Source organism: Vidua chalybeata, chromosome 15 (assembly GCF_026979565.1).
Source record: "Vidua chalybeata isolate OUT-0048 chromosome 15, bVidCha1 merged haplotype, whole genome shotgun sequence".
Taxonomy (NCBI): domain Eukaryota; kingdom Metazoa; phylum Chordata; class Aves; order Passeriformes; family Viduidae; genus Vidua; species Vidua chalybeata.
In genome coordinates, this window is record NC_071544.1 from 7,929,927 (window position 1) to 8,149,952 (window position 220,026).

The 220,026-nt window shown below is 41.8% G+C and overlaps 3 protein-coding genes and 2 long non-coding RNA genes across 24 annotated transcripts; 4 read left to right on the forward strand and 1 right to left on the reverse strand.

Annotated features, from left to right (window-relative positions):
- The first annotated feature begins 1,114 nt into the window (after positions 1-1,114).
- On the forward strand, positions 1,115-12,433 carry MEIKIN (meiotic kinetochore factor). 4 transcript variants are annotated; one of them, XM_053956323.1, is made up of 14 exons: positions 1,115-1,364; positions 2,794-2,881; positions 3,104-3,182; positions 4,174-4,234; positions 4,868-5,008; positions 5,442-5,561; positions 5,816-5,855; positions 7,115-7,176; positions 7,883-7,977; positions 8,310-8,483; positions 8,898-8,978; positions 9,466-9,621; positions 9,909-10,032; positions 11,363-12,433. In XM_053956323.1, exons 1-14 carry the CDS (start codon positions 1,115-1,117, stop codon positions 11,407-11,409), a joined length of 1,518 nt encoding a protein of 505 aa, XP_053812298.1. In that variant the 3' UTR covers positions 11,410-12,433. The 4 variants fall into 4 exon arrangements, with proteins under 4 accessions (XP_053812298.1, XP_053812300.1, XP_053812299.1 ...); XM_053956325.1 differs by lacking the exon at positions 9,466-9,621 and having other exon boundaries at positions 1,141-1,364; XM_053956324.1 differs by lacking the exon at positions 8,898-8,978 and having other exon boundaries at positions 1,141-1,364.
- A 2,927-nt stretch (positions 12,434-15,360) lies between these two features.
- FNIP1 (folliculin interacting protein 1) lies at positions 15,361-79,527 on the forward strand. 3 transcript variants are annotated; one of them, XM_053956318.1, is made up of 18 exons: positions 15,361-15,596; positions 42,064-42,190; positions 50,652-50,795; positions 54,962-55,062; positions 55,316-55,390; positions 55,884-55,975; positions 58,429-58,512; positions 59,497-59,568; positions 60,396-60,531; positions 61,064-61,265; positions 61,650-61,735; positions 67,830-67,976; positions 69,921-70,090; positions 71,401-72,826; positions 73,182-73,350; positions 74,843-75,040; positions 75,372-75,487; positions 76,303-79,527. In XM_053956318.1, exons 1-18 carry the CDS (start codon positions 15,508-15,510, stop codon positions 76,379-76,381), a joined length of 3,513 nt encoding a protein of 1,170 aa, XP_053812293.1. In that variant the 5' UTR covers positions 15,361-15,507; the 3' UTR covers positions 76,382-79,527. The 3 variants fall into 3 exon arrangements, with proteins under 3 accessions (XP_053812293.1, XP_053812295.1, XP_053812294.1); XM_053956319.1 differs by lacking the exon at positions 15,361-15,596 and adding an exon at positions 34,743-35,533; XM_053956320.1 differs by lacking the exon at positions 58,429-58,512.
- Positions 69,684-94,711, reverse strand: LOC128795515 (uncharacterized). 3 transcript variants are annotated; one of them, XR_008433573.1, is made up of 4 exons: positions 94,215-94,327; positions 90,064-90,229; positions 89,553-89,627; positions 85,848-89,421 (listed from the first exon to the last, which is right to left on the reverse strand). It is a non-coding gene; the product is annotated as an uncharacterized LOC128795515 (long non-coding RNA). The 3 variants fall into 3 exon arrangements; XR_008433575.1 differs by lacking the exons at positions 85,848-89,421; positions 89,553-89,627; positions 94,215-94,327 and adding exons at positions 69,684-69,882; positions 94,517-94,711; XR_008433572.1 differs by lacking the exons at positions 85,848-89,421; positions 89,553-89,627 and adding an exon at positions 69,684-69,882.
- Positions 80,603-85,777, forward strand: LOC128795516 (uncharacterized). The gene is made up of 2 exons (XR_008433576.1): positions 80,603-83,430; positions 85,465-85,777. It is a non-coding gene; the product is annotated as an uncharacterized LOC128795516 (long non-coding RNA).
- A 395-nt stretch (positions 94,712-95,106) lies between the features above and the next one.
- RAPGEF6 (Rap guanine nucleotide exchange factor 6) lies at positions 95,107-217,507 on the forward strand. Of its 13 annotated transcripts, XM_053956304.1 has the most exons (31): positions 95,107-95,190; positions 120,392-120,462; positions 121,070-121,126; positions 122,048-122,131; positions 133,849-133,918; positions 139,456-139,599; positions 169,587-169,718; positions 176,121-176,304; positions 177,115-177,251; positions 177,746-177,904; positions 178,121-178,273; positions 178,806-178,970; positions 179,909-180,016; positions 180,368-180,571; positions 181,256-181,364; positions 183,106-183,349; positions 183,942-184,099; positions 185,237-185,251; positions 187,989-188,229; positions 189,264-189,647; positions 191,825-192,036; positions 192,921-193,044; positions 195,367-195,390; positions 198,048-198,268; positions 200,289-200,480; positions 201,768-201,902; positions 203,256-203,369; positions 205,364-205,589; positions 207,363-207,874; positions 210,749-211,060; positions 212,798-217,507. In XM_053956304.1, the coding sequence occupies exons 1-31, from the start codon at positions 95,122-95,124 to the stop codon at positions 212,821-212,823; spliced, it is 4,986 nt and encodes a 1,661-aa protein (XP_053812279.1). In that variant the 5' UTR covers positions 95,107-95,121; the 3' UTR covers positions 212,824-217,507. The 13 variants fall into 13 exon arrangements, with proteins under 13 accessions (XP_053812279.1, XP_053812288.1, XP_053812283.1 ...); XM_053956313.1 differs by lacking the exon at positions 210,749-211,060; XM_053956308.1 differs by lacking the exon at positions 203,256-203,369.
- Positions 217,508-220,026: the final 2,519 nt, after the last annotated feature.

Consider the following 220,026-nt stretch of genomic DNA (forward strand, 5'->3'; position numbering starts at 1 on the left):
ACCTATTGTATTTTCAACTGAAAGTGAAGGAGGTTAAAATTTAACATATACATTTGTGTAAAAAAAAAATCCTGTTATTAAAAATTTTTCAGTTTTGGTATATTAGCATGTATATCAAAGAATCATCTATGGAAACTTTTGTAAAGAACTAAATTTTCACCTTTCTCAAAACTGCTCATAAGATTTTCTCGTGGACTGACATACAATAAATGCTCTTTTATAAAATCTGTTGTTCCTCCAGCACTTTGTCCTCACCATTGGTATGAAGTCATTGGGAATGTGTGGCTAAACTAAATGTGTTGTAAAAATAAGAAATTATGTAAAATGAAATAATGACCAAAAGCATATTGGGACATGAGATTGATTTTAGCAATCTCCTATGAGAACTAATTGTTGCAAAGTTCTCTGAAGATGCAGCAGTCTTTCTGTAATGGTTTCGATTTTAAATTTAAATCAGTAATAATATAACCACATGTATATGCTTGTTTAATATGAATTGCAATTGGGAATGCATAGTATTTTTTCAGATTGTGTCTAAACCAATAAAGTTTCAAAGCGTATGGGCTCTATTCCGGTTTTTGTGTGCGCTTTCCCTTCACTCCGAAATGCAGAAACGCCTGGAAGTGCCCAAAGCCTGGAAGTGCCCAAAGCCAGGGTGGATGGGGCTTGGAACAACCTGGTGTGGCAGAAGGCGACCCAGCCTGGCAGGGGCAGGGGGTTGGAACACGATTATATCTGGGGTCCCTTCAACCCGAATCATTCTGATTCTATACAATCTATTTTTTCAGGTAACGACGCAACGAGGTTCCTGCTCTCTGCAACCTGAAGCTGAAACACGGCGCCGGACCTGTACAGGGATTATCACACGCGCGATTTATTTGCTCCATTTTCATACGGGAGTTTTTTCGCTGCGAGGGCGGCGAGGCGCTGTAGGGGGCCGGACGAGGGTCAGACCAGTACAGGGATTATCACACACACGATTTATTCGCTCCATTTTCATACGGGAGTTCTTTCGCTGTGAGGGCAGCGCCGGCCCCGCTGAAGGCCTCGCCGCCCACAGCGGCTCCCGCGTGGGGGCCGTTTCCTCAAACGGGGCGCGCGCGGCGCTCCGCGCATGCGGGCTGGGGCCGCGGGGGCGGCGCCGCCTGAGGGGCCGCGGGCGGCGGCGGCGGCGGCGGCCCGGGTTGCCATGGAGCGGGAGCGCGGGTTCCGCGCTTCCCGCGCCGGGAAGGCGCCGCGGAAGAAGCGCCGCTCGTCCCCTCTACCGGGGGAAGCCGGTCTCCCGAGCAGCCGGGCCGGCGGCTCCCAGATGTGCCGGCGGCGCCTCTTCGGGAGCGCGGGGCCTCGCGGGCCCGAGCCCGCCTGTAAGCGCCTCTCCCGGGCGGCGGCGGGGCTTGGGGTGCAGGAGGCTGGGCCGGTATTGGCGGGAAAGGTGGGGGGAAGAGGACTCTGCGCTGTGTTTTGTGCGGCGTCTTCTCGTGGGTAAAGATGCTGGGCAGGGTAATGCGGCCAAGATTTTTATCAGTAGCGTCCTCGGTGGCCCCCAAAGGTTTGTTCCTCACAGGAGTGCCCAGCGCAGCGGGTTCTGTGTGAGGCTGGGAGGTGGTTTCTCGTTATCCATGTCCCTCACCGCTTGAAGAAAGCACACTGCTGTTCTGGAAACAGGAGTGTTACTTCTATATTAGCTGCTCGTTAGCAATAAGAAGGATTTTTCCTTCTGTAAAGCGCCTCCACTCCATTTAATCGAGTTTGAAGGCAGCATCGGGAAATGGCAAGACAAAAACCTTGCTTACCTTTGCGAGAATATTTTAAGAATTCCTTGAAGTCCTTACTCAAAAGGAGCTGCCTCGTTGTTGAATGCAGTGCAGCAGATACCAAGCCAAGCATTTGAGACCTGTTAAGAAAAAAATGCAGTTCAAGGGAAGGGATGGGAATCAAGTGAAGCCTGACAGAGCATGGGGAACACCAGCATGGGATGTCTTGATCTTGGGTTGATCTTGGTAATTTAAAAGTAAAGCTTTGCTGTGAGGGGGTGCAGCAAACATTTGTTATTGCCTTGTTCCTGCTCTGCTGGTCCTGTTCTTGTATGTATTTAGTGCTCCTGTGCACAACCAGCCACCTGGAAGTCTTCCATATGCTTGAAAAAAAAAGAAAAGGATGAGTCCTGTCCATATATCATCCTGTCCTGAATTCCCAGGAAGCTTTAGCCGAAGGGCTCTGTGTGGCCCTGGGGAAATGCAGTGACTCAGACCCAGATTTTAGTGTGGGGATGGACGCTCCTTTGCGGTCATAAAAGTGTAACTCTAGAAAGTTTGACTGTTTCTAGCTTTTAGATAATGAAAGCAAAGCACAAAGCTAAATGACTCATAAAATTAGTTTTAGGGTAAGAAAATATGTCTCTGAAATTTGCTGGTTACTGATTAATTGTGTTGTTAATGCCATTGGGATTATATACAGTGAGGACCAGTTTATGTAGAAATCCTTGATACTCCTAATAAACATTTAAAACTGATTTGTACTCAAACTACTTTGAATCAAGGTAAAGGTTGCTCCCAAGGTGGTGGAGTTTTTTCCTTTTAATTAACAGTTTTAAAATATGAGAAGTATTTCTTTAGGTCTGCTTTTCATTTTGTCTTGATACACTGCTGAAAAAAGCAAATTCAGATTTTACATTGTTTGTGATAATAGGGTCAAAAAGTGTTATGAATGTAGAAGGTGGGAACAGCTAAATTAGAAATAATCTAAATTCTAATGTTGAAATTACCATTACTGAGCTAAATATTTATTCTCTAGGCCCGAAGAAAAAGCTCAGTGGGAAAAACTTACCAAAGATTAAAGAAAATGTTGAATATACTGAAGAGAGCTCTTCATGCAACCAAAGGTCAGCTAGAACTCATTCAAACACACCATTGTTAAGACTTGATAGTAAATTATATAGTTTTGTCTTCTGAGATGGCTCTTGGAACAATGCAGTCTGAATTATCTGTGCACTGATGTTTGTCAGATTATTTATTGACACCCCGTAAAGACATGGTGGAGTTGTTGCTTTTGTCTAAAGCAGTGTAGCTCTGTGATTGAACTTGGTTCTGTTCTTTAACTGCAGCAAGCAAGTGACTGTCAGAGAAACAGCAGACTTCAAGATAAAAGAAGAAGAACCAGAAGAAAGCAGTGTACCACTGAAGGTGAGAATGCAGTCTTGCTTTTTATCTACTAGTGATGGAGGACAAATCAGAGAAATGTGACACATTAAATTCTTTTTCTATTCAGGTAAAATTTCCTATGAGTTATGTCTCTCTGAGCCCAGACGTTTGGGCTTGGTCCTAATTTTCGTTTACATTTTCTGTGTATTTGGCCAGAATAAAAACTGTTGCAACTACTAGCATGAGAAAACAACAATACTGATTATCTTGGATGAGGCAAGGCTGTAGGAATTGTGTTGTGTGGAAGAGATCTCAGTAGATTGTGATTCCAGAGAATTGCTCACTTCTAGGTCAGGCACAGACGTTTGACATATCACTGATGCTCTTGTGTTATTAAAACTGGAACAAAGTGATTGGAGGTGGTGGTGCAGAAGCATTACAGAACAGTTAATACTGCAATGGCAAGAGAATAGTGAACCAGGTGTGTTTGAACTGAAATCTGCTGCAGCAAAGGGCACCAGTGATACTGGTATAAAACTATTTTTCTTTAAAATGTTAGCTCTTCTTTAGAGTCTACCAATTATTTACATTTTCTACAAAATGCCTAGTTTTGTAGAATCTACTGCCTATACATCATAGATGTTTGTATTTACTGAAATGGTGTAAGATTCTGAAAGGGAGGACTAGGTGTCTGAAAAAAAATCAAAAGACAGTGAAGTTCATTACTCCACCTCTGTTGTGCCTAAGTTCAGTTGATGTCAGTATGCCTTCAAGGGCAGTCTCATTCAGCAAAGATTGCAGGATCAAATGATGGGATATTTATTTGTTATGAATTTTAGAGCTGTAAGTTTGCAGATTTGTTAATGTGCATGAAATACCTTGCTACAAATGACACTGTGAATAGCAGGCTTAAGTGGTGAAGTACTAGACAGTGAGTTTTCTCAGCATCTGCTAATGTAGGATAATATTTAAATGCTTTTCTTTGTCTACAATCAGTTTTCTCATGTTGTCTGTATTGGTCTTTTAATTTTAGGATTACAAAATAATGAACTCTAAAAGTAAAGGAAGTTTAAAAAATGCTGAAGTGACTTCAAGTAAGTATAATGGCAAGACATTCTATTATTAAATCTATTTGATATTGATAAAAACTGAATGTAAAAGTTTATTTCTATAAAAGTATTGGTCTTGTACTGTGCTGTTGTTGTACTGGTTCTGACTGTGTGATATTAGAAAGTGAAGGTTTTGATACCACTGGCTGGACTTCTGCCTCTTACTGCAGCCTCTGGCTGGACTCGCACAAATTGGTTGTAGGCAGCACAGACAGACCCACAGCACCTGAGACAGTCTTGAGCTCAGCCTGTTGGAAACCACATGATGTTGCTTTTATCATTGACAGATGTAGTTGTGGACAGGAGTTCTTCAGTTTACTCAAACCTGCATTTCTAAAAGCTTGTGACCTATTTAAGAATGGCCCTACTAGAGGCTATATTCTTCAGGTATGTCTTGTGAGCCATGGGCAAAGAAGGTATCTTCTCTTGGCTTATGGTAGTGTATGGAAGTAAACAAAGGATGCCTTTTGTTTGTTTCTTTAACTGTATTTTGACTTATTATATGATGAGTGACAATTTTTAATGCATTACAGGAATGAAACTCAAGATAAGGAAATCCTGATGGTTAGTACAAGTTGATAGATTTTTTTAAGCCACATTTTTTGTCTCTTTCTCTAGGTGTAGAAATTACTCTTCCCACAGGTGTTTCCACCTTTCTCATAGAGTGTTTAGATGAAGATTCAGCTGCAGATTATAGCACTGCTTGTGACAGCCTGACAACTTACTCATCCCCTGAAACATTCAGAGATGATGATTTGGGTGAGACTTTTGGGTTTTTTCAGTTTTCTTTGATGTATAATGTGCAGGGAGACTGTCTACAATAGAAAGACTAGTGGCCTCCCTTGGTGTGACTCATCAGGTCTCACATCTTTGCTATAAACCTGTGCCTAACATGGAATCAGTGTATCTATCCTCTAATCTGGTGTGAATCAGGTCCTTGTGTAATTTGAATCCTACTTTAAACCTAAAGTATTCACTGTTGACACAAGCTGTTTATTGGGAATGAGCCACAAATGTGTGTTCAGCCAAATTAATTCCAAACTTTTCTGCAGCTGTTTGAGCCAAGACAGTGCTTTAATTTTGCTTTTTTAGTTCCTGTCCTGCAAATATGATTGCTTTCAGTTTGGTCACAAATTTATTAACTCAATGAATTTCAGCATAAGAAATCTGCACTTATATTTTTTATGTCCAGAAAGATGCAATTTTTACTCTGTGGACCTTGGCAAGTACAAGAACTCTACTCTCCTGGACTCCAGCAAAGCGGTGACCATTGATAAGATACCACAGATCTCAAATTTTTCAGCAATATTAGGTAATTCTTTTCTACAATACTTCAGGATATAAACATAAACAAATTTCATCCTGATGTGAGGAACCTGTATAAAATATGTAATGATCATTTTATGTGAGGTCTCTTGCATAATGCAGAGCAGCTCCCTGCTAGTGGTTTGTGTTTACTTCTAATACTGTGCTTTATAAGTTAGTTTGCACTAAAAAATTGTCTAGTCTAAGCTGGCATAGCTTTTTCATTTAAAGTTTAGCTTTCATGTTTTGGGTTTTTTTTAGAACCTGCACCAGAGGATTTTCCAGACCGATGCACTAGAAGGTACTCATACAGCAGACTCTTTGATGCACCTAAATGTTCAGACCCTTCTCTTTTGAGACGTCCTTAAAAGAAAGGCCAGTACAAATAAGCCTCTGCTCATGCAAACGCTTCTGTGGAGTGTCAGCTACCTGTGTCCTCACTAACTTTAATATTGGTGGAATTTGAAATTGGTCAGGAAAGAGTTTGCATTATAGACTTCTAGTTTGGCCTTGCAGCTGTAGGGAAGTCAATGTAAGAGAATTCAGTGAAGGATTTATGGAAGGAGTGACATTTTATATTTATTTAAAATAAAAATCACTAAATAAGTTGCTTTTATGCAATTGCACTAATTTTGTCAGATTTCATTCAGTCACAGCAAAAGGGGTGTGCTCAGGTGGTCTGGCCAGGCTTGTCTGTGCAGTAGAGTGTGAAGAGTATCTGTTGTCTTCAATAAATCTGACATTCTGTGCTTGCCTGGATAAAAATCACTTTTTGGACAGCTCTTTTATGTTTAGGAATCATCAACTTACATGGGGAGCTCCTTTGCTTTGGAGTCCTGGTGACTTTATACTCTAATCTTGGGCCAGTTACTGCCTGTTGATAGTGTTTCCTTACTCGGAATGCATCTGCCCAGAAGTAGAATGGTGTGTGTGCGTGCTGTGCTGGCACCCTGTTGACACCCTCCTGTTGTTGGGTGCTGGGTTTTCTCTGGCAAGTTGTCTGTGGTGAGGTTTTATCACAGAGAAGGGTCTTGTATACTTGGCTTTGTCACAGAGCTGCCTTCAGGTCCTAACATAAAACCTGAGGAACATGAGTGTTTTTCTGGGAACAGCATCATTTCTTTTAACCCTTGTGCTTCTCCTTCCAGTCTCATATGCAGACATTTTCATTCATAACACATATCGATCTTACTGTTACAGATCTCTACACAACTGATTCTGAATTTTCTTGTGAACCTGATTTCCCCTGCATCCTCCTTAAATGTGTTCTGTCCTAGAATCCTGAAGTGCTAAGTATTTAGTGAATCTTCTGTGGGTCTTAAATTGCAATAGTCCTCAGGATAGATGTGTGACTTGATAAACTATCAAATAACTGTAAAAGGTGATTAAGCAACTCCTTAACAATATTTTTTAAAATAAGATTCATCCTGTTTCACTCATCCTGTTTCAACTCAAATATAGGAAAATCCTATATTTTCCTAGGATTTTCTTATTGATATTTTTTTCTTAATGTTAACATTCAGTCAGGATAGTTGTTCTTTTCTTTTTCTCCTCTTCTAGAAAGAGACCATCAAGGTGCTATTACAGTTCTCCAGCATTAAACATTTCAACTACGCTGGCAGGTAAAATATAACCTGAAGCAGTTGTAGAAGCTGTGAGAATAGAATATTCTACCCAAACTTAAATGATTGCGCAGTATCTAAACCAGGCTTCTACTGTGTCATTTGTTTTCCAGCACAGACTAAACTCAGTTATGTCTAGAAGGGAAAGTGTTAATTGAAAAATGGTCCCAGCAAATAAGACTTGGTTCTAATTAATGTGTTAGAAGAAGACAAAAACAACCAACCAACTAAAGTCTCAGATCCCGCATTTTTCCATTTAATCACCCATGATGCTCATTGAAAATTGACATTTCATATTTACCTTACCCAGGAAAAAAACTGTTTGTGTCATGCTCTTTACTTGAGCTTGTTTCATATCAGTTTTACAAATACACCGAGTCCCTGATGTAACTACAGTGCCGATCTGTGACCAATACAATTCTGTCTGTGTGATTATGCAGGTCTCTGGTCCCACAGTATTTACCCAGCTGTAAATAGCCAGGTGAACATTTTAATAAACAGCCTTGTTTACAGAATGGGAGAGGAGTAAAGCAGTTCTGATGGTGGGGAGAAGGAGACAAGGATTGTATTGGAGGGAAGAATTGTGTTTACAGGAATGGCTTTGGAATTATTCCTCTTTGAAAACCATCCTGTAAGATATGGGGTGGAGAGTAGCTGTAGTGGTCTTTGTCTCAAAGTTAATTAATGTGTTGGAAATCTGTCACAGGAAAAAAACTCTGTAAAATAACAGCTGCAAGAGAGAGAACTCCAGACCTAAAAAGTGGTATGCGCTGTTCTTCATCATTAGGACCGGAAAGCAAGGTGAAAAATTCTTAATAAATCAGCAAGGTTGTAACACAAATGATTTCCTCCTTGTATGGGTGGAAAACTCCACCTAGAGGAATAGTAGTTCCTGCTACACTTGTAAAGTGGTGTTTGCAGCCAGAGCAGAGTGAAGATGTAGCTTTCCTCTCCCTCTTGAGAGAGCAATAATCATGATGTCCCCAGGCTCACTGTTTTTCAGACTGGCTATGTCAGTGGTACTGAAATGGGTTGTGTAGAGCTTTACTATGACAGGGGGACTCTTTTTTTAGTGCTTATCAGGCTACAGAGTTTGACTTTGTAACACAAAATGTAATTGTTTTACTATTTAGCATGATAATCAAACAACTAAAGCCAAAAGGCTGAAGAAAAAAGAAAGCAGTTTTAATCCCTTTGAAGAAGGTTCATCATCATTGAGGCAGCTTGTTGCCTCAGAAGACATGTCATACAGCTCGAAGGAGTTGACAGTAGAAGTTCTGCCAACCAAACCGAGGGATGCTGTGGTGGTGAGTATTTCCATTGTGCCCCACTGATTAACACTGGGATGGAATGGAAATGGGAGTTCTGAATCTTGACGGATAGGAAAAGTGGCAGGAAGTGCCACATCTGAAATGTCCATGCTGCAGTAAACTAATTATTTGTCTTAATTTTGAAGAGCATAAGAAAAAAAAAACCAAAAAAACCAAAAAAAAAAACCAAACAAACAAAAACAAACAAAAAAAAAAAACCAAAAACAAAACAAAACAAAAAAAAACCAACCCAACCCTGAATGATAGGAATTCAGTACATAAATCTGAAGAACTACTAATAATTCTAAATTGAGTTCTTAAAGTATGGTGTACTAGGAGAATACTGTAAGAGTAATAATAAACAGCAAAGACTTTGAAACTGATACTGAGTTCTTCTCTGTTTTTGTTTAGCAAATGACTTCCACCATGCTAATCATGGAGGAAAATAAAGTCCTAAAAAATCCTGGTAATGTTCAGCCTCTAGAGCTAGATGTGAGTGTCTATCTGATGAGGGTTTTTTGGGGGTTTTTTTGAATGATTAAAACCAAAGAAATCATTCTTTGTGGCACATTCCATTTCTGCCTATATATATGTTACACTGCAAATTGCACAACAAACGGATAAATTCTGAATAATTAAAAAACTCAAACAACCCAATCTAGGAATTTGTTTTGTATTTTTACAAATGTAATGTAAAACCAGCACTAGTATCTGTACTTGCATAAACTCTTTGATTCAAAATTGATATTTAAATGCCAGTTTGAATTCTTTGGCTGTACAAAGCTCTTCACACTTGAGCTAGTGCATACTAGATTAATAAATAGAGAACATCAGGGTCTTGGTGAATCCCTAAATAATTTTTATTTAAGCAATAGAATATATTTTGCATGAGCCAACAAGCATTAGCCAATCTGAATTGTTGTCAGTTATTTAACTGGGCAGTTATACCTGTATATTTTGTATTTTGATGGAACTGTAGCTTAGCTTGTCACCGGTGTGTAAAGCCTCACCTGGGGAAGACCTGTTCCTGAATACCACAGGTCCGTTTGTAAACTCAGAAGAAATTGTTCCTGCATCTCTGAGTTCAGGAAAAGAAATTATTCCTCAAAGTCCAGAAGAAAAGAATATTTTAAAGGTTCTGATTTTATTGCATTTCTTAAATCCAGTTTTGTCATGCTAATTTTTACTGTACTGTATATTTAATCCTTACAGTATCAAAACTGCTATAGAGAATGTTGAAAGCTTTGAAGCTTTCTATCACCCTTTCCAATAGCATCTTAGGTGCACACAAGTAGTCTTAAATGTTTTCTAGTGATATGCCTTGAAATCTGCATGTAATCTCTAATTTCCCTAGAAGAAAGCTAAAAGAACATTTCTTCAGTGGGATTAGTTGTGTGAATAAAATCTCATTAATTTTTTCAGCCTGTATGTGAAAGACGAGAAATCTGCTCCATTGTTAGATTGTCACCAGACCCGAGGCCCTCCCGGCTCCAGCGAGTCCCAGTTAACTCTAAAAAGTTCTGCCGTCCCAAAGGAGTGCCTGAAGGTAAAGGGGTATAGACTTGGTTCTATACTCCTGTATAAATAGCATAGATACACTGTGCAGATGCTAACTGGTTAGTTCAGTGTTTAAAGGTTGTTGTTCAGACTTTTTCTTAAAGGCTGAATATTTGGAAAAATCACAAGGCTAAACAGAGTGAAAGATGCTGAGAACTTCAACTCTCTGGCTTAATAGTGTTCTTGTGCAATGGTACTTTAATAAAATTGCACTAACGTTTTCTCCTCCAAGTATCTTTAGAATAGGAATTAATACAGTCATAGGCTACTTCAGAATTAAGGCCTTAATATTATTCTGTGCTTTATTTCTAGGGTGAGTAAGCCTGAGTTGAACTTTGGTACTCACCACCACCCCTCCACCAAAGTAGTTCAAGTTAGCAGTAATGTTTGTCTTCAAAAATTACCAGTTTCTCATAAGGTTTCTGTTCTTTTCTCCTGAAACCCTTAACATAGGGAAAACTTCTTTATTCACTTCCTTTGCTTTTGTTGAACAAAAATAAGAGCTGTGAACAAAACTGTCTCATCACTTAACAGAGAGGTAAAAGCCTCTTCCTTTCCCATCTCTCATGAAGTTTCTTGGTGTACCACTGGATGGCACGTGTCTTCCAAAGTTTAAAGTAGTTCTTCAAGTTTCCTGCAAGTTGTATGTCATTTATTCTGTTTTAATTCAATACAGAGATACTGCATAAGCTGCATAATACTGCAGCTTTCAAAAATACTGAATACACAAAAATTTTCATTTGCTGTCTCTCAGGTCCAAATGTCTTTCTACTTTATTACCAGTTTTATACAGCATCTAGAATGCAGGGAAGTGCTTGTAAGTGTGTGTGTATGTATTAATTAATGACACTCATCTGACGCTTGTGTACAGATCAAAGAACTGGGATTGTGCTAGGTCATGTGCCCAGGCAAATTGTGGTAATACAGAAGACGGGTTGTACTCGGTGGGCAAGTGAATCACAAATCAGCAAGTAGTGTTGTCAGAACAAAAGTCTGGTTTTCTTACTCCTTTTCTAGAGGATCCTGGTATCAGGAATTAGACCCCACTGTGGTGGGGGGTTCACGCTGGATGTTTTATTCTCTGCTCAAGGAGTCTTTCAGATGATGCTGGTTTTCATTAGGAATGTACATATACTCAAAATGATTGTCCTCTCCTCACTGGTAAATGAGACCTGCAAGACCCAGATTCTTCCAGACAAATGCTAGCATTGGATATATCTAGTGAACATCTGAACAGCTGGTCAGATCATTGAGCTTTCTTTTACTTGTGAGAATGTACCACTTTATTCATAGTTACTTATCACTTTTTTTTCTCCCAGATACTATAACAAGTACCAAAAATTGGATCTACTGTAAACAGAGATGAGATTTTTGGCTCTCAGCAGGAGTTAACAGAAGAAATGACCGTATTGCTGATGTGACAGGGTGGTAAAACAGAATTCCTAACTAGTAAATAATAGTTGTATGGTTTTTGCATGTATGTTGTTTGAAATTTAGTATTACATGTTTCAGTAAGTTAGTAAATACTCAAATACTTTATATGAAATTATTTTGTACAGCAGCTAGATCCTGTTCTGGGCATTATGCTGTAAGGATTCCATAAAGATGATTCTTCAATTTGTTTAGATTTTTAAAAAGTTTGACTGAAGAACAGCAGACCAAATTCCTTTAAGATAATTACTTTTGGCTCTCTCTCTGCCAAGATTTCTAGTTTTCTCTAGTTGCATTAGCGTCTAAAGATGGGACCTCTGTTTAAGTGTTAACATTGACTATGAAGGTCAGTGTTAATATGGAGTCCTGGGAGTGGCCACGAAAGCATTCCTGTACTCTTGGAAACCCAGAAGTCAATAGTATGGCACCATTAAACTCCTTGAATGCTTAGGTCTGCAGAACTTTGAAGGTACAGGACTGTGAGTTCTGCTGTAATTTGATTTCTGAACATGACTACAGGTCATCTTCACCCCATCATCACTGAGAATTGGCTCTTAATGATCAGCACTGTCACCATTCTGGGCACATCCACTGTCCAGCCACTGCCATCTCAGAGTCCTTCCTGTTTCATCTCAGGTATTTTGTAATATCACATCTCTTAGTCATTGTTTCTTCTAGTGGCTTCAGACTTAGAGAAAGTAAATGCCTTACATGAACACAATGGTGGGGAAAACCCTTTCATAGCTGATCTGTTTGAAGAGATGGATATTGACATTCTGGATTTTCAGGTTACTGCTCACACTGTCCACATGAGTCAGATTCCCAGTGCTTCCAGTTCAGGTTGTGGATTGTTAGTTCATAAATGTTGTTCTTAATGTGCTGAATGTCTCGGAAAACACTGTCAAGAACAATTTTTTTCCATTTGAATTCATTGCACATTAAAGTAATTTGGACCCCTACAGTGTTCTCACTACAGTATCCTTTACTCAGACTTTATCTGGATGAAAAGGAAGTTTTTCAATGTTTTGAAATGCTTGTATGGCTTTCAAAAGTCTGAGTTTGTTTCTCAGTGTTATCACCCTGGAAAATAGTTCTGTATTTCCTAAAAGAGCATTAAAGAAAGACATACAGAATCCATAACTGTAGTTTGACTGCATTTGAAAATGCCAGTGAAAGTTCAAACCCTGATCTTTTCCCCATTGTTCTGGGGTAGAAGGAAGTGCAAATAATTGCTGCTGGATTAGTCTGTGAACAAGTATTATATAAACATTCTAAATGGCTCAAGGTTAAAAATTATGCCATTAAGCTATTTTTCTTTTAAGCATTAATAGAATGAGTTCTGCCAATAACTCCTTGGAGTCCTGTCGAGTATGCTTTTAATTATCAATATCCTTGTTCTTGCAAATACTATCATTAGTAATTATGCAAGAATCTAGAGCCCATAGGAGACAGAGGTGAGCTCCTTGACGTAGCTTTAAGCAAAATTGAAAATCACATATTTAGTTAGTTTACTTGAATAATCATCATAATGCTTATGATGATTATTCAAGTAAAAGATGGTCCAGAAGAAAGATATGTTTATTGTAAGGGTATTCTGGAAGTCATAGGGAAAAACACTTACTTTGCCCCAGGGCATTTGGTGGTGTTATACAAAGAGACTAATACTGGCAAACTAATTGGAAAGTGCAAAATAGGAAAACATGGTCTGTAACTGTGTAATTTGCTGTAGCAGCCTGAATATTGCTGGGGTTTGCCTTTGTTTTTCTTGATGTGATGAGGCTGTATAGGAGGACAGAAATATCACGAACCACAATCTGTTGTCCTTCCCTTCAGTTATGAAAGCACTGCTTCTTATCATCTTTTGTCTGACTCTTAGAGAAAGTGTAATTAATTACCAGCCTAGCTCTTTGCCCCAGGGAAGGAAATTCATTTTGAGGCTGCAACAATCCCTACCCTTGTTCTGCTGTTCTCAAAGGAAAGGCATTTTCCCATAGTTTGGTTTTCAGCTGAAAAATCACTACATGAAATTTCATTCAGAGTGGGAACTGGCTCCTCCATATTGGTAGATAAAGGTTATGGTTCATGGCCAGTTAATGGGTAGGACTGAGGAGGTTATTTGTGCAGTGATTCAGGAGAAGAATCTGTTCAGTGTCACCAAGGCTGCTCTGTCACATCCCAGACATGATGAAGTCTTAATGGCTTGAATGGAATTGGTTCCAGCAAGTCAGTCCATGCAAGAACTCTGATAATCCTTTATCAGCAGGAATTGTGCATGGCAAATGCATGTTGAGTAAATGTATTATACATAAATCTGTAAGAGGTTTTTCATTAACACTGTTCAGTTATTCTTGTTATCTGAAGTGCACTTTTAGGAGACTTTGACTCCAAGTACACAGAGATGGTGGGAGATGTGTCTTGTACTGGAGCACTACAAGGGTACATGTACAGGTTATTGGAGGGTAAAGCCTTACATGCAGATGGTTCTGGTTTGGTTCATAATCTTTAGACACAGAAGAGATGTCTGGGCCCAGATCAAAATATGCTGAATGTACACATAAGTTCACTTACATTTAAAGGGACTCCATCAGCTTGAATTGCAATGCACTTGAGCTTAGTGAAATCTTCATTGCTCTAAGTTGTGAAACTGCTGAAAGCTGAGTTACATACCCTGGCCAAAATTCTATCATTTTGTTTTGTTCCCTGAGGACTTTTTATCTTTGAGACTGTATTTATGTGCTCCTCTTGAAGCCAGGAGGCTTCTACATGGTGAAAGGATGTAAAGATTCATCATGTATAAATCTGTGGCAGCCATGTGTGTCTTCTGTACAGAACAAGGGGGAAAAGATGCATCTAAACATTAATTCCTGTTTTGTGTTAGAATTGTCTACAACTCCTGGTAGATGGAAAACGAAGTTCCTACAGATGGGTGATTGTGAAGAATCATTCTGTAGATATCTTACACATGTGCTAAATTATGCCTTAAAAATAATAATGCTTAATTTAATCTTACATCATACGATGTTCGATTCCATTTTCCAGGGAAAGCAGATGAGTCAGTCAGTTTTGTCAGTCCTTAATTAAACTTCCTAGCAGGGTTGTATCTGAGCAGTGAGACACTGAAGGAGACTGCTGTTACCAGCGTTTCCGTTTCATTTAGGTATTGCTAATAGTTTTGTAAAAAGGCATGGATCCTTTTGATTTTAAAAAAACCTATCACACCTTTTTTTTTTTTTATTTTTAATTATTTGTTTTGGAGTCAGTTGCTGCGCTTTATGTCCTAAATATTCTTTTGTGGATGGATGTTTTACCTGTAATGATGGCTTCCTCTGCCATCAGCTACACACGTTCCACCTTCCCTGTAGGTTTTGACTCCAGTGCGTCTGAGCTGAGCGGTTCTGCTCCAGCTGTGGGAGGATCGCTTCTTGTACCTGGAAGGAGAGCAGGAAGGAGCTGGGTTTTCGAGGTTTGGGGTAAAAGACATCACCTTTCTCTGGTTCACCCCTGCACGCCGAGTCCCGAAGGAGCTGGGTACAGCCACGAGAAGGATCTGATGCCTCGATCGTGACCTCCTCTCGCCTTCCTGGGGCTCCTGCCTTTAACTTCCGTCCGAAGAAGGAAAACACACAGCGGCGCGTTATCGCCGCTCCCGGGGCATTCCTCGGCCCTGCCCCCAGCTGAGCCCCGTCGGGAGCGGACGCTTTTCCCGCACACGCTGCGGCCGGAGGAGCCGCCGAGGCGGGTGAAAGGGAGGAACTCCGCACTCCCGCCAGGCTCGGCGCTTCCCGCGGGGTCTGCGGGGCTCCGCTCTTCACTTGGGGCCGCCCCACGGGGCCCGCCCCGCCCGCCGGCCGGCCCCCGCTCCCTCCGTCCCTCCCCTCGCTCCCTCCTCCCTCCTGGCAGCGCCGGGTGACTAATTTCTGTCATATGACTGTGACACCGAATGGAGCGGGGCGGGCGGAACTAGCCGCGGCGAAGGGACGGCGCTGCGCGGAGCCCAGCGCCTCGGCGGCGGGGGCAGCGGCAGCGCCCCAAAATGCCGCCCACCCTCTTCCAGAAGCTCTTCAACAAGAAGCACGGCCTGATCTCCCCGGCCAGGGACGCTCGCGACGACTGTGTCTTCAGGTAACCGGGACGGGGTCGCGCTCCTACCCTGCCCCAAACTTCTTCTCCGAGTTCTTCGCTCCCTTCGCTGCCCGGAGGACGCGGGGGCTGGCAGACCCTTCTCTGCTCCATCTGCAGCTCCTCGGCGACGTGCCCCGCTCCCCCCCCAGCCCCGGGGGATCCGTCCTCCGCGGGAGCCCCGGGCCGCCCCGGCCGGGCCCCTCCGGCGGGCGCGGGGCGGGAGCCCCCCGGGACCGCCACGTCGGGGCCGCTGCGGTGCCTCCGCTCGGCTGCCTCCCCCCGGGGCCGCCGCTCCCAGCGCCGGGCCGTGCCTCGCCCCCAGCCCGCGGCTGCCTCCCCTTCCCCGGCGTGTGTGAGGCCGCGGGCCCCGCCGGGGATGCTGCGGGCCGGGGGAGGGCGACAGGCGGGCAGGTCCCCAGGGAGCAGCCCCAGGAACGGGGAGAAAACGTGAAGTTTTGGCGAAGAGAGGAGTAGCAGCAGCACTGGTTCGGCCGATCGAGGCCAAGCTCAGCGCGGGGAGCAGGGCAGGGGCCCCAGGGCAGCCCGAGGGGCCGGGTGGGCTCGCACGCAGTGGGGGCCGGGGTGGGAAGAGGCTGCGTTCGGTGCTCTGCGGGGCCTGGGGCTCGCCCGGGGCTTCCGCGGGCTGGTCTGCTTGGAAACAGGCAGCTTTTGTGCCGTTCCACGCGTGAATAATGGTCAGGCTCGAAAGCGATGCCGTGTCTGCGTCCTGGCAAAGAGAGAACCTTCAATATCTTTTTAAATGCGGTTTACCACCTGGATGGAAATAAAATCTGCTTCATTGGTAAGAGTTACGAGCTTCTTGAAGCACTTCTAACAGTGTGGTGAAGCTCTCCTCCCACCCGCTGCCTTGAAATTTACTGCCTACAAATAAATGATCAGCCCTTGGGTTGCTCTGCAAAGGGACATCTGTGACTGATGGGCTTAATTTTCTGTGGTGGGATACTCGTTTTAGCTGCAGTATTTAGCAGTTTAGATGGATAACAGTGGATCTGCAGTTATCTAAGCACAAGGGTTTTCAAAAACTATTGTTTGGACTATGTGAGTCCTCAAGGAGCCAAGACATGCTCCTGGACATTACCTGGAGCTCACACAAGTTTTGAAGACACTGATCTGTAACTGCTTTCACACTTCTCTGATATTCGCTGTGGATTGAATCCTGTTTTAAAATTATTTTTTCTAAGAAACAAAATGTTTTAAGGATGTCAATGTCATCTTATTTTCCAAATCATCTTAGTACTGGACCAGAGTTCTTGGTGGGGAAGGGAAGGGGTACTAAGACTGCTCTGTATAGTTGTCGCGCCTTTTGCCTTGCCTTAGTGATGGATTTGTCTAGAGACTGGTGGTTCATGCAACAGCTGCAGGGCAGACCTGGGGCAGAAATGTGGGAATCACACCCGTGTTGAAAGGAGAGCGAGTGCTTGGTAAGGTGTGTGCTTCCCTTGTCACCTGTATCCTTCTGTGCCAAACTGGGTCTGAAATTTATAGTGCTGTTTCACTTTGTGATATGAATTGTCAACTGGTATCTGGTGAATTTGCAGTTGGGGTTTTTTTAGTGGACCCACAGGTATAATTTGCAGGGAAAGGCTGATGAGGCTCTGGGGAGGGTGGGAGATCCAGCTCTGACTTAGGACAGCCAAGTAGTATTTTTGAAGATTAATACAGATGCTCTCTAGGCACATTGCCTAATGGCTGCTTTCATTTTAGAAATGAGGCTTAAGTTTGTAGCTAAGATCAAAACTTGTTAGGATTATCAATTCCTGGTGAAACTTTCAGATAATACACAAAATAAGGACTGATACTTAGGACAGCTGAGTCTTTGGAGACTGGAAATAAGCACTTCAGACTGTTGCTGGTTCCAGTGAACCTGAATGCACCAGCCTCATCAATTCTGTTGGGGCAAGCTGATGTTTTATGGATTGATACATTATATCTGTTTACAGTCTAAATAACAGAGCATTTCCCAAATATTCTGAACACCGTTATTTCTGTCTTTCTTCACTTTGAAAACACAGGTCTCTTATTGAGAAGACTGTATAGAACAACCATAAAAATGCATAATTCTCTTACTATATTTTGTGAATAATATGTACTTGGAGAGAAGAACCCAATTACTCTGGCAATGACATTGCTATAGCAGAACATTTAAGGATGATTTTTTTTTTATTATCAATATATTTTATATTTCCATCAGGCTTATTGTGAAAATTCATCAGTTCTATTTATCTGACCTTACACTGTTTCAAAAATAAAACAATACTTTTCAGGGGAAACATTTTGTTTAGTTGTTGATTCATTTGTGGTGGGTTTTAATTTTGTTTTCCTTTTTTTTTTTTTTTTTTTTTTTTTTTTTTTTTTTTTTTTTTTTTTAATTTCCTGCCAAGAATCTCTCTCTGTGCTCTGGGTGTGTGAAATTTTGTGAGCCTAAGTCTAGCAGACTCTGTAAAACCCTTTGGGACTAGGTGCTGGAGAATTTTAGAGGTTTAGTAATGGGAACAGTAAGTTAGCAAGTGTAAAATATTTCCTGGGGTACTAGTTTGCCATTTATATACTTTTTTAACATGTATATATAGATATATGTGTGTGTGTATATATATATATATATATGCAATTTGTTTTACAGAAGAAACTTTAGGAAATCACAGTAGATCCACTGCTTGTTAGTTTTTTAGCTCTTCCATTTAATCCAGGGCAATTGGCAGATTTGGCCCTTAGACTGAAATCTCTTGCTGCAGTTTGACATTCACATGGTGAGCAAGAATATTCAAATTTTAGTGGTAAAATCTATTTACAAGAAACACAGAAACACCTGCAAGTATTCTAGGAGGGAAAAGTTAAGCCCTTATATTCCAAGATGTGGAGTACCTGCTGTCTCCTGCAAATAATACTCATGTGAGTGGATTTTCCCTGAGGGTAATTCTTACTATAAATAGGATCTCTTGGCCATATTGTAGCATCTGGCACAGGCCGCTGCTGGTGACAGGAGAGCTCAGCCCAGGCTCAGGCTATTACAGTTTTTAGGAAAATAAAATCTCAGGTAAGTGGTTTTCTAGAATTTTATAATCAAAGTATTCCTATTGTAAAAATACATAAAGGTGTTCACATGAGCTGTAAGCTGTATGTATCTAAAATGGAGATACACTTTAAAATAGTAAATAAACGAACCCTGTTCCAGTAAGATGGAAATAATCTTACAAAAACTTCCTTAAATTAAGCAGAAGCAGCCATGCATTTTTGCTGTATATTATACGGGTCCACAAAACATTCCAGTGCATGTTTACATTACTGACTGCTACAGATAGTGATTTCCAGCTGCTGTGTCTTTCCTGGCTTTCCAGGGATCCACTTCAGCCCTCTGGAGAAAAGGAAGCTGGTAAGTCACTGAAAACTCAACCGGCTTTTTGTTCTTCAGAATGGGCTCAGTAGATTGAGCCTGCAGCTCAGTAAATTACCAGGAGGGCTGAGGCTTTATATCCTCCTCAGGATGTGTGGGCAGTATTGCCAATGGTAAATCCAGCTGCAAGGACTGCAGCAGGGCTGCTGCAGGAGAGTGTGTTGGGATCCTGATTGCACTTGGGGCACTGTTAGCATGTGACACAGGGAGAGGGATTGTCCTGTAACACTGAGCTATGGGACTTGTACATTTTGGGGCTCCATGTAGAAGGGAACTCAGTGGGAATCTTTTTGCATCTCATGTATAAAGTTCAAATACTTGTTCCCTTCTGTCTCTAGACATCCTGCCTGCCTAGCTGGAAGATAGAAGGATTATTAATCAGGAGTTCTTTTTATACTACAGCTCAATAAAAGCTTCAGTGTCTCTTTATTTTAATCTAGGGAACTCTAAAGAACCATCTCACCCCGAGGGGCATTCCACTGATGTTTGCAAACTCTGTTTTGCTCTTGTTAAAGCACCTGTTGCAGAGGTACAGCTGTGTGGTGATTGTTCAAGCTTGACAGAACCCCTTATAGTTTCAAGTCTTACCAATGGTGTGGGGTATCTTTGGGCACATTCTTCCTTTAGGGCTTTGCTTTGGTTATCTAGGTGTTTTTGAGAATGAGTGCTGTTTTTCAAGCTGATAGATACAAGAAAAAATAATTTTAAATGTACTTTATGATAGAGAAAGCCATTTTTGGTTGTCCAATATACGTGCTTTCTTGGGGTCTTCTAGTAATACGTGCTGCTCCTTTATTGAGAGAATAGTTTGCCAGGTTCCTGAGACAAGACTGGCCTCAGGCTGACTGCAAAGTAGTATTTCCTGAAATCTGTTGTGGCAAGCATTCCCCATCAGCCCAGACTCTTTCTGTTCTCTGTGGCAGTGACTTTAAATGGTGTCTTGAAATTTGTTTCCTTTCACATAATTTTTGGCAGTGGCATTCATCAAGGGAATTACAATAAACATAGAGTTGTAAATGGGTAGCTTGATACAAAGATGCTTCATGAGCCAGTTCTTCTGCAGAGCTATTGTTCTTGCACAGCAAAAAATGGTACGTGCTTTCTTACAAAAGCGTAATTGCTTCTTGAACCAGAGGCTAATTTCTTGAAATAAAGTGCAAAGAAACTCAGAGACATTTATTAATGTGTAGCCAGAGACTACTGCAGCTTTTAAAAGTGGAGGCTGGAGTATGGTGAAGGAGGAACATGAGTTGTCTTTACATTGGTATTTCCAGTCAGAAGTTTTACCCAGAGAATTGTTTTCTCAGGAGCAGGTAGCTTTGTGTACAGCTTGGCTGAGCCCAGGAAAGCAGATCTCTTGCCAAATTGTGTCAGTTCTTGGGAGCAACGCAGCCAGCAAATTCCTGACCCTAATAGTTCTGCACAAGGCTTTTTGAAGTTGTTCCTCAGCAGTGCATCAGGCCAGCCTGACCAAAACCTGTTGTTAATGAAACAGCATGTTTTGATGTTTGTTCATTTCTGGCGTTCTGTGAGGATTTTTGTCAATATTTGTAAAACTCCTGGAATTTCACCACCTCAAAGTCTTTCTTCCAAAAGAGCATTAGCTGGACCTCATTTTGTAATAGGTCCAGCTTTTTATCTCTTCCAGTTATCTGATGAATTTTAAAAAGCTTTTGTTCCTTAATTTTTAAGACTACTCAAATTTTTAAACATCTGAAATGTTACTGTGCTTTTATTGAGCTAATTTCTGCCCTTTAATGTCCTTTTAAGTTTTGCTTTTTTATAAAAATCCATCTATTTTGTAATCTCTGGAAGAGTATGGTTTTGGCTTTTTGGTTACATTCATTAGCTTGAGTGCACCAAGTTCTAATAAATACTTCACTTTGATTTATGCACAGTTTTCTCTGTGCTATGATGACTTTGGCTTGTGTTTTGAAATATATTGCTGTTTTCTAAAGTACTTCTTTTTGCCAGAATCTGTTTTGCATTTCCTGTCATGTAATTTTTTATATACCTTCCAGTGCTTAAAGTCAATTTTCATCTTGGAAACAGAGACATAAAAGTGACAAGATTCCACTGAGCACCTCTAGAGCTTGGAGATAGTTTTGTTAATTTCTTATGAAAGGGCCACTCTCCAAGCCTTCCTTGCCACCATTCTCTAGGTATCCTAAGTGCTTCTCCAGGTAGGAATGTGATGTTCCTAAACCACCCAGTATGTCCTTGAAAATTAGGTGCTAGCTCTGAATAAAGCAATGTTGCAAGCTGGACAATGACTGAGGAGCTGATATCAGAGGGTTAGCAGTCCATCCAGTGATTATTTACTTATATCATCACCAGATCTGAAGGAATTGGATTTATATTCCCAGCATGCTAGGTGCATGTGAATGCAAAGAAAGATTAAATAATCTGAAGATTGCTGGGGTGCTTGTGTCTGCCTGGCTTTGTGCCTTGGAAGGTGTTTGCCTGCCCTGGTGGGACCTCTGCCTAGCCCTTGCTTCACTTTGGCTTCTTCCCATCGCCAGTGGAACGGGGAAGACGAATGGTGGAGTGAGAAAGCCCTCTGCTCCTTTTTTCTCTCCTTTGTTAGAAGGAGGTAAAGCGCATTACAAAATGAACTAACAAGTGAAGAGCCACTCTTATTGCCTTTCCTCCTGGCATATCCTGTGGTGGCTGGGAGCTCGTGGTGTCTTGAGAATTTGGCATCACGAGGCTGCCCTGCCCGTCCTGGCCATCACGAGGTCAGCACTGTCAGTGCGCACTCGGCTTCCTCCCAGCCTGCGGCATCGCTTCCTCCCTGTGGGATGGCCTGGCTTGTCTGGGCATAGCTGCAGTCTCCTGTCTCACTGAGCAGCCTTTGGAACAGTCACTTTCTTGGTTCCCCTTCCTGCATTTCAGCTCCTTCCTCTAAATTAGAAATCCTTTTCAGGAGAGGTTGGGGTGAGTGAATCACGTATGTACAGATATACTCAAGTGGAAATGCTTCACACTTGGGTTACGCTGGCAAGTGTTGTAAGAAGGTGTTTCTACAAACCCTTGGGTTCTGTTTTTTCCCTCTATTACTCCAGGTGGGGTCATGAGGCATGAGGATGTACCAAAAGCATGGGGTGTATGTATGTGCTTGTGCACTGCAGTGTCTTCTCCTCTTCTGAAACAATTCCACCATTTGTTTTCAGGTGACTGAGGGTGTGTCTATGTGTCCCATGTTACAAACCTTGCTGACTTGGGATGGTCAGCTCATCTGGTTGACTGATAGATTGCCCTTGTATTTTCAAAGGCAAATTTTATCCCTTGCTCTGTGTATGCTTTGTTATGCTTCGAGTTAGCTTATGGTCATGGTGACAGCTTGGACGAATCCAAGCTTCTGTTCTGGAATAAACTGGACCAGTGTGACTTGGAGCCTGCAACTTGTTTTGTAATTTTGGCTGAATGCTCTAGGTGACCACTTCAGCAGTTTTACAAGTGGAAAGTAATGCATGCAGTGGTTTCATGCTCAGTGGTTGTGTTCCCTCCCAGTGCTACATCTGGAGCTGGATGTCTGCAGGATCACATGTTTGTGAGTAATGTTAGGAAAAATGCAAAGCTCAGTTGCAGCAATGAATCCACAGTGTGGTTGTGCTGGGCTTCCAGAATCAGCCAAGAGCAGAATTTGTCTCTGAGGACTTGAAAAATTTTGCATTTGTGGTGTTAGAGAACCTTAATCTGTAAAATATCTGCTGGAGGAAAAAAGTTATGCCCATTAAAAACAAGAAATAATTGTATTAATTAGTAATCAGTTAGTTAATGCACCGGCTGTTCCACCTTACAGTGAGTAGTAGCAGAATTCATATATGGGAAATATTCACATGTGGGAAATATATCTGCACAAAATTCATGTGATTCTGTTGTGTCTAAGGAATGTGACCATAAGTGCTACATTCAATCATTAATTTCTAACAGTACCTGCCCAACACACACAATACAATTCTGTTCTGCTTCGTAGACATGTGAGTGGTTATTATGTAGTCTTTGTATTGAAAAGAATTTATTTCTTTTTACAACAATGCATGGTTAACAATGTTGCTTAGTGCTCAACCAAAGCTTTTACTTGTTGATTCTGCACATTTGCGTAAACAATCTTTTTCTTCTCTGAAACTGATAGCTTCTGGAGATACTATTATTCAGAACACAATGCATTGCAGAGAAGCTTGTTCAAACATGTGAATTGCAGCATGGATTACTCCATGAACTACATATAGAGTATTAACAGTGCATGTATGTGAGATGCATCTGCAAGAAAACGTGCTTGTAATAAAGTTTTTTGTCTTTTCTAATTTCATAGCACTTATCAAGCAATTAAACAGTCCTGTCTGATGCTTTTGTATTGATAATCTGGGTATCTCCCAGCTCTTGTATATTATCTGTCTTTGGAACTCTGGCCTTGAAAAAACCCATTTTGTACAGGTGGAGGATTCTGCAGTGGTGCCAGCATCAGTAGCAACAATCTTGGCTGTAGGTACCCCCTGCCCACATCAGCAGCCCAACAGTGCCCAGTGGTTGGCTTTACCCAAGTGTGGACCTGCAACAGCCCCTGCTGACAGCAGTGAGCTTCAGGCATGGGAATGATCCATCACACACCTCTGATCCTGCTCTGTTTCTCCAGGATCATTCCACAACATCCACTAGTTATGTTTGTCTAAAATAAGTAAAATACATCACAGAAACAGTCACATTTCCTTTACTCTGGGCACTGATCATGCCCTGCACATTCATGGTGTTTCATGCCCCTCCAGATCTGTGTGTGCCTCACTCTCAGCGCCTCCAAATGTTTTTTCCCTTGCTCTAGCTAAAATGTCAGCAAAACATAAAATTTGTAATAGTACCAGAAACCTTCTACTCTTTCAGTTTGTGTGATATAGAGCTGGGAAGAAACAGGAGCCAAATTACAGTTCTCTTCCATCTGTTTTAGTAGATAAATGAAGAAATTTCAAATGCAGTTCAGCCCTGACTTTAGATCCTGGCCTTGTGCCTGTTTAAGCCAGAGCAGTATCTTCACCACAGTTCCTGTGTCATTTCCCACTCAAAGACAGAGAAGGTAAATTGTTTGAGCATTGCCCAAAGGAACTTTTACTTTGCTATATGCCTTCTTATTTTGTTTTATTTTAGCCCCAGGAGCTATGGAAATGGTGGCTCACACATTGCAGTGCTTGGCCTTGCACTCCCCTCAGTAATTTCTAAACCTTTTGATTGATTATTGTCATGTCTGGTAGAGAATGTGAGAACAGAAGTTTGAGTGAGCTGAGTTTCTCTCACTTCAGTGAAAATGCTGTGGGTGCTGTTGGGTGTCTCCTGCCCGTCAGGACCCGTGCAGCTCTGAGCTGGCTGCACTTTGTCCATTCCTGTGTCCAGTGGCTATGTCCCTGGGGACAGCCAGAATATGGGCATGTTGGAGAAAGACAGTGGTCATGTGGTTCCATTGTTTGCCCTGCGTAGTTTGCAGGGAACAGCTGTAATGTGACCTCAAGAAAGGCCAGTCCTGGACTACTGTGAATATCAGAATATCAAAACCTCTGTTAGCTAAGTTACTTTGCTTTCTGATGAGTATTAAAGCACACGCTGCCTGCTACATACCCAGGTTTCTCTTGTCTCGTGCATGTCCAAGGTTAAAATCAGGCCTCCCAAGCCTGTGTGCTCAGCACTTAGTTTGTCATGTTTGTGGGTAATTATGGAAGACTCCAGTCGGGCAGAAGGAAGCACATCACGTGTGAGCAGTTCAGTGAGAAATGAATGAGATTCTTGTCGAGTATTTTTGCACTCTCCCCACGCTGCCCCCGTGAAGCCTTACCTAGAAAATGTTCTTGCCATTTGGAGAGTTGGCTGAATGGTTTGTTTACTCCTTTTCATGAAACTTGATACCAGAAATCTGTAGTGAAAAACTGTGTTAGTTCAGGTGCTAATGAAGAATGGGTGCAGATGATAAGCTGTGTGGTTGGGTGTGCAGGGAACAGGCTGTGGAACTTGGGGGGAGTGTGTGCTCCTTCTCAGAAGCTTGTTCTAATTGAATGACATTATCTGAACATCTGAGAAGCTGCTAGGGAAGAAGTCTGCCAGAATTTTCTTGTTCCTACAGGAAAAATAACAGTATTACCCCTTAAGACAGACTTAAAGAAATGCCTCAAATGTCAGGACTGTGAATTGGCTTACAGTACTAACTGTGTTTCTATTTAAAGGCAGCCCAAACTGACATAGAACTTAAATAGTCAGACAGAAAAAAGTGGTTGGTTTTTTCAGTACTTAAACATATTTCAGCTGCTGTGAGTTACTGGAAATTACTCTACTTGCTCAGTAGAAAAGGAAATTGTTCTACTGACAGCATGGAGTATTAAGAAGCTCTGAAAAGGAGCATGATGGTTTCTTAACTGGGTATATTTACTAGTCACACAGGAGATGCTAATCATGAACTGCTGACCCCTTTTTTTTTTTTTTCTCATCTGTATGGATAGAGAAGACGGAGAAGAAAATATAGAGGAAACAGGGAATTTGAGAAGAAGTTGTTTTTTATATAAAAATTAAATTAAAGAGAAACTTAAGCATCAAAGCTAATACCAAGTGGCCCAGTTCTATGAAGTCCTCAGCATCCTCACTAGGGTTTGAAGGTTTTCAGTGCCAAAGCCTTGAGCCTTGCTAAAGGATATTCATGCTGGGAGAAAAGAGATCACAAGAGCAGGAAAGACCCCAGTGTTAGATCTGTGTCATGTATGTATATATTTGTCTGTGTCAGACAAAATACACATATCTGTATATTTGAAAATATACCCTGGTGCCTTCATTTGCTCTCATGGCTCTGAGTGTGTGAGCACCTGTCTCAACTCACAGTAATCAGGATACCACAAAGCAGAAACCTGCCTGCCTTGCTCAGCTGCTGTCTGTGAGAGAAGGACTTCGGTGTTTCCCCCAGCTGCTTCGTAGATCAGAACCATGTTGCTAGGATTTTTGTGATTTTGGGGGCTGATAGATGCTGTATAAATAAAAGCATTTTGGAGTTGCCCTGTGGTCAGGTTACAAAGGTACATATGCCAGTGTAGTTGGAAGCAGTTGTATGATGCTGCTGTGATTACATACATACAATTTACAGGGTGTAATGGTTTTGTGGGCATGGTGGTATTTGGCCAAAGGTTGGACTTGATGATCTTGGAGGACTTTTCCAACAGTGATACTGTGATTCATTTTGCTTGGGATTTTCTGTTACTTCTAGTGTTCTTCCTCATTGTCATGCCCTGTTTGGTGCTCTGCTATGGGAACTTGAATTTACTCACGTGCACTCATACACAGAAGAAGAAGAGAATTAAAGCCCATCTTGCTTTCCCTTCTGTTCTTCTGCTCTCTTCTTAGTGTCTTCTAAGGCCTGCAGTGCTGCCTCTCCTCTCTGAAGGGTTCCCCTGGGTGCTGTGCTGTCCCTTCCTCCTCCTGCTGCAAGCAGAGGTGTGCATCCTGTTTGGGGTTACTGTTGCGTCACATCAAGTGATGTGCATGAGCAGGAAAAGGGGAAAGGGAAACGAAAAGCAAAGGGAGCAATTACTTTGCCAACAGCTCCTTTAGAAAGACCATGATAAAACAACCCAGTCCATAAAGTCCCGGTGGCATTGACAGCTCTTGCTGTCCAGCACTTGAGCCTTTCTTTCCCCTTGATGCAGTGGAATAAATAGCTTTGTGTGTTTCTGTGGCTGGTTCACAGCAGGTTACCTGCAGCACTAGGCTTCTTTGGGTTCCACATTTTAAGGATGCTCACGTGGGCAGACTGAAATCTGCTGGCAAGCTGTGGTGGCTGGGAGTGTCCGGAATTATGTTTGCATCAATTTGGTTACTACCAGCAAAGAGGGGTTTATTGAATATACACTAAATATACATATGTATCTTGATTAAGTACAGCCTCTCCCAGTAGAACAACATGGGTTTTATCAAGTGATTCTGTTGATTCTGTCAGGCAGAGCTGGTTTGGACTGTGTGTTCCAGCTCAGTTCTGTGATAAGGAAGGTGTGTGTTTGGAGTGAGTTCCAGTGCTGATACCCAGGGAGGGCATGTTGAGCTGAACCTGCAGTTTTCTTTATCACAGACAGATTTTAGCAGTAAGAAAAGCTCTGAGGCATGTAAGGGCTATGTTCAGCTGATGCTCAAAGCTGCCATGTTTCTGTCATAAGGGGTTCTCAGTAATACTTGACCAGTTCAGTCTCTGTGCTGTGGAAAATCCCTCTAGACAGATAATTTTATTGAAGAGCTTAGGCAATGTCCAGTCCTACCCTGTATTTTCCATTCCTACCATTCTTGGAAACCCAAAACCCTGAGCATGTAGTGAGGCTTAGAAAACTGAAAGGGATGGCAGAAAGCCTGAGGGTACAGAGCTCCTTGCAGCAGTGAGCAAACCCAGTAGAGCACTTTGTTAAGCTTGGTTTAAAGGTTGAGCGGGCCTTAGTTGATAGCTGAATGCATTTTTACATGTTCTTCTGTTTTGGGGAATCAAAGCATTTAAGACCTCACAGTTAAGGTGCATTTGCTTGAAAGTGCCAGGCTGCTCCAATATTCTGATAGCCTATATATTTTTGTCCAATATGAATGAAGTTGTGGCTTGTTCAAGCATCTGATTTTTATTTGTCCTCATGTCCTCATGAGTTACATAAAAGTGAAGGCAACCAATGTCTTTAGTGTCTGCTCCATATAAATCTACCTGAAATAGTTTCAGGTCACCTTTACATGCTTAATTTGGAAAACAGTTGAGCAGCATGACTCTTGCCTTGGAGAATTAAGCAGTCTAGGCTCCTCACAGGAGTCTTGGGGCTCTTGCAATATCTGCACAAATCAAGATCTCATCCTTTCTGCAAGTTAAGTAGGGGCCTGTTTGACTCGTGGAGCCAGTAAGGGAGGGATGTTCAGTGCATGGGTTGGAGCCAAGTTGGAAAAGTCTTCCCTCCTGAAAAGCAGCTGTGGGATAGACCCAGTTCACCTAAATATTCAGTAGAGTTATTTGGCAGATGTATGAAATCATTCCTAATTGTTTCTGGTTCAGAGCCTGGCAATAGTTTTGAAATGCAGTGTAGGGGTTTTGAGGGTTTTGACATTTAGGGGTTTTGAGGGTTAACTAAAGGGATGGGTTAAAGTCTTCTGGGCTTATGGCAGCAGGTAACCACTTTGTGTGCAGAAAAATTGCAGAACTGGGCCACATCAGACATTTGAAGGTGTTGGAGGATGCTTAGATGGCAGGTGACAACACTGGTGTCAGGCAGTTGTTGATTCATGTGGAGTATCAATCATTAGGACTTGTGGGGTGTTGATATTAATGAGCATCACATACAGATAGGGCAGCCTGGGATTTCATTCCATAGGTATGAATTTCTTATACTTGCTTGTATAATCATCCTCTGTCTTTAGTTTGCAGTTGTTCCTGTGTAACTGAGATGGGGTTTTGGTGAAAGCTGATGGGGGCAATAAGGCTGAGTCAGCACTGTGCTTAGGCATGTGCTGTAAGTCTGGAAGTGGTTTGACTGTTCCCAATGAACCCACTGATGTGTTTAGCTCTAGGCATTTGTTTTAAGCAAGTTGTAAAATCTACATGAATGAGGAGGATGAGACTACAAGCACACAATGTTTAAAATCAAATGTTTAGAGGGTTGTATTCGTCAGGAAAAAAGTGTTTGGCATTTAATGCATTTCAGTGACATATTGAGCTTAAATGTCACCTGCATGGGAAAAATTATCATCATCTATTAATTTTATGTGACTGTCTTGATAAATGACCTGGTAACATAGCAAGCTAAAGTTTGCTGTGGTCCTCTACATACAACCCCAGGCTTTGGGCTGAGAGCAGCATCTTGGGATTATCCCTACGTCAAACCTTGTTTGAACTGAGTACGTATAAATAATTGTCCGCCAGCTTTTCCTATTACAAGCATACACAGTTTGTGAAATTGGTTTACCATGTCCTGAAAATTTCTTTGATATTTTTAAAGCCTGTTGCTATGGGAACCAGACCCCATAACAGAAAAGCTTTTTGGTTCTAAGGAGGCCAAGAAATTCACTTAACAACAAGAATAAAGCCACAGAAAAATAGCTTGTATTCTTTTTCCAAAAGCAAACAAACAAACCCCAGAAGAAACCCTGATATCCTGAAGCAGCTTGGACCTGGATTACCAGATGGAAGGGGACACTCTGCTCTCAGGGCTTCAGAGCCTGGCCAGGGAGCTCACCCTGGACACATGCACTGGTCCTGGCTCTTACAGGCGAGAGTAATCAGGGAATTCACAAGCACCTTTCTCTGAAATAATTCACATGTCTCTTTTCCCTTTTTTTTTTTTTTCGATATGGAAAGGTTGAAATGATGTGATGGATTGGTTTATGGGCAAGAAAACACAAGTTTTGCTTCTCAGAACTGGATGTCCCCTTTGTGCTTTGCTAATACAGAAACTGGCAGAACAGGCATTACTTTGACGTTGGGACTTGCAGCCCTTTTTCCTTGTGTCTCATGACTGAGTGAATCAACACCTAATTAAAGTCACATGAGGGACAGAGTAAAATGCTGTTCAGGCACTGATCCCTGTGAATCTTTGGAGAATAACTATGTACCTCTGTCTTCCTCCTTTTCCAAGCAACCCCGAACAGCTGTAGCTCTGCCTTTTTTCTTCTTTTTTTTTTTTTTCTTCCCAGAGAAAAGAATAGCATGTAGACCTCAGCTAAAGAAATGCAGCCTGTGCAGATAAATGAGATCTGGGGTAGGGGGAAGGAAGACCAGGGAGTTCTCAACATAATCTTGAGGAATTGGAGTGATTTGAGTTTGTGCTAGGGATTATTTAGCTTAAAGCCTGAAAGTATAGTCCTTGTCCATTTGACACTCCTGGAAATTTAACTGAGAATGTGAACGTTGGGCAAGGAAGTTGGGAGTGATCTGTGGGCTTTCTTGGTATTTTTAATATTAGCTGTAATTTTACCACTTGTGGCTTGTTATGAAGGTCCATAACAATTGCTTTCCATCTCTGAGTGACAAATACTTGTGTGGAGATTTATTAGGCTCTCAATTATCACTCGGTCACAAGTGCAGCCACCTTAATCAATTACAGGACCGTGGCTTACTGCCAAGGAATGCTGCAAGCCCCATGCTGCCTTGCCTGCGCTGGATGACTTTCACCACCAAGGCCGTATTTTTTCCCCCTTATAAAACTCACAAAACAAGTATTGCAGGATGTTTTAATCAGCATAAGCAGATGTCTCCCTGCACGCCGACGGTCGCGCGCAGGGCTGTGCAGCAGGTGCAGTGTCTGCAGCCAGAGGCTTGGTGGCTGTCATGTGCTGGCACTGGAGGTACCAGTGGTTTGGGCACTCCATGGAGTGGCATCTCCAGGCTGGAGGTATCCTGGCTACCTGCAGCCAGGCCAGGGGGTTTCAAGGTGGAAAAAGCAGGCTCTGGGCAGATGCCCTGGCAGGGACCCACTATATCCTGGCACCCTTAGCACAGCATCACCCACCCTGGTACAGCTCACAGCTTAAAAAGCATGACATAAAAAAATTGCCGCTGTTTACATGCTAGTCTTTTAGCCTTTAAAAACGTATTTATTTTTAGATGTATCTATCTGATTTAAAAAAGAGCTTATTTAGATGTGTTTGCTTGGTGCAAGAATCAGCTGACATGTCAGGCACAGCTAGAGCACACCAGCAGGTTGGTTATGCACCTTGCAGCTTTTCTTTTAACATCTCCTGAAGTAATAGATTGAAAATCTCAGTTTTCAGCAGTGCAAAAAGAATAAAACTGCCGTAGTCCTTATGGTTTATGAGATGTGCTTGAAAATAAAAGCCTTAAAGACACTCTAAGCTGAAGATAAATAAAGGAAATTCAATATTTGTCTATTAAAAAATTGAAAATGTTAGAAGTATTCAACCAAAGTACCCTTATTCCATCAGGAATCTTTCAAGGGTTTATTATTAATATTATTAATATTGGTGTTGATAACAGTAGTGGAGCCTTAGTGATTCCTCTAAGATGTCTTCATTTTCATGACAAGAGAGGTCTTGCAGTCAACCTTGACTCTTGTTTGTCTTTTCTCTTTATTGTCTCATCTCGTGATATTCACAATTTCCAAAATAAAAAGCATCAATTCACCATTAATTTCCCTAAGCAAACTTTGCAGTTGATAAATCCGAGCTTGTGAGCTTGATTTTGTTTTGTCAGGTTAGTTTTGTGTGTGGATTTAAGGATTGTTGAACCTCTCGTGACATCTCCAGAGCTGCACAGCACAAAGGAGAGAACACAGACTGCCCCCCATAACCCTCCTCTGCATTACATAATTCTGGGTGATTTTAGCAGAGTCTTTATTTCCAACAACTATGCTATTTCCAACTATGTTCATCAAAAGCAATTTGTAATGGAACTTTTTTTCTCCCCAACTTTTCATTAAACACACACAACACTGAGCTATTTACACTTAATTTTTAATAGCTACAGCAGAAGAGTCTGCTCTGCACGCCCGAGTGTGCACAATAAAATAACTGTTTGGCAGGGGGAAAATGCCCTGTTGTCTTGCAGTACCAGTTGGTATTATGGAGGTTTGTTTGGTGTCTTATACTAGATTGCAACTGGAAATGCAATACAAATTGAACACCAATGTTTCAGTAGCCTAACCATGTATCAGATTTTTGCTTTGATAGTTATTTTTATTTCCAGCATTTTTATCAGGACATGAAAAATTACAGCAGTAGATAGGCAATCTGCTGAGGTCTCCATGTTCTTAAAAGAGAGATAATTGCTTCATGCCTTACCCTCCAAGAGTGCTCATAGGCAGATTTGTAGTTGCTGATGCTCCTTTACAATGCTGGTAGAGACAGTTTATTCCAGTCATGAGACCTTGTGCTGGTAGTGAGAATCCTGTGTATGAAGAGTTTATAAACTTGTTGATTTTTTTTTTTTAATCTCATATCAAAGGCGCTTTTTTCAGCATTTAACAATCTGGTTTCCTTTAAAGAATAGAGGACCCAGGTTTTGAAACTCCTGAGGGCTGCTTGCAGTGATCTTTCTCATTTTTTGGGCTCTTGCTGACCTTTGGCTGGGCTTATGTTTCTGTGTGCAGGTTTGTCTACATGCTCCAGGTATGTATGGAAGGTTCATGCTTTAACATCTGTGCTCTTCCTCTCCAGCAGTGAGATTTTTTTTTTTTTTTGCAGGGATACAAAAATGCACAGAAAGCACATTTTTTTAGAAGTCTAGCTCAGTGGTAATCCTACTAAGGCAAGTATTTTGTAGAAAAAATTGTATCCAAGTATTTCTAGTCAGATTTCAAATAAAATCCTAATTGGTTTTCTCTCTTTTCATCTAGTGTGGCTTCTAGCTCCTACCTTCGTGCATTACTAAGCAATAAATATTTCTTGGCTCAGTCACTGGCTCTTTGTTGTGTGCGTTTACAACATGTGTGAGGGAAGCCTTTCTTTAGAGGAAAGACTGAAAAAACTTGTTAAGGCAGTGAAGACCGAAAATTAATTATTTCATTACTCTTTAGCCTGTGGTTGGAGCAAACTCTGTTGTCTGCTTGGTTTGAAATCGGATTATATGTACTCAAAAGGTGCATATGAGCCTTTGCATTGGTTTTAAGTGTTATCAGAAATGCCTTTGTCTACAGTGAAGGAAGTGGTTATTTTTGGTGCTGTTTGGTTTTGAAGGTTGTTTCAGTTTCTGTGTGTTTCAGAACATGCCCCCCACCCAGTTGGGCATGGGGGTCTGCAGAGGGTCCACTGGGCTCTGGGCTGCTGAATGTGGTTGAACACCATCATCCACATCCTTCCCATGTGCAGCTGGGTGGATGTACCTGGATACTGAAATATCTCCCTGGCAGGTGATGGGCTATTGCAGGAGATTTGATAACTTCAGTTTTTTGAGTTTGAGTGTTTTTCTGAGGCAGAGTAATATCATCAGCTTTGTTTTTCAAGCTCAAATTTTAGACACAAAAAAAAAGGAAAGCCTTCACCTTTCAAGGAGAGGTCTGGATATACACCTAGAGAAGAGGATGGTGCATATCTCATGTTAAAGATGCTCCAGTGTTTTCTTGGATATGGGAGTGGTGGCAGTGTGTATAAACAAACATTGAATATCTGAATTCCTTCCTCAAGCAATAAATATTCACTGATCTGGCTAAAGCACTGTTTACTCTCTGTACAATTTGAGTCTGTGTCTATTTGCAGAGAAATTCCTTCCAGTATTTTTCCTGGTCAGTTGTTGGATGGAGGCTGGGTCAGCTTTCAAAGCACTCCTTTTAATACGCATCAGGTTACCCTGATGTAAAATGGAAATCTTAGATGTTACTCCTGTAAATAAATGTTTACATAATACAAGGCACTTCTCAGCATTGCATATCTAAGAAAAAAGGTCACTTTTGACATCAGTAACCTTTAGAGAGTGGTGCCTTTGCCACACAGGTAAAGAAAGTTACTGTGCACTGCACATTCCTTCACTAGATCAAGAAGGTAGCTAGGAATGGTCAGATGTTACTGCTTTTGTCTCCTAAAGTTTGGCATTTTAAGCTGTAAAGGCAGGATTTGTGCTTAAGGCATGAATCTTGTATCCAGCACATGCCCAGTTTTGCTCATGTGAATAATTCCACTGAATTCCCTAGCACTAGTCATATATGAAAAGCCAAGTCTATAATGTATGTGTTTGTGGCATCAGGGCCTCAATTCTTCATTTCTAAATGAGAAACTTCCTGTAAAGCATGGTAACAAAAGATAATGGTTTTGTCTCTCTTTAGTTTTGCTGCTTTTATGTCAAAACACTTGTCCAGCGCCAAACATAAAAATATTACCATCCTGTAAAACAGCGACAAAACCATTGTAGTGGCAAGAGATTAAGGATTTCTCCCTGAACTTAACCCATGAGATGTGTAGCAGAACAGGGAGCTTTGTGTTCTGCTTTGGAATCCATTCCAGATTGTATGGGATTGTATGGTCTTGGAACCAAAGTCCATGAACAGGTGCACCAGTTCACCCACTCTGTGATACAGGGGAGCCATCAATATCATTGGGTTGTGGGATGCAGTGGAATGGGAGATCCTGATGATAAATCTATTTTTGCTGCTTATGTATTTAAAATATTGGCAGAACTTGTAGGTTTTCAGACACTGGGAGAAAAAACACAAAGTAGGAACTATGATGCTGTAGCCTTCTGCCATCATGTATTACCTGAGTTTTATCCAAAGATCATACAGAATTAATAGTATGAGTGATTAGCCCCACTGATGCCTGTGACAAGACTAGATGGCTTTTAATGTGCATTGCATTTTTGAACGCCCAATTCCTTCTTCACTTCCCTGTCTGTCTGTCTCGTTCCTCCCCCACAGTTCAGAGATAAAAGCTTGTCAAATAGTTCTTTGATATTTAATGTTTGTTAAAACGCACTTTGCTGTTGTGAGGTCTGGGTACCCTTCCAAGCATGACCCGGGTTACCGCCGGAGCACAATCAGGAAACCTTGTTTACAGCCACCAGGCTTGGTCGGGTTTTCTTTCAGCGCATTATTTTGAGTATTTAATTTTTTTCCCCTCTGTGGCCATCCAATTGTCTTGCATCTGCCCGCTCCTTCCCGTGTAATATTAATGAGCCCTGGCTGAGCGCACAGTGCGCTCTTTGTTCGGAGCGGGGAGGGGGCGCGGCACCGGGCGGGATGCGGGAGTCGCGCCGCAGAGGCAGCGGCGAGCGGGGGCGGCCGGGGGCTCCTCGTTCCTCTTCCCCGCCGAGCCCCTGCCTGGAGGAGCGCTCCGAAGCCGCTGCGGAGGGAGGGCCGGAGCGCGGGGTGTCGCCGGGGCTGGCGGCCGCAGGTGGCCCGCGGTGACAGCTGTGTCACATGATGGCTGTCAGCGCGGGCTCGGCCACCCGCGCGCCCGGCCTCCGCCAGCGGCGTCCCGCCGCTCCCAGGAATGTGAGGGCTGGGGGTGCCGCCGGCGAGGAGGCCGCCCTGCTTCGCCCCCCCGTTCCTCGCCGAGCGGGCTGAATTCCCGGCGGCCGCGGGTGCCCGGGCACTCGGTCATGAGCCGGAGCCGGGAGCGCGGTGGCGGACGGCAGGCGGATGGATGGCACTGACAGGTCCGGGCCGGCGCTGCCAGGGCAGCGCTTGGCTTCCCCCTGAATGACACTGATCTTCTCTGCAGCGAGCCCTGGAAGAGGCGAAGGAGCGGAGAAGACGGGCGCTCTTTCCTCGAGCAGAAATCCCAGGCTGTGCAGAATTGTGGGGCAGGATTTGGGTTATGAAACTCCGGGGCAGCGCAAACGCAGCCGGGTGCAAACCCCGACACTGCTGTCCTTAAGGTGGTTTCTGTGCTCCTGTTGCTAGGATTAAGGCTTTGCGTTGCAGCATGGAGAGTCTTTTGTTTGAGTTAAATTCAGACCTCTTGATATGTCACCTGACAGTCTTGTGGTTTTGGATGAATATGGCTCATTGCTATTATTAACCTGAGTTGGCAGCCAGGCACAACAGGAGTTTATAGGGATTTTGAAAAGTGGAACTGCTCGGGGGACAAAGATGCTTCCCAGGTATGGTCACTGCACAGTTCTTGAGATAATTTTAATTATTTGAAAGCTTATTATTTTCCCTGTGATGAAAATATTTCTTTTCCAGAGATGTGAATCCTCTAGGGATTGTTTTTTATTATTCTCACTATAATTTTATGCTAAAAGGATGCAAATTTTTTTGCCTGAATTGGTTCTGTCTTGTAACTTTGCAAAGGGAAGTGCAGTCTGCTTGAATAATGTAATTTTGTTCAGTGCTAGTGAATTTACCTGAAAGGAGCTGTGTCTCATTTGTGTCTGGTTTTAATTAAAAATATTTCAAGAGAGCATGAAACTTGTGTGTGTGTATGTGCATATATTTGCTTGCATACATGTACCTAAATCAGCTAAAACCTGAACAGGTACTTTTTGAAATGGCCTAAATGAAGTAGTCCCAAAAATATTTTATGAAATATTAACGGTGATTGTAAATTCTGCAAGTGAATGTGCAGAATGTGAATTGCGAAGTTATTCAACACACTACACAGCTTTAACAAAATCTTCCCACCCATTTATTTTCAGTATAATACTCCAGATTATGATTACTGTGTTGACTAGGCTGCACCTAACCTGTCAATGTTATGTCTTTTTGCTTGTGGAAAAGCATCTGGCTCATGTATTAGAGTATAAATTAGGTATCTTAATGAGAGTCAAGTGACTCTCATTAGAAGGGAGAAAAAATGAAAACAAACTAAAGTCAGCTTCATATACAGATAAAGAATTGGACAGAGCCAAGGAGCTTGGCAGGCAGTTGAAGTTCAGGTCCAAGTTTGTTATACCTGTGAAATACCTGGCTGATGTACTTTGTTCCTGGTGTACAATATGTACTTAGTATAGGCAGCACGAGTTTCCTGGAGCTCAAGAAGCGTGTCTATTCCAGGTGAGGATTGCTAAGCTGGTAAATAATGAGACTGACTTAGAGATGGAGCAGGGAGCTGACCTCCACAGTGCTGCAGTGCCTGTGGACATGTCACCCTCTTTCAAGAGATGAAAAGCAGGAGGCTTTTGTGTTTTAAAGAAACATTATTTCCATGGGATAAACCTGAAACATGTCGCCACTGCAAGCAGTCAAGGGTACTTGTCCCTGAGATGATCCACCATCTATCTATTCTTCAGTGCTACCCAGAACCCAGGTCCTGTGACTTCTGTGAAAGCCCAGCTGAGGTCACCGTGGCAGAGGGCACAGTCACCCGGGGCGCTGGGCGAGCTCCTTCGCAATCCAGCCTCGAGGGCTCCCTGCCTGCCCTGGCCGAGGCACCAACGCTGCTTTTCTGTGCAGAATCAGCAAGTGCTCACCACCACAGTCACACAGCCCTGACATGACCTCAGCTCTTGTAAGGACAAATGTCTTGCAATTTTTTTTCTAAGTATAGGCCCCGTAGTTTCTCTACTTTAGGGAACTTTCTTCCTCCTTGCAGCCTTATGGTTGTGTTATGTCACCAGCACTTAAACGGAATCTCTTTCTTGAAATGCCAGCTTTGCAAATCAGCCACGCAGCCTGGATCGTCCTTGTCTTGTGAATCCTGAGAAAGTTCTTTTGTGTTTCAGGTGCTCTTGTTAAATAAATAAATAACCTGCCCATGCCTCTAAGAGGAGATGGTCTTCCAAAGCTGCAGGCATCATTAATACACATTACAGTTCTGTTTTCATTGTTTCCAAATTAGTTGTGATCTTTCAGAATGGTCTGTGCAGCTGTTTTGTGCAATAATGGTCAAATAATAAGTGAACTACTAAAATGCAGCAGGAAGGTATTAAAGTATGTACAAACCCTCCCCATTAATCCTATATTCTCAAATTTTGTTGTATCTTCTCAAAGCCAAAAGAAAAAATCTAATAAGAGATAATAGAAATCTGCAGGCATTTGGGCAGAAGAAGAGAATTCCTGGTTGGAAGAGTCATCTCAGGGCTGAGAGGAGTGTGATAGGATGGTTGGACTTCGTTCTGGACTTGATGACCCTTCCCTGTAGCAAAGTAACTGCAGGATCCCATATACTGGGCTGTGTAGGTACAGGTGAGTGTGCTTTGATGTGGCTGTACATCTCCATGGAACGTGGAGATAATCTGAAATCCCGGTGCACTCAGTGGAACAGTCTCATATTTACAATGTTAGCTCTTCATGACAGATGCAGCCTCTGTTGAAGGCTTGTGTAGTAGAAGTTGGCTGGGTCTAAGCACCACTGAAGCAAAGATAATACCTGGAGAATCATCCGCAGGTGCTGGAAATGAGCTCTGGAATCCCTGTGCCTCTGTTCTGATGCTCATCTAGCAGGAGTGAAGGAAGATGTTCCCTTCTGCCAGAGCCTGCAAGGGGAGCATGGGACAAGGTGGGCCTGTCTGCTCTGTCACCCTTTAAAAAGGTGCTAACATGTAAACCATGCAGAACAGATAAGCTGGCATAAACTATAAATATCATTTGCGTAGATGCATTTAAAAATAGTCCCAAGTGATTCATCACCAGGCAATTTTTATAACTATGGGTAACATGATGTAGGAAAACAATAGTTTGACTGATAGTTTCAACTTACTTTTTACATGTTTTGTCCTATTCTGGTTTTGAGCAACCTTACTTTTTAGAAAACTCTTTTCCAGTTCCTACCTGTTTAATATCTCAATCATTTTGCTTCAGTTGCTTTACTTTAAGATTTATAAAGTACCTGTTTTTATTAAAAAGTAACCAGATACTATCTAAGCCATGTTAATATAAACAGTTTTAAAAGTAGTGTCAGCCAGGAGAGAAGATAATACTAAGCTAAACCTTTAATGTAATGAAGTGTTCATGTTTTAGGTGGGAATGAGGAGGAAGGAATGTACTGGGATTCAATTACAGGGGAAAATACTGTATTTTAATTGTTGGAGTGGTAACAAAGGATTTCTGTGTCTTTTGTGTCATCTATTAAAACTTGCACAGAGTGAAATAATACCAATTTACAGCCATTCAGTTCTTGCTGAGAAACATTGATGGTGGTAGTAAACTCCAGGAACACAAGAAAATTCATCCTTAGAGAGCAGTTGGAATTCTGGATTGCTGTGAATCTCTGTAGTAGAGGTGTCAGGAGGCATGGAATGGATTTGTAAATGTAAGCTACAGGTAATATTCCTGGTGACCGAAGGTAAAAAAGGCAGAAAAGCAGAAAAGACGAAAAAAGGGAAGAGCTGAACAACAGTAGGTCTTAAGTGTGAATATGCATTAAAATACTATTTTTCAGATCTTGGTTTCATTGTTGCTAGTTTCTGATAATTCCATCATTAATCATAGGAAATTTTCCCTTTCTCTCCCAAATAATTCCTTTTCTTTTGCACTCTGTACTTGTGTGAGTGTCTGTGCAGGGGCATTGAATCAGATGCCCTCCAGAAGACCCTTCCAACCTCAACCAGTCTGTCGTGGTGTGAGAGCTGGGCTTTGTTTCTAAAACATCCCATACAGCATTTATATGTCAACGGATTTCCACTCCATGTAGGTATTTTTGGACATCTCATTCTAGAGCAATCCCCGGTTGTGTAGTGGAGATCTCCACAGGAGCAGAGTCCTGCTCAGAAGGAGTTTGTTTGTCACCAGTTTTTCTCTTGCTCCATGCCCAAACACGCAGCACTGTGTGACAAAGTCACAAACACTTCTACTGGTGAAAGGTATTTGGGGTTTTCTTGGTGGTAGTTCTTACGGGTTTTTTTGCCCTGGGTAATTTTGGGGTTTTTCTTTAGATCTAATAAGTTTCAAGGAAAGATCAAAGAGTGGCAGATAGGTGATGCGGGGAAAAGTCCTCATTAAGAAACTGTCATTTCCAGGGCAGTGTGGGAAATGGAGACTCACCTTTCATTATCATTGCTAGAACATTTGATTCTATGTCTCCTGGTTTTCCTGTAGGAATCTTAAGAAAACATCAGTTAAATGTCAAAGTTAGTTTCCATTTATAAACAGAACTAATTATATTCGGAAGATCTAGGTCAGTTTTCATCTGCCTGAAGAGGAGTGCTGGAGTGCTGCCCTGTTATATTTGTTTTGAGAATGCCTCTTGCATGCAGGAATTTTATGTTTCTGGGGATAATCTATTCAGATATCAAGCTTAACGGTATTTTAAATCTGCTAACAACAAAAGCAGAGCTCTGTGTCCTGCTTCCCCCTCACTGGTGGGGGTGAGTTGGAGGTGCCAGGCTGCCTTCTGTTTACTGTCTGTCTGAATGAACTTTCCCCCAGCTCTCTGAAAGGCTCTTCTGGTTTGGGAAGTGGCCTGCTATTGCCAGGGAATGTTTTTCCAAGGCTGAAATGTGCTTAAGGATGCTATTATATAACAGAGATAGCGCTTCTTTGGAATTATCACAAATTATGATGGATAATAGCTACTAAATGCTTGTCTAGAGAAAGTTAAAATGTCATGTGAAGAAGCTGAGAAGTAAACAAGCTCTTGTTACTTTCATCAAATACGTTTCTGAATACAGCAAGAGTTTTATATTTAGCTTTCTCTCGTCTTAGTGTGTAATCTGTTCTTGGAGCTTTTTATAAGTAGACTTTCCTAAGATCTGGAACAGCTATTGCCTTCTTTGCCAGTAATTTCAAAGTCAAATATCAAAAGTACTAGGTAATGGAAGACATGCTTTTGTCTGAGTGTGCAGGAAATTCAAACGCGTTGCAAGGGTGGAGCAAGCAATAGCACCCTTTTGGCAAGCAAGTCATTGTTATTGTCACACAGTTTCTTTATAGGAACTACAGTGGCCTATCTGGAAAAAATGTTTGTTTCTGGACTTCCACTGATTTAGCTTTAATATATGGAGGCTGTTCCTCCAGGAAGCCAGTTTATCCAGTGGTCCTCCTCACTTCTAGCCAAAGTCAAGCTCTTGGCAGTTACCATCCCCAGCTTTAGTGCCTTTTGTACTTCTCAGTTGGTAACACCCCAGGCATGTGTCAAACTAGGGGCTTTGTTTTCTTACATTTTCTGAAATGCAAAATGGGGTTAATTAGGAGAGGCTCTGGTAAGTGTAAGCTTGGCTCTGAGTTCGTCACTGTGCTTGGGTTTTGGTACAGAATTTGCTCAGTTTGGTATCTGCATTTCATGTGGGTATTTGATGCTGCGGGTAACACTTGGCTTTAGGTGCCCAAATGAGAGGCTCTTTGCCCCCAAATCTAGACATGAAGTTATTTCAGCTCAGGTTGCTCAAGGTTTTCTTTCTTGTAATAAGTTGATTTGGACATTTGTTGCACACCATCTTCTCTGCAGCTTCTGTTTTTCTCTCTTGTTGCTAAATGATGGGGATGGGCAGATTAGGAAATAGATTCCATCTCAGGAGAATGTGTAACTGTATGTCTTGATGCTTAGTTTCACCTCATTGGGACTACACTAGCTGTAAAACTTGTGTATCTATACTGAGGAGCCTTAAAAGCTTTTGATAGGTGATGATGGCTTTGGTGATCAAATGGATTTTCTGCTGTTACAGAACTTGTTGGTCACATAAAATGTGGGTACAGAGCAGGAAACCCTTTGGATGCTGAGTTAGAGAGGAAATTTTACTGTTGTCTTGGAGTCTAACATGTCAGGTTTAACCTATGTTATGGGTGTCGTTTTGCTGAAATGCATGTACAGATTATTCCAAATTGGGAATCTGTATCCTTCATTAATGGCTGGAAAGTTCCAGTGCCTTGTTTCTGGCTTCTTGAAGTTCATGCTAACGCTGCTTGCCTAAAAGCCAAGAATAAGGAAGACAGAATTTCACTTGATCTAGGAAATGGCTTGTAAACTAGCTGAAAGATGATCCCTGGTGGTTTCATAGATACAGCAGGTATCTTGTTTCCTATCTTCCAAGAATTGAGATGGTGTCAGTGAAAATGGATTCCCAAGCCAAGAGATGACAATGCTTGCTGGGCTTTAAAGTGATGGCTGGCTTTTCAAAGTGAAAATTTAAGATGGTGACTACAAAGCATCCGTAAAGAGAATATTATGGAATGGTTTCCAAGCCTGATCCCTGCAAGTTCTCCCTTTGAGACCTCCTCTGGATTAGTGGCACTAGGGAAGGTTCTGAGGCTTCAGGAAAGCTGCTTCCCTTGGAAACCAGTTTGGGAATAGATGTGTTAGGACTGCTTTGTGTGGTTTGCTGACCATGCCCTTGAGTCACAGTGGCTTATGTGGAGAGAACCAGGTGGTTCTCTCAAACCACCCTGTGATTATTCATCTTGGGGTTTTTGTGTCTTTAAACACAAAAGCTGAGTTCTGTGACGTTGATTTTAGATAGCTGGCACTTGAAAACATCACAAGACAGAGCAAAAGATCTATTAATGCTGCACACATCATTTTGTGTAGTTGTAGAGGAATGGTGCAGTTTATGACAGTGTAGTTTGGCACACGTAGGGGAAAGAAAAGAAAACAAAGGCCGTAGTTCTGGCTACAGGATCAAAGGGTTTGATGAAATGGCATTGAATTTGCTGGACTCTGTTTTAATCAAATTGTATATACAGGTAATGTAAAAAGAGCAGTGTAATAACGAGTTGTGGTAATTGATCCTTCTGCTCTTTTCTTTTTCAATTAAAGCTGGCCTCTGCCGGAGTTTGACCCAAGCCAGATCCGACTGATCGTGTATCAGGACTGTGAAAGAAGAGGACGGAATGTCTTATTTGATTCCAGTGCTAAAAGAAAAATAGAGGATGTTTCAGTGTCGGTAAGTATTTTGCTAATTTACATGTTTATAGTTGTTTATAGTTTACATGTTTATAGTTGTACTTTTTCAAATGGCCAAGTTGATAAATTGCATATGTTCAGTTTTATTCACATTTGCATTTAAACCTTGGTTATATTCTGGGCTGTATTTAAATGCTTGTTAAATTGCAAATTATTGAGGCTTCAGTGGTTTCACTCTTACCAGCTTTAAATACTATAGTGATATCTTTATTCCGGGATTTATTTACTTTCTGCTCTTTCAGTGAGAAGGATTCCTTCTTGGGGCTGCAGCAAGCAATGCTGGGGATTGAAACAGGGCCTGAACTGGGATTTAGAGATCTAGTTTTGTGCCATGGTGGGGTCTGCATTCTTAATCAGAAGGTCTCCCCAAGCTCTCTCGTGTCCTGTTTGCTTAACTTTGTCAATTGTTGTTTGCATGCTTTGCTGACAGTTTTTTCACACAAAGTTACTTGAAAACTCTGTTTTTCCTTTTGGCATGATTTGCATGGTAATCTATTAATTGAAACTGAAATGGATGCGGTCAGATGAGGATACTTCCTTCTAAGGGCTCTGGATAGAAGATTAATTTCTGGACACAGTGCTACTGAAAGTGGTGGTGTGAGGCTGGACAACTTAGTTCGCTGCTTTGAGCTTCCTTTTCACCATTTCTAAAAACATTCACAAATAATTTTAAGCTCTGCAAGCAGAAAGCATGGTGTGAATTAAAATTAATGATTCCAGTTGCTTTTACCTATAGGACTTATGGAGGTCCTTCTGTAAGCAGGAGTACACAAAATAACACATTACTCCCAAGCCCTGGTTTTCCTATTGGGTATTGGAGTACAGCAAGAAGATTTTTCATCCAGCTTTCCAAACTCTTCCAGCCTGTTGCCAGCCTGATGCTCTTAACCTTGGTCTCAAGTGTTGTGTCCAATATCCAAACCTCTGGATTCTGTGTCTTACCAGGCATGAACTTCCAAGCTTCTCCATTGCTTACTCCAGTGCTTTTATAGCCATGAGTCAAGATCCCAATTTCCTATTTTTTATAGAGAATTTGTGAAATAAAGCAAGCTTCACAAATGTTAAAAAAATGCATCTTTCTTTTTTATTTAAACTTGTTAGAATGGTTCTGTTAGTTCCTGTTCTTCCTGGTGTTCTTGCCAGGAAACCAGGTTTTTAAAGACAGGAGATCTTTAGAAGTGGTTTATTGGTATGAATTGCTGGCTGTACTTACCACTATTACTTCATTAATAAAAATGACTTACAGTATAAATCCTCTTGTCAGATTTAAATTAATTTCTTGAAAGTCTGAAACGTTTTTAAGGTAGTTGTGCACTTGCCCACTAAGCTCATTGACTGTGGCATCTCAACAGCAACAGGATAAATGACTGATAATGGAGCTGATATGGTTCCATCTTAATCTTCCCTTTTTCTTTGCTAAAGGGGAGGGAAACAGCTGTAGTCATCATCTCCATGAGAGACTAGTGGAGGAAAAGCCTTTCCAGGGCATTTGAAATACCCAGAAGTCATCTGTAGGAACTTGATACATTTGTTTTTCATAGTATAAGGATTCTTTGAAAGTGGATATATTGAAACATTTGCTTGCCATGTACCTGCTTACTCCAGCATTCAGATAATGTCATGTCAGGCAAAACTTTTCTCATAAAACAAAAATTTGCAGGTGAAAGCAGGCAGGAGAGTCTTCGGCTGGGCTTGATGTGAGCTCAGTGTGGGTTTGTGCCATGAGCAGGATGTACTGGCCATTTTCAAGGAATTGCATTGTTCCTTTCTCGCGCTATTTATTGTGATTTTCATTAGCAAAGACACACCCTGCCTATACAAAGCCAGATCTTGGCTCTAAGCACATTCCAAGGCACTCTTGCCCTTTTGCAGCCAGCCATGTGTGGGCTGGGCACTCTCTGTTCTGAAAGGGTATCTGTTCAGCACCCCACTTTTTGTGCAAGGCTTTCTGCATCTCTTCCCCCTCACCCCCCATTTCCTAATGGGATTTATACCTCTGGATTACAAATAACACCGGGGAGACATTTGCAAGAGTGCCTGGCAGTGGCCAGAGTGTTCTGGTTCAAGTCAAAGCAGTCTAACACAGAGAATCAAGAGGGTTTCACTTTGCTTTATGGTGCTGTGCTCTTCAGTTCCCATTTTCTGTTGTTTATCAGACATGAAAGCATTAAGAGTTGTATGCCTGCAGCAAGGTGAGATGTATTTTGGTCTGTTTTATATGTATAATCTCTACATATGTTAAAAGTTGTGTGTGGTGGGCTGAGGTTGAACACGGCTCAGGCATTTGAATTCTGTAAGGGAGAGTGTGGTCATAAAATTTAAGGAGCATCAGGGAAAATGTTTGCAGACGCAGATGTTTCAAGAAATAAAACAGTAAGCTGTGGATTTTTGATCAGTGGAAATTGCTGAGTTTGTGCTCACACCAAGCTGGGCTCTCATTAATAAAGTATTACTAGGTTCATCTTACCCGTGAGGGAAATGTGGCTATAATACAAATAAGGACCTTTTGTTTTCATTGGATATTAATTCAGCCTCTTCATGACTTCAGTAAAGGTAAATATTAAGTAGACAAGTATTTGGGGAGAGTTTTGCACAGCAGGACACTGAAGGCAGTCAAGAGTTTGCAGTGTGGCCATGGCAATATTTTAATTGCTCAGGAGAAGTCATGATTTCCCCAGCCTCGCTAGAGTTAAACTTGGCGAGGGGAGCTGAGCAGCAGCCTGGTGATGGAGGAGGGCTGGGGCCGTTCCCAACACCGGGAATGTTGGCCCAAGGCTGTGCCAGGCGGAGATCTGCCTCAGGCAGCTGTGGGCACTTTGCATGTGGGAGGCAGAGAGATCCCCTTTGTGAGTCCTATACCTTTTTTGGTGCTAAGCAGGAGAGGTCCTTCCCCAGCTTTCCAGGGGATGGGCTATTGATCAGCTGGGCTCTGGAAGCAGAGGGGAAAGGCTGCTGTCTCCCGAGCATCAGAAAATTGTGTGAGTTCTGTCAGGGTATCCCAGGAGGAGAGTGGCTGCCCCTTCCAGCCCTGTGGCACTAGGTCATGAGCAAATGCATCAGAACAGCCATTTGCACACTGAATGTACCAGGGCAGCGTGTGGTATGAGGAAGAGGCATTACTGATGGCTTTACTGAACAGCCTCTGTCCCCACCCAAGCATCCACATCCCTTGGATTTTTGGGCATCAGAGAACATCTATGGGGGTTCTTTGGTTCTTTCTTCAAAGAACCCAAGCTTGTGGGTTTAAGCCACTGTCTCCTCTAGAGAGTTATTTTTTTTTATTCCTCATAGCAGTAAGTATCTAATTTCTAATGAGACTCTGTTACTTGGTGTGCAGGTGATAATGTTACACCCTCTGACTGGTTTCTGCTGTTAGACTCTGTTCTGTGCTCATCTGCTCCTTTTGCTCTGACACCTCCTCTCCTGCTCTCTGCTCCCAGGTGCCATCAGCCCCGCTCTCCTCCCTGTGCCGTGGGCTATACCGAGTTGAGCTGTGTGTGAACACAGGTGTGCTCCTCAAAAAACTGTGGCACCAGGCCTCCTTTGAATTTCAAATAAGCACAACAAGCAGCTCCTTTTCCTGCTTAAGGTGCAGCAGCCAGGTGGCCCAGCCAGTGCTGGGCTGTCAGCCTCAGCTCTGCCTTTGCCTGTGCTTGGTTGGCTTCCCAACCTTGACACTGCATCCATACTCAGCTCATGCTAAGGCTGGCCTGTGTTTTACTGTGTGGTGCAGGAATTATGTCCCTATAACTGCCACTGTGCAAAGGCCAGCTGAAGTATGAGGAGCTTGCCTCCAAGGGCTGGTAATTGATTGGGATAAGGATGCCACGGGAATGGTGCCACAAGGGAGGAGGGGGGAGTGAAGTAAAGAAGAAGCTGAAAAGGGGAACCTTGGATCATGGCTTCCTTGGAGCAGGCAAAGTGAGTTCAGAGACAGGGATTAACTGTCTCATTTCAATGCTCATTTTCCTTTCTGTTTTGTCCAGTGGGGATTTATGACAAGAGAGTGGTTAACACTGGGGATCTGGCTGGAAAGAGGTGCTGATGGGACATGTAAGAGCTAAAAGATTTCCTAAGTTTAAAGATCAGCCTAGAGGAATACAGGGATGAAGGAGGATTGTCAAGGGAGCATGAGGAAGAGGAGGGAGGAAAAAAAGGCAGGACCCAAACTGCACTGTGCTGAGCAGAGAGCTAGAGTTTGGGCATGTGGTAGAAAAGGGGAAAGACAAGGAATTGGAGAAGGGCAGTGACTTGTAACCAGGACATAGAGGCAGAATAAAGTTTTCAGAAATAGCATTTGTTTTGGTTTTCTGAAGAAATGAGAGACCTGGGGTGCAGAATTTGAGATGTAGAGGAGCAATAGTGAAGTTAAATTTGGAGAATGGAAAGTTCACCTCTTCCACTAGTTTTCTTTATCTTTGAATAATTTCAGTAAAAGGTCATATGATACTTGATCTCCTTCAGCAGCAATTTCTTTTACTCTGAATGTCATATTTATCCCAAAGTAGAGAAATGGCATGTTGTTTGAAACAAGCCTGGATTAGCCACATGTTCTAATATACTTCAGCACTGGATAAATGTTGAACAGCAAATTGCTTTGAGGGATTAGTAATTGGATAGTGAGCCTTTTGCTTTTAGGTGAGTTGTGTGAAATGGAGACTCTGGACTCTGTCTGGCTCTCAGGACAGGTTTCAGTGAGCGAAGTGGAGCAGATGGATAAAGCTGTAAGCACAGAGATCAAGTCCCACCTTCTTAGCTCACTCAGCTTATTCTCTCTATAAACAGACATGGAAAAATACTAGTGGAGTAAGGGAGCATGGGGTTGTTTTGACTTCTTTCACTGACCTCTGAGTAATAGAGGAACTCAGCAACTGTAGAAATGAAGATTGCAGCACTTGGCAGCTGCATTTTAAGAAAGATATCTGCATTTTTACATGAGCACTTGAAGGGGAGGAATGAGTGCCTGTTCAGGTTACTCCCATGTGTTAGGTGGATGCATACATTTCATTGCACCTACAGACCAACTCATATTAATACAGCAAAAGAGTTATTTTATCTGTTTTGAATTTTTTTTTTTTTTATTCTGGAAAGCCTGTTTTGAAAATGAGGAACAGAGCTCTTGAAGAGTAGCAACTTTGCTTGGAAATAGAGATTTCTCTATCACTGCCAGCACAGTGGTATTTGAGCACCTGCTGTTGCAGAGGTAAAAAAGAGTAAAGCATACGATGACATTTCTTTTCCCTTCTGTCACTCACTCACAGCCCTAACACACCTGCACAGGCTTTGATTTAGTTCAACACACCAGGCTCCTTTCAACTTTCTTGTTATCCCCAAAGCAAAACCTGCCCAGCAGAAATTCCTCTTCCTATTCACAGCACTGGGCATGTTTTTCCCACTTGCTGAGGAGAATAGAGAGTTTGTGTCAAAGAGTTAAAAGTCTTTGCTGACAGATGTGGAGAAAAGAGACTCCAGAAGAGGAACTGAGGAAGAAAATGACTTTGTACCGTGTACCCTATAAAGACATTTTACTTTTTCTTCAGAACTACCTGATAGGTCTCCAAGACTTTCAGCAAACGATGACCTCTGATGTCAGAACTGCCAGAAGTCTTTGGAGCTGGGTGGTATCTGCAGTGAGCTGGCAGGGAGAGAACAGAGTGTGACCCCAGCAGGGAGAGGAGGGTGGCAGCCAGGAGCGGAGCTGCCCGCGGCATCCTTCCAGCAGATGTTCTGCTCTCCAGCAAAAATGGGCATTTCAGAGCACTCCAGCACCACCCTGCCCAGGGATTGGATTTGATGCAACTATGTCTAATTGGGAAGAAAATTCACAGCTTTGAAACATTCCCTTGTACAGTTCTTAAATAATTAGGTTACTTTTTTATTTTTGGAAACCTGGCTTGAATATCTTTGGAATGCAAGTAATCCCACTCCTTTGATGGATAATATCTTGAGATTTGTAGCATCTAAAATTTCATTGACATTTGAAGTCAGAAATTGCAGAGGAGAGGGTCACTGCAAGTACTTGATCTCATTGTCCAAGGAGTTCATCTTAAACACATGATAAGTTTGTGAAAGAGAAAATACCAAAATTCATCAGTGATCTGCATTTTAGGAGGGATTTACTGTCCACAAGGTTCTGAAAAGTGGGAGCTGAAAGATTCTGACCTCATTTAAAGACTCCTTGCAGGAGTTTTGGTTCATTAAACTTCACTGCAAAGACCAACCAGCCATTTTCCTGGTTTGCTGTTTAAATTAGGCAACTATTACTGCACGTTACCCGACCACCCAGTGAATCTGGGAAAAGCTGCTGTGCAGAAAAATGCAGTGATAATGAGAAGAAATTATGTAAAAGTAATTGATTTGCAAACTCAGCCTATTATTTTTAATGCACAGAATTTTTCTCTTGTAAAGTCACTAAATGCATTTCTACAGTCTCAAGGAAGCTTAGTTATAATTGTAACATTTTAGAAGGAACTTTCAACATCTGATGGAAAATGCAAGCTGAAATGTGGTTTGCCTGCAAAAGCTGCTGTAACCCTGTGGATTGTATGTGGTTTTATCACATGATGCTTGCCTAGCCTAGGACATTGTTGTTTGTGTCAGAGATAAAATGCAATTCTAGTTCACGAGCTCCTACTGAAGTCATATGATGATCGTTCACATGTTCCAGCCATTGTGCACTGTGCTCAAGTCACAGATCCTCAGTAGCCATTAGCAAATTTACATATTGCAGGATTTCAACGAGCTCTCCACTATGTCGAAAGGAGAGGACACTGCTGTGTGTCAGGAAAGCTGACAGGGCTGGGGGAAAGTGAACACTGCCTTCCCCTCTGCCGCGGAGTTACTAATTTCTCTGCTCATTTTTCCTTGAGGTTTTCTGTGGCACAGCTCTCTGAGGGAGCAGCAGTGAAGGCTGCCACGTGGGGCTTTATAATCCTGGCCATTTTCTGCTGCTTTGCTAAACCTCACCCACAGTTTAAGTCACCCAAATTTAAGTCACCTATCCCTAGAAAAGTAATGTGGACAACCTAGGACAGAGGCATGGGGACTCCCATCCCTCCACAGCAGTAAGGCCAGTCATTTTTTTCAAACAGCTATTGCTAATTATTGAGCAATCATGGAGTTACTAATGTGTGCCTTGGCTATTTCACACTTTTCTTTATGCCTTTTCCTTAAAAGTTGAGACATGGCCATGTTTTTGGATGAAGGGGAAGCTTGTGGCAAGAAGCTGTGAGTCCAGAGATGAAGCTGTGATATATAACAGCACTTCTGTGTTCCCTTCCATCCCTTAAACCTTACTTTCAGCAGGGTTTGCTTCCAGCTTGCTCTTACTGGTTTGGTGATTGTGTAGGAAATGGTAATTAAGGAAGTCTTAGGGCAGAGTTAGTGTGGAATTTTGAGCAGTGTAAACTATTTCTGTCTCCTAGTGCTGCCTACCAGCAGATGTAAATAATGCCAACCTTATGGGGGTGTGCTGAAGTGTAACGAGTGTGTGAAAAATACATTGAGATCTTTAGGTGAAGAGGGTTGGCAATGCCAATGCTGTGTAAACTGCATTAACTTGGTGGATGCTGATTCTGCTCGGGATGCTGCTGGGATTCTCAAGGGGAATCACAAATGCTTTTAAATAGTGAATGAAACATAGTTAAGCATCTCCCATGCCAGTGATGGATAATTCTCTGTGTCTAGAGTGGACACAGATCCTGCCCATCCTGTACATCAGTTCCAGCTCCATCTGGGCCCTCTAAACTCTCTTCTCTGCTCTGCTCCCTGTCTGAATCTCTGTCAGAATTTATCTTTTGGATTGATTCTCCATAATTTTGCAAATCTTTCCTGCCTTCTCTGTAACACTGTGTTTCTCAGTGTTGTCCATTTTCAGCCTCACAATTTCCTCATACAGAAAATGTAAGGAATGTGTCACCTCTGTGCCACTCTTGAGAGAGACTAGGGGGCTTAGACGCAGCTAGGGAGAGATCTGTGGAAAACAGGATCTTTACTCTCCACTTGCCCTTGTAACATGAATCTCCTGAATTCTGTGTTATTCTTGCTTGATAATTAATGGTGAGCTGCTCCTTCCTGTGTGCTGCTTACACTCCTGTGTCGTCTCCACTCTGGCAGGCACAGAGAGTAAGGTGGACATTGTCATCCTTCCTTTAAATGCTTTGGTACCAACCTCTCTCCTAATCCTGGGTCTAAAAAAGTCTACTTAAGAAGATGGAGTGGTAGTGACCTGTTGGCTTCTTGCTAATTGGAAGTAAAAGAGCTCAGCTTTCCTTTGGACAGCCAGGCTGCAAGAGATATGGTTATATGTTGTTATTACCTGTTTCCTGGGGCATGAGCCTTTCAGCTGTTAAATATCTTACTTAAGCACATAAGTACAATGATACTAACAGTCATTTCAGGTCGTGGGTCTTAGTGTGTCACATGTGTTGTCTTTATTTCAGAAACTCTGCAGTGATGCTCAAGTGAGAGTTTTTGGGAAATGTTGCCAGCTAAAGCCGGGAGGAGACAGCTCTTCTTCCTTGGATAGTTCAATCAATTCATCCTCCTCATTCTCTGATCCAAAAGAACAATGCCCAAAATACCAGGTGAGTCACTTTTTTTGTCTCTCCATAATGCATGTCAAATCCTAACAGCAGGTGAGGCATGACTGTTTTAAAGTACTTGAAATGAGAGGCTGGCAGTGGAGAGCAGTTTTCAGTCAGAACCAAGACCTTGGTTATGACTCAGGAATGTTTAACACTGTAGCTTTGGGTACTATCAAGTCTAAAATCAGCCAGCTGGTTCTCTTGGGATGTCTTGAATGGCAGCGATTTCTCCAGGGCATTTGTTCCATTTTGTGATGCAGGTGATAATACTCATTTAGTGTGATCAGACTAGGCACAAATATCTTGGTGTAGATGAAGTAGTCTATTTTCTTGTCAAATGCCAGGGAAATAACAGAGAGACACGTTGTCTGTAGGGATAGTCTGTGTAACAGCTTTTTTAAGGGATTCAGTGCACTTGAGTTCCATTTTATATAAGAAATTTTGGCCATGAGAGTAGCTAGAGTCATCTGACACGGATATATTTTTGTCATCTCTTCTTCCACAGATCACAAGTGTTTTATATTAAGCCACCTTAAAATAGAACTAAGCCCTTTTCACTCTTTGTAATGAAGTAATTGTGTGTTTGAGGGAAGCTGCTATCTCCACAACCTGCTCTGGAGTACAATACTACTGATGTCTTAATCTCCCATAGATAGAATTGAAGAACCTTCCAGTGCTGACTTTCCTACTGTCACGTTAAACTCCTGCTATATTTGGCAAGCTGTGTATTCTTGTTTTCTCTGTCTCATCACACTCTTTTCCACAGCTTGGGTAAGGTGGCTGAAGATCTGTTTTCCGTTCCTCCCTTCCTGGCAGGGCATTTAACTGCGGTTATGAAAGGAAGAGACATTTCTGTCAGCAGCTCCCTTCCAGCACAAAGCAACCTCCTTTGTGCACTGTGTGCCCAAGAAAAGCCATGCCCCCCACTCCCTAGAAACTGGCTCTCCTCCAGAGCAGGCTCTGTGCAAACAATGCTCAATGTTACTAAACAAAATAAATTTTAGTGTTTGGCATGAGAGCGTATTTTAAAGCTGTGGAAAGTTTTCCTTTTGAAGTCTGCATTTCTTCATGTGTATCATTCACTCAAAACAGTGGCTGTGTGACTGTGCCCCACACTTTCAGCTGAAGTTGGTCTTCCACAGCATATTTATTGTGAATTATCTACTGCATTCATTAGACTCCTTCCAGGCTTACCCAGCAAGTGAGCTGAGAGACAAAAATACCAGAACTGTTTAATGTGCAATAAAATTTAGTATCAGGTATGCAGAAGGGCCAGAGTAAGTTTGTCCAAACTTCACTCAGCCTGGCATTTCCTATGTTCTAACTGCTGTATCTGTAATCAGAGGTTACTTACGGGATTTGCAGTATTTATAAATTCTCTTGTTTATTTTTTATAAGGCTGTAAAATGGAAGTTCAAATAACATAGTACTATGGGATTTTTTAAATACTGCTTTATGTTTTCTTGTTTAAATATACTTTGATTATATATGAGCAAGGTGAAATACAGAGGATTTGTTCCAGGGTTCCATATTTGTAATTATGTCCCATATTTAACATTTATTTCCTTATTACCTTTTTAATTTACAGATATACTTAGTTATTGACAGGACATTATGTACAGTAAAGGGAGTATTAAAAGCTGTAAATGTGTTCAGAAATGTAATTTCCAAATCATGCAAATATGCTCTAATATGCTAATGTGCAATCACAAACACTTGTGGCTATTTTATGATCAGTTTTTATGGGAGCTGTAAACTGTGACCTGAGGAGTTGGTTTTTGTCCAGGCTGTCAGTGCTGCAGGTTGTGCCCTTTTTGCCAGATGCTCCTTGGCTACCTTTTGTTTGAGTTTTTAATATTTAACCCCTTTCCCCAGCTGGTTGTACTCTGCTTTGGTCTTGAGTGACCTGTATTTTGCAGCGTTAGAGGCCCGAAGAGTTGAGTTGTAACAGTGTTTCCATGCATTAAATATATGTCTTTGGTTATTCATGGTAAAATTGCTGTTATTAATTGTAGAGGAAATGCCAGACTGAACAGGCCATGGGCTCATCTTATCACACTCTTTGCCTTCAGCAGGGCTTGTCAGTCTTTCAGAGGAAAGGGAAACCCCTATAATTAAATTTGAAAGCAGCTGATTTATGCTTTAATTTGGTTGTCTGACAAAGAAAATCAATACTTAAAGTATTTTTACTGAGCTTTAGAAATATATTTTCACAACAGCAGAAAGTTGAAATCAAAACCCACTATCAAGGACTTGACATTTAATCAGAATTGTGTCCTTCATTTGGAGATCTGCAACAGATATAAAAACAACAGTCATAGCATGAGGCTGTAGTAATTTGCAGTGTTCTTAAGACAGGATTTTGTGATGCTGGCAAACCTGTTATTTCCTGGAGTCATTAACATCTATGATGAGATTTCCTTGGAGCTGCTGGGTCATACTGACTGGTTTTAAATTCTGGTTTTTCCAGTACTGCCTACAGTGCACCTGAGCAGTGGGATGCCCTGGGAGGCAGAGATGGAAATTTCACTGAGGCCCAGCTAATGGTCTGCTTTTGCCCTGTCATTGAACACTTACAAACCTTGGAGTTGTACCCTCATTTTTACAGTTGTGGTTTCTGCTTTCAGTCATCCCCTCTCCTTGCAGGGATAGATTTCAGAGGTTAAAAGTATGGCAGTTAAAGGTATCATCAGCTTAATTGAGAGTCCTTGAAAAAAACTAAAAATTGAGAAATGTTGTAAGTGTGTTGCCTTTTGGCTGATGAGAAGTTCCTTGTTCCTGCCCTTGTTCTGCAGGCTGGTGTGAGCAGGAGCACTGAGTGGGATGTTCACAGTGGGATGTTCTTGCTCCCAGTAGTGGTCTATGGTGGGGACACCCTGGCCTTGGTTGTGCTCCAGGCTCACTGTCTGACACTGACACAGGGTGCCCAGAGAAGCTGTGGCTGCCCTACCCCTGGAAATGTCCAAGGCCAGGCTGGACTGGGCTTGGAGCAACCTGGATAGTGGAAGGTGTTCCTGCCTATGTCAGGGGCTGGAACTGGATGAGCTCAAGGTCCCTTCCAATCCAAATCATTCTGGCATTCTGTATTTTGGTCCTGTGTAGAATACATGGCTATTCAGGATACTGGTTGTTCAGAGCTTGGATAAGGAATATGGAGACGCACTGAGCATCTTCCAGCAGAGTTGTTTCTGTGAGTGGTTTAAGGGATCTTTTAGAAGGATTACTCCAAGGAATGGAGTAATTACATGCTATCATACTCTTTGAAGTAAACGTGTTGCTCTTCAGCACAGTGCCAAACCTCCTCACCTGAGAACTGGCTGAGCTCTGTCAGAGAGTGATCACCACATTTTAAATTATTCAGGGCAAGGCACAAGTGGAGACCCAGAACTTATACTCTGCTGGCCTAGAGTGAAACAGCCCTGGACAAAGGGACAGTAATCACAGTCACTGAAAACACACAAATAAGTCTGTCTGCAGAGCAGTTGTCTCCAGTTGATTGCCCTGAGTAATTTTTTAATTTTAGGGTTTTGTTTGCAGAATTTGCCCTAGCCAGTGATGCAGCATAGTGACTTTGCTCCTTGATATTTAGCCTTTGTGCCTTGCAGCAAGTTCCTGCCACCAGAGAAGCAGGAATTGCACCCCTTTAGCCTGGCATCGTGATGCTGCAGCTCTTTCCTGGTGCCAGCACAGAAGCACCAGGGAGAGATTCATCCCATATAAAATATCATCCATGGATAAGTTATGAATCAGTCTTTGTCAAGTAAACATTGGTCCAATTTGGCTCCATTGCACAGTCTAACATCTCCAGTGAACTGCTGATTCTTCTTGTCAAGCAGGAACAAGGTTTAGGCATAATTCAGTGAGCTGTGTTAACACATTCTTAAAAGTTTAGTCCCCTGGCTCAGTGCTGTTGGAATCTGCTTCCTCTCATCTAGGTGGGTTTGGTTTGTTGCATGGATTTAGTGGTTGACCTCACAGCCAGTGTGAAGATCACTTTCTCTGTTAGCATTATCTTGATTAAACTGTTCAATTTTGCATGTTCAGCAGTGTTCCAGCAAGATATTTATCTTTTAAATAAGGAATATTTTCTCTCTTGTGTGTTGCCTTAGTAGAAGTGTGCCTCTAAAATGCTTAAAACCAAATGTTGGTGGACTTGATTTTTGCAGGGTTCTCGGTGCTCCTCAGATGCCAACATGCTTGGAGAGATGATGTTTGGCTCTGTGGCCATGAGCTACAAGGGCTCCACATTGAAAATTCATCAGATCCGGTAAGATCAACTTTCTGCTGCAGGTGTTTCCAGAAGACTCACTCCTTAGTGCTGATAAACGATGAATTGAATGGCACAAGTGCAGAGTAAAATGGATTTCTGTGTTTGCTTTAAAGTCAGTCTGATGTCATTTTTGAAATAAAAGGCTGTTATGTTGTGTTATGGTCAATAAAATCTGGAGGGCTGTAGAATGGAAGGCACAAAGCCTGTCTTGGCACTGTGTCTGACTGACATCTTCCCTCCTCTTCCCCAGCTCCCCTCCCCAGCTCATGCTCAGCAAGGTGTTCACAGCTCGCACGGGAAGCAGCATCTACGGCAGTCTGAACACGTGAGTGCACTACACTTTGTAGCAATTGCACAGAAGCAGATGAATGTAAGAACACACAGGCCTTTCTTTGGACCCTCCAGATTCTTTCTCTGAAAAAATAACTCCTTGCTACACCCTGTCAGTGGTGTCCTCACCTTTCCCTCACGGTTGTCTTCACCTCAGCTGGCTCTAGGGAGTGAATGAACCACTCCTTCCATGCTGATATGGTGAAGCTTCATACTGTAAGGTACAAAAGTACCTACCTGCAACCTTGGGGATTCAGTCCAAGATGAAGAAAAAGGTGTCACAAATATATCTGGCTTCAGAGGGTTCCATGTTTAGTTTTCTGTTATTAAGTGACCCACCTGAGGATGTGGCTTAGACTGTGAAAGCTTTTCCTAGTAGAAGCCTGTGTTCTTACCTTGTCTGTTCCATTTTGGCTATAATGAACTATCTCTCCATTCTACTGAAATGCAAATCACTGGTTTTGTTGTATGTTTTATGTTTGCTATAGGTTGCAAGACAGTCTTGAGTTCATTAATCAAGACAGCAATACATTAAAGCCTGACCACAGTACAATAATGAATGGACTTCTTGGGAATATAGGTAATTGCAAAGAGATTTTATTTGCTGATATCCTTAATTGAGTAATCATAGATTCTAGAATATGCAAAAATTTTAAATAGAATCAAATTTTTAAAAAGCTGAAGATGTAACAGAAAATTAATGCTGATGGAGCTTGGAGGAGAATAAATTGGACTGTTCAGGGAATTAGCAGTCATTCGGTATACACAGCTGCATATGTGTATATAAAGTACATAATAGAAATATTTATATATATTTAAGTTCAAATACAGAAAATACTGGAAAATAACATTCTGTAGAAATTCCTGAACAGCATATCTCTGATCAGGCAGGACTGATTCTGCCTGGCTCAGTTCCCTGGTTTTATTTTCATTAATAATTCTCGTTCTGCTCTCTACTCTGCCCACCTGAGCACTTGCAGCCATGTGTCCTGTACGAGTCTCAGTTAACCTTGCACAGCAGTGCTGGAGCTTTGCATCAGATTAGACAGAATATCTTTGTGTTCTCTCCTCTGGCTGACCATGGGAGCTAAGCAGTCTTGAGAAACCATCTGGCATCCTCAGTTCTCAGCTTCCCTGGAAGAGCTGTGGGTGGAGGCTCCATGAACATTAGATAACCAAGGTCTTGGCTTTTCCTCTTGGGAGCAGTTGAGCTGATAGGACTGGACTTCAGTGCTTGGTTGTCCAGTGTAGCAGCCCAATCCATGGCTCTACAGCACATCCTCCCTTTCCCTTCATTTTGATCGTTGACTTTCCAAGCAAATGTCTGTTGTAGGTGGAATAAGGGGTTTATTTTCACAATTGCCTTCCAGGTTATTGCTGTGTGTAAAATATGCTTTTATAGGGTCAGAAGTAAGGAATATATTTGATGACTGTGTTTTCTTAAATGGGTTTCTGACTCTGATGTGGTTCTAGATCTTAGGGGTGTTTACTGCTTTCCTTCACATTGACTTCGCTGAGACTGTGCCCAAGCATGGGCTTAAATGCTTCTCAAGCTCATGAGCTGTATACCTCATTAAAATAATTTGCAGTAGTCCATTTGTAAGAGAAACCAATTAAGGTTGTAAGAACCTTACAACCTACAAATTCATTTCCCACAGTCCTTTCAGACTTCAGTTGTGATTTTTGCAGTGAATGTGGTGCCTGATCTAAGAGACAGGAGATCACCTTCATCTGCTGTTAGGGTTTGCTGTGGCTTGTGCCTGGCAGAAGTTTGTTGTAGCATTAGAGTGATCTAAACTGCAAGTTCCAGTTCAGATAATGCAGCTCTTAGGCATGGAGTGATTCAGGTGTAGCCAGTGCCACCTGTTCACCTGTGTCCAGCTGAGAGATGACTCTGGTGACTGCCCCAAGAACTGAGCAGGAGGTATGGGCACCTTGGAACAAGGGTGTGTGGCAAGAGGCACAAGGTTGCCAGCAAGAAGAGGATGCTGAAGTTCTCTTTGTGATTGAGCTGCACAGGTTTTAAACAGTGTTTGTTTACAGTTCCCATTTGAGCACAGAGGGAACCCTAGGTAAAGCAGGGAGAGGAGTTAATCTGTAACTGCAGCATTTCTAAGAACTGTGCTCAGCAGCAGAGACTGCTGTGACAGGAGGAGGGTCTATGTGGTTTGGCTGGGAACTATTTACAAGGTGCTTTTTTCAGATGTACTGGCTAAAAAAAAAAAAACAAAGCAGCCCTGGTCATGTGTTCCTTTTAATGACTGGAGGCCTAAGAGAATGGAAGGGAGCTTTGAGGTGCAGCCTTCATGTTTTGTATAATCAGGAAACTTTGAGTGAGCATTGACTTCAAATATAGGAGAGGGACTGGCAATTAACTCTTTAAAAATACTTAATGTGTTTTTTCTGGCTCTTTGCACAGTGAATACACTGTTTCCCTGGTATATCTGTAATCCAGTATTACTTTTAAAATGAACTACTGGGACTGCTAACATTTATTTTCTATGTGATCATTTCATTCAACTTATGTACTGACTATTCTCAGAACTACTTCAGCCTATATAATTTTCTGTTGGTTCTACTAAGATGAATTCCTGCCTTCTTTCTCCCCCTTCCTCCTTCTCTTCAGAAGCAGTGTTCCCAGGCACCCCACCAGTGTGGATGTTAAAACAAACATTATACTCTGTGATGAATCTCCTGTTTGTGGTCAAGTTAGGCTTTGAGCCTGCATAAATTAATCATTTTTCAACCTTAAAATAAAAAAAAATTTAAAAAGCCCTTTTGAGAAACCCCATCCTTGTGTGGGAGACAGTGGAAAGCTGGGTCTATTATTTTAATTTATAAATACTGTATAGGCCAGCTGTGAGACTCATCCTTGCATCAGTGTTCTGGTAAAGCCTCAGAGCTGTTCTCCTGCCTGTGTTACTCTGCATTTACGTTGGCTCAAACCTTCTCCCTGCCCTGGCCCCCTCCCTATGGACTGTTCTGCTTTACTAACCTCATTCTCTGATGTGTATTTTACGTTTTGCCATGTAGGTCTTTCCCAGCTTTGCAGCCCCAGGCGGGCATTCTCAGAGCAAGGTCCGCTCCGCCTCATCCGGAGCGCCTCTTTCTTTGCAGGTTTGCTGTGTGCTGTGTGCTGTGCTGTGGGGCTAGTCTAGCTGGGGTGACAAACTGTGTGGATTTGTAGTTTAGCCCTGCAAATAAGATCTCATATTTAAAAAAAAAAAAAAAAAAAGGACAGTGGTGTTTGCTCCCTTACCTTTCCCGACAAATTCCTTAAATCCCCAGAGGACAGCAGGCATTTAATAGTCCTCTTTGGGATTGTCTGTGTTGTTTTGTTTTGGAAACCTAAATATTTAAATATGGATTTAATATTTATGGGGATAATATTTCACAGTGATGTCAAGCTATTTCAATCTGGATTGGTTTCCACCAAACTGTAAAAATTAGAGCTAAATTAGGTTCATTCAAATGGACATTTCTTGCTTTTAGTGGCTGGATCTTATTTCCATGGCTGAGTAGCTTTATTTCACACACATATTTGTAAAATATATCACATTTAAAGACTGTTGAGCCTGACACACCTTTGATCTTGTCTATATGCAGACTGTGAATCTGGACAGCTTACAGCTTAGTTGAACAACCAATGCACTGCTCATATCTTAAAACTATCAATTTCTTAAGGACAGCATTCAGAATTCCTTTAAAAATACATATGTAATACCTGAGAAAGCTGGTATAGGAATGAAGTTGTGATTATTTTGAGTTTTGGTGGGTTTTTGCCTATACACTGAGTACTACAAATGTGACCAACATCCTCTTGGTACAATAAAATTTTATTGAAAATTATCTATGGAAAGAAATAAAGTCCTGGTTTTAGTTTGCACTAAAATAGGTGCATGGACTTGAGAAAAACTAATACAGGCTTCTCAGGTAAGTGTTTTGGTTTGTTCAGCTAAGCAGCCTTTCTTGGTGATGGCCTTGTGCAGTGCTGTTGATCTGAATTAATGAGCATGTTTTTGTTTCATTAATTACATGGAGATCTGCAAAGAAGAAGGGAACTGTACATTCCCCTGCTAATTGGTATTCCTTGTTTTACAGTTCACAGCAACCCTATGGATATGCCTGGGAGGGAGCAGAATGAGGACAGAGACAGCGGTATAGCAAGATCTGGTAATGGCAGTTCCATGTGTTAACCCTGTAAACTCCAAAAATATTCATTTGTCATGGGATCTCTGCACATCATGAAGTAGTGCTGAAATGGGATTGTTCTGGTTTGCTCTGTGACATTAATGACACCTCTCTGTACAGGTCCAGATGGTGCAAGTGTTGAGGGCACCTCCCAGTAACCTGACAGCAGTGTCTTATATTATTGCTGTAAATAAGCAAGGCAGAGTAAATATTGAATGAGCTTGCAGCATTTCTAAACAATACTTGCTGCCATCTCCTTTCCAAATCCAGGAGACCAGGTTGGGTGGGGCTTAGAGAAGCCTGATCTAGTGAAAGGTATCTCTGGCCATGGCAGGGGATGGAATGAGATGAGCTTTCAGATCCCTTCCAACCCAAATCATTCTGTGATTCTGTGTTCCTGTGATGGTAATGTTAAAACATGAATTGGCCTCAACAACACCCCTTTCTTCCCTCCAAATTCAGGATGTTGGACACTTGGGCTAGGATTGTAAAGACTGTTAAAGGATGTGATCAACATTACTCCTTTCCACAAGGAATTTATTTCCTGATACTCAGGTTGCTGAGCAAGGTGCATCCTGTGCATTACCTATTATGTAAATCAGCAGGACCGTCCCACCCTTGTTGTGCTTGTATGGCTTGTTAATGTCATTATAAACTGGTTATTTTTATATTAGAAACATAGATGAGCAAAAGAGAAGGCACTTGAGAAGCAACACCAGTATATCTTAAGGGACTTTGTTTAGTTGCTGGTGTTATATTCCAAATGCCCTTTTTTTCTGGAGAGGTTTTTATTCCTCCTGTTCTTGCAGCATCTCTTAGCAGTCTGCTCATCACTCCATTTCCATCTCCGGGCTCCTCGTTCAACAAGAGCTGTGCCAGCAGCTACCAGCGGCGTTGGCGTCGCAGCCAGACCACCAGCTTGGAGAACGGGGTCTTCCCTCGATGGTGAGCTGGGGATGGAAGTGCTGCTTGCTGCCCATACACCATTGTCAGCCTGATTCTGCTCTTGCATATGTACAGCTGCTCCTGCTGATCCTTTCAGTGGGGTATTTACAGAGGTGTAAGTCAGGCTGATCTTTTTTAGTCTCTGTGTTCCTCATGGTGTTCATTGTTTTTTCACTAACTGGAAAGCCTTCAGCAACACGTAAATCTGTAGGCTGTATTTTTGAGGATAAGAAGCCCTAAAACTGTACTCAAAACACAAATTCGTGGCAGGAATGGGAGAGAACTAGAATACCATATTCTGATCCTGTGAACACTTTGAATCTGGTTCCAGAATTTTGTGATTGCAGAATCAATTAATAGTTGCTTGTAAAAAATCACAAAGGGGTTGTTATCAAAGATGATGATTTGACAACACATTCAAGCAAAAGGTATTTGTTGAAGTTAAATGCTCAAGAACTGAATCACACAGGAAACCAAGGTACAACATTAAGCAGTGGATTACATTAACTTTCCCTTTTGTTCATGCGCCAAGGTCCATGGATGAAAGCTTCAACTTGTCAGATGACAGCTCTGGTCCAAACCCAGGAATTGTTAGGAAGAAAAAGATAGCAATTGGAGTTATTTTTTCACTTTCAAGAGATGAAGATGAAAACAACAAATTTAACGAGTTCTTTTTTTCACACTTCCCTCTTTTTGAGAGTCACATGAACAAACTGAAGAGTGCAATAGAACAGGTAAACACAGTTGCTTTGGCTTCTTACACTTGTACTGCTGTATGTTCTCCCAGCCCTGTCAGATTAATTTCTAACTCCTGTTGCTAGTTACAAAAGTGGGATCAACTTTATGTTGGGTGTGGGAATTGCATCACTGCAGTTAAAACTTGGACCCCTTTTATGCCTTGAATGGTGAAAAGCACAAAAGAGGCAGAAACTGCAAACGTGCCTCACCTGTCTTCCCTCAGATGGGAAAGTTGGCACTTGGACCGTCACTTTATCACTTAAAATAATTATTTGCATGACCGGTTGAACAAAAAATAAAGTCAAACACATGACTTGGTTTTCCATTTTCTGTGCTTCCGTAGCTCTGTGTTACTTATCTGTTTAATGATTGTTTTCAAGGCCATGAAAATGAGTCGGAGATCAGCTGATGCCAGCCAGCGGAGTTTGGCATATAACAGAATTGTGGATGCCCTAAATGAGTTCAGGTGAGCTCTATGTCTCCTGTACTTTCTGTCTCTTTCTTCAAAAGCACTTGAGCCTGTTTTAGAAGGATCTTCTTAATGCAGGATAAGTAACTTAAAATGTCTGAAGTCTTCTGCAAAAGTTAGGACAGCAAAGGACTGGTGATACCAAGCCATCCTAATGTGTCTGAGGTTTTGGATTTTTCCAAGTGTGTGTGAACAGGACACAGGTGTTCAGGGTTTTCTGTGCTTTGGGTGATAAGGAAGCTCCCGGTGACCTCTTAAATGGTCTTTTGTGGCCTGTTGAGAGGGAGAAAAGCATTGCAAAGCCCTGTTAGGGAAATCCTCCTCTAGTGCAAAGCTGACCCCTCTCTAAGCTGTGCTCTAAAGGCGTTTCAGAAAAACAGCTAGGAAGAGGGAGAGCTGTCTTTTCCCACAGTCAAATGCAGTGCTGTAATCTCTGGCTATTGGTACCTGCAGAGCCTCTCTGTTCAACAGTTATTATACAAAGTAACACAGATAAGCACTTCCCTGGCATTTAGCTGTATTTTCTTTCCATAGTTGAAGTCATGGGGAAGGGAGTTAAGATGAAATCCGTCTGTTTTGAGTGATTCATCTCCTCTCAGATGGGAGTGGCAGGGTGCTTCCTTTTACAACCACTGTAGAGCTACTTTTTAGAGACATTATTGAAGACAGCTCTCTGATGTTATAAAAAGAAATTTCTGACATCAGGATGTATTTTACTGAACAGAGAAGGATTCTGAGGGCTCACTTATTTTTCCACAATTCCACTTCTTACCTGAATACCATGGATTAGGTGGTGCTGCAGGACGAAAGCACAGCGTATTTTAAATTTTTTTAGAAGCTCACCTCCAGGCAGTCACAAGGAAGGGCAGAGGATATGTCCTGTAGGGACAGAAGGCAGAAAAAGAGGGAGCACGTGGGCCTGTGGTGAGAGGTGGATGGGATAAGCTGTGCCAAGAGAGGGAGCAGAGGGAGCTCATGACTGCTGGGAGCAGCTGATCCAGCCCAGGGGCCTGAGACAAGTTCAGCAACTCGGAGCAGCCACAGTGATTCCTCCACTCCCACAGCTCTGCTCTGTCTCTCCTCCCAGGTCTCTCCCTGAGCCATTTCTATGCCTTCCTACCCTCTGTTAACACCAGCTCCCTAGCTGTTTTCCAAACCTTCCCCCCAAAACATTCCCCCTCAAGATATACTCAGCGGACTTTGCCTGTTCTCCTTTGTCCTTCCAAGTTAAACAGTTCCAGAGGACTGGGGAGGGGCACCTATCCCAAGTCAAGAGCAGGAAAAAAAAACCCTGAAAACAGAGGCCAAATCTCCTGTGCTGGCTTTTCCTCCTGGAGGGATGCTCAGCAGTGCTGAGCTGGGATGGGGTGAGGAAGGCTGCTGTAGTCAGGCTCAGGAAGAAAGCACTGTCCCAGCAGACACAGGCAGATTGGCACTCACTGCACACCAGGAGCTGGGATCATTCCCATGACATGGCCATTGCATAACCAGCACTTGGAGCATGTAACCACCAGTTCTGTGCAGAGGTTTCCATGGTGATATAAATATTGCTCTTTAATAGTGTAATGAAGTTAATGAAATCCAGTTTAATTTCATAGAAATTAATTTCCTGGGGCAGCAGCCTTTGGCAAGTTTGGGTTTTGCTGGGGTTTTTTAAGGGATTGCATTCAGAGGTGGACAACAGCTGGGGCCCCCATTTGAGGCAGGGTCCTTGTGCCCCTGTGAGATGCAAGAGCATGTGTCACCCTCATTTCTGTGACATGCAAGACCCCCTTGCTTTTCAAAGCAATGCAGGATGTGTCTGGTAAGAAGAGAGAGGTATATTTAAATACCAAAGGCTGGATGCAAAGATGCTTTGGCACAGGTTCAGCAAACCCATTTAGGACACTATTATCTCTTTAGGTGTCTGCTTTCCCACTGAAGTCACGGGGAAGTCAGGAGACGAGTCCTTTGGTGAACCTGAGACTTGTGTTGATTGCTGTCCTCTTAGCAAATTGTGCTGGAGGGAAGAAGGGTGCTGACTTCAGTGGGTTGATGAGTCTAAAATGTAATCCTGTTGCTGGTTTAACTGATTGCAGTCTAGTTGTTTTAAGGTGAATATTTTTTTCTTTGTTTTTCTTTAAACCCCCCAGATTTTCAGAGGTGCTCAAGAGTAGCTGATGTGCACTCGTCTGGTGATAAGAATAACCTCAGATCAGTGGGCATGGGGGATGTGCTGCCCTGCTGATCAGGGAAGGTAGCATGCCACCCCAGAGTCCTCTCTGCAGGGAAGGGGCTGTGGCTCTAGGTCACTCCACTGCCTGCAAAAAGGGAGCTGGGTCAAAGCTGGAAAACAAAGCTGTCTTCTCTCAAAGGCCCAGGCTGCTTCTGCAAATGGAGGCTGTTGATAAATTTGCCATCAGTTTGGTGCCCAGCTCCAGGCCTACCTTTGCATCATTAGTCACTTTACAGCAATTTTTAATTTTCTAAAGCACTGATGGGTTTAGCTATTAACACTTGACTTAGAGGCTTAGAACTCTCTGTGGATGTCAGCTGTGCAGACACATGACTTACGAAATAAGCTACTGTACTTGCATAAACATTTTGGCTCCCCGGTCCCTGAGGCCAACGCAGCACATTGATAACACAGATTATGCATGTGACTAATACCTGTGTGGCACAAACACAGGCTGGCAAGGAAACCCTGATCGCAGGGCCTGGGGAAACACCTCTCTGCTCTCTGGCAGACAGATTTGATCCCATTTTCTGCCAGTAATTTTTAAGCAGCTTATGCTGCTGTGAGCTGAGTGGTGCGTTGTGCTCAGTGGTGCCAGCACGGGCACTGAGTTGTGGGGGAGCCCCGCTCCTGCATTCCCTGCAGTGGGGATTGCCTTTGTTCTGCTGTTCCTTTTTAAGGAAAAATCATCTTTGGAAGGAAGGAATGGGGATAAGAAACAAATGTACGTGAATTAAGCTTTATAAACCACTGATTTTTTTCTTTCTTTGCTGTTATGTTGTGGCTCCTAAATAGCAGAGCAGCTCTGTGGGCACAGTGCTGAGGGTCAGTGTGTTTTCCTTGGGGAGGAAGGGGGCTGCAGCAGGATGCTTTCATCCATGAGGAGCTGTGTGGCTCATTTGGTTTGTACAGCACCAGGGAAAGATGTCTCAGATTGGTACTGAAAATTGGTACTGAAATCGAGGGTGGTTGTGGGGTGTACTGGGTGAGGGTGAAGCAGGGAGCAGCTGTGCTGTGGTGTCTGTGGGAGCAGGGCTGCTCACCTTGGTGCCGCCTGCGCCCACAGGGCAGTCAGACCCCAGAGGAATTGGGCTGGGCTTGGCTCAGGGCTTCCTTTTTGCTTGGCCAGGCTGGGCTTCATTGTCTCTCAAACGCTGTGAGATGTGAAGGTGTTTCCTGAGGGGCTCCTCTGCCCCTGTGCTCCATGCTGCTTTGCTGGGGCCAAGGTGCCTGGAGGCTCCAGGCTGGAGTTCAGCCTCCCAGAGGCGTTTCCAAATATAAACCAATTTAAATGTACTGGAACCCTCAAAAGAGCAGAGCCTCCCATGAACTGAGCTTTCCCTCACATGCTGGGGTGTGTGTGTGGGGAGGGAGGGGAGGGGGTGCTGCTGCAGATGGCCAAGAGGAGAGGGGCCAAGTGGGTTTTTAATGATTGTTATTTGAAAAATCCAGTTAACTTCTCTGCAGTGTTTGAGGAAGGTTTCTTTGTGTCGCTTTTTTGTTTTGTTTTCGTTTTTGCCCTTTGCTATCTGGCAGGAGAGCCCTTCCCTGGGTGTTTGAAGAGCTGGGAAGCAGTTAATCCTTGCCCTTGGTCTCTGTGGCATTGCTGCCTTCACTGGCGTGGAGGGTTCCCTGTACTGCAGTCACATGCCTGCTGGCCACGGGCCAGGGCAATCTGATCTGGCTCGGAGGAAACACTATCAGCTGCAGATGCAGCCAGGGTTACCAGAATAGTAAATAACGAATCACAAGACTCAGGCTATCTTTTCAACGAAAACAAGTATTTTAATATGTTGGTTTTAGTATAGAAGTAGTTTCTTTTTTCAAAACAGCTGAGCTACAAGAGGCTTGGTTTGGGTTAGTTTGCATAGGATGGAGAAATAAGCTGTATTTTATGTTAAGTTGTGCTGTTTATCTTCAGCTTCTCAGGTCACCTGTGTCTGCGGGGTGTAAGTTTCCATACTTGTTTTGAGCTTTGAAACTCCTTGAGTTTGAGATCCTTGGACTTGAGGTTTCTTTTTTTTTTTTCGTTATCTTTAACATCCGCTCCAGTTAATGGGCTGTGAATAGAAAGCTTTCATTAATAAACCCCCCCCAGTCCCAGCTTGCCCCCTGCAGAGGAATGAACTCCCAGTACCCCACGACTCTGTGCTGCTGGAGACCCTCTGGTGCCCCAGAGGCAGGGCTGGTGTCCCTGGCTGTGTGCCCCACTCTAGGTGGCAGGACTTGTGCCCAGGTCTGTCACCAGGCTGGGCTTTCCTCCCAGGACAGGAGCAGCAGCCGAGGGTAACATGGAGCAGCTGGTGAGGCTGCTCCAAAGTGACCCAGCCGACAGCAAAGCCTCTGGGGACTGGGGCGTGCAGAGGTAACTCAGCTGTCCCCCTCTCCAGCACACTGACTTTCATGGTGCTCTCCTCATGCTTCTGGCAGTGGAGGATTTGAAGGTCTAACTTTTGAAGAAGACAGGGTTGATTTTGACTGCTGTGAGCACAGGGAATGGATTTTGTATTTGATCAAAATTGGTAGGAAAAGTAAGGCAGAGAATGCCACTGCCCCCTCACCTTCTTCCTTCTGGAGCAGTGACCTCAGTCACCTCTGCTGCCCTTTGGGGAGCAGCTCTGGGCTCACCACCCAGCTGCTTCTGTGCCAAGTAAGTGCAGTAATGGGGTGACTCCCTCCTCCCCGGGGAGCCCCAGGGCGGGATGTGCTGTGCTGCTGCTGACGTGCAGCTCTCACTTCCTGGGAGTTTCACTTTAAACACTAAACCAGGGAAGATTTGGCAGCTGCTGCTCCAGCATGTGCACACCTTTGCTTCTGAAAGTTCTGTAACTTCTGAGACCACGATATCCAGAGAAGATATTATAGAAGTTCTGAAGTTCTTATAGCTATAAAAATGAAGATATAAGATCTTTATAAATCAGGGGTGGTGCTAGGGATAATGGGGTAACGTATATCTTTGCCTTTTAAAACAAAAATACTTTGCCTAGAAAAAGTAGTGCATTAGGCAGGGAGAAACCTGAATTGATCAGTCATTTCCCATGTCCTTTTGGGTTTCTTCAGGCTCACATTTTTACTGTGTTTAAAATACAGCTTCCCATAGTGTCATAATGTAGGCTTTGTAGTTAAAACTAAACTATAACTTGTTCATATTTTAGAGGAGTTTAACAGTAATCTGAGGGATTTTAATCTGGTATTTTACTGCAGAGCAAATTTTTCATCATACATTTACTGTCCTCTGTAGAGTCAAAAAGGATGTGGTGAGTGTGTAATAGGTACAGCCACAGGGTGACTTTGACTGTCATACTCTCTATTTAAAGCTAAAGATGTGAACTGGTTCCCTGCTCTACACACCCACACTTCATAGGTTTGGCCTGGAGATACACCAAGTTTTTAAAGCAAGGAGGAAGTTAAGGTATTTTTATAAGTCAGATACATACAATCTTGTCCTAGTCATAAATAAAGCAGAAGTTTGTTTTAAATGAAATGAAGAACAAGCAGGGAGATACCAGCAAGAAGAAATGATCCATCCCTTCTTCATTCAGAGCAGGGCAGCTCTTGACTTGTGACAGGGAATGTTGCTGTGTTTGGGATCAGGTCAGGTGGGTGCAGGAGGAGCCTGTGAGGTTCAGCTCTCCGAGGTAAAGGGTGAATTTGTACTATTTAATGAACAACATGGTTTGGATAATGGTTGCTGAAGAGAAATTTTGTTTTTGATAGAAATGATAGATGATCTAAATGTTGCACAGAATTCTTTTAAGCTGGGATTTCTACTTTTTGTTGTTGGTTGGGTTTTTTGAGGGTTGTTGAGTTTTTTGTTCGGTTTTTTGTTTGTTTTTTTTTCTTTAACCTCCTGGATTTTTTTGTTTTGTTTTCTAGAACAACCATTTGCAATCTCTACACGATGCCACGGATTGGGGAGCCTGTCTGGCTCACCATGATGTCAGGTACACCAGAGAAAAACCAGCTGTGCCATCGCTTCATGAAGGAGTTCACTTTCTTGATGGAAAACGCTTCTAAAAATCAGTATGGTGGATTTTAGTTTCTAAATTATCACATATGTGATTGTGCCTTTTTATTTCAAACCAATTTTTAAATCAGTTGTTAAAATCCTGATAATCAAAGAATCAAAAGGCCATCCATAAATACCTTCTTTTTGAAACAATAAGAAATTATCTCATTAAATTCCTGCTTCCTCACAATCCTCTAAATCTTGATAGAGGTTGGACATCTGAAACATGTCCATAGGAAGTGTGTGATGTGTGTGGATGTCTGGAAAGGGGTGAAGATACCTTACAAAATGCACTAACTTATCTTTCAGAATCAGCTATCATATGATAAGCAGAATTATACATTCAGGAAGAGCTGTGTGTGTAATACTGTCAGACCACAAATTGCTCTCAAACCTTGAATCATTTTAAAATGCCACTAAGGAACTGCTGTGCTCTGTAGTGCTCATTCACCTCTCTGGCTCAGGCCCCAGCTGTGAGCAGATGCTGACAACTGAGAAAGAAAGAGTTCCTGATAAACTGGGGAGAATCTGATAAATTTACTCTTTTGTCAATACATTATCCTCTTTCCCCAGGGCATATGAGTAGGGGAAGTTTTTAAAGGGTTTATCCCTATTAAAGTCCTAAAAAGAGCACAAACCTAGTTTGGGTGGGAATGGCACTAGCAGATGAGATGTTTGGTCAGGGGCACTGCTCCCTGCAGGGTGGGAAGGGGCTGCTGCTCCCATCCTCCAGCTCTGCCACCACCTTTATCCTCTCTTCTCTCCCCTGAGGGGAAGGTGACCATGGTCACTGTGACAGTGGTCACTGGTCTGCCTGCTCCTGCCCCAGGGCAATGGGAGAACCCGCAGGGAGTTGTGAGGGGTGCAGATATATATTCTTAAGATCAGTTCCTGCTTCCTGGAGGACCTTTGCTGGGATTGTCTCCTTTGATCCCTGCCATTCTGAGTCCTGCACATGTTGGTTACATTTAAAGTCATTTATTTGGGTTTGTTTTCTTTATTTTAAATATAATAAGATTTTAAGTGATGGAAACCAGAGAAAAAATAAGCTCTTTATCCTTCCCAATCTAGTTTTAAATCTCCTCTCCTCCTTTGGCTGTCACTAGTGTGGCTGCATGGAAGCTGTGGGGTTCCTGATGCTTGTAAATTATTCAAATAATACTACTTTGAGACATTTGGCTTTTTTCCTCCCCACATGTGAGCCACTGTGGCGACCAGCACTATGTGTTGGTGTGTGGAGCCTCCTGGGCCAAGCTCCTGCCAGGAAAACTGACTGGGAAAACTCCACAGAGCAAAAACCATGCTCTGTCATTGCAGTAAATCAGATAGTTCATGTTCTTCAGGAAGTTTTTTCACCTTAATTGCTTAGCTAGTGAAAACTGTTTTGCCAGCATAAGAACACGGCTTCTCTGTCTGAGCTACAGAACTTTGGGGGGGTTATTTTTGAAAAGGAGCAGCCATATGAGCTGAAATTGCACAAAAGATAGGTGAAAGAACACAGCACCCAGCTATTTTACAGGTTTGATAGCAATAGTCTTCCTTCTAATCCATAGTCACAAGTCTTACAGGTTTGGGACCTCCTTGGAGTACAGGGGCCACACAGTGCCACTGCTTTCTTAAATGAATGAAATAAATTGGTTTTGAGATGTTTTACAACATAAAACTTGCACAATAGGAAGTCTTAAAATTATTGCCAAACAGACTAAGTGAGATGCCACAAAGTTGAAATATTTCATTTTACTTTAAATGTGTGTTCTAAAAAGAGCTTTGCCAGGGTGGGAGGGAGGGTCCAGCCACCCTTTCTCTTAACAAGGAACCAAGACTTGAAGGGATGATCTCTGCTGATTTTGTCAGGCTATTTCTTTAATCTTGATCCATATAGACTAGAGCTGCTGTTAGTTTAACATCTTGAGTGTATATCTGGAAAAAGAAAAAACATGTTGAACTTTTGCTTTCAGGTTTTTACCAGCTTTGCTGACTGCAGTGCTGACTAACCACCTGGCCTGGGTCCCCACTGTCATGCCCAATGGCCAGCCACCAATAAGAATCTTCCTAGAGAAGCATTCTTCCCAGAGTGTGGACATGCTGGCCAAAACTCATCCCTACAACCCGCTGTGGGCTCAGCTCGGTACGTGGCAAATACCTCTAAACCCCCAGCAGCTTTACATAAATGGGAGTGCATGAGGTGGGGTTTATGATGCTGCTTACTCCCCTCACAGGTTGTTTATTTTTAATACAAAATGAGACAAAAGTGTGTTTCAAGCTTAGAGGTGGTCACTGTGATTTTTTATGCTCTTAAGTTTTTAAGGCATTATCCATTAAAATATGTTAGGCAAAAAGTAAAGCTCTCTTTAGTCCTTTATGTTGGGTCCCTTAAGGTCCCCTGCTCTGGTGCTGGTGGAGAATTCCAGGCCTCCTCTGGTCCTCCTCCGCCTATAAGGAAAATCTGCTTTTATGTTTTGGGATGCCACTATCACTAAACCTCATTCTGGAATGAGAAAACCAAGAAATCTCATCTTTTGATCAGAAGTGAACATACTTTTAATACAACAGAGTGAAGCAGAACAGGAAGTCAAAGCTTGGCAACCCCCAGGGAAGGTCTCAGAGCCCAGTCAGTGGTGCAGCTGGCCATACTGTCTGATAATTGCACAGTAGAGAAGAGCAGGGGAGGTCAAATTGTCCTGCTCTGCACACACAGTCAATCAGAGGATTTGATTAGGAAAGGGAAGGAAGGTTTTGTGATGTTGTCCTATTATTGTACAGGTAGGAGCAGCCAGGGTATTGGCAAGAAAACTTGATTTCAGGTCTCATGTGGCTTGAGGGACCCACTGTGGTTAGGGTGGCCTTCAAGAGGACTCCTTGTCCCCTCAGCCCTGCAGTCATGCAGTGCCCTAATACCTCCAGAACACACAGGCACTTGCCCAGGTGACTCGAGTACAGCCAGAACACCCCATCCAACCCATAGCAGGACTCAAGGAGGGGAAGAGGAGAAGGTTGGCTTCAGCCACGCACCTGCCATGGTCACTTTTTGTCCTCGTTCCTGGCATAGGTTTATTTCTTTTACAGCTTTCTCTTATGGGTAAAAGTCCAGCCCACTTTCCAGACTCTCCAGGGTAATTTGGCACAGGTGCCTCCTCTCTCCCATGGCTGTATAAGGATCCCAGGAGAAGAGCCTCCAAAGCCAGAGTGAGGTGGTGTGAATGCTCCCTGATGTGTGAGATCAGATGTCCCCTTGACCAGTGGCTCACCTTACAGATCACACCAACAGCATCTTTGGGATTCTCTTACTGAAAACACAGCATAGCTGTTGTAACTCTACTGCTTTAGTATTTCTCTCTTGTAGACCTGGTCTTTGAAAAGCGGCCCAACAGCTGGCTGTTAGAGGAATAAATTACTGCAAAGATGCCAAGTAATTGTGTGTTTAATTTCCTGTCCTAGGTGACCTTTATGGGGCCATTGGATCACCTGTGAGATTAGCGAAAACAGTCGTGGTTGGCAAAAGACATGACCTGGTCCAGAGGCTGCTTTATTTCCTCACTTACTTCATCAGATGCTCTGAACTTCAAGAGACACACCTTCTGGAAAATGGGGAAGATGAGGCCATCGTCATGCCTGGCACTGTTATCACTACCACGCTGGAAAAAGGAGAAGTGGAAGAGTCTGAGTATGTGCTTGTCACAATGCACAAGAACAGGGGCAACTTGCTACCCACTGAGTCTGAAGAGATGAGAGCTCCCAACTGCAGCTGTAAATATTGCAAATGTCCCATTTCCCTCGCACAGAACATAGAAGGTGTTGCACAGCAAGAGAGAGAAGACATGCAAAGCACTCCTAAGGTAGAGCTGGAATCTTCTTCAGATGAGAACAGAACCATCGTTCCTGAGGATGGCCAGGAAGATGCCGTGGATGTGACACAACCAAGGCCCTGCCTGGACGCCAAACTAGAGACTGTGGTGTGCACAGGGTCAGCTTCGCCCGAGAAATGTGTGGGGACAGAATCTTGTTTGGAGCCAACAGCCAGCACGTGGAGGAGTGAGGATGCACTGGAGCCGGGCAGCCAGGCGGGAGGTGGGACAAGGACACCCGGCATTGCTGTGGAGAAGAAGCCACCTGATAAGCTCTTCATGGACACGTTTCCATGCAGCGCTGCCGAGGCTCAGACAAAGGTGACTTTCCTCATCGGAGATTCCATGTCACCTGATTCAGACATTGAACTGAGGAGTCAGGCAGTAGTGGAACAAATTGCCAGGCATCACAGCCCGCCAGCAGCGGAGGCAGGAGTGTCTGCTGATCAGAACTGTGAAGCTAAACAAACTGTTGAGGACCAAAATAGAGACTGTGGGACAGCTGAACCCTTTCCTCAAGTTGCTAGTGAGCATCAGAGCTGGAACTCAAACCCATACAGTGCTGAGAGCATGAGTCTGTTTGATGAATATTTCACTGATGACAGTTCAGTTGAAACCCAGACTACTGATGATATTCCAGGGCAAGCAGCTGCAAACCTTCTTGCTCACAACAGTAGTTTAGAATTTTCTAAAAAGCTGTGTACAAAGGCTTGCAAACCACCTAGTGAATTTTGTAAATTTATGGACTCTGTTCGACAAGAGACCTACAAAAACTGCTTTAATGAGCAGGACCAAAGAGAGAAAATCTCTATTCGCGTCCCCCATGGGGACAGGGAAAACATAGAGAAAAAGGTGGCCCCGGGAATTGATTGGGACATTCCAAGAAATGAGAGTTCAGACAGTGCCCTGGGTGACAGCGAGAGTGAGGATACAGGCCATGATCTAACTAGACTGGGCAGTAACTATTATGGAGGAGAGCAAGAAGACTGGGCAGAGGAATATGAGATTCCCTTCCCTGGGTAAGTACTGTTCAGCACTAACAGAGCCTAAAAAAGATGGAGCCTCTTCTCATGTCACATATTTGGAGGGCTGTAGCCTAACTTGGCATCAGGGGTTGGAAAAGTCTCTTGAGCTTGCTGGTTGTTGAGGAATATTGAGAGATCAGTTGTCTGGAAAAAAATACTAATGGTGTATTGTGATCTTGGCTTGTATTCTCTGTTCCATTATAAGCTGACTGCAAAAGCTGACTGTAACCTTTTTTAAAAAGTGCTTGACTTCAAGTTAGAAGAGATATGAAAAAAGTAGAAATGCAACCTGTGTAAGCTGAATTTGCTGTTTACTGTTGTACATCTCTTTGATATGCCTTTCTTGCAGGTCAAAATTAGTTGAAGTCAACTCTGTCCAGCCCAGTATTGCCAATTTTGGAAGATCCTTACTAGGAGGCTACTGTTCCTCTTACGTCCCTGACTTTGTTTTGCAAGGAATAGGAAGTGATGAAAAGCTGAGGCACTGTTTGGTGTCAGATTTGTCTCATGCTGTGCAGGTAATTAAGCTATATTTGGTAAATGTATTTCTCACAGTAGGGAAAGATAAATGTTTGTGAAGGTACAAACCTGCTGGAAGTGGAAATATTTCCTGTCACAGCTCCTGTCAGATTTCTCCAGTCCCAGGTCACCAATTTTTCTCCGCTCTCAATTAATATATCTGAAAAACGTGGATATTTCACTGCAATTTGGAGCATGAAAGATCAGACTCCCACTGAAGCCAGCTGGGAGGCTTGTGCCCTGGGAAGATGGATCTCAGTGCTGAGCTGTATCATTGTCTCCTGTAGGCTTGGCAGCTGATGGTTGTGTCCCCACAGAATGGAAGGATGTTAAACAAGCCCATATGCTGAGGTTGTGCCTCTCTTCCTGGGCACAGAGTCCTTCTGCAGTGGTGCAGAAGCTCTCATTGCTCCCTCCTTTGTCCCTGCAACGTCTGACCAATGTGCTGCTGCTTGTGCAGCAGAATGTGTTCTCCATCACGAATGCTCAGTGTTTTGGAGACATTGGTCCTTCTTTAGGATGGTAATCCATGTGTCCAACAGCACTGTCCTCATTGGAAAAGGAGAAACCAGTGTAAAGATAATGGTCTGAAGGGAACTTGTTCTTCTGACATGTTGGAGATCATCTCTCCTCCACAGCAGTTTTTTTCCCTAGATGAATTGGGGCATGACTAGGAAGTGTGGTATTTCCTCCCCCTTTTACCAGAAAATAAGTAGAAAGCAGGCTGTCACTGAAAGTGTGACATCTGCTCCATCTAGTTTATTCCCCAGAGAATAAGGAAAAACAGACTGGTGAACAGCCACTTTCCTGAGACCTTCCAAAATGTCCCCTTTTCTCTACTTCTCACTTCAGCAATGTGCATTAGACCTGCAGCCCTTCTCTGCATGCCCTTGCTGACTCCCTGGAAGCAGATAATTGCTAACAGTTCAGCCCAGAAAATTTATTAGGGGAGGACAGTGGGTTTCCAAATACTCCCTTTTTTGAACCCTTTTTCGTGGCTTTGGAGAGGTGGAACACCAGCAGGGGGGAATGGCAAGGCACAGACTTGGTTCCTAACTCCCTCTGCTGGCCTCCCAGTGACAGCTGGGAATAATCTGACCTCGTTAACACAGCCACACTAAACAGCAAGTTGGATTTTTGGTGCTTTCAGTTTTAGGAGTTTAAAATATACTTTAGATATGTCAGAACTCTTTATATCAAATACCAAAAAGATGTAACTGTCAGCTAGTGACATGCTTTAAAGCCTGTAAGAAAATATAAAATAGCCACTATCCTTCTAAGACTGTGCCTTGCTCACAAAACCCCGCTGGTTTCATGGATGGAATGCAATGTGGGCAGATGTATTTTAGGTGAAGCAGTGTCTGGGATGCTACCCTGCTATCCAGCAGTGCTGTCCCAATACCCAGGATGGATATTTCTGTGAAAAGTTTTGTGAAAAGACTGCTGTCGTTTGTCATTCTTGGGGATCTGCTCTTCATTTTTTGTTCCTAGCACCCTGTTCTGGACGAGCCCATTGCAGAAGCTGTCTGCATTATTGCAGACACGGACAAATGGACGGTGCAAGTGGCCAGTAGCCAGAGGCGAATGATTGAGAATAAACTAGGAAAAGAAGTGTTAGTCTCCAGTCTCGTCTCCAACCTGCTTCATTCCACTCTTCAGCTTTACAAGCATAATTTATCTCCAAACTTTGTAAGTCTAAATGGAAATCACGAGGGCAATGGTTTTCAAGCACCCTTTAGCTTCACGGTTAGAGATACATAGGGCTCTGCCTGGTGTTTGTATTCATAGCCAGTGCAACTTCTGGTGTAGCTGTTTGTGATGCCTATTGAAATGCCACTGTAATCAAAACAGCTGCCTCATTAATTTTGATTTAACATGTAATCAAAGGCTTCTGCTCAAAAATAAAAGTCTTGCCAGAGAATATCTCACCTAGACACGGCCACAGAACAGGGGTGTGGGATGTGTGCTTTCTGGTTTGGTTCGGTCTTCTCCCTGACACAACTCCCTTTGCTTTTTTTAGTGTGTGATGCACCTGGAGGATCGGCTGCAGGAGCTCTACTTCAAAAGCAAGATGCTGTCCGAGTATCTCAAGGGCCAGATGAGAGTCCATGTCAAGGAGCTGGGCGTGGTGCTGGGGTATGGTCACAAACTTCTCCCAGCAGTGCTGCCCTGGGTGTCCTGGTGCCACACCCTCTGCCTGGGCTTGTTCCTAAGCACGGCGAAATGGATTCCTAAATGGGACTGGAACTCCTAAGTTACCCATGGCTTCAGGCTTCTCCTTAGGCATTGCTCAATCACAAGGATCCCCCAGCCTTTCGGTCTTCCCTGCAGGCAGGAAGATGGGCTCAGCACTCTGGAGCTTATCAAACTCCCTTCTTAGTTGTTCATTCGTCACTGAACAGCATGGGGCACCTGATTCCTCCAGGTTGACTTTCCCTGCATGGCAGGAAACACTCTCTGTGTCATGTAAGGCACATAATACCTCTCTGTGGGTGTGAGACATGGGCAGAGGAGCTATTTAAGGGGTGTTTATAGGAAGGCTCTGAGTATGTTTTCCTGCAGAGGAGTGCAGCATGAGCAGGAAGGCACACAGAGCATGTGTGGTGCTGGATGTGGCAGCTTTAGCTGGTCCTCTGCTCCTGTACTGTGTCCCCCAGCTATTATTCCCTTTACTCTGAAGTTAGGCAGGAATTTTCCTTCCCCCATGTGCTTCCTCACCAGTTTGTTTGCCCTGTTAAAAACCCAGCAGACAGGTGGGAGCTCAGGCAGTGCTGACACTGTGGGAGCAGGCACATCTGGAGGGCTGGGAGGAGCAATCTGGCAGCTGCAGCGTGTAGCCTATGGCCCAAGTGCAAGTGCTGGGGCTCAAGCAGGCGGTGTGGGTTCTGACACGTGTTCAGCCCAGTGACATTTCAGGCTGGATTAAACATGACTCTTCTGCTTCCTTTCAGGATTGAATCCAGCGACCTCCCCTTGCTGGCAGCTGTAGCGAGCACTCACTCTCCGTACGTTGCCCAGATCCTGCTTTAAAATGCCAGAGGCCACAGACTTTGACTTTTTCCTCTCTGGAAACAAAGTGGAAGACAACTTGTTCTGGCTCCTTTCTCTTTGCAGCAAGTAAAACAAACTGCTTGTTGAGCTTGCAGCACCTCCATATATGACTGCATGGTGTGCAAACAGTTGGAGACTTCTCCTCTCCCACTTAGCGATTTAAAAAAAAGGATAAAGAAAGGAGAAAGGAAAACTGAGTAAGCCCAAGATTTCCGCCACAGAAAAGTGGAGATTTTAGCAAAGCTGAAGAGATGCATTTTTTTAGCAGTTTCTGCCACAATGGCTGACTCTGACTTATACTGGGGAATGGAGGAAGAACTGCTCTAAGAAATACGTGATGCCATCACCCCTTACAAACTGAACAAGAGAGCAGCTGCCTTCAGCCAGGCTGCAGCTGATGAGGATCACGTTGGGATCTGTAGTTCTCAAGCTGCAATGATTTGTAAACAACTTCTACTTTTTCACGTCATAGTCCAATTCTGAATACTTCCCAGAGGAAGAACGGGGCAGAGGCCTGTTTTTTTTTTGTAAGAAGCTTATTAATGACAGTCAGCTGCAGAATTTATTTATGATCTTTCTCCTGGGAAGAGGGAATAGTGGGGGACAGAGGGCGACAGGGAAAACGGAGGAAGAGGCCAGCAGACAAACTAGCAATGGAGATTCTGGGCTGGATGCTGTAACCAGTATTAAATGTTTATAATGTTTAAATGTTGCTTTATACTAGATGATGCTTTTCTTCGTCAACATAATCAAAATGTTAAAAACAAAAATAATCTCAAGAGAACGTTGGCTGAAATTTCCCTGTGGGTTCCCCAGAATGACATGACAATTACCTCTAACTTTTTTATGATCTGTAAAATCTTGGACCACCATATTCTTTTTACAGCAGTCAGTCAGCTATTGAAATAATGAGCTAGAAATAATTGTACCAAAGCATTGGGGACAAAACGAGTAGACTATTTCCCTTAATTGCTCAGGTAACTAATTGATACATTTTTTAAATACATTCTACAAAAAAAGTGAACATTGATTACACCATAGTGTAGTAATATCCAAATTATTTTTTGACAAATACACCCTTGCTGCAGATGACTCTAATCCCTTTTCTACTCACTTGTATAACTACCAGCAGGAAATGTTGTTTATTTTATTCTCAGCATTTCTCTTTTACTCAGCCATCACTGGTTTGTCATTGTATATACAACAGCTGTACTAGTAGCTGATGGACCCAACCTGGTGTAAGTAATGTAAATAGGCAGTGGGAGGTGGATTATGTTTTTGAAGGCTCTACTACCTCAGTTTAACTGGACACTTCATTCTAGGCTTTGCTTTGCATATTTGTCCTAGCAGCCAAATAATGTTGCTGATTTTTAGTTTCTGTTTTCATCTGTTAGGTTTAGTATATTGAAATTCATGGATTATCCACACAAGTAGGAGACACGTATTCACTTGGTCGCTAAACTATAAAATTTCTATAAATACGTCATTCTGTAATCATCTTTTCAATAGCACAGCACGCCTGCTATTGTTGTTTGCAGAGTTACTTTAAGTACAAATCTCTTTTAACCATTTGATAAACTTGAAAACAATAGGAGATATCCCTGCCTCACTTCTGTCAGTGACAGAACTTTCGTCCCTTCCTTCTCTGGGGCCAGGATTCACCTGGAGTAGTTTTTCAGTACTACTTAAAATCTGTCACCTAAAACTCTGTTCCAGGGAGATCTACGTGGCAAACCCACCCCTCCCTTCCATGTAGGACTGAGTCTTCATCAGGAAGTGACCCCAACATTAATACAGGCAGTGTCATTGGAAACTCTTTTGTATATAAAATCTAATGCTGACTGCTGCAGGGGAAAACCTCGTGTTTAATATGTGATCCAAGGATTTGTTTCTCCCATTTTTCAAATGTCCTTTTTCTTATATTACATCTGGCTTTTGGAATGAGAACAAAACAGGGGCCCAGTTGTGTAAACACATTTCTAATGAAATATAGGATTGTACTCAGAGCATGGGTGTTTAACTCTTTGCTAGGATATGTGGCATAGGCAGTAGCTGGGACACCGTGTTGTGCATAGACTGGCAGCAGTGACCTGGCAGTGTCTGTGCTACTGGGGCTGGCAGAGGAGGGTTCCTGCCTGTGCCTTGGGAGGTTCCGTGGGTGATTTCATCCACAGCATGTGCCCAGAGAGCTGGGCAGCTGCACCCTCACCCTGGCATCCCCCAGGACTGTGCTCATAATGATCCTTACAGGAGAATACTGGTCCTCATTTGAGCCTTTATTGCACGAATTGTTGGGGTCACTTTGAAATGGGTTTGACTCTCCAGAAAGGCCCTTGCACGGCTTGCAGTGAGTATTGCAGTGAGAGGAGAAGGAGGTGGCTGTTGAGTGGCACCTTCTCTGCTGCCCTCTGCCCAACACCAGCCAGTAATGGCATTAATGATGTGCTCAGTCAGTCCCTGATGGAGCAGCCACGGGTGCAGCTTCCTCTTCATCCTCCCACAGTGCCAGTCCCTCCTGGCATGGCAGCACCCTCTCCACCTCTCGGCAGTATTGTGGGCAGAACACAACCAAAACCCTTGTGTGATGGGAAGTTTTCCTGTGAGTTAACTTTTTGGGTACGTGAACAATGTGGTACGTATGTCTGTTCGTTAAATACGAAAAGGGATTTTTACAGGATATAGAATTGACTTTTTAAAATATATCACTGTTCTTTTATGTGAATAGAAAACTAATGTTTGATTTGTTTTTTCCACTACTCCCAATCTCCATTATTAACATGTCTTAATTTTCTGGCTGAAACCTAATTATACTAGGCACACAAATTAGCAAATTTGATTTTGTTGCAATTGGCAAACACTGGGCTGCTAAGAACAAAAAACTGTTTAAAAGAACAGATTTTACACCTTGCATATGGTTTCCCTATTAGTTCTTAGAGATGTTTTATGACAATTTTTTGCTTTCTCTAAATTATTTAGATGGTGGTACTTGTAAAATGCTGGGTAAAATGTACATACTTGTTATCTCTTCTGTTTTTGTATATATTTCCCAAGATGTGCACTTGTATTATAATAACCATTCCCAATTTTAGGGGAAATTTGTGCAATAAATACAGTATGTCAGTTTAGTTCTGTACCTTTTGTGTCCCTTTTTTGACATGTGCTATGAGTCTGTGGGTTAGTGAACCATCTTGCATTTGACCTGTCTCCTCTCAGTTCCCCTTTTTGGGACATTGATTCTGGCACTTGGCAGTGCTGCAGCCATTTGAATTTGGGATCTCATAAGGAATTAATTGTTTCAAACAGGAATTTATAATTGAACTTGCTGTCCCTTCAGCTGTGAATGTTGTTGGCCCCCAGAAGGTAATATTGAGATGGGAGGGAGGCCCTGATCCTCTGTACTGATGCTTGACTTTGTGTGAGGTGAACAAACATAAGCAGAAAGCCATTGTCTTCCACTGGTTCATACATTCATTCCTGAAGTGACCTGCAAGGAAATTTGTCACACAGGTGTTTGCTGTTGTGTTTGCCACTGTATTTGTGCCCATCTGCCTGAGTACAATCCCTTCTCTGTCTCTCTGGGCTACTGCACAGGAATGAACGATATTGAGGAATCTTCGTAAAGTTTTATTAAATCTAAGCTCAAATTGTGATAGCAGTGCTGCCAAGAAAAGTGAAGTAATAATCATACAACAGGAAAAACAATTAGGAAGATGTAGCAGAGTGTACAAATGAGGCTTTAAAGCATCTAGGTTAAATAAGGTCCTGTGTTCCCAAAGAATGGAAAAAGGACAACCAGAAGACAGAAACCTTTGCCCGAAGCAGCTGCATCTTCTATTTTGAAAATCTTCTATTTTCTTCTTCAGAAATGCTACGTAGTTTCCTGCCCTGGTACGAATTTGCCCGGGTGCCCTTGCCACATGCGAAGTGCAGGATGAGCTGAGGGACGAGCTGAGGTTCGTGTCCCCGAGCCCTGACTTGCAGTGACCAGCTGCAGGGCAGGGAACACTGTGGGTCTCACATTCAGCACAGCCAGACAGCACAGGAGCCTTCTAGGATTTCCACTTGCACCTGCCAATCCTGTAAAAGGATGCCCGTGATGGGAGTGTTTGGAAGAATGGAATTTGTCCTCTCTCAGAGGAGTGAAGGCCACAACAACTGACTCTTGGGTGCTTAAACTGGTCCTGTAACAGCACCGTGGGGTTTCCCTGCATGCAGGATGAATTGCTCTGGCTCTGCCTTCTCTGTTGGCATCCCAAGTAACACTGTATGAATGGCACAGTGCTCCGTGTGGGTGAGTCAACAAAAGCAACACAGGATCCCTTGCCCTTTATAACACAGAGGGTTATTGCTGGCCTGGTGTACTCTTCCATGATGGATTCACAAGGCAGAGCCTGCAGCCCCACAGCAGCACTGAAGGTGTCGAGCAGGCAGCTCCAGCAGAGTCTGCAGCAGGAGATGCTCGGCTTTAGCTGGGAGTTCTGCCATGGAACGCTGAGATGGGCACTGTGCACTGTCAGACCTCCTGCAGGGCTTCTTGGGCTGAGTGCACCTGACAGAGGGCAGAGAATTTTGTGTTACCAGAGTAGATGGTCATGAGGTGTCCTCCTGACGGGGATGGCAAGAGTAACTGGAGTCATGTGTCTGTGTGGGTGTTTGGCAGCGATGATGTGAGCAGTAAATTCAGCAGTGTAATCACTGCAGCATCCAGAAAATGCTGATGTTAATGCCCAGAATTGATTTCCTTTTTAACTTTCCAGCTAGACTGGGGGGACATAGCACTTGCTAGCCAATATTTTTAATGTATTGTTACTCCTTTTCTGTAATTCCCTAATTTTCCTGAAACAAAAGCGAAAGCTAATTCACTTAGCTGAGGCAAAGACAGGAAGGAAGCCACAGGCACCAGAGTACCATGGCGTCTCTCATCTCCCACATTATTCCCAGGGGTCTGCAGAAGAGGATATGATTATTTTCTGTGTGGCTTAGAGCAGAGTAACCACAGGGCAATTTCTGGATCCAGGTGTGGGAAACAGCTTGATGTGTTTGTTGCACAAAAGCACAGAGCTCTTAACAGCTCTTTGCTGAGCTCCTGTTGCTTTCTTCTCTCTCAAACGTTTATTGTTAAAAAGCAGTGGCCTTGTAGTTGGAGGTAAAAGTAAGCAGAGAGCCTGGAGATACACAAGACTTGTGAGTCTCTGTGCTGCAAGGAACATCTCTGTTTATGTGCTGCAGCATGCACATTCTGTTCCAGCCATCCCCTCATTTATTTTGTGGTACAGGAGCAGTTACAGGCTTTGCACACCACCCCTGCAGCCTTCTTGTCTTCCCTCTGTACAAGATCATCTTTGCTGTTGCTACAGGCAGATCTAAATACACCAGTGCTTCAGGTTTTAGAAAGCGTTGCTGATGCTGGCTGCAGATGCTTCTTTACTGGAAGCAGCACTTTTCTGTTTTGACTGCCAAAGAACCACAAGTTCAAATCCTATATGATCTGTCCAGGCTTTTGGAGCAGAACCTGATTCCCCAGCAGCAGCAGCAGCTTTGCTTTGAGTCTTTTGGCAGAGGAGCTGGAAGGTAAATCATCTGTGCCCAGTGTGCCTGGTAGCTCTCCCAAAGGGGTGGTTAATTTTCCTGTACAGACATTACAGGTCAGGCAGCTCAACAGCAAGGAACAGGAGTGAGAGCTCCTGCCCCAACTGGCATGGAAAGTGCCAGCGTGGAGCATCCCACGGGGCTGTGGGTCCCCACAGGAACCTGGTGGAAGAGCTGGAGTGAGGGGTTATGTGCAAGAGAGCTGCTGTGATTCTCCTTCCACCGACGGACTGCAGCTGGGCAGCGTTTTCTGCCTCAGCAATACCTGCTGGCCTGCAAGGCTGGGCAGTTGTGTGGCCTCTGGAAATGAACAGCTTCATGTGAGCCATCACCTACACGTCACCCACTCGGGTCTTGCTCAGGCTCTCTGGCAGCTTGTCTCCTCCTAGAAGCACAGTAGCAGGAAGCAGCATGTTGCTCCCATGAATTTGTTTATTTTCATTACCAAAAATATTTATACAGCGGCAGAATTTGATTTCTAAACCTCTGTGTGTTCCAGCTGTTTGTTCCCAGCTAGAGCTTAAGACATCTGCTCCGAGGGTGGGGATCAGTGCCTGAGCTCCTGAGAACCAGCTGCAGCAGGGCCCAGAGAGCTCTTAACGCCTGTGGCTGGTGGTTACGGTACAAGGAGGTGCAGGAGTAAAGGCAGGTGACAGCAGGTAGCTGGTCCGGCGGTTTGGGATGCCAGTGATAAGGAAAGGCTGCCTAAAGCACTCAGGAGTGGCGTGGTTGGTGGTGAGGCAGCCGGCAGCTCCTCCTGCGTCCGGCATGACCTCAGCGGGCACGGCGGTGACACGTGCCCTTCCCTTCGCCTCAGCGCGCGTCAGCTGAACGCCAGCGCCTGGGCGCTGCCTCTGCCCGCTCCTGTTGCTCAAAGCCGCGGTGGGTTGAGCAATGCCCGCGCTGGCCGTAGCTGTGGGCAGGGCAGTTCGTGCCCCGGCTCCCATCGGCACCCAGGGAGTGCCGCGATGCGCTGCGGGCGGAACAACCGGCCCAGGTGGTTCGCGGGGCGAGCCCGGCCGCGGGGCTGCTTCCTGCTGGGACTGACTCGGGCCGAGGACTCGCTTTGTTTCAAGGCCAGGTTTCCCCGGAGCTCCCTCTCGGAGCCCTGCAGTACAGCCAGGCAGCTGTCTGGGTGCTCAGACACCAGCGAGGGCGAGCGACCGTGACTGCGGGGCAGAGCTGTGCCGCCGGGCCGCACGGAGGAGCCATTCCGGCCCAGCCAGCAGTCCTTATTGCAACATCCCAAAGGAAGTATTTGGGCCGCAGGCGCGTCCCAGATTTCCAAAGCAGCACAGGCGATAAGCAGATGCCTTTTTCTTATGACACAGCTGCTCTGCCTATGTCCCAGCTTTGACCAGGCCCCCGGCTGCGAGAGGAGCGCCCAGTCCGAGTGCTGGTGGGGACTTCTGCTGGGATTCACCTCTCACTGCACCTTCGTGCGTTCAGTTTGGTGTTGTTTTCCTTAAGGACCTGCAACCCAGCCCCGTTGATAACAGTTTTTCTCTAGATAAAGGTTCTTAGAAATGAAATTATAGACCAAGAAAAAACTTAAGGAAGAACGAGCCAGGGGCGGCAGGATGGAAGTGTCCTGCTTTGGCGCATCTTTTTCACTTTAAAAAACCAGAACCTTGTATGAACGGGAGGGAGCCCCTTCCTCTGGCGCAAGCCACAGGCAGCACGGGGCCAGGGGAGCCCTGCGGTGCCGCAGTGCCAGAGGTCAGGGCCATCCCTGGGCCGCTGCCTTTTAGCCCATAAGACATTGTTTAATTGCTGGTGTTTTTTTGTTTGAAGCTTTCATCTATCCTGTGCTTTCTAAAATGCTGACAGAGTGAAACACTCTCTGACCACCGTACTTTTGCCTGCTCCCGTTGTTCAGTTTTGAGCACTAACCAGATTGTCTGTTTAATCTGGAACTTGCTTTTCCTTCTTTGTTAACTCCTTAAGATGAGCTTTGATTCCACTGGTTGGACAGGCCCTACTTTTTTCTTATGGAAAAGCACTAAGGAGGAATGGGGGGGTTGTGCAGATTACATGTGGGTGGCTCTGCTGTGCTGGAGCAATTGCAACCAATGCTGCTGTCGTCATTATTTCCTGCATGAGCAGGATGGGCTGAAGTTGCAGCTCTGGGACATGTGAATGTGTCACTGGTGGCAATGCTGCGGCCAGGTGGGAGAGCTGAAGGTGGAATTTGTCCTAGGTTCTTAATGGAAAACAAACATTTTCCTTAAAGTGGCATTGAAAATAAAGGCAGTGTTTCTTACGGAAGTGCATGTAGCTGGACTGAGGAAGAAGTGTGAGAACATTTTCTTGAGAAACGAGCATTTTACTTCCCAAAGGCTCATTAATTTAGTTTTCTTGGCTAATCAAATTAATTTCTAGAATATTTTCACTAATGTCACCAAAAGAAAAGTGGTTTATAAACAGCCTGGAGCCAGCAGAGAGTGCAGTGGTGAAGGCGCCTGCAAGCAAAGCCCAAATCTGTGCAGGGGTGACCCCATCAGGTCCCTTGGGGTCACCCAGTGCTGACACACTGGCGGGATGGCCACTGGCGGGATGTCTCCTTAGCAAACACCCTCATTTGGGGCCTTTGGGGTTGCAATGGCAACCCTGTGCTACAAAGGTGTCTATAAACGGTGACTTTAGGGCAGAGGGTAACAGTGGGATTATGTGCTTGAGTTTCCTGACAGGGATGCTTTTCACTTTGGAGAACTTCAATGTGTTGGAAAGACTGTGTTCAGCATTTCTTCTATAGTTATTTCTATAATTACTTCAAAATTACAGCCATGAACAATTATAGTTTTGAATAGCTTATTGAGTGCACTGAATCCTAAGAAATTAACTACCACATTTTCAAGGAGTAGATATATTAATAGCAGCTGTAACTAGAAATCTTTTCTAATTTTGATCACTACCAAAAGACATGAAAAAATAAGGGCTCCCATTTTCTTGTATTAACAATAAGGCTCATAAAATTTGTGGGAGATATTCTGGGCAAACAAAAAAATTACAGCTGTGTTCCTTGTGCTGCAATAATTAATGATCATGCACTTTATTCTCCAAAGCTGTTTTTCTTGTACAGTTTAACTAAAGGTCTTGATCTCTGTCATTTCACATGACATTGTTCTGAGGCTGGTTAGGCTGTAAAAGCCATCAGCCTGAAGGAGAATTTATTTTTCAAAATACAGCTTAACTCTCCAAACTATTTCTTTAATTATAGGTTAGTGAAAAGCAGGCCCTTCCCATGAAACAGAGTTTTTTAAGAACTGTAGACTTGATCTGATTTAGTATTAAAATCAAGGGCTCTGTCTTGGGCTGGTAAGAATCCCCATTGCTCCTAGCAACTGCAGCTCTTCACAGCTGTGAATTCAGACAAACAATTTTCAGGAGAAAAATAATCCTTAACCTAAATACAACTTTTCAGATATTTTGAGGCTGACCTTTGCTTCCTTGTCTGTTTTTTTTTTCCCCAGGTTGGCTGGCTGGGAAGATGCTGACCCTGCTGGATCGCAAGCTTCTACAGCAGCTCATCCTTCCAGTGCAGGAATCACAGGCTCTGCTGGAGCCCATGCAGGGTTTGTCCAGTGCAAGTCATTAGTCTCAGAAATATGGGGTGAATTCCCACTTCTTCAGGATGCGAACAACAGAGGCAGGTTTGGAGGAAATGTCTTCCATCAGAAGTGTCTGTCCTCTGCCTTCATCACTTACAGTCAAAGCATGAAAGTTCATTAGGCTCATTGGCTATTTCCTGTTCAGGCTGTCAACTAAAGAAGCAGCAGAGCAGCATTGCTGGAGCATGTGGTGGTCTCATTATCTCAGTGAGGAAAACACTCTGCAACAGAACCCTCACCCCCTCTGTGCTCATGGTGTTTAAACTAAATGGTTTTAAATGAAAAGAGGGTCAGTTTGGGTTAGATATAAGGAAGAAGTTTTCTGCAGTGAGGGTGGTGAGGCCCTGGCACAAGATGCCCAGAAAAGTGGTGCCTGCCCCATCCCTGGAAGTGTTCAAGGTGAGGTTGGATGGGGCTTTGAGCAACCTGGTCTAGTGAAAGGTATCCCTGCCCATGGCAGGGGGCTGGAAGAAGATGACCTCTAAAGGTTCCTTCTAACCCAAACCATTCCGTTACATTGTTATTGTATGAGTTACTGACAGCTTCATCTGCTGCACCACCATCACTGCACCTTCAGGTCTGGGGTGTCCCTGACACCTGTCTCCACTCACAGTCTTGCCAGATCCCAGGACATGGCTTTACTGATGATTCCCACCCTGGGCCCAAGGTGCTGCAGAGCTCTGCTCTCAGTTTCTTACTGCAATACTTGTCTTGCCAATTTTGATTGCAGATTCTTTACCATGTGTGTGCACATCCTTCTTTAGACCACAACTGGAAAAAGCTCTGGGGTGGTTCCTGCCCAGGGTCTCCTTAACTGCAAACCCACAAACTGTTTCCATTTCTCTTGGTACCTTCTTCAAAAGTGCAGCACTTTTGTAATACCCTCCCAGTGTGAGACCCAATGATGGTTCACAAAGTAGCAAATACTACAGTAATATTTTATATAAAGAAAACACTTCTACTGCAAAGGCAATTTTGCCTTGGATAAAGGTAGCAATGAAATCCAACTGTTCCAATGCAATGGACTGCCATGGAAAATGTCTGCCACTGGCAAAAGCTCTGGAATAAAAGTAAGTCACTTTTTTATCAAAAAAGGTAGTGAGATATCTGCTGGTAAAATCCATGGCTTTTAATGTGCTGGTATGGCACTGAGAGTATCCCTGACGCACAGAGGGGAGGTAAGGGCACTTAGAGGGCAGCTCCACTCAGCTTTCTAGAAAAAGTCAAAGGTTCCTGGTTCCACTTGTGGAGTCACTTCATATGCAACAATTATATTACCTTAACAAGATTGTTTTTGGTGTCAGGGTTTTTCTGGAAGTCAGTGTGCTTCCTATTGGCCAAGCAGGCCACTGCAGGAATTTCATTGTGTTTCCCTTTTTAATGGAAATTGCAAATACATTTCCAGACACAGCTCTGGAAATACCCCAACAGCAGCCTCTATCACCTCTTCAGTGTTTAGGACTGAGCAGTGCCTGTGTCTCAGCTTTCACCTACATGGAGTGAAATACCTAAAAATCTTAAGAAATTGCGTCTGCCTTAATGTCATCACTGCTATCCTATCTAATAAATATTTTCCTAAAAAAACCTCAGTCCTCTCTCTCTGAGGAAGAAGACTATTTCCATGGAGGTAAGCAGTGATAGGTAAGTGGTATTTGTGTACTTGGTGACATCTGTTTTATTGGGCGGAGCACTCAGCTGTGCACTCGATAACTTGCATCACCCTCTGATTCATACAATCATCTGACCTTCATTTAACTGCTGCTCTGCTTTTATTTCCTTTTCTCCTTACGAGTTACAGTAAAAGAAATTCTTCCTGTGCTCCATACACAATGCTTCCTTTCATTCAAGGTTTGGTTGTGCTTTTAGCATTTAAAAAAACCAGCCAGTACAACCATCTCATGAAAAAGCACGGGATCAAGTATCACGTCCCTCTCCCTTAACATTTACCCTCCCTGCAGATTCACGCACTCCAGGAGTTGCTGTACTTTGGACACAGCCTTCCCTCCTGGGTGAAATCCCAGCTGGGAGATGCTGCAGCCCCTCAGGGTGGGATTAGGGGGTTTGCTGTGAGGGTTCCTCTCTGTTTGGTGTATGGACAAGTAAGCAGGTCTTCCAGGAGGAGTCTAACTCTCCTGGCTCTGTCTGATGCTGTACCTTCAGCACCTGCTTTGCCCTGGTGAGGCTGTTCCTCTGGGTACACGCTTGTGTCCCTCCCTTGCAGCTGAGGAAGGACAGTGATCTCTCTGGAGCAACTTTCTGAAGCATGAAGGTAAAAGAAAGTCTGAGCAGGAGCATCTCAGCTATCTGATACAGGAGAGCTTCTGGGTGGTTGGAAGAGGCCATCACAGGCTTGGGATGCTGTTAGGAATCAATATCCCTTGACACAGAATTACTGTAAAGTTACCAAGGGCAGGGTCTCTAGAAGGAAGGGAGGAAAACCACATTGAGTGGAAGAAGAGTCATCTGCAGATCTTTCTAAAGTTAAAAATAGTTAGGATTTTGTCTGCAGAAGACAGTTTGTCCTGTTATGCTGCTGTCATCATGTGAGCAGGTTGTATGCTTCTGCATTTGAAGACTAAAACTGAATGCTGAAAACAGGAACTTTCTGGAAATTCCGCATGCCTGAGATGTAATGGTTTCAGTGAGTTTCCTGATATCATCTCATCCATATGGTTGTGCTTGGATGGGGAACTAAACATGTCATTAGCACTTTAGGGTCACTAAAATTCGAAGAAGAGATCATAAGGAATCATAAGGATGCATGACGTCCTGTGAAGACAGATGATAAAAGCAACCACTCCTGACAGCGAGTGCTTCAAGGCGAGGGAACCCAGTTTAAGAGCATGGAGGAACTGAGCTCTTGCTAACTCATGTCAGCAGGAGTTGTTTATCCCTTCTTCATCAAAAAACTCAGATTGACAGCATCGAAATGAGACTAAAACCAGAGGATGATACAGGGAATTCTGGTCTTCATAACTTTGCAATGGCTTCACCAGGCATTCCTGGCTCCCAGGCCTGGACTGATTCTACTAAACTGTGCAACATTTCTTTGTAATCAAATTATAGTTTATACACAGGCACAAACACACAAACACAGAGACCTGTATCTTCCTACAAACACACCAAATGTCTGCAAACAATGGAAAGCTGATCTGATGCTGGCTGAATCGTCACTGTGGTCTAAGCTACAGTAGCAAAGCTCGTGGTTGCAAAGAATCTTAACATCAGCAGGAACAGAACGGTAAGAAATGCAGGTCTTTCCCAGCCTTGGTCTCGATTCAAATGCTGTATTATTTCTCGTAGGATTTCACAAATAAGTAGAGTGTATTTGATTGCATAAAACAGTGAAATTGCCTGTCAGGCGTTTATTCAGAGTTTCTTAATCTAGATGATTTCCAGTTAAGAGAAAGTCTAGACCGTTGGCCTGTTCTTTGGCAGAAGAGAAGTTTTTTATTATTTTTTTCACATGCTCGGAGAATTACTCAATTTACTTAAAAAAGGGGAAGGACTGAGATCCTATTTACTCTAATTTTTATAATATTTAAACTAGCTGCTCTCTGTAGGCATGCCCCATGCTTTTACCAGCTCAACATTGTCAGTCAAAGTGTTGTCCAGTAACAAATGCCACAGATACACAGAATGGTCACATTGAGTTATGCAAGTGTTTGGCTTTTTGCCTCTGAAAATAGCTACTCTGTAGAAAAATACAAATCCCATTGCATGTTCTCTCTGGGTTATAACAGGTCACAGACAAAATCCTCACTGTTTGTGAAATCTTCTTTCTTTCTTCAGCTTTTAGTTGTACAACTTTTTACATCTCTGAAAAATTAATGGGAATAAGAAAACTGGTACCAAATTACTGTTGGAGAGTTTCCCATGCCAAGATTGCTCTTTCTTTTTGTTACTTAAGTCTTCATCTTAATCTGTGTCCAGCTCATTCTTTTACCCACCTTCCACTTTCTAATGGTTTTTGGCATGATGTTTCTGACGACAAATGAAGAAAATCTTTCAGTTGAAGCTGTAACCTGATTTTAGCAACAAAGAACATGCAAATGAAGCAGTCACCAGACTCCAGATTGCCTACTGTCAGGGTAGGTTCTCCCCCGCCACCCCCATCTTTATTTTTTTCAGGCTTGAGCAAGGATATCTGTATACTGTTTATGGATACCTCCAATATCTAGACAGGTCCATATGCTCTTTTGGGTTTTGTCAACAAAGTGCTGGGACTGGAATCACATATCTGTAGGTTGTGTGTAGTAAAAATAAAGTGGCAGAAGACACACAAAAAAATTGATACAAGAGCCTGTTTCAGACAGAGTTGTTCAATTGTGGAGGGTGTAACAAGCCACCAGCTTGTGGCTTGGAGCAAAGCAGCTGGGGTCTAAATGTTATTTTGAATGTTTTTTTTTTCAGTTCTTATTCTGTCAGACATTGTTGATAATGTTGTACACTACACCATACCTGAGGCAGTTTGGATGCTCCAGTGATTTGGCAGGAGTCCTTTTTTTCCTCATCCCACTCACTCACATTCATCAGGACTTGATAACTCCATCAGGGTTGTGGCAGGCCCTGGATGGACCCTTTCAAGTCACTCAGCAGTGGCAAGCGAGAGGAATGTCCTCCACACCTCGTTTCCCATATGGACAGGGAAGGGAAATGAGAAAGATGAGAACATATATGTCAGTGTCACAGCCAGCCAGTGTTCTTTCAACACAAACAGCTTTCACTGTCCTCACTGGCAACCTTCAGAGGGTGCATCAATGCCTGTCTTTGTGCTCACAGAAACCTTAGTAAATGAATAGCAAATAACCCAATTCACTTTTCCTTTTCAGATTGTCCTGACTTGGGAACCAAGACTCCATAAGCACTGGCCAAGGATTATGTGACACAAAGGTCAGGGTGACATATTCCCAACACACTGTGCATCCTCAAGCACAAAATATTTGTTACTTCAGAATTTCCACCTGTCCTCCATGAAGGCTTCCCTGTAGACACCCCACAAATTGCCCTCAGCTAAGAGATGTGTCCTTTAACTGGGACTAAGACTTAGGAAATGATTACTGCCTCCAGCTGAGCTATGGCTCAGGCTGCTCTTGGGAGCAGCTGGGGCATGTCATTCCCTCTCTTTGCATGTTAATATAATCTTAAAATCTTTCAGTCTTAAGGCTCACAGTCTCAATGCCCAGTCTATTCACATCAGCACTCAGCATGTTAGAGACTGTCACAGATGTGTGAGAGTGAACATGAAAAGAAAGGAAAATTGCCACTGAAGGTAAAACGTAAGTAGAGAAAGTGGTCCATCCCCACATTTAAAAGGTGTCAGGCTCCCCATTTGTTTCTGTATTGTTGATAAAGGCTGAAAAATAAATGTTTGACTGTCACAAGGAGATCTGCAATTGCTTATGTGTACATGGCTTCTACTCTTCAGGAAATATCTATATGTGGAATGAAAGCCCTTCAGGAAAAATCTATACTAGATTTTTTTTTTTAGAAGGAAAGCCATGTTAGTCTTGAGTTAAAGAGATTAAAGATGGGGGTTTAGTTTTTAAAAACTAAATATTAAACTAATATTATAATAACACAGTAGAAAGATAATGATCTCACAGTTCTGTTTCTTCTTTTCTACTTTTACCATTATCCTTTGAACTGAAGCTCTGGAAATATGCACAGTGGGGAAAAGTAGCTCCAGTATTCGGACCATTTAATTCTTGCTCTTGATTTTTCAAAAATAATTTGGTATTTCACTTTTAATTTTAGAAATGGAAATTTTGAGCTACAAAATGCTGTCATAGCCAAGAGATCAGCCTTCTTACGTAGCTACCTGAGTAGTGTTGTGCCATTAGCAAAAATGTAACTTTCCTGCAAAAGGTGAGCTCTTACAAAATTCCTGATGATCCCTTTGCCTCCGCAGTTTTTCAGGAAGTTCATCATCAGAATAAGTATATAAGGTACCTCTGTCTGAAGAGGTTCTGCCCATTGGGCATCCCAGAATATTTTTTTTCCTTTAGTCAGGCAGAGAATTAATTTGTGTATCCTCCTTGTGGTATGTTAACCACTTAGGTAGTAGTTGTTGCCAAAGATGTACACGAATGTCCAAAGGGATTTTTTTTTCCGAAGCTAAGAAATGAAAACCAATAGCCTAACTGCCTAACAGGAGAATGAGAGGAAGGAAATTGCCAGGCTGTAATAGAACTCACAGGACACTAAATGCATAGAATACATAAAAATAAACGTTTTAAATATTTCAGTGCATGATGATTATGAATCTTTCCCCATGGGAGAGGTGAGGAAGTTGAGTTTTACCCTGAGGAATCTGGGATGTGCACATGGTGGTAAAAAGCGTTCCATTAAAAGGCATCTTTGGGAGTGTCAGCAAAGCAGAACAATTGAGGGAACATAGTGGGAGGAGATGTACTCCTTAACTCAGCTGGTCTTCCCAAATTCACAGATGCTTGAAGCAGAAATATCTAATCTCCTGGGACTGCAACTCATCCATATTAATAGCAAAGCACCTCTGATCCTTACATGATACAGATACTGTTAGTTTTCAATTTAAAAACTTTGCAGTAAGTGATGATGCTTTACTTGTGCAGGGATACAATCCAGATAAAGGGGAAGCAAATTTTCCCCTCTACATGGACAACAGGCATCCTGCTTGGCCACTTCCCTTAATCCCAGCCCTGAAATTACTCACTTGTGAAAGCCTTTTAATTGTGTTTAACCATGTAAGCTTTACCACGTGGAGACATTGGCTGTAACACCAATAAGCAGTGAGGATCATGACACTCGTTTCCATTGTTCTCCAGATATCTGGGAAAATAAAACCTATGGCTGAAATAGCCCCTGAAATAATTGCAGCTATTAGAGCCATTACCTACCCAAATTCAGGTACTTTTGGAGTGAGGAAAGTCTTGTTTCATGGGTCAGGTGAGCCAAGCAATTAAATTGGAATAGCAGCTTTGGTTCCCATGGAATGCTTGTGTCTCCCTCACTGCTCAGTGCCTGGCTGTAGGCTGGTGTTCAGGATTGGAATTTGTGTGCCAAAGAAAAAGGAATTTTTAGGCTACTAACTTTATTCCCAGGTTGAGTGTTCACTTCTGTGTTATGTTCGTTGTAGAATGCTGAACAGCTGGAATAGGTGGTAAAAGGAGTTCCCTTCTAAAAACCAAGAATAGGGCTTATTTCAGATCCATGAGAACTGTGACTGCGTAGATCTCATCAAAATCTGGGGTTTTCTTGCTAGTTGTTAGTTAATTTTTTCTCCAGCCACCTGCACCTGGAGAGTATTGACTAATTTTTACACAATCTTTAAAAATAAACTGAGCTGGTAAAGCTCTTGATTTGCTATTACATCTCTGATTAAAAAAAAAAAAAAAAAGGAAAAAATAAGAGAAAAAAAGAATCTCCTAACAGAGAAGGATTCATGCTTCAGTTCTTTTCTTCTCCGTAGTTACTCAGGAGGACTTTTTCTCTCTAACTTTTCCATTTGGTTCCTGGCAGGGAATCTCTGCAGATTCCCACACCACTGGAAACAATATTTTATGTACTAAAGTTGAAAGAGGATAACATGTTCTGCCAAATAACTTGTACAAACTTCTGACCTTTGGAAAAATAATAGACCTGATATTTTGAAATCTTACATTTACAACAGAAGTTCAAAGAGAAGGAAAAAAGAATGAAAATGAGTTTTGATAGGTATTATGGGACTGAAACCTGTGTCTTTCCTGTCAGAGCATCCCATATTCTCTCTGTTATGCATGCAGTGTAATGACTGTGATGTTAAGAGTAGCATTATTTTAGATCCTGGCTGTCCATACCATGGTTGTTGTGCCTGCAGTGATACCAGGCACAGCATCAGAACAGTCTATACTGGAGGAAACGTCGTATTTCCTCAAAAAAATTTTTTTTGAAGAAAACAGTAGAAATATTATAAAAAAACGTGGAAGGGACAATCAAGTCCTTGAGCATAACAAAGGTAATTGTGCCATAAAGGGCAAGTGGTAAAGAGAACGGGAAAGGGTAGCTGGAGAAAGGGCAGGAACAAAAACACTCTTGGTTATTAGGAAGGAAAGAGGAAAAAAGCAAAAGGACAAACACAAGTTGCAAAGCTTTGATCTCATAAATTACAGAATCGGACTTGTAGCAGGAAGGAAAATCTAGCGATGTGTGTTTGGTATGTGGCTGCTTCCTGTTGTCCCCGAGCGGCCGTCAGGACCAGCAGTGCGGGGCTTGGAAGAAGTTTGTAAAACCCCACGGGACCCCCGAGCTGTGGTAGCGCTTTCCTTCCTAATTTCCTTACTAATTCCTTATTTATGTTTAATGCCGAGCTCTCTCCGGCGACTCGGGCCGGGGCAGCGGGACCATACCCGAGAGGCCTCAGTGGGCACCGCGAGCATGGGGCCACTCCTCCGGAGGCCACCAAAGGCAAAGGCTTGGAAAAGCTCGGGAATCACGGGGGAGAATCAACGTTCTCTGAACTGCAGTGGGAGGGAAAGGGGGAACGCACGCAAACTCGGGGGGAGCGGTGCCATGACCAGGCCTGCTGTTACGCCGGCTCACGGACACTGTGATCCCAAGCGATGCAGAAAAGGCTTTCTCTGGGATGTAATTACCGAGGAACACGCCTCCTGTCGGGTGCGCAGGCAGCACAAACGCAACTTTCCCGGGAGGCTCGCGGCCTCCTGAGGGCCCGGCACGGCCACGGCCGGCCCCGCACCGCGCACGCGCCCGGCCCCTCCCAACCCTCGCGAGCCTTCGCCCCGCGCCGCCCGCCGGCCCCGCCCCCTGCTCTCGCCGCGGCGCCTGGAGGCGGAGCTCTCCACAGCCCCGCCCACTCCCCCTCCGCCCCGCCCCGCCCCTCGCTCTTCTTGCTGATTCTCTGGGTTAAAGCGCCCGCTCTCGCGCTTTTCTGTACCGGGGGATGCGCGGTGGCTGACCGGGGCGGGGGGTCCGGGCTGGGGCGGCGACTCCCGGCGTGTTCAGGGGAGACGCGGGCTCGTAGCCGGCCGTGGGGTTTCTCTGCGGACCCTCTGGCGCCGCGCCGCGGAACGACTCGCCCGTCCGCATCGCTTTGTGCGGGCGCGGAGGGCGGAGCCGCGGGGGCCGAGCGCGCGGGGAGTCCCGCTCGGGCCGGTAACTTCGCGCACGGAGCGCTCGCGCCGCGATGGGGAGCGGCGCCGGCCGCCCCGGGAACGCGCCGGGAGCCGCCGCCGCCCGCCCCGAGCGCCGCCGCCGCCGCTGAGCCCGAGGCGCCCCGAGCGCCGCCCGCCTGGTGAGCAGCCAGCCCGGCGGCGGGCACCGCGCCCGGCCCCGCTCCCGCCCCGGCCTCCCCCGGTCCGCTCCCCGCCCGGGCCCCGGCGCGGGGAACGTTTCGGGGCGCGTCCCCCGCGGGCCCGGAGCGCGGCGGAGCCCGGGCAGGAGCCCCGGCGGGCCGCGCCGGTGTGAGCGCGGCGCGCCCCGCGGCAGCGCCCCGCCAGCCGCTCCCGAGGCGCCGCGGGGCGGGGGGCGCCGGGCCGGAGGATGAGCGCCCCGGTGGAGCCCAGGATCAAACAGGCGCTGCGGAAGAAGCCCGCGGAGCGTACTCCGGAGGTAAGGCGGCTCCGGCTCCTTCCCAGCGGGTCCTTTTATTTACTTTCTCACTTTTCCTTTGCGTAAATCCGTGTTCCGACAGCGCGGGATCCGCGGTGCGCACACAGACCGGGCTGGCGCACAAACTTCTGTCTGGAGCTCGGTTATTTATTTATTTCTCTTCAAAGTTGGCCCTCTCGGGACCAGCAGTGGTTTAAACGCCCAGAAGCACGCTGGGTACAGGCACAAGGCGCTTCACGAAGTGCTTCGGGCCAGCTGTAGGAAGAAGAACAACAAGAAGTAGATCCCCGAAAAGTAAAATGATGCATATTTCAGTGATGCAAAACTTATGGGAAAAGTTAGGGAGCTGAAAGGCTTTGCTTACCTGTACAGTGATGCAGATTTAAACAAAACCAAACTAATTATGCTGCCCAGACTTCATAAAGATGTTTCTGCAGTGAGTGGGAGTGTAGAAATGTGTGAGGCTAGTAAGCTACAATAAAACACATTTTCCAATTAACTGCCTTCTCTGTCCCTTCCCCACAAGCTACTCTGTAATCAGCCATGTATTTTTGGGAATGGTAATGTCATGGAGCATTAACTTAATAATGAAGTAGGTTTGATATCATTTGCATTTGTTGAAGGTCTGATTGGAGTTTTGTTTGCTTACTTACCCTTTGCCTTCCTTCATTTGTTTCCCTTGCTGTGATTTTTTTTTTTTATGTGCTCAAGAATTAGTGCTATGATGTGATACACTCTTGAGTTTTTCCCGTGGAGACTGGGAAACATCTGTTCTCCCTTGGTACTTTATGGAGAGCAGAATGTCCTGCCTGGTCTTCCTTATAAGTTAATTATGGAAGGGCTACTTTGAGAGCTGCTCAGAGGCTGCTCCGGAGTTCATCCTAGCAGGACAGAGTCCCTACTTCCCTTTCAAGTCGGCTGAGTGATTGGAATACAGATGTTCAGTCCCAATGGTTACTTGCTTTGGGATATCTGGCACATTCCTCCTTGTGTCTCTAAATGAGGCAGTCTCAGTGTCCATTCGTTTTTCCTTACTTTTAGCACTCCCCTCTTGCTTCAGAGCTTTCTTTCTCTTCAGCTGGAGTCTTCAGTGAGCAAAATTCCTTAGCTAGTGTGGCTTGCAGTGTTGGGCAACTGGGTTCATCACAGAAGTGTCATTCAGGAGTTGGCATTCCGTGCTGACTCGTCATGGCTTGGACACTTGGGAACAGGTAATCTGGCTTGGCCCTGAACCTCTGCTCACCACTGCTCCTGCTTGCTGTACCAACCTCTGTGGTTGTGTAGGGCTTTTTGTTCTTTTTTCTTGGGCATCCCCAATTTTCCCCCCAGCAGCCGTCATTGAATTCCTTATGGTTGTCACCTTATTTTGGCTAAAACGACCTTAAAATAATTATTTTGCTTACCCTTGTAGTGTTAAACTGACAGACAGCACAATGACTGACTGCTTGTGGGTTTGTGAGCATTTGTGTAGGTTTCCATTGAGAGTGACATGAGTGTTGTGTGCAGGTTTGAATTTGCCAAGGTATCTTAATTGTGGGAAATAAATCTAATCTTTGCTGTCTAAGTAATAGTACTGCTAAAATGATTTAAAAAAATCTAAATTCCCTTGTTAATTTGGTCCTGTTTTGGCAGGCTAATTTTAGAGACACTGCACAGTGAGACTACTTTGTGATTAAAGTTAAACATGAACTTAAAACTTGGCAGGATTGGGTCCTCGGTTCTTGCTCCCTGTTGCTGAGTAGAGACTTGCAGTCAAGTCACTTTTGTTTTGTTAGGATACTTTTGTTTACATACATTTAGACAGAGAAGCTTTTCCCTGATTTGACAGCAGGGTGTACCTGGGGGTCCCCAGTCTGGATCTGTGTTACCTGCTCAGGTACAAAGCATGGAATCCCCTGTCACAGTCACACTGACAGATTTTCCTGACATCTGCTCTGGCATGTGAGGACAGATGGATAGGGTGGTGAGTGAACTGGAGAAAACAATTGCAATGCTGTTTATTCATTTATTTATTTCATTTATTTATTCTCAACATCCTGACTTGTCCTCTTTCCTCTGTAGGCTGCAAGACTCAGGGCAGGGGAAGCTGAAACCTGTTTAGCGCAGCCATTAGGCTCAGACCCAAATTTCGGGTGTCCCTGCACAGGATGAACAATCTGGTGACTCCTGTCTTGAAGTATCCAGTTGTACACAGGCTAACGTGTGTGTGGCTTCATTTCTCCCCTCCTACTCTGGTGGGAAGGTATCATCAGTTCCTCCCACACGAAATCAGCTGCTCCGGGCTGCTCGTGCCCTTTGACTGCGTTTCTGTACAGGAACCCCCTCAAATTCCCCGAGCCACCATTGGTATCTTGTGATGAGCCAAAGCTGCTCGTCCACAAGAGTTCCAACTGCTTGCAGTCCTTTTCTGCCCCCATCTCTGTTTCTGATCCTGCAGTTTATACGGGCTATTTACCTGGGTATTTATTACAAATTACAGGGTTGGGGCTGTGCTGATCAGTAGTATGGTCTGGTGCTTCATTCCTGTCATCTGTGCAGTCTCTGGAAAAATACAGATAAACACTCCACGTGCCAGATTTTGCTTACAAGTAGTACAATTATCCATATGATTTTGATTGTAGGTTTTTTTCCTTGACAAAGTGGTTTAATTTCTAAGAAAATTAAAACAAAATCTCCCTACACAACTAAGCAGGGAAATAGTAAAAAATTTTTATGATTGACTTATTTTGAAATTTACCTCACTATCTTGCTCAAGTAAATGTTTTAGTTCCTGATACAACAAATATTTTTGTTTGGAAAAGTCTGTGTTAGGGCAAGTTTTCAGTGTTGTGGTAACATTCCAATGTTTGCTAATTGTTAAAGTGTATAAGTTATGCATATTAGGCGTGTACACACTTGATTTTTTTTTTTTTTAGTTGTTGTTGCTGAGGTACTTCATGTGTTATAATCTTAAATTTATTTTGCCAGGGGGAATTATTTTGATGAATTTGTAGGGATTGTAGCAAAAATTTAATTATGCATACATTTTTATGTAATTACTGTTGTGTTACTCTGTTTAAAATCTATTTTGGAACTACTGAAGGCTGGCAAATATTTTGCTCCCTTTCCTCTTTTGGTGCATCACTGGAGGTGCATATTGTTCATATGAGATGGAAGTGACTTCTCATGTGGACAGAGTTCCAGAATGTTCCCTAGTGGACTGGTGCCGTGTATGTAGCAGATGCTGCTCTGGGATTTCAGTGAGTCCCATTTAGTCACACCTCTGCCTTGCTGGTTCCCTGGTGGCCTGTGCCCCTGTGCTGACACTGGAAATAAATCTGTGTACCTGTCTCTCAGGTGTGGCCTGAAAGTGCAGAATTTGTGAGTAATCTCTCAGATATTAGTTTTGATGATAGATTATCCTAACAGATCATCCCTTGTGTCTTGTCAGAGGGAGGAAACTCTGGCAGTAGTTGGATACTTAAAAAAAAAAAATCATACCTCTACTTAAACAATAGGATTCCTTACACTTGTTTAATATTTTAATACATGCATTTTTCTCCCAAGGTTATGCAGATGCCTATGCGATGGTAAATCTGTGAGTGTTTATACATGCAGTTCCTCCAGTTTTTGCTTGGGAATATGGGATTTACTGTGCAGTGTTTGTCACAGGTGGGGATATTGAATTGGTAATTTGGGCATATTTTAATAGGAGAGAATCTTTAGTTCAAAGCAGTAGAAGGGAAGGATGACTGCTTATGCCACCATGTGTGTGCTCTCATTAAATATTTAATTTTTTTTGAGGCCCAGAATTCCTTATCAGATCCATGCAAAGGCTCTGATGTTGGTCTTTAGGGGAGTTGTTCATGCTGCCACAGATAAGGACTCAGTGGTTGATAGGGCCAAGCAGCAAATGATTGTGCTCCTTTGTCTTTGTCTTTCCTTCTCCTCCCCTCCTGTGAGCAGACTCTCTTCCATTTTTAATGGAACCTCTTCCCAATATAGTATCTTTTTAGTTCTTCATGACTTTGTTCTAGACAGTGTTTACTTTCGTGGCTCAGAAAGCTTTGCTTTTATTTGACTTCAAAGAATTGGAGTTTATTTTTATACTCTCAGCTCTTGTATTTTCCTAACTTCGTCTTTTTGCAGTAATTCTTGATTAATGTTAATTCGACTTCATTTGGCAATACTAATTCTTTATTCTCTTCCTGTTCCCTTTTTATTAGTGGAAAGAGGAAAAAACCTAATTTGCAGAATTGTGTCATGACAGGGTCTGCTATTTGGAGCATGTATGTGATGCTTCTTGATGGCTTAGATGTAGAGAAATAGATCTGTGTGAATGCAAATCATACACAAATAGTACATTGATAGGCTTTATGAAATAGCTGTAATAAATAAAATAAATTATTGTTGACAGCATAACAAAGGCACTCTTGTACTGTAGCACAGCTGAGCCAAACAGAGGAGAACATCTGCTTCTTGTTTCCAGAAATAACTGGTATTTTGAAGTGGCTTTTTTCATCCTTTTAATAATTTTCTGTAAACTCAGGAGGTGAAATGGGATTAACCACTGTAGAAATCTATTGTTTCTAGAATCTGAGGTGAGCTTTTAGGAATGTAACTGTGTCAAGGTGTTGGCTTTGGATAGCCATTGAAAGTAATTAGAATTGTAAAGTCACCACAAAAGTGGAGATGCTTGCAGTTACTTTAAAGCCAAAAGAAATTTGTGTTAAATGAAGTTGCAGATGCTAATTTCTATTTAATAAAAGCACCTTACCGTTTGTATGTGGGCCTCTAAAACAGGGACAGAGGAGTGATGGACGCCTGACTTCTGCCATCATTTTCTACTACCTAACCTCTGTCTTACGCTTTCATTCCCAATTTTTTGTGATCTGTTTTTTTATAGGTGACACTTTGTTAGACTTTGTCATGCAGTTACCAGCTCTGGAGCTCAAACTGAAAATGAGCAGCAGCCAACTGTTGTAAAATCCTTGAGATTGTTCTGTGTCTTTGTGCTTTGGTGTCTTTGCCAGATAACCTCCTGAAACTTTGATCAAGGATGCCCTGACCAGTGCTACATGACTTTCATCCCACCATGCAGAGACTTGAGCTCATCTTGGCAAGTGACTGTGCTGGGAAGCTGGAAAAGACCTTTAAAGTGCAAAAATTACTTATCACTGATGATAACCAAAGTGATAGGAGCACGTATTGACGTGCCTGCAATTTACTGCTAATGAATTCCTTCCTGGGTCCCTGTGTACCCTGTGCAGATTGCCTTTCTGCACTCCTAGGGCAACAATTATCTTTTACAGTTAGAAAAACATAAAACCTTGTAATATGAATAATTTATAAGTAGTTCTGTGAAGGCAACAATTAGAATTTTATTTATGTTCAATATGATTAAGAAATCAAGTGCACAAAAATTGATTAATGGACAAAAATGTTGAGTAACTGCAACTTCAGAGAAAGACTGGGAGTGCATGCCTGTCATTGACACCATATTCCATCAGCATCTTGCTGGGACTAGGAAAGACCTAGACTTGTGACGTTTTCTTAAATATTAGATTAGTCTCTTTAAATGAAATGTGTTGTAAAGCTTTTTTATAGCCACCTACTAAAGCCAAAGTTCAGAACAGAGGTCCATGAGGAGTGGCACATTGAGTATCACAGTGCTGGCTGACAGTTCTTAAGATTCAGTCTTATTCACAAGCAGACTATAGTTTCTGTGTTAATGAAGTTGAAATTGTTACTACTTTTAATGAAACAGTCCTGAACTTTCTCTCCTCTTCCTGTGCTTCGCTGCCACATAGCTTTCAGTTGAAGGTAAAACAAAACCACATTTTTTTCCCAGCTGCTCATTAAATTAATGTATTTAAGCTCATGGTAAATAGAGCATTGAAAATCCTGGAGGATTGTCCAACAAGCCTCAAAGCTTTGGGAAAACGGCGTCTCTTCAGCTGCCAGCTTGATGAGTTAGGAAGTTTTTAGTGCTTAGATTTTCCTCTATTTTTGTCTCGTGCTTTAGGTGGGTAGTTGTCTCTTATTTTGTTTCTTAACACAGTGTAGTATCATGAGTCTTCATCTCAGTTAGACCTGTGGTCTTCCTGTAATAAAAAAAGCCAAGCGTGCAAACTCTTCATTACTTCAGTAAATGCTGCTTGATAATTCATTTTCATAAACTTTGTGTATGTACCTTGTTTTCTGAGGTGATCAAGAGTGATTTTCTTCAACAAATAAAATATATCTTTTATTCCAAAAGTTCTGATAAATACCAATCAGTGTGTGTTGGCAGTAGTTGTTCAGCCTTCCTAAACATCCCTGGGAAACCAGTGCAGGTAAAATGTGGTGTCCCCTTCCTCAAGACTGGGCAGGGTCCAATCTCTTCTCTGAATAATTGAAATTAACCTCAGTTAGCATCTTTAATCTGTGACTGATCACAGGATTGATTTGGAATTCACAAAGTCTTATTTAAAAATCAGTGGTGTTGGTTATTTTATGTTTTCATTGCCATGTGAACACAGTTCCATGCTTGTGGCATACAGTTGAATTCTTGGCCAGAGGTACTCAACAACCTGGCATTTACCAGTATCCAAATAATTCAGATTATTACTACTTGGAACCTTAAGTACAATGCACATTCTGAAGCTGAAATCAGCCCTAAATTAGTTGAACATAAAAAATAAAATTCATCTGTTGTTTCAAACACACCAAAATACAATACTGGAACTTCTACCAGTTTTAACATATGTTAACATATGTAAATATTCAGCTATATGTACTTCAGTATCTGTTTTAGGAATGTTTTTTGCCTGTGTCTGAACATTTTTTTGAGTTTGTTGTTGTTGTGCTTTCATCAGCAAGCCTGAAGGTGTTGCTCATATTAGTCTTTGGATTATTTATGTCTCAGAGACGCAAGTAAGAGTGTGCTAAGCCTTGGACAAAGTACCTTGTTCACAGAGGAGGGATCTGGTTTGGCTGTTTTACAGGTATTATCTGGCTGGAATACCTGCAAGGAAACTTTGCCTGTAGTTCTCAGAAATATTTTTTTTTTCCATCCTTCTTAACAGTAAAGCCTGTTGACTTCAGTCAAATAGAGATTTGTGGTTCCAGTGAAATAAATCAGGTTTCAGGGCACTGTTTTAGCTTTGACTGCATTTACTGAAGTGACCACTGACAAACAGATTTTTCATAAAGTCTGTCTAACAATGTTTCTTTGTTCAAAAAAAATGCAGTATTAAACAAGTAGAGAAAATCAGCTTGAATGTTTTAGGATGGGTGAGTTTTTTTGATTTTTAGAGACTGTGTCCATATTAACCTGTTTCGTGGGTAAGGATGTTGAGCAGTGTTTTGGAAAGGAAAATCTGGGCAGGAGTGAAAGGATTAAAACAAACTGTGATGGAGACAGGGAAACATTGTGATGTTTAAGTAGCCTTGGAGTAGGTGTATATAATTTGTTAATTATTTTTGGAAGATCATTGTGAACCACAGCCGTTTAAAAAAAAAAAAAAAGGAAGTCAAAACCAAACCCACAAAAAACAAAATGCCAGAGAAAGTAAACTTTTAATAAAAACTCTGAGAAGTAAATTAGACTGAACATTCATTGTTTATCACCTGGTGTAGGTGGAACACGCATACAGTTGTTCCAGCTAATAGCTGTGACTTTGTGGTATCTGATCTCCCTGGCAGCTGAGGGGTGGTCAGGGCTTCTTCACTGGTTCAGTGAGTATTTGGTGCTTCCATCATTGCAGTGTAAAGTCATGGGCACTGCTCCTGTAAGTGTCCCTGTAACTGGCTTGGAGCAGTGTTGTGAAATCTGGTTGGGGTCATGTTGGTTTCTGAAATACCTTCTTTAAATATGGGTCTGTGGAGGGTCCTTGGGACTGTGTTGCTGCTGCTTTCCCTGGTAAGGGCAGACCCTGGGGTTTTTGTCTGTAGGGGTCACTCAGAGCTGTGTCTCTAAGCCAAACATTTTGGCACCCTCTGGGAAGAATGTTGGCAGGCTTTAGCCTCTCCTTGTGCTGATACTGATACCTTGTGTAGTGGAGTCTCTCACCTCTTTGTCACAGAATCACAGAATGGTTTGGATTGGAAGGGGTCTTAAAGACCATCCTTTTCCAGCCCCCTGCCATGGGCTGGGACACCTTCCATTAGACCAGGCTGCTCCAAGCCCTGTCCCACCTGACCTTTAACACTTCTAGAGATGGGGCATCCACGTTCCAGTGCCTCACTTTGTAAGAGAGAAGTGTACAGATGTTTTATGTCTGTGACAAGTGATGCTGTTTGGTTCTCTGCGCAGAATTGGAAGGGTTATTCTAAGATACCTACACTGGCCCTTTATTCCTACATGTTTCACTATGCTCTTGGGCCATGACTAATGAAAATTCCTCCATCCAGTATAAAGTCTGCTCGCCAGAACATGGATGTATTAAAGAGAAGATGAAATTACAGTGCACTAATAACCCTGTGGACAATGGCTCATGTATATTGGCATTGTTTGCAGAAAGTTGAGAGTTTGTGTGTAGTGAGTCACACATGACAAGGTAAAAAGCTGTTCCACCATCCTTGTTTGTCTCCTGCATGTAATTTCCAATTCTGATTCATTGAAATGAAGCGGTGAGCAGGAATGTGGTTCTGTTATGGGATACAAGTCAGTGGATATCTTAAAGCACTGGCTCAGCCTTTGCAAACATGGGGTGCACCTATTCCCAGTGCTTGTCCAGTTTACATGAAGAAATGTGAGTGCAGTTGGGTCTAGCTGAGAAAGAGCTGCAAATTAACCTTGGAGAGCTTGAGGAATTGTATTAGAATCAAAAAACATCCTGAGTGGAAAGGGATCCACAAGGATCATTGAACCCAATTCCTGTCTCTGCACAGGACCACCTCAAGAGTCAGTGGGACTGATGAGTACAGCTGGTGGCTTCCAGTGTTTCTTGTGTGTAAGTCTTGGTGGAATTGTTGAATCTGAATGTCCTACTTAAGCATAATGGTTATGCAGTATCTGTTGTGTGTAGTTACACAAAAAAGTCAGAGGCTGTTGCCTAATCTAACTTGCCTCTGCAGGTTGGGGTTCATCTGAAGGAAGTAGGGCCACACAAAAGTGGTAACAAAACATTTTGGCTTTGTAATTTGTGTTTGTGTCTCTTGCTTTCTATGACTCGTATATGCGCCTGTTTGTGTGGGTGCCTGCTGCACACCTTGTGTATATAATTTTTAGATATCTTTTCTCCAAGATATCTGTACAGTAAGGATTTTAAAGGAAATTATATTCTAAGGCACTCTTATATGTATAACTCTTGTATGAGAGGAAAGAAGACAATTCTGATCTGTATGTGTTGGTGGTTCTGCAGAGCAAGATGGGTCAGAGGGTGCTTGCAGGAATTCTGCTCTCAGACCTGGGGGAGGAACTTTCCCTGATGAGTGATGGCAGATGTCAGTGTCTTCCCTCTGGGAGAGCGGTCCTCAACCTAAAGAAAATGCTCTTGAGTACTTTTACAGAATCACAGAATCATTAAGGTTTGAAAAGACCTCCAAGACAGAGTCCAACCGTCAACCCAGCACCACCACATATTCACCATTAATCCATGTCCTTGAGTGCCTTATCCACATGGTTTTTTTTAACACTTCCAGGTATGGTGACTCTTACACCACCCTGAGCAGTCTGTTCCAATGCTTGACAGCCCTTTCCATGAAAAAGTTTTCCTAATATCCGAGCTAAACGTCCTCTGGTGCAGTTTGAGGCCGTTTTCTCTTGTTCTGTCGCTTGTTACACAGGAGAAGAACTTGTGTCATTCTTCAATCAGTCCAGAGTCTGGTATGTGTAGGAACAGCTTTGTCTGAAAACACTGTTGTCCAGGTGTGGCTTGATCTCTTACTGCTTTTTTGTTTTCTTTTTTGAAGCTTCTCCTGCTGTAACAATCCTAAAACAGAGTGATTTTCAAGTACAGATTTCATTAGCATTGTGCCTGTTGGTTGCAGGAATTTGAGAATCTGGTGTGAGTGTAGGTCAGACTATTTAACCAAACATTTCTAGAATACATCAAGTTCCTAATCTGCCTGTGAAGTTATTCTCAAAGCACAAAGTCTTCTTCAAATCTCCATCCCTTTTCCTTTTTCTTGTTCAGAAAGTTTGGTGTCTGATACTGTCGTGCATCTGCCTTGGGGTGTTTGGTGTGCAGCCCCTGTCTCTGCTCAAGCTTTCAGAAAGATGTTAGGATGCCCTGAGAGGGCTGCACATCCTTTCTGTTCTTTTTGTTTATATTTTGTTCCAAGGAGGTCTTTAGAAGGTTCACTCAGTAGTTCTGGGTTTTCTGGACTGATGATATATTTGTCAACAAAGCTTTTGTGTTGGAGAGGTGATTGTAAAACAAACTCATTGTTTTCACGGTGTGGTTCAGGGCATACTAGAAACATACAAAACTAGAAACTTACACATATAGTATTTAGAGATATTTTTCAAGCTATTGGTCAAAGTAACTGTAACTAAAAACCAGAGATCACAGCAGATTGCTTCATGATTATCTTCATATTAAATGCAGGATTTCGGGCTCAGCAGATGTGATTGTGCAGACTAGGTCATGCGTTAGTATTGATCAGATATTTCAAGGCCTAATTCTCTAAGCTGTGATGGTAGGGTGGCAGTAAATTCAGCTGGTAGGGGGCAGAAAAATGACTCAAATTTGTGTCCATTGCTGTCCCAGAAGACAGTGCTCCAGACCAGCTGTGGGGACCTTGCGAGCCGCAGCTGGTGCCAGCAGGCAGCTGGTGCCTGCACTGTTCCTCTGTGTCCCCAGCTTGCAAACACGGGAAGCTGGGGCCGGGTAATCTCATACCTGTAACCTTCCCAGATAGGATTGCTTTGGTTCTTTCCAGAAGGTAATAGGACTTCTGCTTCATATAAATCCTGTTAAAGGAGTTAGTGGAGTTAGTGTGTATTAGGCTAGCTGTTCCCTGTGATTTTCCAAGGACCATGAGAAATGTTATTGTTGCAAGATTACTTTTCCTATCCTTGCTTTTACTGTTCCTGAAAAACTGTTTTTTCATTTTAGTGACAGCTGTGATAGCCCTGAGAGTAAAACCAGAAATTATGGTGAAGTCTTGGAATTTTTTTATTGGAACTTACTTCCTTTAGTATATACTTTACCCCATGAAGTGGGGTCATGCACTTAGTTTTGTCTGTGGAGTGATAATTTAACTGAAAGTTTTCACTTATGAATTAAAGTTTAAATATGTAATGTAATGTTTTTCTACCAACCTATTTCTTATTGTAGTATCTGAATTTAAAAAACTTAATTCAGGGACTGGTTAGGTAATAAAGTGTGTTTTACAATGCTTAATCTGACCTAGAATATGAGCCTACTGCCTTGTTACTGACCTTGCAATAGGAACTTCTTGGAGATACTGGAATAGTGAGAAAGGGCCAAAAAAGGGTGTGGAAGGAGGTGGGAGAGAACTGCAAGTATACTTGGCATTCAGAAAAGTTGCCAAATGGAAAAAAAACACATTTCTTTTCTGCTTTTGTTCTCCAAAAATGCAAAGGGTGGAGGATAAACAGTCAAGATGTGTAGGTGGTAAATTCCTCATAGAAGCAAGTATTAAAGCTGCAAAACAGTGTAGTGAATAAAAAGGTAAGTATATATAAAAAAAAAAGATTTTCAAAATAAAATCTCTTCAGGTAGTACACCCAAACTTATTTTGTATAAGCTTCAGAGAGGAGTTTTTCTGTAATGTTTATTTTAACAAAACTGTTTCATGTGTCACGTTGTGTAAGGAGAGCTGGATATCTGTCTACAGTGAAAATGGATTGTAGGAGCGTAGTAGCCTTACTGAACTTGTGTGAATGTCTGCTGTGAGAGGAAACTGAGGTGCCTGTGCCCGGGTTTTGTCCACTTGTGGACAGCATCACTTCTGAGGAGTGCAGGGGAGGAAGCCAAACACCTGCAAGCAGCTGTCTGACATCTGTGCTGTGCTGCTGAGGGCACTGATCACACTGCAGCTGTTTGCTCCATGGCTGTCTGATAACCCTGGTGTGCAATGGTTGATGCTCCCATCCCAAGAGTGTAAAAAGCTGGCAGTCTTCAGATGGAAAACATTAACAGGTTGCTTGTCACTGGCAAAGAAGCTGCACACTTCTCAAGACCATTCCAGATCAACTTCCAGTTTGCAGGGAAGTGCAAAACTCTTTGCCAGGCATGTGCAAAAAGGAGTTTGCATTGAGAAGTGTATTGAGAGTAGCTTGATAAAGTCTGTTCGGAGCTCTGATGCCCTCCTTGTAAGAGACCTGATATTGCTGTAAAAGAACTCTGCTCATGTTAGTATTGCCAGACAAGATGTTTTTAAAACTTGGAGGTCTTCTTGTTTCAATGGCTTCAGGCTTAAAATACAGAGAGTTTTCCTTTGTTTGATGATACTGTGATACACCCTTCTTCCTCTTTTGAGCATTTCAATGCAGTATTTTGGAAATACCCTGAGTTGAGGGAAGCATGCACAAATTAGTTAGCGTTCTGCATCTGGTTTCTTGAGGTTCCTTAGCTCTGCTAATTATTGGTTAGCTTTTAGCATGTCAGGAGTGTAGCAAATTCTTGATGAATAGAACAAAAATAACTGCCTTAAGGGATTCTCTCTTTGTAACCTTTTTGTGCCTGTTTAGCATTGACATTTAAGCAGTCTGTCCTTTAAAGACATTAATGAGCCTCGAATGATGGTCCTGTTGGTCTGGAGGGAAGGAATTCTTGTGGTGATGTGTTCCGTGTAAGGCACATACAGTTCCTTTTGGCCTGTGAATATGAATTCCTGTGAAGAGAGAGTTCCAGAGCTGTTGTAATGTTTTTCACTTTGGCAGTTTGTATTTGAAGAAGCTGAGGAGTGAGGTCTGTCCTTGTAAACCATATCATGGGTTTAGTTTTGACAGGTGGTGGTGTTGATTTTGTTGCACTTCAATTTTGGGAGCTTTATGATGCTCCTGTCACAAAGGGTTGTGCATTCCAATGGTCACCAGATACTGTGGGGAGCTTATTCTACTTAAATCTGATTTACTTGATCCTACATTTTCAGGGTGCTTTGTACCATGTCCAGCCTCCAGTAGGCTGTGTTGATTTGGCTGAGTAAAACTGTTCTTTCCAACTGTTGCAGAAGATGTTTCTGTTCCTGTTTCCCATTTGAATTAGGAAGGAAACGAGCAGTCCTATGTTAGACTGCTGACCTTCTGTCAGACCTATTTACTGCTTCCTTTCTGTTGGATGGGAAGGCTTCCTTCAGCAAACTCCTCTACAGATGCCATTATAGGTGACTTCAAAGATGCTTGTCAAAGTCTCTTGTTCTGGTTCTTCCCAGCTGGCATGCAATTCACACAAGGATTAAAGGGTATCATCCAGCTGGTGTGATCATTAGAAAAGATGTTTCATCATGCATATCTGGCCCACAATTTCAGCCTCATTCCTGAGCCATTGGGGTACATTTCCTGGTGAAGTCCACAACTCTAGAGAGGAACTTCTTTCTGTTTTGTTTCCCCTCTGTTCACTTTAGGTAGAAGGTAATTATGGAGTATAGCAGACCTGTAGTTAACAGGTACTTCATAACTTATCCAAGCCGAGTACAGCCATGTTTTTAAGAAAAACGGAGAATTTCCCTTGAGCTTAGTTTAGGTCTCTCAAATGCAGCAAATCTGGCTCTGTTAAAATCTGGAGTCATGGACTGCAGTGCTTCATATGGTGAACAGTAATGTTGCTTTGATTTTTCCCAAGCTCTAGTTTGACTCTAGTAGAATATTTTTTTAAATGTATTTTTATATGAAATATAATTACATAGCTACATAGCTTTCATGGTTGTGAATGCTAACGTAATAAAGTGAGAAGCCTTAGATAATAGGTCTTCCTTTCCTTCCAAGACTTGGACTGAGTGTACTTGTTAAGTACTGCAGTGGACCAGCTGCCTGAGTGAGAGGCTGAGACCCTAAATGCACAGCTTTCAAGAAAGCACACAACAGAGATGTCTCTTAATTTTCAGTGTAATGATGTAGAATGTCTGAGTACTGGATCCTTCTGTTTCTCCTGTACTTGGGGGGCTGCGATCTAGAGTGTGTGTTCTCCATGACTACAGGCATGACTGTCCAGAGGCTGTGGTGGTGTAATATTTATTACAGCATTCTGCTGCTGTGTCCAGACATTGCCTTTCATCACCCTGTGTGGATCATCTCTTTTAATGTGAGCTGATGAGTCAAAAGTTGGAATATTAAAGGAAGGCATTGCATTGCTGCTTATAAATCCATAAATCCAACTTTACTCAGATTAAGTTTAGTATTAGTTGGGTGGATTTTGGTTTTTTTTTTTTTTTTTTGTTTGTTTTTTCTTTTTTTTATCTTCAGTAAATAATGATAGTCTTGCTCTCTTAGAACAGAAGTCTTCTTTTTAGTTGAGACCCTTGATTTGTTTAAAAGTGGGTTTGTTGTAGCTCCATAGAGGCTGTGGTTGGCTAACACTGGAAGAGCAAGAGGCTGGAGGAAGCTCTGGTGTGGTGCATTGCAAATTGAGTTGATCGTGGTTTCCTAGGAATGAGAAAGGTGGTAGAATTGGCTTGTTTGGGTGTTGTAGTCAAGGCTGATTGTAACCTCTGAAGCTTTTGGTCTGCCTAAGGATTGAATGGCTCATTGGAGGAGAGGTTTCCATCTCAACTCATATACTACAACCCAGCTGAAGGAGCCCATGTCTCACGTGTTCTCAATTAGTACCTGTTTGATTTAGTGTGGAGGTGGAGAAGACAGTTCCTTGGCATCTTGGCTGTAGTTCTGTGGATGTTAGTCATGAAGTGTGTTGCACTTTGTGAAGCTGGGTACCTGATGGGTAGCCTGCAAGATCTGAAGCTAGAAATTCCTGACTAACAGTGTTATCTTATGATTGATTCAGTCTCTTAATGGTATGCTTGTTTGTTCCTCCTAATGTTGAAGTTGTTAATTTTCTTAATTAGAATTATTCCCATTGTAACATTATGCATCAGTGATCAATGTAATGACCAGGGAAGTGCACATGTATCTGTACCTCTGACATTTATTTGATTTGATTTCAAACTTGAAACCTGTTAATCTAGCTAGATGAATATGCATACATATATATATATATACACATATATATATATATAACTCCTCAGTTTGGATCTGTAAGCTTCTTTGTGGTTTATGGCACAGGTATTGCTGAGAAATGCAAAAGTAGATGTTTAAGTGGCAGAGCATCAGTTCCTAGAGTTCTGCTGTGGAGGTTTACATTCAAATGTTGCAGTGAGGTAAATCTGGCTAATTCTTTGCTCTGAGCGAAGATGCTAAGAGCTAGTGATTAATCCCTTTCTTTGATGAGGGATATAAGTATGTTTGCCACTGTATGGACGCAATGAACACAGGCATGGTAACCTTTCTCAACATGTGAGAGGATGTTGAAGTAGTTGAGGTATTGTGGGAATCTATATTTAGATAATTTAGGCTCTCTAAGAAATACTGCCTCCTGTACATTGCAGTAGCTTTCTTGAATTGAGCTGTTTGCTAGTGCTTGGGTGTCCTAATACCAGGATGCAGAAGGAATTACTGGTGAACATATTACTGCTGTCCACTACAGGAATTCCTTCATAGTTCATCATAACATTATTATTATGGGAACTAAGTAGCTGGAGGTTGATTTTCTTTTTTCTTTCAGTGGCTTTATTTAAAAAAACTGTAGGAGAGCATTACAGTTGTGTGATATTTTATTCTCAGTTATAATCTCATAATTTTCTTCCTGTTTTACTGATGCAGCAAAACATTTTTAAGCAGTTAATAGAGCTTTATTCCTCTCCCTTACCTAGATACTGAGTGGGTAATTTAAATTGCAATATTGATAAAGATCTCATTTTGCCTTCACTATTATTTATTTAGCAGGACTTAATTTCCGGACAGACATGATCTTTGCTTGCTTGAATTCACAAAGAAGTAAGAAATTACACACAGAAAAATCATAAATGTGCCATTAGAAAAATAACAATATTCTTATCCATTTGTATGAAATTCTGACAATCAATAGGATGGAAAAAAGCTACAATAAAGTGCTGTTATTGTGTCTGTCAGTCCTTCTCTGTGTGGTACCTGTTGAGCTGTAGTGTGAGAGCTCAGTTATAACATTCACTTGCTGCAAAGACACATTGGGCAGAGCGCAATGACAACGTTGTCAATGGAGTGTTTATGTGTTAAATATGAACCAGCAGTTGCTAGTCCAAGAGGGAGGAAAGAGAACAAGAGCTAGAGCATTTTCTGCAGTTACATTGCAAAGTCATGTGTAAGCAACAGCTCAGATGTTTAACATGTCTGAGCTGCACTCAGCCTCACTCCCAAGTTGTCATGATGGATAAGCACAGAAGTGACCTTTGGGTTCCATCCTCCACCTCCTCTCTCCTTATGCCCAGGTTCCTGTTACAAATTTCTTATTTAATAAGAATGTACCTTTTTCCCCTAAATGTTTCAGAGTTCTGACCTTTCCTACCACAATTCCTTCTTTTCTTAAGAAGAAATTTCAGGTGTTGACACTTTCCTCTGAAAAGAGCAGGGAGTTTATTCGTGAATCAGAGGAGCTGATGTTTTGGAGTTCTGACCAAAAGGTTTTAACTGAAATATTGCTATTTGATGGTTGCTTGTCCTTTGGAAGGGAGGTAGGTAATTCTGACAAGTGGTCAGCTGCTTGACTAAGAAAATGTTGATTGAACTAGAAGCCACCTATTTTTTTGGTGGATTTTAGGTGATTTTTCAAGAGCCTGGGTTAGGAGGCTGATTTTACCATCTTTGTACTATTTAAAAATGTTTGGTATAAAGTCTTGCTCTTTGATAGGGGATAATTTTGTATATTCTGTGCTTCCCATCCTGTTGAACTTCAGGAACTTGAAAACTCAAGTTTTACAACTCAAAAAAGGGTTTTTGAGGCAACTTTCTATTATCAGCATTTAAGTCTGAAAGATATTTTAAAATTAAGTAATGCGTGTCTGGGAACTTTGTGGTAGTGTTTTAGTCGAAGGCACTTTTTCATAGCTGTACTTTTATTCTTAGCTGTGGAAAGGGCTGAATGGTGCTTCAGATACTCAAAACTCTCCATGATCTTCTTGCTTTGGAGCAGTGACATTTGTTGTTCTGTCTCTCCAGTTCAGGGCCCTTGCTATTTCACTCTGCAAAATCAGCTTTTCCAAAGGAAGTTTTTTCCTCTGGCAAAGTCAGGGTTCCAAAATTGCTGACTCTCTGATGAAACAGCAGTAGAAATAATATAAATTTCCCCTCCCTCATTCCTTTAGATGTTTTTCTTTCTACCAAAGTACTATATCAACATAATCCAGGGTTCTGAGGTGGAAGGTGTTTATCTGGATTGGGTGTGGGGAGTGATTGGTGAGTAGAGAAACTTTTTGTTTTATTTTCATGTGGAAAGACTTCAGTTCTTTCATTTTGCTCTTAGAAGTATGCCACTGAATTGAGATATTTTCAGTCCATCAAAAAGCTATGATAGTGGCTCTCGAGTCTATATTTAAAGGTCTGGCTTTTCCAAATTTTCTTAAGGATAGTTTGATTCTTAGGAGTGCAAGTCTGTGCCTGTAGCCATGTGCATGTTATAATGAAATAATAGAAAATAAAATATAAGGAAGCTATTTGCCCCATTGAGGGACTTGTTATTTTTTCACAAAAAATAAGATAAAAATCCAAGTGTGCAAATGATACTTCTTACTATCTGCAAAAATAAGAGCCAGATTTTAGTTTTCTGTTTGTGGCTATACTGTTATTAACAGATGCTGTCAATGGGAATTGCTTACAAGAGTGAAATGAAGGCTCTCTTAATCTCTTTTTCCCTATATATGGATACATACAGTATATAGCGTAAAGATACTTAAATAACTAGACTGACACTTCCTCATTTGGAAAAACCAGTATGTGTCATTTGTATAGGTAAATGGGAAGTTAAGAGTTTAGGGAGGAGTGCTCTATCATAGTCAGGATATGATCCATAGTTGTCTGATGGACACAGGCTCCAGGAGTCTGGGGACATCTGAAAGTCCATGAATCAAAGAATTCAAGTTCTTGGTCATTTGAAACTGTTCAGCTTCTTTATCAAATATATGCCATTTTTTTTCTGAATAATGGAATATAGCTCTGAAGTAGTTGAACCAGTTTGTTGTATACAAATGTTACTGTGTGCAGTCTCAGGCAGTGGCATAAGATCATGCAGGAGTTTGCTGTTATGTTCTCTGAAAGGTTCTTTAATTTGGCTTTTTGAATTAGTGGTGTTTCCTGCATGGAATGATGCAGCTTAATTCCTCAGATGTGCTGGTTAAACTCTGTGATTCTCTGCAATGTACTTTAATGTCCTTCATTCATAACATTTTCTTTTGTCTGACTGACTAATCTGTCCTTTCTCTTCCCTAATTGTGTCTCAGTGCTTGTATTCAGTTTTTATTTTTGTTTTTAAGTGGCCTCCAGCTAAATAGGAGGCTACTTTAAAGGGAATTGTTACTTTAAGTGAAGGGCCCTGAGCTGACATTCTATTGCATCACTTGCATTTTTATTGAAGTCCAATGTCTATGCCACTGAACAAGGAGAGTAAATAAGATAAGATGGGAGAGTTGCTTTCCACTTCATCTCATCATCTTCTTTTTAGTTTAGGAGCTGTATACTCTGTTACACATGTTTAAGTGGATTTTTTTTCTGTTCCTCCCACAAGTTTTGGGGGTAGCTGACAGTGTAGGGTGGCCTCCTTGAACCAACATCCCTAAAGTTGGTGAATTTGCTCTGTAGATATCAGAATGTGTAAAATATGGATCAGAGAACTACAACATGTTTCTGTGTTTTTATTTCTGGTATTACAGTATCAGGAAAGAATTTGGGAGTACTATTTTTAAATTGGCTTTAAACAGAAACGAAAGGAAACAGCGCGGATTCCAGCCTTCGATGAAGCAACAGGAAGGGAAGCAATGAAAACCATAAACCGTGCTGAGTAACATTTCCTCTCTTCTGCTACACCCCCCCACCCCCCAAGGGTGACAAAGTCTTTATTGAGCCTGACAGGATTCCTAATAAAAGCTGCATTCAATCTGTATAAGGAGCCTGCTGAATCACTGAGAAGCAAGTAATGGCATTGGGCTGGAGGGAACCTCCCACTTAGAGCTTACACAGCTTGTGCTCTGTGCTCCAAGAATCACCTCTGTTTGCTTTACTGAAATCTAGGCACTTTAAATAACAACTTAAACACAGAGAAATTCAGACACTGTCCAAGAGGCTATTAAAATCCTTGTCCTGAAACCAAATGAGTGCTTGATTGTGCTGGCGTTTGTTTCCAGCCTTGTTTCTGCTCAGAGCACTGAAAAGGGAGAAGCAGCTAAGCAGCACACAAACAGGAAGGTACCTTTCAACCATGCAGCTTCCTTCCCTGGCCGATTTTGTACCTGATGGTCTTTCTGTATGCCATTGGAATTTGGGAAGCTGTTGCCATATGGTTTAACTGTTGGTTCAAAGACAGAAATGCGTCTCTATTTCTTTTAAAGTATACTCTCAGTCACATGACTGGATCTCTAACATATCTTCAGAAAATACTAATATTTTGTTTGCTCTGAAATATATAAAATATGCATCCTGCCAACTGCCTTAGCTTGGAAAAGGAACGGATGCAAAATCCCATCAGTCATCCTTTGTGCTTTTGTAGAAGCAGGTTCTTGTGTGTGACCCAGGGAATCCTGGGTGGCTCAGCAGCCTGCGTGGGCTGGCTGTGGGGAGCCCTGAGTGAGCCAAGCTTATGTTCTTGCAAGAGGAATTTAATGTGTTTGGGGTGGATTGAGAGACAGGTTTTGTGCAGCTCTTTGGGACAGGTTTGCATGAGAGAGCAATCTGTCTGGAGCTTGCTGACACAGCTGGTTTTACATGCAGCTTTGAAGTGCTGGTGCTCTGGTGCAGGTTTCTGCTCTTTTCTCATTCCCTGAGCAAAACTCCAGACTGACTGAATAACATTTGCCAGTCTGCTTTCTTTGGGACCCCTTGTTTCAGGTTCAGGGTGGATGTAGGGTATCCACGAGGCCCAGGCTCGCTGGGATTTGGGAGCATCCCTGAGTGCAGTGAGCAGCTGTCCCGTGGCCAGTGCGGGGCTGGATGCAGCTGTTCCGGAACTGGGCTGGCTCTGCCTGCTGGCACGAAGGACAGAACATGGCAGGCAGTGCTGAGAGGAGTCTCTGGGGATTTATCGCTTCCTCAGCATCCCTAATACCTGACTGCAATTACTGAGGTTGTCTCTATGTGAGATTAATCAGAATTTACAACTATGAGGTCATTTCAGAACAATTTATTTTCCTTAGAAATAGACCAGATTTCCTGTTTAGTGTGTAATAATAATAGTAATAATAATAATATGTTACTGGAACACCTGGCTGGGGTCACATAAAGTGAAGCATTAGTTTTGTGTTATGAGGGGCAAATTTGCTTTTGATGCAGTCATTCCATCCTTGTTTCAGAGCTGCTTTTTTTTCTTTTTTTTTTTTTCTTTTTGCTTTGTTTTCATTTTTTATTTGGTTTCTTTGGGGGGGAGTTTTGGTGTTTTTTTTTTTTTTTTTTTTTTTTTTTTTAATGCTTTTACTCCTTTTACCCCCTTTTGCCTCCTGCTTTTAACACTGCAGGAAGATTTGTCTTGGACCTTGTTGTGGACTTAAAGCGTCTGGGTGCAGGTCATGTGAATTACAGTTGTGCTGGCTGGAGTCGTTGTTGGTTGGGAAACTTTGTGGTCAGAACTCCATGCTCGAGACCACTGTTGTTCCACTGGAGCCTCAGTTCCAAGTTTGCAAAGATGTTTCTTGGATTAAAGGCCAGAGATTGGGTGAGAAGAGGGTGAAGCAAAAGGATACCTACTTGCAAATTTTGCTCATTGTTGGTGTTGCTGCACTGTTGGTGCTTGTTCAGAAACATCCAGATCTTGGTCATATTTTGAAAAGATGCCAATAATGAAACTTAAGGGTGACCACCACTTCCTCAGCAACTTTGAGTTTGGATTATATTTTTCTGATGATTTTTCTGGCTGACTATACTTACTTCTTTATTTTAAAAAGTTACATCTTAACAATGAAGAAACTAATATTTCACCATCCTTGCAAAAAAAAAAAAAAGGAGTGAATTATTTTCAAAGAAATGTGTTGGGATGGTGGTAGTTAGCTGGTGGCTTTACTTTTGTGTAGTGAGTTTTTAGTTGATGCTTCTTTTATTTTCCCCTGTTTTGGTATCTCTGAGAGTTAGCATCTGGCAGGGAAAATGAGAAGTGGTCTGGGTATTCAGGTGGCTCACTTCTAACTATATTGGGATGAGGATGTTACCATAAAAGAATAGATATTTATATAACATGTTATTGTTACTAAAATCTGTGTTTTTATACCACCTTTGGCTGAGCAGCTGGTTAAGCTTTTTGCAGGAAGCCTGTGAGTGCTGGAGCTGATAAAAAGTGGTGCTGAAAGAAGCTGAGGCTGCTGCTGACCACACTTTTGTGATAACAGCGCCATCCGCAGAGCCATCCCTTGGTTTCTGCACTGCTGCTGAAGCCCACGCTGTTTCTCATACAGTGTACTCTGTCATGGGAAGAATTTGAAGACACAGATGTCCTCTGCTTTTTTTAAACACATCTGCTGTGAGAACTGGAGGCAAGGAGTGATCTGTCCCGGGCAGCTCGGTGCAGGATCACTGCGGTCGCGGTGTTCACGTTTCCTCTCTATGGTATAGAAAATCTCCTTTCTCACAGGATTAACAACTGCCTGATTACTCTTTGCACAGTTTCCCACGTTCCCTTGAATTGCTGGAGCTGCAGTTTTAGCAAGTTGAATAGATAATGTGAGTTGCTTTCTCTGTAATTAACCTTAGTCAAGGTTGTTTCTGTCAAAGATTGAAGAATCTGTTGTGGGCTTAGCATTTGCAGGTAGAGCCTGTGCTTCAGTTTCAGCTATTGTTTCAGCTCTGAAGAAAAAGATTGCAAAATAAATTCATACTGACCTTGTTCTTTAGCTTAGAGCATGTAGAGAAATTGTGTTTCATTAATAGCTATGTCTCGGTTGGATTTTGACAGAAAAAAATAAGTAAAGAGATTTTAAGGAAGGATATGGGAAGGGGCTGTAAAATTCTGGCAAATGTTTTGTGTTCTGCTGATATGATGCTGAATGTTGCCCTTTGGCATCACTTTTCGTAGTGAGTATCAGAAAGTGTCTGTGAAAATGATCTCTACCCTTTGAACTGAGGTTATGTGCTTGTCCACTATTTAGAACTGCTGTGGTGAAATAAATGCTTTTAAAAATAAAACTGAAAATCATATTAGAAACAATTGTAAACTTTGAATTAGAGAAATAAATGCTTTCAGCTCTGTTGGAGGAGGATTGGTGGACTTCAGCCTCTATCCACGAGGTGGCCACAGCCCCTGCCCATGTCCGGCCACCCTCGGATTAATTGATGTTCCCTGCCGGCAAAAATACAGAAGAGACTCTGTATAGTATGTGAAAGGTAATTTCAGTGCTATTTTAAGCACTTAGTCTGAAATGAGTTGGAAGTATGAAGAAAAATTCACAAGTTATGACTGATTTTCATAGGTAATGGTAATTTTCATTTTATTGTGAAAAACTGGGGTATATGCACCACATGCACTATACCGTCCCGTGTTAGAATCTGAAGTGGCATGTGAGGGAGTGGAGGAATTCTGCCTTATTGCATCTATTTAAACAAGCAAAAAAGGCTTTCTACCAAGACACGGAAAACAGATTAGATGGGTACCTTTGAGGTACTGGCAGAAAGAGGCACCTCACAGCCCTTCCCAGGAGATTGCTTAGTTCTTTTGCTCAGTGGCACCCAGCATCACTTTCTCTGCATGACTAGGAGAGGGGCTTGCTTTAAAAGTCAGGTATTTTTAGGGAAAGCATTACAGATCCTGATTTAAAACCACTTATAGAAACTGCTGTGCAAGTAGCCAATGTGTTTAGCTTGTTGATGCATCACCTGGCTGGGTAGTGAATTACATTTATCATGTAGTTTGTTATTTATCAACATTAGAGCAGTAGTAGTGGGCAGTGTAAGTTGAATGCCTTCTGCTGGGTGAGGGAATAGGAACCTTTGCCTTCCCTGTGCTGCTCAGCTGTTCCCTCTGCTGCTGCTGCTCATCTCCACAGATGAGGTTGAAGGTGGGGGATGCTTTCCAGACATGTATCCCTTTAAGCAAATGTTTATCTCTTCAATTTACCAACTGTTTGTTCATCAAGCTCTTGAGTGGATCAGTACAGCAGTCCTGTGTGCTGCAGGTGGAGTGCAGGAGTCAGTCCAGGCTGAGTGAACTTGCAAAGGGGCTGCATTCTGGGGAATTGTAGAGAATAATTTACAAGTCAGGATGTGGTCATTTTTCATATGCAGAAGTTAAAAACTGTGTGATTACAAGGGGAACATAGGCTCTTGTTCTGCTTACAGTTTTCTGTAATTCATAACTACAGAACTGCTTATCTAAAACGGTGTCAAGATATTCTGTTACATCTTAGTCCCAGATATGTAAAAAAGTACTGGAAAATGTAGGAAAGCCTATATAGACACAATGAGTTATGAGGACTTAAAAAAATTCAGCTTTAATTTTAGTACCAAATACTGATTCTCTCCTGGCTGCCCAACTTTCACAGGAGTTGTGAGTATCCCTCTTTTGGCCTGGGAGTCAGATATTACTAACTATTTAGCCACTGTATGGCCTGAGTATATAGTTGCTGCATTTCTGTGCCTGATGCTTTCAGGTGGAGAAGTTGAGGCAGTTCCCTGCTCAGAAACAGGGAAAGCTCAGTAATGGAGCTGTTGGTTATCTGAAATGCCCCACTGGCTGCCAGGTGCCCACCTCTGACAGGCTGTGGTGTGTTTGGAGTCTATCCATAGCTAGTGCTCCTGGATGGTTTCACAAACAAAAACATGTTTGTGGCAGCTTGGATAATTAAAATGAGATTGGACTGTGTGAAATGAGTGCTTTGTAAATGTGTTACAAATTCAGGCCTTCTGTTTAATTTTAATGGGATTTGGTAATGACATTTAAAAAAAAAAATCAGAGTTTTATTGGTTTTACATGGTCTGCAATTACATCTGACCTTTCATTTGATATAACAGTCCATAACAGTTATACTGCTAAACATGGACTATGAAGCCAAAGAACTTTTCTGAAGTAAATCCATTGTAAATTCTGAGACCAGCATTCATATTGATTTATCTTATGTAAACACTGGATAAATGCAGCACTTGAAAATTCAGAACATACCTTCCAAGGCCAAGCTGGAGAGACTGCCCTGTGGTATATAATGATTTTGTTGTGTGTGTATTTGGCTCTAACAGCCCACCTGTTCAGGACAGTAAATTAAGAGATGAATAGCCCTAGTGAGCTGTTCCCTGCCATGTGGTCTGCACCATCAGCACAGATATTTTTGTGACTGAAGAGGATTCTGTCTGGTGAGAGGTTTAAACAGCTGTATCTCCTAATTACAACTTCTATGTAAAGTTCAGTTTATAAAGCGAAATAATCTTCCTGTTTTAATACTCTTGTTTCTATGGTTTCTAGTGAATGACACTGGTGTGATATTGACTAGTGGTAGTAGGAGTGAAAGACATCTAAAACTTTATGGTTTTCATCTTTGCCAAAGAGTATTTTGGAATACTTTTTGATGTTCAGATGTGGACTGGGCTGAGCAAGAGAGGCAGTAGGATGGTGTAGTTTGTAGTGGGCCTGCCAGCTGGGTCTGAGGTGGACATGAAAGAGTTTTTCCCCTCCAAATATAACCCCTTTGCTATGAAAAGGTACTCTGGTGGTTCTCTGCACCCTATATAGTGGCATAGGTTTTTCACTGGTTTTGAAAAATTCCTTCTTTAAAGAGATCTCAGAAGGTTTCAGCAATTTTTGACCTTGGGAGAACAGGCATGCTCTATTTATCTTATTCCATGTGTTGCTTGCTGCTGTATCCATTCACATAAATAATATTTTGAGAGATATTTTTAATAGATTTTTTTTTCAGGTCAATGTTTATGCATCAGTTGCACTTCACTCTTTTCACTGCCACAGCTCAAGTGCAGACAGGGTTCTTCAAGTCTGTGTGTGTCCTGACCTATCTATTAATCTGAGCTTTGTATAATTCTGTGTAATGAAAAGTAACACTGAGTGATTAGATGTGAATGAGTTTGCTTATGTGTTTTTTTTTTTTTTTTTTTTTTTTTTTTTAGGACTTGAATACTATCTATTCTTTCCTTCATGGGCTGGACATACTATCACATTTCAGGGAACATCAGCTAAGGTGAAGTACTCTGCAGTTCGTGTTCTTTAACACACTTACATCTGTGACATTTTGTGGAGATAAGCAGAGCTTTTGTCTGCCTGCAATTTGAGGTGGCAGAGCATTGGCCAAATCCATTGCTGAGTTAAGTCACTGCCATAATGTGGCACAGAATGTAAACTAATTAGCTATTCTAAGAGGGAAGGCAGAGCTTACTGCCATTTGCCTACAAAGAACTATGTAGACAGTGTCCTGTCTTAACTCAGATTACAAAAGCTTTTTAATGCTTCAGACATTCTGGTGGTCTCAGAATCCATAAAATGGAAGGCCAATAAAGTACAAAAAGTGCTTTAGAAGTATTTTAGTTCTTCAGTTCTGTTGCTAATTCCAGTGTGTGGGAGTGATCTAAAAACTTGGAAAACATGCTGTATATTATCTATTTGGATGATGAAGAACACCGTAATAATTTGAATTTTCCAGTTAAGCACATCCTTTGTTTAGAACAAAAAAAATATTTGAATTTGAAGTCTTAAGAGCCTGAAAGTGATTCTACTGAAACGCAGTGATTAATGTCTTATGACCTTTGGGGATTAAAATTGAATTTAAACTTCTCTTCCTCTCCCCTCAGAATAATGTCGTCAAGTGCCCGCTATGAGAGGTACAAGGGCAACCAAGTTCTCTTTTGGTGAGTACATAGCACTGGTTGGGGTTCTTCAGCAGAAATGTGGGCAAACCCAATGTTTTGCATGTTGTTATATATATGTCATTTGCTTTTCTCATTGTCAATAATTGGTTAAAAGCTTTGGCAGAGGTGCTTGCAGCAGTAATGCAGTGTTGATGTTTGAGAGGTGCCCGTGACCTTCCAGCCCGGCTCCCAGGGAGAGCACAGGGGGGTGTATGTGTGTGTCAGTGACACCAGGTGACAAGGCACGCAGTGTCCCCTCTGCAGTCTGGTGGCACTCAGCTCAGTAGGTGGCACTGTATCCCTGGAGCTGGCACTGCCTGCACGGAGCAGCCTGTACTGGAGAGGGCTGGAGCTCAAACACCATCACTTTACATTGCAAAAATTGGTATTTTAGCTTACGGTTCTCTAGGTTCTTCCTGGGAGGCAAATACGCTTTTATTTCCCTCATATTTTAGCATTGCTTATGGCATATTTATCGTCTCATAGCTAGTCCTATCTTTCTGTATAAGGCACAGCTTCCAGCACATCTGAGTCTAAATGAGATGTCACCTGCTAGTTGGTGTGGTGGGTGTGTGTGACACACACCTGCCCCAGCAGCAGGTCAATATCTGTGTGTGGGGTTGTGTCCTGTCCTGTATTTATAGCCTTTATGTATACTTTCACTGGAATAAAATGTTTTTACTTGAAATTTCATTTTAATAAAGGAAATTTTTAAGCTGAGTTAAATGTCAAAATTAAATTATAAAACATTCCATATTTGAATCTTTAAAAAAAAAAAATCGTGATCCAGTTGGAGTTCCCAGGTTCTTCTATTGAGCTGGTAGAATGATAAATCATTATTTTACTACAATAATATTTTGGATAACATAATTCTAAGGTGCTGTAAGGAGAAGTACATATCAGTGATTTCTTTTCTTACAGCTCAGAAACTATTGCAAGATGCTGGTATATCCTGCTTTCTGGATCTGTGCTCATGAAGGATTCAATGTTTTTGCCACCTTGCAGGTAGGTAAAATAATTGAGTTATTGTTGTTATTTAAGGCAAGTTTTTTTTTTTTAAATGCTTCCTATGTATTTGTGTTACTGTAATTTTTAAAGAATTTTAAAGTAATTTCATAATTTTGTTTTTTCTAAAGTTTGATAGTGAAAGAAATGTTCAGCTAATTCAATTAAAATTTTCTCAGACTTTTTCTGCATGTTGAAATTTCTTTGTGTAATACTGCACTCAATCTAGTTTGGCTTTTTAAGTTTGTAAGAGAATTTGTAGTCAGCTTATTACCTTGGGATCTCTTTGGATAATCTGTGCTGTGTGACTGTTCTTGATAGAGTTCCCTGTCACAAAAATACGACTGCAGATCACACAGCTTTTGCCGTTTGGTCAGAGGCTGTATTTAGTGGCACATATGGTTTCTACGTGAAGCAAGAAGGGGCCAGCAGCATCAGCTGTGCAGAGCTTGTGCCAGGAGCCCGTCTGTGTCCCGGGGCTGAGACAGTGAGCACTGACATGCTTTCACTGCAGCACAGTATTAGCCTTGAGCTGAACTTGGGCAGGGAATGCCCTGAGTACCCAGAGTAATACTCTGCTTGACCTTGTACATCAGTCATTTTTATTTCACTGTTTCACTTGACTCAGCATGAGCTGACCATGAGTGGATAGACTTAAGGCCAGCTCCAGCTTACATACATTTCTCTATACTTGAATTTCATAGTATGTACTAGTAAGTACATACAGGACTGAATTTTTCAACTCAGTTAATTATAGCCTGGATATCAAACACTTAAAGCTCCTTGAGTGACTGAAGGTCCTTGAATAATATTGTCCAGAGGAGCTGTGGCTGCCCCATCCCTGAAAGTGTTCAAAGCCAGTTTGGGCTTGGGGCAGTCTTGTCTAGTGGAAAGTGTCTTTGCTTATGGCAGGGGGGTGGGACAAGATGTGCTTTAAGGTCCCTTTCAACCAAAATCATACTATGATGAGTCAATTATAAGTTCAGGAGTACCAGAAGTGAGGATGTGGCATGCTGGTATTTACATAAAAACTCTCTAAAATCATTGTTTTGCAAAACCTGGAGTAAGTCACTTACAAGCACCATTGCTTGTAAGGTTTCTTGATGAGGGTGGTGAAAGGGTCACCTGTTAGATGGAGCTGCTGGCAGGTTACAGCTCATAAAGGGTAGTTCCTGGGATGTTCTGTCTCCTTAGATGGTGAGATCACGTGGAAAGGAAGAGAATGGACTCCTGATAGGTGTCTTGGGTGTTCAGCTCACTTCCATTTTGTTTGAAATAGTCATGTTTGTGCATTAAATAGAATGGTTTTTTTTTTTTCTTCAGTAGAGTGGGATAAACTTCAGTTACTTTCCCTGTTTGGAATACCTTATCTGTCACATTCCTAGTTGAGGGAACTGCAGTCACCAGACACAGGCTAATTCTGTATGAAATAGTGCCTTGGATAAGTTAGTAGTATTCTTTCATAATTATAATTAGCAGTATTTTAATTACATTTGAAGTAATACTTAATGTCACTCTTTATTCTTTGTCCCCATCCAAGTTCAGAATGTGAGTCATTCTGAACAGAGGCTTAACTACACATCTGTAAGAAAGCACAATATTGCCTTTATTCTCATTGCCTCAGGTATTACAGAGCTATTGTATCACAGGAAACAATGATAACTTGCTGCCATGTTCTCCTTGCCTGATGTGCATATGATCCTAGACCTGTAATATGTTTGTGAAATAAACTTTATGGGAGAGTATGCTGTGTGGGACTGCTTTATCTGTGCAATCATTTTTCAAAATTCAGCATTGCACTAGAAACTAACTGCCCAGCATTAATTATATAATAACAATTATATGGGAAGCTGCTGTTACAATTGATTGTTAGTGAGATCCTTGCAGTCTCCATAAATAATGGCAGCTACTGGAAGGTGGTTATGGTTTAATAACTGTTTGGTGGTATAGCCTCACAATACTTGTCCTCGTTCTGTCATCTGCCCTGTGATTACCTTGATGGATAGGAGGAGACTGTAGTAGACAACTGTAAACTTAACCTGGAGAAGATTCTATCCTGCTTTTTGCCTGCCACCTTTCATCCACTGTCTATCAGAGCTTCGGGAAACTTTATTTTTTTCCTGCAGAACTCTTTGAAATATATTCTCTGGAATCCAACCTGAAAGAGACTTAGCCCCTTGAAAACATAAGGAGATGGGCAGTTACTGCTTTATTAACTTTGCCTAAGTATTTGAATGAGTATGAATGGAAACTGGAGCTCACTGTGCTTTGAAAAGGGCTTTTTAATTGACTTGATGAACTTGTATTCAAGTTGTAATTCAGAAATTGGTTTAAAAATTGGAGGAGTAAAACTTGCATCCAGGCACAATAAATCTATTCAATATTCTGACACTGATGCTCATGATGAGAGAAGCCCTGCAAGATTTTTAAGGTAAGATGCACATCAGTCAATAATACCAGGTACAAAGATGGCATAATCTTGATTACCCTATTGCCTGGAGAATGGATTTGTTAATAGATTTGGCATAGGAGGAGAAGAATTTGCTTCTAAGATGAAAGTGATGGCTGGAATAAAAGAACATGATTGACGGATTTGTGGAAGGAAAATCATGTCAGCAAGTTAAAGAGGTTTTGTGTTAACCTTGCTTGTTAATGAAGATAATTCATGTGAACAGGATATTTGGAGGAGATTACTCACAGCAAGATTAGCCATAGGAGATATATCAAGGACCTGGAGGAACTTTTGAAGCCAATTATGTGGCTGACAGCCTCCTACAGCTGTGAGAATTGAACCTCCAAGGGAAAAAACACAAACTCTTGAAGCATTCAAGATGTAGTCTTACTAAAACAAACACTTCTCTTTTCCCTGTCCTTCCAAAATCTCTCAAGTGGAGAAAACTGGAATCATTGTTCTACTCAGGTACTGCATTTCTTGGCTAAAAACAATTGCTTTACTTAAAATGGCCTTGTGGTTGTGTGGTATCTTTTCATGGGAGTTGTAGATGCATCAATGACTCAATCAGCCATTTCTCTTTTCTTTAGTAAGAGGAAAAGACCCAAATGCTTAGATCAAGAAAATGGTCATAAAGAAAGAGGAACTCCAATTTTGCATCTTTCAACTCAGCTTAGGTTGAAATTATTTTAGCTTGTTTTGTATTAGTATTTGTGAATAACAATATTTTTATTTTGCAACTGACTGTGACTTAATAGTGACTGTTAGTACTGTTTACATCTATTCTGTGTGAAGTGCCAGAAGTGCAGAAAATACTGTGCTTCTATAGGACTGTCAGTGTTGGAAAGTAAGAATGTGAGATTAAAGATTTGCAATTTGAAGAACCTAAAGATTAACAAAATGCCATAATTTAAATTCTGATTTATGTAACTTTGTTCTCAAACATATTTATACCTCCAATGCACTATCTAAAGTCAAATCAGTTTTGTTTCTGAAGCCTGTAGTGCTGTATTCTGCAAATACTTGTGAATTTGTACCATTTGCTGCAGAAGTAAGCCAGTGGCTCAGAGCTCCTGTACTCCCAGCTTCTGGCAGTGCAAGGTATACTGGTCTTTTTGTCCCCTGATCCTTCCTTTTCAGGTTTAACTTCAATACTGCTTCTGCTTAGACAGCACCTGCTGTGTCCAAGCTCTGTCCCAGGGCTCCTCAAACTCTGCTCTTCCTCTTTCCCATCTCCACCCCAGTCCCAGTGTCTGGAGTGTGAATAATCTTTTTCCTCCCTCAGCTCCCATGATCTGGATCCATGTGTGCCAGTCCCCTGCTGCCATACAGTAAACCTCATTTCTGACAAACTGGCAGTTCCCAGTGAGGTTCTGAATTGTGCTAACTGTTGCCATAATTGGGATTTAAGTTTCTTACTGTGTGACTCTAAATATTGCAGTCACAATACAATCCTCTGCGTGTATGTTTGCTTCACACTGGAAGGCTCTTCCCAGCTAACTGTTGTGGATGATATTCTCTGCTCTCTTAAAGGGAGCTTCAGGCTGACATCCCTGTCCTTATCAAGTCTGAGAGATTTAGTACTCAGCACAGGATAGAAGCAGTGGTTATTCAGTGCATTTGTGGCTCTGGATGAGGTGATATTTTCCTTGGATATTTCTGTTAAGTAGTGGCTGTAACTTGTAGCATTGTCTGACAGCCAGTAAGTGAAGCAACAACTTGGGAATGCTACCAATAAATGTATTTGTAAAACTAATTAATTCAGATTGAGTTGTTCAGATTGAAATTCTTCTGGCAGAGCTAGTGCTGGCATGAAAATTCTCTGAGGGAAAAGGGAATGTGGATGAGAAGAAGCAGCACACTAGGGAGAAGCTGTGTCCTGGTCTCCCTAAGTGTGTTGGGCTTGCTGATGTTGAGTAAGGGCTGGGAAGGTGCTGCAGACTAAGAGTACATGGTGCATCTTGTTTGATATAGACTAATCTTCTAAGAAAGTCAAAAACTGAAGAAAGACTGTGTTCAGACCTGTCACAACTATATGGTTGAATAATCTTGTCCGTATTTCCCTGCATCAATAATTCCCTTTTGGTCTATTCATGGTTCCTTACAGCAGCTACCCTTTAGAAATTTTATGGACTGCAAGGGATGCTGATTGTGCCACAGAGTTTTTGGTGGCTAAACTTAAGTGCAAGAGAAAGGAAATTAGAAAGAAGGGTCCTGTATGGTTTGTTTATAACTATAATACAGTTTCACTAAGACTTTGCAATTCCATGATCTGGAATAGCTGGAAAGCTGCACAGAAAGTGGTAGGTGAGACACAGGCTTCCTCAAAGGGTCGTCATGTTCAGAGTATAAAGTAATTAATACAGAGATCTTGAGTTTGCAACCTGCAAATTGAGTAGCATATTATATAGCCTCCAAAATAATTTCCAATTAGAACTTCAGCAGGCTTAAGAGATAAACCCGCTAAATGTTGTTATTGAGAGCTAATGCAGAAATAGGTTTTGATGACTGAGCGTTAATTGAAATAGGTATTTTGCATTCAGCCATGTATCTTGTGGTGTCTGGTTTCCTTTAAACCATTTCCTGATGGAGTTAAGTATTATAATATTATCTAATGAAGTTACTTTGAAGAGCTCAGGACTTGCACAGCATATGATATCTTGTAAACTCTGCCACTTGCATTTGCTGATACTTCTGCTCTGTGAGGATGGACCTTTTTTCCCATCTCCTTGTTCTGTTTCACAAATAGAGACATTTGGGGCTGCCCAGCAGCTGCTGTGAGGCCTTCTGATGCACCTGCAAGCCTCAGGCAACTGCCCACCAACCAGCCCCATTCTTAGGTCATGGCTGGGCTGAGACAAATCTAGTGCAATTGAGAGCTCCATGGAGATGCCCAGAAAAACAGGTTATTTCTATGAGGATTGATTTTGATGTTGAGTATGCTCCTGTGTCGTGATTGCAATGGAGGAAGGGCAGATCCCGACTTTTCTATCCACAGTCACTGTGGTTGTTAATGCCTGTTGTGCAACTTCATGGGTTTTCCCTCAGTGTTATTTCTCAAATAATGACAAATAAATTTAAGTATTAAATTACATTTTTAGAGTAATTAGATTGGTGTTTAATAATAGTGATGGCTATTCCAGCCATTAGTATACTTGTGTGGTATGTTCATTGGTAGCAGTATGCATTTTATCTTAGATCTGACCAACAGCAGCTTTGCAGTAGATAGCCAGGGGTTTGCTGGAACAACTGTTCTGCACAAGAGGCACTCTGCAAGGAGAGGAAAAGAAATGCTTTCCATAGCTTTTCTGCTATGAAAACAGAATGGTTTTGGTTGGAAGGGACCTTAAAGCTTATCTCATTCCAGCCCTCTGCCAAGAGCAGGGACACCTTCCAGAACCCCAGGTTGCTCCAAGCCCCACTCAACCTGGCCTTGGACACTTCCAGGGATGGGGCAGCCACAGCTTCTCTGGCAACCTGTGCTAGGGTCTCCCCACCCTTTAGTAAATAATTTCTTCCTAATATCTCATCTAAACCTACTTAAGTCAGCTAAGAACCATTCTCCCTTGTCCTGGCACTATATGCCTTTGTAGCCCCCTATATTTGCACAAAATCACATTTTCATCTGTTAAAAAACCAACCAAACAACATAAAGATTCCTTATGCATCTTGTCTCTTCCAGACCCAGTTGTGCCCTTCTGTGCAAAATTTTTTTGCATGGAAGAAATGCATCCAGGTTACTGGATGAGTGGGGTCATGGGATGCACTTTGCAGTGGCGAGTACAATTTATCTTCATCATTATGTACCTAAAAGCTGCCTGACAGGCAGTTTGAGACAGGTATATTCATAAAAACAAAATACCTGCAAACTCTTTCCTTGTTATCTTGATAAACTGGTATATCAGGGCCCTGGCCCCATTCTACATGTAATACAGTACTGAGTATTACTGCAGTAAAACTCCTGCAGGTAGCTTTATTGACAGTCACAAATAACTGTGCATTATTGACACCAATTTGCACAGACAGGATAATGTTATGATTTTACAGTTCCTGGAAAATACAGAATGTGAAGTGCCTGACATCCTGCCATTGATAGCTTTGATGTCTGAAATATCTGAAAATATTGTTTCAGGATGTAGTAGAATATTGTAAATTGGAAGATGCTTGCTGATTAGTGTTGAAACAAGTAATAAGACAGTCTCAGTCTCCATCTGTTTGTAGGCTGAAAGCTCTTCAGGACAGGCTGTGTTTTTACCTTTAATGTGTCTATGATATTCTGAGTAATGAAGAATGAGAAGCTATCAGTATTGAAAAACTTGAGCATATTGATATCAGGAAATGTTTGAGTAAAATGTGATGGCTATTGCTTAAATTTGTCAGTTTTTCCATTCCAGATGTATTTCATCACCAAATACTCACGTTGTGCAACAGCTGGATATGAGAATTTTCAAAACATTTGTGTTCAGAAAGCTGTGTTTGTGCTCATCCTGTTTCAAGGGCTGTGTTCAAAATATATTTTGTTGGAGGAGTTTCTAAATAGTTTACTTTATAAAAGTAAGGTTTGTTATAAAAGCTCCAGTACCTTAAAGAAATTTTTAACACCTTCCTGTTCTGGGGAGTGAGCATGAGTGTGAAATGGGAGTATTCTCAGATACAGAAGGCTCCATCCAGTAATTAATTTTATTCTGTTCCCTGTATCAGTGCAGTCAGGCACATACTCAGGTGCTGCATGTCTAAGGTACTCTGCAGTTGCAGAGAGGTGAGCAAATCACCCAGTGGAAAAGGGACAGATGAACTAAGGAATGTCACAGAATCACAGACTGGTTTGAGTTGGAAGGGGCCTTAAAGCTCATCCAGTTCCAGCCCTTTGCCATGGGCAGGGACACTCCACTAGACCAGGTTTCTCCAAGCCCTGTCCAGCCTGGCTGAGAGCTGTTATCTACAGTCCTGGGCTTTTACATTTTGGTAGCTCCAGTCTGATCCCATGGCCTGAACACCCATTGGTGTTGGTATGGGATATCATGCCATTCTTTTCTCAGATTATGCAACTGCTTAAGCATTTTTAATTATGAGTAGCAGTGAATTAGAAGGAAAACACAATTTCTTGCAAATGAGGCATCCATAAATCAAGGATAAACAAAGCTGCCTTTGGTATATGGAGATGTTTTTTTTCCCATGTCAGCGTTGCAGACCATTGAGTGAGTGTGTGAAAATTAATGATGCAGATGAAATACATGAATATTAAGTGATGGGAGCATACAATAAAATAATAAAAAAAATTGTAGTGCAGTTTTATAGTACTGATCTTTTTCTAGGTTTCCTGCAGTGGCAAGCTATATAATGACATTAAGACATATTTAAATCACACATGTGTTAACAATGCCATTTAAATTATTCAATCGTTTAAAAGTTTAATGGTTATACCAGTGGTAGTATGTCCTTTGACATTTTTTTTTTATTGTAAGTAGAGCTTAATTTACATTAGTTTCATGTTTTCTTACACTTTCAGTCTTAATTTAAATTTTTAATTAGATTATTTTCCCCACTCTGCTTAAAGCACTAAAGCATGTGTAACGTGCTGTACCTTAGTGAGTCTTTCCCAATTTTCTTACGTATCTTGCCACATGTGACATCAGGAGGATGTAGTGTTTTTGAGATATGCTTTTGGTTGGGGAAGCTGCTGTGATGGTTGGTAAGCAGAAGTACTGAAAGGGGCTTCTTGGATTGGACCTTTCCAGGAAGCAAACCTGACCCTGGGAAAGGATGTCTGTGGTGCCAGCTTGGGTAACCAAAAAGACTGAGTAATAACAACTCCTGCAAACAGCACCGTGTGTTCTTGATGCCACAGTAAAGTTGTCTTTTAGTACCAAAAGATGAGATTGCCCCATCTCTTCCAGAGTTAGATGTACTTGCCAGAGCTCTCTTTTTTGAGAAACAGCATGGTTCAGATTTGGGTGAGTCTTTAATCACCAGCTAAAGACTTCTACAAGTAGTTTACTGTCACAGAAATGTTCCTTCTCTTAAAGAATGTTCCATGTCAAAGTTTGCTCTTGTTTCCCAAGTGGCTTTTCTCTCCTCCATTTTCAAAGCTTTGTTCAACTGAACCTTTTCCATTTACAAACATTTAGGAATGAATGTTGTTCTGAAGCCTTGATTATAATTGGCAGATTAGTGAAGTATATTGATGCCAGCAAACCTCTTAACTGATAGAGAAGCTAAATATTTGTATTCTGGAGGAAAAAACATGTTATAAGTCATTAAGAAATTTAAAATCCATGTTTCTAAAACATGTTGTGTATGTTAATTAAGAATGTTAAAAGTTGGTATTTTCAAGACATAGTGGTAGTTATGGCTGGTAAAAAACCATATGTGGCCTCCTCCTTTGGAAGGAGCTCTGCTGTGGAATAATCAATTAACTATCCATGATGGTGTGTACCAGGAAATAATGGAACTTGACCTGTTGACTTGTTAATATGAGTAGTTTATTCTTCAGGATTAGCTGGGTGGGTTTTGTCTTTGGACCCCGATCCTTTTCCAAGTGTTTGGTTGTTGTAAAGTGCCTGATGGAGCAGAAATGATAGGGCCAAGACTGTGACCTTTGTTCCAAGCACCGTTCTTGTCCTCATTAGTGATTACTTAATTAGCAAATGCTGCAACATCAGCAGAGGGAGGCTGGACAGTGGCTGAATTTGAAGAATGTGTTTATGTAAAGCAAAACAAAAAAGAAAATAACTCCTCCTTGACCTCCAGGAGTTTGATAAAATCTTGTTACACGACAAAAATTCTTTGCTTGAACAACCTGCAACAGGAAATTGGTGCTTTTTCCTAACTGCAGGGGATGTAGCAATAGTAGTCATCTGTTTTGTCATAAAACTGGTAATGATTATTTCTGGATTTAAAAAGGTGCAAAACCTGAAACTTCCAGTTGCACATAATTCCTTTATAATTTTGGTGTTTTGGAAAAAAAAAATCTCTTTTCTTGTAATTTTCTACTATAAGGAAGAGAATTATAAGTTATTTAACTTTTTTTTCTTTAAATTGAAAATGATCCTGTGGCAAAGTTGATCTCAATTTGGTTTCTAGTTTGTAGAGAAATCCTTACATGGATTTCAGTTCACCTCAGTGTTGGAGCTGACATTAAAAATGACAGTTTGGTATTTTCTGAACTGAATTAATGGTTGTAAGAGTAAGAGTAGTTTAGCCATTATATTTATGTGTTGCAAAAACACAAGACTCTCATGACTGGATCACATGCTGTGTGGAAAAAGCATGAAAGAAGGCATGAAAATTTGAACTCTGGGTTTCTTACTATAAATGTGTGAAAATGCCAGTTTCTATGCGAAACTTGTGCTTGTCTGGTCTGGGTGAGAAAGTTTTAGTTGTCATGTCGTTTATGACTATATTGCAGTCATGTAATTAAATATTTTTTCTTCTCCTTCAGTAGACCATTAGCAAAATCAAAACTGGACAGTAGAAGCTGCTGTGCTCCTATTAATTGTAATTCTTTATCCTAACTGGGTTACACTGATAATTAATTTCTTTGTTGCAATCATTGGAAGCTTCCCCTGAGTAACTTCACAGTTTCAGGAGAGTCACAGATTGATTTGTGATGGATATTTATGCTCACTTGGTTCCACCCACCTGCCATGGGCAGGGACACCTTCCAGAATCCCAGGCTGCTCCAAGCCCCATCCAACCTGGCCTTGAACACTTGCAGGGATGGGGCAGCCACAGCTGCTCTGGGCACCCTGTGCCAGAGCCTCAGCACCCTCACAGGGAAGAATTTCCTCCTAATATCTAATCAAAACCTCCCATTCTCCAGCTTAGTTTAGTTTAGTTAGTCTTTTAGCTTCAGTTTAGTTCTTTAAATTGTTTTCCCATAGTTGCAGATATCCCATGCAAGTTTTGGAGTGTTGTTTATAAGCACGAGTCTTTTTAAGTGTTCTGTATAAAGAAGTGGTGGTGTCAATGGATCTTTGCCATCATGCTGACCATGTATGTAACTCAAGTCTTGCATGGCTGGAGTTTCAGATGTACTTTTTAAACATAATCTCAGTGAAAACAGCTAGAGCTGATCCATTTTTTAAGGGTTTGTCTCCACTCTAGTCTTAACTTCCTTCTAATTCTCACATTACTCCCTGCTTTGCATTAACCAGTTCTTCAGTTATCTCACCTGCTGGTAGGTGCTAAAATGTGATTGATGTTGACAGTCTGAATTTGTAACATGGCAGCTGCAACCACTGAACTGCTAATCCAGCCACTGTGCTGCTCATCAAGGAGTTTGTTTTGTGTGCTGGGGTTGTGGAATCACTTTCCCTCGTGCCCAGGGAGTGAGTTGGTCAAGCATTCCCACCTCAGGCTGATGGGTCAGGAGTGAAGACAAGCTTACTTAATGTGCAAAGCCAGATATATTTAATTCCAGGTACCACTACAGTGACAAATGGATTGATTTCAGAGGTTATTGGTCTGTAACACCCCACACATCCCCCAGCAGTGTCTAGCTGAGTGTCTAGCTCACTCCTCTTCCGCTGGTAACTCCAGCTCCCTCAGATCTGTTGCATGGTGCCTTCTCCAGAGGTGATTTCTCTAAACTGAAGGAAGTCTGCTGTTAGAGTTGATGAGCTAAAGCACATCAGGTTGTTTTTAGCTGCTTTCCTCAGCTGCTGTCTTACACTGCCCATCATGCTTTGTTACATTTGTGTTCTTCCATACTTCCATGACCCAGTCCTTGTGATGGCACAAGTAGCAACGTAAAGACAGAAGTCACAAGGCTCAATGTGAAAAAAGAGGTTCTCTGTCCTCCCCTTTGGTGGGAGGATGAAGGGGTGACATAGAGTTGAGGGAGCTCTCATTAAAGATGCTCTGTGCTGAGTAGTATTTTGGAGTCTTTGGAATTTATGTATATTTGTTTTTACAAGGCCCGTTTATGTTTAATTAAAATGTACTAAGGTTTTCTTGTCAGAAATGAAATGTATTATGAGTGGTTGTGAGTATCTGCAAGTAATAATGATTTTACAAAAGAACATTCTTTATATTTGGACTTTTCGTAGCAGGCTGTGATGAGGGATGCTGAATAAATTAAAATATTATGGTAATGATACTATCTAATTAGTATTTTTCATACAGTAGTTTTCATCAATTTTTCTTTGTTCTTTTTTTGTTTTTTAACAACATGGACCATTGCCAATTATTTTTGTTACTGAAAAGGTAAAATAGGCTGTTCATCTCATTCCTTTTTGTTTGCTTTTTTTCCATCCCACTCTAGTTTTGGCAAGCAGTCTGGAGGAAAGCGAGGATGCGAATGTATCATACTGGAACCTTCAGAAATGATTGTGGTAAGGCAGATTTTTTTCATATGTATTTAAATCTATTGCTGATTTCAGCAAATTCTTTCTCTTTTACAGCAGAAAGCTTATTGTAAAGTATTCTATGAAATTGCAGCAAAATTGCCTTGATTTCAATTATACCTATGGCTGCTCTCATAACAGCAGTAGCTATGTAAATTTAATCTAGATGGGTAAATGATGATGATGATTAGGTCATTCTTTCTAAAATTATGCTTACTTGAGTTTCAAAAGCCTAACAGTCACGGCTGAGCTGAGCATTCCTGAGTCAGGCTATGGCAGCCTTCTATCTTGAATATTTTATTTACACCCCCATTCCCCATTTCATGGCTTTTATTGGTCATGTCTGGGTGGAAAAGTGTTCTTCCTCCAAGCCTTTGCAGGACCACATAGTTTGAAGGCTTGTAGGTAGGAGAAGAAACATGAGAGTGCTTAGCCAAGCTTGAAGGGTAGGATTTGTCATCATCCTTAATGTCCAGGATTCCTTCTGCTTCCTCAGAACACTTATTGGTACTGCCAAGTGCATATATAGATGCATCTATACGTGCTTAGAGAGTGTAGCTTAGTCCTTCCCAGGTTGTTGTACACATGCTGTGAGCAGTTGAAATATTAGGATTGCTTTCCCATAGTGAACACCAACATTGTATCCCAGCAGTGTGCCTGGGGACACAGGCAGATCTCTTCCAACTTTCACCTTAGATGTTTTTAATGGAGCAGGAACAAAGCTGTTTGTTGTGCTCAGAACCCACATGTCTGTTAATCAGACTCCCATCTCCAGACTGCTATTGATTTAGCTGCCCTAGATCTAGATATGGTAACATTAAAACATTAAATATTTGACAGTTTCTCTTACTGAGCATGTAAATACTCAGCTTCCATAAAATGTTTGTTTCTCACAGTGCATTGCCAGCAGGGATGTCAGCAGTGTCCTGTACCAAGTCCACTTGCCTTCCTTTGTGCAATTTGCTCTGTGCAATGTCAGTCTGACTCTGCTCATGGGCTCTGATAGCATCAGTAATATGCTCTGTGCTGCAGCACGTATTTCTAGCTACAGTCTGCCATGAAGTGCAGGTTAAGAGTGCAAGAAACCTGTCTTCATTGCTCTGGAGTGAAACAGTTAATTTGTTTTATTCCTAATTGTCCAGTCTCTTCTCAAAGCTGGAGTTCTGTGGAGGAGATTTGTGCCTGGAGGGATGCCACAGGACTGTTTGGGTGGCAATGTGTACAGCCATGTCACGGGAGTGCCCCAGGCCCTCTGGTTTGCATTTGCTGTTTTGCATTTCTACTTTTTAATTGCAGCTGCCAAGGATCTGGTGGCTGAACTGAGCATGTGGTATACTCAGTGTGCCTGAGTGCTGTGCCTGGGCTGAGCTGAGTCTTGCTCCTCAGTGCTCCTGTAGCAGCATGAGAAACACTCACGTATCCAGTCATATCTATTATTAGGTATTAGGGAGAAATTCTTCCCTGTGAAGGTGGTGAGGCCCTGGCACAGGGTGCCCAGAGAAGCTGTGGCTGCCCCATGCCTGGAAGTGTTCAAGGCCAGGTTGGATGGGGCTTGGAGCAACCTAGTGGAAGACTAGACCAGCCTGGTCTGGCTGGTGACTTGACTCACTGCACGTACATTTGTAAGTTCGCGTGAGAAATATTTCATGGGCAAAGGAAATCTTAAGAAACACCTACGTCCTTCTTTGGTCACATCACCATTGCAATCTAGAAATAAAAATAATAACAAAAAAAGATAGATAGAAATAAAAGAGGAGCTTCTGTGCAATGTGTGCTTCAGGAGGGAAATTGACCCTGTTGAAATATTTATGGAAGAAACTAGTGTTGTGTGTGTAACTTGAGCAGGCACAACTGTGAGGGTGTTTTCAGAGGAGCACAGTATCACAGTAGCTGGGGAAGCCAGCATTGGCCATGTCAGCAGCCTCACACACTGCTGGGTGTTCCTGGAGACAAAGGCACAGCCCAGACAGCTGTTTGCTCTGCTTAAAGTCTCCTGAATTGCCTGTAATTGTGATTAAATGCTAGTGAGAGCATAGAGGCACTTGAAAGTATCTTACATCCTTCTCTGGAACTTCAGTATAATTTTCCAGTAGGAAAATCAGAGAATTAAAAGTGCAGAGTAGTTTCCTCATTATATTTATTGTCACATTTTACAGGTAAATGTAGCTAAAGGTGCTATTGGCTGTATTTTCTAGGAAGCACTTCAAATAGTGTGAGAAAAAAGCATCAGTGTGGTGGCATGCACCTTGCTAATGATCTTCACTGACATAAGGTGTACTTGAGTTTTAGTTCCCTGATTAACTTTTATTAATTTCTCTTAATTCTTTTATTTTCTCTAGTTTTTAATTTGCAACATACTAATGAGATTTAATACATAATTCAAGCAAAATAATTAGTTAGCTACTTTAATGGAGTTAAAGAACTCTGTCATTTCCTGCTGGTGACTGATTTTTTGAATTTTTTTTTCCTTCTCTCCTGTCATTTTAGAATGTAAATCAGTTTTGTAGTGGGAATCCTCTGGGAATGGACCCATTTTAAAGGCCATAAAATGTGGTCAGCTTAAGTTAATGAGGATAACAGTGTGTGAATGGGCATTGTAACTCATATTTTTGGAGGCTGAGCAATCTATTGAATTAATAATAGCCCCATTTATCATTTAAGAAGATGGCCCAGAATTGCAGCATATGTTGAAGTGTCACTGAAGTATGTTGAAGTGTCATTACTGTTGTTCCTCGGCGCTTTCATTTTCTTCTTCAGATCTAAGTGTAAGATTTCAGAAGAGCAGTGTGATACATGCAGGTGGAAAATACTTCATTGGTGGTTTGGACTGCAGAGTGGAACACGACAATCCTATGGTTTAGATTGGATATTAGGGAAATTTTCTTCATGGGAAGGGTCAAGGCCTGGCACAGGCTGCCCAGGGCAGGGGTGGAGTCACCATTCCTGGAAGGATTTCATGGATGTGTCGATGTAGCACTTGGGGACCTAGTTTAGTGGTGGGCCTGGCAGGGCTAGGGGCATGATTGGACATGATGATCTCTGAGTCCTTTTCCAACCTTCTATGATACTGTATTGAAAATGAAATAACAGGAAGCAGTCTGTGGGACAGTGTCTCCATCTGACTTGATGGCAGCCGGGCTCTCCTGGCTCTGCAGTGGCCCAGGGAATCCGTCCTCCCTTTGCTGCCACGCCAGGATCCGGCTCACAGCGCTCACAGAGAAGCTGAATTCCTCCATGAGGTTGTGGGGAGGGTGTGGTGACACCTCTCTGCCAACAGGAATCTTTATTTTACACCAGGTGAAAGCAGGGCTGAGTGAGGTGCCCAGGTGTGCCTATCCTGTTGATGCACAGAACATCGAAAACAGTTCTTGTAAATCATAAGTGTTGAGAGCCTGGTGGTCAGCTGGACTCAAAATACTGCTCATGCTGGTGGTACTGACCTGGAAGCTCTGTGGTGTGGAGGTCTTTCCTGGTTTCTGATTTCCATGTTGCTTTTGTCAACAGCAGTTCACTGACCAAAGGAAGCAGGTGGTCTCATTTTCCGCCACTTGTTTGTTCTGACTTAGTGCTATCAAATAATTTAATGCTTATGTCTTAGCAGTTAGAATTGTGAAATAAGAATAATTTCTTCTGTCACTGAGAGTTTGTTTTAATTTAGCCTTAAAAATACCTGTTTCAGTTTGGGGCTTCTTGATAATAAGGGTTATCTGTATTGAAGGAGTCTTTGTCCACCTCAGCAGTTTCTCAGGTCCAGGTTAATCTGTTCTGTTGGAGAAGTTCACTGCTTATTTTGGTTTCTATGATTTTGTAAGACTGAATACAGGAAAAATGATAATGCATTTACTGAAGGAGCTCACATACAAAATTAAAATTAAACCAGCACAGTTCTAGTTATTCAATTAATAACTGTGCAAATCCAAAAATCCTTATTACTGCAGGACTTGTGTAAGATTTGAGAGCAACATTGTGTCTAGCTAGAAATCCATATTTATGCTACATGAAGAAAGGCTTCCATATCAATCACCTTACTATATTTTTAATGATACTTGGTGGCCTGTTTAAAAATACTTTTTTGTTTCTTTTTGTGTTTCTGCCTGCATCCACTGTATTCTTTACACCCTTACACCATTGTGCTTACTCCAGTGCTGCAAAGAGATATCTTTGGTTGTTGTCCTGTTCCTTTGCAAAGAGGTAGTAAAATTATAGTGAAAAGTGTGGTTATCCCTTTTTCAACTCAGCTTTTCTGATTTCTTTTTTTGACAGTATTATTGTGTGAGCTTCACTCTTCTAACTTTTCTAACTGTTATATCTTTAACCCATGTTATTAATGTATGATATCTCTATGGAATAAAAAATAACCCACAAGACAAGCTCAGCTGCTTGCACCTTCCTTTGACCTCAGACAGACCATAGGTGTTTGGGAAAAGTGATGTGGAAGGTAGATGTGATCTTGCTTTTGTGATGGTGTTAGTTTGGTCACTGTCTTGTTTCTGTCTGTTAAGTCTTTCTGTTTAATTTCTTTGTATCTTTTGGATTAAAATTTTAAGGTGATTTACTTGAGTATGTGAAGTGAGAGCTGTGTAAGACCATACAGAGGTTCTTCTCCTGTTCCAGTAGTATAGCCTTAATGTTTAGGATTTTCCAGTGAAATTTGGAGAAAAAAAGTTAAAAACAAGCCATTGAAGACAGTAGAAACTTCTACATAATAAATATTGTAGAGAAACTTCTTGCCTGCTGCAGCCTATTCGCATACATGTCTGTCCTGCTTCCTGCTGCGAGATACTTTCCAAAACATCAAAAGGAAATGGGAAAGGATGAGACTGCTTTTTATAGAAAACAAGTATTGTAGCTATTGAGATAAAAGATTTAATGTTGGCTTTTACCAAACAGATAAATTTACCTAATTTTTAATGTTTAGTCAGAGATAATACTTAACATCAAGTTATGAATAAGTTCCAGCCATTTCTCACATAATCCACTAAAAGTGATTAGGAGGCAGTGTGACATAGGTGAAATAGCTATTTATAAAAAGCTGGAATATTTGAAGTTGTTTAGCTATGACTGGTACTATGAATAAATTATACTTTTAAAAATTACACTACTAAAAATAGGGTATAATGCAATATTTTTGCCAGATTGTAAATACACAAAAAAGGTAACTTCTGTGTTGGAGATAAGCTTGAAATGAGCAGTGCCTGTAACTCCTTCATGATACATGTGGGTGCAGAAGAGTTTCTGCTGATGAGTGACATTGTTTAGAGGATATGTGTGCCTTTTTTAATTTTTTTTTTTTTTTAAATACGCTGTTTCCCGGAAGGAAACTGTGGCCTCAGCTCATTGTAATAAGGCACTTCTGAGATCTGCAGCAGTGGTTCTCTGAAACAACCACGGTCGTTTACTCGAGCAAAGTTTAGCTGCCCTGAACTTATGTTTGTTCCTTCCCCATGAGCTTCATAGGGCTCCGTCGGCTCTCAGTGCTATGGAAGAACTGGATGTTTAACCAGGAGCCTGAACGTGTGTTTCAGGTGGAGAACTCTAAAGACAATGAGGAAAACATCTTGCAAAGAGAAGTGCCACTCCGGCAGTCCCGTCGGAGGTATAGGAAGATCAACCAGAGGGGTGAGCGTCAGACCATCACGGACAACGTGGATTCCAGCAGCTACATGTCGGTGAGTCTGCCCTGCCCTGGCCCATCTCCTTGGCATTGTGGTGTCTGCGGGGCTGGCTGGAATTCTCTTTCGGTGACAAAACTGGTGAAGTGAAATAGTCCATGCTTGCTGTTTCTGGGAACACTTCTTTAGTGTTCAGGGGCAGTGAAGTGGTTTGGATTGGAACACCATAGGTGGAAGTGAAGGTAGTAATTGGAAAAGATCGGGTTTTTTTGGTTTAGGGATCTTCAGCTGAGCACTATAAATAAATCTTAAAATGCTCACTGGACAGAGAAATGGTCTTTCTTCATTTTTTGTTGGTTTTACCTGTTGTTCTTTTGGTGAGATGTAGAAATTGATGGGTTTCTTTTTTTGTTTTCCTTAATATATTTGAACTGTGCCTTAGAGCTGCGTTAATTGCAAATACAGATCAATACAGCATTAACGCTCTTGTACTTGGTTGTGGTTACTTGCTTAAAAATAGTGTAGTGGTAGTTCAAACATCAAAAAGAGTAACAACTGATCTAGTCTTAAAGAGCAGCAGAGACTATAAACTCTGCACTGTGTGGAGGCATGTACCTCTGTGGTTTCAGGGCTTCAAGGTGCATGTGAAGGTTTTTATTCACCATTATTTTACAAACTTCCTGCTTGGTAACAGGATATATGTGATATGGACAAATGATCTGATTGAAAATAATTGTTCTGGATAATTTGATCTGCTTTGAAAATCAACGTTTAAAACCAGTACTAATGATGAAGTATAAGCCTGGAATAGTATTCATGTTCAGAAGACAAAAAAACAATTTCTCTCCATTTTCCCTATCTTCCTTTTCATCTCCCCAAAAGAGGTAGACTCTCAGTTGATATGCTTCAAAATATCTGAGGTGTACAGTCAGATATGAGCTTATAACTTAAATAAACTGATGTTTTTTCTGTATGTTGGTAGCAGTTGGGTCGCAGGTGGTGATTTTAGGCCTTGCACAGCATTACTGTGTCTGTGACAGGAAGAGAATATGCTGCTTGAAGTTTAACATCCTCTGCCATCTCATTTCTAGAACTGTCACATATGTTGGATTTTATCATTAGTAAGACATTGAATTAGTTATTGAAGAAATTAGATGTTGAACCCTCACACTCTGGGCAGGTGTGCATAAAGCTTTATTAGGAATTAAATTCCAATCTGTGTAAGACAGAACCTATCTCTGTCTCTTTGGTGTTTGTGACAGTGAATAAGCACACAGCTAATAATTCTCAGGTTTCATTGCTAAGAGTAGGAGAATCCCAGGAGCAGCTGATGCTGGTGCTACCTATGCAGCTTGCCTGGAGGGATGCGTGAGAAGGGACTTGGCATCTTTGTTCTGGGAAAGACCCAAGTTTCACGGCTTCCTGAATGATTTCAGGGGCTGTCAGTTAGTGCTGCAAGGAGTCAGTGTGGTACACTCACAGGACTGTGGTTAGTCAACAGATCATGTCCTCATTAAGAAGATTCTTCAAGTTGGTCTGTTTGTCTTTGTGTTGATTTATTTCATTGTTACCAACAATACAGGGTGCCTGTGCCTGTAGCTGCTTGCTGCAAACCTGGTGGCTTCCTCAGATTTGTGGGGGAAAAAAAATATACACACACACACAGACAAACATATATATATTAAAAAAAATATATATGTATGAGGCATTTGATGGAAAATGGTATAAACTGCTTAAATTAGAAGCACATTCCCAAATCTGCTTTTATGTCTGTTAATTAGGAATATATAAGAAGAGTCCTGTAACACTATTGTCCTAGATGAGTGAGTGCTAAGTGGCAAGGACAAAACAACCACCTCTCTGCTTCCAAATCTCCAAGATTTTGGGTTTTCATCAGTCTGAATTGAAATACCGATCCTTGCTTTGTAGACTGTAAGCTTCTAATTGGAAAGTGTCATACTTGGAGTACTTAAGGTAGCAAAAAATAATTTGTAACTCAACAGTTGACTAAGGAATCAAAACATGGTAACAAGCTGCCTGTGTGTGTGACAAGTAAGGAGAAGTTTGGTGCCTATATTTTTTCATATTCCATTATAAACTAGTAAAGTAATAAATTTATTTTAGGTATGGTTAGTTCCATGCCTATATGAATGTGCTCATACATTGGTTCCCACTGATCTTGAAAAACAGATTTCAAGGTGTAACCCTTTATGTAGCCCATGAGAGAAGCGTAGGATCATAGAATGGTTTGAGTTGGATGGGGCCTTAAAGATCATCTAGTTCCAGCCCTCTGCTATAGGCAGGGGATCAGGATAAGGAGGAGGGTAAGTCAAACTTCCATTTTACAGGAACTTGCAATAAGGTTTCTGCCAGAGTGGGAAAAGTGTTTACAAACTCTCCAGCAGATTTCCTGTCTGGCATAATGCTAATGAATGAGCACAGAGTTGTGTTTCACTCTCCAGCCCGTTGCTGAGAGCTCTGTGACAGATGCTGAATGCAGCCTCATGGAGCTTTTGTGAGTCCTGTGTGCTTGGGGAGGGCTTGGAGCTTTCCAGCCTCCACATGGACTCTAGTCCATCTCCTGTGGTTGATACTGGAATACTCAGTATGACACCATTTAAGTTTTCACATGCCTAATCCCTGATATGCAAGTAGTTTTCTGCTTTCGAAAGAAAACTCAGATCCTTTAGGTACTGAAATTCAGTATTTTTTTAACCCAGCTAGGAATATTTCCTTAAATATAAGGTTCCTTGTGTTTGCTTTTAAGGGGAATTATCTATGCAATCTCCATTAACTCCTTAGAATGTAAATCTCTGCACATTAAATATACTGTGATTATATTTATGATGAAGGTTAATCCATGTTTTGTAGAACATTACCTGTTGGGTTGTGACATGAGCTAAAATCTACTTCTCACATGGAGTACTTCTTGTTAATGCTGGAACTTGTTCTGTAGAAATACCTGATTGGACACAAAACCAATATTTATATGCAGATGCTTTAAATAATATTTTAAATTATTGTTACTATCCTTGAAGCTCTTCTTTTCTCTTATGCCTTTTAATTAAGTAAAAGAGTTTTAGTTCTTTATTTAACTGGATAGTTGACATTCAGGATAGTTGGCATTCAAATTATTGTGGGTATCTTAAATTGCTTCCCTCCCTGCCTTCCCTCAAATGAGCTAATGTTAAGAATGGATCATCTGGTTGGTTTCTTTGGTGAAGGTGTTTACCATTTAGATTCCTTTGCTACGTTCTTGTGGTTTGTAGAACAGTGTTATTTCACAAGAGCACTGGTTGTCTGCAGAATTAACTATTTGTAGTTGGTTGTTTTCTGTCCAGGTAAATGCAGTGAACACAGGCTGGCAGTGTTCTTTTTTTTCCCTCAGAGTGAACAGGTTTGTTTCTGTCTCTGTCTTCAGAGTGCCCAGTGTGTGCCTTTGCTCTTGCAGCCCCTGTGCAGGGGATGCCAGCACTGCTCTGGTGTGTTGGTGAGCAGGCTGGGCTCTCCTCCAGATCCAGAGTGCACCCAAGCTGTGTTAAGGTTCTGCTGGCACTGGGAATTTTCCCTTCTACAGAACAGCAGGCCAGCCAGATCCCAAGGGCAGTTGTGTATTTGGCAAAACACTTACCAATGTTTTTTCAGAGTACACAATAGCCCTGCTGCCTGTGAAGGGCTGGAGGACCTGGCTCTGTCACCGTGGGTCACGTATGAGGCCGAGAATGTGTGGCTGTCACTCTGCCTGGGGCAGGTCTGAGCATCCCATAATTACATCAGATCTCTTCATCCCTGGGCATTTCTGGCCTTTTCCATTTTTGTCACTTAGTAATTCTGCATCTTGCACATCACCCCAACAGTAACGACCTGACTGCGGGGGAGAAAGTGAGGCTGGACACATTTGGCAAAAGCTCTTGCTCAGAATGAACAGATTAGGAAGAAATGTGAATTGGTGTTAATTATGCCAGCTCTTGCTTCAGTTCTGATTTGTTAGCATGATTGCATGTCTTGGTGGTGATAAGCATCCAGCCAGGAGCTGGGGTCATTGCAGCAGGGCAGCGTCACAATGGAGACGAGTGAGTCATTTCTATTCTTAGTCTGCTTCTCAGCCCAATCAATAATGCAACCGTGTTTTATGATTACAAAAGAAGAAAGTAATAATACCACCATGCTTTTTACGTACAAAAGAAAGAGGTAATTGTGATTGTCTCTGTTAAACTATATCCCGAACTTCTGTGCTCATGCAGTAGGAACTTGCAAAACTGCAGCCAGAATAACTGCAAGTGACTTCTTAATAGTAATGCTTTTAAAAAAAAAATAATTATAGTTCTGGTGCTTTATAAAAATTAAATTGCTGTTTTGATCTTGGATCAAGTAATAAGAAAGTAAATAGTTCAATTATTTATCATCACAGTTAAAAAATAAAACCTGAGATAGTAAGTTTTGCATTTATATTTCTGACAGTGTTCAATTCCAAACAGGGTTTATCAATTCAGTACAAATTTCCATGTGACTCAAACCTGTAAACTCAAATATTTTTTCATTTCAGTAAAATTTTCCTAATTTATGTTTATTGTCAGTAATTTGAGGCTGTGGACTCCCCATACCTGGAAGTGTTCAAGGCCAGGTTAGATGGGGCTTGGAGCAGCCTGGTCTAGTGGAAGGTGTCCCTGCCTTGGGGGGGTGGGACAAGATGATATTTAAAATCCCTTCTAACCCAAACCATTCTGTGATTGTGCATTTATTACCCACATATATTTTTGAGAAGTCTCTGTGATATTTTTTTTCAAATGAAGAATATTTATAGCTCTAAAAATAGTGCATATATGATCCAATGCCTATTTCTGTGGAGTTGTGACAGCATACTGAATTTTTTCAGCAGTTAAGTTTATAGTAGAGCAGAATAAAGAAATTAGTACCAAACTTTAGTAATCCACTTCCTCAGAGATGCAATTTTTTTAAACCAATGTAAGAGGATGATGAGATTTAAAAGATTTATTGTAATACTGCATTTTATGGACAGTATCTTAATATTTGCATTAAGTAAAATTTGTCCTGGAGCCTTGTAGAGGCATTTATCTTCAGAGAAGTCTGTCGCTGCAGACTGCTTGAGTGGCAAGTTTCTTGTTCTTTGATCATTACTTAATGTAATCCTGTCAGAGGCTGGAGGTGGAATGGGAGATCTCATAATTGGAGGGAATTAAGTCACATTTCAATATACTGGATCAAACCCATTAGGTGCTTTACCATCACCAATCCTTTTCTTTTTAAATGCTATAAAACACTGTGGGTCTTTTGTAATCTACTTTTATCTACCAGGTAAATTTGCTGATATGGTATCTTTTATTGATATAAATCAAGTAAGACTGACTTAGAGCATGTCTCCAGATGCCTGTTGTTAAACCTGGACACAGTATTCTTGGCTTCTGTTTGTTTGGAATGTCAGTTAATTGTGATGAGGCTGTGGCTGATCTTGTGGGTGGCTGAAATGGCTAGTTCTTGAGCTGGAAGAAAGATTCTCTCTGCAGCTCATTGCTTTTTATTTTGTTTGTGTCTACACTTCCTCTTTTTGATACTTTAAAAAAATACTTAACTGTATTTTAACTTCATTAACTAATGACAGGCTGAGAGAATTGGGGTTATTCAGCCTGGAGAAGAGAAGGCTCTGGGGAGACCATAGAGCACCTTTCACTGCCTAAAGGGGCTCACAAGAGAGCTGGAGAGGAACTTTGGACAAAGGCTTGGGGTGATAGGACAAGGGAGGATGGCTTCAGGCTGACAGAAAGACTCTGCTTAGAATGGTAATAGGAAGAACTTCTTTACTATAAGGTTGGTGAGGCCCTGGCACAGGTTGCCCAGAGAAGCTGTGTCTGCCCCATCCCTGGAAGTGTTCAAGGCCTTGTTTGATGGGGCTTGGAGCAATCTGGGATAGTGGAATGTGTCCCTGCCCATGGTAGGGGCCTTGGGACTGGTTATTTTCCAAGGTCCCTTCCAACGCAAACCATTCTGTGATTCTGTGAATCAAAAGAAAATTCAGGTCTTGCTGAAATCAATGGGTCTTGCAGTGCACTTAAAAGGATACAGAAATTAATGTTGTCATTATCTCTCTAGAGGTCTTGTGTGATACAAAGAGATAATGCAGGTTGCTTCTTCCTGATGCTGTTTTTTCTCTAGTCTCAGTCTTTAATTTTGCATTGCCTAGATGGGATCCCAGCTCTCAGGTGCTCAGGAGCAGGCATGTGCTCAGGTTCAGAGCATGTGCCAGAGCCTCTGTTAGCCAGGCACCCTGTGCTGGACAGGACCCTGGGAAAGTCTATGTATGCTGTCCCTGTTTGCAGCTCTTCTAAACTCCTACAATTTGACGTGTTTCTTACTTCTGTGGTCAGAAGAAGCAGCATCTGCAGTGTGTTCACTTCCTGTGTGGGCCCCTGTGGGTTTGGTTTGTTGTGGGCTGCACACAAAGGACACGTGGGTGTGGATCCGGCGCTGTCTGGTGGGGGAGAGGAGATGTACATGGATGGAGCCCCCTGCTTTCTGCAAAGGAAAATTACTGTTAGGCTGAGCTCTGGGGGTGGGGGAAGAAGCTGTGAATCAGGTAGTGGTTAAGCAGCTCTGTTAACAAATGGTATAGAGGTGTCTGCTTCCCAGGCCAGACACCTGGGGAAGGGTCTGCTGCATGAGTCTTGATGAGGAGCGGCCGAGGGAGCTGGCAGGGCTCAGCCTGGAGCAAAGGAGGCTCAGAAAGGACTTTACCACCCTCTACAACTAACTCCCTGGCAGGAGGCTGGAAGACAGGAGGGTTGATCTGTTCTCCCAGGTAACAAGTGATGGGATGAGCGAAACCAGCGGCAGGTTGAGCCAGGGAATGTTTAGGTTGGATATTAGGAAAAATTTCTCCATATAAAGGGTTATAAAGCATTGAAACAGGCTGCCCAAGGCAGTGGTGGAATCACCATCTCTGGAAGTGTTAAAAAAAAATCTGTTGGTATGGCAGTGAGGGCATGGTTTAGTGGTGAGCATGCTGGTGGTGCTGGATTGATGTTGAACTTCCTGATCTTGGAGGTGTTCTCCAGCCTTAATGATACTGCGATTGTATGATTTTACTGCTTCACTGGTGGAGCTGGAAGCAGCCTCTGGCAGGGTCTCACTGGCATCCAGCATGGAACCTCTGCTCGGCATCTTGAACTCGCCCTGGTCTGCCGAGGTGTCCTCGGGCCCTTCCCTCTGCTTTTGTAAGCAAGGGGAAAATTGCTAAATGCATGTTCTCTCATACTTCATTTTACATATTGATTTTGTCTGCTCATTTTGTCAGCAGTGTTACTTTCAAGGGCTCCTTGAAAGTCTGCCGCTGGTTATGGTGGTCATTAGCAAAACGCCAATCCTCAAAGTATGCTGTGCATTAAAGATCTTCCTAGGAATTTCCATAGACCACTGGTGTTTCCCAGTCCAATTAATGAGTGCTTGCAGTTTCAAGTGAGTAATGACTTGAATAGGCTGCGCAGAAAGTACAAAAATACTTAATGAAAATACTGCCCTTTGGTTAAAATCTGTGTTTTTCTGATTAATTTTTTTTAAACTAACAATGTAATGCAACATGTCAACCTCAATTTATCCATAATGAAAGTGGTTGTTTTTCAGACCTTATATTCAGGAGTTTCCCTAAAGATTTTATGGACTTTATATGTAAACAGATTTACAGGAATCACCTCAGTTTGGAGGTGAGATGTGCAGCTGTGTAACAGCAGTTAAGAGTGATGCACAAATGAAACTACATCAGACTGAAACTCGGGAGGGTTTATTTTAAGCAAGCACCTGTACTTACTGAAATCTGGCTGCTGGCAGTAGTTTACAGCCCTTCTCATAGCCCTGGAGCCTGTGGTGGGGAGGTGATGCCACAATGTTGGGATGTGGCACCTTTCTGCTGCTAGGGAGAGCTACACTCTGAGGTTGGTAATAGAACCCATCTTCTCTGCTCTTCAAGGCCAGGTTGAACAAGGCTTGGAGCAACCTGATCTAGTGGAAAGTGTCCCTGCCCGTGGCAGAAGGGCTGGAATGAGGTGAGCTTTAAGATCCCTCACAACCTGTTTTATGATTCTTGACTCAAAGACTTGTTTTTGAACCTTTCTCCATCTCGAGTAAATTTAGCAGTCAGCTGCACATCTGCTCCCTCCCCCAGTATTGGGTTGATGATGGGCCCCCTGAACCCACAGCAGGTTTGTGTGTTGCCCTCCCCCTTGCTCAGCAGAGCAGCAGAGCTGCACTTATTTGTGATAATTCAAGAAAAACTTGTAGATATTTTTACACTAATTTCCTACTTGCAGTCTGTCAGTCTTTTTACCAGGAAGCCTGGAACTGTTTAGAAGCAGATCCAGAGCACAGTCCTTTGCAGGGAAACCATCCTGCTCTCTTGACTGGCATCAATCTGGAGAGTTGCTCAAACCTTGACCTCAGCTGATGCTGACAGTGCTGTAGGAGGGATGTACTATTGTGGCAGAAAAACCTTTCAAAACTTGAAAATATTTTGCAAATTGCCACCACAAGAAGTAAAAATTCAATCACTGAAAAATTCAGTCACAGTGCTGGTTTGAAAGCAAACCAGTGGGAGATCCCAAGTCAGAACTACAATTTAATAGGAAAATTAAAATAAAGAGGAGTAATAAAAAAACACTGACAGAGTCAGAATACAACCTGACACCCTGTGGGTCAGGGTGTTGGTAGCAGCCACATTAAATGGTTCTCCTGGAGTGAGAGGTGTGGTTCTGTTGGAACAGTGATGCTATAGAAGGGTGTAGTTTTCCTCTGAAGGTCCTCTGAGGGAACCAGATGGGTGTGGTTTTCCTCTGGGAATCCAGTGGGAACAAGCTGCCTGTGGTGTTCTATATCTCTGATTATAGCCAGGTAGGAATGCTTGGCTCCTCCCCATGGGTGAAGCATCTCCCAGTGGGATGATGTAATTTTATCAGCCATGCAGTGACACTCACTGGCCCATTAACAGAAGATATCTTCCCAGAGGGAGGATGGGTCATGGAAGACATAAAGAACAGATTCAACAGATGGTAATAGAATACATACTTTTGGTTACATCTTGCATTGCAACCTAAGACAGCTCTCCACACAATAACCAGTTATTTGTTTCTTTCTCCTTTTACCACATAGATGGATTTACACCGTTGTAGGAATTAACTCAGTTCCTTGGAAAATGCCTGAGAAAATATTTTATGTAGCGTGTTCAGGGAGTTAATCTCTGTTTTGATGGACCCTAAGGGTTTGGGTGGCAGTTCCAAAGTCATTAATTCTTTATAAGCAAGCTCTTATGCAAACTCGATGGAGAATGATGTGTGAGGGTTGTGCCCATTGCTCATAACTGCATTGTGTCACTTGGGGGTTGATGGTAAAAGATGCTCTGCACCAGAGAGATGTTTTGTTTCTTTTGGAGACTTAAAAATCTTTTGTGTGTGAGTTGCAGTTCCTTTTCTGATCCTTGTTTTTAACATTGTTGTTTCAATCTCTTGAAATGACATATTGTGTGGCTTCTTGTAGGGAAATCTGACAGGGTAGTAGCCAGCAAGCTGGTCTCCCTGTGTGCAGGGAGATGGTAGCATTCATGGATCTGTTTTTTATTTTGTGTCTTCCATCTGGGCTGCTTCTGTCCAATATGCTCTACTCAAATGTAACAGCCTGGTTGTAGTCTCACTTGTAGCCAACTCAACCTTTCACATAGGTTTAGGTTTCTCCTGCCTTAGAGAGAAGTAGTCCTGTGAAGGGTTATTTTGTATGTTAGCCTTGTAAAGTTGTACATTGGAGTTGTTGGGTTGAATGTCACATAGCGCTGAAGGATTTCTTTGAAGGGCTGTGATGGTGATACCTTCAACTTTGTGTTCAAGGTAAAATGGATTTCTAATTTAGAATATGGAAATTCACATCAACTCAGTCATGTTCTTTGTAAACCTCATGGACCAGTTTAGAGATAGAGAATATCTTGAGCAATTTTCAATAAAAGTCACCATCAGGAAATGTCAGTGCATAATTATAAGCATTTGGATGCTCTGTTTTCCTTGGAAAAACTTGGCATGAAAACCACTGCATGTATGAGAGAATAGTGACATAAGTATCTTTGGTTTTGGCATAGAACTGATTACTATCTAATGACATTTAACAGCATTTGTAGTTTTATATTTGGTATGTGGCATCTTTCTTAATAGTGATATGTCTGACAGATAAAATACTAGACTAAATGGGACCATCACTATATCTTGTTGTTGTTCCATACCTTGTTCTTGCAAGTCAGACTTGCTTTTTGTCGCTGAGTATTAATGGGTTTTGTTCTTACGTGATGAAGTTCTTATGATGAAGTTTCTAGTTGAAGGTAAAATAGCCTCTATTGTCTTTATGATTTTGATTTTGTTTCCTTAAAGTTTGGTTAGCAGTTGTGGTTTGTCAACTTGGAGTGCAGGTATGGCTTCTGGCTTACGTAACCTTGCTTTATCTGTTAGATCAGTTTTTGAGACTGGGTGAGAATAGCTGGGGTTTTCCTGCTGTTTTGCCTCAGTCGAGGGAGGACCCCAAATGACCTGGGGCAGACTTTCTCTGAGCATACTCAGCTTTGCATTTTTAAAGGTGATAAAGGCTGGATTTTACTAGAAAATTAGAAAGTTTATAAATTGCTGTACTGTGGCGCTCCATCTGATGACAGAAGCTTTGCAGAGCTGCTGTAGGGTCTGTGCTGGGTTTCCCCACCATGACTGGTCCTGGGGATCCAGATCTCAGGATCTGCAGACCCAGAGTGCCCAGTACCCTCCCTGTTATTCCCTGTTCACTCTGTTACAGCACTCCGATAGTGCTGAGCCTGGCTGGTCCCAGCCTGGGTCTGGGGCCAGTCGAGCTGTTAGCATGAAGTTGTGCCTGAGCACAGGCAGGCCTGTCAGGGTGGGACTCCTTCACTCTTCACACTGAATGCACTGACCACTAATAAATGGGAGTGGACTGTTCAAAACTACCCTTGCTGAGGAGAGAAACTGTGGTAGGAGTCAAATCCCCCCCCTTTTCCCACTTACAGGCTTCCAGTTTAGTGTTAAGCCTCAAGCAAAAAGACAAAAGAAATACTGAAAGTGGCATTTTCATTATTTTTTTTAACCTCATCTGTAGACTTAATGCGTTATTCTCAAGGTTGTTTAATCAGAAGCCTTTTTCTTGTGAAAGATATAGTAGTACCTTATGTTTTAAATAGCCATAATCTACTTGGTTTAACCTGAGATGCTGTTTTGAATAACTGAGGGAATAAAAAGTGGTATTTTTTATGGGTTTTTGTATCAACTTTTGCAGAATGAGAAAAACATATATGCATCTTTATGGGCTTTGCAAATGGGAGACTCCACCTAGCTTCCCAGGTCACTGTCAGCTGAGGAAATCACAGCCAGGTCCATGCTAGGTTTGGGAGGTGTTTTCTCCGAAGAATCTAAATTTGAGATTAGATTGAGGTTATGTTTAGTGAGCAAAATCCTGAATGTGTTTGGGAAATTTTGCTGTGGGATATTAGCTGTTTTGTCCTTTCTGTGTCTCTGCGGGGATTCAGTCCCCCAGACTCACCTTTTTGGGGGTTGGTATCCACACCTTTTCACCACCAGGGATCTTTGGGTTGCAGACCGTCCCAGACTTCCCCACCCCTTGCCAAAATGAGATGTCAGGAAGGAAGGGAGGAGCGTGGTATGAATCATCTCAGTTCAAACCGTTGAAAGGAACTTTATTTGTGTGAGTCCATAGCAAAGGGGGCTTCCCCCTTCCCCACCAGTGCCGTCATCCCTGTTTGTGATGCGGATCATGCTCTGCCCGGCTCTGCAGAGTGTGTAAGCGAGACAGAGCTGCAGGAGAGAGCTGTAATTTATAAACATATTATAAACCATATAAACCTGAATCATTTTAAATAGAAGATAACCTTTCCCTGCTTAACACAGCAGCTGAAAAAAGAGTCGGGGTAGTGTGAAAGCAGTGGAGAAATTCAATCCATGGTGCCTTTTTATTGTTCCTCCTGTGTTGCTGGTGCTATATTTAGAAGCTTACATCACTTAAGGAATGATGACAGTCTCTGCCCTCCCCCTCCCGCTCTCCCCCTGCTCTCCCTCGCTCCTTCCCTTAGGATGGATCATGTTTTCATACTACTTATGAGTCCTACAGATCTTGGGTAGGATTTTTCTACAGCCTTTTAGTGAGTGGTACCACAGAAAGCGACACATGTAAGGATGCGATGGCACCACGGAATGTCGCCCTGAAGGGGAACAGGAGCTTGTGGTGCTGCTTTCCCTGCCTCCCCTTCCTAAAGAGTCAGGAACAGGGTGGAGGTTGTATGTTTTTTCCTTTTTTCCTGAGAAGCCCTAGTGAGGAGCTGACCATGCCATGACAATACAATGAGTTGTTTTTGGTGTTTAAGTTCAGAGGTGGGGAGAACAGCGTGGCAGTGACACTGAATCCAGTGAGCTGTGCCAGCATGGCAGGGTCTGCAGCAGGCTCTGCCTTCTGCACCCTTGCTCCCCATTGCCTGTCTGTCCAAACAGATGTAAAGTACTCAAATCTATGGAAATAACCTCTTGATTCAGGTGCCCTTAATGCTAAAATATTTCTGCATTATGCTGCTATGTTTGGCAATTTCCACTTGGAAAACTCTATTAATATGAATTATTTTAGCCTGAAACATCTTTGCCTGAGTGTGTGCAATGACAGATCGCCTTCTGAGCAGCAGCTGCCTTCCCCAGCCCCCACCATGGGCTTGGAGTCAGGATGAGACCGGAGCTGCTGCACTGGAAATGGGGGGGCAAGTGAAGGTGCCTGCTCATGTCTGAGCACTGCAGGAAACAGTGTGGCAGGGACAGTGTGCCAGGGCCGCCTGCCTCTGAGGACAAAAGGACAGAAGTCCTGAAGCCCAGCTCGAAGCCCCAGGCCCCTCGGCCGGCAGCTCCTGCCTCGTCAGCCAGGGCCGTGATGGCTTTGAGACTGTCACCGTCCTCCCCGCTGGAATTGCACAATGGGCTTTTCTTCCCTGATTGATCAGGAAAAAGTCCTGCTGCTTGTGGGGGTACCTTCTGCCAGCAGCTGCCGGTGCTTCCCGCCTGTGCAGGGCTTGCATTTGTGGTGGCCTTAAATAAGGGAAGACTCTAATCCTGCCTAACTGAATGTGCATTTAAATTATGAAAGGCTTTACTATCCTTTTAAAAACATCCAATTTTTCAGTGACTTACTCTTGTTAGACAATTAGAACTTGCAGATTTGGTTAACAGTCTGGAGGATTCAGGTAGAATTATGGGAGGATAAAGAGAATGATGCAGAGAAATCTATGGAGTGGTATTTCAGCATGGAAATAAATCAGTGTTAAGGAACAAAGATTCCCTTTACTACAGAGATTGTATACTGTTTTTTCTTTAGGATCTTCTTAAAACTTGGATTCTGGCTTAAAATGTGAATGGTGATTTTCTGTTTGTGATTCTGCTCAATGCTGCAGCTTTTCTCAAGTATTTCAGTTGTGATCACTACCAAGCATTTGTATCAGATTTTTTTTCATCTCATAGTTGCTCTAGTTTTGAGATTTGTCATTAAACACATGATTTATAAAAAACTTACAGCCCTATTCTGCAGGGAGCTGGGGCTGCAGAGAGGCATGTGTTAAAATAAATAAATAAATAAATGAAAGCAGAACGGAGTGGGGGGATGCCCCAAAAGCCGGGGTGTGGAAGTAGGTCAGGTTTTCCCCCCAGCCGGGGCTGGGCGGGCAGGGCTGCGCAGCGTGGGCTGCAGCCCCCCGGGACCCCTGCTGCCGCCGTGCTCATTGGCGGCACGGCCACAGGGATGATGTCATCTGCACTTAAAGGCAAAACCAGGAGGAAATAGAATTTCGTTCCCATTATTGAGCTGGTGTTTACAGTAGTTGTAAAATATGGCATCTGCGCCAAAATCCGTGCTGGATCGGGTTTGCCGCACAATGCAGCAGGATGAATCTGGGAGGTGGAGATCTGCCCGGAGAGCTATCAGGGGCAGGCAGGCAGGGAGAGGGTTCTTTCAGCTGCATGGGTTCTTTTCTCCTTCATACAAATTGTGATTATGCTAACCACAATGCAGGTAACACCACATGGAAGTATTTGGGTGTTCATTGCTGCTGAGGATTTATCACTGTAGCATTACAGACATTTAAGATGCTTCTAAATATAATTTTATGAATTATTAGAAAAGAGGCAATACAGTCGTGTGTAAGATGAAGCTCACATATCCAGCCTATTGTTTAGTATTGAAAAAGCAGTAAAAGAAACAGCTACTTCTGTAGCTGTGTAGTGCTTTGTAAAAATCTAAAGTAGTTAGAATGCTTTCAGCTTTTAAAAATCAAATAGACTTTGTGTTTGCAAATTCTGCAAGCCCAGGATTGAAGTTCAGTTTATCCTTTATGTTTAAATACAAATTAATCCCAGCAATATTTATGGACCCTAGTTGCATTTATTATTTTTGTTGTTTGGTAAGAGGTTGAGTAAATTCAGACATTGATGCCAATTTTTCCCTTTTAGGATAGTTTTGGAAGGCACCAGGGGAAGGTCTTTCTTGGTTAAAATGCAACTCCCATCCTAAGTGTTAGACTTGGTGATCCTTTTATGTCTCTTTCAACTCCAGATAGTCTATGTTTCTGTGATAATTTGGGCTATATACTGGGAAGAATTCAGCTCCTGGATAACTGCTGAGGAGCTATTGGTGTGAGATGGAGAATGGTGCCCTGTTGGTACAACTTGGGTTCAGAGACGTGAGAATCTCCTTCTACATGTCCCTTGGCAGAGTAGCTTTCTGTGGATTGCTCAAACTGCCTGATTCAATATTCAAAAATAAGCAAGCAGACAAGACAAAAAAGCCATTTTTAGCCCTCACTACCAGCAGGCCCCCCTTGGCACCTCCATTTGTGCACAGGAGGTACAGCCATCATGGGCTAGTTTTGATTCAGAGAATTACCCTCAAGTCTGATGTGACGACAAAAATTCTTTCCAAAAAGAGGAAAACAGTAACAGTGAGTGCCCCTTCTTGCAGATGAAGTAAATTACCCAGAGACCAAAATAATGGCTTTAACAGAACCAGCACCCTCTGTCCCCTTGCCTGTCTCCTCCCTCCTTTCCTCCCTTGCGCAGTAGCAGAAGTCATTTGCCTTCTAGGAACCGAAAGCATCACAGCAGACCCGGCTCAAAGGTGTGGGATCTCAGAGATCCTTCCTTGGAGCATCTCTCCAGCATACTGGGCTGCCATCCAAGACTTTAAGCTCCTTTCAAATATATCAGTTTTTAGTTGCAAAAAGAGATTATAGAACTCAATTGACGACTGCAGAATTAAGGCAAATTGGGTTGGAAACAGAATTGGTCTTGACTGAGCAGGGAAAAAAACCCCACCCTCTAAAACTTTTAAAAAGTGTTCCAAAATCATTAAAACTACGAGAATGATAAACCTCACTTTTCAATACGAAATTTACTTCTCATTCTGGATAAAATCTCTGTGTTGTGTAGGATGAGATAAAAGTGTTGAGTCTTTAGTGTGACACATATATAAAAGCAAAATTTTTTTATTGTGAGCCGATGATGCATGTGTCTGTGCATGCGAATGGCTGCAGATATTTATTTTACTTTTAAAAAAATTTGAATGCAGAGATGAAAAATAATCCACCTAAATGCTGCTGAAAGTGTTAGTAGATACATGTGATTAATTAAAAAAAATTATTTAGAAGAAGGAGAATAATCAGAGTTCCAGCATATCCCTGAATAGATATAAAATGATATAAAAGCTGATGTGGAGCAGGGTGTTTGCTGAGCAGTTGTACTGATATGTGTGTTTATATTAGGTCAATAAAGATGCTCTGTTGGCTGCATCTGCAGATCCAGTAGCCAATTGATCTAATGCAGTTTCTAAAGGCTTTCTATACAGGTGATGTCATCCTTTTAGCTCCGTTCCCCTCCCACTCTCTTTCCTCCTTATTAGATATTTCATCTTGCTGCGGAGCATCCAATCGATGGGAGCTTCTCCTGAGGGAGCTGCTGAGAAGCAAGCAAAGATAGTAGGAATTAGGACTCCAGCAGTCAGCCTTGCTGTAGCTATGGACGTCCTGTTTTGTTTGGCATTACAGAAATGTTTTAATTGGAAAAGCTAGGCGTGGATTAGTCGTGCTATCTGACTGATGCATTAGAATACTAAGCGACACTGCAGAGTTGTAAACGGCATTAAAAAAAGGAGGAGGGGGGGCACAAGAGAAAAGGGTTTGTATTGCAGAGGCTTTTAATACATTCCACAGTGCAAACCTGTTAGAGCATATATCCTGGAGCTACAGTACGGATGCGAATTCAATTTCTGCATTTATGATGGACATGAGTATAAAGAAGAAACTTTAATATCCCAGGGTGTGGGATTCCTGGATCGCCTAAGATGCTGAAGAACCTTTGCAAAATTTCATCTACAGTATTAGTATGAAGTTTCTGAAAAGTGGACCTGAAGATAAGCCACTTGTAAAAGCATTTTAGAAGAGAAAAAGAAATTTGAAGAATTCATACCTTGCTTTTTAATGTATTGTTGCTTTAACCTGCAGTTCTAATCCATTTCTGAATTAATTCAATTTAAGCAGCACTTTTTGGGTGCATGCCTCTTGCCTGGAGGAACGTATGGATATTTGTATTTGAGAAGCTAGGAAACATTTTGATTTGAATTTATGTGCTTGTTAAAACTGGAACATTTTTATAGGAATTGCTGCTGCTGCTGCTAACTCCCTGCAATACTGAAAACTCCTCAGATCTAGTGGAAGCTGTAATTGAATTCAGTGTGAAATCCAAGCCTGAGAAGTTGCATATATGTACATTGCTGCTTTATGATTTTTAAAGAGAAAGCAGAAGGGATTTTTCTCATTTTTTCCCCCTGTGGCTTTTATTTGAGAAAGGAAACTTTTTTTCCCCAGCCTAAGAAATGGCTTTTCTTGTTCGATGTTACGCCAACTGCCTACAGCCCTGGGCCTCCAAAGTAAGTAAGATTTTGTCTGTGCTGCATTTCTGTGACATGTATTGACAGCCCTGGTGCTAGCTGCATGTTCCCTTCTCATCCCAGCAGCATGCTGGGTTGAAGGTACTGGAATCCTGGCTGTGCATGAACTATTTTTGTAGAATCATTTCTAAACAGGAAGGGGGACCTAGACATCATGGAATTGTTTTATGTACCAATAGCTTAAAAATTACCAGCAAGTATAAAAATAATGCCCTTTGCTTATGAAATGTGTTAAGCTTGTTTTTTAGCCTATAAACGTGAAGTATCTATGAAGCCCTATAAATATTATTGCAGTGTAACATTTTTATAACTGCTGGCATATTTTGCTAACTTGAGAATACTAGTATCCAAACCCACTGATGTTTTAATTTTCAAGCTGTGTGGAGCTGTACTGCTTGTTTCCTTTGTGCAGCAGCATGGAATTGGTTAATTATTTAGCTGAACTATGTAATTACAATTAGCTTTAAAGGACTCCAATTATTTTTTGTGTCTGAGAATGCAGTATTTCTGTGAAACTGGGGAGGGGAGGGTGTTTCTTTTAAGTGGCATAATGAAAGCTAGAACATTCGAGCAAACCCACCTTGAGATAAAAGCCTTTAAAGAAATAAAAAATACAATATTTATGAGACTGTTACTGTTTGGTATGCTCCGTCAGAAAATTAGCTGAGTTTCTGGTATTTTAATAAGGCTACTACCAAGAAGTAGTCACCTAAGACACAGGAATTGCCTTATAAATCTGGGGCCAGGCAGATATTCATTATTATTCCTTTATTATAATTTTGTATTTACTGGGTAGAAAAAAGACAATGCAACTTTCTGGTGTTTGGAGGCAGTGGGCAAAAGCCTTGTGCTCCTGTCAGTGTGAGATACAGCATTGACTTTGGAGCAGGAGATGGCTCTTGACTTTGGTCCCAAGAAGTTTAGAGTCTCAGTGATATGATGGTGTGTAAAGGCACAGGGAGAAGCCAGCTGGGTGTGTGGACTCCCTGTCCAGGCTGATTTTCCCTGTTTGGTTTTTATGTCTGGTGTGATGTAAAGGGAAGCTCGTGGTAAATAGGGGGGTGAAAGCTCTGGACTGTGGGGTTTCCCTGTGTGGATGCCAAAACCAGCGTGGAGATGTGTGGGTGGGTGTGTGGCTGAATTTTGGCTGTTTCACATGTGCTGAGTCCACCCCATCATCAGGTGAAGTGGAGCTGCAGGTACTTGTGGTCTTGGAGAGTGGCTGGGCACTGTGTGCTCACACAGGTAATTGCAGCTCCTCACCTTGGAGTTCCTGCTGGAAAATCCCGGCCTGTTTGTGTTATGATCCATGCCCCAGTGTACATGCAGACTCTGTCTTCCCTTCCTACTCTGCAGACATTAATTATGAAAGGCTGAGTTTACTTAAGCTTGACTTACGTGCACTGCCCTTACTAAGGAGGTTTGAATGTTGTAATATTGCTTAAAAACTGGGAATGCTTTAGTTGCCTTGGTACTTCAGCTGGGATTGCACTCTCCAGAGTTTGGGCTGAAGTGAGAAACCACAAAAAAGCCTGTGCTCAAATAAGGGCTTCATAAGGGTAAAATAATAACATTATAAAAAAAAATTCTTTGACCCCTGTGTCAGCTCTGTGGAAATATCCAGTGGATTGCTGCTCTGCCATCCAAGCCATTTATTCACTCAGTTACTACTCCTAAATGAAATGGTATAAAATGTTAGGAAGGGGAAAGTTTTTTTTTCCTTTTTTTTTTTCTAATGGCTTATGAGAACTGATTAACTGATTTTACATTCCAGTCCATAGCTAACAGTTCTTTACCTTTAAAGCCACAAAGCTAAAGCACTTTTATTCCATTCTGAAAAAACTCACAAGACCCCCAAAACTCCTACAGCCCCCCCCAAATTTTTGAAGGGATCTGTTCATATTGTTTGGTAACTCTGAGGAGAAGTGTGCATTGGATTAAGCAAACTGATGAGCTGAATCAGATCTGAGTTTGTGCCATTTTGGTTTTTTGTACTAAGAATCTGTTTCTATGACAAGTGTTTTATAATAATACATAATACAGCAAAATAAGTCATGTCAGAATTTTAAATACGTAAGTTAAATATGTAAGTTTCAAGTTTAATTTGAAAATGTCAAGTATTTTGTGGTTTGAAACTAGAACTTAGATTTATATAGATCTGTGCCAGAATAGTTTTAATCAGTTGCTTTTAAACTGGTGTAGGACAGTAATCTGAAAATGGGCCGTTGACTCAGTTGTAATTACAGCTGTTCTGGATGTGACAGTGTCATGATCCATGGATTGAATCAGAGCAAGATGAAGTCATATTTCTTATGACTAATCATAAAGGTAGGCTTTGTGAAGGTAGAGCACTTCTGAAGGTTAACCTTAGTCTAGGGAGGTTAATTGGTGTGGCTGTGGAGGAGCAGAAGCCAGCGTTAGGACACCTGGAAGACATTCTCCAAGTACAAGGTGTCTCCGAGTCCTGGTCCACAGCAGCTCCCATAGCACACACTGGTTAGTGCTGCACTCACCCTCATCCCCCAGAGACTCCATGGCTTTTGGTTTCTGAAAGTAAAGGTGCAGAGTAGAGTTGTGTAAAGCAATCAATTCATTCCATTTCCCTGCCTCAAGAGCTGTAAAAGGAGGATGAACAGAGGGAGAGAGCAGTGAACATGTATCTGCAGTGCCCTTTCAGGCACGTTCTTGTGGAGGTCAGCGTATTTCTGAGGACTGCTGATAATTGGAAACGTGTCCGAGAGAGATCACCCTCGGCAGGAGGAGATGATGGCTGTTTGCATCTGGAGGCACCAGCAGCAGGGCAGAACTGCCCCTTGTAAGGGATGGTCTCTACCCTGGGGACTGTGCCCTTGCTGGAATGATAGACTGTGGAAGATGAGATAAATAGATGCAGCCATTTGTAAGGAAACGTGGTGAGGATGATAAGCAGCGAGGAGTGTGGTGAGCAGTGATCAAAGCCGTGCCAGCTGTCGAGCCACGGTGGCTCTGGAAGAGGATGAGGGAAGACAGAGGACTTTGCGTTGCGTTGGTGGAGATCTGTTTCCACAGGCTGGTTCTGTTGGCAAGGACAGGAGACATTCAACTTCCATTAAACAAAACTCCTGTGATGCCAGTGCAGTATTTTAAAGAAAAAAATAATTCACAAGCATTTCAGCAAGATATTGGTTGTCTTTGTAATTCTGATCATAAGTTTCTCTGTTCAGTTGTCCGAGATGCACTTTGTGGTATGGGACTCTTAACTGTAACTGTGCCATGAAGTCACTATGAAGGAGAGCTCTAAACTTAATGATTTAGATGTAGAGGGTTCTTCTGTAATAGGAATTTTATGCACATCTTAAGAATTTTCCAAGCCTGGAATGTACCCACAGTTACTGTGTTTGTGAAGCATGAGGGTCTGATGGGGGGAGTATGGAGTGATTGGATAATGTTTCTATAGAGGATGTTTAAAATGGATGCTTTTTGAGATAATGTACTTTTTATAGAAAATAAGAGTTTTTGAATTAACATTTAAGCTTTTAATTTTTTTTCCTGAAGCAAAATAGTTTAATTCAAGATCCCAGGTGCATGTGAAACTTATCTTATGGCAGTAGACGGTAATTTATTTTCTCCTGGCTTCTGTGCTCTTCTCTTTCAGCTATTTAGATAAAAATCTAATAATGTGAAGCATAATAATGATACATTTGCTCTGTAAAAGTTTGTGTTTGGGTTAGAGGAGAAGACTTGGAATAATTTTTCAGCCCAATTCCCATTTCTGGTGTTGTCTCAGAGGCATGTGATACAATTTTTGGTTATTCATAACTAAAATCAGTGTAACCTCATCTTCTGATTCCAAAGGGCATCAGTTTGATCTCCAGGATCCTGAGTTGAAACCTTCATGCAATTAAAGATTTCATTTCAGTTCCTCAGAAGAAAAACAGAGCTTTGATAGTGTGTCCTTGATTTGATTCAATGTCATCCTTATTTTTGCTAACGTGCTTACATGAAAAGTAGCCCTAGTAGTATGAATTTTAAATGTTTTTAGAGCAAATAGAGTAACTGATACTTTGCTTTATTTTTTCAGTCCATTTTGATAAGGTCTTTCTCTTCCCCTTGGACCTGCCTTTCCCACCAGTCTGTCTGTCTGTGCCTGTAGCTCCAGCCCAGCTTTCAGCATGGCAGAGCTTGGCCCTGGCATCCCTCGGTGTGGCTGCTCTCTGAGCTCCTCTCCTGGCTCCTCATGGTTCCCTTCCCTCCTGGGAACTTAGGACTGCATGGTTTAGCCTTCTTTGGAATTTTTGGAGTTTCAGCCAGCTCCTCAGAGTATTCATGGTCTCTCCTACCCTATATTTTCTGACACTTTTCCCCTTCATCCAGTGCTTAGAAGGATTGCTTTGATTCTCTATGTTATTTGTAGGAGCACAGTCTCTTGGTTCCTCAGTACTATGATCCCTGAGCACTTGGAGAGTGAGGACTTGGACTGACAAATGACAATTTTTCTTACACTTAGATGCAAGTTTTAACTCTGTTTTCTGTAACCACTTGCAGGATACTTTTTGTAAAACTTCTAAATGCATTTTTTTGCCTGATAGTTTAAGATAAAAATGGTTTAGTATGAGCTATATGGCCATTTACTCCAGAAAACTTGGATTTTCTTATACTCTGGTGTATAATATGTTACAGTTAAGTGCAAGTACACATTGTTCTACTTTTCAACAGAAAAAGCCTTTTCCTGAAGTATTGTTTTTGTGGGAAATTGGCTCTTAATATGCAAATAAACACCTATCTGTTCATTTATTTCCTCCTGGACTTTGGTTTAAACCTGCTTTGTTAGAATTCTTACAGCTACAGCCTAGGTCGGGACCACCCTCTTCTGCCCCTCTCGCTTCCATGAATGCATTTTCTTGACAAATACAGAAAAAAACGTGGAAGTGCCAATGGAAGACTGGTGCTCCTTTGGTTTTTTTGCACATACAGTATCCGAGAGCCTCTTTACACAGCTCCTGGCTCAGAGGTGGTGCTGCCAGCCTTGCTGTGCTCCCGTGTCCTTGGAGCCCTGCTCGGTGCATCCCCGGAGCCGATTGTCACCTGCATGTCAGCACTGTGACGTGGGGCTGTAGCAGCCTGAGGATGTGTAAAGAGGGATTGTCATCCTGCTGTATTTTACCAATCTGTGCAGCTAGCAGTTGGTGAATTATTTAGTCAATGAAGGTCGATGTAGATGTGGAATTTTATGTGCCCTGCTGTACTGGCTTAGGATGAGAGTTCCCAAACGTCAGGCTGCTGGTGGCTGCTGGAGTTTCTGGGCTCCTTGTAGAACTCGGACCATCACTAGTCCCTGTCACACTTTGTTTTCTACTGTAATTATTTACACAAGGCACTTTTTACTATTGTATTAATTTTCAGTGGTGAGAACAAAGGGTAAAATTTGGAGTAAAATAAGTCTTTTTGAACAGTCTTTTTCCATATTCAAAATAACAAAAATACAAGTGTTGACGTTTTTGAAAATGTTACTTTGTGAATGGACCAGAGAAGAGTTGATTTTCATTTTTTTGCAACCATCAATTATGTTTACTTGATGGATATTCCCTTTATAATGGAGCTCCCACCAATACTGGTACAGTTTTTTGTGGGTGAATTTTCAGACCCACTTCTTCTCCAGGGCTGAGATGTTTGCGTGTCAGACACTTAGCATTATCGTGAGTTAAGGCATAGTAGTAATCTATAATTTAGAGATATGAAAACCGAATTAAAATTGCATTACATGTGTGGTTTAAGGCAACACCAGAATATAGTTTGAAATTCTGTCCTCATGTCACCTTATTGTAACTAAGGAAATGTAATACTTCAGAGAATTTTAATTTCTATGTGCTATATGAGCCACAAAGACCAAAAAGCTCTTGACTACCAGAGGCAATAAACAGCCTCTAGGGATTATTAATTCTTCCAGATGGTTTTTGTGTGTTATGTGTGTTTTTTTTTTACCTTATTGTAAGCCTGGAGATATTTTAGGAAGGCTTCGGGAATAGTTTTTGAGGCACTGCAAGGCTGCCATGAATGATGTCAACTTGGTCCTTATTTCTTTGAGTTTCATGTGTGTAGTATTGATAAAACCAGGAATAGATGCTGTAGATAGTGAATTGAAACATTGAAATAAATATTGTCGTGAAGTTTGTGTAGTTGGATAGGCACTGAGTTTTTTTGCATCGTGTTATTGAAGGGTACAGGATTTTATCTGGACCTGTTGGGTAAAAAGCTTGAGCCATCACTTAGTTTTAAAAACAACAAAAACCTCACTCCCCAGACATCATTGGTGCTTTTTAAAAAGCTGAAGAAATCTCTTTTTGTGCCACTGGTGAACCATCTGTGGTCTTCAAGGAGGAAATGTTTTTGTTTGCATTAAGTCTGTGGACTGATGTCAGCATGGGTAATTCAGCTGGGCTCATCTTATTCTCTCTGTGGACACCTAAATGGCCTCTCTTTGTATCTCAGAGAAGCAACTTTCTCCTCTCCCATTAACGCAGCTCTAAGTGTATTTTGAACTGGAGGAGAATTGTGGCTTGTATGTAAAAGGTTAATATAAAGCAGAGTTAATTTATACAAATCCTTGTGAAAAAGATAACTGAAAATTCTACAGAATAACTTCAGAGAAGTCATGGGTTTTAGTGGTTTCTTGTTGATTTGCTGGCAGGATGTATGAGATGATTAAAATAATTTACTGATGCCAAGAAAAAACATTCAGGAGGTTTGTTCCTTTTTAATTTCTTAGATGGAATTGCAGGTGAGAGACTGCTGTCAGTGGGAGTGAGCAGTGCTGCTCCTGTTTCAGTAGGTTGTACAAAGAAAAAGTAGAATGAATTAAATAAATTGGTTATCTTGTGTAAATGAACAAGCTGATAATGGAAACAGAAGCATGTAGTGAGACCATCAAAGCAACTTGCCAGTAAGATGGTGGAATGTAGAATTTGCTGAAGTTCTAGTTCAATATTAAAGGTATGAAAGGTGTTGAATCAAGAGTATCAAAAAGAAAATGGTGTTTGAAGGGACTTGAAGGATATAGTCACTGAAAGGGGAGAGGTGGGAGCTGGAGAAGTCCTGTTTCAGAGGGCTGGGGTCCTGTTCAGCTCTTTGATTATATGGTCTTTTTAGTTTGGCAGTTTGGTTTAATTTTTAAGACTTAAGGCAAACATACTTGATTTTTTTTTAAACTGGCTTCTTGTGACAGTCCAGGCTTTCTGTGTCATCTGAGAAAGGAAAATTGCTCTCCTCAAACCATTTGGGTATGATGGAGGCTGAGCAGGAGTGTTTCCTAAGGCTCAGAGGTTACCCAGTGTCATCCCAGTTAATGCTCCGAGCATGTGTTAATAGGTTCCAGCTTACAACAGTGAAAACCTCTTAATGGAAAACCTAAATAAACAAAATTCTCAATAAATGTGCCTTAAAAATGGGACTGTTTGTCTTGTAGAGCTGGTTTTCACAGTGAGGTGGCTGAGTTGGGGGTTTTACAGTGACCCAGCAGCTGTATGTGTGCCCTGACACTGCAGGGCTGCTCTGTGCTTGTCCTCGGGTGTTTTATGGAAAATAACTCCTGTGTTGTTTCTGAATATTAGTCTTGCTGGCAACATTTCAGGCAACTTCAGAAAAGCAAATAAGGTAGAAGGTTACTGACAGTCCGTAAAACCAAGGACAGAAAATTTGCTTATACAACCTGGAAAAGGACAGACTGTTCTCTCAGAGGCTGATGCTTCTGCTGTGTCCAGACTGCATCGATTGGTTGTAAACATCCATATGGGCTCCTAGAAAAACTGATAAAAAACTTTGCTATCAAGGAGTATTAAAAAGGGGCAAGCCTTTTTATTCTTTATTGCCCATTTTCTTTCCATTAATTTGAATTTGGAATGGACCAGAAGAGTTCAGTGGATTGTGTTTCCTTTATTAGTTTTTATCCTCATGATGTGTCCTTTGGCCACTGTCCTTATTGTGGGATCTTTCTGAACATGTTAGATAAATATACAATTTACTTCAGGTTGAAACACAGCAATGAAGCTTTTACACATGGGAAAAGATAATTCATAGGTCTTGTGTCCCTCTGTCAAGACTGTTTTGCAAATTCATATTGCCTGTGCCTTTTCAGCATGTGTATATTGATTATCCAAAGTGTAACAGTAAACACTGATACTTATTTTCAAAAGTTGTAGCACAAAGGCACAAACTGGCTTTTCCTTAGGGCAAAGATATCAACAAATCCTAAAGTAAATCACAATGGAAATAAAGGATGAAGAGCATGGTTTCTGCCAATAGAGGTTCTACTGATTTCTTTCCGTGAAAAAAAAAAAAAAGGGAAATAGAAAAGAAAAAATGTCTCAGTTTGACCAGTCTGTGACAAAACTTAACTTGTGACTTCTGTGGTTACCTTTCTCTCTATTTAAACACTGCAATGGCTTTCTATAGCCTTTATTTTTAGCAAACCCTTCATAAGGAGCACATGAAGGGAGGTTGTCCTCAGGCTGACCATCACTTTCAGTGTCCTTTTCAGATGAGTTGATGGGCGATCATCTCGTCAAAGGTCACGTCATTTGCTCTGCTGGACAGAGCATGTGCAATCTTGAAAGTCTGTTACAGCAAAATTAGGTTTTAATTTAATTCCCAAGTATTCTGTGTGACTTCACTGCTGAGAGTAAATGCTGTTTACGTGGGAAGTAAATGTCACTGCAGACGCAGTGTCCTTGGTCTGCTGGCCTGTGAGTTGTGCCATGGATCAGAGCTTACACTCCAATTAATTTCAAAATTACAGACATGAGACTTGGTGTAGATACACAACCTTGTACTCACCTTTGTTAAACCTTATACTGTTCTTGCTGGAGAACAGTGGAAAACATCAGCTGTCTCAGGGAGAAACCATCACATCATTAGTCTGCTCTTGTTACCAAACTACTTTTAGAAAGTCAGTAATTCTGTATAAAACCAAGATGTCCTGATGTCTGTTAAAAAACCAACCAAACAAAAATAATAAAATAAAACGCTCCTTTTAAGTAAGCTTTGTATTATGTAATAGGAGAAAGGACAGGTTTGGAGCTTGCAGAGTTTTTTGGGGTTTCTGCTTCCTCTTGCATTGCTACTATGTGGCTGCACCCATGAAATTGATGGAAAAACCAAACTCCTGGTGGGCCTTTGGAGTCTTCACCTCAGGTTTTCAAGGCTGGTCTGGGGAGAGTTCAGTATTTTATGCATCTCATTTTTTAATACATGTTACTCAGTGCTGGCTTTTACACTCCCATGTCCTCTTCTGCCACCTCCTCTCTTTCCTGCTGAGGTGACTGGCAAATGAGATCAGCCTGTGAACCCTCTTCCAAAATTTCAAATTCCTTCAACAAAAACATGTCCAAGCTGCTGGTGCTTCTGGGTTGGTGTGGCATGGCAGGCTGATGCTACCTTTAGGATGAGCTTCTGAAGGATTTAGTCTTTTTTTTCTCTCCTTTTTCCTCTTGCAGTTTGCAATATCGCTTTAAAAATTCCCTTTTGATCCAGTATTTTTTGGTGTAATCACCAGCTGTGTTTTCCTGACTCAGAGGGGGTGCAGAGCTGTAGGTACTGTGCCAATGGTAACTTCTATTTTCTTAACTTTCTTTCTGGTACAGTTCTGAATTGCAGTGTGGCATTTCAACGGGGGGTTGTTCCTAAATATCCCTTTGTTGGGAAAGGTCAGTCACAAGGATGTGCTGGCACTGATGCAGGGACAAGCTGTGCCAGCATGTCAGATGCACTCATATTACAATTCCAGATTATCCCTTCTTGTGAAAAAATGAAATTGTTGTGGTTTAAAGTGGCAACTAAGTAGTCTGTTGGAGTGTCTATCAGAATGTTATGGATGTTTGTGGTTTTCCTGTCTGGGGGTGCTGGGGCACATAGTTATCCAGAAGATACTGAAAACTAAACATCTGCATCCAAAAGCATCTAATATGGGCATAGTTGAACATTGCTATGTGGACCTTGTTTCCCAGCACAGGATTTTTCAAGATACTGATCCTCTTGTAACAAGAGTTTCTAAGTTTCAGAAAAAAAAGTCATAGTCACCAATAGTTAAGACAATTTTATGTCACTTGCAGCAACCTCCCAGCCACAACCAGCAAGAGCTTCCTGTGTCCGCTGTCATGTTGGTACAGAAACATCCTCTCTGTATCTTGCTGCCTGGTGAGCTCTGCAAGAAAGAACAATCACTTTGGGTAATAAAAATGACATACAAAAGACAGAAGCTGTGATTTATTTTGGGAGATTGAGTAGAGTGGCAAGCAGTACTTTAAAGGTCACTTGTCTCAAATAAACCTTATCTCTCTCTCAAATTTAAAGAGATGCTGCAATGTTTCCTTGCATCTAACTTGCATTAAATGTTTTTTGCAAGAATATATTGCAGTGTCCAGCAGAAGCATCATAAATACCCATGTGCTTCATAGGTGATGGAAGTGAAGGGGAGTCCTGGTGAGGGGATTGAAGAGCAGCTTTGATTAATTAGTTGTTTAGAAATACTCCTTTGGGAAAGCTGGCAGTGCTTTGATCATCAGTGGGTTTTTGTGAAAATGACACACAAAATATATGCACAACCTGTTTATTTTGAGAGCCATGTCTTGTTTCATCAGTACTTAGAATTACAGAATCACAGAATGGTTTGTGTTGGGAGGGACCTAAAAGCTCCTCTTGTCCCAAGGGACCCCTTCCACTAGGCCAGGTGGAGCCCCACTTCTCCGTCTAGGTATGGAAAACAGTGTTCATCACAAGAATCTTAAAATCTCAAATAAATTAGAGAAGACAATCTGTATGTGGCAGTGCATTTGTGTGGGTGCTGGGATGTCTGAGCCAGAACAGGCTTTAACAGACCCGTTGTTGGTAAAGAGCAGCACCTGCCATTGTTCTCCTGGGAAATCCTGCAGAATTGGTTCTGCTCTTGGTCCTGCTCACTGTTTTACTGGGGCTGTTTTGAAGGTTTGAGAATCTGGATAGAAGGGAGCTTAAATTAGATTTCCTTATGTCTGTGTTACCACAGTCAGCATTGGATTTGATCGTGGACAAAAAGATTGAAGATTGAAGCTGAAGTCAGAGCTGCTTGTTGGAATAGGGAGGTTGTAAAGGTGGGGACAGCCTGAAGAGTTTGCAGCAAACCTGTGGTCTTTAAGCTAGAGCCAGTGAATCTGTGTGGGCTAATTTGTTCTGTAATTTCCTAAAACTCCTGGATTTTCACTTCCACTGCCCTTCAGCGTTTCAGCAGCTGCCAGCTGCCTTGCCCTGTCCATTTGCCAGCGAGTGCCACAGTGCTGGTGGATGCGACCTCCCTGGGAAGTGATGCTCTGACCTGTTGGGCTGTGGCTCTGGGGTCGTGGCTGGGGGCACTGCAGGGTGCTCCAGGAGCAGGGTCACCCTGCATGCAGCACAGGCTGCTCCCCGAGTGCTGCCACAGCACCGAGCCTCCTGCATCCACACCGCAGGTGCCATCGGTGAAATGTCGGTGCCTGAAGCCGCGAGCAGGCGTCCGAGGCTCCAGGAGGAGGATGTGCTGCTTCCTGCTCTGTGCCTGCTGGGCAGAGCCTGCAGAGTGCTCTTCTGTGAGGGGCACAGAAATGGGCTCTGTAGGCAGTGTGCCACTGGGATTCCAGGAGTAACCAGCTCCGGACCAGAATCAAATCAGAATGAAATCTCAGCTTCACTGTTGCACACTTGCAGTTGAGAGGTGTAAATCAGCTCTTCCCGTGTGCGGACAGAGAGGCTGCCTGTCGGCCACTGGATTGAATTTTGTCACCCGAGTGCCTTGACCTTTTTGCTGTTCTCAAATCCTGAAAATAGGTATTTTCAGGCTGTAAAACTTTTCCTGGTGGCTAAGCATAGGCTTTAAAGTGTTGTGTTTCCTTTGTATTTAGATCAAGTTCACCACAACTTAAGTTCCCTAACCCTCATTCTGCCAACCCCCTTTCTTCCCCCTACTGCTTGAATGGGATTTTTTGTGGGATTTTAGCAACCTTTTGCTTTTCAGACTTTCTCCTTTTCTTGTGACCATAGATATGAATTTACTGGTTGGGTATTTTATACTTTCTTTTGTTAAGAAAAAACAAGGCTAGAATAAGGTCAAATTCAGGACAGTGAGGAAGAGTAATGTTTTCTTTCATAGCCCATATTGGTTGTTGTGTAGTGATTGCCAGTGAGAATGTCATTGGGACTAGTTGAGTATAATTTAAAAAAAATTAAATATTAAATTTTAATAATGTAGTATTTTAAAAATAAGTATATATGACAAAAAATAAACAAGCAGCTGAATTAAAGGACTGTTCATTTGACAGTATCCCATGCAGTTCTGAGTCTTTAAAAGCTATTGCTGTTTTTTTTTCAGTAGAAAGAATATGTTTGTGAACTTGAATAATGCACTCAAATTTAGATATCTGCATGTGTGTTCATTTACAGATAGATTTATAAAATAGGGGTGCTGTTGTGCATAGCTGTGGCCAAAATGCATAATATTCTTTCTGTGTACTCATTTCTTTAAAGAAAATGTGAAGCCCTTTATAGACCAAATGTTTTATTTATATTACATTATTTTTTGTTCTACACTGGTATTTTCTAAAGGTTATTCCTGAACTAAGGTGCATAAATTGAACTTATAAGGAGGAATTTTGCTTCTTCATAATGGATTGCAATGTCAGCTAAAGTTAAATACTGTGAGCTGTTTGGCCAGCATCATATATTTGTTATCTTGGGGTATGTCACTTAGCTGTAAATATACCAGACCTTTGTTGTATAGAAAGGTGCATTGTTTTCCATCAGTTTTATGAAATGTGAAGTGTGATTGGGTCAGCTTAGTCTGAACTAGCTTTTTCTCAAAATGTATGTCAAGTTACAGGTTCAAATTCTATTAGATTTTAATTCAATAATCCAACAATTCAGATACAAATTTAAATGTGTAACCAGAGTTTTATGAAAAACTTTGTCTTCAAATCAGACTTACACGTCTTGTTTTCCTTTCTTTTTTCCGGCTTTCCCCAAATTCATTTTATTTTCAGCTTCCAGCTGACCTTACCAAGATGCATCTCACGGACAATCCTCATCCCCAGGTGACGCATGTCCCTTCAAGCCAGTCAGGATGTAGCATTGCCAGTGACTCTGGGAGCAGCAGCCTGTCTGATATTTATCAGGTAAGACTGCTTTGGTTTCATAGTTTTCCTTCCTCGATGTTAAAACTATTCCATAAACAGGAAGAGTGACCCTTTATCCAAGACTGGGTAAAACCCTCTTGATGCTTCCACCTATCCCTGCACTGCCCATGGGGCTCATCACTCCCACAGACACAGAAATGCAACAAACTGCTACTTGTAAAGCTCTTTTTGTTTCTTTTCACATCTTTCTGTACCACCAGGTATGCTGTGGCTTTTAAAAGTAACGTTTGTTGATTCATGGGATCATTTTCCTTTCTGAAATGGAACAAATCTCTCAAAATCAGCCTGGTGTTTCCAATACTGTCCTTGATTATTTATATTTATTACTAATAGCAGATGTTCAGTTCTGCAAACAAAAGTGTGGTAATAAACCCACTTTGCACTAATTGACTGTGGAAATTCTAGTGTGGCTTCCTGAGAGCAGAAGTTGGCTGAAAGCCAGAGATAGCTTCATTTGTTTACTGATAATACACTTAATAAGTTACCTGTCTTGTGTCAAATCGCAGAGCTCATTTCATGGGTGTTTATGCTCTGATTGATGAGGAGGCTCAGCTTGGATTTGTATTGATCAGTATTGATCACAGCTTTTCCACTTCCAAGTTGCAGTCTGACCACAATACAGAGTATACAGCAGTTGTGGAGCATGGTGTAGGTGTAACTTGATTTTAGACACCTGTTCCTTTCCCTTATCTACTGCCTGGATATTATTTCTATACTGGAAACAGATTAATGATACCTATTTACAGCAATATATTGCTTAGGGAACTTGAAAAATAAGACATTGAAGCAAAAATTACTTTAGAACACTAAAAGTGTCTCTGCATTTTTGTCCTATTTAATGTATAATCTTACTACTTGTTTAGATTTGCTTGCTGCCAGCTAGATCAGGAGTAGCTGGCATCCCTGAGAGAGTCTCTCTAAGATGCTCCATGAATTCTCATATTTCTGAGAGGCTGTGCTGGAAGATGGTGTTTTGTATCTTGATTATTTTTACTCTTTTTTTTTTTTTTTTTTTTTTTTTTTTTTTTTTTTTTTTTTTTTTTTTTTTTTTTTTTTTTTTTTTTCTGACTCAAGACTACGTCAGAATTGATGTTAGCTTAGGGTTAGGATTGAGAGAGTCCAAGAGCCTACAGCTCCAGGAGCACTGGGGCTGGAAAAGGCCTGCCAGAGCAATCCTGGCAGGGCCCCAACATTGCTGCTCCTACATCTTTCTGATCTGGAAAACCCATAATATTGGTTAGGGTTAGGGTCAGTGTTAGGGTTGGGGTTGAGGGAGTCCAAGAGGCTACAGCTCCAGGAGCACTGGGGCTGGAAAAGGCCTGCCAAGGTAATTGCAGCAGGACCACAACGTTGCTGCTCCTGCATCTTCCTGATCTGGACCAGCCATGGTGATGGGGACCTCAGCCCCAGGACAAGCTGCCATTAGGCCCAGAGTTAGGGCTGAGAGTGCCACAGATCCCACAGCTGCATGGGCACTGCCACTTGAAAAGGCACTGCAAGGCCATAACAGCAGGGTGCTTGAGTTGCCTGCCTGAGTAGTTTGGAGAGGTTGCTCTAAGTGAAAAGCACTTAAAATATATTATTGATAACAAAGATATCACTCTAGCAATGGTATCTTGTAATAAGTGAATACTCCTTATCTTGTGTTGGTAATTGCCTTATATCTACTCATCCGTAAATGACAAAAGAGCATAATTGCTAAACAAATAAAAATTATGTAAATAAAAGAAATGATGGAGTAACATATTTCTATACACTGTAGCAAATAAACCGTGGTGCTAGGTATTTTGTACACTAAGGAATAATTAATGTGAAAATGACTGCAGATTTTATATTAATTTTTAGGAGTTAGGACTTTTCAGGTAAGAATTTCCTTTTCACTGACATTCACCTGTGTGGTTTTGCATCCTGAAGGAAATAAGGACATCTGTTAGAGAATTCCTGGCTGGCCAAGTTGATGCTGAGGCAGGTCACCACTGTTCATCACTGATGAGTGAGATCTTGCAAGATAATTCGACAGCCATGTATGATCAGAGCTACAGTGACATTACCTGTGAGAGATAGCATTAGAGAATCAAGCATTTGATAAGCTGTGGGTGAAGAGAAGTCATGCTACAGACACGGCATGAGGGGGGAAAATCCTCAACAACCCACAGTGATTTTCTCACCCTTAATATTTTAGCGAATTTTTAGTATCTCGTTCTCATATGTCTAATGTGAAAATAGTAACCTGATAGAAGATGTATTTTATGTGCATTTATGTATTTTATGTGTTTATTGCAGTAGCTGTAACAGTTAGTGTTGGAGAATTCTCTTACTGTTTGTCACAAATCTATAAGTGATCACTAGATACTGCTTAGTAATAGATAGATGTTGTGTAATAATGCCATTGCACAGTATTTAACACAGCATTATATTGCAGCAACACATCAATATAGATAGATTTTGAAATCACAAAAAAGAAAAAGTGTTTTCCCCCAAATATTCGACGCATTATGAAGGTAGAGAATATCTTCAGTATGTAATAAACCTACATTTTGAGTGTGATGTATTGAATCAGTGATTGAAAGCATTTTTGGTACAGCAAAATACAGCTTTTCATAAAGTGTTTGGAAAAAGATGCTTTGCTTTTGCAGTCAGCTTCACATGTATCATGCCAAGCTTCACATGCCAAACTCTTTAGAAATATCATTAGCGTCACTAATATTCTGAATACTTTTGATTAATGTAGGCTTGAAATGACCTTTTGAATTAATGGTATCTTAACATTAATTTTTACAGTAAGTAGTACAAACTTCATTCTAGAATTGGAAAACATGATTAGAATGGTAGAACCAAAGAATGAAACAATGTTTTATTAAGAGATGTAAAGATTTTCTCTTCATCTGTGTACGCTGCATTCATCAATAGTGTTGAAATGAAGTTTCACTTCGTCCAGCTGCCTCTCAGTCCAGAATAAAGCCCATTTCCACTTAAACAGGAAATGATGAACATAATGCTTAAGGTGAGATCAGCAGAAGAGGATTCCTGCCTGTAAGCTCTGCTGTGGAGACATTGTGTTAAATCCTGAGTTAGTTGCAAAAAGTGATGAAAATGTATGGTTTTCCTTCTTGTCCTATACTGTTGCTATTCCCTGTTGGAGATTTCAGTGTTTTGGTGTCTGAAACATGGACACCAAAATGTCCAAATGTGTGTGTTGTAAATGCCAGCTTGCTTGGAATACTGCAGAGCAGGTGTCTTTCTGTTGTGCTGTAGACCTTTTTTTAATTATAGAAAGAAAAAGTAAGTTATTCCCTACAATTTTTAAAGTAACTTCTTGCTTGAAGGGGATTTTAAAGTTTTTATTCTTTTTCTTTCAATCCCTTTCTGAAAGTACGTTTAATTTCAGAACTGTGATCTTCAGCTGGAAGTAGGGGAAGCTGGTTGGTTGTGCATACAGCAGTTGAAAAGCAGCCTTGTACAACTGCTTTGACCTGTTACAGGGGTCCTCAGGGAAAAAGAATTGAACAGGTATTACACAGGAGAAACATCTTTCTTTACCCTTTTATGGGACAAGGTCTGAGGTGCCCAGCCGGAGACCCGCAGGGAATCCAGGTTGTCTCTTCAGATGTGGTTGGACGGGGTCTCACCTCTGCTCTCAGAAATGAGTTTCTTGTATCGATACCTGGCAATCATCTTCTCTTAGTGACCAACCAGTTTGCATAAATTTTCTCCTGCCTGTTTATTTCTGTCAGTTCTCTCTCCTTTCACTTCTTTCAAAATCCTTCATTTATCACTTTGGGAGTATGTAGTCTTTGTGGGCAGCAACATCATTGTCCAGCAATAATTCCAATTGTGGTTAAGGCTTCGATATTAAAATAGATTATCTATAAAATATTTATCAAGGATGTGTATTTCAGTAGATACCCTTGTGTCATGGTCCTGATTCTGGAAATCCATATTTGTGTGAGATTTGAGGATTGCAGCTTCAGGTTTCATTTTGTACATCAGTAGTTCACAAATGTTTGTGTTAGGATTGATTTTTATATTTGATAATGGAAACAGCTGGAGCATTGTGGTTGGGATGAGCAGCTACTTCTGCAGATGGCTTTATGAGTGAAATCCTTCCTGTTCTTCCAGCACTGACCTGCCAGCATTCTGTCACCATCTGCACAGAATCTTTGAAACACAGTTGGAGGACCTGCTCCTATTCCATAGTTTGATCAAAACATAACTTATCTATCAAGAAAGGAGTTGATTTGTCTATTTTCCTATATAGGATATAAAAAATTTGGCAGAACCTGTAGCCTCAGATTTCCTTGTTTAGCATGGGTGTATCAAAGTGAGGATTGGTGCTGCTGTTTGTCATAGCATGGAGAAGCTGGTATAAATTGTGACTGTTTAGATGAAGAAATGCTAGAAAGGTCCTTGAATAAAATGCTGTACTGATCATGTGCTGCTGAGACTCTCCAAGTGCAATTTGCGCTTGGGCTTAATTCCAAAGCTGTTAATGTGAGCTACAGAAGCCAATAAAGTGATGTAATGTAAAACAGATTTAACCCTCTCTATATTGTTATCCTTCTCTGAAAGAAGTAGATTTTTAAAAATCGTTTAAGCTTTATTTATTAGGTTTGCTGGCTAATTATCAAAATGAGGACGAGCTCCAAGGCCCAAGATTATATTTAAACCCCAGTATTTTTTTTTTTCTGGTGTAGGATGACAAAGCTGTTCCTCTATGCAGGTATTGGGGCTCACATCAGCATGGAGTGTGTAGGGAGATAGAGCCAGTGCAGTCTGGTGAGATTAAATCACTTAAAATGAATATTGAGCAGGAGAGCAGTGACCAAGTAAGGACCTTCTGGTGAAAATGAAGCACAAGCAGCAAATGCATAGTGGAATCAGGGACATGTGTCCTGGGAGGAATATAGGAACGCTGCCCTAATGTAGGGTTGGGATCAGGAAGAGTGAGGCTCAATTGGAGTTGGATTTGGCAGGGCATGTGACAAAAACCAGAAGGGCTTCTACAGGTACATTAGTCAAAAAATACAAAACCCCAAAAAAACAGATAGAAATTGTGCTTCACTCCCCCAGTAAATAAGGCAGGAGAACTAATGGCATGGAGAAGGCTGAGGCACTCAGCAGTTTTTGTCTCAGTTTGCACAGGTTGCTCTTTGCACATCTCTCCACACTCCGAACATCAAGCCAGGGACTAGGGGAACAAAGTCCTTGCCATGGGAAGAGAAGGTTGTGTTTGAGAGCACCTGAGGATCTGAACGTGCACAGGTCCAGGGGTCCCAAGGCAGGGCATGGCAGGGTCCTGAGGGACTTGGCTGATGGCACTGTGGATGCACTCTCCATCTGGCAGTCGTGGCAGTCATGTGAAGCCTCCAGAGACTGGAGAAAAGGGATTAAGGCCTCAGGGATACCTGACTGCACTCTGTCAAGACTTAAAGCAGATTTATTAGAAAGACTTTTTAACGTGTCCTGTAGTGACAAGGACAAAAGGTAGATGTAACTTGGGTAGAGGGAGGAAAATCTTGCCTGTGAGGGTTTTGAGACACTGGTACAGGTTGTCCAGAGAAGCTGTGCCCTGCCCCATTACAGTGTTCAAATTCATCCTTTATTTTGGATGTCTTGTGAACATGCAGGGTACTTGATGCCTTAGCTCAGTGTTTTTGCAAAATCTCAAGGATTTCTTCAAAGTGAAAGTGAGTGTTGTAAATCTGCTCATTTAAAAACAAACTCCATTTTCTGCAAATTTCTATATAATTGCCTTATACTTTCCAGTGACACATCTTGTTGTTCAAATTTCTGAATTTAAACAGAAAAATGATTTGCATTCTGGCTTAAGCTTTAAAAAAAGTGACTGAGCAAGTACTCTGTAGAAGCTGAGAATTTGAAACTACTTTTTTCCTCCCTTCCATCTGTTTGGAAATTTATTTTCATGCCATTACATCATTTAAACTGTACATAAGGAATTAGTGTAAATGATTCCAAATGATTCTGCTTTTTGTTGCTGGTATTTTGTTCTCTTTGGCCATTGTCTTGTTGGTCTGCTCAGGGTGATGTCTATGTTGATGTCTATTGCTGACAGTAGAAATGTGTCCACAGGCATTGGGTAACCAATGATATTACTAAACTATATTATTATATTGTTAATACTATAGACTCAAATGGTGAAAAAACAATGTCACATGAATTCACAAGAAAGAGAGAATAATTGCTGTAAGATGAGACTCTAGTAGATTTCAGCATGTTTTCCTCAGTGTTCAGAAAGGGAGCTGTTAGAGATTCTGGTTAGACTTGTTGGTCACAGGATTTAATCTTTATTAGCTACCTCAGGCCATAAATCATTGACCTGAGGACATTGAACTCTCTATCTGATTGACATTTTCTTTGTAGGCTACAGAAAGTGAGATGGGAGATGTTGATTTAACGGGTCTTCCGGAGGCACCTGTAGACTCTGAAGATGAAGAGGAGGAGGAGGATGAAGATATTGACAGAACTTCTGATCCACTTCTAGGGCGAGATGTTGTCCGAGAGTGCCTTGAGAAAGAGCCTGCAGATAAAACTGATGATGACATTGGTGAGGAGGAAAAATACAGTAGTAAAATTTACATAGGGCTACTTCATATAACATCTGTAAGAGAAGCATAACCAAAAACTGTTTGATGAGTTAATGTTCAATGTTTATCTCAATAATTGAATGATTTCTCATTTTGCTCTGTTGATGCTCTTGATTGAATGATGTCTTCTCTTTCTATCTGAGAGAGTATTTGTTCTGAGAATTGAAGTATTTTGAACAACAGTCTTTGTGATGCTTAAGATATGAGGTTTTACAGTCATAGTATGCATTGATGTAATGGGACATGTAGCAAAGTAATTCTGACTGCCTGAAACAGTTGAAGTAGTTATTAAGTAGCAAAGAGAACATACTATTACTGAATATAGGTATACTTAACTGTAAGCTGCAAAACAGTTAAAATTAAGATAATTTACTGCAGTGTTTAACTAGAAATTGGCATGAATTTCAATAGCAAAATTTGCTTTCTGCCGTACTTCAGGTTGCGTCTCTGAACAGTGGAAAATCATTTCATGCTCCTGTCTAGCTTATAATTACTGTACCTAGGGGTATTTTTAATTTTTCTAAATGTTTGAAGCTGAAGTGCTTTTACTCTTAGCTAGACTGCTGCTCTGAGAGTCAATCAGAACACCAGCAAGGCTGTGGAGCTGAGTTCTGGCTGTTGATGACAAAGTGCACACAGGCACTAATGGGAAGTGTAACACCACTGAAGAATTTCAAATTAATTTAACTGAAGTTTAATACACTTGTGAAGGGTAAGGAGTCCTTGGAAACCCTTGCAGTCATCATACCAGTGTTTCCTTTGTCCAACAGAGCAATTACTGGAATTCATGCATCAGCTCCCTGCCTTTGCGAACATGACCATGTCTGTGAGGAGAGAGCTGTGCTCAGTGATGATATTTGAAGTCGTCGAGCAAGCAGGAGCCATCATACTTGAAGACGGCCAGGAAGTAAGTCCCTGCTTCCAGAAGAAGTTTTAAATCAGTAGTCAGGCTCCCCACCATAGGTGCCCTGAATCCCTGTCCTGAAATCTCTCTTCCTGCTTGGATCAAGACATCTGGAATGGCATTTGCTGTTCATCCCTCCAAGAAGGGGTGAGGTAGACTCATCTCTGGTAGTGACTAAATGGGTACCCAGAGAAAGAATGCTCATTCTCACTAAATGGTACAAATATATAATGGCAATTAGCCTTCTTACTAAGAAAGCAGTCTATTAATCAGTGTTTCTCCCTCCAGAATCAGTTCTGAAGTGAATGAAGAAAGCTGAAAAGCATTCCTCTTTCAATCTCCATCTCTTGCCTTGCAGTGCAGTTTTGGTGAATTAAATGTTGCAGAGAGGTGGTGTCAACAAACTGGAGGCTACAAGAATGAGCCTTTCTGAGATAAGAGCTTACAAAGCTGTTGAAATAGCTTCACTTATTATTTTTTTTTCTTTCTTTCTCTAGCTTGATTCTTGGTATGTTATTTTAAATGGCACAGTAGAAATCAGCTATCCTGATGGGAAGAGTGAAAGTCTCTGTATGGGAAACAGTTTTGGGATTACTCCCTCACTGGACAAACAGTACATGAATGGAGTGGTCAGAACCAAAGTAGATGATTGTCAGGTAAGGTTGCAATTATATATAACAATCTCTTATTTTTAAGCATCTAATAAAAGAAAACAGATTGGAACAGGTCCCGAGAAGGCTACAAAGGTGCTCTGACAGCTGGAGCCTCTCTGCTGTGGAGAGAGACTGGGAGAGTTTGGGTTGTTAAGCCTGGAGATGAGGATACATTCATATTTTAGATATTTTAATCACTGTTGTTCTCCTTGGGGGCAGTTTGTGTGTATAGCCCAGCAAGACTACTGGAGGATTCTGAACCATGTGGAAAAAAACACTCACAAAGTGGAGGAAGAAGGAGAAATTGTGATGGTAAAGGAGCACAGGGAACTGGATCGCAGTGGAACCAGAAAAGGACACATAGTTATCAAGGTGCATTTCTTTCTATGCTTTCCATTAATCTAGTAAAATTTTACTTATTAGTAAATAAATACAATTTCACTTTGAATCTAGTATGTACATACTCAGTTTTGTCTGTGTCAGCTCAAAAAACTTGACTGGAAGGAATGTGTATCATATACCAAATTTACTTCCATTTCTCCTTCAATAAAGGTACATACATTGTAACCTGATCAACACATACATCGAGTTTTGTATTGGGAGCACCCTTTGGGATATTTATGACCATTTTTTTGTAATCTGAAAGAGGAACTTAAACTGCTTACTAAAAATTAAAATTAAGGGACGTTACTAATTGTTTTAGCCAGGTGTTACCTATGCAAAATGTCAGGGCTGAGAGAAGCAGGAGGATTTGATTTAAACATGTTGGTGCGTTTTCTCCTGAGTTGGCCATAACTGAGCTTTCTAAAGGGATTATACTGGTCACGTGGGTTTCTGTTGAATTACTCTTTAGGGAGAGGTAGTGATGAGAGATATCAGTTATTTTTTCATTTGCTTTTTTAAGGCAACACCCGAGAGACTCATCATGCACTTAATAGAGGAACATTCTATTGTGGATCCAACCTACATCGAAGATTTTCTTTTAACATACAGAACATTTCTAACAAGTCCCTTGGAAGTTGGAAATAAACTCTTGGAGTGGTTCACAGTGGACAGCCTCAGGGATAAGGTTGGTTGGAGTCTAAGAGATTAATATTTCTGGTGAAAATATATTTAAATTGATCCCTTTTTGTATTGCTGACAAGCTAGGATAAATAAAACTAGGTTCCACTCTATCTAACTGTGTCCACATTCATGAAAAACCTTGATAGTCTGGAACTTGCATCATGCCAATTTGTTGATTCTTAGCCAATGTTTTTATGTGTTCTAGCCTTGAGCTGAGGAAGTTCAACATACTGTAAAAGCACTAGAAGTTTCCTATAGGAAATTGTACAGGGTCTGCTGTGGTTGCTGCTTCTCTTCTTTCTTCTTTCCATGTTTTTCATTTGGGCAACTACTGGTTTTTAATAAAAGGAAAGATAAAGAGAGGTGTGTCATCAAACAGAAGCAGAACTGGTATAATTTTAGAAGAGAAACTGCTATAGACAGATTTTTTTTATAATATAGGTGGATAATATAGTTGTCAGACTGACTGGTGAATAGTAGTGACTTTACTATTCTGTAGCACCTACAGAGGCAATCTGAATACTTAACTAAAATTTTTTAGAAGAAAGCTTTTTATTATCACAACTAGAACTTCCTTTAAAGAAATCATTACAATGCTTTAAAAGGTAATTTTCATAAACAGTGTCAGGAAGGCTTAGCTGAAGATGAATTTATGCACCAGTAGGTACTGGGTGATGTAGCCAGTATTTTTTAGGTATAAAAATACTTGGGTTTTTAAATTTTTCATTTACTTACACAAATAAAGGGAAAAAGAAGATGATTTCAAGTGTAAATGCCTTTTTCCTGTCAGATACAGTAATCTGTTTTATGTTCTTCTGCCACATCCAAATATTCCTCTGTGTTTATAGATGAATGCTTATAGGAGAAGAACCATAGGTACATTTATATGTGTATATATATATACATATATACACACACACATAATTTATTTTGTTTTTACAGGTTACCAGAGTAGTGTTACTGTGGGTGAACAATCATTTTAATGACTTTGAAGGAGATCCTGCCATGACTCGATTCCTGGAAGAATTTGAAAAGAACTTGGAAGATACGGTAGGGGCAAAAAAGAACGTCACATTTTCTAGTACTACATATTTCAATTTTCAAGTGTTACCAGTGCCTAACAGCTGTAGTCCCTAAGTGTAACAGTTAACAGGTGGCTTTTAACATGGGACATATTTGTTCTTAAGTATAAGTTAGATATAAAGGCCATATACAGTAATACCTATGGCACTCACCTGGGAGTTTTTGCATTTTTGCAAAAGAGGACAAGGTTTATTTAGTGAGATCTGGAAATCTGGCATCAAAAATCTATTTTCTGGCACTTGGGGTATTTTTCGTAACTGTTCTTCCATTTCTGATAAAAGAAACATTGCACTGCATTTTGTGTCTTCTGTGTTACAGAAAATGAAAGGCCATCTCAGATTGCTGAATATTGCCTGTGCTGCCAAAGCGAAATGGAGACAAATCACCCTGCAAAAACCTTCCAGAGACTCTCCCCTGTTTTTCAGCCTTCTTGGAGGCAGTGACAAGGGGTTTGGTATTTTTGTAGAGACTGTGGAGATAGGCAGTAAAGCCGCAGAAGCTGGACTTAAGCGTGGTGATCAGGTAAAAACAGTTAATTTAAAATGTTCTGCCTCACCCACCTCTTGGTTGTTCTCAACAGAAACGTTATGCTGTGTACTAAAACCAAACCACTGGCAAGTGTGGGAATGCCACAGCTCAGCTTCCATTTCTGTCTGGTAAATGGGTTTCTGTTAAAAAGTTTTCAAAATATATAAAATATTTAAATATTCCAAAAACAGAATTGGAAAATAAATCAAGTTATGGGTTTTTTTAAAACTTTCTGATTGGAGATATGGTTACATTGAAACCATCAGATTGTTCTGTGGAATTGATTCTCACCTGATGTGTTTGATCCCAGCTCACTGAGGTAGGTGAAACAGTGACAGGTCACACTCAGTGAAAATCCAGCTTTTGAAGTGATACTAGTTCTGTGGCTCATGAGCCACCATTTCTGATTAATTGCAAGAATGTCATGTTGTTACAGAAAACAAACTTACTTAAAGCACTTTTCAAGTAAAAATGGAAGTCCTGATTTATTTACAGGATATGACTTCTCTGACATGATGAAAGTAGTTATTTTACATGGAATGTTTTAATTCTGTAGCTGCTGTAAAGATGATATGGTAATTTCTGGGAAGTTCTTACTGTGCCTGTATGATCACCTTTGTATTTGTAAGTCTGTCAGACAGATGTTTTCCTAACAGTCCCAATTTTTATTTCTTAAAGATAATGGAAGTAAATGGACAGAATTTTGAGAATATTACCTTTGTAAAAGCTCTGGAAATCTTAAAGAATAACACACATCTCTCCATTACTGTAAAAACAAACATTTTTGGTGAGTAGACTTTATATATTATATATTTTTATGTGTGAAGGAAAACCTCCACTCCTTCTGGCTTTATAAGTGCAATAAGGTTCCACCTTTTTTTTTTTTTTTCCAACTTGCCCTTGAGGTGGGAAGTTGTGCAGAAGTCCCCTCATTGTGCCTCTGTTTGCTTGGATCAGTTCTCATGTGCCAAGGGCTGCATGTTGAGTGGCACAGAGCCAGCACAGGCAGCTCTTCAACTCCCTGAGAAACCCTCAGATGACTGTTTAAGCTGATTTAGTGTCCCTCCATGCAGTGGGGCTGAAACAAAGCCAGGGGATCTGGACCAAAATATTTTTGCCAAGAAACAGCAAAAATGTAAGACTGGGATTTTGTAAAACTTTTTTTAATGGCTGTAAGAATGAGAGGATAAATTACCTTTATAATTGAAAAGGGGATATAAAAAGTGGTATGGCATATAAATGTTGGCTTTTAATTGTCATCATGAATATAAACACCTAAATACCTCTTTAAAATCTCAGGCAAATCATCTGTTCTTTTTCCATAATCTTGTTCAGGCAACAGAATAACAAGAGCTACAGAAGGAAGGAGGCTGTGCACAGGATAGCTCCTTCCTCCATAGTTGTACCCATATCTTCTGATGGTTTTCTTCTCCTATTTCCTCCCTCCAGTTACCTGCCCTTGCTCACTATTGATTTTCTTTTCATTATTATACTATGTTTATCACTGTGCAGCTAAAAAGGTTCAATCCCTCAGCAGTTACTTATTAGCATAATGCAAAAAAGCTTGAAGCAACCAGAGTCACCAGTGGTCCAGACTAATGTGAACTGACATGAAATGAAGCATCACTATAGCTGAGACAGTGATAGGTGGTTCATTTGTATTATAAATGTGAGCAACATACATTTACAAGTGGTTTTTAATCTCCTCCTGCTAGCTGATAGAATTTCAAGGTGATTTCTCTGATAAATTTTAATGAATTAATAACTTGAAGCTTTTTTTACAACAGTGATACTTATTTTCCTGACTTTTTAATTGAGTGTTAAGTTTCTGACTATGAGCAATTCCTGTTGTTCTGTTCAAATCTATACTTAGAAAGCTTGTAGCCTTAGCTTTTATTATACAATGGAAATTTACCATTTAATTGGACTTTCTGCCCAGAAAATTTTGGTTGCTTTCCTCATAGGGACAATCTGATTAATTTGCTGTGTTGTCAGTTCTTCATTCTTCCAGTATCTCAATAGAAATTGAATTCAGTATTTCAGTAGAAAATACTGAATTTCTGAAAGGTTTTCAAATGATTTTTAAAGGATCTTTAAAGAAGTAATTGATGTTGACAAGACAATTTGAACTTTTTTTTTCCAGCTTATATATGTGGAAAGAAACAGAACAAAACCCCTATAAATTTCCATGGAATTCTAGCTTTGAGAATGTCAGTGTGGGTTATAGACTAGCTTAGTTTCATAAATGCAATAGGAAATCTGATGCAGCTTCTGTTCAGTAGTGTTAGTAGAGGCAAAGACAGTTTGGGAAAATACCAGTCTGTGTTGCAGTTACTCTTGAAGAGGCATGTGCATTCCATTACCTAAAAGGTGCAAACAAAAGAGCCAATAAATGCATAGTGCTTATTGCCCTGAATGCAGCGTTTCCTTATTCTCTCTGAGATGTAAAAGGTTTGAGGGAAAAAGAATTCATTGTGAAGTTCTGAGTGTGCAAAGGTTACTCACAACAACTGTATCTTCTCTTACAGTGTTTAAGGAGCTGCTCTGCAGGATAGGACAGGAGAAGAATGGAATTCCACATATTCCGAAAATTGCAGAAAAGAAAAACAACCGTTATTCTATCCCAGATATGCCTGGAGATGTGGAACAGATGTTTCCCCGTGAAAAAGGAAACAAGAAAATGAAAGCAAACACTGTATCTGGTGGAAGAAACAGAATCAGGAAAATTTTAGACAAGACCCGTTTCAGCATCTTGCCTCCAAAACTGTTCAGGTTTGTCAGACTCTTCTGTCAAAAAGTAATGGTTCCTTATTAGGTTGTGATACATTAATTATAGAATGGTTGGAAGGGGATTGGGTTGAGAGGGAACTTAAATATCTTAAAGACTATCCCATTTCAGCCCCTCCCATGGCACCTTCCACTAGACCACGTTGTTCCAAGGCCCATCCAGCCTGGCCATGAACACTTCCAGGGATGGGGCAGCCACAGCTGCTCTGGGCATCCTGTGCCAGGGCCTCACCACCCTCACAGGGAGGAATTTCTCCCTGACATCTACCTAAAACCTACATTCTTTCAGCCTCAGGCTATTAAGAGAGACCAATTGCTTAGTATTTCTAGTCATTATGTCCATGTTGCTTATATTTGTTAAAAAATCATGGCACCCGCCCCATGAATGCAGAACAAGACCAAAATACCTTTTCTCTCCTGATGAACACTTTCAAATCTTTTTCCCCATCTTGTTTTGAAAGCCTGTCTACAGCATGTAGTTAAAACAGCTGAACACCATTATTTTTCTTAGTATCATTGATCCCAAGGTGAATAGGAGGAGTTTAATGCAGATAACTGAAGCAGAACTGTTTTGCAGTGATGGCAGCGTGAGCCAGTCTCAGGATGACAGCATCGTGGGGACACGGCAGTGCCGGCACAGCCTGGCCATCATGCCCATTCCAGGCACCCTTTCATCTAGTAGTCCTGACCTGCTGCAGCCCACAACCAGCATTCTGGATTTCTCCAACCCTTCAGGTAAATGGCAGCTTGGGGTTGATTTACAGGATGGTTCACAAGGCAGCTGGGCCAGGGGGAATATTGCAACTGTACTCACATCACTGGTGCTGAGTGCAGTTGCCTGTGCATCCTGTGGGCCTAACAGGGCCAAACTGGAGAGGTCCTGAAAATCAACACTGCCTGAACCTCTCTTGCCTACTTTTTTTAAGTAATGTGAGACTTACTTATTTTTTACAAAGAAATGGATTTTATCACTTCTGAGAGCCTTTAATTTACTTGGCTCAGGTGGAAGGAGATAATCTTTGTTTGCCCCTTTCTCCTTTGCCATCTCTCCTCGGTGCTTTGACTTGTCCATCCTTCTGTCTGACAGTGTATATTTCAAGCAGTATTGTGGATAGAATAGGACTGCCTTGGTATCAGCACAATGATGTTCATGTTTCATGTTTTACAAACGTTATGTATACTCAACAGTATGTCTAAAATTCTAAAAAATGTTTTGAGATATGTGGTCTGGGCTTTCATTGTTGTTGCTGTAGGATTCCAGTTTTTAGGGAGGCTGCAGGAGGCATTTCTTGCAATATGCAGCTGCCTGTAAACATGTTTAGTCAGAATCTTTTTTTCCGTATTTTAAGTGTAAGTTCTGTACATAATGACATATTCTGTAAAGTGTTTTGTGACTGTGGCTTATGTTTACATAAACTTGCAGATTTCCCCTTTAAAAAGGATGTGCACAGATACATCCTATCAGGTGCATAAATACCCAAAGCAAAAAAGTTCCCTTTTTGCTGCAATTTCAGATCCTTGCTGTCTGCATGAGAGCTACATGTTTTTCTAAAAATTTTTATTTAATACTATACAAGTTAACTGCTTAATATGAAATGGTGGTAACTAGTTCATCTTGGATAGAATCACAGAATAGTTTGTGTTGGAAAGGACCTTTAATGGTCATCTATTCCAACCCCCCTGCCATGGCCAGGGACATCTTCAGCTGCATCACTTAGCTTTGCTTTAAGCTTGCTATAACAAATATGCTGCCAGTTTGAATGTCAGAGAAAACCAAGTTATTTCTGACAGTGTACATTTGATAAGTTTTGTAAGCATCTCAATCTTGATTTTGTGTTGATACAATTTTTTTTCTTTTTCTCCTGTCTGCAGCTGTTGGGTTTTACTGTAAGTATCCTCATGTAAAGCATCCTGCAGACCTTAATATTGCATGGCTTGCCTGTAAATTTAACACTATCAGATGTTGCACTGACATAGTTATTACTGTAGGGCATTGGATAGCCTTGTGCTCTGTAATTTTCCTTAAAACAAATCCATAGGTTCCTGTACAGGCACAGTGCTGTGCTGAGGCTGAGACCTGCATTTTATTCCCATTTCTGCCCCCAGCACACTGAATGACTTCTTGCAGGTTCCTGTGCTTCTCTGTGGCCTTGCTTTAAAGGGATGAAGTTGCTTATATCTCTTTCATAGAACTGAAGTTTCAGAGGATAACAGTTTGAGATTTAGTTTGATCTTCTGTTGGACTTCATAACTAAAATTCTGTGCATGGCAAATTGAAATGTGCTTTGTATTGTCAAAATGAGCTGAATAATGCATAAAAAAATTTAATTTAATAATTTATGTTTGCCTGCTTAAAAGCAAAGACTATGAAGACAGAAATGTGCCTGTAATTTTTCCCTTATCTGTCACAAGTTACATTGTTTTGGTTGCATGGGTTTGGTTTTTTTGTTTGTTTGTTGGTTTGTTTGTTCTTTTTTACTTTTTTCTCCCTAATTAAATTTCAGTTTTACACCTTGAATATGTTCTTGTTTTTAGGTATGTTGATACCAAAGTATAGATGTTTCCCTTCTTCTATTTCTTTATTATCACTATTATGACAGGCACTTCTCTAATTATGCAATATGTCATTTCCACCACTTTCACTCTGAAATAAAGTACAAAATACTTCTCGTTTATATTGTCCCTATTCACATATATATTGAACTTCATATTCAGCTAGAACCCAGCTTCTGATGAGAATGTTCTGATAATGTTTTAATCATAATCATGAAACTGTTAGAGGAATTAGCTTTCAACTGGAATTTTTTTAACCCATGTTTTCTTCCATCTTAAAATTTATTTACAACTGATGTTGAGCCTTTCTTTTTTCCAATGGGTGCTGGATCATAGATTACCTGCTTACTTTTTACCTTGAAATTCCTTCTACTTGTGCCCATAACACGTATAAATCCTGATGCAAGAAAAAGTAGCCCCAAGGTCACTGCCCCCAGGGATCTTTGTTGCCTCCTTAAGCAGTGGATTTTGATGGAGGGAAATCAATGTATAGTCAGTAGGGTGAGCAGCATCTAAAACTGTATTTTTAGCAGCTCAGAGAGCTGCTGCTGGGAGTGCCTGAAGGACCTGGATGCTCTGCCCAGCAGGATGACTCCCTGGGCTGGTTCCCCTTGGGCAGAGGGGACACCTGATCATCCCCAGTGCTCCAGGGCAGGTCATGTCTCCATCCACGGATTTGGCACTTAAGGGCTGGACAAATAGCAGTGAGAGAAGGGGAGGGCTCTTTGGGAGGCTGTTGCTTTAAAGACAACCCTTCCTTCCCTTCCCTCACTGGAGATCTCTGATGCAGCAGTTATGGCACATCTGCCTCTGGTGTGGTTTTGGAGAGCTTCAGACTCTGAAGCCTTGGCTGAGGGCTCAGCAACATCCTCCCACCTTCTCAGGTCTGCCGAAAAGCTGTGAAGTTTTAGTCTTCAGTCTTCAGGGAAGGGAAAATCTGGGCTTCCCTGTGCTTGAAATTACTGTGCATTTTGACTCCTGCAATTTTTTAAAAATCAGTTTTATTTTGAAAATCAAACTTTCTGTAATAGCTAATAGAGCAAGTTATTTGCAATCATCAAACTGTGAATTCAACACACATTTCTGTAGATATTTATTTCCTGCTGTAGGCTGCCTCAGATAAAGCTGTTCTCTAATGCATTTATAATACATAAAATGTGCTATAAATAAGTACACCAGCCAAAGAATTAACTGCTGGCAGCAGCTTAGTTCCTTCAGGGGAAAGAGTGAGGGTAAAAGCTTATGGCTAGTTCTGGGAGCAACCAAATCTCCTTTCCTCTTCACATCCTCCCACCCCAAGCCCATCCATCCGTACTTGGTGGCTTCCCATCCCTGGGAAGAGTGCCCTGGCACATTTGTGGATCTGGCTCTCACAGACAAAAGAGAGCCAAAGGAGGAATGATGCTGCCAAAGTTTTTAAGACACGCTGTGAAGGAACAGCGAACAGTCTAGTTACATACCTGCATGTCTTTGTACTTTGTACTTTGACTGGGGTGATGGGATGGTAGAGTAATTGAGTTAGAAGAAGAGCAGAGAGAAGAGTCTTCTTTTTTCCTTACAAAGATGAAGAAAAACCCAGAGTATTTTAAATACTTTTTAAGTCCAGCATGGTTTTTTTCCCCCAGAAGCTGGTTGTTTTTGTTTCCTGATGATCAAATGGGAGAGTAAATCATAGAATCACAGAATGATTGTGATTAGAACCATTAGAACTTGGTTAGGTTCGGCTTTTCGCCTCATTCCAAACCAAAGAATGGTTTGGCTTGCAATAAGATTATCTAATTCCACCCCCTACCTTCCACTAGACCAGGTGCTCCAAGCCCCATCCAGCCTGGTGCTGAGCACCTCCATGGATGGAGAATTCACAGCCTCTTTGGGCAACCTGTGCCAGGACCTCACCCCCCTCGCAGGGAAGAATTTGTCCCTAATATCCAATTAAACCTTCCCCCCTTCAGCTTTAGCCAGTTCCACCTTGTTCTATCACACGCCCTTGTAAAATATCTCTCCAAGTGACCTTGTGTCTTCTCAGTGGAAAAGTACTTCATACATTAAAGGTGTTACACTCTTTTTTTAGATATTCCAGATCAAGTGATACGAGTTTTCAAAGCAGATCAGCAGAGCTGTTACATCATCATCAGCAAAGACACTACAGCAAAGGAGGTGGTGAGTCACGCTGTCCATGAGTTCAACCTGACAGGAGCCCCCGAGACCTACTCCCTGTGCGAGGTGTCCGTCAGCCCCGAGGGGGTCATCAAACAGCGGCGCCTCCCGGACCAGTTCTCCAAGCTGGCTGACAGGATTCAGCTCAACGGACGGTAAATGTTCCTTGTTTCGCCTGGGTTTTATTTGGCTTTCAGGATTGAAACTGGACGTTGCAACCAAGACCTCCACGATAAGTAAGCCTTACACCAGGGAGAGGTGTTTTAAATAAAATGGATGGGTATCTGTTGGAAGCACAAGCAAGTAAATGCCAGTAACTTACACTTGCCTCTCTTCTTTGGATCACCTTCCTCTTCTGCACCCAAAAATCCCTCCCTAAATCTGCAGCAAGCTTACTTGAAGGCAGCTAAATTTAGCAGATCAGGATAATGTATATAGTGGTTTACACTTGGAGAAAAAGGTTATATTTGTTTTGACACTTCTCACATGTACTTGAGGATTAAAGAATACAATTAATTTCTTTCTCAGTGTCATGCTGCAGTGAACCGATCCTAACCTGAGATAAATTCTTCCATTTTTAAGTAAACTGTTCTGAATGTTTCTGAAATGCTAAGCGCTTTGGTTTTATCTGATGACCTGACCCATACCAGAAGAAAGTTTATTAAACTAAAATATTCTGTAGTTGTCTTTGCTAGGCAACAGAGGGAATTTATTAGTAATAAATTTTTGTGTATCTGAAAGCGATTTACCTGGGACCATGGAGTGAATTTTCCAGATATATATTAATTTCCTGAATACTCTGTGCCCCATGCAAATATTAGTGTGCCACAATAAATTTATGGAAAAAAAACACGCAAAATTTTATAAGAAATGTAGAAATACATTAACAGGCGATTTCTCAGAACTAGTGTGTTTTTTGAAATGCTATTTTCGCTGCTGAATTTATAAATGGAAAAGGTGAGCACTACAGCATATTACAGAGTACAGTGTAAAAATATTAACACCGAGCTTTTGAAATGTTTATTTACTTAAGTAATGGTGCTATTTTACATTAACTGAAGTACAAGGTTATGTTGTCCCTTCTTGTCTCTGTAATGCTCACAGTGATTGGTATAGTTCAACATCTTTGTGTTCACAAACCCTCTGAAGAGCATCTCTAATGTGTTGTTGTTACTCACTTATTCTTCAGGTATTATCTGAAAAACAATATGGAAACAGAAACCTTATGCTCAGATGAGGATGCTCAAGAGCTCCTCCGAGAGAGCCAAATTTCCCTCCTCCAGCTGAGCACCATTGAGGTGGCCACTCAGCTTTCCATGCGGGACTTTGAATTATTCCGCAACATCGAGCCAACGGAATACATTGATGACCTGTACAAGCTGGACTCCAAAACAGGGAATGCTCACCTGAAACAGTTTGAGGATGTCATAAATCAAGAGACCTTCTGGGTTGCCATGGAAATTTTAGCAGAACCCAACCAACTCAAAAGAATGAAGATTATTAAGCATTTCATTAAAATTGCTCTCCACTGTCGAGAATGCAAGAACTTCAATTCCATGTTTGCAGTGATAAGGTAAAATACTTCCCATTCCTCAGATCTGATTGGTGCTGTCACAGGCAATGCTGGTAATCCAAACAGAAAGGAAAGAAATGGGAATATGCTGAGCAGACTACAGCTGGGGCTGGGTGGTTTTCCAAAACCAGACTGGTCAGAGACAAGTGACCAGAGATTGTCACCAGAGCCTCTGCACTGTCACCTCAGCACTTCAGTCCTGTTGTGGTGCTGGGTGTGACAGTCTCTTTTTCACTGGTACCTTGCAGGAAAAGAGAAGATGGGTACAAAACACTGTTTGATTGATGAACTGCAGAAACCTGCCTGAGCACTGTGTCATTTTCTGTGACTTTGGCACCCAATTTCCTTTCTTTTTGTCATTGTTACTTTTCCAGGGTGCACCAAGTCGTATATGTGATGATGAGATTACTTTCCTTGCATTGTAAGGACTTCCTCAAATCAGTCTTGTTTTGGTTTCATTTTCCTTCTCATTCTTTCCTGGCATCTGCTTGCTTTTCTATTTTTTTCCCTCTTCAGTTGCACATTTAAGCTTTCTCTTCTGATTTATACTGAATGCTGCTGCTTTAACAGCATGAGTTCATCATTTCCTGTATTTGCAATTATCTTACACCCAGCCTTTACTGTAGGAAAAAAAGACACTGTGATTCATCAGACAAAGATCTGGATTTGTGCTGTATCCCAGCAGCATTATTGAAAACATGATTTTAAAATATTTTCTTCCATGTCTAACCAGTTCATCAAATGTATTGCCTAATGTAGTTAGTCATTAAAGAATTCATGAATTTCTGTGAAGGGTACTGGACAATCATTGAGACTTTGGCTGCTCATTATGTGGGAATACACACATGGATACTGATTCTAATTTTTATATTCTACTCCCTAATTTTTCATGGTTTATTGTAGGTAAGGAAATTACTCTTTCTCCTTCTCAATTAAGTCCAATCAGGCCATGACTCAAGTGGTCTTTTGTCTGGGAAAAAGAAAAAGGCAAATAAGTTAGGTTTTGTTTTACTGTTATTTTGAGAAGAATATTTTTTGTTAGCATATGGCACAGGGGTTCTCCTTTTTGCCTTGTCCTGCACAGCAGTTTGGTGCCATATGTCTCATGAAATAGGAAGATAAGCGTCCTAATGTAGCATGGAAAAGAGGAGCTGTGGGCTGGCATATGTTTGATTTTTTCATGTCAGAGAAGGCTTTGTTTGGCATAGCATGGAAAGAAATTTGTCTAAAAAATAACCCAAATACAAAATAAGTTTTTGGGAAAAAAAAAAATCTGAGAATAGCAAATTCAGTGATAGTGTGGCTCTGGATTTGCTAAGCAGTGCTGGAGCACCTCCCTTTCCAGTTCCACAAAGGTGAGGACTTTGCAATTATTGCAGAATTCCTTGAGCATAGGTGGTGACAAATTATTATAGGGAGAGTGGATTTAATTTATTTAATGGGGTGTTTTTAGCATCCAAATAATTCTGGATATATTTTCACTTAGTGGCAATGAGGGCACAGTGGTAAGTTTTAGCATATCTGCTGCTTCCAATTCTCAGTCAGTTGCTCATTTACAAACGCTCTTGTCTGAAGCTCTGAAGTCAGAGAATCACAGAATGGTTTGGGTTGGAAGAGACCTTAAAGATAATCTCATTCCAACCCCCTGCTCTGGGCTGGGACACCTTCCACTACACCAGGTTGCTCCAAGCCCCATCCAGCCTGTCCTTGAGCCCTTTAAGGATGGAGCCTCTCTGGGCAACTTGTGCTGGGGTCTCACCACCCTCATGAGGAAGAATTTCTTTCTAAAGTCTTGCCACTTTTGCTTGGGATGAGGTCTTGCACTGTTTTCGTTTTCTGTGCAATCATTGGTTCACCTCATGCATTTTTTACCATTTTTGTTCTTAACGTGGCATACATTTTTACAGGATTCTTAAATAGATGTCAGTCCTGTGTTACAGAGATATTATTTTGGCAGGAATTTGAAATTTGTACCTTGAATAGTCATGGTTTTTACCAGTCCTGTTTAAACAGCAGAGGGTTATTGTGATGAACTCGTAGCCTCATATTCACCCAGCTTCACAGTTAACCTTGGGAAAGCTATTTTTAATCCTTAAAACAACCCCCCAGCCCTTCACTTCCTTCTGAAAGGTAATGATTCCACTCACAGCTAATAATGAAACATTTCTGCTTTGCAGTGGGTTAAATCTTGCACCAGTAGCTCGTCTCAGAGGCACTTGGGAAAAGTTACCCAGCAAGTATGAAAAGCACCTCAGAGACCTTCAAGATCTTTTTGATCCATCTCGAAACATGGCAAAATATCGCAACATCCTCAGCAGCCAGAGCATGCAGCCTCCAATTATCCCACTTTTCCCTGTTGTCAAGAAAGATATCACATTTCTGCATGAAGGTAATGTCAAACAGAGAGGAAATAAATGAAGCATTGAATGTACTTCAGCCCTTTCTTCAGTGCTCTGTGAGTCCACATGTGTCTTACGAAGCTGCCACCAGTAGGATGCTTTTGAGGGATCCTTTATAGGAGTAAAATAAAATAGAACTGAAAATGCCTAATGGAAGAGACTGGTCCGAGACAAAAATTAAAAATAAAACGTATATTTTTAATATTCTGAAAGCAATGCTGTAATCCTCCTCAGCTGTCCCAAGGTTTAGGGTGGAAGCGTAGGTGAGTGTACTGTCTGGTAGCTACACTACTTCAAATATTTTCTCTTACAAAAAACTTGTTGCTGTAATGTTTCCAGGTTTTCATTCCATGTTGTGGCATGCACACAGTGATACACCTCCTACTCTTGCTTTCAACATTTTCAAGGGATTTTGTTGAAATGTTTCCGTTTTGTTCAGTTTATACAAAGTCCTGTTCGCAACTGGTTGAGGTGAACCATTTCCAAATATGCTTAATTCTTGGTTGTGATGGTTCAAAACTATTTGAACTTTTTTCCTAATGTGAATGTTGTTAATGGGAATTCTGTATTTATATTATTTTAACATTATGCAAATAGATTTGGGCATAGTTCACTTGTTCCTTTTTCCTCCTACTTATACTTGTTACTTTAGAAATTGATTAATAAAATCATATAGGCTAGTCCAAGTGGGTTTGAGTCCATTAGTGTTTTGAGAGAACATCCTGTTTTCTTGCTACTTTGATAAGAAAAAATTGTGTTGATTGGGGGACAGGGAAGGGAAAAGGGTAACAAGGGAAGAGCTAGAAGCACAGTGGCTGTTCAAAAATATTTATTACTCCTTTTCTTTCCTTTTGTGTGTGTTTCAATTATGCAGGCAATGATTCCAAAGTGGACGGCCTGGTAAATTTTGAGAAACTCCGGATGATTGCCAAAGAAATCCGCCAAGTTGTCCGAATGACCTCTGCAAACATGGATCCAGCTGTGATGTTCAGACAAAGGTGTGCAATGGGAAGGGCAGCAGCACTGAAGGGGTCTCAGCGTGGGGGGATCTGGGTCTCTGTGTGCATCAGCACGTTGGTATTTCATTGTGTACCTCATCATTGACATCTACCATCAAACCACAGCCTTTATCAAATTATGGCAAAACAGTTGATGCTTCCCAGACCTGCTTTGAATGACTAATAAATCAGTTTATTGCCTTTAAAAAGCACAGAAGAATAAGTTCTAATTTTAATGATACATATTTCTGTCAAATAAAATGTTAGTGTCAGTAGAGCTTCGAGAGAGGTGTAATATTACAGGGTACAGTATTTAGATATGAGAGAGAGATAAAAAGCACCTAAATCACTGATGTATAGATCTGAAATGCTGTTTCAAAACAAAACCCCACTGATAACATATTAAATTCAAACTAAATATTTTTAATTTGTTCTAAGCACAGCTTGTTCCACCTACATAATGTTTGATATGTTCAGGCTTCAGCAGGTGGAGGGTGTTTTCTTGGCTTATTTTTCTTATTTTTTTCTTTTTATCTTGATGCTGAATATCACCAGGCTTGGTGTTAACAAAGTGCAGAATAAAAGCAATATAATTCCTAATCTGGTGCTGATTAGCTCCAGATTTTATTTGGTGGAAATGAATTATTTCCTGCATCTGTTTTCTTCCCACTGGCTGAACTGAAAGCATCAGTGGCTCTGTTGTGTCCATACAGGGTCCTGACCCTGTGGGTGTCTGTGGGGTGGGTGGTGGCCTTGCTCCTTGCACTGTGCCTCAAACTGATGGGCCAGACAAGCCCCCTCAGGGTGCAGTCTGGGTGGGGAGTTGGGTCATGGCTGAGTAGCCACATGGCTCTGACTCCAGAAAATGACAAAATACTCTCCTGAGCTGCCCATACCTGTGTGCTCCCCAGCAGAGGAGAACTCTCTGAGCACCCCTGGAGGGAGTAGTGCAAGTAGGAGACACAGTGGACAGTTTTTGGGTGAAGTGTGCTTCATCCACTCGAAATTCCAGTCACCTGTGCAGCTGTGATTCTCTCTGATGTGTGAATTCAGTTATGTCTGTGCAGTGGAAGGAAATAGGGCATGCAAGGATAGGGAGCCTTTCACAGAGGATCATCAATTCTGTCTGGTTTTTGTTTGCAAGGCTGGCTATCAGGAAAGATATTTTTTTTCCAAGTACAGGCATTTAAAGCCAGCCTGGATTGGGCTCTGAGCAGCCTGGTCTAGTGGAAGGTGTATAGGGGGATGTAAGGGGATGAACTTCAGGGTCCCTCCTAACATGAACTGTTCTGATTCTAAAAATGGCCCAGTCTGAGCCAAAAATAACAGATCCTTGTTAATGTTATTTTGTTTCAAGTGGAGATTCACTTTTATACAGTTGGGTTGGAATTAGCAAGTATTTCATTTTAAGTATAAAATTAAGAAGTCAGTTACTGAGAAGTTGTGATTGCTTTTCAGAAACTTGGGCATTCACAGCTGAAATTAGTCTATAAATAAATTTCCCTGACAGCCCATGCACTTCCTAAGACCTCATGAAATCTAATCATTAAATAAATTTAACAGTAAATAGTTGCCTTTAGTATGTTTTTCAGAATTACAGAACACATTTTAATGACTGTAATTTAAATTACACACACTGCCATAAAGTGCTTAGGCATCTAATATTAGAGATAGTGCCAAAGATTAAAAGAAAATAATTCCATGTTTTCGTGTCATTTATATTAATTTTCATTGTCTTTCATGTTTGATCTCTCAGTTTGTGTTACGAAGCATCAAATAAATGCTTTTGAAGATGAAAAACCAACAAGAAAGATGTGTATTAGTGGTAACATGAGACTTGCTCACAAGGTCATTACCAATTACTGAGAGCGTCTAGGCTTTCAAGGTGTATTTGGCAACTGGCTTGTTTTCCAGCCAACAGTCAAGAGAAAACAATATCATAAATTTGAATATTGATAGTGATGATTTCTCATACACTTGCAACAGGCAAATAATAAATTAATCCCATTTTCTGCAATATGAATGAGTTGCACTTCATCAAATTTGAATTTGACTTACAGAAAATAAATTAATGCAAGTTTGAATTTTTCAATTCATAGATTAAACAAAAAACTGATAGATATTAAAGTATTTGTCGAGTCTTGCCCCTGCATTTCATGAAAACATTGTGTTATTGTTTGAGAAGAATGTGGCTGTATAGAGATTTTTCTTTTCTGTTCTTTCCTGTCTACATCTTTCCTTCCTGACTCTCAACTGTTTTATTTTTTTCCTGTGCTTTTCTGTTCAAATACATGCTTCAATGTATATGGCTCTTGCTTACAGGAAGAAGAGGTGGAGAAGTTTGGGGTAAGTGTAGAGCTGAATGCAACTAAGATAAATAAAGATTATGCAACTCTTAACATACTGCATCCTCCTCGTTAGTGCATGCATCTGAAATACAGCATGCATTTTATTAACCCTGCAATACATGTTTTTTTGAAAAGAGGAGTAAGGGGTTACAGCCAACATTTTACTGCAGCTATAAGGATTCTGAGTTGCTTTTGTGTAATAGATAAGTTGTTTGAGTTTTGGCTTTGTGCATTAAAAAAAAAAAACTTGCTGTGCAGTTACATTGGAAGGTAAAATATTGTGGGAAGTAAATGAAATAAGTAACTTGCCTTATAACGTGTTACGGAAAAGTTGAAGCCATTCTGCTTTTTCAACTATAAGGACACTTTGAATTGTGGTAATGATGTAGTAATTTCCTCCCTGAAGTTTGTCTTCAGGCAACCTTCAAAGTATTTATTTTTAGCATATGTTTAAAATATATCTCACATTTCCTGCACCAAAATCCTCATTGATCCTACTGGGAGTGTTGGTTGTGTGAGGTCTGGATCATGGAATGACTAAAGATGAGAGTTCTGATGTTGGCCAGGGAAATTCCTGCCTGGCCCAGGGCAGTGATTTTAAGACTGACATTGTAGCCGTATTTTATGTGTTCTGTGTTACCTGTGTGCCTTTGCATAGCAGTGATGGGGACAGTGCCAGGACTTGGGCTGGTCCTACTGGGCTTAGCAGGTTTGGATGCTGGTCCCTGATGCTGGTGTGGATGCCCTTGGCTGGCAGCATTTGGTGTTCAATAATCAACTGCTCACAAGGCAGCTCATGGGGAAGAATAGCCAGGGCCCATGGAGCCACTGTAATTTCTAAACCTTGGAATTACTGTGAACACAAGGGAATAAGGAAAAACAATTGTTAAAGGAAGTAGAATTAAATTGCCTTAAAAAGTCAAATCCAGACCTGAAAGAAAAAAAAAAGTCAGTGTGTATATAAGCAATAAAATATTTCTGTCATTAAAGATAAACATAATTTCCTGATCATTGTAGAATAGTTTTGTCCTTATCCATTAAGAGACAGGAGTGTCCCCTTGGTTTGAATAGCTGTGAACACTCTGTCATGCCTTTTGCTGCTCCTTGTCTCCAATAACATCTCTCTTTTATTTAATTGAGCTATAAATTGCTGAGACTTTTCAAGCTTATATTTTCTCTCAGAATGATTTATTTAACATGTCTGAAAATATTGTAGTCAGCTGTTTTCCAACATTTATTTTCTAAGCTCAGTTTACTTGATTCCTTGGATTTCCTCTAACAACATGTTTCAGTCCAACTCCTTTGGCCATTATGGCTCTTCTGTGCCTGATGTTGTTTATTCTGCCACTTGTGATTCTGTAAACACACGAGATCTTGATAAATGTCTTCATGTAGCTTTAAAAATATTCATCTGAATATTTAAAAACCTCCACACAAACCCAGCCTTGAACAACTTTGACATTTTCCATTAGAATTTACATGTGACTTATACTGTGATCTCTGTTTATTTAAAAATTCATCAGAACTGGTGTGGCTGAGGGACTTCTGGCAGTTGAACCAGAGGTGACTGTGTTTAAACTATACCCTGATCAGTTGTTTGGTCATTCTTCCAGTGTGAATGGGAGTGACTGTCAGGGAGAGTAACTCATGTTCTTTAACAAGTACAGTATTATTTATTTTTGCCTCAGTTACTGATAGATTTCAGAGCTCAAAATTTGGAGCATTGAGGAGCATCCTCTTTCATAGATACAAGTCTGGGTGTATGTATATAATCATCACTGCCCTCCTCACCTTTCTTGGGATACATTTTTTAATGAGCTGCTCTTCTGTGAATGTTTTTAGTTAATTGAAGAAAGAAGTTAAGTGTGTAATCAAGTGCACTTTGTACATTTAACATAATTTGCCCCTTGTTTAACCATTATGAGAAGCTCAGTTTTCTAAGAGGATTGCAGTGGTTACTCCTGTGCTCAGCTAAGTGCAAGGAGTTTCTGTGTAAGCCTGATGCACACAGTGGGTACCCAGTTCCTTAAACCACCAAAGTTACCAAGTTTGTCCAATTTCAGAATCTACAGTTGAATTCATAGAGCTGTTAAGGTTGGAAAAAACCTCTGAGATCATTAAATCCAACCATCAAACCAACACCACCACCATGTTGACCACTAAACTGTGTCCTCAAGTGCCTTACACATGTGTTTTTTGAAAACTTCAGGGATGCTGACCCCACCTCTGCCCTGGGCAGGCTGTTTCAGGTCTTGACAACCCTTTCCCTGAAAAAGTTTTTCCTAATGTCATTTAAACCTCTCCTGGCACAACTTGAGACTATTTTTTCTCGTCAGCTGTAGGTCCTGCAGCACAAGCCTGGGGGTTGTTAGCGGAGCTGAAGGAGTTCCGCACGCAGCACTGCCCCTTATTCTTCCCAGCTCCACACTTGCATAGGCAGTCCTGTTCTAGGCTCAAATCTCTGCTCTCAATGTACCCAGATATGTTAAGACAGGTGTTGTTTTAATGCTGTTCATCTTTTTTAACTCATTTGCATCAGCATGCACTAGCCCTAACTGAAGATTATTGGTATTAATCTGCTTTGGCCTATGCTGCTGTAGCTCTTTGTTGCTGTTGAGAACTGAACCTTTAGTGCTTTGATCTTTTCTCTCGTAGGTCTCTGAGCCAGGGCAGCATGAACTCCAACATGCTGGACGTGCAGGGAGGTGCTCACAAGAAACGTGCCCGCCGCAGCTCGCTCCTGAACGCCAAGAAGCTCTATGAGGATGCCCAGATGGCGAGGAAGGTGAAGCAGTACCTGTCCAACCTCAGCGTAGAGACAGATGAAGAGAAGATCCAAATATTGTCACTTCAGTGTGAGCCTGCATACAGCACTTGTAAGTACAGTGAGCTAGAACAGCAGCATGATCTACAGCATTTATAAAAAACATTGTTCCTTCTCTAAAAGTACTCTTTTAAACTTTTCCTCTGAGGAGAAGACACTGTAGTAAGGGTTGTTTTCTCAGGTTATGTACTGAGAGATTCAGCAGGACAGCATGTGTGTTCATGTTTTGGTTGAGCTCAAAAAACTTCTATGATGTTTTTTTATTTTGACCTTTAGTTCCTAAAGCTGTTAGTCTTTGCATCAGTCTGGCAGGAAATCCATTAGCACATCAGCTCTGCTGGTGCCCTGCTGTCCTTGCACAGAACTAGGAAGGATAAAAGTAGTCTTTACCATATGAACAGCAAGAAATGAAAAGAGACAAAATCAATACAGAAACTGCAATGGATTACACCTTAGAATAAATGAAGATTGTTGAGAAGGAGAAGTTAGGTCAATATTGACTGATGAGTTTGACATGGCTTGACAGTCACAAATTGAGGACTACAGCAGGACAGCTCTCATAATTTGAGCTCTTGTCAAACAAACTGTTGTCTGACCTGCTGTCTTACACACTTCAGTAAATTCTTATTTAGAAATGAGAAGTTATAATTGTGTTTTATTCAGATACTCAAGCAGTTTTCACTTTCAAGAAAGGCAGATTTGTTTCAAAATAGATGAGTAACAACCATGCTAAACAAAATTGTTTCCTGCTTGTTTTTTTGTCCAAATATAGCATTTTAAGGCTTTTTTTGTCTTCAAATACAGTTTTATCTCTGATGAGATAAGTTCAAAGCATGACTAGGAGATGACATCTTGAAGATAAAATTTTAAGTCCTTCTGTTATCCAGTATTAAGAATGCAAATCCTTATTATTCCCTAAGATGCTGTCTTATGCAAATTTTCTTTTAGCTTTTACTTTTAAGTAGCACTGAAGCAGGAAACCTGGAAATGGCCACATTTAACTCCCCTTTAAAAAATTTGTGTTTGAACTCTTTATAGATGATCTATGTGCAATCGTAGGTACCAGACCCAAGAGAAAAACATAAATGTTATCAGATTGTTTTTTATTAGTTTAAAAAAAAGAAATTGAAATCTTATATGCATGGTGCTAGCCATAGATATTTGAAAGTAAAAACAGGGAATATATACTGACCTACTTCATGTAGTTAGGCAAATCAGGTCCATATTTTCTTAAACATCAGAAAGGAAAATGAAGTTTAAGTGGATACAGAAATAAATATGTAGTAGATTGGCATATTATTAAAAGCAACATCTTTAAAAACTGGGGAAAAAGCCCTAAGCTCCAAAACCCACAGGCAGTAGATCCAGTTGAGATTATCCTCGTTATAGAGCTGGGAGAAAAAATAGAGGAGTGATGTGTGGCATGAGGGAGCTGCCAGCCCCTCGTGGTTTTAGATCTGGTGCAGTGAGAGCACTGACCTGTCCAGGGATGTCTCTCCCCACTTGGTTGGATTACCCACATTCAGGGGTTCAGCTCCCCCATTTCTTACCTCAGTAATAAGCTTCTGCCCTTGCTTGTGGTAGGAATGAACAGTAGTGACACTGCAATCCAGAACTTTCCAACAGAATTTAAGGAGAAATCAGATGAGGAGCAGTCTGTGAATTGCTGTGTGATTAAAGCAAAAGCTCAAGCAGTGCCCTGTGCTGTAAATCACTTGTGCCATCTAGTGAAACATTTGATGCCAGTTGCAAAACCAACTGATTTTGAAAGAAGTGCTGTTATGCAATTGCACCTTGCATGCAAACATTTAAAATACAGTCTTGTGGTAGAAATAAACAACATCTTTTGATATTTTGATTAAGTACTGCGATGGCACTTTAAAGAATTTAGGGCTTTTTTTTAAAACCCTTCACACATCATCTTCAGTGTGATGGGATCGTAATGTTTGGACTAGAAATGGTTTAAAATACAATTAATCTTCTTTATACAGTGGTTCCTTTGTCTGCAGTTGTACTGTAATAATTGTGCAATTGAAAGTGCTAGATATTTATATGCAGTTTTTCCCTAACAGTGACAAAGAATTTAAGTGAGAGAAGAGGAGGAAAATCCTCTGAAATGTCTCCAGTGCCCATGAGATCAATTGGCCAAACCACAAAAGCCCATCAGCATCAACAAAACCGAATGAGTCAAGTTCTTCAGGTCCCAACTGTGAATCTGTACCCCAGCAGGAAAAAGGGATTGACAAAGGATCATGTCACATTCAGTGAGTATCTTCAGTTCACCTGGCTGGGGAGGTTTAAAGGTGTAAGCAAGCAGGAGGGAGGAGCTGTTTTGTAGCTGAGTGGTTTATGTGAGATACTGCTGTGCTTCATTAAATTAATTCATTTTAAAGCAGCTGATACATATTGCTGTGTTTTAAGAGAGAGTGCTTAGTCATTTGCACAGTCTTTTATAACTTTCCTTAAAACAGTTAATGGTGAGGTGCTGTCTCCAAATATGCTCTTGCTCCATGAAGTCTAATATATTTGGGTGAAATCACTGAAACAAATCACAGACATTTAATATTTTAACCTCTGGGACACCATTTTAATAACATTATGGTCAAATGGAGCAACATATATTATTAGTTGCTCCTAGTGAACATAGTTTATTTGTCTCTAAATTTGCTAGTTGCAAAGCAGTATATTCTTTATTAAAAACCTTTTGTCCTATTTACATAATTGTTGTATCATTTGAAAGCTGCAGTTGTGGGCTATTAAATTAAGTTAGCTGCAGTCAATAACTGATATGAAATTATTTTATATCAGACATCAACACAATTTAAACTAGCTTCAGAAAACAGTATATTACAGCATATTAAATACTGTTTCTAGTTAGTATTTATTTCAGTTCTCCTCTGAAAAGCCTGTGCAGTTTGATAAGTTCCCGAAACTTTGTTCTCAGAAGTTTTTCTTTGTTTGTGTGTGGTGGTCCATGCTGATCTAACAATTAGTGAGAAATTGAAATAACTCCTCAGCACTGAGTCCTCTGCAGGATGGTCTAATAGTGAGTAAGAAACACCAAACCATGTGTGGGACACTGGTTTTGCTAAACTGGCCAAACTGTGGATTGTGCCCATGAGCATTGATTTGAGAACTCCTGCTTGTGAAGATCTTGAACTGACCTGGTAGCTCTGACACACATGGTTTATAACAGTCCCAACAGGGCCATGGACAAGGATTTCCGCCAAGGTTTATACTGCACACAGATTTTTTTTTTTTTTTACATAGTTCTTTTCCAAAAATACAACAAATGTATCCATTGCAGTGGTTCCTGTTGGGATATGGATGTTTCAACACAGTTTAGATGAGCAGCCAGCAGTAGCAGTGGCCACAGCTGATCTGATCTAAATTTCAATGGAGACTGCCTCCACATGCAGAATTCTCTGAGCATCTGCTCCTCTCTGCTGAATATTCTGATTGTTCAACATGGTGCTTATTTGTAGTTTAAACAGAAATCAGTAATTCAAAAGAAGAATAATATGCAATAACTGATCCCATTGTTTTCATAGGTACAGGCTCTCCACAGAAGTCACTAAGCTTGTCTGAGGAAGTAAGTAGTAAGAAACAAACAGATGACACTATGTCCATGGCATCTTCTTTGCACTCCAGCCCACCCGCTTCTCCTCAGGGCTCCCCACGCAAAGGTACGTGTGTGGCAGCATCAGTCCCAGGAACTGGAGCCTAAACCAGGGTGGGCAGTGGCAGGAATATTTGTTGGTAATGATGTGTAAGAGAAATAGTAATTTAGAATATTCATGTCAAGAATAGAATCATGTCTTTCTACGAATATACATCGTTTTCCAATGTATTTGTATATTTTGGACCTTTAAGTCACTTAGTATTTAAAAAATGGGGGAACGGTTGTTTTCTTAAAATACTGTCTTAAGTGCTTTTGGCAGAATTTCCAATAGATCTGAAGTGCTGACACCTGCCATCATGCCAGTTCAGATTTAGGTGGCCACTTAAATGAATGGGATTCTCAAACCTGGGGATTTCTTGAAGATGATAGTATTGGACAGAAACTGCAGCTATTGAGATAACTTCTGGTCTTGTTCAAGGCAGTTGGAATACCAGGTGATTAGATAGAGCTGGAGATGGAATGGTGTCCTAGTTCTCCAGGACAAGTGGTTTAGGTTGCTGCAGAAGTAGTGGATCCATCTAAAGCCTCGAGTCGCTGTTCATATTTTTTGTTCTTGTGCACAGGGCTTTGTATACATCCCTGTCTCTCATGATGCCCTGAGAATCCCTTTATTTTTGATGTCTTCATCTTAAAAGACCTGCATCACTTCATCATTAGTCAACCTTGGATGGAAATTCATTTGAAATCTCTTAACACCACTCAGTAGCCAGCGCGGGTGGTTGGTGTTGGATGGCGTAAGGCCTCTCTCCCTCCCTTCTGTGCTGCTTTGACTCACTGACAGCCTGAAGCCACGGCCTTGGCTTGGCATGGCATGGCACAGTGACCTGCTGCATCTTCTCACCCCTCTCAGTGGGAGATCAGGCTGGTCCGTCCACTTCTGCCTTCACAAGATCCTGTTTCCTTTAGGAGAATGCCACTTACTTTACTTAAACACAGCATAAAAAGCTTAAATACTTGGGTTGCCAAATCTTGCTCCACTGAGCATCGCCTATAAATATGTTATTTTTGTTAACTTTTTCCTGGTTCTTTGAAAATAATGTTTTGTTTCTTAGGGATTGTTTCATTAATTCACCTTACTTTCAGCACTGATCTCATTTGATTGAGGTGATCTGTACTTTTTTGTATGTGTTGTGCTAACAGCTCATTGATCTAAAATTAGGTGCTTCACAGACAGCCGAGAAACATAATTTTAGGCATGAACACATTCCACTTAATCTTAGGTTTCATTTTCTTTTGAGCTATACCCAAGTGATATGCAAATAGGATTGAAGAAAAAAGGATTTTCAAATAGAATGTTATTTTTGTTGTTATTTATCTCATCATCTATCAACATCTGTCTGTGTCTACTTCATTGTAGTTGGCAACATCCAAAGGTCGGATAACTGCAGTCAGATGAATCTCTCTGGCTCTTCCTCATCATTGGCCAGTGAAACCAGCAACAAGAACAGTGGACAGCGCAGCTATGGAATAGGTGGGGCTTATTTACAGAAGCAAATTCAGAAGATTTGCCAAGCTGGAAAGAGTTCTGAGAAAAGTGCAAAGGTGGACAGAGAGGAAGAGAGTAGAAAGGCAGAAGCTGAGCTTGAACCTACAAAAATAAAGGGATTCCAGATTAGAAGACTTAGGGAAAGAAGCTTCTCCAGGGAAAGAACAGCTTTTGCTGCAAAAAGGGAAGCAGAGCCCACTGAAGCCTTAGAAAGCAGTGGAAACCAAAAGGACAAGGACATAGATACTCTGAGTACAGCAAGTATCTGTACCAACAGCAGTGTGTACATATCCTACTGCCTATGCACAAGGCCTAGAAGAAGGAGAAAGACTATATAATGTATTTTTAGAAGGAAGAATGATATCCATGATGCGTCCAACATCCTGAGTTTATCTGAGTTATTTCAGCATTATCCATTTATATGTTTAAGATGTTTAATGTGCTTCCCTTCCAGATATTTGTGTCAGTTCTTTGTAGCTAATCACCCTTACAGTGCAGTGAAGACAATAATGTGAAGTTTAGAGAATCAAGGAACAGGTACAGTGTCAGTTCAGTTACTTAGTGTGTCACAAATGCCAGTGAAACAGTAAGTTCTGCAACATTTGTTAATTAATCTGTCCATGAGATGGTGTCAGTGGGATGCTCACTGCCAGCATTGGTGTGTATTCCATTGGTCACACCTTCTTTGCTGGTCCTTTTCAGCCCAGCAAGTACTTACATTTAGTCTGTTCATACACATGTGCTGTTATTTTATGGCTCAGCTTTCAGATAGTGTTAATTTCTTTAATGAAGAGGAGCCCCTTTGTTCTCCAGATAGTTGGAACACTGTGAGGACATTTCTTACTGCAGTGTAGTTGTGTCAATTTAAAAGAGTCCCTAAAAAATGTAAAGAATATGAAATATTAGTTATTGCCAAATGAAAGGAGACTGAAATTTAATCTTAAAAAGGCTGCTCTTAAGTACATTTTAAGGTTCAGTTCTATGTCTTGATAATATTGATATTTACTGCTCATATTTGCTCTTGAAATCATACAAAATAATCAAAGTTAAGCTGTGAAATCCCAAATTATGAGCATTATGCTCAGTGGCTGTATGCCAGTGTCTCCACATGCCATACTGTATCATCTCTGTATTGTTTGTGCATTTAAGGGCATCCATCTTCTGTATTAGGTTGTGTGTATCACTGCCTTTTACACTGTCTTGTCATTTCACTTCTTCACCTAATCAATGTAAATATGTGGCAGTCCCACTAAAAGCCTCAAGTGCAGAAATTTAGGGGAAAAAAAAAAGCTTGTCTGAGGTGTTAGATATATAGGGTTGTATACCTTATTTGTGTCTGAAAGAAGCTATTTGAGGGTAAGCCAAGCAGAGGAAAAAAAAGAATCTGGTCTTCAGTTGCTCCCCTTCTGTGGGAGCAACACTGGAGTCTGATCCAGCTCCTGCCAAGGTTGTACTTCCTGCCTTTGCTTCCTTCTCTGTTAGTTTTGGAGCAGATAATAAAACTGAAATGGATCATATGGCTAATCCCTGAGTGCTCATAGCTGTCTTTCACCTTAGTCAGCATCTCCTCCTCCACTGCCAGAAACTTTTTTTGAGTCTTGCATGGCAGTATGGCAGAGGGATAGTGGGAAGTGTGCTGCATTTTTACTGAAGGAGTCAGCACTTGCAGAATTGGAAAGATCTGATCTGCCTGCTCAGTAGTGATGCAGTAGTCTGCTGATTCTTCTTGTGTAGGTTAAAGCTGCTGCTCTGGAGAGTAGTGGAGTTGCAGGTGGGTTATTGGTGGACTTGCATTAGTAAATCAGTGCTAGATGTTGATAGATGTTAAAAGCTTTAGTACCCTAAAATCCTCAGTGGACTGATTGTATGCAAACAGGATTTGGTTGGTTTTCTCCTAAGTATTCTCTCTGTAATGTGTGAGTCAATACTTGGTTGTCGTATGTTGATCGAGACATTCTCCTCTCCTCTCCTGTACTTAGGCTATGCCCTCATACCTTCCACTAAATCCGACAACTTCTCAGACTCCAGTCACAGTGAGATTTCATCCCGCTCCAGCATCGTGAGCAACTGCTCTGTGGACTCCATGTCAGCAGCACTGCAGGACGAGAGGAGTTTGTCCCAGTCCCTCATCGTGGTGGATTCAGGCGGGGCAGAGAGAAAGGAGCATCCTCAGGCACTGACAGATTACGGCCAGCCCTGCCTGGGGTAAGGTGCAGCTGCTTCTGCTGGGGCTTGGTGTTCTGCTGTCAGAAGGGGTGAGGAAGCTTTGGCCAGGACACAGTTGTGCATTCCACTGTGGTTATTAAGCTTCTGCTGGAAGCTGGAGCACTGGCTGCTGTGTGGGAGCCTGTTTTCATAAGAAGCTTACAGTATTACTTGGGGAGACAACAGCTTGTTCCCATTGGTGAGGTTTAGCTGGATATTTCTTGCAGGAGACTGGAAGCTTGTTAAAAGCCAGGATGATGCTTAGCAAATTAATGCCATGGTGAGAGACAGCAAAAGAACAGCAGGATATGATCAATTCTCTCCGAGTCAACAGTGCCAGTCACTTAACGTGCTCTAATGTGATTTGTAAGGATTTTTCTAATTATCATTTGTTGCTTAGGCAGACTGGCAGCTTTCTGCCACTGACTTCTGGCAGTTTTCACACAAGAGGTCTTGTTACTTCAGTGCAATGAGAATTTGTGCTGAAATGATGCTTTGAACTGGAAGTTTTTGGATTTTTCTTGCTAGACGTAGCACCTTGATCCATAGGATGTAACATCTCCTAATATATTTTGAGATAGCATTGTTTGTCCTCAGCTGTCATGGATTCAGCTAAATGAGAGATGCTCCTTACATTTCTAATTTTTCCAGCCCATGGAATCGTAGAATGCTTTGGGTTGCAGTGGACCTTAAAGATCATCTTGATCCAACCCCCCCTTCTCTGGGCAGGGATCAATCAGGGTGCTTCCAACCCCATCCAACCTGGCCTTGAACACTTCCAGGGATGAAAAGAAATTAGTAATTTCAGTTTATTTCATAGGATTAAAATGGGAATTTAAAGATGTGCTTCATCAAAGAAAATAATTCCCTTTCTAGAAGGCATAATATACACTGAGTTCATGTTTTGTGGTTGTTCCTTTATTCCTTAGTTTCGATAAGTTGCGAGGGAAGAAAGTGGAGTTTATCTTAGGACTTAGCAAAATAGAAAAGGAAGGAATTAAAACCCCTTGCTCGCACATACTTAAAAAGCGTTCCTTGATTTCACAACATGTCAGTAAACTGCTGAGGGAGGGTGTTGAATTTTAATGTTGTGCTGCCCATGCATTTGTTAACACAACCAGAAATAGTTGGGAGACTTGAATAATGTCTAGCAATCCTATCTTCATGTATTCTAAATTCATACAATCCTGGCTTCATTTTTCCCCCCTTAGTTGTGCAATTAGAGCTTTCAGCAGACATTTCTTTAAAAAAGAAATTTTGGACTTGACTTTTCAGAATCTGTCCCTCTATATTGTTCCCACAAATGTTACTTATGCCCAGTATTTCCAGATGTTCTTGAAATTCAGCTGCTTCCACTCTGTCTGAACAACTTGATGTTGCTGCCAGTGAAGGGGTTGGATTTTATTCTATATATTTATTTTTGTTTTAGCTTACACATGTAAAGAAAAAGTTGGTACCAGACTAAATGTAAGAGGTAACTTACTCCTCTGCTTTCTGTAAGGCACTGTTCCTGAGATTGGTAAAGAGCTTCTGTGGGCCAGACTTAGGGATCTGGGGTGCAACCTGGAAATGCATGTTGCAAACTTGGGAATAACTTCCTTGCTTCTGGGTGCAATGATGATTTGGGAGTAACAGTGTCTTTTGTCAGTGCTCCCTTGTGCCTTGAGCTTGCTGCTCACCCGATACAAACCTAGAGCTGGCTCTGAGTAGGTTACTCTTATTGTAAAAGCTTACAAGTGTTTTTTTCCCAATTTCTGTTGTTTTCCAATGTAGCTGGTCCATCAGTAGGCCTGCTCTGATCAGAGGGATGGCATTCACATCTTCCATGAGCAGCGAGGAGATCTCCCATGAGCACATCACGGTAGAGGCAGCAGACAGCGGCCGGGGAAGCTGGACTTCATGCTCAAGTAGTTCTCATGACAATTTCCAGAATATCCCAAACCAGAAGAGCTGGGATCTCCTCAGTTCTTACCGTCACACCCAGCTGGATGGACCTATAGCTGAAGTGGATCCCACAAACTGTTACTCTGAGGAGGGTTATTTGTATTCCGAAGCCTTCTCCAAAGCCAACAGGCAGTCGAAAGCCAGCATGGAGCTCGATCAGTCTCGGCAGAGCTGGGCATCCTCCAGCTCCCTGTCAGACACTTACGAGACAAACTATGGGACAATTAAGCGGAAGGGGCTGGAGAACTCCACGGCAGAGCAGACAGAGGCTTTGGACTCTAAACCAGGCGCTGATACAACTTACAAAACTGTTACTTCAAGTACAGAAAAAGGCCTGATAGGTAAGCCAAGCCAACAGCTCATGGAAGCTGCTACATCTGTTTTTCATTTCGTACTAAGTTGTTAAAAAATGACATCAACAGGTCTGGGGCTGCCTGGCATGTTGAATTCAGCTTCACACGTGGTTGTAATCAGAGCATTACATAGTGTGTTTTCAAGCCACCTTCTTTTGCATTAGGAATATCAAGATAATAAATAAGTGCTCTTCCCCATCACTTCATGGGTCTGCAGGAAAGCTCTCTTCAGGAGAATGTCAGGCAGTTCTTTTCTGTAGTATGCTATTTTGCTTTTTGAATGATTTTGGAGGTATACTCACGACTGTAGATGTTTTTCTGACAGGGGTCAATCATCCCATACTCCTTATAATACAGACTTCCCAGGAAAGAGCATGACTGCAGAGTAGTGTGGAGCTCATCTGCCTCTCTTGGAGATGGGGCACCTTTCATCCACAGGGCTTTGGGCTCCAAAAGCTTAAGGGCATGTCTTTGCTATTTTAAGATGCCATTTATTTGATTATACGGCTGCAGTTTGGCTACTTATGAAAGGAGAAAAAATTTAAAATATTCTTTGAAATATGCATAGTTCTATCAAGCAAGATGTTCTTCCCCCGTCCTAGTGAGTTCAGTAGCCAGAATTAAAGGAACTGGGTTAGTAGCAAGATAAAACATGGAATGCAAAGCTTTCTAAGACTGGGAGGCAAGGGTGCAGCTGAAATGCAGTTTAATTACTGAGTGGATTGCTGGAGGGGTTTGTTATCAAAGGTAATTGCCTGAATAAACATTGCAGGTAGGGTGGAGGTCTTGGATTGTGTTCCTCCTTCTTGGCTTTGGAAAAGAAGTCGTGGTGGAGCCTTGCAGAAAATCTGCTCCCAGCTCATTGCTGTGCCTGTGCTCTGCCCTTGCAGCCTTTCAGAGCTGTTTGTGAGTGTCTGGGCTGTACGAGGAGATGGCAGGCTCACTGTTCAGTGCATGCTGTCTTTGCTGACAGCACTTGCCCTTCCTTTAATTCTCTTTCCATTCTGCACCATGTAGCTGTGAGGAGCACTCACAGAGTGCTGGACATGATTGTCTGCTCAAGGAAAGATCTGATAAGGGTGGATGTAATTACAGGTTTGCAAATGCAAATCCATTAGCTGTTTGCCATCACACAGTGTGCTGAAGATATTTTCACTTTATTTTACCGATTGTAAAATACTGTGAATTGGAACTTACCAAAGGGACACATTATTCTTGCATTACTACAGTAGACTAAAGGTGAGCTCTAGGGAGCCTGAAGCTTTCTCCTTTGAAGGAGAACATATCCACCCTTGTCATTCCTCCTGCAAATCCAACCAAGACTGAAGGTGAAGTGAGGACCCAGCCCTTCCCCATCCCTCCAGGGAAGAGCAGATCCTCTTCACTTCCCCTGCTTTTTCACAGAGGCCTCATTTAGTGCTAGTTAAATGAAAATAAATCCTGTAATTAAATAGTATAAATCTCTGCCTGTACCCACGTGTATCTGCTAAACACCAGACTGGCTGAATTTGATTTTGGTTGTTTTACTGTCAACCCAAGCATGAGCTGAGGCCATGAAGTATGAACCAGCTTGTGTTCCTGATACCAAAACCTGGAATCTCACAAGTCTACAACACAATAAGAAACACTCCTTTATTTTTCATCCTTTCACATTCTTCTAAGATAAGAAACGATTACATTTGCTGAAATAAATGAAACTAATGAACATGCACTGTTTAAAATGGATCCACAGGAAGAATGCAAATACTTAGTTAAGTAACTAAGAGATTAAAAAAATTACCCTGGCTTTGAAATTCTCCTGTTGCAACTTGTCCATGGAAAAAAGCCCAATTTAACATGCACATAAGCCCCAGACCTGGGGTGGGAGGAGGGGAGGCAACCTAAAAGAGTTATATTTTGGGTTGAGAGCCTCTGTGACTTGAACTACTGCTGAACAGGGCAGGAAGGGAGAAGGTGAATTACGAGGCACAGACATTGCAAATAAATGACATTGACTATAGCCTTTTCATGACTGCACAAGGTGTAATGCAGCCCTTCCAAAGGCTGTTCCAATAACTGGTCCTGATTTTTTCTCACTTGTAAACAGAGAACATAGTTTACGATAAGGGTATAAAAGAAAACAAAACAAAAACCAAGGGAAAAAGTAAGAAATCAAAAGTACGGGTGTGATAAGCCATTATTCATTCTGTGAAAATGTAAAATAATTAATGCAGGCTCAATACACAGTCTGCCTTATAGGATCAACTTTAAGTGATACTATTTTTTTTTCTTTCTATGGCATAGCTGGATGGTTTAATGTCTTTATGCACATCAGTTTTATTATAATGAATTTGTGTTAAGTGACTGACCTCTTTTGGGTGATGAAATGGGTGTTGGAAGTCAACCAGCAGTTCTTGTGAAACACCAGCATGCTGCATGAAGTAACTCTGGGCTGGTTGCCTTAATTCCGTCTGTTTCAGTCTCCCAGCCTGTAACAGTGGCAGCAGACTTGGCTGTGCTGCCTCTCCATCCTGCTGGAGAGCTCCAGAGCATCCCCTGGTGCAGCAGGGCCACAGGAGCAGGGACTGGAATAAAAGGTGTTAATTGCAGTCTGAATGCAGACAAGCTTATTGTCCTCTTTCCACTCAATTGACATCTCACCTAAGGAGTTCGTGGGTTCTCTTGTTACTCTGATTTCCTAAAATAAATAGAAAATAGAAATGAAGGCATAAATACCTGCTGCTGTCGTTATAACCAGTGTTTCTGCATTTGCATTTTGTTATCAGTTTCTGTTTTGCCATTGTAACATTTCATGATTTTTTAACGTTTTGTTTCCTTTCTTTTTCTTCTTTAACATTTCCATTGCTTATTTCTTGTGCCCAGTGTACTGTGTCACCTCACCTAAGAAGGACGATAGGTATAGGGAGCCACCGCCCACCCCTCCGGGATATATGGGGATTTCTTTAGCGGACATTAAAGAAGGATCGCCCCACCACCCACACCTCAAACCTCCAGACTATAGTGTGGCAGTGCAGAGGTCAAAGATGCTGCACAGTGACCTCTCTAGACTTCCAGCAGCTGCTCTCGGTAGTGACCCGGTGGCCTGTGTCTCCTCGAGGATGCCTCAGTGGCACGGCCGGCAGCCGTCCAGCCCCAGAGTAGCAGAGTTGCCTGACGCAGATAGTGAAGAGGATGGTAGGTGAACACCTGGCTCGGGAGCGGGGCTGTGCAGGGTGCACTTCACAGCAGTGTTCTGGGCTTTCTCTTGGCTCATCCTTGGAGATTAAAAGCGGATTAATCTCTGAATACGCAGTTGTGTTTGAATGTATGCACATGCGTGGCTCTGCGTGTCATGCATAGCTGTGTGCATGTACATACACGTTTAAAGCAAAGAAGAATGCCTTCCCCTTAGAAAAAGCATGTTGGCACCAAACAAACTCAAAGAATATGCAAATAAATAAATATACAAAAATGTGCGTATAAGATCTCCTAAAGTACAGCTGACACACTTAAGAGCATGTAGATATTGTTTTTTGGTTTTGTTTTTTTTTCTTTAAAATCGGTCCCCTCCTAAACAGTGATGGGACACTGACAGGCTACATGTGGAAAAACTCTAGCCTCCCTGGGCTGATTAAATGGTGTCCCAGTGGTTTGGCTGGCATCAGGGTCATGGTATAAAATCAGTGATTTGGATTTGGTGGAGTGAAATTATTTCATTTGTATTCAGGTGTGCTGGCATTGAGCTGCTTTATGCCTCAGGAGATATTTTTGGAGATTGAGTATCAAAATATTGAACAAAATAATAGTGAACTTCTGTTCTTCTGGAGAGTGCATTTGATGAAACCTGTGTTCTCTGCCTAACTTGGCCTGACAGTGTCTCTTCCAGTTCATTTTTCATGATCTTGTTTGAAGCAACAGCCAGTGCTGCCAAGCATGGCATTTGTAGGGTGACCAAAATGTGAGAGGATTTTCCAATAAAGACTGCTCTTATATTGTGTCAAAGCAACTTCAGATCAGGGAAATTTCTACTTAATTGTTTATCTGCTGATTGACTTTTAATTTCTGTGCACCGATGAGATCTTTTGTACCTTTTGCTGGTGAACTCTTTTTTTATTAGAATGTTGTGATCATTTCCTTCCATTTCAGTCTGATTTAAAATAAACCTGTATTTAGATTAAAACAATTTCTGATACAAAAATATTATATCTTGGCCCTTCAAAATGTGTAAGCAGTAGTTAACATATGTATTAGTACTGCAGTTCAAATTTGCAGTAAACATAAAATTGCCTGGCATTAATTCTGTTGTGTTTTTGATGTAAAAATAAGGAAGTCATTGCTTCAAACATTTTTAATCAAAGTTTTTCTAAGCTAAATTTAACTGTACATTTTTAGAGGCACCTATTTTACTATTTTTGAAGTGCTTGGATAATTTTATTTGGGATAAAATGCTCACTGCATGGAAATTTGCTGGCTTTTTTCCCAAATCCATAGCTTTTGGCATACTGGGAGCTGCATGCTGATAATTTTTGGAGGCTCTAGGATTTTCTATTTTTCAATATGTCTTTATCGTATGACCATCATACCTCAGACTGCAGAAGTTGTGGGTGCCCCATCCCTGGAAGTGCACAAGTCCAGGCTGGGTGGGGCTTGGATCAACCTGGATGGTGTCCCTGCCTATGGCATGGAGTTGGAATGAGATGCTCTATAAGGTCTCTTCCAACCCAAACCATTCTGTGACTGCCTGAGGATCTGATAAATGGTGATATGGAGTGTGTAGTGATCAATGATAAAGACAGTGAAAACATGCTGCTGAAGGGCTGAAGCTGTCATAGACTCACTGTTATCACCTCACTGGGTGCTGGTCTCTGTGCCCTGTGTGCCTGAGGTGGGGACTGGTGGAATAACTGCCTATTTCTTTATCTTGTTTTGCAGAAGATGAACAAGTATCAGCAGTTTAACCCTTGGGCTATTTATATGAACCACTCACAACACAAAGGATGTGGGAGAAGGTCTCATGGTTCTGTTAGGACTGCTGACAACTTGCTGCTACTGACCTCAGACCTTGCCTCTGTCCCAGACGAGATGGAACGGGTTGGATCACCTCTTCACACCTTCCTTCACTCTGCCACCACCACCTAAGAAGATATTTCTACACATGAAATAGAAAATCCCATTCAAGGAATGTGCTGACTGCCTGGGTACCAACATGGGTACCCAGAGATGGACCGAGCTTCATGCATTGGGGAGGACCAGTTGTCAGCACCACTTGAAACTTGGGAGCATTTTTGTGTATGATACCATATAATCCTTTGGTAGTTTCCATTGTCGTCATTTTCTACATGACCGTTAGAAGTCTGAGAGTGTTATTTTATGAACTTCAAAAAAAATTATATCAAAATGTCAGCAAAAGCAAAGGATGTTGCTGAAATATCTGAAAATAATTTATTAATTTAATATTTTTAAATGGGAGTTTCCTTTATGTGCATTGGGAGTGCTCTGGTTGGCTAATAGAAATGTTTAGTCAATGTGACAGTAAATTAGCTACACATCAACTGTTGTGCTCTCGAAATAAACACAGAAAAGTAGAAACGGGTGCAGAAATTTATAGATTTTAGAGTGGGTTTAGATTTAATATGAATAGAGCCCAATGCCCTGCAGAGCAGTGTCTGTCAAGGCAGCACTCCTGCTGCTCCCCTCCCACATGGACACAGCAGAAACCTGTCCAAGGATTTCAGAAATTGTTTTAGCTGCCAGCCAACTAAGGCAACAGTTGGTGCTCTCCTCCCCTGTTAAGGAATGTTTGCAATGTGGAAGCCGTAGCTTAAGGGGGGAGCATCTGGGGAGATCTGAAGCTTTCCCAAAAGAGTTTTAACCAGGTTTTGCCTTGCAGAGTTCAACATGCAAAGCATGTTCTAAAACTCAAAACTCAGCTGTGTGTTGTGGTTTTTAAGATCATCTCATGTCCTGGCCTTTTCCCAGAGTTGCACAGGGTTTAAGTGCAAAGGTTATCTTTGAAAAAAAAAAATTAAAGAATTAGGTATCACCTACATTTCACAATAAAATTTGTGAAACTGAATAATAAATGACACAGTGCTTATAGAAGAGCATAATGCATTTTATGATGGGTTTAAAAACCCTGTTGTGTTTATCTGGAAAATACAGATAATCTCAAATTATTTTTTTTAAATCCTAATTAAAAATCCTGGTGTTGTTGATGTCAATGAGAGTTTTGACTTACAGCCAGCCAGTATTAACCCATGATCCTCTAGTTTGACTATGGTCAAAATAATTGCTTCTTTGATTTTACTTTTAGCCAGCCAGAGTGCAGAGGGGTAGAACTGGAAATGCCTGCAGGTTCTTTTCTTCCCTTCCTTCTTCCCTTCCTTCTTCCCTTCCTTCTTCCCTTCCTTCTTCCCTTCCTTCTTTCCATACATGACACCCCATTCTAGTGTTAAAATCAGACATGAATGTGTGAATATGTATTTAAACATTTAATTGTAAATCTTTGTTGTGATGTTTACAGCCTAAGCTAGAAAGATGATGTTTGTCATTTTTACAGTGCCTCAAAACTGATTTCTATATCCATAGTTGTGGAGAGCTTTAAGGTTTTTTTTTTTTTTTTTTTTTTTTACCTATATGTGTGCAGGGGTGCAAGGTGAATGCAACATTTTTGGAAAATGCCACAAGTACCAAAAACAACCCAAAGCCTTTGATGTGTTTTCTCCATAGTAGCTAGGGGCTGATGCAGCCAGGTGGATGAGAATGACCCAGCCTGTGTCTGCCTTCAGAGCAGTTCCAGGTTCAGCATTGCCTGGAATGTACCTGTCACCAATGGAATTGGGAAGGTGTAAATGAACAGTGATGCCGAGGAAGAGGATGCCTAATTTATAACTCACTGGTTGGCTGTATGAATTTTTGGCACAAGTATCAGAGAAGCAAATAGTTGAAAAAATAAATTAAAATCCACTTGAGGTATGGCATAATACATGCATTTTGCTTTCTCAAGGCCTTAATGCTTATAGTGAACCTGCACAGGCCTTAATGACTAAAGATTATTGTGTCAAAGCAATGCAGGGCAGAGTGAGTGTTTTCAGCACATGCAGTATTGGTAATAGAACTCTTGAACTGATATTCCTGTGGGATGTAAATCCAGGTCCTGCCATCCCATTGTCAGCTGTAGTTGCTTGCCAACTTCTGCGTGGAAACCAGAAGGTTGTTAACTTCTGCTTTGAAACCAGAGGTTTTTGATTTCTGGAAACCAGAAATCCTCTGCGTTGTGCCAGGTGAATGAAATCATATGGTTCCTTGGCCCTGGGGGGGAGCTGCAGCTTATTCCAGCCGGTTGAACAAAAGTATAGGGGATGGGGGTTACTAAAGTGACTTCCTTTTACCCCAAAACCCAATAGTGCTGCCTTTGAGGATGCAGGGAAGCCCCTGTGGGGAGCAGGGTCGGGGTCTCCTGGCAGTCAGCAAGAGCAGCTGAATTAATCACCCATCCAAACATGGTGTTTGGTAGTGTTTGCACATCAACAGCATCCGTCTGTTCCACAGGGCTTGGCAGACACTGAAAAGTTCTGGAATGAGTGAAAGTCTCACTAATAATGTTTTCCTAATAGCCAACACAGCTGGTGTACATCAATCATGCATAAATGATGGACAGATGAGCTACTCCTGCTACTCCTGCCTCGCACAGTGTGGCTTCTCTGCTGCTCCTTGCTGGGGGTTTTGTTTGTTTGTTTGTTTTTAACTCAACCGATCACATTGATTGGGGCCAATAGCCAAACGTAGAGTGTCTGGTGTGGGTTTGAAGAGACATTATCCCTTTTTTTGGTAATTCAGACAGAAGCAATATGGTGGTTAGTAGCTGTTGTACACTGCTTTGTTGAAATGATGTCTTCTGGACCACAGATCCCTGACTCAGTACCTCTGTTAGGTTCTTCTAACTTGGGCTCTGATGCTGATGAACAGTTAAGGTGCCTCATGTCATGTTCTTCCACTGCCATACCTGGGTGTGCTCACTTCCTGCTCGTTGTTTTCTTCTTACTTGTTGGTGAAAGATGCATTTCAGATTTCTGTGATTTAAGCACACAGTATTTTGTTACAAATCTTCCAAATAATTCCTGAGAAAGCAGTGTAGGTTGGTAAAATTGAATTGGCCTCTCCAGTTGCAGAAAGGGAAAAATGAGATCACCGAGCCTCTGAGCATCAGGTTCATCTCCCAAGTACACAAAAGAATGGAAAGATAATGGCTGTGAATGTTTGCAGTTCACATTTTTGCAATGTGGACAAATTTTGAGTGTTTGCCAACAATGGGCAGTGTGGGACTTTCCTGGCTCCTTCCTTTTGCCTTTGCTGAGATAATTTTGTAGGTGTGGCCTCACATTCAGTCCTGTGTGTGATTTTTGGGCACCATGATATGAAAAATACATGAAAGCATCCAGAGGAGGCCACGAGGATAGGAAAGGGTCCGGAGGGAGGAAGCATTATGAGGAGTGGCTGAGGGCACTTGGTCTGTTTGGCCTGGAGAAAAGGAGACTGAGGGGAGAGAGACCTCATTGCAATCTACAGCATCCTCCTGAGGGGCGGCACTGATCTCTCCACTCTCATGACCAGTGACAGGTCACGAGGGAATGGCCTGAAGCTGTGTCAGGGGAGGTTTAGGTTGAGTATTAAGAAAAGGTATTTCACCCAGAGGATGGTTGGACACTGGAACAGCTCCCCAGGGCAGTGGTCACAGCACCAGCCTGGCAGAGCTCAAGAAGTGTTTGGCCAAGGCTCTCAGCCACAGGGTGGGATTGTTTGGGATGGTGCTGTGCAGGGCCAGGAGCTGGACTTGATGATCCTGATGAGTCCCTCCCAGCTCAGCATATCCTGTGATGCCAGGTGAGTGGTGCTTCACTGGAAGGTGGTCAGAGCCCGTTGCTGGGTGGGGTGTGCTGGGGGCTGTCTGCACCTGCCAGAGGCAGAGGGTGTCCCCAGGGGCTGGACGTACAGTGATGCCACTTGCAGAGGGGCCTGTGAACACCCTGTCAGGGCTGTTCCAAAACCTTTCAGCATGTCCTGAGTAATTTTACTGCAGGCAACAGTGGAAATACAACCCTGTCATTTAAGTTTTTATAAAACATCAGAGTATTTGAAGGATAAACTTACCACTGCCTTTACAAAAAGAAAAAAAAGGGATACTCTCTCTTTAGAAAAGCTTTACACATTATATTTTAGAACGCTTGTATAGAGGGTAATCTATCTTGAATTCCCAACCCAGCTTTTGCTTCTGTTGTGCTTTTTATTGTTTTATCTTTATTTCTGATATACCTGGAATGCAGTTTAGCTTGGTATTAATTAAATTCTAAATATGTGAGCATATTGGCAAAACTGCACAGATGTAATGATATTCCAATAGCAATTGTACTGCACAAGTCAGTGATTGTAAAGTATTCTGTAACAAGCAATGTTTGTCTCCTATTTTTTGATACCTCTTACACTTATGTCTTTTAGAAAGACAGTGCCTCTGTATGCTTTTTGTATTTTTACTGAGTGATTGTAAATATTTGTTATATTTTTGGTTAAGAGAATGTTTAAAAGTACTGTTTATTATCCAATCTATTAATATGTTGGAATCAATAAACAATCAACATGTATTAATTGTTTTCAGCAACTGTTTTCTGGCAGCCAGTGGAGGATGGAGCTGAGGTGGTACAGAGCTGGGAAGAGCCTGGTGGGGATGATGATGACCCTGGGATCAAAGAGGAGCCACCACTGAGTGATTTTGTTGTGTCTTCACAGTGAGGACAGTGAGGACAATAGAGACGTGATGTTCAGAGGGCTGGAGCAGCTTTTCTGTAAAAACGGGTTCAGACAGGTGGAGTTACTCAGACTGAAGAAGAGAAGGATCTGTGGAGACTTTAGAGCCCCTTTCAGTGTCTAAAAGGGCTCCAAGAGAGCTGGAGAGGGATTCTGGACAAGGGGAAATGGCTTTAATCTGAAGGAGGGCAGGATTGGTTTCGATTTTAGGAAGTAATTCTTGCCTGTTGAGTGTGGGGAGGCCCTGTCACAGGCTGCCCAGAAAAACTGTGGCTGCTTCATCCCTGGAAGTGCTCAAGGCCGGGTGGGACAGGGCTTGGAGCAACCTGGGACAGTGGAAGGTGCCCCTGCCTATAGCAGCAGTGTGTGTGGGGGGGGTGGACTAGATGACCTTGAAAGGTCTCTTCCTACCCAAACCATTCTATAATTCTATGACCTTTTCCCTTTCCCCAGGTCCTGTGGCTGCTGCCTCTGCATCAGCTCGCAGAGACCAGAGAGAGCCTGAGGCCCTCGGGAGGCGTGTGGTGCCTCCAGACCCACACCCTGTGCAACACATACAGGTGGAGGTGTGTGCTGGCACTGAGGCTGGAACCACTCAGTTGAAAATACTAAAAGAATTCTTTTCCCCACTCTTATTTTTGCAGAGGGCCTTTGGCCCCCAGGTACCCCAGTGTGGTGCTGAGGGTGGGATGGGCAAGGGGAGCAGGAGCTGTGCTGGGCCCCCCTGCCCTGGCTGGCAGGGCCACAAGGCCACTTCTGACTGCATTTTCCCTCCGTTCGTGTACTGATAATACAAAAGCTAAGCTATGAGGGAACTTTATGGGAAAGGACATTTTTTTCAGGGAGAGGATATTTGTGTAATGGGTTCTTTGCAGAGTCTGCAGCTTCTTGTCCTTTGCTCCCCCAGTGCACATGGCTTTTTCCTCCCTTCCTCCCTGTGCAGCCCCTTTCCTTGTGCTGTATGTGGGGATGTGGCTGAATTTCTGCTGCTCAGGTAAGAGTTGAGTTTTATCTTCACTGTTTTACTCACTCCAGTGGGACTTTTCAGTTTTAGAATCGCAGGATCATGGAATCCCAGAATCGTTTGGGTGGGAAGGGTCCTTAACCCTCCCCCGGTTCCAACCCTCTTGCCATGTGCAAGGATGCCTTCCATCAGCCAGGTTGATCACAGCCCATCCACCCCCCCACCTTGTTCTCAGAACCTTCTTTAAAACCAGCCTGGTTTTGTTCCCGGGAATCTTTGAATTACAGCGGTTTTTGGGAGGTGGTAAGGTTTTGAATTTGAATTAAAACAAACAAACAAACAAAAACAAACAACAACAACAAAACCCAACAAAACAACAACAACAAAAATTAAAAAACACCAAAAAACATCTGAAAACCTCCGTTCTGTTTAAAGAAGGGTAAAGGACCAGAGCTGCCACAAGAGGCCAGCATTGCCTCTGGTTTCGTGCAGGCTTTGCAGGGGCTGTGCACGCTGTGGCTGCCATGCTCAGGCAGTACCCAGCACCCTGGCAGGTGGCACACGTGGCACTGGGGACATTCTGCCCTTCACTTGTTGCTCTCCGGCCCTGGGCTGCCCTGGGCCCCTTGGCAATGTCTGCAGGGACAATGTGGAGCCATGTGGTGCAGGAGGACCTGGGTCTCAGCAGGTCACTTCGCATTTAGGACTTTCCAAGGCTGTCTGGTACCTGGTCCTGGTTTCTCCTTCATGTGCCTGGATGATCCCTTTTCATCCATGATAGTTATGCTGGTCTGGGGAAGCCGTGTCCTTTTCTCACTGCTCTCCATCCGCTGTGCCAGAGGGAGGCTGTGAAGCATTTCTTCCTGTGGCAGAAGCATCAGCAGCTGGTGGGACAGTATGGGAAGGCAGCAAGTAGCTCTCAGATTGTTTTGGGAGGTGTAGTGCCAGGATGACCTGACTGCAGCCAGCAATTCCTTGTGTAAAATCAAATGGAGGAGAACCAGTGTCATTGGTGAGCAATTCCACTTAATGAGTTACTTGGGTTTTGGGCTTCTCTTTCCTCTTCTCTTTCCAGGTGGTGGAAACCCTGCACACGATGTGCAGCATCACTTCCCATCCTCACATTTCATGTCCAAGCACTGGGGTTAGACCTGGCACTGTTGGAGTGGTGGAAGCTTTTTGCTTTGACAGAGCTTCATATTCCCTGGCTTGAGGGCTTCTGAAGCTGCACTCAGTGCATCAAATAGGTGCTGATCTAAACTTGAGTGTATTCCCTGGGGGCACTCAGCCAAGGCTTTTTCTGATTTTCTGCTGGAGAGTCAGTATCAATCTGATTCTATTGGGAAGAGTTAGACTGCACTAGTGCCATGTGTTATTTGCTCATGAAGTTGTTGAG

Coding starts and splice junctions, on each gene's coding strand:
- MEIKIN (XM_053956323.1), top strand. CDS start 1,115: ATGCGGGCTGGGGCCGCGGGGGCGGCGCCGCCTGAGGGGCCGCGGGCG. Junction 7,177..7,882: donor CATTTCAACTACGCTGGCAG/GTAAAATATAAC, acceptor AATCTGTCACAG/GAAAAAAACTCTGTAAAATA. Junction 7,978..8,309: donor CATTAGGACCGGAAAGCAAG/GTGAAAAATTCT, acceptor TTTACTATTTAG/CATGATAATCAAACAACTAA.
- FNIP1 (XM_053956318.1), top strand. CDS start 15,508: ATGCCGCCCACCCTCTTCCAGAAGCTCTTCAACAAGAAGCACGGCCTG. Junction 50,796..54,961: donor AACAATGCCCAAAATACCAG/GTGAGTCACTTT, acceptor TGATTTTTGCAG/GGTTCTCGGTGCTCCTCAGA. Junction 75,488..76,302: donor GAGCTGGGCGTGGTGCTGGG/GTATGGTCACAA, acceptor GCTTCCTTTCAG/GATTGAATCCAGCGACCTCC.
- RAPGEF6 (XM_053956304.1), top strand. CDS start 95,122: ATGAGCGCCCCGGTGGAGCCCAGGATCAAACAGGCGCTGCGGAAGAAG. Junction 176,305..177,114: donor TAAAACTGATGATGACATTG/GTGAGGAGGAAA, acceptor TTTGTCCAACAG/AGCAATTACTGGAATTCATG. Junction 192,037..192,920: donor TATCACATTTCTGCATGAAG/GTAATGTCAAAC, acceptor TCAATTATGCAG/GCAATGATTCCAAAGTGGAC.